The 242,309-nt window shown below is 38.5% G+C and overlaps 6 protein-coding genes across 14 annotated transcripts; 3 read left to right on the forward strand and 3 right to left on the reverse strand.

Moving 5' to 3' along the window:
- Positions 1–1,668: 1,668 nt before the first annotated feature.
- ASPG (asparaginase) lies at positions 1,669–46,319 on the reverse strand. The gene is made up of 16 exons (XM_053946122.1): positions 45,992–46,319; positions 41,078–41,207; positions 38,404–38,515; positions 35,569–35,694; positions 34,012–34,095; positions 32,832–32,958; positions 26,539–26,651; positions 24,852–25,037; positions 21,791–21,904; positions 18,656–18,775; positions 17,516–17,611; positions 16,487–16,650; positions 10,089–10,175; positions 4,048–4,147; positions 3,680–3,737; positions 1,669–2,090 (listed from the first exon to the last, which is right to left on the reverse strand). Exons 1-15 carry the CDS (start codon positions 46,155–46,157, stop codon positions 3,684–3,686), a joined length of 1,779 nt encoding a protein of 592 aa, XP_053802097.1. The 5' UTR covers positions 46,158–46,319; the 3' UTR covers positions 1,669–2,090; positions 3,680–3,683.
- Positions 46,320–58,923: 12,604 nt separating this feature from the next.
- On the reverse strand, positions 58,924–127,409 carry TDRD9 (tudor domain containing 9). 3 transcript variants are annotated; one of them, XM_053946785.1, is made up of 37 exons: positions 127,258–127,409; positions 110,098–110,204; positions 103,474–103,571; positions 102,825–103,046; positions 100,703–100,825; positions 98,282–98,362; positions 95,338–95,502; positions 90,973–91,076; positions 90,133–90,188; positions 87,144–87,195; positions 86,905–86,989; positions 86,125–86,182; positions 85,465–85,569; positions 83,675–83,772; positions 83,184–83,315; positions 82,407–82,569; positions 82,260–82,323; positions 81,729–81,792; positions 80,172–80,216; positions 78,640–78,693; positions 76,958–77,074; positions 76,036–76,143; positions 74,013–74,113; positions 73,232–73,405; positions 71,842–71,953; positions 70,285–70,497; positions 69,262–69,351; positions 67,777–68,037; positions 67,191–67,340; positions 66,094–66,164; positions 65,626–65,735; positions 65,365–65,458; positions 64,573–64,711; positions 63,327–63,436; positions 60,952–61,024; positions 59,584–59,708; positions 58,924–58,996 (listed from the first exon to the last, which is right to left on the reverse strand). In XM_053946785.1, exons 1-36 carry the CDS (start codon positions 127,407–127,409, stop codon positions 59,613–59,615), a joined length of 4,047 nt encoding a protein of 1,348 aa, XP_053802760.1. In that variant the 3' UTR covers positions 58,924–58,996; positions 59,584–59,612. The 3 variants fall into 3 exon arrangements, with proteins under 3 accessions (XP_053802760.1, XP_053802759.1, XP_053802761.1); XM_053946784.1 differs by lacking the exon at positions 58,924–58,996 and having other exon boundaries at positions 59,025–59,708; XM_053946786.1 differs by lacking the exons at positions 58,924–58,996; positions 127,258–127,409 and having other exon boundaries at positions 59,025–59,708; positions 82,521–82,569; positions 110,098–110,202.
- Positions 120,251–121,724, forward strand: RD3L (RD3 like). The gene is made up of 2 exons (XM_053946787.1): positions 120,251–120,549; positions 121,398–121,724. Exons 1-2 carry the CDS (start codon positions 120,251–120,253, stop codon positions 121,693–121,695), a joined length of 597 nt encoding a protein of 198 aa, XP_053802762.1. The 3' UTR covers positions 121,696–121,724.
- Positions 127,410–146,381: 18,972 nt separating the features above from the next.
- On the forward strand, positions 146,382–216,374 carry PPP1R13B (protein phosphatase 1 regulatory subunit 13B). Of its 3 annotated transcripts, XM_053944665.1 has the most exons (18): positions 146,554–146,913; positions 172,122–172,269; positions 178,928–179,047; positions 180,536–180,603; positions 197,944–198,045; positions 199,066–199,240; positions 199,608–199,804; positions 201,507–201,671; positions 202,474–202,654; positions 204,339–204,497; positions 207,228–207,397; positions 208,249–208,750; positions 209,281–210,047; positions 211,590–211,727; positions 211,805–211,938; positions 212,653–212,819; positions 213,787–213,986; positions 214,848–216,374. In XM_053944665.1, the coding sequence occupies exons 1-18, from the start codon at positions 146,905–146,907 to the stop codon at positions 214,887–214,889; spliced, it is 3,444 nt and encodes a 1,147-aa protein (XP_053800640.1). In that variant the 5' UTR covers positions 146,554–146,904; the 3' UTR covers positions 214,890–216,374. The 3 variants fall into 3 exon arrangements, with proteins under 3 accessions (XP_053800642.1, XP_053800640.1, XP_053800641.1); XM_053944667.1 differs by lacking the exon at positions 204,339–204,497 and having other exon boundaries at positions 146,382–146,913; positions 201,507–201,647; XM_053944666.1 differs by lacking the exon at positions 204,339–204,497.
- A 299-nt stretch (positions 216,375–216,673) lies between these two features.
- ZFYVE21 (zinc finger FYVE-type containing 21) lies at positions 216,674–230,302 on the reverse strand. Of its 4 annotated transcripts, none has more exons than XM_053944681.1 (8): positions 224,813–227,134; positions 224,487–224,537; positions 223,006–223,174; positions 221,251–221,326; positions 220,786–220,877; positions 219,925–219,978; positions 218,303–218,445; positions 216,674–217,430 (listed from the first exon to the last, which is right to left on the reverse strand). In XM_053944681.1, exons 1-8 carry the CDS (start codon positions 224,966–224,968, stop codon positions 217,395–217,397), a joined length of 777 nt encoding a protein of 258 aa, XP_053800656.1. In that variant the 5' UTR covers positions 224,969–227,134; the 3' UTR covers positions 216,674–217,394. The 4 variants fall into 4 exon arrangements, with proteins under 4 accessions (XP_053800656.1, XP_053800657.1, XP_053800658.1 ...); XM_053944682.1 differs by lacking the exon at positions 224,813–227,134 and adding an exon at positions 230,043–230,302 and having other exon boundaries at positions 216,675–217,430; XM_053944683.1 differs by lacking the exon at positions 219,925–219,978 and having other exon boundaries at positions 216,676–217,430.
- A 96-nt stretch (positions 230,303–230,398) lies between these two features.
- On the forward strand, positions 230,399–240,663 carry XRCC3 (X-ray repair cross complementing 3). Of its 2 annotated transcripts, XM_053944679.1 has the most exons (8): positions 230,399–231,097; positions 232,375–232,487; positions 232,818–232,955; positions 233,810–234,022; positions 236,550–236,704; positions 237,525–237,737; positions 238,790–238,836; positions 239,890–240,663. In XM_053944679.1, the coding sequence occupies exons 2-8, from the start codon at positions 232,433–232,435 to the stop codon at positions 240,110–240,112; spliced, it is 1,044 nt and encodes a 347-aa protein (XP_053800654.1). In that variant the 5' UTR covers positions 230,399–231,097; positions 232,375–232,432; the 3' UTR covers positions 240,113–240,663. The 2 variants fall into 2 exon arrangements, with proteins under 2 accessions (XP_053800654.1, XP_053800655.1); XM_053944680.1 differs by lacking the exons at positions 238,790–238,836; positions 239,890–240,663 and adding an exon at positions 238,077–238,771.
- Positions 240,664–242,309: the final 1,646 nt, after the last annotated feature.

Consider the following 242,309-nt stretch of genomic DNA (forward strand, 5'->3'; position numbering starts at 1 on the left):
CTATAAGGCAAATCACAAATTTTCTAGAAAGTTGCAGGAACACTCTTAGGTGAGATGATATATTAATAGGATATATATTTCTGGAAAGGTTTGTCAGAAAGTAGCTAATATTGCTTTATTCTTAATTTAAACATGACCCAAAACATTTCATTTTAGCTTTATGAGCGTCTAACTAAAAGTCTTCTTACTGGATCACATCTCAAAATGTTATACTTAGTGTCTTTACCTGGCTTATATGCAGGACAAAAATGGTTGGCTGTTTTCTTCCCTCTCCTTCAGTTTTACTGTTGAGACCTATTATTTCAGTAGTTCACACCAGAATACAATTTTTTGTTCAAAAGTATTTTTTGTACTATAGATGGATATTTTAGAAATATAAGACATTGTTTAGAAAGTTTTCTGTAGATCAGATGAGCCTTTATTGAAAGTATTAAGAAAATACTGATGCTTCTGTCTGTGCTGCAGTCAGTCATTTTGGTACAGAAACAAAGAATGGGTGCTGTTGTGAACAATTGATGGCATCTGAGAATAATTAAAACATAGAAAATATTCCAATGCCAAGGAAGTCACTTGTGGAGAAATTTATCAAGGGATTTCCTGGTTCAGTCCATTAACACTTAGACTATTGATGAGGCAAGATAATAGTTCTGAACACCCTAGGAAGAAGAGTCTGTGCATGATTTTACTCCTGATCATAAAAAATTTCACAAACAATACTTTGCTACATACATCATCAACTTTATGTATTTACAGATAAGACACCAAAAAATACTACAAATTTGATGCCTGATTTTTGTTGTTAGATCTCATTTAATTCTGTATTCATTTTATTCAATCTAAAGCATATTCATTGCTATGTAATATAAATTATTTAATAATGAGACAGCTTAGTTGTGATTTTTGTGACCATAGTGAAGATGTGCACTACTCTTCACATTAATCAAGTATTTTTATATACAGCATTTTCTCAGACTGCATGCACAGTTCCCTTGTTTTGGTGTGATCTGACATCCAGTATACCTTGGGAATCTTTTAATACTAGCACGCTCAGCAAGTAATTGTTTCTCCATGGTAAGAATAGCTGTGGGAAGGTTGAGCAGTATAAAAAGGAAAAAGAAAAAACTATCTGCACTTCAAAGATTCCCTTCAGATGCAGCAGATAGAAAATCCACGCAGATTACTGCAGAAGCTGTAGGTGAAATTAAAAGTTGCCATCTCCAATATATGCGTTTGCCTGAAGTATTCCCTACGTTTACATATTCTAGGGCAGACACAGCTGTAAACATACGTATCGCCTTCTTTATTTAGTCTGCAAGAGTTGGGACTTTAAACTTGGGGTCTGTTAATAGTGAGATCCCATTTACAGTCCAAAGAATTATGTGTCCAGCATGTAGCAATCTTGATTATATTCCGGTCAGGATGTGGGAAAGATGCTATTAGAAACAAAACAATCAATTCACTCAGGCAGTCCCACAAACATGCTTTATGGCATCTGCCTCCTACTCATTTCAAGTGAGGGTTTATAGTGACACATTGGTGAAGATTAGTACACAACTGCAGGCAGATGCCCATGACTGATTCAATTGTTTGCACTGACACTCACAATTGCTGTAATTGCAGCTGGAGTGATAAAAGTCATTGCAAAAAACAGACAAAGTGAAATCAACATTGTTCCTCAGAGATTTTATTAGCTGAAACCCAGAAATGCACAATCCACTGGTTTTCCTTGGTATGAATTCACCACAGCATTTCCATTTGCTATGCCTGCAATACTGTCCTCAGTGGTTTAACGTAAGAACATTCAAAAGGCCTCTTTAAAATCAGAACTTGTAACAGGAACAGCCATGCATTCCAGCCTCACTCACTTAAAATAATTTATTTCCAGAAAAGTGATTAAAAAATAAAGGCAGCAAACGATTTTTAGACAATCAGTGTGATCCTAAATAAAGAATCTTTCTAAGCTGTAGCTTTCCTGTGTGCCCCAAGCAGCACTACTATTGTTTCTTTCCTCTCTTTCTCCCATAATGGCTTAACACCATTAATGCTTCAAGCTGGTATTCCTGATGAGGAGTGACCATCTTCTACAGCCCCTGGAGAAAGAGAATGGATGTTTAGAACCAGGCAGTATCCAAAGCCTTCCTGAGAACAGATCACCCTGTAGGCCTGCCAGGCCAGTTCTCTTGCAGTGCTGAAGACTTCCTTCAGACCGCCTACGCTACTGGTGGCTGAGTCCAAAGGAATTATGAGGTGATCCTTGGAGGAGTTGAGGACTTAACACATTCACTCCCCACTTACAAAAGAAAAGTGATTTTTGCAGACCTATTTCAATGAAAATGGAAATCCCTTTGTAGCATAACTCATATTCTAAAGGTATTTTAGCATTGACATCCTGACTGCTGGAAAACTTCCATTTAAATGCTCAAGATTGTGATTGTATCTAATCCTTCTGAATCAGGTAAAAACAAAGAAAATCCCAAAACTTTAATGGAAAGCAATCTGCCTGTGTCCTTCATTAATTTAAACCAGTATAGAGAAAATAAAAAATTCCAGTTGCAGTCCCCACTAACATCTCTCAAATGGGACACACAAGTGGTCAGATAACCATTGACCTTTAACTACATTTTGTGCTAATTTAAAGAAATAAAGGAGATAATCTTCTCCCAATATTTAAATTTGGATTAGACTTGCCAGTATATTGGAGAAATCTAAATCAACAATGTATTGCATCAGAAAGGAGCTCTGAGAAATGAAAGGTGAGTGTTTTAAATGCTTCCAGTTACAGCACACCACTGGAGAAGGTCAAATGCCCCAACAAGTTCCCTGTAGAGGGACTTGCCAGATCTGATGCTCTGAACATGAGGCGCACACACACACACAGGGCCAGGGAAACACACTGTGGATGATGGCAGCACAGAAGGGATTCATGTCAGGCACAACCAGGCAGCTGCCTCTGCAGCCTGAGAAAGAGGGAGCCTGTGGCACTGCCCTGTGCTGTGCCCAGAGCAGGAGCAGCCCTGGTCACGGCTCTCTGTGACAGAACTTTCTGCAGTCCACATGCGGAGTACAGCTAACTCCACTCTGTGACAAATCTGGCACGCGTTTCCCATGTGGTTGACGATGTTACACCAGGAGATTGTCTGGTTTAGGGAGCTCCATTGAAAGCCAGAAGGAGAGGGCAGGTGGAGATGCTGCAGGTGGCACAGTGGCCCCTCCTGAATGGCCTCCTGTGGTGCCGTGCAGCTGTCCTGGGGAAGGGAACGCTCCTGTGCTGGGGCACGGCACCCTGAGAGCCAGGCCTGGCCAACGTGCCTGATAAAAGGCATTTCCTCTCCAAAGCAGACAAGACAGAGGAGCCTTTTATTGCAACAGGCTGATGAAACATCACACTGTTGCTTTCAGTGGTTTTATTTTAGTACCTTTTGCATTCCCAACCAAGTTCAGAACTACGCTGTGGAATGCACAAAAAAGCATTTCCAGGTTCAGGCAGAAAGAATAATAAACATTAGCCTCACTCTACAAAGAAGGATTTAAGTACTCAGAGTCAAATCAGGAACCAAGACAGGGACAGCAGATGAACCCAGATGTCCCAGGGTGTACTAGGGCTTAAATACCAGATCTCTCTTCATACTTGTGCTGATGATACATTTCAGTACTCCAGCACTTGAGAACAAAATCTTACCTTTCTATTGCTTTTGTTTAAGGAAGTCAAGAACTTCCTTCTGTCCTGTAGCCTCTGCCTGTAAGTAGAAATATGAATAAATCCTGTTATCCTGTGCACAAGGATATGCAAATACTCATTTGTGGGAATTAAGACTATGTTACCACAAAATCATTAAAATCCAATTTAAATTTTAATTCCTCCAACATAGATGAGAAAATTCTCGCTCCAACTATTTATTACTTCACAACAGCACCAGATTTGAGTTTGTAACAAATTCTAATCCAGTTTATTGTCCAACATATATTTTTCCCAAATAAATATTATCCAAGAGCACGTGTTATTACTCAGCTAGCACACCAAGGGAGCACAGCTGTATGGACACTTACTACTTGTAGGGGATTCCTGCCATCATAACCAGTCTGCTCCAGGTCTGCACCAGCCAGGTACCAGGCATACAGCCCATCCATATCACCTTTAGCTGTAAGGCTGGAAAAAAAAAAATTAATATTGGCTCTAAATCTTTCCGTTAATTTCAGTGAGCTCCTGGGTCCTGTCAATGAGCTCAGCAGGTGAAGGCTGAACCAGGCTCAACATGGTTGCCAGGGTAGAGAGGTAAGGAACACTATTACAACAGCTTTGAATAGCTGAGCAAGCAACACAGCTTGATGAATCAGTTCCTTAAATTAATAGGGCTGTGCTATAAGTACTTACAACAGGCTAGTTTCACATAGTGGGTGTGACTATGACCAAAGGGGAAAAAAAAGTCACGCAGTTTCATATTTCACAACACAATATTTATCTCATGAAATGAGCTGGGGAGAGGGCACTGGCTAAATCAAGATGCAGCTGAGTGAGAGCACAAGCAGATGTGCCAGCAATCCACAAGACTTATTTAAAACCCCTGAGAAACCCCCTTCACAAGTTTGCATAACTGTGCTTGCTATCAATAGTTATGACATTAAGTACATTTATGTGATATTATTTGGACAGTAATACAGCTATATTTGAGTTTCACAAAACAATTTGTAGGATTTAAATGGGCAGCAAACAGAAAAAAGTAAAAAGCTTTTCAAAGATGACCTCTATCTGCCACATATAACAAGCAATAGAAAGGATCAGAATGAATCCTATACAAATAAGTTAGTTAAAGTTTCAGAGATATGCACATCAGGTTATTTCTTTGCACATCTGCTGGTAGTTGCATCCACAATACTTAAAAGTTTATTTTTAACTCTCATTTTGGTAAAAGGGCTAAAAGCATATGCAAAATCATGCCAGTCTGTACCAAGCCTGAAGACAGGCTGAAATGATGGGAAGGTTGGGAGTATGGCCTTCAGTCTTTTCAGGATACCAGCATCTCTGAGGCTTAGACCTGAGCTTGCAGATTGTTTCAGCAGAACCCTGCTGATAATCATCAAGTGAGGTTGAATCTCATTAAGAGAGGGGAAACCTCCCCATCATTATTAAATTCAGAGTTTTCTGCCTTAACCAGAGCTTGCTGTGGGTGACAAGCACTGTGCTGGCAGCAGGGATGGAGATGGTGATGAACTCCTGGGTGTGATGGCCAAGCCAGGCAGACCTGGTAAAGAGTGGAGAAGGTTCAATATGCAAGGAGCAGTCATGGAAGAAACCATGAAAGCAGGGCTGCACCATTCACTACTCTGCTAGGTTGAAATCACTTCTGTTGTTGATAAAATCACTTAAGTACCTGAAAATATGTTTTCAGGGGAGCGGACGCCTCTTATTGCAGCAGTCCCAGAGGCTGGGCATGAAAAGGGAAAGCAAATGGTCTGTGTTCCTCCATGCACCCCTGGTGACCCACAGCTGAGGCCTTTGGGGGACAGGGAAGTGGTAGTGGGATACTAAGAGATTTAACAGTGCTTCAGTCTGGCATCATGAAGGAAGGGATCAATAAATCATTAATGAAAACTGCCATCACGAAAGGAAAGGCCCCTCAGAAGCAATAAGGAAACAGAGGAAAGCAAAGGAGATCCAACAGGAAGCTCAGTGGGAGGTTGGTAAGGAAACTGCAGGAAAGACGTGAGCATTAGTAAAGAAAAAGTGTAAGCATTAGTAAAGCAAAGAAATTATTTAGCAGCCACTTCTGGAACACATGAATTATCTTTATTTACAAAGACTAGTCTCTTGCTGTTAACACTGTAAGACCACAGGTTAAAGGAAGAAACAAAAAGCCTACCTAGAGAATTATGAGCATCACCAACACTGGACAGGAGAGCACATTGTATTTGCCAAACAGAATCACATCATTCAGCCATGTGTGAAGTAGAAACCACTTTGGTCAAAGACTTTCAGAAATATTACCAACCCACACACCCAGGGCACCTCAGCTACATCTCTGTAAGCAACAAACAAGGACAGCTGCACTTACTCGAAAATTAACTGCCTATTAACAGCACCGATTCAGAAAGAGCAATTTAACCCTCACTGCAGAGGGCAAAACTGTGGTCTCCTTTCATGACATTAGAGCAATCCAAATACACAGAAGTATCTTCAGTTTTGCAGCAGCCATTTACTGATCAAGTGAGAAATTTATTCTGTGGGGACTGAGAACAAAAGGTGATGTAGCTTGTGAGAAAATTTAGATACCAGTCTAAACAGAAGATACCTACTATTTACTAGATTGATTATCATCAGGAGCACCACAAAACACTTTCTCCAAATCCAAATTTCCATAGTCTAGCCATAGACATCTGGATTTCCTTTATACACAGTAAGTATACTTCACATACTAAAATATATACAGAGGACTTCTCAATTTACACTATAGGAACCCTGACTCTGTATTTGTCTCAAAGATATTTATGCCAGCAATTCCAACTACAAGTGCAACTTCCAAGCAGCAAGTCCATCACTGTTATATAATGCAATGGAACAAAGATATCTTCAATATATACTTACCATGATGTTTAAAACCTGTTTTGTTGATAAAGAACTATTTACCACAGTTTACTAAACTCTGATACCTTTGACAGCTGATAATCCTAGGCATCCTGCCTATCAGTACTCTTGCATTCAGAAAAATTATGTATCCAGTTCACAGTTTCAGCAGGGCTAATGTAGCCATGATGATGACAGAGCTAAGATACCAAGAATAGTGACAGTGCTGTCTGTGCCTACAATCACACCAACATCAAGCTGCAATTTAAGGGGTGCTCTGTTACTGCCAGGGGACCAGGAGCGAAGGGTTTTTAAGGACAAGGGCCAATGCATTTGTAGATTTGGGAAGTAAAAGGTACAGTGAAATGGGGTTCCTTCCTGCCTCTTCATGTACTAGGATTTCATCTTTCCCTGGGACACAAAGCTGTGCTTTATCAGCAATTCTCCTTTTTCTATGTCTATATAAAGTAATCAAGACAGACTTTCTTGTTTTTGGGTGTGTCATCACCCTGAAAGAAATTTTTTTCTTATTATTTTTTTTTAAGATGAAGAGTCAAAGGAAAAAAAAACTCCACCACAAGACATGGATTGCTCTGTCCTAAACACATTTGGGAGTACTGTTCTTAGCCTGTGTCTCCACATCTCTCTCAGCTCAGACAGACTTTGAAAGACAGCAAGCAGTAGAAGCTTGGTCCTTATTGCTGCAGAGGGATATTTACCCTTCCTTCCCCAGCCTTACCCCCTCTTTATGTTAAATTGAAGAGGCATCTTATTCTGAAAGGTGGTGATTTTGAAAGGCTACATCTTTATATATATCATAATATAACATATCATTTTATGAAATCTAAGAATATGAGAAAGCTGGTTTGGCTTTGTGCCCGTGTTTAATTTTGTGAAGTACAGACTTGAAGTACCTCAACTCTATACAAGCTTTTTTCCCCTTTAAAAAACAAACACACATCAACTGTTTACCAACTCCAGAAGTCTAGAAGCTTTCAGAATAAGACTGTTCCAATTTATCTCATCATGGTTTGGTTTTTCAGACAGATGACAATACTACTGCAATATGAGAAAATATTCTGACATTTTTAACAGATTACTAACACTGAGATCTCATTTCCAAACAAAGCCATGAACCAGATACCAAATATCAACAAAGTGATTCTAAAACCAGACTAACACCTCTCACTTTAAAAAAGACACCAGCGAACGAAACCATGAAAGATTTAATAACTATGTGCATCTCCACTTCCTACACAAGAGTTCCCACTGATACTGTCCAACCCTCAGCTCTGGCTGGTACTCCTTTCCCTCTCAAACATCACCAATGCCAAAGGAACACATTTATTTTTATTTTATCTCCATAATCTTTCAAGTTAGCTATTCTTTTATAAAATCATGAATCTAAACAGAAGGAGGCTGAGGAGACTATTCATGGTCTTTTATAACAGTCTGTTTGAGGATTGGTAGGTAGCAGAGGGAAAACATGCTTATAGTTTAATTCAGAGAGAACTGCACGGGGGAAAAAGTTAGCTAAGTACAGAAACACAGAGCTTATCAGAAAGCAAGCAGCTTTATCCTTCTAAACCCCAAGAACTTGACATATTGCCTTGGTGACAAATTCAGACTGGTAGAAATTGCAGCTTAAGGCACATTACAAAATAGAAGAAACATAGGAAAATAGTTCAAATTAGATAGAGGGGAGATGTTATAAACATCTGGTTCTATAAGCAGCTTGACCATGTGGCTGTGTTTAAGCTCTGCCATGAAGGTGCCAGTGCCTGCAAAGAGGGGGCTTAAAACAAGAGAGAGGACAGAGAAGTGAGCCAGAGCATGCTGGAAAATGAGTGTATCAGTAAGGTCATCTGAGGACAATGTAGAAATATCAGAGACAAACACCAGCACCTCAGATTTAGTAACTTATAGTTAGCTGAGTAATGCTCTGTGGAAGAAGTCCACTTTGGTAGAAATGAGTATGCCAGGCCCTCTAAAACAGTGGAGCAAATGAAGAGCTTCAGCTCTGCAGGAGCAGGGTATGAGCAGCCTCTTCAGCCCTGTCTTGAAGCCTGACAACTGCCTGGCTCTGCTCCTGGTACAGGCCATACAGCTCCAGGTGCACAATGATCCCTAAAAAGCTGTAACAAAATGCATGAGAACCCCATTTTGTTATTTTGTGTGAAGAAGCCTTTTCCTCTTCTTGGGTTTTTTTTTTGTTTGGTTTTTTTTGTTTTGTTTTGGTTTTTTTTGGGTTTTTTTTTTTTTTTTGTTTTGTTTTTGTTTTTTTTTGTGGTTTTTTGTTTTGTTTGTTTTTTGTTGTTTTTTTTTTTTTTTTTTTTTGTTTTTTTTTTTTTTTTTTTTGTTTTGGACATATTACTGCCAGGTCAGCTAGCCAAACTGGTTCTGCACATGCCACCAGCACTAAGCAAGAGGCCAGTTTATTTGCAGAGGAATGTCATTGCCTAAACCTTTTTTGGCAGAGGCAAACTGCAGAATCCAAGGGTTTAGTTCTGTCCTATCACTTGCAGTGCCCTGGGAAGTGCATATTTTGACTCCATGGTAAAAGTCTTATTACCCATTCTGCTCTGAGCATGTTATGACAATGGAAACACTCCAGACAGTGTTCTTTAATTCCAGAATTACTCAAAGGACAGAGTCCAGTCTCTACACAGAACACACATAAGCTTCACCTTGACCTTGTTTGGTAGACATTATACAGCACTGGCTGGTCCCTGCAAGTCTCATGATTTCCTGCCAAGTCCTGAGATAAAGGCCAGTGCTCAGGGGATTTTTGTTTGTTTTTCAAAAGAAGAGAGAAGAGGAACTGAAGTAAAAACTACAAGTACTTTTTGGAAATACATGGAACCTTCTCACAATTTTCAGAGTGATTTGAAATCAGGAACATTACTGGAAAAAATGAAATCTAACATCTATTTCTTTTTATAACACATATCTACATTTTTATACATTGAAAGTAACTGTATGGAAAGCCAGCTCTAAGAGAATTTTATCCTCTTAAAATTAACTACAGTGATGGTGAGCAGCAGTTCACAAGTTTTGGGGTTAAACCTATTTGTCTATTTACTTATTTTTAAGAACAATACTACATACTAGTTAGAATAGAAGCCATTCCAAAGTAAGTGAAAAGTGGACTTTAAGGCAAAAAAAAAGATGATTTGTGCAGCTTTATTTTTAAAGAGAGATGTTACAAAATTACACCTTGAACAGCTTCTTTTCACCATTCCTCAATAAGAGACTTTGGGGGAAAATGGGGTATTTATTTGCTTCTAGCTCACTTATCCCCACAATCCTTTGTCCTTTGGAACTCTCTTGATTTATTGGTGCTTTGAAACAGAGTTGATTCTTAATTTCATCACTTCACTTGTTGCCTTATTATTCCTCCATCACAGAAAGAACTCTCTCATGTGCCAGGGACGCAACTGTTTATTGGAAGTGATGAATTTTTGAGTCTCTTCTGAAAAACCTTCCCACTCCACATGCATTTTAGGGCCACTTCAAATACCACATTTACCTGCAGAGTATTGTCCCAACATCTTCCAAGTCATGGCTTGAAAGGTGTGCTCCTGTTTCTCGTAACAAGTTAATCACTGGTATGTGCCTTTATGAGAGGAATAGAAAAAAAATGAGAAAGTGACTTGACCTTGAAAATTACTTTTTCCCCCTGAATCCAGCATTGTCATATACACAAACAGTCAATCAATCTCTTTTCCACAATCACAGAACAAATCAATCTTTTCCAAGGTGACAGATGCAGTAAACAGAGCTCCCCTCCCTCTCAAAAACTCATTCACACCCTAAGTAAGTGTTACGTTCAGCTCTAAAAAGGAAAGGGATGCATACCCTTCTCTTCCAAGAATTCTTAGTGTCTTAACCTTAGTGCTAGTTGCATTTAACAGTAGAAATATTAGTAACTGAAATACATGCAAATAGGGAGAATATATATTACATAGCATCATTCCTGTATTTTAAAGAATACAATGCCCATACATATTAGTCTTAAATAAAACATTGTGTCTTGCAGATAAGCAATGAATCTTTATGTTAATGGTGAAGCTAATCAGATTTTTAGGGCTTCAAAATGATGGTAAGTATTCTTACGAACCTCTGTCAAAAGCACATTTTTTCCTAACTTCCTCTCTCAATACCTTTATTATTGATTTCTACCTGGAGACTTTAGGAGGTCTTCCTTGTCCTTTCCTTTGAGATAAAGGGACAAATAGCACTGCCAGGCAACACCTACACCTTAGTCAGATGCTTAAGAAACTCTGTGGAAAGGCTGCTCTCTAAAGGTACTGTTGTGAGTAGAAAATAACATGGCAAGTAGAAAATCTGCAAATACATTTTTCATAACTAACCTAGTGGAACGTTTAGAATTAGGTTTGAAAAGGAGATGACAGAATACTCCTGTGTTAAACAACTGATCTAGTTTACAAATCAAAACATGTTTTTTTTCCTCCAGAAAGAGCATGATGACCCAGTAGATCAGGAATAGTTTCATAGTTCCTATTTTAAGTAAGTTGCTATAATATAACACTTCAAAATAAAGAGACTTATCATTTAATAGGAAATACATGTGTTTTTCCAACCAATTACCTAAAAAATCATCTGTAGTAATTAAAAAAAAAAAAAAGAAAAGCTCACATACACTTTCTGCTTAATTACTTGGTGGTAGCCATGGGCCTTTCCATTTTTGAATTGGACTAAACTACTTATCTAATCCCTCTGCCTGTTTTTAGGAAACTACATCTTCAATCAGAAGTTACTTTACAGTTATCCATATAAAGCCTATGTAAGCTTATATGTTCCATATAAGAGCTTTAGTTTCTAAACTAACCGAAGAATTGTACATGTGCTATAGGAATCATCTTGTTTTTCCAAACACAGGTTATTGACCTTAGGAGACAGATTTTTTTTTTAATTGTACTTTGTTCCAGTTGACAGCGAAAAAAAAAAAAAATCTTCCTTTGCTTCATAGCAAAGCATTGCTGGGACAGTACATGCCTCAAGTTTGTTCAGTTATCTAAAATATTTTCTCAGGTGGGTCCCTTATGACATGGCTCGTCATGCACAAGCATCTCCTTGAGCCAGAAAATAATGGCATGGTCTCCTAGTTTTCAATCCGTGGTAAAACATGAATTCTACATGTATGAATTTTTTTAGTTTTTAGTCTTAATCCAAACAGTAATTAGCTGAAATGAAATTGGACCTGAAATAGATTAAAGTAGAACATGTCTGTTCACTCAGACTCTCATTGCGTACTGAACAGAACATGGGGAATGTCTGTTTACTCTCCAAGGACTGCCCTGGAGTATTCCTCATTTCCCACCTTATACAGGAAATCTCAGCATGAAATGAGCATTTTTTAAAACAAAAGCTTTGCTATGAGACAGCACTAAAAGGTAAAAGGCTGCAAAGCATGTAATGTGTGGTGCTGTCCCTCAATGTGCTCCACCTGAGGTCTGTATCTGTAGATGCCAGCAAAAAGACAGATTTTCTCTTCCTGTTATAACTATTTACTCCTTACTGGTAGGAAGAATCTCTCCAGAAAGCCCTTCACACCCCATTCACCCCACACAGCCATTACTGCTCTGAGTGGGACTCTGTAAATATCTGGTACAGACAGATTTGGGATCATTTACCCCACTCATTTAATACAGCAAATTTAAACAAGGAAAAAATAAAACTTGTTTGAAATAAATTAAGTTTGTAAGCATTATAACTGATAGTGTTTGCAATAAATGTTTACAATAAAGCATTTCTAAACAGAAATACAATGTCCTGATGAATCACTCGAAGTCACATTTCTTAGAAAAATGGGAAAAAGTGCTGTGCACTACTGCTCGTTAAAGACAGGGCAAGGGAGAAGAAGAGTAGGGACAAATAGTAATGCAAAGTTTAAAAGTGTCAGATTTAGTACTGTGGCTGTGAAGTGGAAGAAAGCAAACAGACCACCTCTGACATTCCCACCACTCAACATGAAAACTATGCAGGAGGCAAGGCGCACTGCAGCTTGTTCCTGCTTGCACCCAAACGCTATCGACATTCTGAACAAACTTCAGCCTCCCCAGAGCACCACTTCTGCTGTCTTGTACCTACCACTAGGGCATTTCTCATATCTCAAGAGGGTGGCTGTGAATTTTCTAATACTGTTATGTCTTAGGCACATGAGAGCTATTTGTCTTTAGAAATTGTTTCTTTAAGTGCTGCTCTCCTGTGGCTTTACAAAATCATCACAAGGGTCACAGTTGAGCTGATCTGAAGTTCAGGTGATGTCATGAGCCATGAACTTCTTGGGAATGGTTCAAATGCAATTCCTATTCTAAGGTGACAGCACAAAATCAAGAACAGAAGAACCGCTGGACAGTCAAAGCTGTCTTTGAGGGATGCAGAGGGATGGCAACCTTCCCAAGCCAGCCCTGGCTTGCACAGCTCCATGCTCATTTTAGCCCCACCTGATAATACTAAGCAAAAAACAAATGCTTAGCATTGTCACCTGTGAGCTGTTCCTGACCCTCCCTTTTCTTACTGTGTTCTATCACCAAACCACAGCTCTTGGTCAGACACAGGCTGTAGAAATGTTATTCTAGTATGTTACTTAAGATAGCTTTTTAGTAGTATCAGTTATTTGTCCCTCTCTGAAGGAAAAAACAAATAGGCAAAAGGTGCTTCTAGTGTCTCCTACCTGCTAGGTTCCACTGTTGATAACACTGGACATTAGAACTTGAGTGTCTACTAATATTTTTAATATATTTGTAGCAGAATACCTGATTTGGTGCAGTCTTCAACATTCAGCACTATGAGCAAAGTTTGAGTTCCAGGTAAAGATATCCACACTCTTACCAGTTCATGAGGGCTCTGGATTCACGGGAATCCAGGTTCTGTACAGTACCTGTCATCCCAGGCCCTCACCTGGCAGACACTTATTAAAAGTGAATTAACTTCAAAAGAGATGAATCATACATGTGAAATTAACACACATGTAAGAGTTTGCAGGATTTGGGCCTTAGGCTGCACACCTTCCACCAACTCTCGTCAAAGAAATGCAGGTGTAATGTATATCCAAACTTGACTGGCTTCATTCTTTTTCATGCTTGCTCCCCTAGCAGCCAGAATGGTTATGGCAGGATCAGCTTAGTTTCACTTATTTGGTTTTCTGCATGGTATCAGTGGGAATTTTGTGCTCAAACACTGTAAAGACAAGCTACAGTGTGCTTCTTGGAGTCAGTGGTAGGTAGATTCTCTCTCTGCCTTAGATTTCCTGAAGTAATGTAAATGTAACCTTTCAAAATATCAAGTATTTAAATTCATATTTACGTGGGAGGTAATTTTACTACCTCTAATCTGATGTTCTCACAGCACTGTATGAGCAATTCCCCATTTTCAACCTTTTACCACTGCTCTACAAGTAAATGGAAGCACTTTTACTACTTAAAATATACACAACTTTTATTCAAGACATTTTCCTGCTGAGAGAGTTTCTGTTATTAAAAAAATATTATTCTATTGTTTTGAAAATTAATTATCCCTTGAGGGTGCTGTAAGAAATTAAAGGAATGCTACTTATTTTGATATGTCAAGCAACTGGCCTAGATTAACAGTGGTCTGTTTAGCTTCATGCATAAAGTGAGTGAGACTACAGGCAAATTGCAGAGTTACAAATGAAAAAGCGGAAATGCAGTAGTTTATTTCTTATTTAGAAAGAAACAAAGCAAGAGTCACTTAAAGTCAAAAAATGTAAGAGACTGTCATTGGCATAAATCAAATCACTGGTCTATCTGACAGTGCTATGTTAAGAAGCTTTTAAGAACAGACATAACTCCTGGTCATCTTTACAATTAATAAATGGAAGAGAGAAATCAGTCATCATTATACAGGTTTGCATGCTGGTTAAAAGGCAAGCCACTGAGAAATGTTACATAAAAGACTGGAAGAAAGCTATTTTTAAGATGAGTGGATACTGTATTGCAGTTAAATGCCAATTAAACAAATATTAATTCTCAGAAAATGGGATTAAGCTGATGCAATGTTCAGTAAAATTGAGAAAGTTACAATATTTAACAGTTTAAAGCATTGACTACTCATTATCATCAGTTTTCCCCCCCACCCCTTCCCTCTCTGCTACTTTCTATCAGGATAATCTCTTTACTTTCAGCTTGCAAGTGTTTAATAAATAGAATTTAAATACTTCTGTAGCAGAAATCTTTTTAGTGGGTATCTAATTACACACATATACAGCTGTCTGCTCTTTAGCATTCTCCTTTATATGCTTACCAGTGTGAAATGCAGTGTGAGTACACAGCAGATCATAAATACACATTTATGAGATTAGTTCTAAGTCAACTCTTCCTCTCATTCCAACAGTGGAAACAAAAAGAGAAACTGAAAATGGTTATGGTGCAGCTTCCTTTTAGAATTCCCTGCATCAAAATGGGTGTGCAGTTTTAGAGCTTAAGAGTCATAGTAGGAGTCTAATATAGGAGTGGCAATTCTAAGGAATCCAAACAACAAGCTCATGTGAAATTCCTCAGGCGGTAGATGGGTGGGGTAAAAAAAGTAGGTGCCTGATTTGCAGGAACATCTAATAGTATCTAATGCTTTAGCATTTTCTCACATTGGACCAGAGCCACCTCTATTCAACTCCAAGGTTATTTGTTTGATTTGCTGTTGGGCTTGTTTTTGCTTTAAGACTGCAGAGCTTATATATTCATGAGGTAAAGCAGCAGCCACACAGCTGTTTGGGACCATGCAGGAGGAATGGCAATAGCACAGCGCGGTCACGCCGCACTCCAGCTCTCACAGTCAGAGAGCCTGATGAGTTTTCTACAGCTGGGCTTTGAAACAGAAGAAGCCTTCAAGTTATTCCTGCAGCCCATGGTAATCCAGGACTGTCAGACCTTCCAGGGAGCTAACTCCAGCTTGACAGACCAGGTGAACCTGTCAACCTTAGAAAGCTGTAGGAATATTTGGGGACATTCACCCGGAAAGACCATGAAAATTCAATCCATCTGAGCTCTTTTACAGAAAAAATGGCTTTTCTCCTGCCACGACACAGACTGAATATCAGATAAGGAGCTGAAAGTGGATCAAAGACAAGGAGAGATTATGGTGTGCAGCTTCTAACATGCTGGAAGACCAATGGCTCTATGAATCCCCAGGCTATACAAACTAAATTGTAGAAAATTAAATTCTGATTACTGGTAACTTTTATATTCTGTGATATGGCCATTCCTTAGCACTATACAACATGGAAGAGACCAGTAAAGTGCAAGTCCATGACTACCATTCAAGAACTGCTGACATTCATAACAGCAGGAAGAGGAAATCCACAAAGCAGGCAGAGCCATGCAACCATCCCATATAATTATGAGTGGGTGGAAGGAAAAAATCAAAAAAACAGTCATCCAGCAAGAGACTCAGGAAAGCACTGGTGGAAGGGGAAGATTAAAACATGTCAACCTACCGGTATATTTTGTGCCAACTGAAACAGTCTGGTCTTGATGAGAAAGGGAAGGGCAGAAAGAGAACAGACAGCCCATGGTCCTGCACTCTCACTTCTGACAATCAAAAGGAGTGATCAGTTTGGCTCTGTTTTATAAGGAAGCTTCAGAATAAAGAGTGGAGCCCTGAAATTACGGACAAAGTCTTGGCAGGAGGACAGCAATAATTACCTTACGCTAAAATTCTGCATGCATACCAAGTTGTTTGATTTCATTCCATGTTATTTTAAAAAATCATTTCATTTAGGCTAGTCACATCCTTTGAAATAAGCTGATATGTGTTATTTTAACTGCTGTCATTTACACGTGACTGCTGAGACCAGACAAGACCAGAACACAGGATGGATGGAGTTGAAATCCAAAATGACAGAAGGTTTATAAACCTTATATAGAGCAGTATATAAATTGTTACCTGAACTTGATGGCGTTCATCAGTGGGGTAGATCCATATCTGTCTCTGGCATAAATAGTCGCGCCAGACGTCAACAAATACTCAACTAAGGGCAGGTGCCCTTCAGAGGCTGCAATGTGGAGGGGAGTTCGGCCGTCGTAGTCTCCACAGCTCAGGTTTCCACCCTACAAAAGGACATACCCTTCACATGCCAAAAAGATAATGGCTGCACATCAAGCTGTGCCAAACGTCACACAGTAGGATGTATACATCACATTTTAATTCTGCCACCAAATTGTTAAGCCTGTCAAATATAAAGTTTATCTTGCACCATTGTTTTAGCACCAATACAGATATTTATTCCACCTCCTGCATGTTTCCCACTGAAATATATTCTTTATTACAGCACACCACATAGCACCACAATTAGCCCAGAGACTGCTAATTGTTCTTGTCTTAGTTAATTCCTACTTTCAGGATATATTTATTGTTTCTTGAGGCCCATTACCAAAATCTCAACAATAGGGTAAACCAAGGCAAAGAGGGGGGAAAAAAGAAAAGAGATGACAGGGAAGTGCCTGTTTCTTCTTTGGGTATAGCCCAAGTCAGAGCTCTGGGGAGAGACAGAAATCCTGAATTAGCACTGCACTGTGTTTTGCTTAAATATAATTTTCAAGTTCTTTTTTTTATTTCTGAAAGATTTACATCCAAAAGGTGGATACTATGAATATGCATAAAGAAAGTTAAGAGAAAAGAAAGCAGCACAAATCATTTTAAAATGTTCTAAAGTTAGCAGATAAGAACTTGCATTCTAATCTACCTTTATTTTCACAGATCAAAAGAAAATGTAAACAGCTGAAAACCAGAGATGGACAAGAACATACCAGTTCTGAAAGGCAAAGACCAAGAAGTCTAGAAACAATTTGTAACTGTCATAGCACCTTGACTCTAAAACTTAGGTTGTCACTTTCCATGAGTATGGCTTCCTATCATCAATTACAGTTCTATTTAAAAATTAATGTTTTGTACATACTGTTCATTCTACATTACCATTTCTGCTATGGCTCTTAGTGCATCTATGTCACCCAGTTTAGCTGCAGCACAAGCCAAAGGTGGAATTAATGCATCTCGTACGGCTTCTAACTCCTGAGAAACAAATAAAATTAAACATTTAATATCAGCCTCGCCTCTAATGCGATTGACACCCAAGTCGTAAAAACACTGCCCTTGCTTTCATGTAAAGTTTCCAAATTAGTAATTTGTGTATTTAGAACTGGTAGCATTTAGTTCTTGGAAGGAAAGAAGTCTTGTGTTTATTTTACATTTTGTCAGTCTCACATCCATAAGATTTATATTTCTCTCTGGCAACCCTACAAGTACCTGGTATCTTATAAACCTTTTAAGGTGCACACACTAACTGCCATCTCTGTACTGACATAGCTACACATCAGTACAATAGGAAAAACAGTGCTGGTGGGAGTTGGAAAAGACCATATCCTCAAGACTGGATCAATTTTATTAATGTTATTCCTCAGATATTTCTGCAACCTGTCCTTTCAAACCTACACTGACAAGCCTCCTAGGCCCCCTGAATATTCTCCCATTTCTCATGCTTACTAAAGAAGAACTAAAGAGTACATTCAGTATTCATTAGTTAATAAAAATCCCATCTTCCCTGAACCCAAGTCAAGAGAAAAGTGAGTATTTGTACAACCAGTACTATATTATCTAATTTATATTTATATTACATTTTCTAATTGGGAGGGACTAAACACCACAAATTACACTTGTGTAATGCTTCCTTAGTATCAGCCTTCTATCACGGCATGTACAATTTAGCTGTTTTACCCATTATTATTTGGATTGCTCCAAACTGTCAATACATTTGACAACAAAAATATAAAGCAATTCTTCGTATCATTGATACCCTGAATTAGAGCATCTGTCTGAGGCTTGTTATTGCAATCAGCCAGCCAAGAAAATAATCCCAAGATGGGGCTACAAAAGAGGGGGAAAAACATTAATATGTTTTTAATTAGAAACATTTTAGTTATAGAATTGTCATTGTGTCCTTTCTCCTAACTCCATATTCCAATTTGCTTTCAGCTTTGCTGTTCATCTTTAATCTAGGCTCATTTAACTCAGTTTACAGCTTTACATTATATTAATTTTAAATATTTAAGTATATACCTCTTTGCTGCTGATACTTAGAGATTTGGCAATCACTTGAATGAACTTGCTATCTCTCAAAGAGAACTTGGCTCCTGTGGGTACAACAGTCATTTCTCCTCTTAGATTCTCACTCAGCATCTGAAAAGCAAGCAATCAAACCCTTTGTTAGCAGAGGAAAAAAATGGTGGTAGTCTAATAAAAAAACCTTAGAATCAAGTTAGAAAATTGTTTGGAGGAATTAAGGAAACTAATTAAATGCAGACAAAAGATTAAAGAAATAGTTACTGTCCCATGCAGACTGCACGTTTAAAAAGACAAAGGAGGGAGAGAGACAAGCAAACAAAACTTTCTTCCAAAGCAAAAAAAAACCCAAAATAAGCACATAACAAAACACCCCAAATTTTAGAATATGCAGACAAAAGTTCCCTAGTGGGGTAAGCTGCAGCCTACTTAAACACACAGATAATGAGTAATGAGCAGAGTGAGGCTTAAGACCAGAATATTCTGAAATGCTGCTGCCTCTTGCCAGCATTCACAAACCTCAGGACTCCTACACAGACTGTGTACATAGACCTCAAAACAAAGCCCAGTGCTGCCTGTAGACAGACATGTATTTCCATGACTTTTCACACAGCTCCATTAGCCCAAATTTTTCAAAGATTTGGACATAGATCCAGCTTTGAATGCAGAAAATCTACAGTAGTAGCAGTCATTCAGTACCCAAACAGACATGTAACAGTTTGCAGGATGGGTGCCTCAAATATAACTGGGAAAAAAAAAACAAATCAAAATGTAAAAAGGTCAGCCAATTCATGTGTAGAAAGTACTTGAATAGGGCAATAAAGAAATGAAAATGCTCTAATGACAGACTCTGGGAAACTTGGAGAACACAGATAGAAGCCAGTCATCAAGAAAAAGCAACTAGTTTCCTCAATTCTGACAATTTTACACACTGGCACTCTTTCAGGAAAGGTTGCTGATGCAGCTATAAAGCACAGAGTTATTTCAATTAGAATTTTAAAAAGCAGGATTGTGAAAGTTTGCAAGAAACAGATGTGATGCTGGCAGGAGGAATGCCCCAGGTTTACTTATGTCTAGGCATGCCCTTTATTAAAAAAAAACCCTCCAAGAGCTGACAACACCATAGCTGTCTGCTGGAAGAGTCCCATATACATGTAACTCAGAGGATACCAACTCCTTTGGCACACTTTTAGAATTTGACAGGTTGAGATCATTGCTTTACACAGGTAACCTTAGCAATTGGCACCTGTGCTAAATGCACCCAGTGCAAAACCCTGTGTGCCTTATTCTGTCCTACCAGCTCTTCAGACATTTATATGTGTCTGGGGGCACATTCCTTGCTCTTCATGTTGAAAAAGAATCCCAAAATAATCACGCCAGCTTCAGGAGAGCTTCTGTCTCTTGGGAGACTATTGTTTGGTGATATGTTTAGCTGAAGATATTGCCACAGACAACATATTTCCAGGCTTTCTTCTTCTCCTGGTCTCTATAACTCATTCCTGCCCAGGCAATGCAGCATACTGTTCCCTTAGTTGTGCCAGCACAATTGTTTGTGGGTCTGTACAATGAGTCAAATAAGGAAACCAATCCTTCATAACTCAAAGAAATCGCAGAAGTTATTTTGTTTTTCATACCATATAAAGGAGGTACAGCATACCACCACACAAAAACTGTGTAGCACAGTCCAAAGGGCAGCACATGAAATGCAGAATTATCTTGTGACGTGGTACCTAAAACACCTTATCATCAAATCCTCACCTGAGTAAGTCAGCTATCTCACCTCAGCAAACTGGATCTCAAATAAAGTTTTAACTCACACACCCAGGCAAGACTGGGAAGGTTTCTCCTGTCCCAGTTCAAATTATCCACTGTGCAAGAAGATTAAAGTCTGCATCAAAAAAAAAAAAAAAAAAACAAAAAACAAGCTAGTGTGTGTATGTTCCAGGGTCACTGAGTATGCCAAAGGGGTATCAGTGAAGAGCTGGAGTTTCTGAATGCAAATGCACAAATGCATCCAATGCCCCTGCTCCTCACAGCACTGTGTCACCTGCCAGGCATGTCCTTGCACAGAGCATCCTCACCAAAGACACACACTGTTCCTCCTCCTCCCATTTCTCAGCTTTAGCAAACAACAACAAGCCAGAGGCTGAAACTGTGTCGAAGCACAGTAAGTGGTACTTTCAGACACTACACTTAGCATCACAGGTATCCAAATATGTTTGTCTCAAGAGCTGCTACTGCTTGGAAGATGTGGAGCATGAAATAATGATCAGGTTTGTTATGGTTTAATAAAAACAAAGCACCATCCTGAGATAGACATGTGCCTACAGTGTTAAGTCTGGAGAGTGACTCATTATGATGTCATCTCCCAAAGTGTCAGGATTAAGAGTTCACTACATACAAGCACAGAAATTCATGCATTCCTGCAGAATGCTGTTCCCTTATCTAATTCATAGCTATAGGCTCCTTGTATAAAAGGAACATGATGAACAGCTATGTAACCTGCAGGGGAAAAAAGCCTTAATTAAGCAACCAATGAACAGTAAGAACATTGTTAAAGGGACTCTGGTTTTAAAAAGAGTTACAACTGGTTCTAGAATAACCCTCTACTTTTTATGTATTATAAAGTGTATCTCCTCTTAGAGAAATAAAATCTAATACTGTTATGAGTAATGCTGTAAAGGAAGAGGCTGTAGGCAATATTTATTTTCAGAATAAGCTTTGTGTGAATGAGTCTGGGATGAAATCTTCACCACGCTAAGATCAGTGACAAGATCTTTGCTGACTTCAGTAGGGTTGGGATTCTGTCTCCCATAAGAATTTCCACATGGAGTTTTCAGTACAGAAGTGTCCAAGCTAGACTACTACCATTTAAAGATGGCATTTTTATGGCTCAATCATGGTCTTCACCTGACTTATGCAGAGAATTCTTTTCTCTCCCTATCTTCATACATTTGTTTGCTTAATAGTATTTTCCATAAGAAAAAACCCCAAAAACGCGGGCTGTTCACATTATGGTTCTGGAACCAACTGCTTTTAAATGCAAGAGAGAAGCTCAAGGCATGAAGCTAAGCAGAAGTTAGCATAGAAGATGTGAAACTTAGTCTTTCAAGGTCACACTGAAATATTTACCTGCCTCTTCTCCTCCCAGCTAAGGTTTCTCTTGCTGAGCGTGTATGACAGTTTAGTTAGGGCTGCCTCTGGTGTCATATCACCTCCAGGAATTACTCCAGCATCCGCGAGAGTCTGAATAAAAGGGAACAATGATTCTAATTAGCATAGCATTCAGAAATACCTGCACATACAGAAAAGGTGTTTGGAAGATTAGTAGCTACACAGAATGCAGTGTGCAGCCAAGCCTCCACTCTCTTGCTCCTCCTACTGCCACTGTAATTTTTGTACTTTTAGTTATCAAATACCAAGCAAATACTAGAGCACTCTGAATAAAGATGACTTTTACTTTAAATTCCTTTTCCTGCAGTAAACTGAAGAATTCCACCAAATGCTTGCCACAGTCGCTTACTATGCTAAAAGGGAAAGGTTACAGGTCCATATCAGCTATCTGCAGATTTGTCAGATTCCCTTTATTGAAAAGCTGCAGTTACTCTGTTTTAACCCAGTGGCATTTTGAACACTGCCAAGTAGGCTGTTCTCACACAGACATATTTACCATTCTTTTATGGGGCATTACTTTGGATGAATTCCAGCACTACAGCGTGCTCACAGCGGGAGTGCTTTCAGATTCTTGCAGGCTGCATTAGCAGTGTATGATTTAGAGGATACAACTAAAATATGTAATTTACACAGTTCTGACAAGAACAACTGAAAAAGATGACCTTTTTAACTTTCTGATAGTTAAAAAAATAAAATGTCTGAACAAAAACAAAAAGAAGAAGGATCTTTGCTATGATCAGCAAGCCTTGTAAGTGTACAAGACAGCAAAGACAAAAGAGATTTCAGATCTCTTGTCTTTAAACTGTATCTGGGCAAATCACAGACTGCCTTCTTTGCCATAATGTGATACCTCACAGCAAAGCATCTTGAACTAGGTTCTTTGCACTGCATTTTACTTTTAAATACCATGTATAAAAGCTTCAGCTTCAAAACTTGTTGTGGCTTAACTAATACTTTCAGCAAGATACAGAGCCTTGATTAGCTCATTAACCACGTCTGGGAGACCCAGAGTAACATTTTTTTTAAGTCCCATAGGAAACCATATACAGAGAAGGTGAGAAATACTTTCTGTACTGCAGAGCTAACCAAAGAACAGTTAGGGCTTTTTCAGTGGGTTTGTGAAAGAGGAGGAGGAAGGGATTTCCCAGCTTCCTTCCTATAACTGAAGTCCCCTCAGTTATAAGTTTCTACTGTGTAGATGGATCAGAGGCCATTCAGTTAATTATAACAAACAGTTCAAGGGAAGCCAGGGACACAGCTGATCTACCTGACTAGCTCAAATGAGTAAAAACTGGCCCAGCCATGTGCAAAGACCTTTGAAATATTTAATTTAAAGAAAAATCAAAGTAAAATTACTATTAGAGCAACATTACAGCATTCACTCATTATACTTCCTCCACTGAGCAGTTCCTCACGAAAAGGAGAAGGCAGTGAAAGAACAAGTGTGAAGTAACTTTGTAGGATTTGCCTTGCTCAGTGTTCTCCTCAAAAGATGCCAAGAAAACAGGGCAGCCTCCAACAACTGACGCTGAAGCAACACAATACAAATTCCATATTAAAAAATGGAAGCCAGAAGAGAACACATTTCTGCACAGGTTCAGTAAGACCTGAGCAGAATCTTTCAATTCAGCATATCCAGCGTCTGGATCAGTGTGCAAAAAGCCATTTTAGGTGTCTACTTGGAGAATCTTTTAACCAAAGCATAGGAAAGGGGTTTCCTTCTTCTTCCCATAGATTTTAGCAGTTCATTTCAAGCAGAAGATCGCATAAAACCTAGGGTTCATTTGTTCATATTGTTTTTCAAATATAAATTTGGCATCTTTTATTGACTTAACGGCTTTTTCCCTTCTGAGTGAGCTGTTCTATATAATCTGTATATTCCTAGAGTATTTGCTACAAAGCATGGGACATTTGCAGAAGTCACTAATTCTCAAAACATCTCCATAAAGTTATGCAAAAGTTTTACCAACATCCAAATAATTGCCCATATCAGAAAATACCAAGTTTGGATACTAAGGAACCATAAAGAAAATCTTACAATACCCATTTCTTTCTCTTCAAAACAGTCCTTGTGCAAATATTATCTAAAGCTGTGTCAAAACCAAAGCTAAAAGAGGTAGGTTTCAGCACCAGACCAGGGTATTTAGGTTTACCATGCAGTCAAAGGAGAGGCTGGCTCTGCCAGATGGGTGGTTGCTCCCAACAAAACCAGGTGTCCAAGGCAGAGGGATGAGTCACCCTCTGGTAGTGCTTCTTGGCTATTTAATATCTGGTCCTTTTTTAAAGGCCAGTTAAACCAGTTTCCCTCACACTAATACATGCAGCACATATTCTTATGCACCTTTGTACTCTTATTAGTCCCAGTCATGTCGTGTTTTGGTACACAACTTGTGGTAGAAACACACTACAAAATGCCCTGAATATTAACAGTATGTACACAAAACCTGCTTTAAGCCAACCCTCATGGGTTAAACTAAACTGATTTCCATTCTTCAATACAGACAATTCCTTAGATACTGTTCTCCAATCTCACCCTGAATTCAGTTGTACTTCCAGTCAAATAAAGAACTGGGATTTGGAATATTGCTTGCATCTACAGGCTTTCTTCATGTTCCTACATTGTAGCTAAGCAACTGTTATCCTATCAAATACTACTTTATTTGATCATCTGACCCTTAAGCTAGCTTTTAGCTCACTGGAATCCCTCTGAGAGAGATACTACAGATCTAATGCAAAGTATCCTGGAGTGCTGTACATGACAGGAGTGAGCAATCACTAATTTGGGATTTGAGCTGCCTGTTTTGACCATTCAGACCAGGAGTAACAGGATATTGTTTGCAGATATATGTTTAAATGCTTCCAGCTTAAGATTTTTCAGATGTAGTTATTTTATGAGCAACAACTTTGCAGTTAATAAACCTGGTTTTATATGCTGAGACTACTGGAAGTTTAAAGCAAGTATCAGTGAGATGTTTGTTTTACACAGCAGAGGGGAATGAAGTGGTTGCTCAGCCCTCACCTGCCCTGTTGCATAGACTGTTTTAACAGCCCCACGTAAGCACTGCGTGCAGTTCAGAATCACCACTTTGCGTTCAGTTGCTTTTCTCAGTTCTTCCAGCAAATCTTCTCTCTTGTCTGGGGCATTGCCACTTCCATAAGTTTCAAGTACTATGCCCTCAATTGGAGGCTGAAGGAATGCTTTTACCTGGTTAAAAACAAGACAGGGAACAGAGATAAAAGGTGTGTTAGGTCATCCTTAAAATTTTCACATATGGCACAGCATTTTTTAAAGTGGTCTATTCCTCCTATAGTCCTACAGGCTCTCATGCCTTACAGTCTTCTTACACCCTTCTGTGCTTCCCTTTTGCAATAACTGAGACTGTAGAATAAGCTTTTAAAAAATGAGACTTTTTCTCTCTGACTTCCTTTAAAATTTCTAGAGGGTTACATTTTAAAATAAACTGTTTTGTACAGTCATTAGCTGATGTGAAAAAGGATGCTATTGTTCAAGTGCCATTAACAGGCTGTGCTGTTGCACCACTGGTTGGTACAACAAAAAGGTACAGTTACACTCATGAAATAAATGTTGAATTAATAACTGAGATTAGAACTCCACTCTCCTGCCCAGTTTTTTTTTTTTTTTTTGCTTTAGAAAAGAGTTTAGTTAACCAATGTCTGCCTAAGAGACAGAGTGTTTCACCTTTCAGGAAAGAACATTCTAATGAAGCATGAAGTTTTTTAACCCCAAACTGAACTGATTTAACTCAGAGACACTTATATATTCTGGGCCAGTTGACACTGAAGTAGATATTGTGCCTCACTGCAAGAGAATGCTGTAAGGGAATGCCTAGCAAAGTTCTCTTCCTAGAAAGGTGTATTTTCAACAACCTAGACATTTCCTTGCTGATCACATAAGCTAAATGCAATATACTGTAAACCCCCATGAGGCTAACTATGCAGTTGGTGTTTTATTGCAAATATACCACCCCTCTGTCTTCCCATCTGTTCATATTCACCTAAAAAGAATAGTGATATAACTGGGGAATGCTGCTTAAACAACTGGATTCAATTTAAGCAGGCAAGAGCCACAAAAGACCTGTCAATTTAATGGAACTAATATTAGCCAAAACTTAAAGACTAATTTACCTAAAATCACAGTCTGCAAAATAATTTCTAAAGGCAAAAAATTTCACTTCTCATTTTCAGCAGCAAAATCCCACTTTTCATTTTCAGCTCTGTATGAATGCTGAGGGTCATGTGAACCATCAGTGTGAGACAAAATGAACCTTGGAAAAAAAAAAAAGACTTGTAGAAATAATCACACTCCACCCACCAGATTGTCTATTCTTTGACAAGATATCTATTAATAGGCCTCAATATGCACCAGGATAATATTTTCCTAGTCACTGTAGCTTGCATCTGTCTAGAAAACCACACTTGACCTATTTATGAGTCCTGATAAGAAATTATTTTTATGTTCCAGAGCCCAGGCAGTTTATACAAAAGATATTTGAAAAGCTTTTATCATTTATGGCATATTGAAATAGTCTTTGAATGCTCTGATATTTAAAAAAAAAAGCTTATCAGAAGAAGACAGATTCTTTCCCTTCCCTCCAAACCCCAACCACTACTCCAAACAATGCTGCTTTCCTACAAGTATTTGAGCATCACTTCACCCATTTCCAAAGTGAAGTGGGGACACTTACAGCAGCAGCAGTGATTCCTGGGAAGATCCGCAGAAGTCCAACATTCCTGTTCATATTGGTGTGAACTCGGAATTTCTTTTTGGTATTGGCTCTCCAAACCGTTTCCCAGTTTACTGTTAAGAAAAGTAGCCTTTTTTAATTTAATATTAAGACATGCTATTAAGTACACTTATAGTACTTGATTCTTAGAACTCTGTTTTTAAAATTGTCCTTAGGCAGGGAATTCATGAAAGACAATGCACTTTTTAAAGAAGAAATGAAGGCCCATTTAAGACAGAAGAATTAGCAGCTGGTCTGGCATAGGTGAGATATTTACTTGTCATACACTGACCTGAACTTCACTATTATGAAGTTGGCCTGATACAAGCGTGGATTCATGTTTGGAAAAGAGACCTTGATCTTCTCAGATGTAAGAGATGACAAATGCAGTTACTGTTGCTGCTAATCACCTCCAGAGTTTATTAGGTAGTTATTAATGATTAAATAAAATAGCAAGGATTCAATTAACTCTGATTATATATTTAGAACCAGAAGCCAGCTGTTTAACTAATAGTTTGTCTGTGTTGCATTATTAGAAGCCAAGTCATGCATTATTGATTTCAAAATTTTACTACTTCAGTGTAGGAGTGCAGCATTGGTAATGCTGATGGCTCCTACAAGGCAGTGGAAGAGGTTTAACAAAGAGCAGCCAACAGCTCAGAGCGTTGTGCCTCCATGAAGATAGATCATGCTGTAAAGCTGCCTGCTTTCCCTTCATGAGTTAAGCTTTTGAGATTTTGGAGAAACTCCCAAGCAGCAAGACAGATAAAAGATCTGCGTGCATAATACTGACTTGCTCTCAGCCATGCAGAGAGTTACTCACACCAATTACTGTTGCAATTTCTTGCAATCAGCAGACAGCCACTTGCAAAAAAAAAAAAATCAAGAATAAATTTAAAAGCCTCCATTGAAGCCTGCTCTATTGCCAACTACCAGAGACACTAAAAACTACACAATCTATTAAGTCAGGATAAAAAATAGCATTCTCCTATAAGACTCTATGAACTTTTCTTCCCTGTCAGCAGCTAGAGTCTCGTCTTTCTAAAAACGGCCGTGTGCCATTAACCAGGTCACAAGCAGCTGGACTGGCATTTTTGTATCCATCCAGTCACACTTCAGCACATGGATTCCTACTGCCCTAGGAGTGGGAGAATAGAAATATAGACCATTTCTGCAGCTTTCTGATAAGCTGTCCAGCATGATTCTGAAACCACCTGGCTGGACTTAGTAGTTATCTAAGTAGCTCTCAAAGGCCTCCACGAGCTTTCCAGAGCCATTTAGAGACCTGCAGGAGGAACCCAGGGAAGTGCAGAGCCTGTGCATTTGTTCTGCGTGAAGTTCATGGGCCTGGCTAACCACATTCAACATGAGCACTGTGCTTTAAGAAGCAGCACTGTTTAGCAATAAATCCATTCCTCTAAGCCTTCTAAAAATAGGTTAACTCTTTAAAAGCAGCCTCCTCTATAAGAAGGGATGGCAATAAAATTGTATCACAGCTTGCTTTTCTTTTATCCTCCATAAGGTAGGAGTCCCTGCCAAAACTTCACAAATGCATTCTACTACGTTTGGCAACTGTGAGCATCCCTGATGCCTGTAACCAACTTGAAGAATGAACTGAGAAAACCTGCCTTGGCATGGAGCTCTAACACACTGCCAAAAACAGAAGAGCAAGGAAAGAGATCAGAGGACAGGTTCAGAAGTCAGACCTACACCAGGCCTATACCTGTACTCTTGGAGTACACTCTACCAAATAACATCTCCAAGATAAATTTAATGCATGCAGACATAGTATATTGATGTAATTCCAAATTATATTAAAAAGAAGATAAAGATTGCCCTGCCCTTGAGTTAACATTCGTTTGGTCATGAACCTCGTCAGCCTACATAACGTGTTTGGTGCTGCAGACTCCACAGATGTCAGTTTTCCATTTGCCAAACAAGTCTAAAAGGCAGAACAAAAGGCAAATGTGATGAAAGAGCCAAAGACAAACAAACATACATAGAAGACCGACTTCATCTCAGATTTACCCAGAACTGCTGAAAGTGAGGCAGGACACCACACAGGGGAAAAAAGAAAATAGAATACACCCTTTGCATCCTCCATCTCAAAGTTTACATCCCCAAAAAGGGGATACTGTTCCAAAAAGGAACAGTATTTATGTCACATAGGTAAGTTCAAGCATCTTCATTGTACTGAATAAACCAGCTGTCTTGCTGTGTCATATCACACAGCAATCTTCTTTTTTCGTTAAGTCAAAGAGCCCAAGAACATAAGAATAACTAACAGTTCTTAAGTAAGAAATTCATATACAAGCAAGTGAAGTGCAAAAAGCTGCATCTCTTGGTGTTCACAACTCTTTTTTATCTTATGGGTAAGAGTGATTAATTAGGGATACTCAGTTTTGGCACAGCACAGAAAACAATAATCTGCTCTGACTTGGGTGGCCTGTGCTTGTGAAGAGTTTAACTGATACAGCACAATGCATCATGTAAATGTGGGTGCAAAAGTGAGGAGCAAACACAAGCTAGCTACTGGTGTGGCACAGCAGAAAGAACGTTTCTAAAGCAGTGTACATAAAGAAATGGCTATTCACATACTATACCCACAATAGCTTGGGACAGATTGCTCTATTCAGAGAGACAGCATTCAAGATATTAAGGCCTTCTGCTTACTCTTCCAAACCAAACCATCACATAAACAATAGTCTGATATTTCCAACCTCCCCTCCATACCAAACACTATAGCCTCTTATCCTGGGGTGACTTTATGATAGTTGTATCACAATGCCAAATCACTGCCAAAAATTTACATCCTTATCTTATGCAACTTTGTTCACACACATACACAATATATGGTGATTGGGTTAGTGCAAAAAAACCCCAGTCTGACTTAAAATAAAAGTAACTCTACACAGATGAGAAAGCAGAAAATCCCCCTGCTGTTAATACAGTGCAGGTTTCAACTTATAACAGGAGAGCAGTAACTCAGAGCGACACCTCCCTTAGGAGTGGTGACTGAATTCCAAGTTATGAAATCAAACAAGAAATACAGCTTTTCTTGATAGCAGAGCTGCAGACAAACACCAGTGCTCTCTTCTCATCTTTCTCTGCAGGGCTACAGGTGAGCCCTACCACTATATAAACTGCCCCAGAGTTCACTGTGATTCACAGCAGCAGCAGCTGAGGGGTGGGGAGCACAGGCCAACCTATGATTGCAAACTCCTGCAGGAGGCAGACGAGCACAGACCCCCTTTCTTGGCTGTTTGTTACAAAACAGACAACATACCTCTTTGGGAATTAACATTTAAACTGACTGGTGTCACTGCAGCAACCAAGATGCCTGCTTAGAAAGGAGCAGGGATGGGGGACCGAAAGCACGCCAGTGAAGAGAGCTGGTATATGCCTTCATACATAAAGGACCTGGGCTTTCTATATAAATAACTAACCAAGATGCACACTTGGCCAGTGACTAATAGCTTCTCTCTAATGAGATTTGTGGGTAGATGAGGCCAAAAGGGCCTTCTAACTGTCTGCTGCTATGCCACATCTGCTCACAGGCTCTGGCCCCTGCACAGGTTATCTCTCATTGTATGGTCCCATACATGTGCACCACTACAGAAGTTACATGCACGTGTGATGAAATAATTCCAGCCACAGTAACAATGCAAGTTTCACATGTCCTTCGTTAGAACAATCAATAATAAATATCAATTTTATAAATAATAAATAAAGCAATCAATTGCAAAATATATTGAGAATCTTTAAAGATCTCAAGAGAAATAGTCTTCCTTGTCTCTCCTGTTTTCAAAATATGGGAGAAATCAGGTAATGTATTTTATCTGATAAGATTTGAGATTTTAGAAATATTTCTTATTATTTCTATACTGTCCATTTCATACAGAGATTTCTGATTCTGCTGCAAAAGTATTTCCCATCAGCACTGGGAAATACTTACTCAGGAGTGGGCTAGAATTTTTCATTTCTTACAGGATTTTCTTGTGCTAAATTGAAAGGCCTAAGGAATTTGATACACTTGCTCATCTAGAACTGGGTAACACAACTCCTAGGCATTGCTAACACAGCTAAGGATCTGGCTGAGAACACAGTTATGGGATTAGAAATCCACTGGGAGCTTCATCTAAACAGGGAACAGGATAAAAAATGGATCTCATAAATGAAGCAGAGAACTGGAAGGGTAAGGGAGGGAAGAGGACTAAGCTTCTCCCTCTCCTCTCTAGCCCTGAAGTAGACTGCTGCCTTTATATGCTTTGCTGAGCCATGAACAGCATGTCTTATTCCTGTGCGCCAATCCATGATCCCACTATGCTCCCCACTTCCTCCATCCTGCTACCTCTCACCTTCTGCTTCCCTGGAATTTTCATTCCCAGCTTTGTTAGAACCAGGGAGCCTGAGGAAGAGTTTCTGCACATGGCCTACTCCTCCTGGCATCCTCAAGCTGCTCTCTATAATGCTGAATCAGCCAGAGTCAGCCCTGTCTACAGGAGGATTAAGACATATTATATAAACACATTTGAAAAAAAAAAAAAAGTTAAAAGATGGTAGATTTGTTTGGTTTGTTTTTAAAAGCCCAAGTGGCTCTTTGTCTCCATGAAAGCTTCATACAAGGACTGTACAAGCAAACTCAAGGGAGACAGAGATGTTTCAAACAATTACTTTGGACAAAATAAAGCAGCACCAGCAGATTGCCCTTACTATAAACTATGTTCTTTCAAAATGAAACAATCCTTCAATAGTGACACCGTCATCTTGGATAAATGATGCTACCCTAACTGGGTAATCAACTGAATCAAATAAAAATAGAGCCTATCACACCATCAGTTTTTAAATCAGAAATCCCCACTGATCCCAATGAGGCATTTACTGAAAAGATAATGGGTCCCAATATGGGCCAAGGGAAGTGCTTAATAACGTTCTCATTTTTCTACTCTAGACAAGGAATCACAAAACAATTCATTCAAATCTAAGAGAGGAATAGCATGCAATTTGCAGCTTGATTTCATTATTGATTGGTTGGTAAACGGAATTTATTCATACCCTGTTTGATGCAGTTCATAAAAACTCAAGAAAGAAGAGTCTCCCCAATTTACTGCAACAATCAACTGATAGCATTTCTGCCAATTTCAGAGACATTCTATTTGACATAGCACAACAGTGGCAGACTGTCTACCTGAGAGATGTCTTGCAGGCAACTACAGTATTTCACAGGCTTCCTCAGTTTGTATCTGGCTGCTACAAACTTTGATCCTGAAACTTTCTTAAGTGACTCCCAGTCATTAGGTGGAAGGGAGAAGTTTATTTTTCCAGATTGTAGAGTGCCTTTCTCTAGAAGTAGAATCCATTCAGAATGGCATGTTGCATGGCACAGGGCTAGGTCTCCTACTGCCACTAATGGCACTTGGCTGAAGAATTCAGGAACTGTTCCCATTTTTTTTCTAATAATGGAGACTGTCACTAAGTCTACTCCTTTTTAATACCTGTTCTATACAAAAGCATCTCTCATGTTTTTTAAAACTGTACTTCAGTATGTTTTCTGGCAGCTCCTCATTTGGCTAGATTCCAAACGCATCTGTCTTCTCCAAAGAAAGGGTACCATTTATCCAAGAACATATATCCAAGAACATTTAAAGACTTTGCAAATGGGTACTGAAACCTTCAGGTAGTTTTTTCCCTTCTTAAGAAACAGAAACATAAAAATTACAGGGAGTCTGAGTAAGTTTGAGGGAAAAAAACACTTTTTAGGTCTGCTGCTGTCAGTGTGTTTACAGTTCAGGCAGGTCCTAAATATCCAGTAAAACATCTTACACAATGACATGCAACAGATAATCTGTTGAAGCTGCAAGTACTCTGTAATAACTTTTCTCCCTGATTTCAGAGCCCAGCATGGTCATTAATGAGATGAAACTCTTTGTTCTTTCAGTCCAAACTCCCTCATTTTATCTTTGGAGCAAACTTTTTTCTGACACAGGGGCAACCTTCCCTCTGGTTAGTCTGGCTCTTTAGTCAAAGTCAGCCTAGTTCACATCTATATTCAACAGATAAATGCAGTTGAGTCACAAAGTCTCAGCCTTACTAATATTTAAACAGATTCAGAGCAGATGAAGTGAAGCTACAGGACTTTCAAAGATATTTGACTTTAAAAACGACATTTCAACTACATAAGCACAGGTTCTTTTCAGCTACAGTTCTGTTGCATGCGGCATAAATTACACGGCTTAAGAGATGATGTTGCTTACTTGTAATATCAACCTCAGCATTTGCAAGTGGAGGCAGGTTAGGTGAGGAAAAGGCATTGAAACTCCCAGCATCCACCTTAGTCACCCTATTTCCCCTGTACAGTTTATTATAAAAATATAGGCACACCTGCAAGACAAGTAAAGAAACAGGTCTATGAATAAGCCAGTAATTAAAAGATGCAGTAGATAAATACAGTAGTCCGTCCTTTATAAAGTGTTTTCTAAATCTTTAAAGCAACCCAGAGCCTAGTAGATGTTTACAAGTCTAACCCTTTCAAAAAGTGTTGGCACTTCTGTCACACATTGGTTTAAGAATTTAAGAACAAAACAAGTTAAAATCTAACTAGTTTCATAATCCTCTCATGAGGCTTACTCTAGGAGACAGCAAATTTGCCTGAGTCCACTTCAGAGACGGAGGAAAGAAACAGATGGAGGATATCAATTTTTTAATAAATTAATCAGTTATGTATAAATTCAGAGTCCAAAATATAACAAAAAGCCTGGTGAAAAATGAGGATAACTTCCAAGCGTTACAACACATAAATAATTATGCTCCTTCTCAAGTCTGTTAAAGTTTGTCAATTTGAAGGAAAAGAGATACCTCAAAGCTGTTATCAGTTATTAAGATCTTGGCCAGTCAGCTGTTGCTGTTGTGTTACAAGAACTGGCTTTGAGAACATGGCAGAAGTAAGATAAGGTGTAACCTGACCCATTTTCTCTCTGAGTTTTGAGCTGCACAGCACAAACAGCATGGTACTGAGACTATGGAGGCACCTCCACGTTCATTAGGCGTATCACCCTCAACACTCCAGTCTTCAGGAACAGAGCTAGAAGACACTCCTAACAGGTCTATGGAGAAGTTCAAGGTAACATTCAGTTAAAAAAGACTTACAAGTGTTTCAGATCCCACATATTTGCATGAGAACCTCTAGTTTCATGTCTGCTGCAGCATACGTTTCAGACTTGAGAGTCTTTCTAGATTGTCTATGGGCAAATGGAATATGACCAACGTGAGACCAGCACGTGCTTTGCCACGCAAGCACTGTTACCTCAGTTAGAATCCATTCATCTTCCTGATTAAGTGCAATTCCTTACTGCCTACCAGATATTTAGTGAGTATTTGTGTCCTGGCTAGAGGGAGAAATGCAGTTTCTTAGATGGTCTTCCCAGGCAAACAGACCTCAGGAATCACGAACTGCCCAGCCATCAGCAGTGCCCCCAGAAGGTTGTCTCGGCCGTCATTCTGCAGCTCATAAATGGGCACCTGAAGAGCAGAGACTGGAATTACATCCTGGCCCTTATGTAAAGCCTACACAGCAGAAAAAATGAGTCCAACTTATGCAATACAAATACATGAATAATTTATGTAACAATGATTTATGACCAAAAAAGTTTTCCTTCTTCACCCAAACTGTTTTAGACTGCAGCAGATGGCAAGACTTCTCTCTCTGCTTAACAGAATTTTGTAATTTAAGTGTTTAAAAACTAATACAGAGATTTTTCTAATGTGATTAAAAATATTAACACTGGTTCAAGAAAAATAGAAAAACTAGCTAGTAGGCATAGTTAAAAGTGACTGAGCATAGGAGAAGTGATGATAGAGAGAAAGAGCAACACCCCCAGAACATACAGAAATGTCACTACGGGCTTCACAACAGCTCTCTTGCACCATCTTTCCTCATAGTATAGTAGAACTGAGCCAGCAGGTTATTACTGACAGAAAAGAGCAAGATTAAAAACAGAAATTTAGTCTGCTGAGTGATGATTTCCATGCCTTTTCAGACTGCCTCTTTATTAAAAGAGAGTGCTTCTTTCAGCAATTATTAAAAAAGAAAATCACATGCCCCCTTGCTGGATCATATGTCAGATAGATCTCCAAGCAATAAAACCAAAAAGAAAGCAAAACCTTGACTGATGTATCATGACTAGGCTACTCCATGCCAAGACAGCAAGTGGGAGCCTACTCCTTCCTAGACTTTTGTATTTTGACTTCAAATAGACCACATGTGAAAGGGAAGTTATGAGATTGGCGAGAGGAATTTTACAATGTGATGTTTCATCTTTCCTTTGTGATTAGAGTAGTATTTTATACTCAAGCAAGCTATTCTAGTAAGACAACCCCTCCCCCTCAGACAATATGCAAAGGGCTGATCTCCAGCTAAGAGAATGAAAATTAATAAATGTAGTCTTTAGAGGGAAGGAAACAGACCATATTAGATGTTTTGTGGAACAAAAATGATCAAAAATGCATCTAATGATATATTTTTTTAAATTATAAAGAATGCAACAATGAGTAATGTAAGTTGAGATAACAACTGATGAAGTAAAAAAAACTAAGCTTCAGGGCTTTTAAAGAAAAAAAGACAGCTGACAACCAGTGGCCACCTGAGGCTGGAAAAATGCTTCTCATATAAACCGATTAATACACAAAGGCCAATGACAGGCTCTTATGTCTTTCTCTGAAGCATCTGGCCCCAGCTATAATGAACTCCTGGTCTGATTTGGTACAGAGTTGTGAAGTCATTAATGGTAAAATTATGGGGCAGATTCTCAGTTGGTGAGCCCATCATTTCTCACTCATTTCTGTCAGCACTGTGACCATTCACCCTGGCCAGGGGCCTAGCCTGCACTGCTAAACTGTACAGTGATAATCAGTGATAATCAGGATATAGCCAAGTTCTGCATATAAAAACCAAAAATGAGGATTCCTGCTTCAATTTCAAATTAATTCCATTACCTGAGATCCTGTCAGAACAACAGTTTTGCCCAGGTTCTCACACATGAAGGACAGGGCTGAAGCTGTGTACGCCATAGTATCAGTACCGTGCAGGATCACAAAACCATCGTACTTCTCGTAGTGCTTCTGGAGGTGGAGAGAAAACTTTAACAGCTTTCACACTGTTAAAGAAATGCCCTGGCACCAGCAGTTGAGGTACACAGGGCATTACTTTCATTGATGCAGGCAATAGCACAATGCCTTATAGGGTACTGCACACACAACTCCTCCTAAACTTACCCTGTTTCCAGCTTGAATACAATTAAGGGTTAATCGGACACGGAGCACTAGAGCCAGTAATTCTGATTATGGAACAGTCAAAAGAGATTGTTCTGTGTATACATATTAATGCAGCATTTTTAAACCAGAAGACTCCTAATTAAGAAAAGCTTAGCAATGGCTTTAAACAGGAATGTTAACATATGCAAATTAGTCGTATAGTGTGATGTCTTGTTGCCGCTTTTACTTTAGGGATTACACCATTTACAGGAACAGATTAGGCAAACCAGGGCTATCATAATATAGGGGAAAAAACAATCCGTTTAATCCATGGCAGACAGGCAAACTACCAGTGTCAGAGTGCCCTCTTCTGATGGAAAGGCATCCTTTCCATAGCAGAACCTGGGGGAGAGGCTTCTTGTTCATTAATGGACGCTCACCTGCTGGTTTTTGAGAAGGCCTTCACACTATCAGGCACATGCAGTATCAAAATGAATCTTATAAAATTTTTAATCTACATACAATTCCACTCAAGAGGTGTTTTTTTTTTTTTTTAATGCAAAGCCATGAATCACACTGCTCATCCTGTGAAAATAGTTGCTGGCTTTTGGAAGAAAAAGGAATTGGTTTAGCTACTTTAAGAATCATGGATATAGCAAACACTGCAGGGAGAGACACTGATGTCTCTGATGTAAGTTGGTAACATGGAAAGGATTACACAGAACTCTAAGCAGATATATGAAGTGCCAGCATGAGCAGGAAAAAAGATGTTTAAACAAGATTTCTTTTTAATTACACTCCTCATGTTATACTAGGCACACACACTTGGCACCTCCTGATAATAAGGTCATCTCCAAACTAATTTGTAGGTTCCTACTTGTCCTTTTGCTATTTCTTCACCGATACTTGTGTCTGTCTACCTGTTGCTCCCTACTGGAAGTTTCAGGGGGTTTCTGCTTATCTCTAACAACTGAACCAACACAACAACTGCCAATGTTGCAAGGTCTTTCTGCAGGCCAAACTACAATGGGATGCAAAAACCATGCTGCAGCCATTCACCAAGGCAGCAACAAGGTAAGGTTTCAAGAATGGCTAAGAAATAGCCACCTGTCCTCTCTAAATCAGTACACTCACAAGTACTTTCAGTCTTATGAACCTTATTAGATGCAAAAGAACACAGTTTGGTTTAAGGTTCATAAGGGAAAAGATCAGGTTGCCAATTAAGGAGATATCCCATAGAAATATCTTGGAATGTTTTAGTCTGGAAAATCATCATGTTAGAGCTGTGGCAGGCAAGCGTCCAAGATGAACACAAAGTGGCAGTGTCTGTACACAACTTGGAGAGTTGAAAAGGGTTCCTTTTTTTTTGCCTTCTCAGCAATCTTCATTTAGATTACACAAACCGGGCATACAGAGAACCTATGTACAAGAAAAAAAAAACTACTTTTATTTTGTAATAAAAACTAATATGCCAATAAGGGAAAAAAAGGTAAATTATCTCCTGTTCAGCATGGGACTGCTGCCTTCTCTTGGCTCTCTTGGGCTTTTCCCAGCTACACCCCTGCTGCACCCTAGAGACTTTTCATGTACACACCAACTCCATGTCTTCTTTGCCTGGGCAAGATGCATTTGATAGGACAAGCAACCTCCCAAGTTTGGTGGTTTCAGGATGCTGAACCTTCAGCATCATTCCCTGCATTATTGAACTGTTCACATGCATTGCTACAGCATGGTGGAAGAAGGGAATTCACACTATAAAGCTCACTATCACAGAGTGGAAGAGCAGTATCTTCCTAGCCCCACAGTTATTTATTTCTGTCAGCTATGTATGAATTCCTGGTATGAAGCATTTGAAGTGTTTTGCAGTTTTGCATTTTTTTAAAAGTACACAGCTAAGTTCAGACAAGGGACAGGCACACAGAAATGCTGATTTTTTTATTCTAGAGAAGGATGTAATGAGTTTATCTATATATGCAGAAATATCTAGGGCTTTAAACATTTTCCACTGTGGGAAACCTAACCATGGTAGCAATTTCTTCTACTGGTTGCAAAGCCAAAGCTAGTCCAGTCCACGTGTGACCAGAGTAAGAAATGCATAAAGACATTAAATTATTTTCTATGTCAATAGCCAACTATTAAGCTATTTGAACACTCAAATGATGCATAACTAAGCAACCTTCAGCTAAGTTACCCACACCTAAGGATTTTATTCAACATTTTTGGACAGTGAATTCAAATCAATGTTTTAGGACACATCAACCTACATATTACATACCTTATTCAATCACAGCTGCAATTTTTCTATTATTTTTATTGTATGGTGTTATGGCATGGCTCATACTTGGAAGAACGATGTAACTGGAAGTAGTTTACAACATTTCAAATGAAATAAAAATACTGCAAACTTTGCAAGCACAGTACTTCTTATTTTGTGAATCATTAATTAAGGTACTTTACATTTAAAAAAACAAATACATATGTATAGTGCTACTGAATTGTTTTATCTTCCTAAGTGTACTAGAGATACTGCTGGTTTTGTTTGAGTGAAAAATAAATTCTTATCCCACATCTCTGTACCTCAAGTTTCTTTGCAATTTTGGCCCAGTCATCTGGTGTCATGTTGGAAGAATCAAGCAGTGGCGAGAGCTCAACGATTGTGTAAAAAATTCTCTTGTTTTGCTTGGAGAGACTATGAAGAAAAAGAATTGGAAAAAAAAATCTTAGCATTAATATCAACTCATAACTTCTGATTTTTTCTTTAAATCAGTAGTTTTCACACTTTTCCTCCCCATTTCCCAAATCTAGGAGAAAAATGTCTTACATCTGGAAATTAAATTCCAAGTTTAGAAGTTCATGCCTTGATGTGGTTTAAAGCATAAATACCCAAATTTAATTTAATAATAAATACAATGTGAGAGGCAGATGTGGGTGGTTTCTGGGCTGTGAGTGCACATTGCTGGGTCATGTCCAGCCTCTCACCCACCAGCACCCCCAAGTCCTTCTGGGCAGGGCTACTTGCCATCTGTTCATCCCCAGCCTCGATGGATGCCACAGTTGCCCTGACCCAGGTGCAGCACCAGCACATGGTCTTGTTAAACCTCATGAGCTTCACATGGGCCCAGTTCTTGAGCTTGCCCAGGTTCCTCTGGATGGCATCCCACCCTTCAGGTGTGTCAACAGCACCTGTGTCATCCTGGTGTCATCTGCAAGTTTGCTGAGACTGCTCTCGATCCCTCCATCCATGTCATTAATGGAGATATTAAATAACACTGGTCCCAGTGTAGACCCCTGAGAAATACCACTTGTCACTGATGTCCATCATGACTCTGAGCCATTGACCACCACCTTCTGGCTGTAACCATCCCATCAATTCCTCATGCACTGAACGGTCCACCCATCAAATCCATCTCTCTCCAATTTAGAGAGAAGGATGTTGTAGGGGATCACATCAAAAGCTTCACAGAAGTCCCGGCAAAGATGTGCTAGCTGAAATCACCTTCCTGTCCTCCATGTGCCTTAGCAGAGCTTCTAGAAAGATCTGTTTCATGACTTTTCCAGGCACAGAGGGGAGGTTGACAGGTCAGTGGGTCCCATGATCTTCTTTTCTATCCTTTTTGAAGCTAGGTGCAGTATTTCCCTTTTTCGAGTCACCTGAGACTTCCAATAAAATCTGCAGACTCATTCCCCCTATGAAGCCTCAAAGACTGCTGCATACAGCAGAGAGAGCATTTAAACAATGTGTTTAAACTGACATCCTGTACCTAAGAAGTCAGACTTCACATGAAAAACTACCTTGCTGGATATCACATTTACACATGCTAAGAGTAACTTTGGAAGTCAGCTGAAAATCTGTGACAAGAAAGCTCTCCTGAGAATGTGCTGTTTAAATAAAACATGACATCCTGATACCAGAAACCAGCCCTGTCTTCAACTTCTGATGCCTCTCTCTAAAAAGAGATCATGTCATTCCTCTTATATTGACGTTACACACCAATATACAAAGTTCACAAAATTTTCTCCCCTCAGGAACTCACAATATTTCTCAACCACCTAGTTAAAATATCACTTGGCTAGCACAAAAGACAAGATGGCAAATTGCCACAACTAACCTCCAGAAACAGCACTCAGCAGTGCCAGAAAAACAAGACAAGATTAGTTTTTAAACCTCAGTTTTTTTGATGTGAATGGTTGTTTTAAGTTTTTCTGGTTTTCAGGGGTATTTAGGACTCATACGGGTGTATTAGTGTAGTTTTGTTATGTTTCTAATCCCTTAAGTATTTAAAAGTTATTCAAGCACTGTGTCATAATAGAGCACCATTTTTCTCAGTGTAAGCATCATATTTAACACAAACTGTATATTCATATAAATACTACTGCACCAGGTGTCCAGTAGTTTTTCCCTTTACTCTTTTTCCTGCTATCTGCCTTTTAAGTAGTTACTTTTAAAAGTTTTATAGAGACCTCAATACATAGTAGAAAAAAAATTCATAAACCTTTTACTTTCTTTGAATATCCTGGTTTTCTCCTTAAAGATTACTGAATATCAATTTGTAATCTTACAGAAAACCAGCTATGGTCCCATTTATTTTTGAACAACTGTGTAAAATCAGCCTTTGTGCAAAGTTAGCACATTTACAGGGGTACAGTCATTCATCACAGCTAGGGAATATTTCAAATTATTATACTGCCTTCTAAAAAAAACCCTATAAGCTTATTAATCATTGCCCAACAGTTAAGAAGCAATGCAGATTAATTATAAGCCCATTGCTTATTATCATAATGTTGCATAAATTTGGGAAAAACAATCAGCTTTTTGAGCTTTTAAAAACAGAAGGCCTGTAGAATTAAAGTATGAGGCCTATTCACAGATGCATTCATTATATGCTACTTTTTCAGGCATATGCTGAAGATAATTGACATGGAGCTGTATATGGTTTTTGTAGTTTATGTAGAATATTTGTATGTTTGCACAGCAGCAAATTAATATACAAAAAAAAAAAAAATCCAGGAATAGACTGCCCAGAATAGTTACTTGTTCCCTAATTTAAAAGTTATTTCTCAGGCAGTTCTAAGGAACTTCATTGCAAATATATCCAAACACATTATTTTCTATCACATCAAACGTGGACTTTTTTCTTTTAAACCAATATAAACATTTTTGCTAATCTCATTATAGATTCTTCATGTCAAATGTCTAGAGATGTAATTACCTGAAAAAGAACAAGATACCTCCTAACCCTTCTGTACTTACGGGAGCACCAGTGTGTTCTTTGGGAATTCATGGCAGTTGCTCACTTTTGTTTCCTGGGCATACGCCTCATCGTGCAGCATCGGCATAGTTTTCAAACTGTTTACTAATTTATTTGCCTCAGGAGCAAGCCCTTAAAAACAAAGAATAAAGGAAGTAAATAAAGGAGCAGGGATGGAGGGAAGCGAGTGGTATGGTAAGGAGGGAAGAAGACAAGCAGTTTGCCCATCCTTCCATATGAAACAGTCTATTGCCAGTTTAAAACCATGAAAAATGAACGTAACTAATAAATACTCATGCAGTTATTTTCTTGATTTGAAATCCTTTATTTAAGAGAAATAATGTTTCAAATCTTCTCCACATCAAACATTTGTGCTTCTACCTATTTTTCATTGTTGCTTTGTCTGCAGGTACTTATCAGAAGCAGGGACAGGAAGCCAATTTTTGCAACTGTAGCACAAAACTATCATTCTCTTTCACATTTGCTATAGCTATTACTACTATTGCTACTTATTAATAGGAGTAGAATAATTAAAAAGCACCCAGCATTGTTCTGTACTATCAAGTTGTGATATATACTTTCCACTAACAGGTTTAGGACTTAACATCTGAACAGACAAAAGGTAAAAAGGTGCCTAAACCTCTGAATAGAAAAAGTTGAAAGTATGGATGCATCTCAAACTCTGCTCTCCCTCTCCCTGCCCATGATGGGGTCTATCTGTGGCAGGGACCCTAAAACAGCTGCTCTCTAAACTAGCCTAAGAACACGTTTAGTGTTTGGTGGACCTGCCTTGCAGGTGTCCTGGTTGCAACCAGGTATTTCAAAGGGAATCTGCACGTTGTTCTCTGTTAGCCAGAAAGGCACCTAATGTGATGTTACAGTCCTCAGCATCATAGAACTGAGTTCACCTGTAAACCTAACCTGCAACTCATCTCCCAATACCCTGTTCCAGGAATGACAGCAACAGTCCTGGCATCCAGAATCAGAAGCCACCCTGACTTCTTGAGACAATTTTCTTACAAGGAACTTCCAACAGAGGTACTTCCTTCTCGACTTGAAGATTTTACTGTCAAGTTCAGTTTAATCTCAGTGTTTCATATCACCTGTTTACATGGTGAACAAACCATTAAGCCTCATTATTCTACTTCTGTTAGTTCTAGTTATTTCTCATCTGAGGCCAGGGAATTCTCTCTTATTTCCTAGTTCTGTTTATTTAAACACAATTCTCATCCAAGTTAGCACCTCCAATTATTTTTGCTTCACCTTCAAACAGCAAGGTTTATTTCAAATACTCAAAAACCAGAGAATATTTTCAATAGTATTTCTAGCTTTTTCCATTTACTTTCCAAGCTGATGGAAAAATCCTTAAGAACTCCCTCATCTCCCTCCTGGCTTGCTTTAAATTAAGAAGGAGGCCTCTTCATAGCCAACTTCCTCACAGGACAGCAACAGCATTTGAGTGGCTTTCTTTGGATTACTGCCAGAATACTTTGTTTTACAAAATATACTTAAAACACTTTCAAGCCTTGGATGTTTCATTCATTCAACTATAATCCCTGCTTTTCCTATTAAGGATGTTCCTAGTTTAGTCACAAATGGTCACTTCTGCTGTGCTCGGGCATTGAATCATTTTGGCTCGGAAATGCAGCCCAGTTTCAAGTGTTTCCTGGGTGTTCTCTGATTATTCTTCTGTTTGTACAGTGTTCATCTTGCTCTGAATATTGACAATGGATTAGACTGTTTATTTTTTGTCTTTGCCACAGGAACTGGAGAGCTGATGTACGTTAACGTTCTTTAATCCTTTCTCTACAAACAGCAGTACCTCATCTCTTAATCACAAATCTGTCAGGATTTTTCCATAATTGCTTGCACTGAATGTAAATTTTTTTTTAAGGCATTCTGCAGATGTATCCAAGATGACCCATTTACAATCTAGACAGCCCCACACATGCATCCACGTCTAGCAGTGATTTCTACTTTACAGATTCAAGAAGCAAACACGGGGGAACTCAAGTGCAATGGTTTTAAGAACATTTCTACTTTACTACACATGGAAAATAGCTTTTGTGAGCCAAGCTCATTGACAAAGTATTTGAAGCAACTTCACCCCTGCAGAGAAGAGGCAGGCTATGTGATTTGTCCAAATAGCTCTCATCAACTTCTGTCCTGTCCCTTGCCAGCTGGCCAGCCCTGACATAACAGAGCAAGTGGACAAAGGCAGAATGGCAAACAGGCACCTGTGGCCAAGGAGTACAATCATGGTTTTGTCTCACCTACAGTCCAGGACTCTGCTTTTCACTCTGGTGCTATAAGTAACACAGTTATAGCTACCTGCCAAACAAGAAATCCTACAACCTGTGCTGCTGCAGAGAACAGGGAGCAAAAATATTAATTGCAGCAGCTACGTTACTTGGAACTTTCAGAAGTGAGGTACACAGATTTCAAACAGAAAAAGGTTTGGAGTACAGTAGCCAGTCCTTTGGCAATCTAGTATGTCTAAAGAATACACTTAAATAACTAAGCTACCTAAGCAGACTATTCCAAGATAGGTAATTTTTCTAAGGGTATTTAGCTTAGTTCTACATGGATTTGTTGGGTTTTTTTCCTTATTACAGGTAAAAGTTAGGAAAGAGACCTAGCCCACACACCCAAGGAAAATATCTTCCTGAAGGCAGCAGCACAAACTTGATGGAAAGATCACTATCACAGTAACCTCACTCTGGAGTGCAGTAAGGTTCTCTTTCTGAAATGAGCTACTGATAAGCCAAAAGAAACTAATGTAGGAGGAAATAAGTAGGAGTAAGAAACTTTAAAAATGCACTGAAGTGGCTTGACAGCAAAGACATGAAAACTGAGAGAGTCTGCACCTGAGTCTGGTTGTCATCCAAGTCATATAAACTGAAGCAGACTGTTCATCCTCTGAAAATTACTCCTGCACAGGTAACGTAGGTGTGCAGAAATTTCAACAAGAATTTCCAAGACGTGCTGGAGTTGCCAGATGAGCTACTTCTCTTCATCATGCTTGAAGTAAAACACTTGTAGTTCTAGGAAGGGTTGTAAACAGGCACTTTCCATCCACTGATAAATAAAAGAAATGAGCATCTATTGTATCTTCCCTTGAAGCATGCTGCCTTTCCCATGCCCTTTCACTAGCTTCTGTCTGAACACTAAAGACTGCCAAATATTCTGAAAGAGGTACTCTGGCTGCTCTGCAGCTAGATGTGGGTATGAAAAGCAGGTCAAAACCCCCCCACAGGATGCAGCAAGTCAGCATCATTGGATCATAACTGTTAGATTGTTTGCACATGCTGTAATGATTGACACTTGTTAAGCAAAAGGAAGAAAAACATACAAGATGAGAAGAGGTTATAAAGAATGAGACACGTGATTATAATTTATTAGCTTAAAAGAGGCATTTAGAAAGCTGAGGCAACAAAAGTAGGAAATTGTTTTAGTATAAACAATGCAAACCAAGAAAGGCAAGTCAGCACATGGCTTTGAAATATGGACTTTTTTTTTACAACTTTGACAGATTAAAAACAGAGATGACAGGCATAAAAAACAAAGAATACCTTATAGCATCTTTACTACAATAATAAGGATTAGCCAATCACCATCTCCTGAGAAGAAAGGACATGTATTTGAAAAAAAATAAAGTCTAGGAATCTCCAAGGTGAAGCCCCAAGTGTTTTAATCCTACAATAAGAAGCTGAGACAGTATTTCAGGCAGAGGCACAAAACTCTGTAGTAGGGATCACAAGTACCTGTGCTTTTGAATTTAGACAGACACAAGCTGTGGAAGCCCTGGGATGTTCCACTGCCTTCCAAGTAAACGAGGCAAGAAACGAAACAGGCATTCACCAAAACTGGACTGTTTCCCTCTCACTCCCACTCCTTACATTATCTTGTTTCCCTTTAATCCAACGCTGGCAAGCACACAGCCCTACAGCAAGTCACACCTGTCTGAAATCCATTTTTTCCCCAGACACACTAATGGGTTGATGTTTCTAGTATCCCTTGGGATCTGTGCCTACTGAGTGATGATCAAGGGGTGCTTAGGTGCCACTCCAACCAGCTGCTGGACTGTGGAGGTGTCAGGTGAGTTTGGGCACCTATCTGCTGACATTTAGGGGCACCTAAAAACACACAGCATATACCTGTAGGTACCTAAGAAGCCTTCAGATAAAATTCAGGCATTACACTGAATGTCTCAGTGTTCAGTTTTGGATGTAAACATTTTCCAGAGAGAGTTTGGCATAAGTAGTTAGCATCTAGTTTGGCATATTTATCAAGTCCCCCCCTCTCTCGGTAAGGTAAGGCAAGGCAGAACTCATCAGTGATTTCATGAAAGAAGCCAAGAGCTGGTGGGAGAGCAGCAGAAACCTGTCCCAAGCCTGACACCGCATCCGATCTCGCTCAGCCGGACACCTGGCAGCTGCCTCACTTGCATCCGCTGCGCCTGCCAGGTCACCACTGGAAAATCCTTGTCACGGCCGCCAGCTCCAGCGGCCCACGCTCTTCCCAGCAGGAATGCCAGGCACACGCTCTCTGGGTGGCCGGTGACAGTGGCTCATTTAGGGCTAAAAACAGCCTGCATGACTAGTGCGATGAAGTCGGTTTCACTTTCAGTGCGTGAGGTAGGGCAGAAAGGACTCACGCTGCAGGAAACACGTTGTCCTCTGCCAAAAGCCGCTGCTGCTCGCAGTGACGCTCACAAGGATGCCCATCAGCTGAGCTACCGGGTGAACCAGCTGACGGGAGCCGGGGATTAGAGGGAGCCTCTCACAGCAGCGATGCCGCACCGCAAACCGCGCCGGGTCCCCGCGGTCGCGGCGCGCCGAGGCAGCCCCGGCCGCAGCCCCACGGCCAGCCCCGCTCCCCGCAGCCACCCCCGACACCCCCGCGCCGGCCCTCACCCTTGGAGTCCTGCACCATGCCGATAGTGCCGCCCGTGTTGATGACCAGCACCCGCGCCTCGGCCTTGGCGGAGGGAGCCGAGGGGCAGCCGGGACGCTGCTCCTGGGGCCGGGGCCCGGCCAGGGCTCTGAGCAGGGAGCGCGGCTGTCCCGCCGCTACCTCCATCCCGTGCCGCAGGATCCGCTACCTCCTGGCCGTCCGCACAACAGGGAGTTTTAAGGGGCGGGAGGGCGGCGGCGGGGCCGCCCCTTCCCGCTGCCCCGGGGGCGGGGAGAGCCGCCGTGCCTGCCCGCCCGAGCGCGGGGAGCGCCCGTGAGGGGCAGCGGCCGTGAGGGGCGGCGGGGCCGCGGCGGGGCAGCCCCGGCACCGCCCCCTGCACTTTGCGCTGCGGGCAGCGCCGGCCCGGGCGGACGTCAAAGCCCTTCATGCTTGAAGGAGAAGCCTAGAGCAGCGGCGCGTTCTGGGCCCGGGAAGGAGAGAGGGGACACAGGGCTCAGGGTCAGCCCGGCGAGAGCACCTGCCTCACCCCCCTTTTCCTTCATGGGGAAGAAGGTGGGAACTGCCCCTGCTTACCCGGCCTCAGAGGCGGCTCCTGCCTACCCAGCGTCTCCCAAAACAGGCAGCGTAGCACGGGCAGCCCCCCCGCCCCCTCCATTCCAGCGTTCTAATCTGCACCCTCAGCTTCCATCCAGATGGATTCTTTTGAGGATTGGGTAGGAGATCAGCTGTGAGGAGGCTGAAGTTGTTTTCAAGGAAATCTGATGAATCTTTGGGTCTATTGTCATAAGATTTGTTATTATTGGCTAAGTGTAAAGCAAAATCAGCAAAGCAACTGTTTAAAACCCAATGAGCCAGTTAGTGGGGACAGTAAGTGCTGAGAGGCATGAGCTGAGAAGTAGCTGCTGCACCAGTACCTTGAGGCTAAACATGTCACTGAAGTGCCTGAGTTACTCAGTACGTCAAAGGAAGAAGATACTTCCTGTAGCAACGTGGTAGAGTTGTTTTGGCTCCTGGTCACATGAACTCAATTTGTACCCTGCACTGCACCTTCTAAATGAAATGTAACTCACTTTCAAGGTAAGAATTGGGATTGTGGGATAGTCCAAGCAATGTCTTCTACTTCCAATTTCTGTGACTCCAACAGAAATAAATTTTATGTTCTCCCCCCAAATTGTCAATCTCTCTCTTAGTCTGAGTGGCCCAAAACGTGGCACAGAATTCCAGATGTGGTCCCACAAGTGCGGAGTAGAGGGCAGTAACCATTCCCCTGTTGTCTGCTGGCTGTAATTGTTCTGCTAGTGCAGCCCAGCCTCTGCTTTCATCACTGCAAGGACCCTTTGTTGCCTAATATATGACTTGTCCAGAAGACCCCCAAACCCCTTCTGCACAGCTGCTGCTGTGCATTTTTTAATCTATACTGTAGGCTATTGAACAAAACTCAGCAGTGTCTGAAGGCAGAAACAAACTGTGTAGTAACTCCGGCTGCTGGAGTACACTGTGTGTATTGACACACAATTTTCTAAGTAAACAAACAAATATTGTGGATCCGCTGCAGGGAAACACTTTTTTCAAAAGAATGAAAAAATTGCATCTAATTCCTGTTATGTATCAAAGAAACACATTCCACTTCCTTCATATATTTCTGGCACAAAACTCAAACCATCTTCTTCACTGTACTCTTTTCCCTGTGCTACACAGACTAAAAAAAGTAATCAAGATCACATGAAAAGAATGTGATGAAGAGTTTTAAACTCTACAGAAAGGTCATGCTAGGTTCTGAGGGACTCCTTCCAGAAAGAACAAAACTGAAGTTCCATTTGAGTAGGATTACTAGAGTTGGTCAGAAATTCAAGACCTTCTTTTGCAGAATAATCAGCTTTTGAAAATGTTTCTAGCAAAAAAAAAAATTTCCTTTTTTTTTAAACATTACACACTGTTGATTTATTTTTTGTTTTTTCAATAGAAAAAATAGTTTTCATTTTAAGAAGTCAAAACTGTATGCTATTAACTGCATACACCTGTTAATTACTTTGTGTGTTGGAATACAGAATTCTGAATGGCATCCTTGGATTAGAGAAGTAATCCCAAATAAATTACACAATGATGTTAAGAAATTACTCATTGCACAAACAGAAGGGTGAAGGACAAAAGACCAAGAGGTACCACTGCCAGAGAAACCAGTAACAGAATTCATAGGACTAACACCTGAATAAGAGATATTGACAATAGAAAAAGAAACACAATGGAAACACTCAGAGAGCTGCAACACATGCATTTCCCTGGAATGATGCAACAGGCAGCAGATTACCTGAGGGCAGAGAACTCAAGCTTAGAATTCAGGGAGGAACTGATTGCAGCATTTCTAATAGCTCAACAACAGACCCAGGCTGTGCATCTCAGAACATAAGCCTGGAAGCAACAAAAGTACTTCTGAAAATGTAACTGGCAAAGCTACATCCAAATAAGTGATTTCCTTGCAAGCATTCTTGGATTCCATCCAAGAATGATGGCCTTGGATGACTTAATGGACATGAGTTCTGGACTTGCTGCAATTTTAAAGCAGGGAGTTTTGGAACCAGAATAGCAAAGTGGCATTTAACAGAGGAAGGTGGTATTTAACATTCTGTACCTCACAGCATCCCATAGAGGAGAAGGAACATTGATGGCACTTGTTGGAAAGAGTTTCTGCCCTCACAGCCGGTTTGTTCAGGTCTCCAACAGCTGGATACCAGCCCTAGAGTCTGTCAGCATGACCTTTCTGATGTATTTAACTGATGTTCATGAAGGCAATGGGCTCTCCATATCTGCTGAATGAGCTCAGGCCTCCTTTAAAGAATTCAGTGACATTTTCTAGACTAGTGGAAACAGCAGCAAGAAAGGAAAGAAGCAAGCCAGAAGAAAACCTGTTCCCTCTTTTCCTCTGCCTGCTGCAGGTAGAATAATTCTGCTTTAAGCAAGATAAATCATGCACATACATCAGGATGGGAGGGACTATCATCTACCTGGAGGGGATTTGGGAGCTGGAATGGTTTTGGTTGTGGCATGAGTAGATGGTGGCAGAAGATAGTTTGAATACAGAGGAATGTTGAAGACAGGGAAAATTTTTAAAAACAAAGAAAGTATCACTTGGTTCCTGAGCTGGTGCTTTCAAGAGGTGAAGGGCAGAGGAAGGTCAGGATTGGGCAGAGATTGACCATCTAGCAAAGCTACAAGGCTCTGCTTAGGGCCTTCATCATTAAGGGCCATCCATAAAGCACTCTGGATGAGGCTGAAAGAGGAGCTGGGGAACAGAAATGAAACTGCTGAGAGTCTCAGGAGAGGGAGGCTATTCCAAGGCAGGTGGTGCGTGGAGTGCCCAGACTCCTCCCGAGCTTCAGCCTCTGTCTTCTTTTCAAAGTGCCAGTAACCTACACCCTGTGTCTGTGAAATGTACCAGCTGATACCCCCCAAAGAGCACAGAGGTTACCAAAAGATGAGGGGAATGTCACCCCTAGTTCCTCCACTGATTCTTGGTAGTGCTGCAGAGCACTTGCTCTGTTCTTCCAGGAGAATCACATCGTCAGGATGAGCAGCAGAAGGGAAAAGGATACAACACAATTGGGAATTTCACAATTCCTTCCCAAAAAAGTGTGTGTGTAAGGATTAGGATGCTTTGAATGAACCCAAGTGAGTCCTGCTGAGCCTGTGGCCACTTGCACTGTGGCAGCTGTGCTCTCTGCAGGGAGTGCAAGTGGGGAAGTCAAGGTGAGAGAGCATGTCAGTGTGAAGTGATGCATTTCCAGAGAAAACAGGAGTGTCCTTCTTTAGCTGGGTGGAATTTTCAGAGGTACAGGTGAGTGCATGTAGATCCTACTTTGACCTTTCCTAGCAGTGTTGTGTTGCTGTTGGCATCTATTCCAAAAGCTTGCCCGTAGATTTTACAAGAGCTTTTGTTTACAGTGCAAAGAGAGAACTGAATTGCCAGGAAAAGAAAGGCCCGAGATGGAATTTGAGTAATGAAGGGATGGTGATTTGATGGGCCACAGTGAGTGCAGTCCCAACAGGCTCTGCCGTGCTTAACCCATGGTCAGGTGTCCCAGGCTTATTTACAGGGACCACCTCCTGCTGCTGAACTCTAGACATGCCCAGAGTGAGAACTGGGTGACACAAAGGGCTGTTAAAGAGTCACACAGATGATGGCCTGAGTGAACAGAATTGTCTTGGAGAAACTACAGCAAAGCTGCGGCTTGCTAACCAGAGGTGAGACCCTCTTCCCTAAAACCAAGATTTGTGGAGTTTGTTTGATCTTGAGAAAGGAAAACACTGTTGTGTGTGACCAGTTGTGTGATCTCTCACAGCTAACTGCTGTCTCAAAATCAAGTCCAACACCTAGTCTTTCTGCAGGCATTCTGGAAGCTGTGATGAGCCTTTATTTATGTTGTTTCACAACAGCTGAGGTGACTGCCTAGCAAGATCATCCATCAAAAATAATGAAGCTCTTAAGAAACCTCCATATATTTTTGACCCGTTTTTGAGGATCACCTTCTTTGATCTCAAGAACTGTCCCTTCCAACAAGGAAGAGATCAAGCAGAGGTAGAAGCAGGCCTGCATGGATGAACAAGTAACTCCAGGTAAGAATTAAGCATAAAAAGTCTTCAAGAGGTGGAAGAAGGGACAGGTGCCCCAGAAGGAATTTAGAGATACTGTCAGAATATGCAGGTATGTTATTATGAAAGGCAAGGTCCACCTGAAATTGAATTTACAGAGGGATATGAAGGTTCAACAAGAAAGGTTTCTAAGGTAACTAAGCAGCCAAAGGGTGACTAGGGAAAAGGTGGGCCCAAGGCAGGACATTTGGTGACAAAGGACATGGGAAAGCTGACAATGCCACCTTTGTCTCAGACTTCACTGGTTGTATGTGCCTTTAGGAATCCCAGGCACTTGAGGCCATCATAAGATGCAGGGCAAGGAAGACTTCCTGTCACTGGAGAAGGATCAGGTTAGGGAATATTTAAATAAACCAGACCCTGACAAGTCCCTGGAACCTGATGGGTTGCACTCTCAAGAGCTGAGGGAACTGGTTGATGGAATTTCAGGACACTTGATAAGCTTTGAAAGGTCATGGCAATGAAGAGGAAGGCTCTTGAGGAGAGGAAGAAAGCAAATGTCACTTCTAACTTCAAGAATGGGAAGGAGATGGAAAACTAGAGGCTGGTCAGCCTTACCTCAGTCCCCGGAAGTGGTGGAGCAAATATATCTGGAAGCGATTTCTGAACATATGAAGGTCAAACAGGCAGTCAGGAGTAGTCACCACAGATTTGTCACACTTGATCAACCCGACAGCTTTCTCTGACTATGCAACTGGCTCAGTGGCAAAGAGAGAGCAGTGTTAATATCTAATCAAGATATTAGGTCTTTGAACTGGAAAAATACCCAAGCAACATTCTACTTGATATACTCAACTAAATGACTTAATTTGTAATTTTTTTTTTTGCAGTTACATATCAATTAATATACCTCAGAGGAAAGATTAATCTTTTTACTGAATTCAGTTATCTAGGAGACAGACATCTAGTTGAAAAAAAAAATTAGTTTAGTAATTAGTGGTTAATAATAATATAGTAACAATCAGAGTTTCCTGAGAGGCAAGGTGCACATCCAGCATTCACAATTGTTCACCATGAGCTAAAAAAGTACTTAGGTTTTTGTTTGATTTTAGGAGGTTTTTTAGTTATTCTGGTTTGATCTGCTGACAGGAGAATACTCAGGTCAGAGTTCATGCTGTGCTCTAAGTTCTCAGCCTGCAGCCCCATAAGTCATGGATTACAGTGACAAGGGACACAAAGATGGGAAGCAGATGCTGTTAAACTTTTACACTGGGCTGCACAAGTTTAACTCCTCTTTCTCTGAAGGCTGGATGAGACCAAAACTTTTCTGTCTGGCCAAGGGCCCACTGAGATGGCAATGGCATGGAGGTATTTCTGTGTTAAAAGGTGGTGAATCCACTGGAATTGCATTTCTGACATAGGTATCAAGTCTCATAGAAACACTCAGTTGCTGAAATACCAGTGCAAATGCTGAGACAAATCCTAACAGGACATTAAGTGGTAGCAGAATTAGGAGATGGACCACTTTGCAAGAGAGGCTGGCCACCCCTGATTTTCAGGCTTCAGATTGTTAATCCTTGCCATTTTTTAGTTCTGCCAGAAAACTGAGGGTTGAGCTCTGTGCAGCCCTGATGACCATTCTGGGAACAGGGAAATCTCAAAGCTGGCTGTGTTGGCTGGGGAGACACTGGGAAGGCCTTGTGACCATTTGACCAAAAAAAGATCCCATGTCAGCCTTGGAATCATAGCTCTAGAAAAACCACCCATGACACAAAACATGCCACTCCAGACCGGGCAAGCCAAGAGCAGCAGTGAAGTGACTCAGCAAGGAGAAATTTTCGCAGTTACCTCTCCTTCACCTCTGGGGTGTGAGCTGGCAACAGATCCTGATCCTGCATGGGAGCACAGTCTGGCATCAGGCTATAGGCACTGGCAAGGGCAGGCTGAGAATGGCCTTAGGCAAAGTACGAGAAGCGATCTGGCATCAAGAGGGAACCTACCACTGGAAGAAGGCAGCATACATGAGCACTGAAGTGCAGCATGAGCCTCAGGCAACACAGAGACTGCAGGCAAGATAAACTTGGAATGCTTTTTAAGGCTTTAGGAAATGAAACAAAACTTATAAAACCCATCCTGACATACAAGTAGGAAACGGCAACAAGTGCCAGGAGTTTGAGTTAATAAAGCATGTGCTGTGATCAGCCTCATGGAGGACACGAGATTGCTGTGACCCACACACCAGCTTATCAGCAGGAAGTGAGGGTGGAGGACAGAAACCTGCAGACTGATGAGGTCAAAACATTCCACCTGCAGTACTTCTGGCCCAAGAGGAAAGTCTGGATGTGTGAAACTTGTAATAGATATTGAACAGCAGGTCAGAAATATCTTTCTTAAGAGTTTTCCTAGCAGTCTGATAGCCAAGCTGCACTAGCAAACCTTCACTGAGGCAGTTTGGAGAAGACACTGCTCTCCACAGGAGTTTCCATCCACTGAGGTCTAAATCACTAGTCCAATTCTGCTGACCCCACCTGGATGATTTTTGGGATTGTCTGTTATTCAACACCACTCCTCCCAAAAAAAATAAGAATGCTGTAGCCTCTGGCCTGTTTCCTCGGTTCTGCAGCCTGCTTAGCTCATGCTTCACTCATCAACTCCAAAAACAGCCTGGCTGCTGTGCCCTTGGGCACAGTGATCTCACCTTGCTGATCTTCTTCCTCCCTGCTCTGGGGAAATCACACCCAAGGAACAGACTGGGAGGCAGTGTTCCTTTTCTTCTATTCATAGCTGTCTTAATCACACCTTTTATTTTTCCCTATGTGGTGTTCATTATGCTGGTTCATGAGTTTCTTATCTCATCAATTCTGAATTCTGTTCTAACTCAGTCAAAACACCAACCTAAACAGCTCAATGTACTGGCTGAGCTTAAGTTACAATAAGAATTATTAGAACAACATGACAGCCATCACACCAAGCTGCTGAGAACTGGGAGTAGGCAGGCAGCCAGAAAGTTGCTTTGCTGCTCTAAGATCATCTTGCCAGCTTAGCAAGTAATTTTTCAACAGTCTTGTATGTCAGAAAATCTCTGAAACAGAAGGGGTGCATTCTCAAATGTGGCTTCTTTGCTAGATCCAAAGGAATAAGAGCCTTTCTATGAAGTACAATAAAAGAATTGCTAATTTCAAGTCCTCTCCTACCTGGCATCAATTTTTCCTGACACTAAATGATAGAAAACCACATGGCAGCCACCTTTGTAGTGTATTCCTAGACAAATTTCCCTGAGCCTCTACCATTCTTTGAATATCTATGAGAAAACCAAACAAGTCAAAGGTCATTTTTCTGTAAATGCCAGCTAGCACCAAAAGCCTGTCCAGCCCAAACGTTCCTTTTTATTCCAATCCCATAAATCACTAAAAATAAAAATCACTAAAAAAAGCTAAAATATACAACGTATCTCCTTTTAATCTCCAGCACTAAATAAAAAAGAACAGAAGAACTAAAGACCATGTTCAATACCTCATATACTTGGCTATTCTGGCCAAGTCTTCTACTATCACATCTCATCACATGCATCAAACAGTAATGCATATGATGGGATTGCACAAGTAATCCTTCTTGTGTTTACAGAGACTGTAAAGAAAAATTTATATAATAAAAAGATTTTATTGTAAACTATGGACATTTAACTGCTTCGTGGAGTGGCCCTAAATCATTATCTCCCTATGTTTCCAAAAAATTTGTAGTACCTTTCTCATTTACTTCAGACAAAAACTAGTTCAGATTATATTAAAACTAGTTATTGAAATGATCCTGACCTGGAAAAGCTTTTATCAAAAAGGAGCCAAGTTTTCAAGTTGACTCTAGGTCAATACCTGCATGAGATAAATACAGGAGCTGAATGAAACTGCCCAAGAAGAGCTAAATTAAATGTAACTGGATTTATAGTTGTGAAACAATCACATGAGACTACATTGTTATAGCAGAGAAACAGAGGAAAAAATGAACTGTCTCAGTTCAAATAAATTGAAAAAGAGTAACTTGAAAACTGGCTGCAGTAAAATTAAGACAAAAATTTGCATTTTAATATGAAAATGAAGATAATAATATCACACATAAGCACAGAGAAAATATACAAGAAAGAAGTCCTCTTCTTGATGCTTTACAACACTGTTACCATACACCCATCTCTATCTAGATGCATTGTTCTGCTGTTTTTCCTGCCCTTCAGCTCAAAGCATCCATTTGAAATGTGAAATGTTCCTTCCAGAAGCACTCACATACCCTCTGGAAGCTCCCAAGATACCAGGGACTGTGCTTCCCTTCCTCATCCTGCAGCACTGACATCCTATGGAACATCACTACAAATATACTAGCTTCAGGAACTAGTCTCATTTTAGGAATTGTGATCAGCAGCAATCACTTTGTGTTTTTCCCAGTGTATTTTCTAACTCCTTCTCCTTTATTTATAAAATTCAAGCAGTATCTGTTCCTCAGAGAACATGTAAAATAATCAGATGTAAAGTGTCAGTTCTCATCTTACCTGGCAGCTGGGCAGGAGGAGGGTGTTTGCACAAGTGCTGTCGAGACCAAGTGAAAGTAGTTCAAGACAGAGCTACCATCTTCAACTAGAGAGGAACTCCCTGCAGGTAGGTTCTGTGATCTCTTGAAATATATGCTGTGGAAGATACTGTCTGTATCAAGAATTTTAGTAAAATCTTATCTACTTTCCTGTCTTTTAAATGTGGCTTTTCTGTCCTTATTAAAGACAGACAAAGAAAACCCCAGATCCTCTGTGCTGGTCCTGATTATGCACTCTAGATTTTTGCTATTAACAGACCAAAAAGAGAAGAGCGAGCTTTGTAAATGTTGAAATACTGCCAACAGCTGTACCTTTCCTACTCCAAGCACACAGAGAAAGGTACCCATGGGTGTTGTATGCTGTGTTTAGGAAGAAAACAAAATGAGAGAATTTAAATACTTAAAACTCCGTGGTTCTCCACATGGCATGAAGAACAAATACAGGAGGGGCAAAGAAAACCATCACACTGGTGTGTTTGTGGAGCACTGGGGGTTCCTCCCTCTGACTGGCACAGAGAGGAGACAAGTTTCAAAAGCATGACATGAAAATGTCATGAACTCATCTCACCATGAGTGAAGAAGTTTTGATTGCAGTTTCTCAGAGCAAAAAGCAGCCCCTGCACTTTTTGGAGCACAGAAGGAAATGAATGCCAGCATTTCAACCACATGCTTCACCTCCCTCCTTCCCCTGAGCCAAGTAGCAACCCCACTTCTCTCTTTCCCCAGGGTGCCTCCCTGTGAGGGAGGGAATTGCTGGGGTGAAGGAGTGAAGGCCATGACCCCTCAGGACAGCTCATGGTGTGTGCAGCTCACTGCTGGCCAGCTCACCTCAACCCACTGCCCTCTCACCAGTCTGATGGCAAAACCAGTAGTGAGCACCAGTACCCCTCACTGAGCACCCAAGCTCAGCCCTCAGGCCCCTTGCCCTGGAATTGAGAAACATCCACAAACTCATCCATGTGCCAAGAAACATCTGCCAGGATTTCCCCATCACTCACAGCCATGTTAAGGGGGTGACCTCTAGGAAGGTCCTGTCCTTGTCCTGCAGCTCTCTCAGAAGAGGGAACAGCCACCTCTGTTTCCCCAAGGCATTTAAGTCATAGATCTGGGAGATTAGACAAGACACTACTGGAGTTTGAGTGAAAGCTAAATATAGGAGCATCACACAGGGATGACAAATACATCTACCCATGTAGCTCAGTGACTAAGAAAAGAGCAATTTATCTTCCTAAAGATTCACCATGTCAGCTCAGAGCTTGCCTCTTCCCTCAACACTCTTTTGGAGGATTATATCTCAGACATACCATCTTTGCCTCAGGTTTCTTTAATTTATTTACCTCTTCAGAGTTTCACCTGCTTTTCTCAAGGTTCTTCTAAAGAAAGAAACTCCAAATCAAACCATACACTGATGGTGGGTTTTTATTTTTCTGTCCAGTTCTATCCCTTTCTATGAGGTAGACAAATCCTGCTCTGTGTTACTGTGGTCCTTGAAAAACATGCTAACAACTTGGCAAGGCCAGTGTAACTCCTGCACAGTCTATGTCAACACCTGTATCCTGGTTTAAAACATGACCCATAATTTATCCTAATTCATGCGGCTGTTTTTCTAACACTTCCATGTAGACTGGCATTGAATTTAACCTGTTGAGACTTCATTTATTGTGGTCTATCAAATCACCATCCCTTCATTACTCAAATTCCATCTCGGGCTTTCCTTTCCCTGGTAACTCAGTTTCCTCTTGGCACTGTAAAATCCACGGTGCAAGTTTTCAGAATAAGTAGTTCAACAGCAACACAACTCTGCTAGGAAAGGTCAAAGCAGGATCTACATGCACTCACCTGTACCTCTGAAAATTCCACCCAGCTAAAGAAGGACACTCCTGTTTTCTCTGGAAATGCATCACTTCACACTGACATGCGCTCTCACCTTGACTTCCCCACTTGCACTCCCTGCAGAGAGCACAGCTGCCACAGTGCAAGTGGCCACAGGCTCAGCAGGACTCACTTGGGTTCATTCAAAGCATCCTAATCCTTACACACACACTTTTGGGGAAGGAATTGTGAAATTCCCAATTGTGTTGTATCCTTTTCCCTTCTGCTGCTCATCCTGACGATGTGATTCTCCTGGAAGAACAGAGCAAGTGCTCTGCAGCACTACCAAGAATCAGTGGAGGAACTACAGGTGACTTCTCTGTAAAAGGATTCATTAACAATATTTTCCACCTATATACCTGTCATAAGGAAATACTTTGGCAAGGATAAAAATAGACATTCTTTCAATATATTTTCTGAGGTTCTGGAATTCAATAAGATAGGGAATTCAAGTTCCTCAATTTTAACACTTATTAAAGGATCTGCCTTCCCTGGAGTTCCAGTTTATTTTTCTATTTGTTTAAATATTTGATTTCCACCAGAGCCCACAGCAGTAAATTCCAAAATTAATTACATGGAATAGCAAAAAATCTCCTTTTGATTTAAAACTGCTATCAGGTATCATTGCAGCTGTGAGGGGAATTATGAATAATACTCAATGCACATTGTTTCAGATTTCAGAAGCACCTGTAAGTACAGTTTGTCACTTTATCATTACTATTGGAGGAATTTAAGAGCATTAATCTGATCGTTTATAGATTTAAGTATTTCCACCTTAAGCTCAATGAAGAAATACAGTAAATTATGGTAACTGAAGTCTCATTCTGCTCAATGTTGGTGAGCATCTGGAGATAAAGCAAATCCTGACAAGTAGTCATGGCCTTTTTTCTTATGGAAGTAGCCCCCAAAAGTCACAAAGCTGAGTGGGATCAGGTTCACAGCCACAAAAACCCTGCTACTTTACAATACTTCTTTCTCCAGTGTGACATACTATTACCCTTTGAGAGGAAATCCTGAAGCTACTTACCTTAAACTTGTTAAGTGACTTTGCAATGCTGCTGAAGCCTAAACCAAACAATAAAATACAACAGCTCCTTTTTAAATGTTAGTACTGTATATATCCATCTGCAAATAAACAACATCACCCAGCAAGGCTGAGTTGAAGGATGCTGAGTTTCCTTCAGGGCTGTTCTGTCCTTTATCACAGCAGCCCCCACCTGGTGGCAGCACAGTCACACACACAGACCCACACATGGGAGAAACAGAGTTTAAAAAAAAAAAAAAAAAAAATTGCCTGTTGCTTATGTGGAATGAATTCCTTTCTTTTTCTCATGCTTTTCTGTGTTGCCAAGTTTCCTTTTCCTACAGAAAATCCCACCGTTAATAGACAAAAGCAAGATTTGAAATCCTGCCTGATCCACTTGCCCCTGAAAGTGTTTAACAGGAACACTTAATTGGTGTACACCACTTGTCTGAGAAACACTCTTGTCTAAGCAACTTGAGATGCAATTTTTCTGTTAGATCTCTCTAACTATTCTAATTCCCAGGGATCACTAAAATGGGTCTAAGAAATTAATGCTCTAATAAACCACTGAAATTGCCTGTTAGACAGTCATCCCTCTATTTAAGTATAGCTTAAAGTAATTTCTTATTCTAAGCATCCCCTTATTTTCCAAAAATCTGCCACTTCTTCATGGTGAGCACTGATTCTCTGTCCTTCAGAGGATGACTGGATATTACATGACCTTGAAATCACAGACTGAACAGTGAAAATGAATACCCTTCCATATATTGTTTCTGTACTGATATTTTTCATGAATGCAATCACATACCTTTAATAACTAAATTAAGCTTTTATTAAGCATGACCGCACAAAGGAAGAGACAAAGACATTTTATTTAATTTCTGAATTTTATTCTGAAACCACTGACCTCATTTTTAGGGCTAAAGATGACCCAGGTAAAAGTAAGCTGAAAGGATGAAACAAAGTGCCATGAATTAGTAATTCAAAAGCATTCTTCTGCCATACAGGAAAATAAATCATGTTATGTTTTGCTGTACAAAGAAATTAACAAAAAAACTGTATCCAGTATATGAAGATACAGTTTGGATCAGATCATATTTTAGATCATCAGTTTCTTCTGACTTCTATTTCCTGGTTAAGGGAAACACCAATCCCCTTTGTTGCGTATTTTTTTAAAGAACTAATAAAAAGAAAATAGGAAAATGCAACTTGTAATTACAGACAAATAAAGTCACACCCTGTAATTTATGAGTTTTTAGACAGAAAATGAACAACTAAGCCTAGAGTTGCTTCATCTTTCATGTATCTTGTGATAAACCTGTTCACAAGTATTCTTAAAATGAAAATTGCATCCTGATTTACATCAGTTTCTTTTATGACTGAACTTGTCTGCTCTAGGCTAGCAAACCTCAGCTTTTTTTAGAAACACAGGAACATTTTCCAAACTGTATTTCAGTACACTTGTACTCATATTAAGGAAAAGTCTTGCAAAACATGCATACAAGACAGAACTAATTTTTAGACTATTAATACCTCATCCTTTGAAAGACTTCTAGAAATACTTAATCATTCAACAAAACAAGCTTGTGGAGCTGATAAACAAAATTTCCTCTTTCATGCTGCTTTTCAGGCTTGTCAATAATACACTGAGAATCCACCTAGCCAAAAGAAGTAAGATGAAAGTCAGAATGCATTCTTAATGTTTTCCTATATAACACAGCTAAGAAAAAGTCTTGAAGAGTTCTGAGTTTGAAATCATACAGGAATTTCAGTTTCATGCCACACACTGCAAGAAAAGAGCCAGGGCTGCAAAATGCTTTCTCTCATGGTCTGCCATGATTTTAGAATACTATTCCACAATGAATTCCAAAGCATTACAGGCAGTATTTGATGATCTAAGATGTCCTGGGATTCTTCAGATGCAGTGGAGAAAATCCTGATTCAAGGCCTACACATTAGCTTGTTACAAAAGATAAACACCAGCAGAAGTGAGTATATTATCCTCCTAAAACCAAGGATAACTGAATCTGAAACATGAAAACAGAAACCCTTTGGCCTAAGGCAGTATATCACAACACACTCTATAAAAATGCCTTTTAGAAATAAGTGCCCTTGGTGTTTGTTCTGTTGTCCCTCTTTTCAAGGGTGACCCAAACCCCTCCTTTATGGGCTGCAGGGTGGGAGAGGCACAGGGAGAGTGTGTGTAGCACTTTTACTCCTGCACTTTTATTCCTCGCCTCCTTTTTAATCAAGAAACTCCACTTGTTCTCCAGGAAATCCAGTGGCCTGCAGAGGCCCTTACAGAAAGAAAGGTAAGATGTCTAATAGAGTAGGAAGCTAGAAGAGTTTTCTCATTAAACCCTCCTGGGTCTTGGGAAAACTGCCCTTCTCTCTGACCTCACCACATTTGTTCCAATACAAGCCACATTTCTGTCTGCCTAGAATGGAAAAGCCACCTCAAACCACAGCAACCCAAAACAAAACTAAAATGCACTGCATTCAGGAAAATGTAGCTACAGCTGCTTAATAGAAAGAATAGAAAATTAACTTCCAACAAATGTGAAGTTACCTTTACAATCTCTCTCACCTTAAAACCATGGAGAGCTCTGTTTAAAAATACTAAATATTTATATACATAAAATTAAAAAAAAAAGTCACCCAACAACTGAACAGACTCTACAAAAACAGGGTATCAACAGCAGTAAATGCTTACATAAATAGAAGTTCTTATGCTTTACATTTAACCCTACAGTGCTTTTGGTATTTTCAAATTCAATAACTCTTTCAACACCCTTAACTCTACTGGAGTACTCAAACTCCTCAAAAAAACCAACCAACAAAAAAACACAAAACCAAACCAAAAGCAAAAAAAAAACAACCAACCAAAAAAAAAACCCTTACCTGATTCCATGCATATGGCTTCTCATACCAGGTAGGATCAATTACGTCTCGAGGCTTTGATTTGCAGATTAAACTGAAATTACATAAATACAGCCTTGAGAAATAAACTTGTGTTTGGTTCATTAGAAAGACAAAGGATTTTTTTGGATGAGATATAACCAGGTATTTAAAGATGTCTGTGTTAAAGGAAATCTTAAATTTCCCTCTTGATCTAGTCTGACTTTTTACTTCTCTGTACTTTGCCTATCCAGTGGAGTAAGTCAAAATAGAAATTTTCACAGGGACATATCATGCATCAGAATGTATCTTCTTCTAAAGAAATAATGAGATTCTTTTTTTACAAAGCACTAGAATTTGCAACTGTAATTTATTCCTTACATTTTATGTATGCTTACTCACTAGAATGTATAATACAGCTATTTTTAGGGTATTTTGTTTTGCATGACAACTCAATTACTATAGATTGTCTGTCTGCTCCAGTTATTTCCTCAAGCTGTGCAAAGTACAACAGTAGTAGACATTAATTAATTCTGTCTAGATGTGTTTTTCAAAATCTGATTTTAGTCTTAAGTAGTGGTGACATGTTGTAAATACAATTAGCTTTTGAAAAATGGAAAACAGTTATGAAAGATTGTTCAGGCTAAATTTTTACCTATGTAATTGAATTAATAAATGTTTTTTCCAAAACACAGAAAGTGCAAGTGGAAAAAAAAATTGAAAACCAAGAAAGATTTTACACAAGGGAAAAGAAGAAATCATTACAATAATCAGACCGTTTATTCCTTCAAATAAAAACGTTCAAAAATAATATAAAAATTTAAATAAAAATATCTGTAGGATGCTTGGAGGACAACCAATAAATGTACAAAAATTCCAGGAGAGAAGGCTACCACAGAAAGGTAGAAAATCCTGAAGACAAAAAGCCTGGGGCTGATGAGAGTGACTGAGTCAGGCCATCGGCACTGAGCTGGGAACACGTCGGACCTGTGCCAAGGTCTGACCCTTCCCCTCCCAGCTGGCTGGAGATGTCTGAACAATCAGCCCAAAATAGGTGCCCAAACTGTAGCAAGTATTCACATGTCTGAACAAATAGCAGTGACATTTTAGTGCCTTCAATTTAGCATGTAAGTGTTGATGTCCCAGCGTGAGCTGTTACTGTCACAGTCACCTCCAGACAGGGGTTTGTGGCTTTGATTCTTTCTGCCCAACCACATTCCATATCTCCATTGCTTGTGCTCTTTTAATTTCATTTCTAGTGCCTTTAAAGGTAAGGCTGACTTGTTAATTTACTATGGAATGCACCCAAATTTTATTTGGTGTTTTGGAAATAGGAAGTATGGGTGTTTGCTTTTAACTTAAGGCAATTTAATAGGTTTTTTTCCACAGATAAGAGAGCAGGTATTTTCGAAAACAAGGAGCACCTGAAAAATTAGCATGAACAGCTGCTCTGATACTCATTCTGATAACCCTGGGTAAGAGCAGGGTTCTGATCTTTATCAGCACCATGAACTGCCTAACTTTGACATCCTGCAGTTACTCCAGCAAAGCTCTATTGGAAAAAAAAGGTCCTATTTCTTAGAGATGAGGCTGGTAAAAGTTATGTTATGGCCTCTGGACAAGAGCTCTTTTTAAGACAGTTTAGTAGAGAGCCAGGTCAGGATGAGAAAATTCTGATGATACAGACAACACTAAAATTTATGCTGAGTGTACAAACAAGGGAAGATTTTTCACATTATGCTCAGCAGGGACAGACAGAAGGAGCTGTTCTGGGATAGTTCACTGCACTCCTTCTCCCAAACTACAAGCTGAAAAATTCTCCAGGCTGGCTGCACTGAATCACAATGGTCTTTTCAGAACTACTGCTTCACTTCCAAGAAGAAGGGAGGCTTGCAGGGAAAAAAAAGCAGGTGGCCTTACTTCAGTTCCTAAATTTGCCTGGGACTTCCAATTCACTTGGCCAGCACCTATTCTGCACAGGTCTGCTGAGGGAGGAAAGGCAGCACACATGATTCAAATTTAATGTAAAGGAAGAAAGAATTCTAAATTCTTCTGCACTGTTATGCCATAGGACTCCATTAGCTTTGTCCTGGGTGCAAAAAACAAGGACACATAAGGGCTGATATCCTGTAGAACAGGTTTTACAGTCTAGGTTTTATGACTCCTAAGTGATTTGGCTTCCCTGAAGAACCAGTGCTTCCACAAGAAGTCTAAGGTTGTTTAGTATAATGCTTTATAAATAAACAAAATTAATGAACTGCATCATCAAATGAGAGCATATATTATTTTCCAAAGCCTAACCTGAGCTATACTTCAAGCAATCACTCATTTTTGCTGAGACTGTGAAACAGAAGATCTTATTTCTACAAAATGATTACCATAGAAGCTTCTGACGAATATCCTCCTGCAGCTGTGCCACTTGCTCTTGTCCAGAATGCAATGCTTGCTCACAGAGCAGCTTATTCATAGCTGTCCTCAGACTGTTTATCTGTAAAACACACCAGTTACAGAACATAAAGCACTTTGAACCAGCACAAAGTCTGTACCATATTACACTGACATGAAGGTGGTTGTGGCATCCACATCACTGAACTTCAATTGTAATAGTATTTCCATAAGTAAAAACATCTAAAGTTTCAAAAATGCTTCTTCCTCAGGCTGCACCTCTGGTGGTCAGTGTTGTTAATATTTCAGCCACCTGGTATCACTATTTTTAAAGTTACTCAAATATGCCATAAAACATACAGGCTACCACTTGCCTGGACTTTTTCCAAAGCAGAATTCCTTCTGTGAAAGTTTTTTCTTTTTTTTTTTTCCTCTCTCTGTCCATAATTTTTCACATATACAGCACCTTGGTGTTACCATTCTGGCTAAGGCATCATGAATACAGCCAGCATACCCAAATCAGTGCTTTCAGAAAATAACAGCTCACAGACGTGTGCACCAGCACTGTCCACTGTGTCCTTGGACAACCTCCAGGAACACCCTAAGCACCTGCTTCACACACAGACCTAACCAGGGCACGTCCTTCACTGTCCCAGGCCCGTGTCAAACACAGCCACTGTCCTGCACTGCACAGGTTATGTACATGCTTCCCTCTGACAGAGCTCCTCTCTGAGCTGCAGAAGGCAGTAAGGAGGAATGCAGGGGCTCTATTGTTTGTTTGGCTGATTTGCTCCGAGATGCATCTCAATACAGATGACTTATCAGAGCTGTAAAATCAAACTGAAGCCTGCAAAGCAGCAGTGCTCTGCTTTTTAGTAAAAGCCATGACAATCCTAAGAACAAAACTAGTAAGCTAGTAACTTCCAGTTAGTGCAAAATTGATGATTATATTTTGAAAAGTGTGTAACATTCTATGCTGTGTTATTTGTTCAGAGTGTAGGGGTGGGCAACTGCTTCTCCTGATAAAAATCCAAGAGCATAAAAAGGGAGCACATTGAAAAACCTAAACAAACAAAACCAAAGAAAAACCCAACAAACAACCAAAACTACAAAAAGGAAAAAAAACACAAACCCCACAGTCTAAACAAGCTTTTCTATTAACACTAAGGGTTAACAAGCTCAGATGCACTGACTTCTACTGAATTCCTACTGCAGTGAACATTCTTATGCAAGTTTTACCTCTGTTATGTCTTCCAGTCCAAAATGCACATCAAATGTCACCTCCATATCATTTGCTGGAAACAGTGGAGCCCCAGATGTCTGACTCCAACCCAAACCACACAGAACACCAGTAAAGTACTTCCCACTTTTATCAACTCTACACAAAAAAGAAAGAAAACAGTTTCACCAAGAGATGAGGAAACGAACCTCTTATGAAGACAGACTTAAATGAATTTGTCTAAGCCATGCAAAACAAGACGTGTTTGAAAGAAGCTAAAACAATTGAGAGGCATTCACACTCAGTCATACTGGTTTTTAAAAGAAACAGCAATGATACAAAACTGAAGCTCTGGTTATAAAAACATACAAAACATACTAAAAAAAAAAAAATCACACGTAAGCAAAGTAAAGGAAAGCAAGCTTCACTATTTTGAAACTGAAGTCTGCAAATACCAGAATTTCAAGAAAACACAACAGTGACGCCACTGCCAGAGCTCAGCTTATACAAAAATTTACGCAAGTTCCTCTCCTCATGTAGATTTAACATTCCCAGTTTACCATTCCACGTTCCCAGGCTTCCAGCACAACTGTCAGGAGCTGTAATGCCTTATCATGAGAGGAGACTCTGCAGCACCAATTCGTAAGTACATGAACAAGTTGTTTTACCTACATACTACACTAAAACTCATAAAAAAATACCAGGTAGAGAATACATAAAATGCTAAAAGCAAATAAATAATATCTGTCAAAAATTTGTGAGGATCCTAAAGAAAATAATAGGAGACCCACCACTTTAAAATGCACAAATACCTGAGTTCTATTGCAGGAGCAAACAGCATACTGAGGAGTGCAAGCAGGCCATGAATAGGAGGCATCAAAGATGTTTCACCTAAAATCACAGACCCTTGCACCAAAAGAAAAAAAAATTAAGTAACTCTTAAGGAGCATTTAATGAAAATGACACCTCAAAAAGATGTAACACAGAACTACAGTGACATATTTACTCATAGAATTACTTATATAAAACCAGCAGTCTAGAGAAACAATCCAAACTTTTTTATTAGACATTACCAGCTGCAGTTACTGATACATCAGTGGCGACCAAGAGCTGCTGAAAGGGATCTTCTGCACCATCATGGACAACAATGGAGTTTATGCTGTCCTTATGTATGAAAACATTTCTGGGGAAGAAATATTTTCAACAATAAAAAACTCCAAAACTCATAAAAACATGTAAATAAAAAACCATTTTAAATTCACAACAAAAACTCAGAATAGCTGCTTACTGCTAGCAGATTTAAATGACAGTTAATAAATAATCTCCCCGTGAGACAATAATGCACCTTAAAACTACTCTAAGATTTTAAATAGCAATAGCATGTGTATTAATGCAATTCAAGCTTGACTCCTTCAGTGTTTTCAATGAATAAAAATGCTGGAAAAATCTGTAAGAGTAACTAGGTGGTTTCTGCCTAGTTTATTTATTGAAAATAACAGATAAGAACATGACTATACTTCCCAATAAAAGCCTTCTCATACCTGAATTGGGATATTTTGGTCAGACTGTAGCATTTCAACTGGTAAGGACTGAACGGACCAAAAACTGTTACCTTGAAAAAAAGGGAGAGAGAGACATTAGAGTTGGCCAGCACCTGTATCTCTTCAAATCTCAATGCTTTATAAATTAAAGCCAAACATTTCAGCATGTACTGAGCAACACTGAGCTGCTAAATTGATAATATGGCACTTCCATTTCACTCATCTAAAGCAAACTTTGCTTGTTGAGGCAATTCACTAAAATTATCTATTTTCACAGGTGCTGCAGATTCATGACTTTCCTCTTGCTTAAAAACATGAGTCCAGACTTCATAGATCACTAAAGAAAATCAGGTAATTTTATTTATGTGATGAGGTCTTTAATCTTGAAAATATCTCACTTTATGAAGTGGGCAGTTAAACAGGATTACTCCTGTGGATAAATGGAGCATGATTAGGTGTCTGAAAGCCTGACATTTTGTCATGGCTGAAATGTTTGACATGGAACAGGAAAAATAATCAGAATGTAGATGAGGCCCAACTTGTAATCACAATGCAGAACAGGACACACATCTTCCTGTTTTATATTCCAACTTGGAAGTGACTAGATAAACACATTTCTGAGTTTGGCACTGGCAGAGGAAAAGCATCATTACCATCAGTGATGCACCTATCCCAGCTGCTTATGTATCGCTAGCTGATGATACGCAAACACTGTACAGTAAAAACCATGTTTAGATTTTCTTAAAAACTGACAGGGTTGTAAGCTTACTCTTTTGTTATGGCTTATATAATGAAGACTACCATGTACAGAAACATTGCATTCAGCTGTTCAATTTTATCTCTGCTCTGCCTGAGTTCAAAGTGCAGCCTTATTATAAGAGCAGGATCACTTAGGCTGTACTTCAAAACTCTGTTCAAAGCTGCAGCAGACCAGTCTGAAACAGTCACACTATGGCTTTCTACCAACAGAAAGAAGAATGAATGAAATGCATCACATAGAGCTTATTTATTTCTGGTATTTTCAATCTTCATCTCCATTTTAACAATGTGAGAAGCAGGGTCATGTGGTGACAGGCCAAAACCACCACTCAAGTTACCTTATGGGTTGGTGCATCAGATTTCTTTTCAGAAAAGCAGTTCAACAATCTTTCAATAAGATGCTTTTCTTCCTGTCTTGCAGATAAAGGCATTTGCTCTTCTTTCTTTGCTTCATCCAAAAATAATTCCTTGAGCAAATCATGGCTTTGCTACAAAATAATGGAAGTGCTAAAAGCCTTGAACAATTATTTCTTAAAAAATTTTACAAAGAAGATCCTACACAAAGACATACTCGCATATAAAGACAAAAAACAATGTTCTGATGACCCTTCAGATTATATAAAACATCAAAATGGAAGAGAGTTAAAACTATGAAGAAGTTACAGTTTTTCAGAGTTTTAAGTACGACTGAAGCAGTTCAACTGAGGAAATCATTTCCCAAGAAACATCTCTTCAAGAAGGGGTCTCAAAGCAGCAATGCTTTTGGCCAAGAGCTCAGTATGCATTATGCACACATATAAAAATACACTGCCCTATTCAAGTATTAACCTTGCCACTAGTCAAGCTGCAGCTCAGCTGCTCAGGACAGCCAGAACTGAAATAAATCAGAGCAAGACAAGCAGCAGCAGCTCGGTCAGTACATACCTGTGAGTCGTGTGACTCCTCCGCCAGCTCAGCGTGACGCTCCTCGATGAGCACATCCCGAATGTTCACCAGGCCCCTGCGGCCCAAGTGCCGGAACACATCCACGTGCAGGACGCCGTGCACCAGCGAATAAACCTCCACGAGCAGGGTGCAGCCGCTGACCAGCGAGGCAAACCTCTGGCTGGCACTGCAGCTCCACGGCTCCCCGCACACCAGGGATCTGGCAGAGGGACACATCTTGCAGATCTTGAACTCTAAAGCCTAGAGCAGAAACATCGGAAACAGCGCTCGCCTGACTAGAGAGTCAGCAAGGACATATTTCACTCTCTCAACAAACTGTCTGAATTAATAACTATAAATTATTTCGTAATTACTGTGGTGGCTTTTGTTAACTCCTAGGGCTGCTGTAAAGCTACTGGCATTAATTCCTACTCCATCACTGCCAACACATGACAGCTCATATATCTTCAATATAGTACATAGCTGCTAAGGAGTCAGAGCAAACAGTGCATAAAGGACAATTTGATAGTAATTCACTATTCACAATGAAATCTTAGGAGCACAGAGATCTCTTCTCTGGAAAAAACTTTAGTCTACAACTGTTTTCAACTAAGGTAACAGAAAACTTGGTAAGACCACTACGGCTCTTCTGTCCCTGGCAGGCAAGAGTAATAAAGTTCCCATGTCCACAGTCACTATCTGTAATTTATGTCTTTGAATGAATTTACAGCAGAAACCCTGGGTTTTTTTCAGCTAGTCATTAAAACTGGTCATTGAAAGATCAGGCCTGAAGCAGAAATACATTTCCATTTTGTATGTGTGCAGAAAATACAAAAAAGGATGCTTCTGGCCAAAATTTTTTTTTTTACATCAATTTCTAAAGAAAACCAAACAAAATTAGCCCTGTCAAGATCAAATCTTATTTCTGCTGGTCCATTCCTAATTTTCATAATTAAATGCTTCTGAAAATACAGTTAGTATGACACAACTGTTTCTAGTAGCTTAAAAATATGTGAATGAGTACTGAAAAACTGAATTAAAGTATAGTTACTTTATTTGTAAACATAGCTCAAGAGAATTATTTCTCTGAAAAACCAGCTATAAAATCCCTCTAATTTGTGTCAAAAGATCACTAGATCTATAACACTCATATAACACTCATCAAGAAAATTCTGTCTGAAAAGATCCCAGGAAAGCCAGCAGTTCAGAGAATAGCAAAGCAGCATGAAAAAAAACCCCACAGATTTACAAAATTAGAATTTCTCTACAATTAAATACAACATAGCTCAATTACACACAAGAATTTCTCCTCTGTAAATACACCTCTGGAATGTTACTAGTGAAGGTGATTTGAAGGTACTTCCATCAGCAAAATATGTATTATTAAAGTATTATTCTGAAAAGCATCCTGACTTGAAGTTCACTCGTTTGCCAGGCCAGACACAAAAATATCCAGCAAGCCACAACCAACAGCGTCACCCTTACCTGGAAAGGAAGCCCTTGAAGACACTTTGGAATCTCTTTTAGTTTATTTAAAGGCACTTCTGATCTATTGCCATAATCCACAAAAAAAACCTGGAAAAAGAATCAAGAGTATCTGCAAAGATTCCACAACATTAAAAGTGCTACCTTTAGTGGCAAGAAAAGTCACTACATAAGTTTAAAAATTACAGTACAACACAAATCTTATCAAGTCACATGGAAGCAAATTCAAAGTCTAGAAAGCATGCAAATGAAGTCATGTCAAAAAGAATACATCATATTTTATCACATCTATTATTTGATCCCTTGGTGTTACTATCTGTTTGTAATGCAAATATTCCCCTAAATCTAGAAAAGGCAAGTTTCTCTGAAAGACTCTAAATTCTCTCCCCACATTAAGATTTGGATAACCTTACTTCTTCAGTGAGAGATACTACCAAAACTGCTTTTAGCTAAGCAAATGTGAACATGTACTCAGTGACTGTTTATAAATTCAAATGAGAAAGTGATGAGATTAGCACTACTATTCACTCATTTTTCATGACTTTAAACCATGACAATATTCAGTATTAACTCTACAGTGGTGACACCCAGACAGATTAAGAAATAAAAGGAATTCAAAGGCCAATCTTAAAAAAATTTAAAAATCTGTCTTAAAATTTCTGATCAATATTGAAAATCAATACCAATCTTGAACGTGGCACTAATTTCCATTACTCATATCAGCACAAAGAGTCAAAATACCCAGATGCATTTGTTGGTGATCTAGAACTCAGCAGCATAAACACCGTTCCAAAAAAAAGCCACGTTTTCAGATTCACTGGAGGTTTTAGTCTTTATTTTACTTCATTCTGCAAGAGCTTCTCAATTTAATACTAAAAATTCCCATGTTCTGTGAAAGAAACATATTCATCTATTCTGGCCAGAGTGATTTGTAGAAAAAAATAAATAAAAAAACAGGCAGCAAAGCTCCAAGATTGTTAACCCAATTACATGCTACCAATTCAATATGACACAGCACGTTACCTCAGCAAGATCCCCGTGAATATACAGGACATGAGCTCTGTAGTATCCTCTCTTTCCCAGATAAGTGAATGGTGCCAGACAAAGCACATCTACACATGGAGGCACTGCTAAATCCATCAGGTTCTGATAGTCAATTTCAGCACTTAGAGCCCGGAGTACAGCTGTGTTTTTTTCATCTGTCCTGTAACCCCAGAAGTGTCCAACTTCTACTACCTGCAAGTATAAAAGTTAGACAATAACATATTTCATATTATTCTTCCTCAAATACAAACCACATCTCAGCCAAATACATGAACACACTCCTACTCCTGACACAACAGTTCACACACTGCAACAGTGTAGTGAAGCATTTCTGACTCATAATTTGTTTTTTTTTGGAAAATGTTTATTTTCTGCACTATTGCAACACACTTTTAATCTAAAGAGATTCTGAGATAAGCATTACTAAAATACAGGCACTGGTTTCATTTTCCTAAACCAAGTTAACATACAGAAAATACAAGATAGACAGTTGACTAGAGAGGTGCACAGATTTGGTGCACCTTTTTTTATTAGTGACAGAATACCAATCAGCTACATGTGCCAGCACATCAGCAGTGTCACTGTTATGATGAGCCATACCTTAGGGAACTGGTGAGAACATACACCTATTTAAAGCAAATTAAATAAAGCAAGTCATCTTTTGAAATGCCTATTCAAACTTTATATTGAATGCTTGTGATAAAAAACAATTTACAATCATTAAAGCTCACATATTACAACAGAAGTAGCATAGACAGCCAAGTGACTGCAATGTATCTAATCAAATTCATTAACAATTTTTTATCCAAGAGATTTAGCTGACTGAAAGGAGGAAAAGACTCTTTTCTCCACTTGCAAAACTTGCCACTACTAACAAGAGCTGTTTTAATACTTTATCTTATCATTTCCCCTAGCTCAGTGGTTTGAATGTTTTTATTATTTCTATTTCAGCAGCATGTATACTGGTATTACTCTAGCAATGCCAATGAAGATGATTAGCAAAACGAATGAAGATGATAGCTAACATAAGATTTAAAAATCCCAGCTTCAGATTTCAGAAATATTTGTATATACATAGAATTTTCCCCTAATGCACTTCTATGCATGAAATGTTTTTTCTGAATGAGCATATACTACCATTAATTGATCTCATTTCTCATATGTACATTTTCTGAAGAAAACCAGCAGTTATCAACCAGGTAAATGGCCCAAATACCTTCTGATTTTCATTTTTATAGTTTACACAAGTATTTTACCTCTTCCATTAATCCTCTTTACATTTATGTCTACTTCCAGCTAACATTTACTGCCAGCAAACCCCACAAATTTTGTGAAGTGCAAACATGTGAGTACTGTTTAACAAAGAACTACTAAAAATAAGACTAAGAATATTCCCCACACTTCTTACAGATACCTCTGCACTAAAAACATTATCAGTACCCAATATTTTAACATAAGCTTGTCAGATATTAATCTCTGCTAAGCTATCTAGGTACTAATTATTAGATATGACCTACTTATATATAACATTCCTACCTCTGTTACCCTGATGGACAGAAAACGACTTGGGATCATCTTTGACATTTGTAAATCACCAAATAAGATTTTCACTGGCTCCACTGTCTGCTTCTGACAATCCACATTTACTCTAAAATGGAATGAAGATGCAAAATACTTCACTCACAAGAGAAAACTCAAGAGGATTAATTTTTTTGCTTTCATCTGCTTCCCAAGGTATCCCTAGGGCACATTTATGTACTTAATTATTTTTATTTAGAAATAAATAAATTCAATTAGAACACAAAATGACCACACAGAACCAAATTACTGCAGAGTAACTTTTTCAACTACAATATAACCAAACACAGAAAGAAACATATCAGGGCACAACTCTGCCATCACTTTATTAGAAATTGAAAAAAAATCAGGTTAAGTAGTGAGGCTTTTTGTGATAGCATTTTCTTCTAAGCTTATTTTTTAAAAACACAGTATACAAAAACACAAACATAAATTCAGCAAATTTTTATAGAAAAATATGTATATATAAATAAAAATAAAGTATTTCTTTTACTTGACAAAAGATAAGAATTTTAAGTCTTTCAGGCTAGGACACTTCACTTCCTCAAGAGCCAATTTTCACAAAGATTTTAAGTGCTGTTTTGGGCAAAGTGAAGGTGCTAAAATATTTTAATAAAAGCTAAGTACAATCAACTGGAAGTAAAATACTCACCTGTACTTTAACCTTCTCAGTTCATTCCTGCCCTCCTATTCTAGATTTCTGTTTTAAAAATACTGAAATGGCTGCAGACTAATCAGGAGCTAGGCAGAATGCCATTTTGTCAGGTTACTTGTATGACCTGAAGCTCAGAATCACAGCATACACTAACACTGGAACAAACGTGCCAGATTTTCCGAGCAAAAGCAGGTGTGGACCAAAGAGAATCAATATATTGCATTTCTCAGCATTATTTCCTATTATGTTGTTACACCTCATGTCCTTATGTTTCTTCACTGTTTCTTTTGTTAAACTCTGTCTCTCTCTCTCTTTCTCTTTTGTCCCCAAGTGCTACTCCTTATTCACTTTGGTTATCACAATCCCCACATTGTCTCTATCAGGAACAGAAATAACTGTGTACATCCACATTTTCATATGGCAAAGGAAAATGGAATAGAATATTGGGGGGTGGGAGGGAGATGACTGCACACTTGGAATTGTCATGAACAGCAAAATACCTTTAACTATAAAGAAATATTTAAAATAATCATCTTATTTCTAGCCCTGTGAAAACATTCTGCTTAGACAAAGTTTACATCTGTTTTTTGAAACTAATTTTTCCTTGGTGACACTTACAAGAAAATTCCCACCGAATCCAGCAAACCGCATTTTGCTGCAAAGAAACACATTTTACATATGCAATACAATTACCTTAAAAATTCTAAACCTGCAGCTGCTGCATCTTGCACTTGTCTTCTGATATCCTCTGGATGATGAACACACAGCTCAATAGGAATCTTCAGCTGTGACATCTTGACTGCCAGGTACACTTCAGGAAGAACCTTAAAAATCTCCTTCGGATTACGGGAGAACTCTACAAAAGCCCTGTTTACAAAAAAAAAAAAATTCTCCCCATCTTTATCTTAGCAGACAAGCACACAGTAAAAGGTAGCTTCCTCACAGGCTCTGCTTTAATGTACCTTAAAACTTTAATCATGATGGTGATAAGAAAACTTTCTAACATTATCACCAGCACATGCTAAATTTAATGCAAATAGAATGTGAAAATATATGTGAATAAGGGAGGCATTAAAGGCTGGAAAAGGAGTAAGAAGTGTTACACAAATTCAACTTTGGGCAGCTATAGGCTGAAATTAGTCAGATTATCAGCTCAAAAAAGCCATCAGACTGTACAAACGAGCTAAATTCAGCATAACAGACAGAAATAAATACAGACAGATAAGCTGCAATTAAGGCCCACTGTTAGAGAACAGAAGAGACAAACCAGAAGGCTCTACCTCAGCTAGCTTATCTAATGTTATTCCAACCAATGTACAACAGACTTCAAAACCACCTTTTTAACGCCAACCAACACATTAAAAGTAATTTACTGATTCCAAAGAGAGAATCTGTCAGTACATCACTGCAAAAGAAATTGTTTACTGGATTTGTAACTGAGAACAAAAGGCAGAATACTTTATTTTACACTCACCTTGTACCATTGTAGGAAATAGATTTTACTTGCCCACACTGTCTAAGCAGTGACTGCAACTGTTTATGGTATATATATCCATAGGGAGGAATGTTCTTCAGCTGTAAAGAAAAAGATGTTAAATTTGGATACATTCACTTGCTTTGATGCATTTTCAAGTCCACCTAAACAGTTAGCTTTCTCCTTCACTTGAGCTGCAATATTATGCACAATCTGAACTCCAACGAATTCCGTAAGTGCCAGATACTATAGTACATTCAAGAATCTCAAAAGACAATAAAAAGCACCATTTTGCTGCTAATAATGCCCTACTACTTCAAACCAGTAGACAAACTATAAATGGAGCAAATTAATTCGTAATTATATATATTAACTTGGTATTTGTTACAAAAAGCTGTCTAGTGTCTCTTGACTTTGCATGGAACAGAAAACACTGGAATGCTATGATTCTTTTTCCACAATGGGGAACTATATCCTGTACAGTATGCACAGCCTGGGAAGCTGAAGGACCTACAGCTCCTGCATATCCTGGCAGACCCATCACATACTGAATTACTGAGCTATGGTGGGACAGCTTGCACAACTGCAAAGCTCTCTCACATGGATATACACCTCTTAGGGATGACAAAGAGCAATCTCCTCTTCTTTCTTGTGCAGAGGTGTAATTTCAGTGTAAGCTTTCACAACTATTAACATGCAACTACAGTCACATGTCCATTTCACTAACTTTTTCTTAATAATACCTCATAGGAGATCTTGATTTAATACAGAATCATGAACTCCTAATTAGCAAATTCAGACTTTGAACTATTTTTCAGAGCCTATGCAACTGTCTGTTCTTTTCTTTGGCTCTTACAACTTTAGACAGGAAAAATCAGATTATTTTTTCATAATGTTCCTATACTTTGAAGCTACAGCACTAAGATCAGCTGCTGGTCAAAACCATGGTCTAGGTCAGACTGCAGAAATTGCCTCAAGGGAAGATAATTTAAAGAGATCAGAGAGTGGGAGGTTTAATTGTCTTTTATATCTTCAGCACACCATCAGGAGCAGTATATGGCTGTAAGAATCTCTCCAAGTGAGAGCTTGCAAGATGATCACTTACAATGCTGAAGACACAGCAGCTACTTCTTCCAAGGTAACAAGCAGCTAATATAAGAGCAGACCAAGAGTTAAATACATTAAAAGTAAGTAGCTCTTTAAATCTACCAATTCAATATTAATCAATGCTGCTGTGGCAAGACAAGTCTTTATTCCACAAGACTGAGTGTTGTATTTTGCTTCAATATCCTTAAATAGTATGGAGCACAAAAAAAACCCTTGTCAACAAGATTTTCTGACTCTCCCTCCTTTGTATCTATTGTCTCTTGTGACAGTGAAGTCTGTTCTTTGAGGCTCATTGGTAGATGTGATTTCTTTGAACACAGGTCATGGCTGTTTTACAGCGTTATACTTAGTTCAGATACACAAACATTTTCTTAGTTTAGACTGCACAATCTTTCAAAATCAACACAGCCATTTTAAACCTGCACATATGCAATCAGCTGAAAAGTAATTTAAAGATAAAAAGCAATTTACAAGATAAAAAAACCCCAGTGTAACACCTGAGTAACCTTAAAACAACAAACACGTATGCCATGCACTAACAAGGAGGCGATTACACAAAAAGTAACACTGAAGTTGCAACACTACATGAACTGAAGTCCCAGGAAAAAGTACCCTTGATAGCTCTGCTCTATTTTTCCAAGTTTTTTTTTAGTTTGATGAAAGTTGTTTGCCTGTACAAGACTAGCAATCAAATGTACAGAGGCAGTTCTCAGGAATTCTTTCAAAATTGCCCACCTACACAATGTTTATTGTATTGAAAGAAAGGAAGGTGGGACAGACTTCACCAAGCAAGGATCAGAGTAGGTAATTATTTCTCTCCTTGCCCAAGTCAGAACAGAACTTGAAAATAGCACCCAAACACTTCATATTTCTGTTACTTGATTCTTAATTAAAGTCATTCACCCTCTGAACATACCATTACAGTGGTTTTTGGATCCTTGCCAGCAAGGTCTTTCATGGCAATTTCTTCATTACATTTTCCAAAAGTACAGTAGTTTGGATAGAAAGCACCAGCTATTACCACCTGAAATCAAGAAAATATTTTGTGAAACACAGCAGATTTTATTCAGTTTCTTGAAATGAGATACACTGGTAACATATAGAGACACCAACAGATCTTCATATGAATATTTTTTCCTGTCTCTGTTCAGGAATTACTTGAACTGGAGACTAAACACAAATTCATACAAATTCTTAAAAATATTATTTTGTGAAAAGAGTTCAATTTCTGGAACAATTCTACAACATTAATGTTTTTCAATGCAGACTTGCTCTATTCTATTGGTTGAAAACTGTAATTGTTAGTTCTGGTTTCAAGAGCCTAAATTTAAACAAATTCACACAAAATAGCTACAGGTAAATTGTTCCGTTTTCAGGCTGTATCTTAAAATGTTCAACAATTCAGCTCCAAGAAGCTCACTGTTTACACAGTTAAAACAATTGCCACTGAAATGATAAATAGATCTGTGAAAATAAAAGCACTGCTAATGAGTCCAAATAAGACAAGTAATTTAACTGGAAATGAGACAAAATAGCTAAACATAAAATGCCCGGCACCCCCTCCCCACTAGCTAACCAAGCCAGTGTTCAAATAAAACACCTCAAGCAAGGGATAATATAATTTTCAATTAACTAACATTAGCTGTCCTTCTACATTGTCAATACACTGCCAAAAATTGTTGTTTTTTTAATCCAAAATTGCTACATCCACAGAGAATTCTGGAAAATAAGAGTAATACTAGTTCATTAATATTATGAATTGAAAATTATGAAAATTGATATGAAGATTCAACTGCAATTTTTGTAGACAGCAGATCTTTATGACAATAAAGCATTACCTGCAAGATGAAGCGTTGTTTGCACACATATTCCTGGTCCACAGCAGATGGCTGAGCTTTAACATGCATGTTTAATGCACTGACTCTCCTTTTCAAGTTGTGAAATAACTCCGCCACCTGAAATTTCATCTCTAAGTTACATTTTAAGTGGATCAAATCCAGCCACAAACTGAAATAAAATCTGTTACTTAAAGTCTGAAATGACTGGGTAAACTCCCCTTTTCAGGTGACTGGTAAGCATTTCACCAACATACTGCTCAGCACCTTTAAAGTTGGAAAATAATTCCAGTACTGTGACTCAAGCAGTTTTCCCAAAATCTCCTTATAAAGAACTACTCTGTAGTCACAAAGCGTATTATGCATATATGATACAGAACAAAATTAAGAAATTAATTAACCTTTTACAAGATTATATTCTCTATTTACATCATTTTAGGTTTGTATTTTAGGAGGAAAAATCTTGCTAATAACCTGGAATTCTGCACCCAACTGCAGCAGTGACCATGCTGCACCGTCAGTTTAGCAGACAACTCTGATTACTGTGAGAGAAATCAAACTTATGCCCTCTAGCTGAACACATTTCAGCCATCTTCAGCATTTCCAAGAAATTCCCACAAGCAACCACTGGTCCTCCAACTACATACAGTGAATGCCTTCCCTCTCCCAAATAGTTCTGGAGCAGATGTACAAAGCCCTGTCCACACAACTTTTTTGTAGCTGCATTTCCCTTTCCTTTCAGCTGCTGGCAGTTTTAGCACACTACCAGAACAACCATTGCCAGAAAGGACCCCCCACAACTGACTCAGTTCTGCAAACTCACTTCCACAGAAGGGATTATGAAATTAGGATCTTTAGGTGCAGCAAATAAAAGCCCCCAAATTTTACTAAGTGTTAAGTGAAGGTGACCATTCTAAACTCGCTATGTATTCTGTTGTTCACAACCTCTTCCAGCATTATCTGAAACTGAGAGGCTGCCTTGTGAGACTGACTATTCCATTGTCCAGTTTTACAAAATTTGCTTTTGTCTCTTTTTTCGTTGTTATCACATCTCCAAGTCATAAAACTATTGTCATTTCTTATCCAGATGGTTGCTCTCTATCAAATTCTATTTTTATTTCCTGTGCTTTCTGAGCACAGGCCCTGCACTGCTCATGCCAAAGATATCAAATGCTGAAATAATGACCAAGACCATTCTGCTGATCAATTACTCAACAATCCTACTTAATTTGATATATTGAGGGGAAAAATAAGCTTGAAGCCCATTGTGATGCTGAGTTTTCATTAATTGCTGCAGTAATGTTAGCAACAAGTCCCACAGATTCTCAAGTCCAGGCCTCAGTATGTAACTGTATTTGCTCAGAGTCTTCCCAGCCAGAAGAGAGAGGTTATTTAACAACAGACAGCAGTCACACCACAACCAGTGATCTGAGGAACCTACAAAATTAGCAAATAATACTGCAGGTTTCTTAAAAATATTTTTAATGTTAAGCAGTTAATAATTTAGCCACTCTGTTTATCCTAACAAAATTCCTTTCATCTAAATTCCTACTTTATTTTAAGAAAACAAACATCTATATATATTGATAAGATACATACACAGTTGGTTTACTCAAGATTTTAACATTTACAAAGAATGAGCAAAGTCTTTCTGCTCATAAAAACTACAACCTATTTAATCTTACCTCTTTGATCTTGTTTATATGAACACAATTAGATCGACCCCACTCAAGCTCTTCCTGTAAAACAAAGTTAAAACTTTTTTTCTTCTACTGCTAGTAAACTTTATCTCACATTCTTCTGCGTGGACACAAACAATAGTTACATACAGCAACAGAAGAATTTAATAATGTTTCACAGCTCTGCAATCACACTAAGCATGATGACATGTATGAAAATGTAAGACAGTTATGTATTTGACTACAACTATACTTTCGTTATCACCAATGCAGCTGTGGGTCACCTGACCTTTCCATGATCAACCCACAAGTCCAACTGCTCTGTGCTGCTACTAAAAAATCTACTTTAACGTTCACACCTAGAGAATAACAGGAATGCTATGGTTTGGAAAGACCTCCAAGATCCTCAAGTCCAACCACTGACCCAGCACTGCTGAGTCCAGAACAGAATCATGTCCCCAAGTGCCACACCCACATGCCATCTGAAGAAGTCCATGGACGGTGACTCTACCACTTCTCTGGGCAGTCTGCTGCAATGTTTTCAGTGAAAAAAATTTTCCTAATTCCAATCTAAACCTCTCCTGGTGCAACTTGAGTCCATTTTCTCTGCTTCTATCACTTGGGAGAAAGGCCAACCCCCAACTCAACCTCTTTTCAGGCAGCAACAAAGTCTCCCCTGAGCCCCCTTTTCTCCAGACTAAAACCTGCCAGCTCCCTCAACAGCTCCTCACCCTGGAGGTTTGTTCTCCAGACTCTTCACCAGCTCCACTGTCCTTCTCTGGACATGCTCCAGCACCTCAGTGTCCTCCGGTATTTTCTATACAGGATCCAAGGTGTGACCTCACCAGTATAGGGGGGGAAAAATCCTTGTCCTGGTCCTGCTGGCCACATTACTGCTGAGACAAGCCAGGATGCCACTGGACTTCTTGGTAATCTGGGAACACTTACAAAAAACTCAGGACTGCTTTCTCTATGTGCACAGCTTTGTCAGACACCCTGGCTACTTGTAACACAGTGTATGTTATGCATTGGCAATCACAAAAGATACTATACTCTGAAAGAACAGGGGAAATAAAAAAGGTTTTATCTCGTACACACAAAAGAAGGGCTGGAGGCAGTTACTGGGGGCATGCTACTTGTTTTTGTGACTGATGCACTTAAACATCTTCCATCTTTCAGGGTTTTCTGAGGGGGCAGAAATATGTGTATGTAAAAAAATATAGATACTTATGCACAATGAAAGTATTTCTTTCAACTACAGCTCAATTTCCCTTTTTAGGCTGGATTTCAAACCCTCTGGCCACTGTTGATTCATCTGGGGAAGGAGCTAACATAGGGGATTTTCTTCAAACAACTCTGTGCTGGATTCAAATGCTCATTTTCTCTCAAAGTCTAGCCTATTTATGTATGAAAATTCATAATTATTATAAATAAACATCGCTAACAAAAACTTCTTACTTTTCATATTTACTATGAAAAAAAATTCCAGCACTTAAGTCACCAACCTTGAATGAAGAGTAAGAAAAAGTTTAACTAACCTTGGCATTTCTCAGCTTCCCTTTTTCTTTGCAGGCCTGCCATGCCTAAGAAAAAAATGGTGTAGTATTCAGATACAAAATTTAATGCTTCAGTAATAACTATTACAAATATTAAGGTGACATTTAAAACTATACACTTTTTTTTTCACATCAGTACTGAAGGTAATTTTTTAACAACAGGCTGTCCACCTGGCTTTATGAGAGGAAATGGACGGAGAGTTAAAGCACATGCAAATATCCACAAATTATTAGAACAATTTGGATGCTTTAATTTGACACTGTAATAAAGCAGATTATTTTCAAAACCATTTTTTTTCTCCTTGCTTTGGGATAAAAGCAGTGAAATGACTGATTCAGGTAAGTTCTGATGCAAATGCCTCCCAGAAAACAGGGCTGAAAGAGAAATTAAAATACCCAGCATATTAATGAAAATTACTTCACTATTAGGCAGCTTATGACAGATGCCTGCAGAATCCATTTCTAGTTTGACAGCAAGCCACCTCATAATACAATAATCCAGCTTACTGGGGACACTGACTACATGCAAGGTTGAACAGCCAGACTGCACTTCGTTGTCTTGATAGAAAATAAGTAATCTAATCTGAACCAAGGAGTTTAGAAACAAACTTGCCTGAACCTACATGTTTTTTTCTGATACTCAGCTATTCAAAACAAAGCTTTCACACCACTCAGACACAGAGACACTTCACTGGAAGCTCTGTCTGAATGTTTGTGTTTATTCTCCAGGACAACATACTGTTTTATAGAAACAGCATCTTCAGATGAACAGGTGATAATTACCAGGTGACACAAGGGAAATATGTAACAGGATATAGGGAATTCACAAAACATTCTTTTTGAGCCTCAGGATTAGTGGATACATGTGCCATACATGCCCATGAGTGCTTCAAAATATTCTAACAGCAGAGTTGAAAAAAAAAAAAAGTCAGTTTTGACCAAAGGGTAACATGCTCAAAAAAAAAAAAAAAAAAAAAAAAAAAAAAAAAAAAGAATAAATTAAATCAGCAGCTGAAAATTTTGGACTCTCCAGAAGATTACAAAACACACCAGAGCATGCATTAAATAAAATGCTGGAATTTGAATAGCAAGTTCCTCTAGCAGAAGCCTTTGCTGTGCTGTACCAGCTCTGGCTCTACCTGGAGGAATTGACCCCTGTCCATGGTACTGAGCCACCAAACAGCCAGGAGCACCAAAAATGACATTTGCACAAAACCATCCCAAAGCCAAAGCTAAGAAGTTTGGAGAAAGGTCACCAAATTCATTCTGTACTAGAATTTAGCAGTCCAAACTGTCTTTGGTTAAAAACTATCTACAAACATCACCACATCCCTGGCATTTCATATTTGGCTATTAGAGACAATTGAAACTTTACACAGTTGGACAAAGAATGCAAAAAAACATTAATATGCAGCTATCAGTAATGTGAAGTTTTTAACAACGACTAAGTAAAAATGCTTCACTGATCCTACAAAAGTGAGATCCTTCATCCTGGTCTATCAGATTTCACTGAAACCTAAGCTGGAACAAAAGACTTACCCTAAATGCATTCAGAATTGCAATACAGTCACTCCTACTATTTCCAGCAAAAAACATTTTTTTCCTGTCAATAGGAACAAAAACTATTAGCAACAATATGCTTTTCAAATATTGCATGTATTACGCAGCTCAGCAATACCCTCCATGTCTTTAATAAACATGATCAATACACTTATTGTAATTACTTGTTGTTATTCACATCTGCTTGTTGAAGGAGATGCTCTGTATGAGCAGGATAATAATAACTAATTGTACTTGCTATTTAAAGAACCATTTTAATAGACATTGCCACATGGGAAAGGCAAAGCTGAAGAACCAAGCCTTGTGCTTAGGAGACAGTGAGTTAGCTCTGTGATTTACGTTCCCAAATAAATAGATTCCAGGGTCAGCTAACTGGAAAAGCTTCTTTTTGCACTGCTTGGCATTTTAACAGAAAATCAGACTCACGAAATGGAAAATTATATTGAGCGATCAACTCTGCCCTCTGCTCTCAAATGTAGTTAGGAAGTTATAAAACATCTGGGGCACTACCTGTATGCATCAACATGCTTTTTGAAAGGTACTGCAAAAAAATTCCGCGAAGACAGTGCTGCAGCTACAACAAAAACAAATCAAAATTAAAACCTGCAAATTGTTTGGTTCTAGAGAAGTGTTCTCACATGTTCTTCTTTCAGTTACCTATAATGAGGCATTCCTCTAAGCAACCAAAGACATGCCCAAGGACTATCAATTTTCCAAGATGCAGGTCCACTGGCAACTGTGTCAATACTGTTCCTAAGAAAGTCAGCTCACCATCATGCAGATTTTCTTCTGTTTGCACACAGGTTGTAAGTGCTCCAAGCTAGAGAAATTAAAATGTATTCACTTGTAAAAGCTGACTAAGTACACCTAAGACAATTTTTAAAGCCTGGCACTTTTGAAACCAAAGCCTGTAACATATCCTGGATATAAAAGCAAGCTACAAATGATGCAAATATTTACTTCTTATGCAGTTTGGAAAAAAGTTTAATGCAATGAAATGAAGATTCTCCCTTATCATCTTTATAACTGAAAATCAAAATCACCATCCTCATTGTACAGGTGAGAAGGGAATCTTCAGGCTGACTTCCATAAATCACACCTTGTAAGAGTCTGATTTATTACTTATTTATAAACAATGTCACTTACAGAGTTTATTTTTTGTCTATTTCTCTGTTCTTTCTCACCACAGATGCTAGTCCTCAAAGAGTATCCTTACTCTCTGATGAAATTACAATCGTGTTTTAAAGATGTAACTACAGAAATTATGCTCAAAAGGATGGTAACCCAACAACAGACCAAGGAGTGAAAGATTCTCTAGACACAGTTCATATCTGAGGTTCCAGTTAAGACTACTACTACCTTAAATACAAAGAAAACCACTTCTGCATTACATTCCTATTACCTTGATTTTAACAACATTAAAAGGAAGCCTACCTCTTTCAGCTGAACAATTGTGCGTTCAATGTCACCTGCACTGGGTGGAGAAAGAGCTGTTGCCAGCAAGGCTTTTGGTTCCCCCATATCAAGCTTCTTTAATTTTAAGACTGTAGCTCCTAATGGACAATGCTGAAGGGAGGACAAGATTATTGTTACTCTCCCCTCATGGGAAGTGTAACAAAGTGTTCTATATGAAAAGTAAGTTTACAATTTAGCAAAATCTGAAGTTAATTGTGTACAACAAGGGTTTGTTTTCTTTTGAGTAGATTGCTTATTTCTAATCTACATCAATGTTACTGCTATAATGTATCTCCTTCTATAAGGAAACTATGTGGAATGATCTTTGTCAAACAGTTATAAGTTTGAATTCTAATAATTGCTATTAGTTATTAGTAACTATTCCAATCATCTTCAGAAAGTAAAGCAAAGTTTCTCTGCTATGACTACGTGCATTAAAGAAAACCTAATCCTAAACCCAAAAGCCTTACCAGCATCTCAGGGTCTGATTTCTCTGGAATACAGTCTGCCCAGAAGTCCTTGCATATGAGCCTGTAACAACAGCCTTTGGAAACACGTCCAGCACGACCTTCACATAAAAGAACAAATCACCAATTTGTAAATTGCACAAGTTTTTTCCAAACCCATCCATCTACAAACCCTCTGGGCAGTTGAGCAGCACATGACAGCTGATGCTGCAGGCTGAGCAGTGTTCTGCTCTCATGCAGCAGACAGGCCCAGAGGACACAGAAGGGAAGGACAAAAAAATTTTGCTTTCATAGGAGCAGTAACTAACAAAAGAATTACATAACTATTTCACTCAAATACCTCTTTCACATAACTGTCCTCAAATCAACAGCCATTTTTCTCAGTTGAACAGGCATTTCCTATTTGACTCTACAGCTAGAAAACAATCTTCAATATAAACAACTTTTAAGCTACAATGATAAACAGTGAAACATCTTTATGATCCACTATTTACAGAAAACCCAATGATTCAGAAGTCTATCTTCACAAATCCAAACACCATTCACTTCAACCCACTAAAGGGTACTCCTCTCTGTGGGATATTCCACTAGAGAATCAGGCCACATTTTTAAGTCACATGCACAACAAGCCCAAGTCTTCTACACAAAATGCTACTTCTACTGGTTGTACATTGGCTGATTGTTGTGACCTCTAGTGACTTGGAACCAAATGGAAATAAATCTGTATACTGGGGTTCATGGGCTCACAGCAAGGTCTTGAAAGGGGGTGGCTATTGTGGTGGCTTCTGTAAGAAGCTGCTGGAAACTTCCCCCATATCTGACAGTGCAAGAGTGTGAGGAAGAAGCAGCAGCAGAGAGAATGCATGATGAACCCATCACAATCCCCAATTTCCATCCCTGTGTACAACTAGGGCCGAAAAGGTAGAGAAACTGGGAGTGAGTCCAAGCCTGAGAAGGAGAAGAGGGAAGCTGTTTAAGATTTGGCTTTATTTCTCATTACCCAAGACTGATTTGTTTGGTAATAAAATTAAACTAATTTCCCCAAGCTGAGTCTGTTTTGCCTGTGATAGTAACTGCTAAGTGATCTCCCTGTCTTCATCTCAAACCCTGAGCCTTCTGTCACCATTTTTCTTCCTGCCCAGTTGAGGCAAGTGGAGCGATAGAGCAGCTTGGGTGGGCACCTGGCACCCAGCTGTAATTGTAAAGATCTCATAATACTTAAGAATTACAGTATTTTTAGATCTGAAGATGTCACTGCTATTGATTTATTTAGTACTATTTTTGACTGAAACAAAAAGGATTTTAAGAGTACTGTCTTACTAGAAGAGTCAACAGGGAATCTTATTTATCCTTGTGCAATGAACACTGGTGTAAACTAGAAACACTGCTGTGGATATTTCAACTCATTAATAGTGACATATAGACATATATGAAAGTTTCTTTTACTGCTGCAGCTCACAAGCAGTTCATAAATACCTAGCAGTACCTATCCTCCCTTTTCAAAAATGGCCTGTGACAAAAAATTCCTATTAAGTAACAAAAAATCTGGTCTGTGAATTTTAATATTTTCAGTAGGATGCAGAACACCCCTCTGCAAATATACTTGAGCAAAAATAATCTTTCACGCAGAGCTGTTTAATCCCATTTTTATACCCTGACATGATAAAGACTTATCAAGTATTAACGGCCAAAATAATCTGTTCTTTTTACTATTAGTACAAGAAAAAGCAACAAAGAATGGCTCGTGAAGGTCAGCTTCTGAAATTCCTTTGCATTACCTACTGCCATCTTACCTTTTCTTTGATTACAGTTTGTCTTAGATGCCCAGCAAAGCCTCAAACTTTGGTAATTAGTTTCTTTATCGCAAAACAAAATTTTAGTTAAGCAGAAATCTATCACTGCAAGTAAGAAAAAAAAAATTCCTCATGGCAGTGGAAAGAAATACATCAGAATAATCTGTATTATCAGAAAAGTCTGAATAACCTGAATAGCAATAAAAAGAACATCAGATTTATAAACAACCACACCCAGGATATTCTGAATACTAATCAAATTGCTAACAGATCTTATTATAAAAATAATAAATCATTGTAGATGACAACCATTAAAAGGCACTCATTTCTGCATTTACAAAGTCTGTATGAAAATTTACTTAAACTGATGCAATTACTTCAAAACATAATCAGAATGTGATTAAAAATCTTAACTTGTGACATGAGGTCTGGCTCTGCTTGTTACTGCATTTAAAATTACCCCTTAGTGAATATTTAAACCAACCTCCCACTCAGTAGCTCTATTTGTTCATATATTGAGATTCCTCTGCTGTGAAAGAAAGAATTCAACACTCCAACAGCAGCACTTTGAACAGTGACATATCCTGGAGAGCAAACCTAGCACAAGTATGGAAAATATTACAAACAGTGTATACAGAATTACAAGATTTAGAAACTTACCATACTTAACATCAGGAACTGTCACAGAGCTCTCAGCTACATTGGTGGCTAGAATAACCTGAGTTTTGAAGCAAAAAATGAGCAGTGAATGCATAAACAAAATTTACTTGCATTAATGTTTCTACATGAAAAATTCAACTTGCTATGAAGAAATATAAATGTAATGGCAACACAGCATTTCTGCTCTGCATAGTAAAAAAAAAAAGCAATACCACACAAGGACAATATAAAACCCCTTGTATTTTCTTGTTCTGAGCTCAAAAAAGCATAATAAAGTAGTAAGGCAATAGAGGAAGAATGGAAATATTTCCTTGTGCCTTTGCCATAAGGAAACATCACACTATTGGCAGCAATAGTCTCTTAGTAATAGCAGATGAAGAAAACCAAGGCAGCAATTACAACGTGGGGCACAAAGTGGGTCAGTCTCCCATACTGGGGCACTACTTTGCTATTCAGTGCCACCAGCAGCACTCCCTGTCGAGCAGGTGCAAGAATCAACATGCACAAACCATTCTGATGGATAAAAACAGCAGCAGGCAATAGTTTAAGGGTAACTTCCTCAAGGCTAATGCACCTCTCTTGAGGTCTGCACGCAAGTTAAGTCAACAGCTTGGTAAGAAAGGCCATCAGTTTACACACTGAAAAACTAAAGTGCTTTGTCCTCTTAAGATGGTTTGAGTTAGAGCAGCTAATATTATTTAAATACATTATTATTTGCTATTACTACTCTAGCAAAAGGTTTCACATGCTTTAAAAAAGTAATGATTTAAAAATATTTACTTTTCTGTAGCCAGGAACTGTAGGTGAAAATACTTTACTTTGTTCCTCCAATGTTGCACATGCATGAAGTGGGTACACTTGCCACCTAAAGAAAATATATTCGTGAAATACTTAATGATGCCAGAACATTAATGCTGATTACACTTCTGTGCCAAACCCTATTATGCACTTAAAACTCATACAGCTGAAAGACTCATATTCAGGTTTAAATGAACTGAAACAAATGTGGTCTAACTTACCTTTGATATTTATCTGAGAGGCATGAGTGCATGTATCTTATTTCACCTAAACCTAGGGAAAAAGTAATCATGAGTTTATTTTTCATTTTAGCCATCATGAACAATTCAGAAACATCTATTTCAACTATTAACTGCCTGTCATTACTACCTCTTTTTCACCATATAATAAAATGGTAGAAGATTGAACAGCAAATGTAATAATAAGTGTCTAAAAACCAGTGAGTCAATTTTTGAAGAACCATTTGGCATTAATTTTACACTTAATAAAGACATAAAGGCCATTTGACAACATCCCATTATTAGCCCTTGTTTCAGAACTCACCACATGCTGAATCTCTGTCTGGTTTAGGCTAAAATTGGGTATTTCAGCCAAAACAAGTTCTTTCAGAGCAGGGCCAAGGGGGAAAAAAATAGCTATTTCTGTCTTAGCCATCTCACCTTTGGCCATTCCAGTGTCCATTTTCTGGGGGATGCATTTCACATCTGCCAGGGGAAATCTTATGACTAAGGGATTTTTTCTATCTTCCTGACTACCTCCACAGACAAACCCTTCTGAGAAGCTTAGTTTACTTCTTATTGAGACTTCAACTCCAGATGCCCCATTTTCAAAAACCTGCCCCACAATGGACTTACCTGAAAGTTGTTTTTTATGATTAAAAACAACTAAAAGAGGTTTGATTCATGTTTGGCAGAGCAGATTCTGCATCATCACTTTTAACAGTAATTATTAATCAGTCTAGTAATTACTGACTAGACACAGCAGGCAGTATCTGCTGACCAGTTTCAGAAGTGACAAGAGCTGACTGACCATGACACCTACAGAACACAAGGATCCCACCAGGAGACACAGGTCTCAGAATGAAATGGGAACTAGTAACACAAACCTCTTTGGCAAACATACAAGGACAGTAAGGAGAGTGGGGCATGGAGAAGTGCAGAAGAAAATATGAAACGGACAAAAAAATGAGATCAACATGAGTAGAAGAGATAAAATTAGATCATTTGGAATATATTCACCCATGTATGTTAAGAAAATTACTCTACAGTTTAACATGGCTCTTTGTATCACCTGTTATCTACAGAGGGACAAGTTCTGGAACCAAAGGAGATTTCAATACTGATGAATACTTATGTATAAAGAATCAGACTTGGTAGCATTACCAAAAAAAAAAAAAAAAAAAAAAAAAAAAAAAGCAGTGACCAAGACAGGCAATTACAAGGGAACACATGGCATCCTACTTGAGACAGCTGCAGCTCCTTTTGGAATCAGATTCTGCCCCATCACTTTATTCCACAAAGACAGTGGGCAAAAACCACTTAACAGCATCCTCAGCACAGCACTGCTCTTTCTGGCTGCTGCTGCACACTCAACTTGACAAGTCAGTGGGGGTGTTATTTTTAATGCTCAAAATGCTATGTAATTGTTAGCACTCAAAAGAAAGAAGCATCTCAACTCAACATCCTAAATGCGGATGTTAAACGTGTAAAAATAACCCAAAGCTCTGCCTCAGCTGCCGTGTTGTAAACTGAGGGCCCGCCTCCCCTTTTCTCCAGTTCTGTATAAAACATTTGTGAGGAAAATTTTCAAGGGCTGTTTGCTAATACTGTGCTCAGGGTAAGTCTTGAGTATCCTGTTTAAAACCAGACAAGGCCAAACACTGAACAAATAAAACACAAACCTGAGTGTATCAGCTTATTACCACAAGAGTTTCCACAAATTTATCAGATGTATTTAAACAAAAAAAAAAACCAGAACAAAATTTAAAAAAACCCCAAAACAAAACAAAAAACAACCAACCAAACAAAACCAACTCAAGGTGAAAGATAATGATTTAGGAATTGAAAATGCTAAGGAATAATTCCAGACTGAATTGAAGCCTCAGAGGGGCTGAGAAAGTCTGGAAACACACCAGACAAACACCATTATCAGAGGCCAGAGGCAACAGATATGGTCTCCCTACCTTATTAATCACAAACTGGAATGGGCATTACATTGACACAATGAAGTAATTCCTTCTACCCATTAATTTTATAGTGAAGGTAATTCCAAGAAAGGCAGCTCTAATTCCTTTTAGCTAGTGGAGAACACTCTCCAAGGAAAGCTGCTCTGCAAGTGCAGTGTATCTTTCAGCTGGTGTGCTGGGCTTCCAGCCCCAGCCCTGGCAAGCCTATTCCTGAGCTCAACATAGCAGGGAAATGACATTCATAAACATTTTACTGAGTTAGAAAGTCCTCATAGGGACAGACTTCACTGTGCCCAAGGGACAGCTGCCCTGGACTTCAAGGTGACTCTCCACTTGAACATAAATAAATCTTTTCCAAGTTCCCAACTAACAAATGTTCAGCTCATGAAGTACAACAATACTTGAAAACACCGGGTATGATGTTCAGGAAAACTACTCTGCAGTCTAGTTACCCTGCCTCTGAAATCCAGCTAGCCAGTTTAAATAAGAATGGCAGTCAAAACAAAAGCCTACAATAATTTCTGTGCAAGACAACTTGGGTTTTATTCTTTACAGAAGACTACATTGTATAGCCAGCTTTCTCATAAATAATCATTGTGTCATCATGTGTACTTTTGAGCATGTCAACTACACCAAGCAATGTACACAGAAAGAAAAATGTGAATTTGAGCTTTTTTAACGATTTAAATGAAGACCACACTACATGCAGATAAGAAAACATCTCTAAAAGAATCCTAGGAGCTTTATGCAATAATTAATAATTGCACAAAAAATTAGCAACTGCATTTCTGTAGATTAACTATGAAATTAGTTTTATTAATTTTAAAATATGTAACATCTTAATTTTTGACTCACAGCTTTTCCAATAACTGCCACAATTAAACAAGTTTGCAAGAAAAAAATGCCTGAAGAGACCAATGAATTTCACTTAAGTATGTGTTTAGTAAATCCCTGGAAGAAGTGCCAGAAGAAAGCTCATTAGATGACAAGTAACAAAAAAGAAAGTAATTAAGACATATACTCGCCTGGTAAAAACACGAGCACGCTGCCACGTTCCGATGTACCACTGAAGTTCTTCTCCCTAACAAGGAAACACAGCTTCATTAGTTTTACAGTCTCAGTCTACCTCATTACCCCAAGTTATTTTATTCTGGAAGAACAAGCAGAAGTGCACACTTTTTGTAGCATGCATTATTTAAACTTCCTGAAGAAACAAAATGTCAATCATTATTTTCAACTATGCTTTCTGAAAAATGCAAGATATGAACACTAGAACCACAGCAATAGGTTTAGTTTCTTTCTTCAAAACTATGACAAAACAGAAACATTTTCATTCTGCAATGAAAATAATCAGAATTAGGTTATTTAACACACACTCAGTGTTAGACAAAAGCTGTAGACTTAACTTTATTACATTTTTAGATACTAAACATCAATTTAAAAAACACAGAGCAGCAAAATCCATTATTTACTTATTTCACATGACATTAAGGCATTAAACAGCCAGTGAAAATTAATGCCTAGCTTTTATCCTTTTTTTCCCATGAAATAATATATGTTTTAGGCTACAATATAAAATAGTATCATTTATATTTATATAGTTCTTGATATAAATACTCCTCAGCTCTGTTCTACAGTAAAGAATATATTTTCCATAAGACATGGTGCCTTGAATAGTCACTCATGCTTCAGGGCATGAAGTGCACTTTAGGAACACTGGGTACAAATCAAACAAATATGTAAAATAAAGGCAGAGATGCAAGTAAAAATTAAGTTTCCACTAATAACTGTGGACTCTGCTGTTGCTTAATTAGCTTGTCATTTCCCCAAGAGACACTGATTCCAGATCTTGAACTGTATCTTACCTATTGCTCCTCTTTTCCAACTCATCAAATGATTGAATCAGAGACACTGCCATTTGATACATTTTCTGTTCTATCACTGGTTCCTCAAGGCTCTGACGATGAAACTGTTTGGAGAAGGTGGTAATGAGGTTAACACAGTATAACTGGCTTCAAGACTGTAGTTCACATAAGTATTTCAATTTTTCAAGTGCTTTCAATTCAAACTGATCCAGTACAGAAGTAACTTCATCTGATGCACTCATTGTCTTCTAAATAGACATTTTTCTTCAAGCCTCCTACAATTTTAATGCTGAAGAAATACTTCTGATACTTACCTACTTAAGCACCAGCCCGCCCTCCATTCATTTGCAGAACATGCTCCTTATCCTGAAGTGTCAAGCACATGGGAACTGAGCAGAACTCATGGGAACGGGAGAACAGGGAGGAATTTGTGTAGTGAAGGTAGAGTGCTTCTCACAGGTCTCCACACAGATCTCTCTACCTGCCTGTACATAAACCATGTACCTCTTTCTCCTTTAAATTGTTTTTGCATTTGATGTTTTTTTTGGTTTTGGTCACACCCTGTCACAGAACTACTGTTCTGTTGTACTCAACAGAACTATGGTGATTCTGTCCACACTGTTTTCCAGCATTCTGTACAAATTCAATGTTTTAGTATTTAAGAACACAAACCATCAAGTCTTCAGAGCAAAGACAGTAATTTAATTACTTTTCAGTTTTATGCTTAATGAACTAGACCTGCTTTGAAAAAGGTCTCTAATATCACACATTTTTCTCCTGTAGGGGAAATGGCTTTTGATCAATGAGTGAGGAGAAACTGAGAATGAAAACTCTTTACTGAACCAAGTGTTTCAAAGAGCTGCAATCACAGACCACCTAACTACTTTGACTATTAAAATTAAATTAGTAATTTTTCTACCAGTTTCCCATTGTAAAGGAGCTCATAACAATCACAAAAGCACAGGTCCTAGCACCAGTCAGGAAACACTGATTTAGAACAGCATTTGCTACTGCAACTTCAGTCCTCAGCTTGATCAACCCAGGAAAAACCTTAAAAATACTTGACTGTTTTCTTCAAAGTGATTTTTGCCCTAATATATGTGAAAAATCTAAGCAAGCTTTCTTCTGAGCTGCTCCAATGTAAGATTTTTTGGTTTATATTATCCCTGCTTAAATAACTGTCAAATTTGTCTTTTCAATTTTGCTACTGATTGTACCTTTAGTATTCTTTAACACGACAAGGCTTCCACATCACTCCTAATAAAAGGTAACAGTGTGACAAACAGCAAATCCAAATCCCAGTCAGAATTGACTGAAATAACACAATATAAATCAGAACAGCTTTTGACAGCAGCTCACTACCTTCCATCAGGACTCTGACTCTAGTTCTAGGGACATGGAGCTTTTACCTTTGCAAGCCAAAAATTGGTTGCACTTTGCTTCAATTCTTAAATTTGCATTTCATATCTCTAACACTATCCAGAACAAAAGGCAAATATTTACATAACTAGCTTTAAAATTGCCTATAGATAGAGCCTTCATGCATTTTTCATGAAACCTGTGTTTCAATGATTCCTTGGGGCTTAGAGGTTGCTAGTATGACAGAACCATGATTCTGTTAAACACCCAGAACAACGTGTTTACCAAGCCCATTATGCCAGAAGAAAAATAAACTACTGTTCTGTAAGCCTATGCTCACAAATTAAGCAGTACACCTATAAATGACCCAGTACCTGGGCAAGGATAAGCCAGTACTACACTGAAAAATGTTTCACCCTTATTTTTATTCTTTCCTACAAATGAAGTAATTCAAGTAGAAAGCTTTAGCTTTGATTCAGCTGGATGTCTGTCTAGCCACAGCAGAGGGTTTACTGCAAACATGCAAACGGAAGAAAAAATAATGACTGGCGTTTTTGTTCATCTTCCAAATCACAACAGGATCAATGAACTGACAAATTATTCAAGTCAAAACTACCCCTAAAAATTTTATTTTTAAGCATAGTTTTAAAACATTATCACATGCAGAAATGAGTGATGTATTAAAGCCAAGAGCTCTGCAGGATTAATGGAAGAATTCTACATCTCTACAGTAAAATCCAATTATTTTAAGGCTTTTTGAAAAGGGACGAAGATTCACATCTCACAGCCAAGAGACAATTATAAAGAATTAAACTGATTTTGACTGAGATGCTTTAAGAAATGATTGAAGATTTATGTAATTTTACAGTTATTACTTTTAAAATCAAAAGTAAACTTAGAAAAATTCTGTTTATCTAAAGAGCAATGACTGTGTTTACTTTTAACTTCTGTGCTCCTTTATGTAAATTTTACAGGCTTTTATAGGTGAAAATAAAACATCAAGAATTAAAGCCTGAAGCCTGTACCTCAGGCAGTTATCTGATTTAGATTTTAGCATGATGAAAGATGTGCCTCAGCCTCCATATGGCAGCATTAATTCATTAACTGTCTTAATACTCACATTCCACTTTCATTTTATTAAGATTTTACACAAACCATCTGAGACCTTCCACATTTTAATTTTTTAATTGTGACTAGTACTCAGAGAAAGTCTTCACACACAGCACCATAAGGAACAAGATCCAGCCTAAGAATCAGTGCTTTAGAATTCAATTTCATCATTTTTTAATATAGATATTAAAAAAAAAAAAAAAAGAAAATCAAGAGCACTTATGTGCTTGTATTGTTGCCTTAAGCACAAGAAACATCTTGGACAAACATACTCTCCTCATCTTGCTGAAAAACAGAATGGCTATAGATAGGACAACACAAGATAAAGAATCAGATGAAAACTTTAAATAAAAAACTCAGAGAAAATAAAGAAGTATAAAAAAGGCTAAGCACTGAAAGGAGTTCCTTTGTTTGTGAGTGAAAGGTGTGCAAGTTGACATTCAGCTCCAAGTGCAGCTATGACAAATCCAATTTGACTGAAGGAAACTTCTTACTCAATTTCCTGGTTATCTTTTTGTTGTGATCATCAAAAATCTTTTACAAAGCCCCGTGTATTACATAACCTCCTCCCTATTATCTGTCTGACTGCGATACTAATGTGTAAATGCTGATGGGCCAACTGCTGTAAGCAGTGAGTTTGTTTCTTTGTTTGAATTAGAACTTCAGTGGTTGACAGCCTTTTCTTTTACCTTGCCTGTGCTGAAGCATAACCAATGCCTGAGCTGTGCACAGCATAAGCAATTATTTTCTTCTGGGCTTCCTATTTTATTTCGCTGTTTTATTTTCTGCAGAACTGATGGATGAAACCTGAATAACAGTGTGTTCCCCCCACTGGTACTTTTTAAGTGCATACCCCATCCCCTTAATTGTAATAACATTCTAATAATGTTTTGCATTATCAAAACTGACCAATAATTACACCCACATCCCAGTTATTTTTAGACAGGGTATCATAATACAGGCCTGAGTGCATTTGTTGTACTCCACTTTAACAAGTTTATTTTGCCTTGAACCATAATACTGAAAGAGCTCACTCAAGTGAATTCCTACACAGCTGTTTTCCAAATGTAAAACAAACTCCTATTATAAAACCACAGGAAACAGATCACATATTTACACTCATTCCTTCATTATCAGATGTCTACAGAGATAATTGTTATAATGTCAGAAGCTCTAAAAACAAAATATACAAAATACATTCTTGTGCAGCTTATAATCTAGATTGATAAAGCAAACATATCTTCAGCCAGCACCTACTCTCCCCTTAGGCATCAGAGAAGCAATTCTCCAGCATAGCCCACCACAGATCTGAGAGGTAGCAGTTATTTTAACATGTTTTCATTACTCAAAATTACACATTTGCCATGGTGGCTTACATGGTTACAACAGAAATGGGTTAAAAATTACTGCATAACATCTGTGGCACTATTAAAAAAAGAGAAACAGGACTGAAAAATAGGAAAGCCTCAGCTGATAGAGAAGCCAACTTGATAACATCAAAGTTCTAATAAAAAATGATTATTTTCCCTTCATTTCATAGCACCTTCTGACTTTGATATAAAGCAACAACATGAACCAACCCAGGAAATATTCCCTGATTTTGTCAGCTATATTCAAAGAGATCTGTGAATCTATTTATGTTACTTTCTGCACACTGTTTTACACTGTTCATTTTGAATGCAACTATCAAACAAAATGTCTCATCCTATTGAAATGCTTTTGTTTAATGAAAGAAACTAGTCTGCTTGTAAGAAAATTCCTATTTTATCATCATCTATTAATTCTTACCTAGAACTGCAATATAAAAGTGGCTATATGTCATTTTATTACATAGTTTTCAACTGACTAGTTCAATTTCTTATTATGCTGAAAGAAATTAAATTGTATTTACAATACCTGGAAATCAAAAATGTCCTTCAAATCATCAAGATAATATTCTTCAACTGCAAAAGGTCTGCCTTCCACCTTAAATATGCAGACTGGATTCAAACCATTATGAACTGGAAGTGCAAAGTAATCAGCTAGTTCTTTAGAGTTGATGGAAGCAGACATCAATATTATCTGTTAAAAAAATGTACAGCAAATGTAAAGCATTAATTTTAACACAAATTGTCCTGTTAGATGGGACTCTCCATTTCCTCCTCATGTTAAATGATCTAATTCTCATTACTACAGGTATGTAACCTAAGTACTTTTAAGACAATCAAACTAAATGCTTAAGATACCCTAATCAGCATGTGGAGAGAGGCAAGCACCTGTAAGAGAACGGCTCAGGCTAGAATGCCTAGGGCAGACAACATGGTAAAAATTCAACCAAAAACATACAGTACTCTTGATAACGGTCTCACCACCACACAAACCAGAAACGTTGTAAAATACAAAAGCATCCCCCTTACAAAATGGCAGGAAGGCAAACTAATGAAGTGGGCATTGTATCACTGTGCTCAACTCCAAAGCACGTGTAAAGGCACAAGGAACACATGGAGAGGGCAGGCTAAACCATGAAGTTTTCCAACATGACCCTAAAAAAGAGAAATTTGAAAGGACATAATTCTGCAAATATATGAAATCTGTCCCATTACACCAGGGACTGCCTCATGGCTCTGAAGGCTATCAAAACAAAATCCAATCAACATCTGCAGTTACAGGCAAGGAATATTAAACTACCCCTTTTTCTAGATAATCTTTGTAATCTGGACTCTAATCTGTGTGAAATCCTTCCAAAGTGAAAAGAAATGACAGATTCTTAACAGAGTGCCTGAAAGGTTCACACAACTGAATCAAGTTTGATGTACTCCTAAAGGAAAAATTTAACAAGCACAAATCACCAACGTGGCAGATGAACACATCAGAACAGATGGTAATCAAAGAAGATAGTTCAAGATCAAGCAGTCCAAAACCACTTGTACAACACAGATATATCCAAAGACCCACTAGATGATACCAAGAACTGTTACTAATCACTATGAGACCTGCACTGTTTGGTTTGACCCAATAGAGCAACTCTCAATCTCAGGTTTTCTTTCAGCAACCCTATTCCAGCAAGATCAACCTCAGAACAATCCAGCTTCTGCTCTGTGATCTAAAAACAGTAATCTGCAGTAGCCATCTGCCAGAAAATCCAGCATAATTTAAATTGGTTAGTTCAGCAGGTAGATCAGTACATCAGAATCACTCAACTAACTCCTGTTAGTTGATGAAATATTGAATTATCTGCTTTTTCTGAGGTCTGAAACTTCCAAACTAGGAAACAAACAGCTCACATGCATTTCATACCACCCTGAGTTAAAAATGCTTCATTTCCTCTCTTAAACAGGGACCCTTGCACCCTTTTGTTTCATGAATCTAGGGAGGACTGGAGGAGAACCTTACATTTTCTAAATTAATTTGCCACATCAAAGCTCCCTTCCTTTACAGTTTTTCATAAGGGGCTGAAAAGGGATGAAGTAGGAGACACTGGGGTTAGTATATAAATCCAAACTGAATAGCCCATTCCACTCTGCTCAAGGCCAGCAAGTGAGATCAAGAGTTCCCCCTTCTTCAACATAAAAAAATACAAAGGGACAGCCCTCTGCTCTCTCAAATATAGGTCTCTCTCAGGTTTGTACAATATTAAAAAACTGTCATCTGCAGAAACTGCAGAGAATGATATGAAGGGGATAAAATTTTTCAGTGACCATTTCAAGAGACTGAAATGGAACTATACAGGAAAATGAGAAAATTGTCAGGAACCTCAAACAGAAAATGTTTTCTAACAGAAAAGATGACAGGGCCTGTAGGGATTCCTGCCATTGAAATCAACCCAATAACCAGAATAAAGGGCAAACTTCTCACAAACTCAGTTTGATCAAATTATTGCTCTTCTCAGTAGGCAGAGCCAAGTGCTAAAAAAAGGCTGAATAGTTTCACAAAACTGTCTCTAAATTTAAAGACAAGCATCTTCTCTAAAATCTAAATCAGCATGAAAAGGGATAATAAGTGAAAGATGTGAAGTGCACAGCCACGTCCTCTGCCAAATGAAAGGGCACTTTCTGTGACAGTGTGTTTGGAAGACCTAAAGACCAAGTCTGAATCAATGTGAGGGACTGCACATAAGAATACATATTTTCTTCCGATGGTAACAAAAACAGCCAACCTAGACTTTATTTTGAACAGGAAAAAAATCACATTAAACCATTACCTTGAAACATTTAAGGGACATGCAGTCTCACAAAGTATCTGCAGTCCCAAATAGCTGCACAGAAAGATACTGAGTTAGCTTAACTCCATCACTTGTATTTAATTTCTAACATTTCAAGAGTTCATTACTTTGAGACCCCAAAGACTTAACACGTCATGCTAAATGTCTGTGAATTCTGCTTTAGTACAAGGCAGAATTGAAAAACCTCAGCTGAATTTTACTACCAGCTCTGCCCAGAAATTACAGTACAGCATTTCTGGTCTTTTGCTATTTCTCCAAATATGCTATCCCACTTAAACAAAAAAGGCTCAGTATTTCCAGGAGTTAATGCTACCATTTTAACCAAGAATAAGCACTGCCCTCAATACCCAATACATAATTTAAGTCCATCGTGCATTTTTTAGCCTTAAGCAGGATTTAGAAACTAATGCATTTTAACATGAGGGGGGAAAAAAAAGAAGTCTCTCAGAACACATTACAGCAGCCAGGAAAAGAATGCCCCTTAGCTTTCTTATGAGGAGTGGCAAACTAAAAAATATTTTAATAAAACATAGTAACATAGTAATTTGTGGTAAATTCCTTAAAATAGGGCCTTCACAGATTAAAGACACGCAAAAATTTTCTTGCAAGAAAAAAAAACAAAATTCAGTTTGAACCCACCTTTACAGACTGTGAATTTGTACACAACAGTTTACGGGTCACCAAGAGCAAAAAGTCAATTTCTTCTGTACGCTCATGCACCTGGAAGACATTATCCACAATTTAATTTTCATTAATTCATCCTCTTCTTTTTGACAATCTCTTACTTTCCTACTCAATTTTATGCTTTATTTTGCAACTTGGAGTAACAGTACATTTTCATAGAAAAAAGCACACACCTTTTGAGCCTAGGCATGCTAAGAACACTTTAAAATCCCAACAAGAGTGTTCAGATGACTACAGAACCCTTTGTGAAAATCACGTCACTCTAAAGTTAAAAAAATCTAGAATAATGACTGGAAAATCAATCTTGAGCTCTAACCACTGGTTGTACTAGAGCTGACAGGAACAGATGAAGTCTATGATACTGATGCTGGGTAAATCAACTATACTGGTAGGATCCCAAATGATCCAGGGACTGCTTTGGTTTGTCTAAAAACTAAGCAAATCTAACAGATGTGCCTCATTCCCAATGGCTTCCAGCTATGATACCAATACACACCTGCTTTCTAAAACATTAATTTACACCCAATTCTTTATATATCCTAGCACCTGAGCCTTCTGCCTGCCCCTTTAAGTTCAGCAAATACTTCTCCCCAACATTATCCATGATGACCACATCCCTTTATTGAATTACAGTTTAAATATTTTAAGTGCAGCAGCTTTTGTGAAGTTTAGCCTTCACAAGTCAACATTCATGTCCTGGAAGCTAATTAGTATATTCCAATATACTGTAAACATAAGACTTATATTCAATGCTGTCACATTACAAAAACAAATTGAGCTAAGGTAGTTTTCAGGCTGACAGTAAGATCTTGCTGTGAGAAATCAAGATTTTGGGTGCTAGTTTGTTTAAGTGTGCTCCTAAATGTCTGCAGCACACTGAGAGGGGTAAGACCTGCAATTAAAAATATTGTGAAGAACGTTCAGTTGTTAAAAACAGTGACTGTGGACTCTAGATCACAATCTCTGTAGTAAATATGGGGGAAAATGTGAGGTATGGGCAACAGGAGGGACCAGGGCTGGGGAAGCAAAAAACACACATAGTCTTGACAGAGGGATGCTGCTGAAAGAAGTGGTAGAAGCCAATAACATCAGCTCAAATTACAGCACCCAAGAAAGCAAAGTTTGAAATACCTCTGTGTAAACCCATTCTCCTGTGTAAGGGATCAGAAAACTTTACTCATTCATTTTTATAGGCAATGAATACATCTTAAAACTAAAGGAATAATAACACTTCCTATGTATGCACCTTCTATAGTTCAGCTTTTGAATCTTCATTTAACCTGAATTTCCTTACTAAAGGAAATATTATGGTTTCCAACACTCTGCTAATACACTGGAGTGCTCAAATATTTTCCATGAAGGCCACTGATTCAATTCCTTAGGCTTTGGGGTTTTTTTTGTTCATTTTCTGTTGGAATTAAGTATTAAATTTTCCTTATACAAAAATGTAACTACTTGCTCAATATTTTCCAGGTTTCCAGTGTACCATCTCAAGTGCAGTCATGACAGCCTTGTTACTGTAATAGTCTAATGGTACACTAAGTACTGTCTCCCTGATCCTCAAATATCCAGGAATTAAAGTAGCTCTCAGCTACAATGCCAGTAACAGGATAAAAATTAAAAACAGCACTTATAAAAAATTCAAGCTAAAACAAAACACAAAAAAAACACCAACCCAAAAACCAACCAACACCCTCCAAAAAAAAAAAAAAAAACAAACAAACAACAAAAAAAAAAACACCCCAGACCCCAAGTCCTCTTCTGTATTGCTACATCCCAAAATGTTGTACAACCTACATGAGATTTACATTCATGATTTTTGACAGCACAATTTCATATCTGACTATGATTAAATGTCAAATATTGCTTTCCACATAAAAGAAGCACATACACATGTAAAAATATACAAATTACAAGTGTATTTTCTTTAGCTTCTTAGTGAAGTGACAGCAACAACAATGAATCCTCAGGAGTGAACTGCACCCACAGTCAGGAGACAGAACATTCACAGAAAGATTTTTCAGGACACCCCTGAAGAATAAAGACTTTTTAATATCCAAGTGAGTGAAAAGTAGCTGCCTCCTCCTGACAGGCCTAGCTGGACAGGTTCTTGAATTCCACAAGACAGATATCAAAAAACATTTCAAGGCACCTACATTAAAAATTAAGGACTCCCCAAAACCCTCCCCACACCCTCAATTCTAAACTTGTTGCTCAAAGGACCACTGACAAGCCTATTTTAGCAAGTGTTACCTTAGACAACTTATATAAAATATCTTTAAAAGTAGATGTCTGCATTTCTCTTTTCTTACGTGGTAAGAGACAAGAGAAGCTGTTTCATTAATATGAAAATTAAACTTACTTCCAGCAACTTACTTCATCAATAAAAATGTGAGTGAACTGAGTGAGGCTCTTGGCAGAAACTATTTTCTGAAGCAGAACTCCAGTTGTCATATACAGCAACCTCGTCTCCTTGGTCGAAACGTTCTCTAAACTTAACTAACAACAGTAAGAAAAATACATACTAGCTGGAATCATATTTATTATAGTTACAGAAGCATGCACATGAAAGAACTCCAAAAGCAAACACAGTGCAAAGCCATCAAAATTATTTACTCCAACTTGCTCAAGTCTCCATACACAAATGTTCTTACCAGAACCAATTAACTAGTTTTTCTTTGGGAGAAATTTTAAAAAAATTTAAAACTCTAAAGTAACAAAAAGTCCTTGCCAGGGACTTTAAACTGAGAATTCTTCAAAGACTTCTAAAGATATATACATACACCATCTTTTCCACTGATAAAAAGAGCAAGAAAAAGATTTTGCTAAAATATAGTTTGCTTACAGGACAGAAAAATGAAAGAGGTTGAAGTTATCACCAAGACCAGGCAACTTACTCCTGAGAAAAAGGTTCTACAAACCCAATTTGAAACAGATTTTTGATTTTAATGTACTTGTGTACCTTTAGCTATCTCAGGTGTAACCTACCCAGGCAGGCAGAGCTGTGACCATCTTTTTATGTGCAGCTTTACATCAGCCCAGAGCAGACACATGTGCACTCCACCATTTCCCTCCGTTTCTGCTCAGCTCACACAAGTGCTGGTGAGCCAAGCACAGCACATCCAAATACACTGTCCTGAAGACAGTCTGGAAGCACAGTACCATTTTAAGTCTTTGAGACTCACTAGCCTAATGAATCAGTTTAGCAATTTATGACTAATTAATTCAAGGTATGGAAAATCACAACGAAGGCTTTACAGATGAACTACTTTGAAACAAACAACATACGTAATTGTCTTGGTTTTGGCTGGGCTAGAGTTCATTTCTTCTTAGTAGCTGGTAGAGTGCTCTGTTTTCAGGATTTAGTATGAGAATAATGTTGATAACACTGTTGTTTTGGTTATTGCTGTCATGTTTATGATGTGGCACAGAAGAAAACAGATATGGGATAACAGATGAAGCAGAAGCCTGACATGTAAGAGTCCATGCTATGAACAGCTCTGTAACTCTCCATTAAAAATCAAATACCTCCAGACCTGAAAACTGTACAAAATTAGATTTAAGGGTAACAAAGAACACCTAGCACACATAAAAGGCACCACATGTAGCATATTAGGAAGTAACCGAAAGCTGCAGACCTATGAAGAATCAGAAACCTCTAAATGCATGCTAGCAAACATATTACCCTAAGTGGAAGAAAGAAAGGAATAAACAATAAGAAATAGAATGAAGCAGTGGGGAAGAAGAGCAGCAGCAAATGCTGCTCTGAGCAAAGGACTCCAGAAGCAGACAATTCTCCATGAACATCCCTCCCAGTGTCAACACCAGTGTGAACCCACTGGCCTGAGGAACCAGAGCAGCTCCTCCAGAGACAGCTCTGGCCTAACCAACAATGAAATCACCATCACAGCAGTTTAGTGTGGGTACGGACAAGGAGCTGATCACAGCACCAGGACCTGTGTCAAAAGAGGAATGTGACATCAAGTTTAAACAGAGGGACAGAACTGAGCTTGAAGCTGAGTTGAACAAAACAAAAAGGAAGAGAAAGATTTAAGAGGAAAAACTAGTTTGAGTTTATCACATGCTAAAAAAGAACAATAGATTGTTCACAAAAGAACCTGGTCATAAATGCATTAAAGTTCTGACAGAGCTGACAAGTAAATGTAGTAAAGTCAAACAGATAGTATATTACTTAAGGAGCTGAAAGGAAAAACCACAGAACATAGTTCTCCTGCAACAATTTCAGTGATTAATAATGTAGACGTGTCTTGATGCAAATATTTTCTATTGGCGTCCCACCAGGATTTACAGTTGTTCAAATTTACAAGTTGATTTAATTACAAACATTTAGCAGAAGACAGATAAAAAACAGTAATTCCACTTTAAAATCGGATTCTCTAACCTTTCTTCAGTATGCTGGAGATGCTTAAAAGTAATCAAGAACGAATATATAGTACATTTTAATGCATTTTTAAGAAAAATTTGGATTTCCTCATACCTGGTATCCTACTAATCCACCAAGTGTCCATGACCTCTCCTTGCTAATCCACCTGGCAAGACTGCTGGTACTGATTTTCCGAGGCTGGGTAACAGCAATGTTGCAGGGCATAGACCGGTTCATGCAATAATCCAAAATATACTGTGGAATCTGTGTGCTCTTTCCACTGCCAGTCGCTCCTTCTACAACCACAACTGAATTGTTTTGTATGAGAGACACTATCTGAAACAATTTTTCAAGAAAACTCGTAAGTACACAAAAGAACTCAGAATAGGTCTCAAACAGATTTGAAATAGCAACAGCTTCCAAGCCACACAGCAAGTTTCTTTAAAACACTCTGCCATCTTTTCTAGCACCTGGAGATAACTGGAATCCTAAAGCACATTAAAAGATCACAGAAAAGAGTATGGGCACACACCCATGTACATATATCATATGAATACCTGTAAAATGTAACAGCAACATTTCTTCCTCTAAGAAATTTTATGCAATGGTTTTGTAAAAAACACGGAAATTTTGTACAGTGTTTAGAACAGGAATGGAAATTACCTTTCGAAAAACAACAGAAACAAACAAAAAAACCACCCCAAAGCCACAAGAAAACTTTATTTTCAGCTTTATTCCATGAGAGAAAGTAAACTGCCATTACCTTTTCCCTGTGTTTGGCTGTAGGCATATCCAAATATTTACACTTACTTATTGGTACAGAAATTGAATCACTTGATTCACACTGAGACAATGAAGTACCTAGGCATGGAAATAAACGAGTAACATTTCAATAGAGAAAGGAAAAGACCAGCAGGAGATTATGACAGTATTTGGAAGTCTAACTTCTCTAAAATGTGAACCACATACTTTAAGTATTAATAGAATAAATATTTTTTTAGTATTAGTAGACTGAAGAGATTTTCTTCAGTATTTATGCAACTGCTGTTTTACTGGAAGCAGCTCTGAAAAATATGACTACTATGTTTAAACCATCATCAGTGGAAAGGATGTATACAACTCTATGTTTGTCTCTTAATTTAAAAAAATGGATTTTTGCAGTTAGCATTGCAAGTGCCAATTCTACCTGTATACCCAAGAATTTTTTACAATACTGAAAAAAAAATATGCCTTATTCATGTACCCATGTTGTTTTCCCTTGAAGTCTACTGGATTCACAGTACAAAATAACCTGTTGTTTGATATTAATACCATTATATTTCTACCACTTGGCCATTAAAATCTGCTAAGCACCATGATGACCTTTCAGTGTGATACTACACTCTGCAGTCTCTTGGCAGAAGTTAGTCCCCATTAGCACTGGGTAATACAGAACAAAAATCTTCCAGTGCCAGCCTAAGTTTCTGCTCAGAGGTCTGCAGTCAGTTTGACCATGCAAAACAAAGAACAGGTCTGGAGGTGCAGAAGGGGAAAACCTGGACAAGACTGTGGTAAACAACAATTTTACAAGTTACAATTAAACAAATAGCTAAAATACCCACAGCATAACAAAATCAAAAATGGAAATGCTTTCAATTTCAAATGGGTTTCACCAGGTATTACAGTGAAATGGATACTTACATACAGGTAATAAAACCCTATACTTCTTTTTATGTCATTTTTTTCTCTAAGAAATAGAGTAGTGAAGACAGAATTCTATTATTCTTTCTACAAAGGCAATAATTACTTTAAAATAAAGGCTACAGCCTCAATACTTGACTGCAGTTACAGCTCCCTTTCTTTGGAAAAGTTGTAACAATGTCACACAGCAGTGAAGCAGAGGCAGGCAGAACAGCATCTTAGCTCTGTGCCATACCTCAGTGTGTTCCCAAATTGTCTCAAAGTGTCAAGGAATACGAATTAAGTTATTCTAACACTAAAAAAGAAGCCCCAAAAGCTGGACAGCTCACTACAACAGCTTCATAAGGCATTAAAAAACAGTTCTCCTAAAGCCACATTCTGCAACAGGAAAAATTCTTTTACCTGGACTCTAAAACACAACAATGAAAGGTGATCACTGCACAAGAATCTACTTAGCACCACTTAACACAAACAAAACCAGAACTTGATAGCAGCACCCCTTTGAAATATTAACTGTCCTTTTTAAAATACTTTTGGTCAATGTTCTAAATATATTTCCCAGAAAAATGCACATATATATAGCATTCTGCCACAGCAGCTCTGCATGAAGGCTGCCTGGCTTCCCTCTGGCACAAACATGTCACAACTGAGACATCCATAGCTGTGTGTGATTTGACCAGTGCTGGAAGAAACCTCAAGCTGCTGATCCCAGTATCAGCAGATTCCTGTTAAAGCAACATAACCTTCCCACCTCTATCAGGTTTTCAAAGAAACAACTGCAATTTTGAAAAGTTAAAATATTAAAAGAAGAAAGCAATTTTTAATAATGCTTATGAATAAGGAGGGAGGCACAAACAATTCCAAAGGTAGGATTCATATAATAACCCCCTGTAATGCAGTACAAACCCGAATGTATTAGTAAGAAATCATTAACCTAAAATTCAACTGATAATTTTATTTTAAAAACACGAAGAAACAAACCAGAAGCAAAGACACAGCCACTAGTATTCACATACCTGCTGAAAAACAATTTAATTAATTTTGTATATATCATTTTTTTTCACTGATAAAATATAACTTTTTAAAATACTTCTTTTTACGTAACATTTCTAGGACAGCAACATCTTACTCTCTCCTAAGCACACCTATCTGGAAAAAAAAATATACCAGAAGTAAATGGTGATCCAGTGTTAGCTACAATCACCACATAGAAGTTAAGAACTGACAGCCACACAACCATTTAGCAGGTGCTGCAAGTACTGAATAATGTATGGTTTGGGTTTTTTCTCTTCAAGACATGCCTCGAAGAGAAACATTCATTTGCCTGGGGAACTAATACTACAACAGCTATGAGACTTCTGCCTGCAGAGACAGAACAATTTTGGGTCTCAGCAAACTGGCAACTTGAGATGAACACTGACATGACCCAAGCAGCAATGAAAATGTCCCACCCTAACAAACTAAGGATAAACTCCATCTGAAATCTATTATGATCCTTAGTAAAAAACAAAACAAAATGGAGATGGGGAACTTGAACAACCATCTTAAAAGACCTTAACAATTTTATCTTTATTTTTTAAACATGAAAGTTGTTCTGAACCATGAAGACCTGCTGCAGAAGATAACATTTCAATGTACACCCCGCTGAAAGGTTATTCTACTGATTTAAATAACCATTCAACTGGGGACTCTAGACCATACAATGTAATTACCTTTAAATGTTTGAGTTTGCTTTTCTTTTTTATTTTTCATATCTAATATGTAATAGATCCCTCAATGATAACTAGTCTTCAGAAAAGCTGGTCATTCCTGCCAATACAGATGCATCTAAAAATTCAGCTACAGGTCTACAGAATTATCAGCAATGGAGGCACAAACTTTTGCTTTTTCAATTGCTTACACTTTCTGAAAAACATTTTTAGGACCAGTGCACACCTGTGTCAGGCATTCTGCTCTAACCTGTACCTTGGATTCTGACATAGAATGCAGGATGCTTCCAACCTGAAAACAGTACATTGAGGAAGCAGGCAATTGCCCCCCATGCTGATTCAAGGACAAGCAATATATTTCAGTGCATAAGAGGCATTAATGCCAGTTCAGAATAAATAGTATTAATTTCTCCATTCAATGTCAGTGCAAAAAAGAAACAGAAAACTCGGTTACGGGAACGATGAATTTGCCTGCTCACTTTCCTTTCAATTATTATGACAATCCTGTAGAGATGACAGGGACTAGAACAGTCCTGTGCCTCTGAAAAGAGCAGGTTTTTTTCAGTATCTCAGTTATTACAGCACATACAGCAGATGTATTCCCTCTGGTACCTGTTTCCTGAATTGAATTTGAAGAGATCCTTTAACATAAGATTAGATTTTTATATTCACCAATTCTGGGAGAAGGGTTTGTACAGCTGTATTTTGCTATCTGCCACTAAGCAATTAAAATGAGATGCTCAAAACAAAATATACTTGAAAGTACTGGTTAAATGAATCAAATGAGATGCTTATTAAATCACTGATCATTCTTCTGCTGAGCTACAAATACACAAAGTGATTGTAGTTCGCAAGGAAGCTCACAGGAAAGGAAAGCCACAGGTAACAACTGGCTTCTACACTGAGCCAAAATGCAAGACTTCCCAGAACATGGTGCTACCTCAGTCAAACACCAAGTACACAAAGGTGCTGCTGACTGATCCTTGATAAGCTTAATTCAGAGAATTCCTAAGAAAATACATGTCTGGTGAGACTTCTTTACTGCAATCCTCTTCAATTTGCACGTATGGTATATACAAAGGTTTTGGGGTGAGGATCTGTGCTATGATTCATTTTCCTGGCATGCATCTGTTGTGAATTCACAATATATAAGGTACCTAAAATTCAGTTTCTTATATATCAGAAACAATGTTTAAATTTCTTCTTCTCTGAAAGAAATTACTTCAGGTGGGACCTGGAACACCTCCAGAAGATATCCATTTATAGGCATGAAAATCATGAAGACAGAAAACAAAACAAAAAAGCTGCCATTCACAAAGTTTAATGAAAGTAACTATTTTAGAAGTTTTCTGAAGTGCAAAGCTCTACTCTCTACAATTCAGAAGTCCGAAATTTGGAAAAAAAATTTCTACAAGGTGAGTAAAGTGGTAAATGTCCCATACACCCAGTTCAGAAGGTTTCCCTCTGCACAACACCCCATGATCTCACTGAATCAAAAGTGTGTGAAGCCTGGAAGAGCCAGTACCAAATGTGAAACAAGCCTGTTGGGAGAGGGAAGAACTGCTAATGCTCGACTCATTTTGGGTAACAGTTATGACAAATAATTTTCTTCTGCCTTTATTTAAACACTTCAACTTCCTTTGCACAGCAGTATAATTTCTACCATGCACTGCAGAAGTCAGAACTCTAAATGCAGTTCCCTGATGATCTGTTTCCCCAACACAGAAGCAGATCAGGCATTTCTGTTTGTCATCTCAGTATAAAAGCATATGTTCTTTCAAAGGAATTGGAAAGCACAAGATTTAAACTCAATAGAACTTCATCAATTAAGGCGCAAGCAGTACAAACACAAGCAGTTTCAGTAACTGCAAGATTTAAAACAGGCTATCAATTTGCACTAGAAACATTGCCTATAGTTAGAACAGCAACTCCAAGAAAGAAGCTACAGAAAGGGTGCAAATTCAGAACCTTTGGAAAAAATCAGTTTCTCATTTCCATGCTGTGAAGGTTATTTCTTGACTACATTTGTATTCAACATAGCTCAACTCATAGGCCCTGGTCTAGATAAATCCTTGATCAGTTATTACACTTCCCATGTTCTTGAGGAAAACATACACTTTCAGATCAAAATAGCTGATAGTTATAAATACAACTTGAAGCTCTTAAAATATCTGAATGATGAGCATACTACATTGAAGCAGTCTTAAATGTAGAACAACATACGCATTTATAAGCTATAAAATTAATAGTACAATTCTTATGCTCACTTACTGAGCTTTTTTATTCTACTATCCTAACACAATATTTCTGAGTCTGTCTGTAAGTCAAAGTTAAGAGCAGTCAGAAGCAGGATTTTCTGAAGCTTTTATGTTATTCTACATCTAGGTGGGATTTGGCAGCTCAGTCTCAGAATGCCGTAGGAATGTTCCAGTCCTGTCACTATCCAGTTTGCTTGGAGTCTGCCACAGGATCACACACTGCTGGCAGCAGAGCACTGATGAGAGCAGGCAGGCATCAACCCTGCACAGAACAGCTCCTGAAGCAACTGAGACTCCAGACAATGAGACAGACAAAGAACAGAACAGGGGGAAGGAAGGGGAGGCAAGAAACTGAGAAAGATATCTAATGGATCAATAATAAGATATTATGTAATATGTCAATACTATAGTCATGTTTTATGGTTGTTTGCTAACTAGATGCTGTTTCAGTAAGTTACAACTGGAAGGCAAGAGTAAATATTAGAAGGTAAAATTTCAAGGACAAATATTTTAGGGTAGACCAAGAGAAAATAAGTATTTATAAAATAAAGTACCAGGATGACTACACAGAAATATTTCCTAAAAAGCCTAAGTTATAATCCTGTTTCTTTTACAGAAAGAACACCTCTAGCATCAGTCCCATTCAAAGTCATGCAGGCCACTAGTGCTGCTAAAGCTGTTAGTTTATTTTATACAAGATCCTGATTTAGTAGGTAAACACTGAATGAGCTACAGTATTTCCTTGCATTAATCAATACCACTGTATTATTAAAGAAACATCTACAGAACTTTATCTTACTCAACTTGTTGCTGTCTCTCCTTTGCTAGTAAAGCACGCTAGGGAAATGTCATTCCTGAATAGCAAGACTGGAAGCTCCTTCCAGTCTCTTTATTCCTCCATTTCCACCTTTTAATACTTTCTTTGCCACAAACTCTACGTAACATCAAGGCAAGAAGAGACAGTATTTTGTGGTTAGGACAGAAGATAAGGTGCATGGCACATGTGAACTGTCCAAGTGTCCCTACTGCGTTTCAGCTGATGACAAATACCACATGTGGCTTCATCAGCCTGAGCTCCAGAGGCCAGAGAATTTGCAGATGCACTAAAAGACAGTAAATTCTAGAGAATTTTTCTATTTCTCATATTTTGGTATGCTAGCAAAGGTATACAGAAAGTATTAAGAGAATGATACACAGAACAGATAAATGTCCTTTTCTCAGGAAATCAGCTACATTAGCAAATCTGAGGCAAATTAAGAGGCACAGTAAGAGTTTGAAGCTGAGCTGCCCTGACAAGTGAGTCAGCCTCACAGTGCTTTTACCAGAGCTCCTACGAAAGAAGTGCGATCCAATTTCCCTCTAAAGGCAGCTCAAAGCAACAGTCAAGTACACAGAGAAATATGAATAGAAAATGGGGAAACAGAACAAAGGCATGAATTTAATGAGTGGTATCTTGTCCTTGTAGATTCATTTTAATCATATATCTACATTTATCAGTACAACAAGGCAGATGTATGAACATTTATCTAAGCAGAGCATTATACATCGTTGTTTCCAGAAAATAAGGAGTTGACTTTTTAATACCATGCTTTATATGCAACAAACTAATGCACATACATCAATAAACAAACAAGAATATTCCATTTAGAGAGGGAGATAACGTAAAGACAACAGGGAGAAAAAGAACATGTGTATCTGAGTTTGCAATAGGAACTAAATAATTTTATTTCTTTTTTTTACCTGGTTTATAGACAAGCTGATCATTTCCAGCTACATTCAGCTCTTGTTCCTCTGCTTGTCTGTATTTTTTAGCATATTCAGTTCCAATGTTCTCTGAGATAGGCAATCTGAAGAGGAAAGAAATGATAAATCAATAAATGCTTTCTAACACAAGTCTTTGGGATCTCTGGAAATAAAAGCATTATATAGAAGTTCTCCAAGTCGTGCAGGAACTACTTCAATGAACAAACTTCAGAAAAAAAATTAGTCTATGCATTTAGATATTAGCCTGAGGAAAATACAACATTGCATCTTTTTGTTTAGACCCAACAAGACTAACCTCCCAAAATATCATCCTTTAAGGTTTCAATACCTAGGAATTTCTCTTCTAATGAAAGACTACAATTTCTTCTGGATAAAGATTAAATAGCTCTGTTTCTTCAATTATTGGCACATACAATTAGGAAAATAAATGTAATTCTTGCATGATTCCCTGGAGACAGGAGAAGCAGATAGGAGGAAACACAAACATCTCACTGCTTTTAAGAAAAAAATGTGACTGTAAGCCAAGAAATGATGGTGGTCAGTGAAAAAAATTAACATTCATTGAATAATCACTGAATTTTATGGAAATCTGTTACACACAAGAAACGTTAATCATGATATAAATGTAATGAGATTTTCAGAAGTTTCTTCTATATAAACAGTGTGAAGAAATTCACATGAAATTCACTAGAGAATAAAGTAGCATGCAAACAATGATTGTATGGTTATTAAATCACAGGTGAACTTAAACATAGAAAAGTTATGAAAACATCAAAAGTGATTTTTTTAAAATCAAATACAAACTAGAGGTCAGAACTACAGTTTTGCACATTAACTTCAACTCTGGGCCCTGTGCAAGCCTTACTTATGCAACAGATCACTAAGGCCCAGCAAATCTGTTTCTAAGTTTTATGAAAGGATAGTGCTGTGGAAGTGTTTATTTCTTGGCCCAAAAAATAGACAACACTGACTCCCAGAAGCAGTGACACTGACAATGACATGAGATTTTTAACATGGCACTACATCACACAGCCCTCAACAGAGGGAAATTCCCAAGATTTTGATGCCACTGAGCACTCACCGTCTCTGCCAAGGCAAACTCTGTGCTAGCTTGGCTCTGTACAGACCGTTCACTCAGCCCAGTTCAGAACAGAACACCAAGTATTTATCACCTACTGCTGCCAACAAACTAGGAGATAGCTTCTGATTCAATTTTAACAAGATTTTAGGCATAGAGCTACAGCAATTTCCCCCAGACCTCAAGTATTTCTTAAAGCAAGTTTCAGCAGGACTGCACCCATCTGCAAAATGGCTACATGAGCAACAGCTGCCTGCATCTAATTTCCATCACTCAAACCCTTCTAAAGCACTCCTCAACAGGTCTGAATCTGAAAAAATATGTAGAAATATTCATACACTGGATGTTTGACTGCTTGCAATGTAGGTTATTCCACCGAGTGTGTATACTGAACACAAACAAAACCCAAAAATTCAATGATGGTAACAAAGTCAAGCATTCAGTAGCTGAAAATACCATAATGAAGCTTGGCTGCACGATCTCACATGGGCAGCATTGTATGCACATACTATACAGGTATTTACTGATATAACCAATTATTTTTTCACTTCCATAAACCTGCAGCCTCACTGAATACACTGGACACACATATTCTGAAAACAAAAGCTGGTTATGCAGAAAATGCAACTTGTCCTTAGGTTCCCCATGAGGAGAAAAGCCATGCAGGGCAAGTAGTCAGTGCTGCCACAGAGGAGCAGGTATTGCCTGACTGTCAGAGCCTGAAGCAGCAGCAAGCAAATCACCAACAGAAAACTCCCACTGAGGGGCTAAGCCTGGGAAAGGCAGTAGCTGAAATCAGTTAAGGAACAGATAAGGAACAGTAATAACTACATAAATAAACAAATAAACTTATTAATTATATCTCTTGAAATTTTAAGAATCTTAAGCATTTAAAAAACAGGCTCCCAGAAATGTTTATGTATATATATATATATATGTATGTGTGTGTGTGTGTGAGCTTTCAACCTTTGCATGTACAGCTTGAGGAAAATGAGGACAACATGACCTCAGTCATTTGTGAGAATAGGTTAAATTTTTTTCTGTTTGGACAGCTGAATATTTTATTTCAAGAATTAGGTTTTCTGTCTTCAGAAAACAGCACGCCGTGAATGAACCTCAGGCTACACAGTGAATAAACAAGATATTTAATAGCCCGTCATTAGGAATAAACATTGCGCACTTGACGTACCAAATCAGGCTCCAGTCTTGAGGAAAATCATATGCAACTGGAAAATTACATATGGGACTATGAAATGAACTAATAAGTTTTGCTATATCATTTATTATGTTTTAATGCTGTGCTTTTCTGCATTAATAAAATTAAAAGCTTACAGAATAATGGGGGGGGGGTTAAGCAAAATGGAAAAAAATTACTATAAAGCCCTTTGGAGCTCTCCTAAATCACCAGAATGATACAATTCTTCCAAGTAATCATTAGTACACCATCAGTGAGAGGTGTCATCCTATATACCTGGATAAACAGAAGGAAATTTCCCTTAGGTGGAAATCTAATGATTTTCAGCAAAATTTGCTGACAGCAGAAGAAGAAGATTCAGAAATTCAAATCCATTCCAGGCTAGAACACAGCAATGCAAATGAAAGGACTTTTCTGGATTCTACTTATGAATCACCTGTCTGTCCCCATTTCTATTTCTCCCGACCTTCAAAACTCACCTTCAGTACACCTGCCATGTTGTAATAATATTCCTCAGGATTTCCAGAGTCCAGCCTTTTCAACTGCACATCCAAAACAATCAAAATTCTACCAATTAAGAAACAATAAAAAGCATTTTTGTGACTAACACAACCACTGAAATTTGAAGTCACCAACTGAAGGAAATGTAGGAGATTTTAAATATTCTGGATTTTCTTCCTTGCCCCTCATTTTAAAAAGTAGGTGAACTTGATCTTATTGATATCAAGGCCACATTTCACCCTCTAAAGCAGCCAGATATCTGTGGCAGAGTCTGCAAATATGTGACATTCTGTCCACCCCGAGTGGAAAAAGGCAGACAAAATTATAAAGTACTGAGAACACAATCAATCACTGACTTCACTCAACAAGTAACTCTTGCTACATCCTCAGACCTACCTATGTAGGTGTGTACATTTCAAGACCTGTTTTCAGAAACACCCTCACAAGTAGCAGGCAGGACTTGGAGCCTGACAAGCAGTGGCCAGCAGGACCCCTTGCATCAAGACAAAGAGGTACATGCCTCTTCTCGGAAAAGAATTAACACTGCCTTATGAGGTAACAGGAGTCTTTCTTCATTCTGTATTATGTGGTTTAACTACTTCTACTATAACATTATTCTGAAATGTGAGTAGTCTTGGTACATATGCCCAGTCAAACTGATTTTGAGCAATTGATTGAAACAAGGTGTTTTTAAACATAAAATTAAATACAGCTGCCACTTCAGGGGAATTAATAGAAGGGAAACAATTGAACACCAAAAATTGTTGACACATTCAATTGTAAATACTTTCAAATACACTGAGGGTGCCTTTCTTTACAAAAACTGAGCTAGAGAAAGGTCTTTCTTCATGCTGTAGAATGACCTCTAATATGTCAACAAGGCATCATAACAGAGTATACTAAGTAAATATTTGTATTTGAGCACTTGAAATAATAACCAAAGCATTTTTGTATACACTTAACTACCAAAAATAGAATCAATTGCCCAATCTCAACATAACTATGACAGATAATTTGTTTGGCCCTTTCCAATGACATACACTAACTGTAATGCCAATGCCTACACTGAACATAGTTAACACTTCTAGAAGAAATGTTTTAAAAAAAGCTTTATTAAACTAACAGACACATGCAGTCTTATTCTCTGAAAAAAAATTTTCCAAACTGCTTATGCAGCATACCTGACTGTATAAAGCAAATATCCAAGCATGCAATGAAATTCCAAGGATTGAGATGCTTGCTTATCCAACATAAAAAAAAAAATATATTGATCACTTAATTTTGGGGTAGAAGCTTCTATTCAAGGCCATGTAACTTCTAGAACACATCCACGTTAGAAACAAAACTGAAACCTCAAATTCTCCTGGCATTGTGTTTTAAAAAAGTCTTATAGATGTATTTTCTGCTTCTTTATGTTGTGCCTCATTTAACACAAAAAATCCTGTGCACATGGGACTGGAAGTTGAACATAAAGCTAGTGTCACCCATTTCACAGATCACAAGAGAAGGACTGCCCCAAGTCATGACTTCTCTCACGCACACAAACTATTCACCTATTTACAGATCATTGGGGAGGGAGGAAATCACTTGAAAAAAACACTTAGCCTCAGCCTCATAACATACAGAGTAATATTTTGCTGTACAATTTTAGTAAGATATATACAGGAGACTTTTTCAAAGTCTCTTCTCTTCTGAAACTAAAGTAATATGACACTTTACATAACTGAACATTTTTGCCATGACAGTAAATAACCTTCGACTGGCTTTACTGAAGGACATACTAAAAATTACTTTCCTTTCAACTGGAAGCTGGCTTTCTATACAAAAGATTGGTTCTACCTGCAGAAATACACTAACTTCAATGAAATCATGTACTGTCATTCAAAAGCCACATTTCAGCTGCAAAAACGGACTATTAATAGAATTCAGAATAAATTGAACATATTTAAAATACAGATTTCACAGAGTCACTACATATTATTTCAAGAATCTAAGAATCAGTTAGGTGCATGCTTTTTTTCCAGTAAGAGAGTTGTTCTAAATGTAATTTGCTAGATTTAGTGATAAAGTCTTCATATTTAAGCATTTTAAAAGGCTTGCAGTGCTCTTCCTCAGGTGCAATTCAGATTGCCTGTTTTAAAACCTTAACTAGCTGGGGAGGGGGGAAAAGAGGGAGGGAGAGCACTAAAGCAACTTTGTAAAATCCTGAAAAACTCAAATGCTAATATTTGGATTTGAATAGACTATGGAAACTCAATAACTCAGAAATATTTCACATATGTCAAACCAATAGCCCTGCACCTTATCCACAGTTAAAATCCAAGAAACATAAAAAGCACAAATACCAGGATAAAACAGCCGAAATCCTCCAATTTACTGTCTTCTGCCCTGGGATTTTATGTCAGTGGGATGAACTGCTGGGCTTCAAAGAACTGGACTCTGCTAGGAGATGAGCTGCTGATGAGCTTCTCTTCCTGCATTTGGTTACCAACTTGGTAAAATCCAGATTAAACAAATCTCTGAGAAAAATAAAATGCAAGTAAGAGGCTCCTCTGAATTTAGAAGAATGCTCTTGAAGATTAGTATTAAAAACAGGATAGCCACAGCCAGAGTGAGTTGTTCTGTCAAATCAAAAGAAAAATACACTATGAAGTTGATTAAACCCATAGAGTGGCACTGCACTTATAAATGAAAGGAAACCATCCAGCCTGCTAGCTGTGGATAAATTATTTTATGAAATTTCTCTCTGCTCAGATGATGGGAGCATTGGCAACCTTTCTTTGTAACTGCTCTGGACCTGGCTGGGATAGGGTTATTTTTTTCATAGCAGCACTATGATGTTGTTTTAAAATTGTGACCAAATCAGTACTTCAGAAAATAAATGTTTTAGTTACTCCAGAATAGCATTTGCACAGCATCCAGGACCTTTCTGTTTCTCACACTACATCCTCCCCTCCTCCCCATAAATAGTCTGGTGGCTGCACAAGGGTTTGGGAGGGGGCATAACTGTCACCCTGTTCTTTTAAAAGTTTTCTATGCCTTCTGATGTTCACATATTTCTACTGGAGTTCTCACCCACTGTTCATGTAAATAATGATTGTTTTACATTCTTCTTTGTGGGAGGAGAGAATTGATGGACTGTTGGTTTGACCAGTGTGGTTGAAGAGGTAGCAATTTTATCCTCCAATCCACTGTCACTTTTGGAATTCTATATATTGCGAGGTCAGAAATAAAAGTTACTTCCTTTTACTCTATTAACCTTAGTGTGAGTGCGTGAATTATTTCGTGTCGTAGTGCGACACATAACCGGGAAGGCAACACAAACAGACCAGAGATGCCATTTAGCTCAGCATGCTCAGCAATGAAAAGGGAGAAGAGTGGGGTTTCAGTTCAGCTTGCCATCTGCTGTTCAGAACTTGGCTGGGCATTGGTCTGCCCATGAGACGTGATGTGGGGCTGCCTCTGCATCACTTTTTTTGTTTTCTTTCTCTCTTGTTCCACTTCTTAAAACAGCTTTTATTTTGAACCCGAGTTTTCTTTTCTTTTCTGTTCCACTCCTCATTCCCTATTCCACTGAGGGGGAACAGCAGGTAAGCAAGGGCCTGTGTGGTGCTTAGGTGTCTGCTGGGCTTAATCCCCAGCCCTCAACACAAAATCTATGGCAGCAAACCACAGCGTATGATTATTATCAACAGATACTGGAAAGAATTATGGAACATGCAACGCTACCCCAATGTGTTGAAATGTTAGCTAGGTAGCAATGCTCATGATTGCTATCAGCACTCTTAGTCAACTAAGAATTAGGGTAATAATTTCTCAATGTCACATCGAGTCCCATTCATAAAGAGAGCTATACTTCTTGCTCCTTTCAACTACAAGAGTCAACAGCATCTCACATGGTACAGATGCCACAAAATTTTCCAAAGAAAAGAGTAAGAAGCTTCTCCTCCAACCATTCTCACCATTTATCATGCCTGGATGCTCATGTCAGTGTAACATTTGGTTAAATTGAACAAACTGCTCTTCGGCACCAACTTCTACTCAAACTGGTTTTGTCAAAAAAAAAAAAAATTAAAAGCAATACGTCTAAGTTACATCTTAATTTTCAAGTTCTCCCTCACATTTGTGATGTCAAACAAGAGGAGACAAAGGAGGAATTCCCCAAACAGATGAGATTTAGAGTACCAGATATCTTCAGGTTAATAGCTAGAGCTATAAACCATACTACCACTCCTTCACACCAAGCCACCCACATGGCAGAACAAAACCACTGCAAAAATGAGGACTCTTCCAAGAATGCTGGGTTTGGTTGCAGCTCTTCAGTACAAACCATACCCAGAACACACCAATCACTGTGCATGCACTGTGCATCTTAGGAGGAATTCTTTTAACATGACAGGTACTAACCCCACACTGACAATCCTTTCACCTCAGACAAAGAAGAACAAATAACAGACTCCTTAAATACACCTCGGAAAATAAAGAAGTAAATGGAACTGTGTATAATTTATATTCAGAGTAAAAGAAAGTAACAGGAAAAAACCCAGCACATTAGTACAGGAGTTGTTCTGCCACACACAACAGAGAACACTCCTTGCTCTGACTGGGGATGCACAGAGTTGACCACTGAGACATAATTAAGTTACTAATGTAGACAAACTTCACAGTGCCTTCAGGGAACAGACTCACTATCAGCCAAAGTCAAGCCAAAATTTCCACCCTGACACAGCTCTTTACATCCAGGAATACATTTAGAGACAGCTGGGTAGAATTTTGACTCTTAACAAAGTTTCCAGGATTAACCATGGGCTAGAAACTGCATAAACTACTGCTCTACTTTTGAGGTCCACTTTCCAGTGCCAGCCCCAATGAGCAGTCTCCTCACACACCTAAAGTACATACAAAAGTAGAAGCAATACAAATTTTCAGCTTCAATGCTTTCCTACCAATGGAAAGATACACATGATCCTCAGGATCCTGCCTTGAATCTTCTATGATGCAACTGAAGATTAGGTTGAAAAATAAAAGTTGAAGGTTTCTCATTTAATTTCTTTGCACACTTTCCAGTTTGCATCTCTAATTTGCAAAGACATTGTAATGGTTTTACACTGTACAGCAGTTTACTTGCAGATTGATACAGTGGAAAAAAGTGGTGACATGTTAACTGTGCTGTAAAGGAGGTGGCAAGGAGCATTTTAATTTTATCTGAAAATCTGTCAGGACAGTTCTGTCCTCATAAACCTAGCTCCCTTCCTTTTTCATAGTACCACATTCAATGCAATGTGAAAACCTTCCAGCTGAAGTGGATTAATACTGACATTTGAATTTTTCCAATGTATAAGTGGTATCAGCTTTAATAACAGCCATACACGTCATCCTTTATGTTGTATGACATCTAGAACAAATTTAGAGAACCTTTGTTCTCCCAACTGTTCAACACACCAGTGGAGGGAGAAAAGTAGGAACGAAAAATACTTAAGAGGAGCAGAGACAGCCATTAGAACAAGGGCAAGAAGAAAGGCAGTGTTTCTTAAACCATGGCTACTGTTTAGATTAATAGAAAGAGACCGGATAACTGGAACGGAAAATGACTCCCTCAGCGACCTTTAGTGTGCACAGTGCCATCCCCGAGAATGAACCTTAAAAATGGATATGCTCAAAATATTCATCAAGGAAACAGGGAGCAGGCAGCTGACAGTCACTTGAGAGAGAAGCAATGTCTATGGTAAGACTTACAATTCTGGGCTTTTTAGATCAGTTTGACCTCAATTTGCATCTCCTTATCATTCTATTCCTTTAATTAGATTAAAATGTCTTTCATGGCATACTGTAGGTGTTACAGTCTGGCTTCTTTAAACACACTTGAAATGTTAATTAAAAATTCTAACAGCTATGCAGAGTAATGAAAATATATAGAACCATGAGATTCATGAAATTCATCTGAAAGAAACATTTAATGTAGTGACAAAATCCTGAGCAACTGTCAAATACCTCTTTTCTGTCAACACTCACTTAACAAAAGCTTTAGATGTTCTTTACTAGAGAAAAACTATTCTTAGCTGTTTAAAAATGACAGCAGAACAGCCTGATCCCCCTCTAATGGGAGATAAGTCTTCCAGCATCTCAATGGCCTGAAAGTTTAGTTTGATGATAAAAGCAACATAGCTATTTTTAGCACTCTACGGGCATAAAAATACAGCTCTAAACTGTGACCTACAGCTATGCACAGCCAAGCATCACATCATACGACAGCCTTAACTTTAGCTACAAGCACGTCTGTAGTTGCTTCAGACTATCATTATTCATCTCACTACCAACAATACATTTGGATGGATTTAGCAACAAGCATTTGAAATTGTTACCATCTTTTTTCAAATTGCTGCCATCGGCAGAACTCAATTCAAAGGTAGGAGATCTTAATGGACTTGGTAGAAAGTATTTGAGAGACCATGTTAGGTTAAATGGATTACTGCTTCTCTCCAGTACAGAGGATGAAAAAGAACCTTAAAAGCAGAAAAACTTAAACTGTCATATTCAGTACAGAAAGTCATTTTTTCTGGGCACAGTTTGAGTAAATGAAAAAAAAAAAAAAAAAAAAAAAAGGAAAAAGAGAAAAAAAACCCTTGTTTTCTTCCAGCAGTACTAACAACCTGCAAACGGGATATGCTAGAATAAGACACCTTCAAGCAAACTCACCTGAAACAACACTGTTCACAGAAAACTGCAAAGGTAATTTATGTTATTTTATTCCAACTTGCATGCTTGTGTGTGCATGATTTGTTAAAGTGCAAATCAGAAGTCTATTCTACCAGATTTCTGTTTCCAGATAATGTGAAAATAATTTTTAAAATAAAAATCGATACATAAGTTGTAAAACCAAATCAAGCAGAGTTCTAGCACTTAACTACTAATTATTTAATTTCAATTTTAAATATATGTGCAAGTCCAAATTTTTGAGGTTTGGGGGTTTGTGTTTTGTTGGGAGGGAGTGTTCTTATTTACCTGGGTTTTTTGTGGGGTTTGAGGGGTTTTTTTTGTTAGCTTGCGTGAAAGGGTTTAGGGGTATCCTCCCTGTTTGTTTTTTAAATCATGTATACTATGGATAAAATATTAATTAATTCCAAGGTGATGGATATGTAGCTCCAAATGCTGTAAATTTCAGGAAATATTGTAAGGTGCAAGAACTTGTCATATTTCATTATGGCCTGGTGTTTTTGTATAGCAAACTATTCTAAAATCATTAATAAAGTTTCATTCAAACATTCAGTTCCTAAGAAAGAAGTCTACACGTAAAAAGAATTAACCAGTTAGACAGACAAGCAAAATTAATTATTTTTCCTCTCCCCAGCTTAAAAATGCCACTTTTTGGCTGGATGAAATGGTCAAAAACTGATTCCTACAAATCCACAAGATGTCCTGGATCAGAAGTAATTACAAAAACTCTGCTGAGGGAGTTGAAATGGCACCTGAAAGAGCGTGAAAGATTAGTGCAAGAGATTGAAAATGAACAAAAAGTCCAGAAAACTGGCATGGATTACAACTGGCTCAAGAACTACCAAAATCCTCAAGCAACAATTCCAGCTACTGAGCAACGGCAGCTTGAAGTTCTGTGCTCTCAAATCCAGCCTTGCCAAACAGGAACTGTTCTCAGCAGGTAATTGTTTCGTATTTCCCTGACTCCGAGTTCTCTGTCACAAGTAAGATGTTTCTCTACCTAATCAAAGTTTGTATTTGGCTCTGCTCTTCCAAAGTAGCAATGACCAGCAACTGGAGAGCATTTTTACAGTTGTTTTAGAAATTACATCTTCACTTTAATATGTTGCACCTGAAGGAAGTTTTAAATCAGGATTTTCCTGGTCTAATCCAAACAAAGGAAATCTTGTATGACCTTTTGATACTTACCATTTTTCCTGTTACTTATCCCTACTATTCATTAAATAGCAACTCAGTAACTAAAAATCAATTAAAAGGACTAATGCAATGCACTATTATGCGGAAATCCAGCCTTACTGTTCACAATACCAGAAAGCTCCTAAAAACTTAAAAATCAGTGTAAATTAAAAATAATTTAAAAAAAACCACTCCACACATTTTATGAAGAAAAATTCTCCTATGCCTGCATTTTAAGTACATTTTCTAAGGACTCAGAAAGGACAGAACAAGTCCATTTGCCTTTTAAAGCCCAGAATACACCTAAGGGCAAAGTCAGTTTAAATCAAGTTACCCAGATGGGCCAAAGAAAAAAAAAGAAAGCAAAAAAAAAAGCCTACCCAATTACAACTGCTTTCAATCCACAATAGCTGGAGCATATCCAGTGCATTGTTACAGCTCTTTTCCTCTTACAGTCTTCTGGGGGAGGTGAGTGGGAAAATGTGGCAGCAAGGAAAAAATGACACTAGAACTCAAGTAATTTCCTCCTCCCCCACCCCCAAGTGACAAGAGAGGAAAGAGAAAAGTTTTCAGTGCTGATGATTAGATTTCAATTTTTGGTTTTTTTTCTAGATTTCGGGAAGTTTTGGCAGAAAATGATGTTTTACCGTGGGAAATAGTCTACATATTCAAGCAAGTTTTAAAAGATTTTCTTACCACCATTGAGAGAGAAAACCAAGCAGAGCAGCTGGTAGATGCATGGAATACAAATTGCCCTGAACATTTTAGTCCTTGTGGTGACAGCTCCAACAAGTCGGACAAAGATGAAATCCCCACGGTTTCAAGTTATGTCGACAAAAACACACAAAGCATGTTTCCCACCTTCTCTCACAGAATCTGGAATCTACCCTATTACTACCCATCAAGTTAAGTTGGTTTGTGTTGCTTTCAAAAAGTTATGTAGCCATCCACATTCCTTTCTTGTAACTGCTGTCCAGATATGCAGGACTAAATGTGATATGCTCCCCTTTTTATTCCAACTTTAGAAATTAAAATCCTTTGTAATAGCTAGTATGCAGTAACTTAGGTATCAACTCACCTTTTATCTTTAAAGCTTCTTAGAGCTGTTGTGTTTGAAGCCACCTTTTAATCAAAAATGTAGATGTTTCTGACAAAAACTCTGAGGCAGTTTAATTTTCTGCCATATAGAGCTAGAAGTATTTGAACAACAACGAAAAAAGGCTGCTTTGCATATTTTGAAACAGCATCAATCCACAGAGTGTTAGACAAAAACTTCTGTATTTGTCACATAGCTTTTAGGCTCTAAGGGAACTTTATACTGTGTAAAAGAAATGGTTTAATATAACATCAGTTAAATAAACTAGTAAATACTTTTTGGAGCTGAATAATTATTTCTTCAAGAATAATTGCATGAAAATACTGACAGGATTTAGCTGCATGTATTATTTCTATGTTTTTTTCTAAACTATACTCTGCACATGCTGAAGTATGTGAAGGTGGACAGCTATACAAAACCACTAGATACTTAACAGCATTTAACAACTAGTTCTCTATTCTTTAAAAAAATTAATGAATTATTTAATTGTAAATAGCTGTTTTTCATTTGACTTACTTGTTCTGAAACCCAAATTCTGCATAAACCTTTAACATTTTGATGAAATCAGTTGGTACTTCTCTAAAATAGCCAAGGAGTCAACAAATCACTTCCAACACACAAGGTGCTCATTCTAAATTTGTACATAACAAGATCTAATGTTTCTCAGCCACCATGATCTATCACTGTGGGTTCACTAAGTTTTACAAGATTATTCACATACATAGCAGTCATGACCACAGCAGGCAATTAGAGCAGAAAATCAATGAAAACATATGCCAGAACTCAGCTGGCTACATTTCCAATTGTGCTCCCATCACTGTAACAAGTTTTCACATGTTTCATGTAACGTCGTCTTCTCTGTATTTGCTTTCGATTTGTCTGTTGGATCAGAAAAAATGGGTAAGACTCATATGGCCCAATTCACAGAATACACTATTCCATAAACAAAACTGCTTCCTCTGGTATTTTCTTCAAACATACTGAAGAAGCCGATCAGATTTCATCAAGTTGGTAACACAACTTTAAAGCATCTTATGCTCCACAGCTGTATCCCCTATTCCAGAAAAAATTTACTAATAATACAACATAAATTGGATGAACAAATGGCACATTCATTTACTAAACACTTTTAAATTTTTTTAATAATGGATTAAAAAAGTATTTCAAAAGCTTATGATATAGAAAACATTTCATGTAGAAAAATAAAACATAACATTCACAGAAGATAAAACAATGAGAACTCCCACATCCATGTAAAGGACAAAGCACTGGAGGACTAGAGTAAAAAAAAATTCCAACAGACTTAAAATAATAAAAGCTGCAGCTCAATACCAAAAGTAACTAGCCCCTCCCATAAACTAAATACACAAAGCTTCACAAGGACATGCAAACTTCCTCTATCTGCACTCAGAGCTGCTATAAACTTTGTCCTCTTCTTGTCAGTTTGTGGATTAATAACAAAAACACCGTTCTAAACTTACTCTGCCCTACTGATGCAGCACAAGGAGATTCTTCTCCTGGAGCTCTAATCTAATCCCTGTATGAGGGCAGCAAGAGATTCAAAGAAAGATTTTTCCACAGTGATAAAAATTCTCACAAGTATTAAATGTCAAGTACCTTTCCTACAGGAAGGAGAGTAACAGGTACTGAGCATTTAAAAGGCATTGGCAGGATTAATATTACTCTGAGAATTAACATCCATAATGCTGGTTTCAGATAGCTTTGAAGTGGTCAAATGTGCAAGATTCCTGCAACGGTAATTCATGTAAGTTTATTTCTTAAAATGGTATCCTCACAGCTGTCTATCTGAAAAATTGGTAAAAAAACCTCTAAAATGCAGCTTCCTAATTTTCACTAACAGAAAATGGAAGGCCAGTGGAAGATCCACTTACTTTAACAATCACCAAAAAAAAAAAAAAAAACCAAGAAAAACAACAAGATAACCCCAGATACAACTTGCCCATGCTTTGCAAACTTCACTTCAATTTCATTTTAACATAAGCAAATGCATTTTTCCAAGTTCAGAAAGAGGGACTATCAACTATGCCATATTCTAAAAGGCAGTTGCTGCACAGTAGTTTAAAAATATAGGTAGGCATCATGGCCAATTCAGTGTTAAATCCCTATACAGTGCCAGGCAAATGCACAGAAAGGCTCACCTACTTTTATATACATGTTTTAATCAGATTACTGCATCCACTTCTAGTGTCTGCATTTGGGGGAAAGGAGAAGGAGAAAGCAAAAGAGAACCGCAGAAAGTGCAGGAAAAAATATTCAAAGGCTGAGAAAATGCCATCCTCTAAGGCCATTTTTTCAAGTACTGAAATGTGGGTTAACTTTGTGGAGTACAAGCACTTCCTCCTGACCAAATAGTTATATACCCTCTCTAGTTAAAAAGCAGAGAAAAGCAAAGAAAAAGCAACGGGGTAAGGGAGAGAAGCCCAACTAAAAACGTTGAAAATATTTTAAAGGAATTTGTTAGGTTTACTGCAACATGCTGCCAAGAAAATCTGCTCTTCAGCTCACCAGCTGACACAAGCCATTTGCTAAAATTATGCATACCCTTAAAATTCAGCTACCTCAGACAGGAGCAAGATTGCTGGAAGGCCAGTCACCACTACCCTGTGGGAGATCACTGTCCAAGAACTCTGCAACTGCTTCTTTAAGTATTTTTTATTTATGCCCTACACAATTTATGAGGTGTTCTAAAACTGCATGAGGTGTTCTAAAACCACATTGTCCCTTACACTGAGCCAGCAGGTATTTCTGCAATAGGCAGGCAACACAAACCACTCTGGTGACAGAAAGGTGAGTGGCAGTAATTGCAAAGGACAGCAGTGTCTCCCACCTGCACAAGCGTCAAGCAAAGCAAACAGCATGCAATGTTTCCAGCCAGTAAGTCAGCTTCAAAAAGGTGCTAACTTGGTGAAAGGTACACCTATGAAACACTGAAAATACACACTTAAGCCTTTAACTGTCTTAATGTGAACACAATTGTGTTGATACCAAGGAAGGATTTAAGGGTCTAAATTTCTTTTCTTTCAGTTAAACCTAATAAAAGGAGTTAAAAAGTTAATCAATGAGCTGTTTAAGGACAGAAATTCTAGTCAGATTTTATGCAGTTTCTATTTCTACTACCTTTCCCCAACCAGCTCAATTACTAATACTGCCATTCTAGAGGTAGTTCTGGAAGCAAAAGAATCTTAAAACCTTGGAAAATGAAGCATCATCAGTAAAGGAAGCAAACACATTCCACATCTCATTTTAAGGGAGACACGAGGCTTTTAGATCCCATTAAACAATCTCAGTAATGTTTCCGTAAAGTATTATTACACACACTCGTGTGCAATAACACACCTGTTACTACCAATTTGGTATTAAACCCACACATTCTTACGTATAAATTCAGACAAAACTGGTAGGCAGACAAGTGTCCATCAGTAATTGTATATCCAGCTTCAACTAAACATAAATAAGCATTTAAAAAATCTGAGTAACTTTAGTTTTGACTTTCCCAAGAAACAAAAAAATAATTTTGAAGGAAATAGACAATTATGCTACAAGCAGCCTCAACAAATGAGGAGAAATTCTTTTGTTTTCAGCTCCTCAAACGCTTTCTTAAGAAGTCAGTGAATAAAATACAAGCATTTCCTTTGAAATGCTTGAGTCTAAACTTCCTATAGAGACTTCAAGTTTTGCAAAAACACTCGAAATGTAAGCACATTCCCAGAGCTGTGAAACAGAAGTATGCATGGAAACAAAACACACCTAAGCAAACACAGCTTCTCATACAGATTCCTTCCATTTCGTGGCAGGACAGATATGCACTTGTCATCTATGCTCAAAAGTTTTATAGCTATTTTTAAGAAATTCTGTCCACACTTACATAAATGGTCATTTAAGATGCTTCTGTCCCACTCAGACATGGAGAAAAAAAAATTATAAAACCAAACCTGTAAAAATATTTTTTCCCTACTAACACAGCTGTCAAATTCACAATCAGGTCATCTGCTAGGACTTATGAATAGAAAGAGCTTTCTGGTCAACCAAAAATGAAGATGTGCCTCTGCCTAGTCACACAAGGCTTGATCAATCTTATTTCTCCTGTGTACAGGAAATACACAAAATAGATCTTGTGGCTTAGTACTCAGTTGGGTTAAAGAGTCAAACAATAAATACTACAGAAATGTTACTATCACCTAAATAACGACCAAAAAGTTACAAACATTTGTTTGTACTGGCTTGAGGCATCATATTCACAGAAATAACTTAAAAGAACTGCAAAATTTTGTCTGGTCACTTCTGGAAAATTTTAACTACTTGCACAAAGCCCAGTAGCTCTTGGTCAGTGATTCAGAGCTTGGTAATGGCATCTTTACACTGAAAGATAAAAAGGAATAGGTATTTTGAGGTGCCAGTTTTGTCCTTCACTTGAAGCAAAGACAGAAACACTGATAGCCTGAACAGTCTCTGCTGAAATATCAGACTACCTGATAGCAAGATGTTACACGAAAAGATCATTCTTTCTCAGATGCCAATGTACACCTTTTAAGATAAACACACCTCTACTGCAGTGCACCACACAGGGAAAAATAAAACCCGAAACACACAGGAGTGTATGCCCAGCTCATCTCGAAAAATACTCTATGGAAGTGCATACAGAACAGTTTTCTATAGGAACCACAGATACACTACCACACCTGGTCTAAACACCAAGATTACTATGCACTGCCACACTCCAGGCAGCATCCAGGAGAAGTAGTTTTTGGATTTCAACATCCAGACTCCACTGAAAAGCAAATGTACCTGGCTGCTATGCAAACACACATACACTTCTTGTTGCCTGTAAACTCTGCCATCTGAGAAAAACAAATAAGGAACAATAAGTCAATATACCTCTGACTTGCTATACTCTGGTAACTTAAATGCTTCCTTAGGTCACGACAGCAATGAACTTGTGAACCTCGTTTGTCACTTACCACTGAAAAAATTTTAAGTTAATGCACCTGAATCAGAATAAACTGAGCAGTTTTTAGTACAGTTCTACAGTTTTTCAACCGGACTAGGTACAGCTGCACACCAGCACTAATGCACTTCAGAGAAAGCAAACCCTACACGCAACATATCTAGTGATGACGGAGACAATAGACCTAAGCAGCAAATCAGAAAACAACATCAAATATTAAACGCATAGAAACGCATCAGCCACAAACGCTACCGGGGGTGTTAGGCTGGCATCCAGCAACTACACAGCCTGGGCCCACCAGAGCAGAGGAGCCAGAGGAGGCTGCCCTGGCTCTGGGGAATGCCCAGGGCACACAGCAGAGAGGAGAGAGGGAGGCCATCAAGAGCAGCGGCCCAGCGGCCCGCACTCACCCCGCAGCCCTCAATGGTTCCTGTGCGGGGTAGCGGGGAGAAGCGCCAGGGAGGCCGACCCGCTCCTCCTCGCCCAGGAGCTCGGCAGCGGTGACGACCCCGCCGACGGTGAACCAGTCCCGGCGCTGGCCCTCGGGCAGCCTCCGCAGCATGGCGGGGATGGCGGCCCCGGCACGCGGTCCCGCGCCGCCCTGCCCTGCCCGGGCACACCCTCCCGCCCCGCCCCGCCCCGCCCCGCCCCGGCGGGAGCGCTCCCGGCGGCGGCCTGCCTGCCCTTCGCGCCCCCGTCACGGGGAGCTGCGCGCCCAATGCCTCTAAACCCGCCCCCGGCACGTATTAAAGCCTTCCTTAGAAAGGCACGACCTACAGACGCAGATCAGAAGTGTCCGGCAGGGTCGAACACTAAGGTCTGTCATCCCTACTGGATAAATTTCAAAAGAAGAATAGGAATTAAGATAAACGTGACTGTTGAACTTCCCCTTAATCCTGCCGTCCTCTCTTCTGAAATAACTGAAAACATCTAGGTGCAATTTGTTAAATCAGATAAATAATGAAAACCAATATGAACACAGGGTAGACCTTTGCTTTCTCTAACAGGATTTATCATCTCCACACTGAGTACCTGATCCAATGCTGGCATTTGGCTGCTTAAGAACTGTTACTCTCAGATAGGTAGATACAAATCTGGGGCATATGTAGAGATGTATGGATACCACAGCCTCCGGTTGCTTAATGTACAAGCCTCAAAATCCTAAATTAAAGAAAGAAGGGGATTTTCCTCACTAAAATTTCATGTTTTAAATGAAAGAGGTGACATACATGCAGTATTTTGACATAAGTTATGGTTCTATATTAAATGCAAAAAAAAAGCCCATGAAAGATTGAAGAAGTCTTGCCCTCTATGACAAAGCTCATGTAGCAAATCTCTACACCTGCAGATTATGTAAATCACTCACTGGGAAAGTAAATGCTGTCTGTGATCCCACTACAGCATTTCAACACACACAAGCTCTGCTTTCCTTTCACAGCCTCGGGAGGCCTGGGTGGTCATTCCCCCCCTCACACCACTGAACAATGCCTGAGCACAGCTCTGGAATTCCAGTCACCCTGTCCTTCCTGCACCTGGAGGAAACGGCCTGCAAAGCACGTAGGTGCTTCAGACTACATAAATATGGCCCAGCGGGTGCCTCCCACTCCTCCAGGACAAGCTGTTCCCTAAGGGACACGCTGCATAGACTGTGACAGGCCCTTCCCGGCATTGTCCTGGCATGGGACCTGCTGCGCTTGTTCTTGGGAAGCAGGACTGAGGTGAAGACCTACACTGGAAGAGCATTGCCAGCCGATCGAGGGAGGTGATCCTGCCCCTCTGCTCAGCCTAGGGGAGGTGAATGCAGAGTTTTGTGTCCAGTTCTGTGCTCCTCAGTACGAGAGGGATGTGGAGCTCCTGGAGCAGGTCCAGTGGAGGACAACAGATAATGACTGGGAGCCTGGAGCATCTAATGAGAAAAGGCTGAAAGAACTGGGCCTGTCCAGCCTCAAGAAGAAACATCTGAGAGGAGACCTCATCAGTGTGTATAAATATCTAAAGAGAAGGTGGCAAGAGAAGGGAGCCAGGCTCTTCTCAGTGGTGCTGAGTGATGGAACAAGAGGCAATGGGCAGAAACTGATGCAGAGGAAGTTCCACCTGAACATGAGGAAGAACTTCACTGTGCAGTGACCGTGCACTGGAACAGGTTGCCCAGAAAAGGTGTGGAGTCTCCCTCACTGGAGATATTAAAGAACGATCTGGATGCAATCCTGTGCCACGAGCTCTGGGATGACCCTGCTTGAGCGGGGAGGTTGTTCCAGGTGCGTCACTGCGGTCCCTTCCCGCCTGACCGATTCCGTGATTCCCAGGGAAGCGGGGCTGGCACCGCCGCGGTGCGACGGCGCTCTGGTCCTCCGCGGCCCTAGGGGGCGCTGCTGTCCCCGCCCGCCGCGCGTCCCTTCCCGGCGCACCCCGCGGCGGCAGCGGACCCGTCCCCGTTCCCGAGTGTGACCTTCGCCGCTCCCCTGGCACGGTGGGTCTGGGCCCGGCGAGCCCCGCCTGGGTCCTGGCGGGCACCGCTCGGGGGTGTCTCCGGTGGGGGCAGTGCTGGTTCAGCCTGGGAAGGGAAGAAGGGAGGAAGGGAACGCGGCCCGCGGCGCTGGAACTTCGCCGTTACCCTCCCGCCCCCGTGCAGCGGGTCGGGGCTCGGGCAGGTGCCCCGAGCTGCGGCGGGTTGTGGCGGGGAGGTCAAGGAGACAGCAAATACAGAGTTGTTCCGGGTAGATATCAGAAAAAATACTCAAAACGGCGTCGCGCCCGCGCAGGCCCTGGGGAAAGGTCTCTGCCGGGCTTTGGCACGGGGTTAAGTGGAAACAGCACTGCTTATTCCCTGTGTCCTGTAGCGGTGGGGAAATCTTTCCTTCCTGTTCTCTTCAGTCTCCTTGTTTGTTAGTATGTCTTGATATTCTGCTATAGCAGAGTAACTGTTTGTATTCCACTGTTCATCTGAAACTACAAACGCTGGAAATTTAGGTGGGCAGTGTCCTTAATGCAGTGTCGTTAATAGTGTCGGTGAAAGAACAAAGGTGTTTCAGGAACTTCTGCCACAATAATAAATTATTGAAATGACTGTCCATTAACAAATGTAATGTGAGTTTGTCTGTAATTATATACGAAGCGCCTCAAAGTTGCTTTCATTCTTTAAGAAACACCTAGATTTTTCCAATTGTTTTGACAATGGCTGCTCTTGCACCCTCTCCTCTTAGAGAGGAGATGCGTTACCAAACGATGCTTTACATTTAGTTACGGCAGATTACCTCAGAGAAGCTTAACTCAACTTTTTTTCCTGGGTCTGACTTTTTATTGGGTTGTAATAAGTGTGAATAGTGACTGTTGAGTGTGCATAAGACACGGGGTTTCTCAGTGCAGTGTGGTGCAAATGTGCACTAACATTTATGGGAGTTGGGACAAGCTTTATTGTAAAACCTCTTACAGTTTTCTCTTTGTCTTACAAAGCTGCATGGAAGGGAAAAAACTGCCAACACTGACAGGCTTCTTGCTCTTGGGGCATATTTTAAAAGTCAAATAGTTATGATAAAGCATGAATTCATTAGCTTAACATCATTTATGTTGCTATTTTGAGTAGAAATTACCATGCTGGAAGAGACAGCTGCGAGGGAGGGAAGCTAATTTGGTAGTGCAAGGAAGGAGCCTCGCTGGCTTGTCTGGAATGAGACTTCTTCCTAAGGGAATCGGGAAACTTTAGGAAAAAGCTGTTACTGATAGGCAGAGAGAAATCTGTTTCTGCTCTGTAAATGTTCTGTTGACTCATCTTTAAACCCTTTCATCAACTGTAATTTTAATTTTTTTTTTTTTGTGTTAGCCCATAAATTGTAACTTTAACTCTGAATTTTCATTTCTTTGCTTGGAATTCTGCATGCTTGGGGATTTTTTAAACTTGTAAACTGCTGCTGATACGCATCAGGAGTGTGTGTGTATACATAAAGATAGATGAATATATGTATGTATGTCTGTATGTATGTTAAAAATCCAGCAGGTAAGAGTACAGCTGCAAAAGTTAAAATGACAACACTTTTTATAAATTTCAGATGGTGCAGACCATGATTCCAAAGGCATTGAGACCCATGTCATTCTACTTCTCTACTGTGTATCAAGAAATATGGGTTGGTGTAGCATTAACAACTTATGCCTACTACAAGATTTCTTATGGGGGTAAGTCACACATTATAGTCTTTTTTTATAGAAGAGAATACCCAAACAGGAATCAGTCATTGAAGATAGCCAGCAAATAAGAAATTAACATTCTTCCTTAGGGCAGGTCTTTGCTATAAAAATTTAGGTGTTTTAAATGCTGATTGTAAATGGTTCTACTAACAAAAATACTCAGATGGCAGTGTAACTGTGCTTACATTATGAAGATTAGGTAATGTAGGTATTGGTTTTTAAAATGCAGATCTAACTCACTTGAGATTTTGAAAAAAAAATAGTTTTATAAAGGTTTTCTCACGTGAACATGTGAGAGCGTATTTTGGGGTGATGGCATCTCAAAATGAGAGCTACATCATTGAACATGAGCATGTGTGTTACTTGGTGACACTGGATGACTTTCTCAGAGAAAGAAACAGAATAGCTAATGTAAAAATAATAAATTTGAGTGGGCCAGGTCCCTTAAAGCAGAAGGGTACAAGAGATCATAGTGTTTTAAAGGTCCTGTTTGTCAATTTAGGCTGTGCTCAATAAATCCCAAGTCAAACCCTTTACTGGGTGTTGTGAGCAATGAAGTGTTGTAAGTTAGATAAAGGAATCCCTTGCTGTGGGAACAGCTGAGAGATATTACATCAGTATTTCTCTAGCTTTGTCCAAATAATGTGTAGCATTCCAAAACTGATACACTGCACTTAAAAGTTTAAATAAATATAAGTAGCTGATCTTAATGGGTACTTAATGACTATTAAGTAAATATGAGTAGTTGAGGTAGACAAGAAGAAAAAAAAAGTTTTACCTTTTGATTTAACCTTTTATTTCAAGGAGAGTTCAAAATGGAGAGACTGTTTGAAACTTGTCTTCATGTCATGCTATGTTAATTCGTGACCTGGTGTAGACTTTTGAGGGCCAAAAAACCTGGATAAATGGCAACTGTATGCTAAGCTTTATTTGAAAGGGAAAATAGTTTTTAATAGCTGTAAGCCATTCTGCACTTTGAGGGATAATTTTGCAAATAATTATGGAATTACAGAAGAGTATGTTCTAGGATAAATCAGATAGGAAGGGACCTCTTGAGCTTACCTGGTCCTAACCAGTGCTTGAAGCAGTTAGATCCCAGTTAGATCAGGTTGTTTATTACCTTATTCATAATTTAAGTGAGTATTTCCAAGGATGGATATTGTACAATCTTTTATAACAGTCTGCCTTATGAAGAATTTTTTTTTTCATCACTGTGACCCAGTGTTTTAGGAGAACAATTACAATGGGAATGCAAAATACAAAGGAAAAATTTAAAGCAAATGCTTAACTTCAGTTTACATACATATCTTGTGTGTGTATATATCCGTATATTATGTGAAATAGTAACATTCCATAAAAGTTTCTTTTGATGTAGAATTCTTGTTGACTATAATTTTTAAATGCATGGAGTCTTGGTTAATTAAAAACAAACAACTTCTAAAAAGTAATATAAAGTTTACAGAAATGTACCATGGAAAGTACATGTTGTACACTTTCAATTCTTGTTTAAGCTAATCATAAGCTAATTAAAATTTATCTGTAAGAGGTAAATAGGAAATATATTTTTAACTGTCATTGTTCAGCTTATTTTTTTTCCTTTTTTTTTTTCCCCAGGCAAAAAATCATCAGGAAGTAGTAAGTATTGGATATCTAATACCTTGGTGTAATTTTTAAATAAATGCAGTAAAAATTAGTTCAGAATATTTTACATTAGATAAATTTGGGGCTTAAGTTACAGATTTAGCAAATATTTAAAGACTACTTCAAAATAAGTAATTTTGGTTGTATTGATAATTTTATAACCTAGAAACAGCTGTGGATCTGCACATAAATAATCTTTTGTGTAGGTTTTAGGAGTAAAATGGAAATTCTATACCTTGACTGTGTGGGCGAGGATTTTTTTTCAAATAATAGTAACAACCATTTAATGTAATTACTGAAATCAGCATGATTTCAAGAGTACCTGCTATTTTAGCTATCAAGAAACTAAAAAGTATAAACTTGTGTTTTGAATTCATATTTTTATAATGTAATGTTTAGATATTTAGGGACAGTTTGTTCTGAATTCACACTGGAATTTATTTTTTCATGACCTGCTGCATCTTAGTTCACTTGCTGCAGCATGAGAGAGAACCCATTTGCTCACAGTTGAATTTGTACTTGCAAACATAATTTACTTTTTGAAATGTGCAATTAGAGAAAATACTGCCTAGTAGACTTGGAATAACAGTGTAAATAAAGTCCAGTTCTGGAAGAACCATAACAAAACCAAGGAAGAATGGATGTTTGACTGTAATAGGGCTTTAAAACTTGCAAAAGAGAAATTTTAATAATTGCTAAATTTACCTATGTACATATTCTGAGGGTATTATTTCATTTGAATAGCCAATCTTTGTGCTCAGATGTAAGTACAGTTGTCAGTTCTAGGACCTGCACTACATTCCTGAATTGATTTGCTTTACTGTTTGAACAGCCTAAATTGTGTCTTTGTTTCAGAGTCCTCTGGTTCTGGCCATCATTAAAGATCTCTTCTCTTCTTGGAATATGAATTTGGTGGTTCATCATTTCTGCTGCAAATGAAGGGAGTTACAACCATAGGGAAATAAATACTAGAACTGTACCTGATCCATCTGCTGTAATTGGAAAAAGAATAAATCCATTGAGCAACAAGTAATTAAAGATGTTGGACAATATGTGCTGGAGTGCAGTGCTAACCTAATTTTTAGAATAAGCTTCTACAGTTCTAAGTACTATGTTAAACTTTTTCAACAGTACTTTAAAAGGGACCAGATCTTTATAACTAAACTTCATAATGGGATTCCATTCCTCCCCGCCCCCCCCTTCCCGCATAATAGCTTTTTTGGCTATTAACTTTAAAAATGTCATTTAATAGGATGCCAAGTATGAGGACTTAATCCCCAGCTTTTTGTCAACTTGTTCAGTAATCAAGGGTACCAAAATTAATTTTTAAATCTTACATTTTTAAAGAGTTAATAGTTCTGCAGGGTTTAAAAGCAAAAGTTACATTGTTATGAAAACACAATGCAAAATGTTTACAAATAAACATTTAAAAGGGCATGATTGACAACTATATTTTTTTGTTCTTTCATATTCAGTAGAGCTAAGGAATTATTCTGAAAGGCTTTTCCTTTAGTCACAAGTTTTGTAAAGGAATAAGTGATAACATGCCCATATTGTATAAGAAAATTGATATTACATGGACTTCCATTTGCCATTGGAGCTTACCTCAGAAAACCTCAGAATTTAAAGGGAATAATGAAATCACACACTGGCAGCAGTTGGTATGAGCACAAACATTTAACTGGCTTCAAAGAGTTTTCCCTTTTCCTGGAAGTGTAGAAGTAATACTTGTGTTATTAGGATGGGTATGAGTGTTTTTTTCAGATAGCTGTTAGAACTCCATAGCAAGTGTATTTTGGAGACTGAAGGAACATAGGCTATCTTATGAAAATCAGTGTTCAGAACTGTGCATACTGAATTCTGTACCAAGGATACATAGTGTGTAAAACCAAAACTGGACTTCATGTCATGTTTTATTTAAATTTAGCCTAATCTGCCTTTGAGAAGATTAAGAGGCTTAAGTAATTTTAATGACTTAATGCTTACGTACATATTTTTAACTACTTCACTGAAACATCTTAAATCTTTCAGCTTGATTAAAGTTTTGCTTTTCAATGTCCTGACTGCAGTATCTGGCCATAGCTTAAATGTTTAGTATTTGAACACTCAGGAACTTGATAACCTTACCTGCTGATGGTAAACATTCCAAACACTGTTGCCTTTAATTTCTTCAAAATTTATACTTATGCTTAATAGCTGTACCTACTGAGTAGAGTAAAATCTACAGTCTTACTTCTCTGAGAGCTTTTTTTTAAAGAAGGCAAGTTTAGCATCACTGGTTTGAAAAGATGACATCTGTCCCTCATGTATTTTTGATATTTATTCCACCTTCCACAGTTTTCTTTGTTACACCTTTCCTTGATCTGTTTTAGCTGATTTCTTTAATCATTTTTATATGGGTTTTTCTGTTTCCTCACCACAGAAAAATGAATGAGAAATCGAAAGAACTCCTAGATTTTTTTACATAAAATCAAAAGCATCCAAGAGAAGGGAATAGAGAATAAAAACTAGAAGAAAATGGAACTTAAATGAACAGATATTAAGCCAGTGGTAATTACAGGGTGGGTGAGTTGTGGTATACTTAATAAGCAGTTCAGATTGAAAATTTATGCCAAGTAAGGAGCTATAAGAGCATTTGTAATGCAAATTTATGATCACTAAGTTATAGTTCCTAAGATACCACACATACTTCAAATGACCTGCTTTAGGAATTTTCAATTACATAGCTCAGGCAGACATATCAGTAAAAAAATATTAATTGCTGCAGGATTTGCTTCACCTTAGCCAGACCATTGTCACTGAGGTACATCAACATGCTCTTCTGATCTCCTGGGTTGGAAGGCAAGAAGAGCTGCTGCTGACCTGCCCTTGGAGCGCACTTCACTGCACTTCTAGGTAAACTTCACCTGCTTCAAGTCTTAACACTTCTTTCTATCTGACTTGCTTTATTTTCTAGTAGGGAAGGAAAGAACATATGGGCAGCAGTGTCTGCATTATAAAAATGATAATTTCTACTGAAACAATGCCATATGCAACTGGTTCTTCCATTGTTGCTTCTCTGTCAGGAATTTCTATTAAGGCTACAGAATATTCCCTGCTTTGTGATACTTAATACCTGCAAAAGATAGAGGAAGTAAGACTGGTGTTAATGTTTAAATAGATGTTTTGTTTTGTTTTTTTTTACTTGAGTAGCATATAGAAAGAGGAAATTCAGTCAGTGGCTTGACTCGAAAGCAGAAATCAACACACCCATAACATGTAACACCTGTAGTACTCTCTCCATACTTCCTGCTTCTCTATGCTGAAGTAATGTAAAACACAAGAGAGGAAAGCAAACTAAGGCATTGTAAGAGCCATTTCATATCTACAGAGAGGTGTGGAAAGAGTAATCAATTTTCATTGCAGCACTAGCACCTGGAGCATAGCCCTAGGTAGACAAACATTTCAAGGAGTACCCACCCTTGAAGTGAATACTCTTTAGAATATGTGCCTTTCTTCCTTTTTAGTAATTTAGCTAAGGTGATTTCTAAAGCTAACTTAAAAATATTTTCTTGTTCCAGGTAAGTGTCTAAACAGACAATACTCAGCTCCTGAACAAACCCATTTGCTATGCAAATGACTATGTAAGATCAGGACATTAATCCATGGATGTAATATTCATCATGATTCACAACTAAACACTGGTGAGGGATATGCTTACTGCACATTGATGGATCATGTTGCTTTCCTTTAGCTGCTGCCTCTTTATATTGCTGACATTTCTAAAAGAGGATTACATTTAAACTTTATGTAGTAAAATAGTTAAGTAACTGCATTCTTAATTTGTTGCCTGCGATGAGGCATCAGCAGTGACAAAACCTGTTCACTACCTTTACCATGTTAGTGGAACAACAACATCTTTAGGTGTTGAAGAACCTCATCCAATTACAGCAGCATCCTTTTGACTAAGTTTTGTTGTGGCACTGGTAACTTTTTTTTATAATCAATACAGAACATGAAAGCTCAGCAGTAGGAAACTGTATTAATGATGACAATGTTAATGCAAGATGTCTTCTTACAGTACAAGTACTTCTGTATTTGCCCCTCCATGCTGGGTCTTACAACTGGGATTACATTTTGGAGCTTGGAAATTCTTAGAACATTTCAAGTTCTGTCCTACAACTGGGAATCTCACAGTTTCTCCTGCATGCTAATAAAGTATGATAGAATACTCTAGGGGAGCAGCAAAATAAGAGTCAGAGCCAAGGAAACATTAGTCACAAGGCCCAACCTACTTAACCTCCTTAATGGCTAACTTGGGAACAACCCAAATGTGTATTCATGTTAATTTAGAGGATGAGTAAAGCTGCAGGAAATGATCCAAAGTAACTAAAACAGCTGAACAGGTCTCCTGTTTATCTGAATCATGATAGCAATTCAGTGTTTGTAGTCCAAACACCGATACAGAGCTGGTATGTACATGTGTCTTGTACTTTGAGTCCTTAAGGAAGGAACAGTATCAGGTGCTTGTCAGACACAGGTGGTTGTGTGTGACATCACCACCAGCTGGCTGAACTGCAACAGAGGAAATCAATGTGTGAAACCTCCATTGTTTCATTCAAAGAAATCTGTGGAATTACTGGGAAGGAAAGAATAGTGAGATGGAGAGTCCCTGAGGCATTAAATACATTAGTTAACAATTTGTTAAATGGAGGAACAAGAAGTGACACGATAGCGCTTTAACAGCAAACTCTTCAAACTATAATTCCATGACCTTTAGCAACTAACATTTAGCAGCTAATATTTTTAAGAACATAAAGCTACATGGCTGATTTGGTAATTTATTAAAATCTTGTAAATAAGACAGTCTTATGTAGTCTACTTCACTGCTGCAGGCAAAGGTACTTGGAAACAATTATTCTGTCCTAACCCAAAACGAACTGACTACCACAAGAATGGATGATTTAGAGGTTTTAATTAAATTCTGTCTTTGGTTGTGGTTTAACAGTATGAGTACTCTTCGCAGCTACACCAGCTTCTGGAGTTTGCACTCTTACACTGCAGTGCCTCGCTCCTCATAGTTGTGTTGTTACAGTTATTTGTGAATCAGATCAGGTGATTTTTTCATAATTTTATGGGGTTTTCCCCCTCTAACACAACAAGCTCATTTTAATTTGGACCCATCTGATTCCATTTACAGCAAAGCTGCTTTATAACTAGGTGATAGCACAGCAGTTGGGGGAGGGGAAGGGAGGTTGCAGAAAAAGGGCAGAAGAATCAGAATTTCTATCCTGCCATTTACTCAGCCAAGTTCCCTAAGTCGTCATGTCCCTCATAACAAGGCAATGCAAGTTTCCTCCTTGTCTGCAACTCCGCACATGATCAAAGCACTGTCTCTCCTGGAAGAACTGTCATCAGTGTCAACAGTTGGAGCAACAAAAAGAAAGCACAACTCCACCCTAAATAGAAATCAGGAATGACAGCTTGTGCTCCAGCAAAGGCAGAGCCTTGCTTCCTTCCTCTGGGACAGCGCATTGCTTTCTCGAGTTTATACTATCACTTAATTAATTGGGACAAATGGACAAACAGATAGGGAACAGGGAGAACCACTGGATGATGACATCCTAATGCTCAGTACTAGCAGGAAGAATACTTATAAATTATAAAATTGGTAGTGGTTCATCAGATTATGTTATTGGTTGTCATCAAATGAAAATATGCTTAATTATTATGACTTTCTTAAAGGATTGTAAGGGAATGGTTTTTAATTGATGTGACCTTTAACTTTTATATCCATATCATGACAGTACCTTCAGTGATCTGCTGGGAGAAACAATAGAGATTTCTTCAGAGCTAATGAAGTGTATTTGGTAGGAAATGATAATGGGGATTATGTGGGTGGTAGAACTAAGAGCTGTATACTGAATGAATCCCATCTGTGGTGACTGCTGCCTACGCAGATTTTCTTCTGCAGTATTAGTTGTAGTCTTCATTTCTTGTTTTAACCTGTTGTGTTTAGCATGCTTTTGATAATATTAAGAATTGTTGCAATTAAGGGGGAATTCTTTAGGTATGAAGTAGAAACTGTTGTGAGGTATTTCATATGGAATGCTATGTAAACAAGCAAACTGGCAACAACTAAACTGAAAAGAAGCAGAGTATTATGGGAGGAAAAAGGAGGGATTAATAAAGTGGACTAGAATGTGAACAGGCATTTGAGAGACGACCAAGAATACAGGGACCTACCTCCCTTTTGGGAGCATTCACTTTTATAATTAACTCTATTGTTTATTTTGTATATATATATGTGTCTCAAGCTATCCTTTTTTCAGCACTCCATTATTGACTCCATACTCATGATGCTTCAGGTATACCTTTTAATTTAGTGCAGTTGTACAGAGAAATAGTCTTGCCTAAATTCTCTTAAACCTGACATTACAATTCTCTCCTTATACCCCTGATGTTGTATTCCACATATCACATACGGCTTGAAAAGAAAATTCTTCTGGTCTCAGTTAGGATCTCTAGACACTTCTTTAAAATAATTAGCTAAAATTTAAATTCTGCATTTCTTTCAGTAAGCTAAGAATTTGAGTCATACCAGTTTTAACAAAGGACCTGACTCTTGGTTTAAGTAAACACCAAGACATAATACTGTTCGGCATACTTTGATTTAAGTAATTCTTTTGGAGTAATGCAACTAGAAAAGGAATCTTGCAAAAAATATTTTTACTTTACTTTCAAATTATGTATTCTTATTAATGCTAACTATCACACCTCTTTTTAAATTAAGGCTAGTACATTAAATATATACTCACACCTTTCTAGAAGGAAGAAAAGCAGAAGGCAAGAAAAAAATGTTTCCCATAGGAAAATGGAATAAATAGAAAAAAGATTACAGTACCTTGTACCTTTCGACAGAATAGAAATACTGGTTTTGAATTTGAGACATAAACAGTAGACAAACTTTAAAGTAGTATCTAATCATCCCCCAGCAAGTAGGTTATAATTGGGTGTACTCCTCCGTGATGAACACACTCCTTTCCAGCCTTCTAAATATTCTCAGGTTCAACTGCATATAATGGTATCTTCTTTGAATAAGTCAACCTAATATAGATTCTAAACACATACCAGTGATACATTTTCTTCTGTCACTATTTCAGGAGCTTTTCACTGAATATTTTCAATAAGTTTCCATCAATGCCCTACACAATTCATCTGCTTCTACTATTGACATTCTTATGTTTATGCAGCTAAGGACTGTAGTAAACCTTGTTGTAGCATCACAGTAGTTAAACAGAAAAAATTATTCAGAAATTTATTTCTGGTAGATTACAAAACAGGGCACTTGGAAACAGAATCAACTTGTCTCATTAATATTCTCTGGACTAGAATATTGTTGCTTTAAGTAGAAAAAGAATATTTACAGAAACAGAAGGGATGAACTTTAAGCATCAATAAGGCACAAACCCATTATTTTCATAGCATACAAAAATCATAATTGCAAATGTTAGATTACATCTGCTGGTCAGATTACCTGAGTGCAGATGTTCTTCTAAAATGCACTACTAAAATAGTGTTTGTGACTGAAAAACTCAGATTCACAATAAATTGTATATACCTGTATAGAAGACAGCCATGCTCTGACAATTTTTGGTAATCAAAAGCTCAAAAAGTGGTAATTTAAGGTGGTGTTTATATATATATACACATATCTATATGCATATCTCTATCTATATAGATACATATGTGAGAGAGAGAGAGTGCAGAATTGTTTTCCACAGAGATGCATGTTAAATCAGAACCTCTTGCACATCTGCAATGGTGTTTTATTTAACAGATTTAATACTCAGTCTCTTGAGAGGAGTTACCTTGTGTATTCTAATCTGTAAAATTTATCATAAGTACATACACAAAAAAAGGTAAAGAATGTTATTTCCAGTAGTGTGGTCTTAATAATGTAGTTGTTTGAATACTAAGTAGAAACAGATAAGGGTTTATTTTAAATGAACATTTCATTGGGTTTATAATTTTTTCCCCTACTCCACATGAGCATTCTTCTGCTCAGAGGCATGTTTTCCTCTCTAAGCCTCCTTTGCACATCACTTTGTCAGTAATTACTAGAAAATACCTTTCAGTACATCCCAGACTTCAGAACTGAGCAGAGGATTTTGCCAATCTGCCCTTCCAAGCTGCAGCCCTTCAAATTCACACATGACCAGGTTCAACAGCTGGAAGCAGGAGCTTCATTACATGATACACCCTTCATGTTAGTTCTTTCTAGATTTATTTACCTCAAGAAAGGTAACTAAGAAAAGGACAAATTCTAGTAGGAGATGCACATTTCAAATTAGGAATTACTGGATTTGAATATTGCAGTAATACAAATATAATATGAAGACAAACCTGCATCTGCTACAGCAGTAAACAAAAGAAAGGAGGTTGGTTTCAATTATATTAAATAAGTAGTTGGCCATCTAAAACAAAGGAATGATGCGGTTAATAGAAAAGTTGAAGACTAAAAACCCAAAATTTTTGCAGCATGAGGGAAAAACTGATCATGTATCACAGAATTCTGCATTAGACTTTTAGCTGAAAGAGAAAGTATTTGAAATCTCTTCACACAGAAAGTGCAAAAAACACTTAAGAGTTTAAGTGTAAAAAACACTTAAGTGGTTTTTTTTTAAGTGTAAAAAACACTTAACTAAGTAATGGAAGAGATACGTAAGAACAATTTTAGTCTTACAGTAACAAATTAAAAAGCTGGGCTCAACCTTAAAACATGGCCCATCATTTTCCCCTCACATTAACCAAGTGGTACACCCAAAACACAGTAGCACATAAATAAAGGAGGAGTAAAGAGTGAAGGATTTACTGTCCCTAATTAATGTTTCAACTAATGACCTATCATCTGGCTCATCTCAGATACTTGCACTCATCATGGGCATCTTGAAAATGTCAAGAGAAAGGATTTTTATAAAGAAACATCCTGAGAGCTCAAATGGCTATAAAGCCTAAAAGTACAAGCAGAGAGAAATCTGCTAGGACATTGAAGTTTTTGTTTTCTCTACCTCTTAGCATATGGTTAATGACTTCCTTATTATAAATTACAGAGGAGCAGAACAAGATTTTCCATCTATAAAGATGGTGGCATGTCATCTTACAGGACTGTGTCTTCTGCAGCTACAATATAAACCAATACCTTTTAGTGCAGTAATTTTATGAGAGTGGACAGCAACACAGTCCCAATGAGACCACAGCATTTTCAACTAAGTACGTGCTTTTGCATCATGTGTATTGGATTAAGTACACAATTTCTGTTATTGTTTAAAGAAATTATCTCTAATCCACCAAATGCAGGGCTGGAACACATGACATGCCAGACACCCAAATCCCAGGAAGTGCACACAGCTATGCTACACACACATACAATGCTTCACTCCTGCTTTAATTGTTACACTTCTCAGAATGATGCACCAAGTGCTGGGCTAGGGAAACTTCAGATCATGAATCACCTAGTCCAGCATACATTACTTTAGAATATTACAAGGCAGTGATGAAAAAGTATCTTTCTCCTGTTCACGTGTCTTAAATACTGTATACCAAACAGACATCAAAGTGTTTCCTTTAGGTTATTATTTGTAGTTTATTTATCTCTGAACAGGTTTGGTGGGGTTTGAAATGCCTTGGCTGTATGTGAATTCAAGCATGGCAGCATATGACTATTGTTCAGTAGGAACACTTTATTGCTGCAGCCTTAGGAAGTCAGCATGATTCTGGAATGAAAGGCTACTTAAGGCCACAGTAACAAATTAATATATCTTTACATACACACTCTTACTTTACATCGTATTTCAGTAAAGATTTTAGGCTCCTGCTGTGAAACTCCCCATAAAACATTCAGTCTTTTTGTTTGTATCATCTGTTACACAGTACTGCACTGTAGCCACCCCATGAACTGCCTGGCAAGTTAGCAGTACTTCTGTCATTCAGCTTCTTAAATTGCCTACCTACTCAGAGTGAGTTCCTCCTGCATTATAGCAAATGTAAAATAAAATTTTTGAAAGGAGAGTTGTATTCTGTAATAAAGTAATCCACTTACTCATTTAGCAAAGAGACATAATTTTCTTTAAATACATGAAAAAACCCCAGTGCTCCTACCCATACTCACTTTCAGAGATTTTATTCTGCCAGTTATGAGGGAAGCCATCTGAACTGTAGCCATCCAAAAGTCTCCCCAATCAGAGCTAGTCATCCAGGCTCCATCCTAAATCAATACAGAGATAGGCACCTTCAAAGACCAAGAGATTTAGATAGTGGGATGAGTATCTCGACGTGAATGAATTACCTGCAGAACTGCCTCTCTCCCCTCCCTGTCCCGATTTATCTGTAGGAGCAGCCTCAATGAGTGATTGAAATGACACACCTAACTCCTACCTTAGTAAAGTTGGATCAGATGGATCCCACCCTAAATGTTTGACCTCTGACACTGTTGCTGGCTATAAATAGCAGTATCTGTTATTTAAAATAATACCACATGCAAAGAAAAAAGTGTTACATTAATTCAAAATTACTTTCCTGTGACACCTCCAAAGCATGAAAACATTTTCCTATGCTCTGGAAAAGCATCTTAATAAATGAATGCAAAACTGGAGAACACTTGGATCTCAAAAGGTAGTAAAGCTCATTTTCCTCCTTTTGTCTATGCAGAGAAAAGAAGTAGGAGAGATTCAGACATATTAGTTTTTAAAATTTCAACAACATCAAATTTGAAAATCCTGCTACAAGATACTTAGAAAACACAAGTAGCATTCAGAATTTCTGCAGGTGTGCTCCTGAAAATTTTATTAGTCTGCCACCTTTATCTTTGGGAATCTCTGCTTAGCCTAAGAAAAATAACGATCAAATAAGAGGCCTGGCAATTTATTAACAGAAGTTAATAAATTGGTTTATTTTTCCAATAAACCTAGGTTAAATACACACCATGTTTTGGTCATTTTTTTCTATGTACCCATGAATGCCAAATATTTTAGCAAAACACTGAATGACAGTTTATGTATTTCAATCAAATTTCTAGGTAAATACGACTTCTGCACATCTCAAAAACTCACCATACCATAACCAATAAGCAGTAATTCTTCATTTTTTAATGTATTATGAGTTCAAAAATATGTGTTAAGCTACAGTGGTTTCAATTTGTAAAGTTAAATAGAATTGCTGAGTTTTTTTAAGAACCAAGAGGAGAATAAAAGATACTTGTATAACATGTTTTAATATTTACACCAACAAATAAGCACAAACCCTTTCCTTTAGAAAGAGGTCGACAAAATTAGAACATCTTTAACAAAGGAAGCGGATTTGGAAGCAAATAATTTGGGTTTAGTACCCCTGGCTTTATCTGCTTCCATAACCAAATACTCTTCCCTTATCTTCTTAGGCATTCTCCAAATCCTGACTGCTTTCATGCAACCTCAGTTATCCAAGAAAGGCAACTGAGTTGTAGATATCACTGGCCCCTTGGGCCAAGCACCATAATTTCTACAAAACTGGACCAGTCATTTGGTATGGAAATGCATGGACAATGGGGGAAAAAATTATATAAGTGACCATTTTTCTGCTCACAGTAAACAGATTTCTGGTTATAAGTTGGAATCAGAAAATTTTCTAAAGGCTGCTTTGTCTCTTGACTGCTAAGAGAGTGGTTCCCAAAAAGATTTTTCTGTGGGAGAAGTGTTAAATAACATCCCATGCTGCAGGTAGAATTTTAAGTATTATACTTGGTAAATATTGGTCAATACTGTTTTTTTCTGCCCGCATTTCTATAGAAAAATTAAGATGGAAAGAATTGAGACAAGTGATGTTTTCAGGGGAAGCAGAAACGGGAATAGGAGCAGACTTGCATATAAAGTACTTACTCTACCTTGTGAAGACATTTCCTCCTAGCCTTCAGTATCCAGTCTGTCTGGTTGCTGCACTGGCTGAACCTTCATCTGCCAAAAGCAACACAATGACAAACTTTTATACTACAGGCCATTATTCCAACAGAGGAGTTGCGTGGAGGAGTGTCTGCATCCCCAGCAATTGTCTATATCATATTCTCCCACTTTTCATTTTGTAGGTATTCCTGCTGTTGCAATGGAAAAGTAACAGTGGGATAATATTGACAGTATTTTATTATTATTATTATTCATTGAATGCAGGGAAATGTCAGCTATCAAGTATACCTGGACAAAAATTATATACCATTGTTTAAGAATTGCTGGCAATGAAAATTAACCTAGTCAATGAGAAAGACTAATTTTTATAGAACAAATGTGACAAAAGGTGCACAAATTTTGGTGTTAGAATTTCTGATTTTAAAATTAGAATTACTCTAAGTAGTGAGAAGACAAGTAAATTTCTATTCACTCCTATTATTTTGTTGATTAAAATTTAATGTATTTGATGAAGATAAATCACTCCCCCCTTTTTTTAAGATAGGTCACTATGAGCATTTTAGAGCCTGTTTTATTCAAGCCAGCCTAGTTGCAGGGTTAATACTCTTCTGAGTAGATCTTGGAGTTCTCTATGGGGTTTGAGTAACCTATTTCCAAAGCTCCGTGTGTGTGGTGGAATCACAGTCTACAAGAACCTGAGGATGATATTAGTGTGATTGCCAGCAAGTAGCACTCCCACTGGTACTTGCAAAATAACGTTAAACTGGCAAAGTACTATCTTGTGATGCTAATAGATTTTCCTTTTAGGACTATTTTAGTAAAAGAGGCAGAGGCTTTGACCTGTCAAAAAGCTGACACCAGAGCCTGCAAATGCACTGAGAAGGATACACAGTGAAATCTTAAGCATGTATATATAAAGATAATTGACACAATTATCTGTTACAGATTCTTACATGAATAGGTTATGATTACCATACAGGCTCATACATTGAGATTATTATGCTATTACCACTTACCTCAAAGATTTACACAAACGTTATCTAAGCTCCTCAAAAACTTGCCAAGTTAACTTTTTTTTTACTTTCCTAGCTGAGATCTGTCACGGTGTTCTGCAAATAAAGTAACAAAGACTGGAAACCAGCCATTTTTCAGAAACAGTTGAAGCACTGGGTAGGTCCGTGTATACTGTAGATTAGAATTTAAGACTCACAGCAATATGAAATTTGTCTACATCGCATGTGGTGCAGTACTAACATATGGTGATGTTTTGACTTCTAGATGAGCTTGGCTTCTTCCAAGCTGTTAAGTTTCATTTTGCTGTTGTAACTCTACAGAATGAGAGACTAGAAAATGAAGGAAACTGAACCTTACTTTCAAACACGAGACCAGATCTCATGAGTCTGACATCAGGACAATACCTTCCCTCCTGCAGCTAAGCAGAGTTTTGTACATCAGACAGATTTCATAAGGAAGGGACGGTGGAAGGAAGGTGACGCTAGGCATGACGCTATCCAAGGTGTGTTTCCGACCAGGACAAGTTGTCAGGAAGCGACCTCAACTCAGAGGCACGGGAGACCACCGACCCCCGTGTTACCGCCCAGCTCCCCCCGCACGCCCAGCGGGCCGCGGGCAGCCACAGCGGTGGGGCCGGGACGAGCGGAGCCGTCCCGCATTCCCCGCATTCCGGGGGGAGAGAGCGCCCGGGGCCGCTGCCCCTTCCTCCACCGCCCGGGCCCGGGAGCGATGGGCCGCGGGCAGCCCGCCCAGAGGAGGCGGCGCCCGCCGGGGCCCTGCCCGAGGGCAGGGCAGCAGAGCGCCGGGAGGAGGAGGCCGGGTGGGGGAGAACCGGCGTGGCAAACCTCACGCTCGGCACGGCGCCACGGGAGCGAGAGGGTCCCGGCGGGGACGGGAGGCGGGCGCGGGTGCCGGTCCCGCATTCCCGGCCCGGCCCCGCCGTCACGTGCGGGCCCGCAGCGCCTCCCCGCGCGGCCCCGCCCCGGCAAGGAGGCGGTGGCGGGGGTTAACCCGTGGCGGGGCGGCGCGGGCGGAGCAGAGCGGAGCAGAGCGGAGCAGAGCAGGAAGCGCCCGGGGAAGGAGGCGGGAGAGGCGGCCGCGCTCCGGAGGAGGAGGAAGGGGGTTGGGAGCCCGGCCGCCGTCGCCGCCTTCGCCTCTTCCTTCCGCCCGCTGCGCGGAGCGAGGCGCGCGGGAGGCACCTGTCACAGCCGTCAGGGCGAGCGCGGCGTCCTCCGCGGTGAGAGGCGGCGGCGGCAGGAGAGGCCCGGCACAGCTCAGCGGCCCGGCGCGGAGAAGGCTGCGGAGATGATGCCGGTGAGTGAGAACGAGGAGAGTTCGCGTCGTCGCTCCCCGGCCTGGCGCCGCGCTGCCGGGCGCTGGGACGCCTCGCCGTTTCCTGCGGGGCTGCCGGCGGCGAATGGAGTGCGCGGCGCCGCCGTCATCCCCGGGCCAGCCGGGACACAGGGCTGCGGGGCTGCGGAGACATCGGCGGGCTCCGCGCCGGGGGTGGGGCCGCGGGTCATCGCCGTCCCCGGCTGTGGGGGGCGGGGGGCACGACCTGCCCCCGCCCCTCCACCCGCGGGGGCTGCACCGGCCGTGACAGTTCGGGGGCCGCGTCCCCCCGGGCTGTGGCGGAGCGGCGCCTCACGCACCCCGGCGGGGAGCGCGGGGGTCGCCTTCGGGTCGCTGCCGGCCGCCGAGGCCCGCCGTGAGGCGTGGGGGGTGCGTTGTGTTTGGGTGAGTGGGTGTGCGGGCGGTGTGTCTGTTTGTTCCGGGGTTTTCCACCCAAATCCCGATCCCTCGCCGTCCGGGTGTGGGGCAGGGCTGAACCGTCCCGGGGCAGGCGGCTCCGGCCCTCCTGCCGGGGTCAAGCGAGCGCAGGCTGCAGCACCGTGTCAGCCTGGCTCCCTCCTCGGTTCCTGTCACCGCTTTTGTGAAGCCGTCGCTTATTTATCGAAGACAAACCCTTTCATTTTCCTGCAAACAACCTTGATTGTCTTCTGTGACAGAATCCCTGTCCGTTTCCTGTCCCTCGCTTCCCTCCCTTGTCGCTGTGGGGTGATGCAGTGGTCAGAAGAGAGTTGTTCCTGATGACTGTTCGTTTTATGACAAGATCCTCTGGGACGGAGTAATAAACAATCGCATTCCTTTTGTTGATTTCTTTCAAACTCTATTTGATCTCAAATGTGGCTTTATGAGATACTCCAGTATAAGGGACTGTCTCCGATGGTTTTTCTAATTCTAGTAGAAATTAGCTTTTTATTTACAGTTCCTCTGCAGTGTTTGCAGCCGAAGCACTGCAGCAGAATGTTTCTCTGTCAGAACATTGGAGACATCTTTTACAAGATTTTATTGCTCTAAATTTGTTTCGTGACTGAGAGGAGAAAATAAATAGCTCAAACTGGGTGTAAAATTTCAGATTGAAGAGGGCAGGTAGTGTTTAAAAGCCTTTTTAACATCATGTGCACTTTAACTTCCAGCTGCTGGGTGCCAAAATACTCTATTGATACGGATGAGAATGGCAGTGCACTGGGCGTGTTAGAAACCAACAACAAAGTTCGTGGAGCTAGGCTTGTGCCATGAACTTCTGAATGTTAGCATGTAGAAACAAAAACAAGGTGACAGCTTCATCTTCCATCTCAGCATGGGTTTTGCTTTACATTCATGAAATTCCTATTGAAAACCCAGCATGCCAATGACATGCTAAGTCAGAACAAATGTATTTGCTCCCCATTACTAACCCATGTGTGGGTTTCAGGTTAACGTCATAACTTGGGTAGTACAAGGATTGACTTCTTCGAAAGTTTCTTTTTACCTATTTGAGTGTTTCTGCCAGTGTCTTGTGTTGCCTTCTTGCTTGTTCAGATGTGGTGGTTGTTTATATTTATTGGAAGGTGGTTGAAGATTCAGACTTTTTACTATGTTTTTGAAACACACTTCAAAGCATTTTTAACTGACGGATGAATTTTAATAAAAACAAATTACCTTGCTACAGGGGTAGTAGTGTTACAGATTAGAGCTTACTGAGTCCAAGTCCTAAAATAATAAATATTGCATTTTTCTAAAGCCATTTTAGATGCTGTTATGGACAGTCTATTAGTCAGGAATATGTATATTTAAATAAATATGTATATTTAAATGGACTTGTGACAGTACCTTCAGTCTTCCAGTTTTTCATCCCAGCTAGACTACAAGGGTGAAAAAACCCAACTCCATTTACTGGACTCATCAATATATAATATCCAAATAATGTGAACATAATGGCTGTAGAACAGGATCAAGTGTTTTAGGTTTTTACTCTTCTTTTTGTATTCTGAGAATGGAAAAGTTAGTGATCTAACTTTTTGCCTTAGAGAATTCCTTGACTTCATATTCATGGAAGCTTCTTTTTTTCCCCTAACCTGTTGGAATTTTGTTTGTGGGTATTTTGGGCTTTAAGTTTTTTTATATAATTAGCAAAAGCCATAAACTAGCAAGAGGAGAGATTTTAATAACTGCTAGACTTACCTACTTTTTCCAACAGTTCATCACTATAGTTTTGCGTCGACAAATTAAAACAAAATGTTAAACTTTTGTAGTTTCTTAAGATTCACATTTATTAGACTTGCAGTAATTGATTTGGGCCACTTTTGTATTGGTAATTTTTTTGGCATTTGTACAACTATTTTTAAGAGTGAAGTAGTGTCTGAAGTCCCTGTTTTTCTCCTTTAGTGTCTGTTGTGATTTTTTTTTTCTCCCCTCACATGGGGAACAGTGTTACTTCTCAGAGGTTTTTATCAATTACAGTTCCTTTTGTGAGTGGGATACTTCCCACTCTGTTCTTCACCATCCTTTTCTTAGAAGGATTTTATTCATTATCTTTTTTCATATTGCTTATTCTGGTTCTGAAAAAATACAGAATAACTGTTCTTGGTCCTGAACACAGTTGGGCTTGAAGAAGATTTAATGATTTAGACTACAGTTTTGTCACCTGGGTTTTTTTTCCCTTTGCTTTGCTGACAAGATATATCAATCATAAAGCCTTTCATTGCCTTCAGGAGATAAGGGCTATGTGTATGATGAGCTTATGATGCTACACCGAATATCACCTCTGCTAAGTATTCCTATAAGTATGCCTTGATTAGATATTTTTTCACTGAAAAGTAAAGGTTAGTATTTCTTGCATTCTTTCAATAAAGTGTGCAAACATAGAACTATGTGTATCCCTTCAAAGAGGAAATCTTTCGGGTTAAAACAACCACAGTTATATTTATTTGCAAAATTATTGTGGATAAAGCTCCTTTTTCAGCCATAAAATCTATAACCTGGAGGAACCTAGTTATGTATATTTTTGTCTATTTGCCCCAATAGAGAGACTTTTTTTGTGGTACTGTAGAGTTTGTGTTTGAAAGTGTGTTGGAAACTTTTCCTTAAATAATGCAATTAATGCTTTTTTTTTCTTGCATGATAGTTCCAGAATTACCTCTTTTGTCAAGTATTAGGGTGTGCACAAGAAAAAAGTCACTTACGAGGAGCTCGGTTTTCCCACTTATAAAGAAATACAGTGCAATAAGAAACTGACAGGTTGGAGAAGCGTGTAACACTTTCCTTTTTTTTGGCCTTAATTTTGGGTATAATTCTTTCCTAGCATGTGAGGTAACACCACACTAAAGAACTGTGTAGAGTTCGTATACCGTCAGTAACATGAGAAGACAGGTGATGGTGGGTGCTGTGTGAGAAATTGTGATGGGTTGAATCTTTCAGGAGGAAGAGTTGGTATTGCATGTTCACCTAGCAGAGCTTTTCTGGTTTTGCCTTTAACGCATGAATATCAGTGAGGCTGCAGCTGTCATTGACATTTTTGAAAGTGTCTGGGAGGAACCTTATGGGACTGTGTGTGAGGCTTAGAGTTGCTGGACACGTCTGTGTGTAGGATCAGGTAGTAGTGATGGTTGTTTTCACAGAAGGGAGAGTGAAAAGTTTGGAGTGCTTAGTGGGTTTATTTTTTTTTTCTAGTTAATTCTGTGGGACACTGCAAGTCTTCTCTGAAGATGCCCATAACTAATGCATACTTTATGTTAGACTAGAGAATTTATATGGAAATTCCTGACCTATGAAGATGAATACTATGACTGATAAAATACAAAGCAAAGATTGATATCTGCAGGAGTTATTTTTCAATTAAGCTGGTAAATTAAGAAAAAGTGGGGGGTTTGGTGGACTTCTTGTTGTTTGGTTGGGTGATTGGATTTTTTTTCATTTGTTTTAAAATGAGTAGGCACTTGCCCTGTGTTTGGTCTGAAACACTTCCCAAAAAGTCCAAAGTGGGCATTATTTATTGTATTGCTTATAATTTAAAACCAAAATATTCTTAAATCAGTGTCCCCTTTTCTCTTTCCATAGGAAGGTTGCTACTGATATAATTAAATATTGTAGATGAAGATGTGTCACTTTAATACACTTAAATCAATATTATGAATTTTCATTATATTAATATGAGCAATTTTCGGTGATGAGATAAAACATATTGTGATTAATTCAGAACTGTATAGTTCTCAGCAATACTGATATCCTTGTTTGCTGAATAAATCTGAACTGACTGTAGAGAATAATTTGCATGTTTATCAGCCATTATTAATGGAGTTATTTATTGCAACAAAGCTTAAAGGCCATTTCATGTTTTTTTGGATCACGTCACTATTTTTTTAGGTTGACAGAATATGGCCTGTTCTGTGGTAAAAATAAGTTCATCAGCTTCACCATGTCAACAAATGTACTATACACATGCTAGTCTGATAATAGAATATTTAAATATATTTATTAGATATGTCTATTGAAATGTATGAGAATTTTGAGGGAAAGGATGCTCTCTCATATGTTAACATAGAAGAGTTTTGTCCATTGCAGATTTCAAAGAAAATAACTATTTGTTTGACAACAAAATTCCATTCCACCAGACTGATTTTTCTAACAAAGCCAAATTTCATATGAAATACATTATTTAAAAAAACCTTGCTTATTCACATATTTATATTTAGATGCATACAGCTGTGGAGCAACCCCCATTTTGCCAAGAGTTGTCCACAGACAGAAAAAAGCAGTGTTTTTTTGTAAAGAATTTGAAGTCTAAAGCTTGGTATTAAAATCAGTGCTTATGTTTATTATCTTCTTAAATTTCTGGGGGAGGGGGTATGATAATTTTTTTTTTGTATTTGTAAACTATAAGCATCTTTAAAAATAAAAAAATCTTTGCTGAGAACAGAAATTTGAAGAAGGAAACAAATTATTGCCTGATTCGGGGGATGGGGGGGAAGGCGTCTTGCTCCCTTTGCCTCATGACTCACTGTTGGAATTTACAAGTCTTATGTGTTTGTCTAAATTAAAAGCTTAGTATTACCATACATTAATTAGTTGTACAAGATAGCTCAAAATACTTAACCTCTTAAATCAGTGTGCTAGACTGGGATATAGGAAGTTCATTCCTGGGTTTGTATCAGACCCCACAGAAGGAGATTTTATAATTTTCTCCTTAAATTGAAAAATTGTATTATTAGGTGATCCAAAATATCTTTGAAATCTTTCTGCATGTATGAACTGTTTTTCTTTCAGCCTTGAATTTGGTGTCTCATTTGTTCTTAAATTGTGGTAAGATTTTTAAATAAACAAATATTCTAAGATACTAATTTTAACACTTCAGGCTGGTACATTTTTCTGAGAGTTTGGAAATCTGCCATTATCATCTATTAAACTTGAAAGCATGTAATAATCTTGAATGTGTTGGGCAATTTATCAGTGGAGTGTGCTCAATGTTTTGAGGTTCTGGAAGCAATTTTTTTATGACAGACAATAATAGATTATATTGTGCAATAATAGACACCATCTTTCAGAAGCAGATTTGTGTGTCAAAGGCAACAATGGTACCTGGAGGACAAAGCATAAATTCTGCAATAATTCAAAAGACCAGCAGGAATATGAGCTGCTTAGAGGAGGAACAAAAAATGTTTTGAACTTCAAATTTCAGTCACTTTACCTGGGTTTCAGGTCGCCCTGTTATTTTTCTTAGATCGTGCTTGGAAGCAAGTACATGTGCTGTACTGGAGAGCAGGTTTATCACTGTGGTGCAGTAGGATGTCGGAGCAGCTGAATTCCTTTCTCGGCTGAGGTTTCACAATAGGGATGAGCTGGGTTAACCATTTCCTGCAGCTCTGGAAGAGGCTGCTTCCTCTTCCTTGCTGCCCATTCCCATCATTGGCTGTGAACGGACTGCACTGCTTGTCTCAGTAAATCCAGCTCACTAAAAATGTAACAACAGCTGTATCCAAAGAACATTGAAGAGATTGATGTACACGTGTGTGTCTTCCTAAGTGTGTACTTGCAACGTGTGTGTGTGTATTGCATTGACTGTTGTCTTGTCCAGGTTGGTACAGGAGGGAGCAGACTGCTTGGTTAAGATTGATAACAGAGAAGGGGATGGGCAGGTGGAATCTCTCTCTTCAAGTATTTTTGTTTATTCAGTTTAGTTTATTGTGGAGCTCTACCCCAGGCAATGTATTTTGAACAGGTGAGTAGAGCAGTGAGGTGAAACTAAAGTCTCTGCAGTGCAGTAATGTTGTTACTTCAGAGATAAGTTATGGTTTCACCAGTTTCCACATCTTTATTGCATACCCAGTAACACTTTACATTTTCTCTGAAATGGGAAAAAGTAAGGGATATTGGTTTTTTGGTAAAATATGTGGTCTTTGAGGAAATCTTGAGAAACAAATATAAAGTTGGGACACAAAAAAAAGGAAAACCGATAAAACTTAACTGGCAGTTGCTAGTCTATCATCATTTCCCACCCCTCACATTGCAGTAGTGCATTCCTTCTGATTTCTGCCCATTATTTCCTTATTCTCTAGATTCATAGTGTATTCTAGTCTAGTTCTTTGCTAGTAGAAGTACAATTAAGATTTTTTAGTTTCCAGTTCACTGCTTTGCTTAGCAGCAGAATTCTATTTATGTGTGAAGAGTGTAGCTATAAAATACTTTATTTAAGGAATTCCAACTGCAGCAGGAAGCAACCTCATCTAAACTTGCATATGTTGCAGACACTGTATTTAACCCATGTATCCTTATGTTTGACAAAAGGATTTCAGTGTTCGCATGATTAAACTTTTGTTTATAAATTGGGAATGGGGGAAGAAACTGAGGCTTCAGTTTTGTGTAGGTGAAATGGATGTAACTGCAGGGGTTGCTGAAGTCCTGCATCCCTGCTGCCCCCTCCCTTGTATTGGCTCTCTCTGGTATTTATCTGTTTCTGTACTGAGCTGTTTGCAAACTCAGCAGGAAGTTGTTTGCCTTTACTTTTTTTTTTTTATTATTATTCCTTTGGGGTTTTTTTTAAGTTTTTTTGGGTTTTTTTTATTCCTTTGTTTCTCTTTTTTTTTTCCCCTGCCAGGATACTTCTCTGCCATCTGAGCACACTGAAACTGACTCAGTGCAGGGTCAGATAAGCACTGGAAGCAGCCCAAGAAAGGGCAGAAGTGTGTAGATTGCAGGAAGGATGTTATCAGTTTTATCAGTTTAGGTTTGGATCTTGTAGCCTGAAATGACTTCATGGTGGTCAATGAATATGGATGGGGAGATGGATTCATACCAAAAGCATCTAGATCTACGTCCAAGAATGGCAAAGAACATAACTTCCCTGCTCTCTGAAGTCAGAACAAGTAAACAGTGAGTTTCTAAGGTCTCTGCCAGGCTAATCTAGGAGAGTCTCTCCAGTCCCAAATCCCACGCTCAGAAACACAATGCATTGACTACCATTTGAATTAATTCTGTGTTCTAATCTCTTGGGAGCCAGTTGGACACTGGGAGACCAGTAAGCCTTGTTCTTCTTGAGTCCAGAATGTGTCTGTGCAGACCTGCTAAGGTGAATAGCTGAGAATTGTTGAGAGTTTCTGTATTAGATGAAAAAAGTAGACAGAGCTGCATTAACATGTGGAGAAAAATCTTGCCTGCATTGCTCTCTGGTGTTTAAAGGGAAAGAAACAGAGTGCTTTGAGACTGGCAAGGTTACCACAGCTATTAAGTACAGGCTTACCTGCATAATTTTTTTTTTGTTTGTTTCTCTAAGAAGCTAGGTAAAGTCTTATTTTATAGTAACAGGTACAGTTTTAGTTGAGAAGACATACTTTGAATGCATTTTTGCATGAGAAAATCCTTTTCTAATCCTGTTTTCTAATGCAATTTGTCTAATTTATGTTTCAAGACAGTGCTGCAACTGTTGGTATTCTTACTGCTGCTCTGCAGATGATACTTTCAACATACTAATGGTACCTTCAACATAATTCAACTTTTTTTTTTCTTACCACCTCCTCCTCCTCCTCCCCCCATGCTTACTACTTTATAAACAAACACACTTCAGAAAGTGTATCTGAGTATTTTCTGAAATCTTAACCAGGGTTAAGTCAAATCTTAACCAGGGTGGTGGTCAAAATCTGTGCTGAATTAATTCTACCTAGGCAGAAGGGTTTTCAAATTACTTAAATCCCAAACATTGTCATAATATGTCTTTGATAAGTGTTACTAATATCTCAGCCACTTCCTTTGAAAGATAAAATGTAAGGAGAATATTTTCATATTGTTATGGTATAATTGTTGTCTGTAAAATGGTTGGCAGGCTGTTAGTGTTTTACAGAGAGAATAATGTGATAGCCAGAGCATAAACCATGTGATGGTATGGACAGCATAGGAAACTAGTATCCCTAACAAGTTTAAACAGTTCAACCAGTGGTTATTTGACTGAAGCTGACAGTTTAACTAACTTGTTTGGGCATCTGAGAAAGCATCTGTGAAGCCTTTGCTTACAAATCCTACAAGATCATTTTTATACTACATGGGTATGTTAGATACGTAACTTACTCAAATATATATGTCAAAGTAGTCAAACCTAGTTCTTAGTGTTAAAGTTGCTATTCAGATCTATCCACAGAGAAGTGGTTAGATTCTACTGCTGTGTATTTAAAATTCAAGTTCTTGGAATTGAAATTTTGAATGATTTTTCTGGCTAGTGAACAGGTTAATTACTATTCAGGCACCAAACAGTTGGACTGTAGGTATGTTTTGGGAGATGACTGAGTTCTTGAAACAGTGTCTTGTAAAAATAAACTATGAAACTCTTCCCTGTGTGCAGCTTCATCTCTGTATGCAGCTCTGACTGTCTCAGCATGCCTGATGCTTAATTTCCTAATGTACTGTTTTATTGTCCCAAGTCATCTAAGTTGCAGTCAATTTTGGCTGCAAGTCTGAATCACATACTTCTGATTGCGGAAAAAAAGATCTGTAATGGTTGACCTCCTTTACACTTCCAAATCCTGTCAGGATCAATGCAATTATTTAAAAACCAGATCACATGGATTTGAGTCTATTTTAGCCCATGCCACTTGGAAATCTTTTCAGTCCTTCTGAACAGTATTTTTGGTCTACCAATAGTACAGTGTAGCTGTCATTTTATTGTTACTTATTAACACTTCAGCAAGGGTGTGTTGGATATGGGAAGGTGCTATACATATCCAAGCTTTACACTCAAACAAATAAATTTCAAGTCTTGTTTGCAGTGCTCTCTTCCTGCCAAATTCCTGACTGCAGTACTTTATGTTTACCTTTTTCCCCCAGCCGCAGATGGTGGAGAGCAATAGTATTTGTTTTTGTCAAAGTGATAGGAGGTAAAGTTGTGAAGGAGGTTAAATCAGTTTAAATTCTGAATTAGAAACTGTTCTGCTTACCCCAGTGTGATTTTTAAATCCAATTCAATACTTACATTGGAATAATTTTAATTTATATATCAAGTATTTTAGTTCTGCTCATTTTTAGCTAAACATAAAGTACTTTTTAATTGGATCCACTTTCATGTGTACTAACCTGTAGAATATTTTGACAGAGGAAATCTTATGTTTATGGTTCAAAATTATAACCTGAAAAAGCACTTTAAGGGACATAGAAGACACACTAAATCAGAGGATTTACTGTACAATGTTTCTAATATGGTATTTTTGTGTTTCTGGGTATTTTATAACATTCAACCTGACAAATCTGTGATTTGAGTCTTCAAGGCATTACTGGATTACCCCCATTTGCTGCTGCTCCCTTCCCCCAGCCATCTGAAACTACCAAATACTGCTCGGTTCTCTCTCTCAGTTCTGAAGAACTGAGAAGCTTTGACACAAAATTACAAGGAAGCTTGATCTGGAGTGTGCATGTAGTTGCCCTTATCTTTTCCGAGCAGGAAAAAGCTTTTGGTCAGCTTTCCCTTATTATCTCTCCAATGATTTAGAAATCTTTCAAGCACTTTTGTTTGTTTCAACAGCCTCTCTTCTTCCAGTGCCCAGGGATGAGTGTTCTGATGTATCTGAATTTGTCTTCCTCCCCCCGCCCACACCTGAAATGGGGACCAAAGTCTGTCAGTGATTCTTCTTGTTAAGTAGTGCAGTTTTCCTGTGAGACAAGATGTGTTCAAATCATGTAGATCTGTATGTTTTTTATACATCAGTATCTGTAGTCATACTGGAATAAGCAGTCCGATTGCCTGTGGGCTTACGGGTGCCACCATGTTTCTAACATCTTTTGAAGAGCAGATTGTAAAATCCCTTCCATTCATTCCAGCCTCATATGGGAAAAAGGAAAAACCCCAAAGCTCATTCTCTGTGTAGGTTATTGAGTGTACAGTTGTTAGTGTAATCATCATGTTTTTACCTCGTGCAATAGGCTTAAGAAATGCATAAACTTGGTTGTCAGTTTACTGAAGTGGAAGTGATATGTAAACCTAGGTACCTGTCTCATTAAGTGTTACTAATTTATAATCTGTGAAAATACTAATTTTGTTGTTATTGTTTATGGGTTTTGTTTTTATGATTGTTTGTTTGTTTTACTTTTCACAGTATGATCTATGGATTTTTGATTGATCCTACTATAGAAACAGAAAGAATACATAGAAAAAACCTCAAGATGTTTGGATTTTTAAAGTCTTGGATGGAAATTATAAGAAGTTAATTTTCATCTGGATATAATATAAAGGTGTCTGTTTAGATTAATTTTCCACAAATGTGGAAAAGCGTAGCTTAGAGAGCCTCTGTGCAATCATGCCTATTTGTAGTTAAGCATGTTTAAATAAATTGTACATTTGCACATTTGGCATTTACAGCATGGCTTATATAGACAGAGGAGAGAAGTGACAATAGTGAAAGAGTAAAATAGGCTGGCAAAATGACAGAAAAGTTATTAAAACAAATAAGCCTTAATTTAAAGTTATTGCTACCCTGCATACAGTATGGTGTTATATTCCTTCTGAACTCTTGCTTTTCTTCTTACTTGTTCATTACTTCACTAAGTGTTCTTAGCTGATCACACCTATCAGTTTTCATGTATAGCTTTATATTCAGTAGTTTTCCATTTTGTGTAGGCGTTTGATGCAAAGTTGTATACATTTTAGAGAATTAGACTTTTGAATTTTCTTTATATCCTTTTTTCCTGTGTCATTCCATGTAGTTTTCAGAGATCATGAGTGTGTTAATATTGAAGTGCTTTAGTGGGATCACAGGCTGCAATTACTTTTCTGCTGAGTGATTTACATAGACTGCAGGTGTAGAGATTTGCTACATATGAGCTTTGTCATACAGGGCAAGACTTCTTGGATCTTACATGGAATTTTTTGCATTTAATGTAGGAAAACAGCTTAAGACAGTGAAATAGTGCATGTATCTTACTTCCTTCATTTAGAACATTCAAAACTTCTTGACATTTTAGTAAGGAAGATCCCCTTCTTTCTTTAATTTAGGATTTTGAGGCTGATACATTAAGCAACCAGAGACTAGTATTCTTATCTCTCTACATATACCCTAGATTTGTATTTACCTGTCTGACAGTAACAGTTCTAAAGCAGCCAAATGCCTGCACTGGATCAGGTACTCGGTGTGGAGATGATACTTTCATAGAACATAAGGGGCTACCCTGTGTTTGTGTTGGTTTTATTTTTTACCTGATTTAACAAATTAGATGTTTTCAGTTATTTCAGAAAGGAACTACAGGATGAAAAGGAAATCCAGTGACACATGTTTATTTTAGTTCCTATTCTTCTTTTGAAAGAACCCAGTTATCCAATAGATACAGCAGGCTTTAGTGTTTCCCTCCCATATACTGCTGGTCTGTATGTCCTGTATGTCTGTCTTGCCTTCCTAAGTAAGGCTTTTATAAGTTTGGGGGTCAGTTTAGAAGAATTCAGACCATAGCCATGGTTGAAAGAGTGGCACAGTATGTGTTAAAACAGGCCCAGCTTTTCCTCTCAAATATTTATTCATGTGATAGTTTGTTTTTCTGGCAGATCAAGACACAATCTGGTTTGGAGAACAACCAGATTAGATTTTTTCCATCCTTCCTAAAGCAAAACAACCTTTCCCTTTTAAGAAATAACCTTGAGTTTCTCATTTATTTAAAATGTTCTTAGTTGTTAACAGGTTAATATTTTTTAAAGTTGCAGCCTTTTAAACATCTGACACTATTCTACCAATTATATTCTCAGTAAATCTCTCAACGTGGTACATGTTTGTTGAGCAGGAAGGAAGAATACTGCATGGGATCAGAATGTTTTTGTTAGTGACAAAATGCGTTATGGGAGGACAGTCCTGATTCTGAATGTCAAAGCACATCAAATAAAGTACCTCATTAGCTTTGCCTGCTCTGCTGCTGTGGGTAGGGAAGGGTGAAGAAAAAATGGTGTGGCTTACAAGCAAAGTTGAGAGCTCCATACTTTTCTGTTCTTGCACTTAATGTGCAATGTGCTACACAAAATGTGGCTTGTAGCTCTGAGAGAGATGGGCTGTCTGGTTCTGCTGGTATTTCATAGTGTGGGTCAGTTTGTTTGCATTAGTTTTGTTTTGTTTTTACCCTTGTGTCCCTCCTCTCTCCATTTGCTCTAGGAAGGGAGTGGATCAGGCTGCAGAATTATGCTTTGCTCCTGCAGTTGTGGAGTAAGGGCTGAATGCTCTGTTGGTGCTGTGGCACTGCCTGTTCCCCACGTCCGATCCTGTACAGTGCTGACAGGAAGATGATAAACATTTGCTGTCCCTTGACATGAGGAGACAGTCAGAAACATAGTTTACAGTTTATAGTCTCTGCTGCTTGAATTATGTCCAGCAAGAAGACAGACTTTGCCAAGAATGGAGTAGTGCCTGAACTAAAGTATTTTTAGGCATAAATATATGGTGGTGTTGTTTTTAAGCTGGTTGTTCCATTTAAAAATTCTTTTGATTTAAGAAAACATGTAATGGAAATGTGTTTTGACAATTGTTAGGATCATTGATCATTTGTTCTTAGGACTTCTGCTCCTATCATTGCCCCTTCAACAGGAAAATCACTTCTGTGTCTTTCGAGACAGTCTTATATATAAATTTATTTAAGAGAAATACTTACTGTTTGTCACTATTATAATAGCAACAAAGACTACTATTGCACAGTGAGAGGATAGCAGAACTCCCGCACTGCAACCTTGCCTAATTAGGTGAAACTTGATCTAGCCTATCTTGTTCCTGTCACAACTGTGGCCTGTCTTGTTTCTTTAGAACATCTTATCACTGCTCGTCATTACTGCCTGAATTCATGTGCCAATAGACCAAAAATACTCCATTTAAGTAGTTTTTCACTGTAGTTGTTGCACAGAAACTGTTATTAGGTTTTAGCTTTACATAACGTTTTTATATTCACTGCAATTTACAACTGTCCACATGAAGAATATTTTAAGGATGGTTCTTCAGAATATTGTAAAAGCATCAAAAGGGAAATCTTGGCTACTGAAAAAGACTGGACTTAAATCTAAACAGTGGACCAAGGACAGAATTATAAAAAAGAAGGTGGGACAACATTGTTTTTTTGTTTATTTGCTGTAATCTTAAGCAGTTTTGGATTTCTTTTTGTAAAACCAAACAGTGACTATTTATAATGGATTAGAGTGTGTGTATGTGTGTGATTTTTTTTACTCAAACATCAGGAATTTCTGCCTTATTTGAGTTTCTTCTGTGTATAAAATGCCTGAAAGTTTTAGTTTTACCTTGCATAGCTTGATTTATTATTATTAGTTTTTGATTCAGCCAAAGTGGACTTCCAAGTATAAAACAATAGCTTTAATTTTTAAATCTGCCACCTTAAAACTAAAGAAATGTTTTGGAAAGAGTTATTCCACTCTGATGGAGGGAAAATTCTGCTGGCTTGCCTGTTGAATCCCCAAGGATGTATTCACTTTTCATTTACTATTTTTTTACTAAGTCAGATAACATCTTTACATCTAAGATTGAATGGCTGGTATTCCCTGAAAGCAATGTACTAAACAATCAGTATTTTGTTAATACTTCCTGCTTAGTGGAAGAAAGCTATGGTAGTACTTTCTGCATTCATACTACTGAAAATAAAGGAGAGAGAATAGTGCTGGTTCCATTTACAACACTACATATGGTTGTGTGTCTATAGATTTTGTAGAAATTGTTTCTTGTTTGTAAAATGATTAAATTTTCATCAGTGCTGCAAATCACCTTTATTATTTGACAAAAAGCATGATCTTTAGTAAAAATACCATATTGATTGGTTTTGGTTTGGTTTGTGGTTTAGATTTTTTTTGTTTGATGGGGTGTCTTTTTCATATTTTGTTGAACTGTTTGTAAAAGAAAAGATACAAATGCCTGTCTTTGTATTGTATGCTTTTTCAATGGGATGATTTTTCAATGCAGTAGGTAGGTCAGGCTTTTCTGGAATTCAGTGGATTTTGGATGACTTTGCTGTAGCTGTTGTGACAAGGTCGAACACAAGACCATAGAAACATCAGCACCTCCCTGTCCTTAACCTTGGCCAAAGTATTTTTTTATAATTTGAGAACATTTGGTTCTATGGTACAAATTCAATGGGACACTTCTGATTTTGAAAATTGTTTTCTTTCAGGAAAATTGACTGAAACCTTCACACTGAGCTCTGCTCTTCACCTTTGCCTGGTGTTGTCAGACTGAGCTTTCTTTCCAAGTAAATTGCAGTGTTGCCAATTCCAATATGCAAAAAAGCTTGAATAGGACTTTCCTCCATATCCCCACCTAGTAAAAGTAAAATACTACATTTTTTGTCTTTCTTGTCTATCCTCTGCTTCTCAAGTCTTGGTGGAGGGTGTCCTTTTGTGTGGAGTTTGGGGTTCAGGGGGTTTTATGTGTGTGTGGTTTTTTTCTGGTTTGGGTTTGCAAGTGGGGTTTTTTTGTGTTTGCGTTTGTGTGTGGTTCTTTGGTTTGGGTAGGGGTGGTTTTTTTTAAACCTTTCATTTTAGTGAACAAAACTTTTTTTTTCCCCTGACTTTCCAGCTGAGATTATTATGTAATAAAAGGATCTCTGAAGCTGAGTCATCTTGAATTCATTTAGTTTTGGTTTTAATTTATTGCCTGTGTGTACTGCAAATTTTACAGCACTGCAGTTATGTTGTTCTTCAGGCACATCTTCCATTAATGATTTGGAGAATAAAATATTTAAGAGTATTTTTAACATGTTATTCATATCTCATCAGTTGATGAAATGGAATGGGCAGCTTATACTTTAGGACTGTTTTAGCTTGTGATGCATTTGAGGTGTGGCATACTGGTTGCCATGTCAGATATGAAAGATTTAGATCTCTGAATATTAGAACTAAGTGATATATGGGATGTTGTACAATGAGATGCAGTTGTAGTGCCACAGTGATTCCTCCATCCTTTTCCTGAGGTGCTATGAGGCCACACCTGACCTTGTACTGGGGGTCCCCACATAAAACTGAACCGTTTGGTTTGGAGGACCCTGACCTGAAGACGTGAAGAATAGTGAACTATGAGCGTCATGTTCATGTTTTATTAAATAGAGCTGGTGGGGTTTATGGACAATTGGAAAGATCACTGCACCAGTGCAGCCTTGTTTTGATCTGGAGTCTTGCTGTCCTCCAACCTTTTGACCTTTCCTTTGTATTAGTAATATTTTGTGTATTTGCAAATGCAGCAACTGCTGCAGTTTTCTGAGAGTGTAGTAGGAATCCATTGTTCAAGAAATTCTCATATTTATAGGCCTTATCAACTTCCAAAATCCTTTGTTATATGTGGGCTATTTGCTAGTTTCTTAAATAGATTAATTTTTTTTTTACTTTTTAATTAATCAGCATAAAATTTTGATAGCTGATTTTATTGGTTTGTTTCAAGGTGCTTTAGATAAATCTCATTGAAATTAGGCAGGTAATACTAGATGAGGTTTGTCATTCGAAGATTCACAGAAAAAAAACCATTCCAGAATATAAGAAAGGGTAGCTTTTCTTATGAATGAAGACAGCAAGTATAAAAAAACCTCTGGAACTTCTTCAGAGCTGCTTGATTTGAAGATCAGTCTTCTGCTCTTGGTTGATAAGACTCATTTGCAATAATCCCATAAGAAATCATATAATGTGAATTTTCAAGGTGAGAACTTAAGTATTGAATCGTCATGAACATTGTAAGCATCAACTGATCAGAGCAGAAAATCTTTCAAGACAAGTCTCCAGCTTCCACCTTTTAATAATAATTGTGTATATCCTGAAAAGATAGCATAGAGCCCACTGTCTTCTAAACAATGAAAGAAAGCAAAATTTCAGAGCCTTGTTTTGGGGATAATAAAAGTCCATTTTTAATCTATGTTGCCTGATGGAGAAATGTTATCAGCCAGAACTTGTTAGCGTACCTAGAATTATCCCTGTGTTCAAAAGTCTCTTACGTGGTAACCGGTGTCTTGACAGTCCTTTGGTAGAATTATTTGCGTCAGGGAGCAGCAACAAGATCTCTTGCTGTTCCTCCAGATGTAGCAATTTAGGAATCAAGCCAAAAGATAATATGATGCAGGGATGTTGAACTCATTCTGTAGCAAGTGCCAAATTATATTTTCCACTAGAAAACATCACAAGAGGCATGTTTTATAGATTTCTTTAACTTCAGGCTGTGTTGCTTTAGCTGATGATGATAAATATTGCACTTGGACAGATATTCTTCTAAAATAGCAGTTTTATATGTAATGCAATCTCTTTGTTTTTTTCTGTTGTCCCGTTTAAGCTATACTCACTTTCCCCTGCTGTAGTCACACGTTTACTGCCCACCTTTTAAATTTTATGTAAACCTCTGCTCCTGCTTGATTTTAGCAGAACTGTCTGAATCTAAAACAAGGCATTTCAATGTTTTAACAAATAACAAACAGCTTCCCTAAAGATAGTGTTTGGAGATCTGGCAGTGGTTCACTCCCATGGATTGACTCTGACTTCTTATATAGCAAAAATGTAGCCTAAAATCTGATGCAGGATTATAATGCCTAAATGATGTCACTCTTCTGTCCTAGGCAGATACTAGAAACATAACATTTGTTAGGTCAGTTGTTTTTTTAGCCCTGTTGATATCTTGCTTCTCACAGCCTGTAGTCTGTGGGTTGTTTTTGTTGTTTACACAAGTGAACTCTTAGTTGCTATTGTTTTCAGTAGGTATTGTTTTCCTAGAGCTCTGAAAGTCTTTCAGTTAACTGCTGTGTACCTTCCATTTAACAGTTTGTGGATCTGGCTTGCTGATGATAGTTGCTGTCTCCTTCCTTTAACAAAAATGCTGACTTATTTCCCTGCCACTGCAGGAGTAAGGGGCTTCAGATTCCAGACCTACAATGATGCTGTAGCTCTTTTTCTGTCAAAGAAAAGAAAGTGTCCTAAGTATCCCCTCAGCAAATAACTACCAGACAGGTGAAGGTTTTGGACACCTACTGTTGCATACGACAGCTCGTGAAGGGGGCAAAGGCAAAATCCTGGAAGTCCTGAGAGGAAATCTCTGTGGTTCTGTCAGTTCTTTAAGCCTTCACAACATGTAGGCCCTAAACAAGATTTCCCTACATTTTTATAAGATTTTTCTTTTAAATCTTTACTTCTACGTTTTTAAAAGAGGAGTTAAACTCCTCTATAAGAGGAGTTAAATACTTAATTAAAATTACTCCTGTGCTTCAGCAAAAGAAGTAATTTTATGCACAACTATTGTCTGACAAGTTCCTGGCTGTGATTTCTGTGGGCAGGTTGTCTAGTGCAGAGCATGGTGAAGGTGGATCTCAACATGGATCCATTTTTTTTCTCAGTGATTGCAAAATAGCAGGTTAATGTAAATAGCGTATGAGCTGATGCAAAAAAAAAAAAGCTTTTGTGAGATAAGTATACTGAAGTACATTTAGGCAACATGGACTTTTCAGATTTGATCAAAATCAAAAATATTGACCATAAATAATATGACCTTGTTCATATTTTTGAGTAACCTCATGAATGCTTGAATTTACCAGTAGTAAAATTTAAGGTTTTAATGTTTATTAGTAACCCGTAACTGAATTACATTTTTTGTGTCTGAGATTCACTCCCAGTCTTGTGGATTCTTTTGCAGGCCATATGGAGGCAGTTGGCTTCAAATTTCAAAGTATAGTAAGAAACGATTGGTTTCACAAGTCCACATTTTGGCAGAAAATTTTGCTCATTTTTTTATTCTGTGCAAGCTGAAGTCTGTTGGTTGCACTGCCTTTGTGAATTTTAGTAATACAGTCAAAAGCATCACTGGGCTTTAAATTTTGTCCTGAACTCTAAGTTTACACAGTGTGATGTGAGTAGGATGTGAGGAAAGCTGTTTAGAAATATGGAAATTGATTGCAGTAATTTCTCACCCCAAATATGGGGAATGGATACAAGAAGATTTTAGAGGAAAGAAATCCTCTAGTGAAAACCACAGTAATTGATAGTAAATTTGCTGTATGTCCTGATGTGTTAATTTGAATTAAGGCTCATAAGCATGCTGCAAGAAATTCTTCAACATATTTATTTTTAAAAATAACAGCTTCATTCTGAAGATAAATAATTATTGGAAAAGCATGCTGGTGAATAACTTGTTGATTAGATGGATTTGAAATGTTTCTTATTAATATAGAGAAGTTAAATTGTTTGATCTTACTACTATTTTTCTGGGGTTTCCACATAATAACATCAGAGATTTATTTGGGATTTGTTTCTTCTGAAATCCCAGTAGTATAAAGAAATACTCATAACTTGAGTCAAGAAAGGATCCTTAGGTGGCTTTAATTCAAACAGCTCTGTGGTTATAATTTCATAGTCTGTGGTTTTTTTAAAATGTAATTGCTTAAAGTTTTACCTAATTAAGTCTGTAATTATAAAAAGGGCTGTGTTCCTACTGCAACAAAAATTAAAACTCCACTTTAATGCTTGAAATGTACAACTACAATTTCTACAAGTGTAGCTGATGGAAATTTTATATAATAGCATGAATCCCAGGCAAGCAAACTTGCATGAGATATTTGATAACTTGTAACTTTTTTCCTGACCATTCTACATGCAAAGTTGTGCATATTAATAGATCTCATCACCAAAGGGATGATTTTTGTAAGTATTCACACTTTGCCTCTTATTCTGTAATTTTTCTAGTAGCTGAAATCCTAGTCTTACTCAAAGTTCTTATTTGATTGATGGGATGATGACATTTCAGTAAGATATGGATTTGGAATTTCCACTCAAAACTCTATTGTAGCAGCAAACTCCTGGGACTCCTGAGTTAGCAAAATGAAGGACAAAAGTTGTTAAAATTCTTGGGACATGCTGAGGTCTCTACTATTCTAGAGAGATTCACTTTGAACAAGTCTTGTCTTCACTGATTGTTCTGATCTTGCAGTTGTAGGCACTGCTAAAAGCTCTGAAATGGCAAAGCACTGCTAGGTCATGAATGAATGTTTAGGAACTCTTTGTTAGGGGAAAATGCATGGTGAGAAGATAATGCCTTCCAGTTCCTGTGAAACAGAAGGATTAAAGTTGACATTTCTATCAAAAATTGTTTTGTACTTTAACTTCATTGTGTGTCAGCCTTGTATTTGAAATGTCTGTTCAGTGATCTGCTAGAAGAGAAGAGAAGGGTTTTTTGTTTGGTTTTTTTTCTTGTTCATTTGCACAGTGAAGTTCTAGGCTGGTTTAAAGATGGAAAAAAAAAGGCAAAGGGAGAGTCTAATATGACTAAACAGTAGTATGTGACTATAGCCATATTAAATATCTGGTGTTTTTTTAAATTGCAGTCATATGTTTGATAATTCTTAAATTGACAAAAGTTTTAAAAAAAAATTATCTATTATCTGCTCTATCTTTAATATCATGTAGACTTTCTAAATTTGAGTCGTAAGAGTAATAGCACAAAGAGAAAAATTAATGGTTTTCATTTTCTTGGGATGTAGGGGTGTTTTTCCTTAACCTTTGGTTTTTGCTGGAGTGATCTTGCTTCTAAACTTTCCTATAGGTGTCTTTCTTTTTTAAATTTTGGACATAAAATTGCATGCAGGAAAAGTAATGATCCTCAGATCAGTTTTTGCCAGGAACTCCGGTTTTGTTCGGAAACATGGGTTTAAAGTTAAAAAATGGTTATACAGAAAATAAAAGGCCAACTGAATAGTTCGCCATTTTCAGCCACAGGACTCACTTCCTTTTTTTGTAGTAGAATATGCCAATATTGCTGTAAGAAAATAATCTTAAACTTGTTTTCAGTTCTAATGTTTCAGCATGTCCTGAAATAGTATTGTCTGATTCCTTTCTGATAGCTTAAATACCTCAATTTGGTGTGAGTAGGACATCAGGAAGTGCCTACTTATATGGACTTATATGGACAGCTGCCTGACATAGTAAATTAGCTTGGGCATCAGGCGATGGAGGTATGGGTGTACAGTTTATTTCTTCTCAATCTGCAGTGTTTTGGGTCTTGGTAGCATGAGGTAATAGTTGAGAGACAGGTAGTTCTTATCTCCACAAAATTGTTAAAGAGGATTTACTTAACTGTATGCTTTTTTTATTCACTGGCTGAAGATGAACAAGAGGTTGGGTTTTTTTCAGTAAGATTGTAGAAAAATGGTGAGGCAATGACTTTGTTCAGCAGTTAGAATTTTCTAGACCACACCTTAACTAAGAAGCAACATGCTACACATCAGCTGCTTTTGGGGTGGCAATCTAGTTTTATTCCAGTCATAAGTAATTGCACACTGTACTAGGGGAGTGTTACTTAAATAGCAAAACACAAGTAGTGAGGTCAAGGTGCATTCTAGGACAGCCAGACCAAGCTCATTTAGAAGAAAGGCCATCAGACCCATTTGAAAGATGATTTGTTTTGGTATAGTTGTGTGTAAGGCATTTAATTGTGACTAGTGAGATGTCTGCTGTGGTAGACAAGTTGAATGTATCTCTGGCACAGCTCTTGGAATCTTGGTTAGGGATAAGAAAGGGATGAACTGGATGGTTACAGAAGTCTAAGGAGACAAAACAATATTTATCACCTCACTGGCAGCACTGTTCAGCATATTAATGACTTAGACTTGTGTCTGATGTTTCTAGCCAGAACAGCAAAGGAGGATTTCCAAGGAAAATAATGAGGTTGCTTTGCAGATACATGTAAGGCATGGGGGACAGCACTGAAGAAACCATAAACCCACCTGTTTATGTTAAACACATGGAGAGTAGAAACAGGTGTAAAGGGCCAATTTGACATAAATGTCTTGATAGAGAGTGAAAAGTGATAAGAAAGAAGATTGAAAGTGAAAACAAATAAATTGTGCTTATCAGGACTGATACAGAAAGGCAGCTGGGTAAAGGCTATAGGCATGAAGGGTGATTTTTGTTGTGTTAGATGCCATGAGTGAGAAAGGCACAGCAGCAAAAAGCTGGAAAACGTTTTTTGCAAGTTTGTAAACTGACAGCATTAGCTGGACCACTTTATGGAAAAAAAACACCTTTCTCTGTTCTACATATGGTACAGGAAAAGTAGAGATCTAAGACTGAGGAAATGGTTTCTGTCAATGTCTATACTGCAGCTCAGGGTGATTAGGTACCTGTGTGTTATGATGAATGAAATCTAGGGAATCACTGGAGAAACATGGCTAAGGACAGTGTTACAGTCTTGCAGAACTTGAATTGACAGCTAGGCATTCATAAGAGCCAATTGAAGCTTGCCAATATTTCAGTTTCCTTAGCAGGAGATCAGGTCTACATAGATAAAACTATCATCTGTGTGAGTGATGCCTATTGAAATTTTTGTAGGTAACATTATTCAACTGTAGAAAGAAGTGAGATAATAAGCATGGAAAATGTTCTTGTAGGTTTATCCCTGTTTCTGTCTCCTTGAGAAACTGCAGGGATGATGAAAAGTGTCTTTTAAATAATAGATAAAGTATGGTTTGAAGAGGAAATGGATGAAGGAGAGAGACCATACTAAGAGGAATGTGTGCAAGTGTTAGACAGGGATCTGTTGGACAGAGAAGATTCGGGTAGAATACCGATTCCAAGTCCTAGGAGGAGGTCATCTATCAGCTGGGAAGTGAGATGACAGTAGTTTGGAAGCCAGCTTGGGAGGTTTGCTGTAGCTTATTTGGTGTGAAAAACACCTGAAGTGTAATGGGATACACTTGAGTTTGCATGAAGGTTAAAAAACAATAATAAACCAGAGTGAAAAGAAATGAGAATTTGTGAAAATTGGAATCAAACCATTGGTTTGGTAGCAGGAGCCATAGAGGGGAGTAATAGGTAATACCCATGTGTGTGCTGAGAAGGAAGAAGTGTAAGGTTTGGAGCTTGATGTTCACTGTGGAAAAAAGACATGATTTAGAATCCCTGAGGTGATTTGCTCATGAGTGTTAGGTTGATCCTGTTGTGTGACATTGTGTTCACATATTAAAAACTGTGAATTGGGAGATGATCAAAGAAATGCTACAATGGTTATGGTCACAATTTTACAAGATGGGTTTTGTTCAGTTGCTCGTATTTAGAAATAATTTAAAATGAGAAATAAAACTTTATCTGTTCTTTCATGTCCTAATCTTTGGTGAAGAATGTTTTTTTCATGTAACTGGTTTACTTCAGTGTGTATGCTTGGGCATACACACAGGAACTTTTGTTCCTCAGCAGCAAATTTCCAGTCTCCATCAATGCTTATTTGTATTTTATCATCATGTAGTACCTCTGATTCTTACCCATTCCCACCACAAACAGGGACAGGTATGACAATGACTTGAAATTGTAACTAATATTTCCATATATAGATATAATTAACATTGTAATAATGTTCAATATTCTGAGTCTTGCTGTGTATGTTTGAGGATATTTGTTTTGCAGCACAGTGTTTCAGTTCCTTTAGTATTACTCAACCTGTTACAAACAAATCCTTACTTAATCAAGTTTCCTTGAAGAGTGTTATGCCAATTGTTGGCTGCAGCACCTTGCTTCCTCATTAGTGAGATACCTTTCCCTGGGCTGAAACTGTGCCACCCAGCTTTGCAGAGGACAATACTGCTGCCCTCTGAGCTGAGGCAGTCAAGTGATGTGATTGAGGTACAGCAAACTTTGTCCTGGTATTGCCACAGGGACAGTGAGTTCGTGTAGTGCTTGAGATTGGAATTTATGGAGAAGTGACTGAGATAAATAGGATAACTCACATCTACAAGGCTTTCTTTCTCTTTCAGTTTGTCTGCAGAAGCAGATATATAATCTTGAAGACATAAAGCAAGTTTTCTGGGCTAGTGTTACTTTTACAGCAATAAGGAAATCAAAACCTGGAAACCATGTAAAGTCATATGATGTTAAGACATTCTGTATATCCTTTCATACCAAGAAAACAGGTCTTCCACACATATAAGGCAGTAAAGCAAGGGTCTCTTGGTATTCTCAAAAAGTTTCAAAAGTTGGGGTGTTGTTCTGAAACTGCTATTGAGTGCTATGGGGGAACTGTTTGGAATACTGGCACTAACAGCTTTGTTAACCTGGTGTTGTTTAATTTAAGTTACTTAATTTACTTACATATTGCACGTTCTTTAAATTTAACTGTGGAGGGAAAAAGAGGAAAAAAAGTGTTTTCTCTTTCCCCTGTGGCTAGAAGAACTAGGGGGTTTAAATGGTGGTAAGGAAAACTTTAACTAGACTTTAAGAAACTTCCTCTTGCAACAGGAATCCCTGGATTTCTGGGGTGGATGGCTTAGGGAAGTGGTGGAATTTCCATTATGAAAGGCTTTTCAAAACAGGTTAGACAAGCATCTCTGCAGAATAATGCAAGTGTAGTTTATCCTGCCTGAGGCCAAGAGACTGCATTAGATGACCTCTTAAGGTTTCTTCTAAGCCTGTTGGTTTATGTTCATATATGTGACTCTTTCTTCTTAAATACGAGGTCAAATTCCACTAGTAGATTCAACATCAGTCACTTGTTATATAGCCATAGTCACTGAATATTGATACTGTCTGAATCTTCTGTTGGAGGAACAATAATGTTTTGAGCTGTTTACAGTGGGTGGTTACAGGCACTTTCATTATTATCTGTTGGCTGCATCCTGTAGCTTCTTCTAGCTTGTATTATAGCTTTTACCATGGCTTCCTTTATGCTGCTGTTGGAAAAGCTCAGGGGTGAGTTCTGGTATATTTTCAGTTCTGGTTGACTGCTTCTTGTGTTGAAGTGTAGGTACTTGAAAACTTCAGGACACAGCATGCAAACTTGGCAGGCTGAGGGAAAGTAGAAACCTGGACTGAAATAGCCTGGAGGACTGACGAGACTGAGAGCTTGTAGCCTGGGCTTTCTTGGAATTTGTCCTGTGTCTATTTCTAAAGTAGACAGACTGCTCTTACTCAGTATCTAGTGTTACTAATGTCAGTCTCCAGTCTGGCTGATGAATGTGTCCCACAGATAAAAGTATTATGAATGTTTTTAGGAGTTGCCTATGGAAATTGGAGCACAAGTTTTATTTACCTGGAGAGTGCTTATTTAATGAAGAGCTGTTATTAGGCTCAATATGTGACGCCACATTTTATTTATGGGAAAGATCTAGCAGAACTTTCATTGCAGGTAAAGTTACTAACTTGATAATAAAGACACTTTATAAGTGTCTTTAGGGACACTTAATGTTATGGTATTTTTTGCCTTCTAAAACATGATGTTCTTCTCTCTTTTCCATCCACTGTTTACAGAACAGTGTTGTCAGTACAGATGGGAGTTAAGGTACAGAGAGAATGTATATAAAATTATTCATTTAATTTTAAGCAGTAGCTTAGGGTAAGGTGTCTTTCAGAGTATTTAGTGCATTTTAGGGATACTTGTCTTTTGAGTACATCCTGAAGCTTCTGGTTACTTTGCCAAAGTGTGAATTTATTTTCAACATTTAAATGCTATGATTTCAAGCATCTAACACAGCTGAAACTTGTTCCTTCCTTCCCAACCTTATTTTCAGACAGAACTAAAGCATTTCAACTCAAGCTTTTGTTAAAAAAAAATGTCAATTCAATGTACTGTCAAAAAAAAAGAACACAAAGGACTAAATCTTTGTCAAAGTTACAGGAAACTGAAAACAACTTTGGAATGTGGTAACCAATCCTAGGCATACATTTCCATTACAAAGGGGAAAAAAATTTACCCATAATCTTATTTTTGTCTCTCTTTTTTCTAATATTCTGCTACTTTTCTTCTTATGTCTTTCAGATGATATTAACTGTGTTTCTGAGCAACAATGAACAGATTCTGACAGAAGTTCCAATTACACCAGAAACAACTTGTCGCGATGTAGTGGAGTTCTGCAAAGAGCCTGGAGAAGGAAGCTGCCATCTGGCTGAAGTATGGCGTGGAAATGGTAAGTAAAATGTTCACTGGAAATGGATTTTAATATGTGCACCAATTATAAAAAAAGAGTGACTTCTCAATACTAATTATTTCAATTACATATTGTACTTTTTTTTTTTCTTCTAGTCTAGTAGACTTTGACACAAAGGATGGTAATTCAAATAACTGTAGAGATTAATGTAATTCTTGACTCTTTTCTGTTTTCTTCCTCAGCATGAAGCATCTGATAAAATGCATGTGTAAGGCCTGTTAGTGCTCTGTATTTGTTTTTCTAATAGGATGGAGGGTGTTTAAATGACAGCAGGGAATCTCGTGATGAAGTTTTTGCAGTCAGTGGGTGCAGATCACCACCTGCATTCTTTCCAGTCCTATTTCCTCACTGCTAGCATGTGAACACTAGCTGAAATTTAAGAAAGGGTATAGATTTTTTTTTTCCTTCTGTATCATGAATAGCAGATGCTCTGCAGACAGTGTTATGGCAGAATGGGACATATTTAGTATCTCTCATCTATTAGTAAACATTTCTTCTCAAAGATTTGCCAGCCTCTCTTGGAGCAGGTAGTAGTGTCCATATCCTATTTGTGTTGCAATCATTATTTCACAGAATCATGAGGCAGACAGTTGTTTTCAGGAATGTGTCAAAAGCCATGCATGGTAGATTGCGTTTTTAAATGGATTCTTGTAGTTGCATGTAGTACAAACCTCCAGGTTATTGTTTATCAATGAATGGATGGAAGTACAGTTGGTGGATGGGATAACAGACATGTTCATAGAATCATGGAATAGGACCATGGAAGGGTTGGGATTGGGAGGGACCTTACAGATCATCTAGTTCCAATCCCCCATTCTTATCTCTTAGTTAATTAAGTGACCCCTATTTAATGTAATTTGTTCTGTATAAAGGCTGATGAGGTCATAACTTGATACTGAATTCCTAAATTTTGTATAGAGGTGTTTTATTTTGATTGGGGCCTGTTTTGCCAGACAAACACAACAGGCATTACTCAGATTCCTTTGGAAGTTTTACATAGTGGCAGTCCAGAATATTTTTTTCGTACAAAAACTATGCTTCTTCTTTTTCTAAACTGTTCTAAGACTTTGTAAAAGGAAAAGGTACCTGAAGAAGTAATTTCCTACCTGAGTGGAAACTCAGAGTTTAGGCAAGAGTGAACTGGGGAAAGGTTAAGAATTGTATGCCTGCAATTCTAGGAAGACTAATTCAGTACACAGTTAGCAAACTTGTCTTTAAGGATAGAACTTGGAGAATGGTTCAAACATCTTCAAATTGGAAATTTAGGTTATGGAGTCTATGATGCCAAGTGCATCACAGATTTCTAAAATGGATCTGCAGATTTCAACTACACTCAGATATTCCTAATATTTTCCAATCCCTTGTCAGTGAAAGTGTCATATGTGATATTATTTATTCTTTTGCTTTCACAATACTTTGAAGGTGTACTTCTTAAAAACTGTAGGAAAGAATGTTGTCAGCTAGCTTTAAAAGGTGACTGGAAACTGGAAAAGTGATCTACAGCATCTTCCTGGAACGCTTAAACCTTGCAAACCTTGGACCTTAGAAGCACAAGTTTTCTATGATAACTTTTAAGATTGAGAAAATATTTTATCTGTGGGTGTAATACTTTATTTCTCAAAGTGTAAGATATTGAAAGCTACAAGCTTCTATAAAGTGGGAAATAGAGTTTATCCATCAAGTTGCAATGGTGAGACAAAGACTCTGAGACTAAATTTTGTGTATCTGCCCTGAGAATTATCTTTCTTTGATCCCCTTAAAGTCAGTGGAGATCTGGATATTACTGTAAATAGAATGAGGAGATGTCTGCTTTTAGTTGGTTGTTTTCTGTTAATTCTGTTAAATTTCTGTTAATCTCACTCAGTTTTCTGAAGTGGAGATCTACGTACAGACACTTAGGTGAAGGAGCAGAGACCTGTGCAGAGCTTCTACCTGTTGTTAGCTCTGAGCTTCTGGTAAAACTCACATGAAGGTGCTTTCACAAAGGTAGCTTTACTTGCTAAATTCCAAGGTGATAACTGTACAGATCTATTCTACTGAAGGTGTAGCATGGAAAATACTGAAGAGAATCAAAGAAGAAATAAAACACTGGCTTATGTTTCTGGGTCTTTGACCTGTAGTGTCAGCAAAAATGATATCCTGCACATTGGTTTTAAGGCTCTCTGATGGGACTTTCAGCACAAATGTTCATTTTATTGTTCTTAAATATAGGATGGTGTTAGAAAATCTGTGACCTCAGCTTCTTGACCCAAAGTCTAGGGCACATAGATTTCTCAGTGGAACGACCTGGGCATATATATGATAATTTTTTCTTCTGCTTCTTCTGAGAGCTAAATTGAACTTTTTCCACTGAGATTTTTAAAAATAATTTTGCCTGGAGTGGAGATACGATGTAGAAAACAAGAGTCTGAACAGTTACATGTGACAGTTACAACAACAAACTTTAAACTATGGTTCTGAGTGGGAAGTGTGAGGCAATTTGCAGTAAAACTGCTGCATGTTGTGCTAGATATTTTATCTCTTTTATTACACTGTCTCTGATCCCTCACCCTTATCCTCAAGAGATCTGCAAGTGTTCTTTCAGAGGACATTTTGGAAAGTAAAATTCAAAACAAAAGTTAATACAGCAAATCATGGGCTGAAAATATACATTAGATTTAGTCACACAGTGTGAGTGGTCTGTTTTCCTGGCAGTCTCTCCCTGTGGCACAAATGACAAATTACACCTTCCTCCATAAGAGAGAGTCTGCCTGGCCTCTTGTGAATGTGCTGAACTCCTCTGCTCTACAGGTAGCCACAGCTTCTTTTAGGTTGCCCAGCTGAATAATGCATGTCTATTCGAATTCAAAGCACTGGGGCTTGTGGACTGTAATCTTATCATCAGGTACAAATAACAGTTTGCATGCCCAAAAGCCTTTCTAAACTGTATTGCTCTAACAAAATGCTGTCTCTTTTAATAGTCTTCCTGTTTTGAATGTGTATGTACAAGTAGATGACAAATACTTGATTTTATTTTTAGAGGATAAGAGACCAATTTTCTTCCAGAAAAATCCAAAAATTAATAAATCAAAAAATTATGTAAGATTTCTACAGTGCAGAGGACAATTACAATAGCTTAGCTGTTGGAAAACATACTGGTTTATTTATTATTGCAGCTTTCATTTCTTTGCTTTTGTGTGACAGAGAAATGGCTGAGGGCTTCACAAGAGTTGCAAAATAGTTTAGATGTTGATTGCATTGGAGTCAAGAAACTGATTCTTCTCAGAGCTGCATGGCCTAAGCATTTAATTTATTCACATTTGATTTTGGTATTTCATTCTCTGTTCCCTCTCCTTTCCAGTTTCTTGAGATGGAAAAGTAGATGAAAAATCCAATTTGTGCCTGATATATCCTGATATATCCTAATCCTTTGTCAGTTTGAAGCTTACTCTTTTGGCAAGGATTTCTCATTCCATAATAGGAGACAAAACCAGAACGTTCTTCCTCATTCCCCTGTTATTGCAAATAGCAGTCAGTAAGGAGTGTCAAAGACAGGTGTGATGCCAGGAACTTGTAGTATGTTTCAAGAGAATTGATTACAACCTTTAAATCCACCCAGTACTGAATTTTTCAGTTCATTTACACCTGGAATGCCCTTCAGCAAATGGTCATAATAGGTATTCCTCAGTGTGGTGGTAACATAGGAGGCAAGAGAGTGTAAAAGAAATAGTCTCTTACTCTGAGTGTAAGCAAAGCTGAACAGGGAAAAACTCATTCCAGATATCACAGCAACCCCCCCTATGGAGAAAATCCATTTTATTTTATTCTGGTTTCATGTAGAGGAGGCATAAATGTGTTTATTTCACATAGCAGGATCCTTGAAATCAGGATAAAAACAGATTTTGAAGACTGAAACTTACTTTTAAGTAGTGTAACTCCAGCAGAAGAATTTTGCAACTCTTTTCTGAAACATTGGTGCAGTATCTATGTTTCAGATTTACGGAGTGTTTTGTTTTGGAATACTTAAAACTAGCCTATCCTCTAAACTTTTACTTGAAAGGAGTATAGCTCATTTCTCAAAAACATTTTAGAATCTTGATCCAACTTAAAATCTAAGGCAGCTTTTTCAGTTAATATTTATGTATGCATTTATCATACTGCTTTGTTATTCATGAAAACAAATGTTCTCTAGATAATTTTTGATGTGCTGCTAAAGTATAGGAATCCAGCCTTTTTATTATTGCTCTACATCCATTTTCCTATTTAACTTTTTCTTCATATTCTCAGAATGCTCTCTTCTATTTAAATTTTTTTTTAATTAAAATTAAAGTTTGAAATAGTTTAGAGAAACTGGATACTGACAAATATTTCTGAAGCTATAGCAACCAGGAAAGATTTAACTGTAGTGTTTCTCTTTGTTTTGATTTGATTTGGTTTTGGTTCTTAACGAACAGGGATTTTCAGAAAATACCTCTTGTACTATTATACTACAAATATAAAATAATGCTTTCTTATAGCACTTCTTATGAATTTAAGGGATTTAAACTGTAGGAAGGAATGGCGATTTCAGTTCTAACCATGTCTTATGTTAAGTGTTAATGTTCCTCTTTGTTTCCTGAATTTGTTTCATGTAGCCAGGTTGTACAGAATGGTTTGTGCTGCTCCACCTTTCTTTTCATTGTTTCAGTGATGTTGGTGATGCTGTTACTACTTTAATCTGTTTTCTGTCTACTTCAGGATAACATCCCAAACTGGTTTTGTGAAAGAACTGCTAAACCAGTAGAAAATGTCTTTGCCATTTCTTTCCATTGTCATTGTCTGAAAAATATTAGTCTTAATTATTGAAGGTGCATTATGTAAATGACACCTCTTACTTTGACTAGCTCCTGGGATCAGGCCTTACTTTTACTGGGAGACCAGCTCAACCAGGAGTGAAGCTGCAGCTACTCCTCACCATTCCATAATTAGTTCATACCTGTTACAGCTGGGTTTGCCTAGCAATTTTTCTGTTTGGGAGAAATTCCTAAAGATTCATATCTTGTGTTCTAAAGTCTCTGAACTAAACCACTTAAATATTTTTACGTTCAGTGATCTTTAGAAGACTCATGCTGCAATTTTAGTGGATATGCTTCAAAGCACTTGAAACCTTACTTTACTTTAGGAGTTGAAAAACCTGAAAATCATGCTTTTAAAATTCTTTTTCAAGAACTAAGTAGTAATAAGCTACTGACCTTATTCTTGCGTGCTTAAACGTTATTGACAATGTTTCTGTGTTACCACTTGAGTGAGGGACAGGAAGAAGTGAAGCAAATAATCTATATTTAAATGTAGTTGTTGGTTTGGTTTAGGGGAGTTGGGTTTTTTGGGGCAGGGTTTTTTTTAAGAAAGATAAGTAACCAGTCACCTGATGAATATGATTAGCTTGTGGTTTGAATGACTCTTCCCACTGAAAGCAGCTAGATCTAGCTGTAGCTAATCACATACCTACTTGACATGACATATTTTGACAAAAGTTTGTTGTATTAAATTCATTGTAAAATAATTGATTAAAATGTATTGGTTTTTAACAATTAAGTATCCTAAGAGCATCAAGACGTGTACATCTATGTAGTTCATAATGTATATAAATTTAGGTAAATTTCATTACATAAAGGTATATTTGTGAATTGGTTTGCCCAAGCCTTCCCAAGATTTCTCTTACATCTTTGAATCATTTTGTCCTCTCATGTCAAGTGAGTGAAGTATGAAATGGATAACAAACTTAGTGGTACTTTTCCCGGTAGGAGATAGTGTGGTTTGGGTTTTGGAGGCCGAAAGTATTTTGCTTTTGCCAACAAAGTACAGTATATAATATAATCAAATTTTATTCTGGTTAGGAGATTTATTTTGGTACCTTAGCTAGTCTAGTATTAGATTCTAATATAGGGATTTTATTATCTTAATAAAAACACCTGGTAAAAAATGCAAATGTAATTATGGAAGCAGTGAAAAACTTGTCTTCTTAAACATATTTTCATTTTGAAACACTAAATATATCTTGTGCAATCTCTTACTAACAATATATATGATCAGTTTAGAAGAAATAATTACTGTATGCAAATGTTTTCGTGGGGGAAAGAGAAGAGACTTACTGTTGCATAGAACTTAGTCTTTATTTGTTCAAAGAGTTGCTAGTAATTCCACATATACTGGAAATTAGTGTCTGGCAAAGTGTATTAGAGTGGGTGTACCTGCTCAAGTTCTTAGGAGATGAAATGTCAATATAATGTTAAGGCTTTTTGTCTGTGTGGAAACAGAGAGGTTCAATTTGAATGAATCATTTTAATAAGAGAACAAATTGCCCATTTGGTGGTGATGGGGAGCAAAGTTGCTATTTCCTAAATTAGGGTTCCTAAACACTGGTAAGGATTTGCAAGCTGGTTCTGTAGTCCACTGGTTCTGCTCACTGTGGAGCAGTGATCTGTGTTACACTAACAGGCCAGCTTTTGATACCATACATCCAGTTGGTGCCTGTTTCTTGGACTTTGTGTAAGACAAAACAGATCACATAGATTGAATTGTTACCAAAAAGGACATTCTGACTATTAATAAGAGTTCTGTATAGCCCTGCTTGATTTTAAGGAGTTGTGATGAGGTTTTTTTGGTCTTGTACTTCTAGAGCGCCCCATTCCCTTTGATCACATGATGTATGACCACCTACAGAAGTGGGGGCCCCGCAGGGAAGAGGTGAAATTTTTTCTTCGTCATGAAGAGTCACCAGCTGAAAGCAATGAACAGAGTAAGTACATTTATCCTGTAGTGTTGTGATTGAAACAAGTTTTAAAATATTTCTGAAGTCAGTTTGGTTTTCAGTTCATTCAGTGAACCTCTGTGGTCATATGTAAGACAACTTCCTTGTACCAAAGACATTTTGAACCTTGCTCAGGGGCCCCTTTATTCTTGTTCTTGTGCACCAATTCTCTTCTTTAGAATAATTTTTACCAGTCTGTTGAGTAATAGCAAGATCTGTTTGTGTTCTGCTTAATTTGGATCCAAAAAAGTTGGTGGATATTAGAGACTTGATGTAATTTTTTCTTATTGAGAGAAAGTCCCTACATTTTGACAGGGTAGAATGGTTCTTTTTTCTTCTTTCAGTTTCACAGAGAAAGACTTGGTAAACTCCTTTGCCTCCTTTAAAAACTCAGATCTATTTTAGAGACATCAATGGCAGAGGTTTCAGTGCCTTTGCTTTCTCAGTACTTCATGTAGGTATATTTAATAGTTGTGAAAATTTGCATCTTAAAAAATCGCTAGTCTGCGTGGTTCTATAGGAGAAGTGTTTATATGAAACAGTGCCCTGTGAAGTGGAGTTTCTTAAAAGACTGGAATAAAAAAATAGAAGTGTTTTAGCTAACTTACTGGTGTAGACTGTGCTTAATCTATGACAAGAGTTTTGAGGCTGTGAATTGTAGACTTAATGTCTGTCAGACTGTCTGAAGGACAGGAAAGGTGTCTCAGTGAGGTGTGTTTGCATGCCCAGATTATCCTGACTCATTCAACTAATCTGACTACTTTTAACAACAGGATTTCAAGTCTTTGCTGAGTCCTTACTGCTTTCAGCTGAGACTTCTCTTATTTTAAATGGTTCCTGTTTGTTTTGAATGCAGAAATAGCAGACCCAAAAATGTGTGAGGGAATTTTGTATTAATTAGGTACTTTGTAAAATAGTCTGTTATCCTTTGGGCAATACAAATATAAAGTATGTTAAGAAATTGAAGATACACCTAAAGCCAAAGAATTTCAATGTACAAGGAGCACATTGCTCCTGAACCATGCTTGCAAGGCTTTTGAATTCATCATTGAGCTATGGATAGATTTCTAGATTAAAGTTGTTTATAAGTTAGACATTAGAAAAGCTTCCTCTACTATATTAATTTATAATGTATTCAGTTGAAGCTACTGCTTCTTATGGACACAAAATATAAAACTTGAGTATATTGCCCTTCCTGACATTCTGCCTAAAGAGAAGTCAGGAAAATGGAGCTGCATGTCTGTACTTTTAACTGAGGAATTCTGTGAAGTAAAGGCTTTATTTCTGCTGATTCACTGCTTACAAAAAGTAACTTTACTAAGAAAAAGTTGGAACTAGCCAAATAAAAATTCACAGGTAAAAATTTGATACAAATTCATGAACAGAATTCTCATAACATATGACAACAGACTCAAGAGTAAAATGCATTTGTGTTGAAAACTGAACTTTGAGCTAAGAATGATGCTTTACTTTTAGGTGGACGTCAAGCCCAAAATCAAAGAAATGGTATAAATATACCTGTGGAGAAACGAACAGAGAATGGGGTAAGTAATAAATCTTAAAGGTTTGGATCAACACCACTCAATTATTTTGTGTTTTAAAAATTATTACTTTTCAAGGTGTGTTATGATGGAAACTGGGAAAAAATACATTAATCTTGGTTTTGTTTTGATTTTGTTAGAAAGTGAATGGGACAATGTGTCTTTTTCATAAATTACTCTGAATTTTCTGTCTAGGAGGAAATTATGTGATGTGAGAAGCCCCAGAGTCTTATTAATTCATGTTTTAATCTGTTGTATTCAATCTGTGTGAAGTAAAAACAAGCTACATTATTCTTTCACACTTAGATTGCCTGTCCATATATCTTTTCATTGATTTATCTTACTGATTCCGATTCATGACATACTGTTATATGTTGAAATATGAGCATGTATCTATGAGTTGGGATTTTTCAGATGCTGGTAGAAGAGCTTGCATACCCCTCAGAGCCATCACTTGATACTGTTTTTATGCACTTGATTAATTTCTACACATAGAGGTTTTTCAACTAATATATTACTAGGTTTCTAATTTAAAATGCAAATTACATACCATAGGCAACCTGTGATTCCTGGCTTGAACATTTTCTTTTATACATAAACCATAGTATATCTCTTTCGAAATTAACATGGCATAAAAGCCTTCTACTCCTGAGCTGAAACTCTCCTTACTTTCTTCTCTCTTGTCTCATCTTCAATACTAATGAAGATTCTGCAAAGCATAGTCTGTTCTTGTTTGTTCAGGACCATTCTGCTGCCTTTACTAAGACACTCCTGCTATAGTTAGCTATGTTTAAACATTTTAAAATTTCTGTAAACACATTTGAACTCACCAGTTCATAGTTATATTGTCTCAATAAAGCACTGTCACTTTACAAATGTGCATATTGTTCTTTCTCAGAGTAAAATAATACTTAAAGTTTAAAAGTAAACAAATCAGTTTTTTCAATCTGAGAATCTTAAAAACAATTGCGCAGATTCAACAGTTCTGTGCTTGTATATTGCCTGATAATTAACATTTAAAATTCACACGCTCTCCCATGTAGCAACAGAGTTGTTCAGTCAGTTTGCAGCTCTTTGCAGCTTGTTTTGTGTATGGCATGTGGACCTAGGGCAAGGAATTTTTTTCCCTATTCAAAACAGTTAATCATGTATTGCTTTCTGCGTTCCTTTTCTGTAAAGAACACTGGCTGATACCCTCTGCTGCATGGATCCGTTTATCCTGCTGCCATTGTCATATTGACAATGTAGTGAGATCATGGTGCTGTAAAGTGCTGGGGGAACATAACTCTTTCGTGACCTCCCCTGATCCACTCTTCCATGTGGGTTGTAGCTCAGATACTACATTTGAGATATAATATATTTGGAAATGAGGACTGGCATGTACAGACTGCCTTACAGTCTCACTTCTTGGCATGGCCAAGCTTTATGATAGCATGGCTCTGTATTGAATTGAATTTGCTGGGAGTTTTATGGGTAAAGCTCAGACTTGATAACTTGAATAACACTTCTATCTTCATTCCATTCAGGACACTTATTTTTCTTTTTTTTTTTTTTAATCCCAAAAGTTGGCCACAACATCAAAATTTATTGGGGAACTGATCACTTTAAAAAAGGACTTTTACCAGATTTAGGAAATAAAGTGTATTAAATACCAGGTTTATGAAAGTAGAAGAAAGACTAAAACCTGAGGGAGTTATAGTAATGTAAAACTGTAGTGGGTTTTATGGTAAAAATGGTACACATTAGGTTTTGGAAGTGTTTAAAACTAAGATTTTAAATTGTGCTAAGTTTTAAATCAGAGGGGGAGGGGGAAAAAGAGGTGGCTTCAGGATCAAGGATTTAATCAGCTTACACTTACATAATGCATTAGGCTTATTCATTGTTGCTGGCATGCTGAATGTTAGACTGGCCCTAAAATCAACACAAACCAATGGAACATTGAAGACAGCTCAGATTTTACCAAATACTCTGCATTCAGGTATATTTTTATTATGTGTACCTGTTTAAGGATGAAATAGTTGATTTTTTTACTTAATATTGGGTAGAGCTGCAAGTGTGATATGCATAGAAAACTTTAAGATGAATGTTAATTTTATTGATTGAACCGATAGTCTTGGAAAAAATTATGGGCAATCTATCCAGTTAAATTTAGGTGATTCTATTAATTGGCATTTTGTCATATGCAGTAAGTTTTTTTTGTTGTTGTTCTTTGAAATTATATGTGCTTGATCAGCAATTACCTAAAATAATGGTTAGCTTAAAATCACATTATGTAAATGCTTAAATTTCATTAGATTATTTTTCAAGTTAAAAATTGAATAGGCTAAGTCTCTTTCAGCAGTGAAACATTTGTTGTAAAAGGAATAGTTACCTGTAAGTATTCATCTGGGAACTTTGCATTCTGCATAACAAAGTCTAAAGGAAAAACTCAATGAGGTTTTGTGGACTGACAAGTGCTCTTATTCCAGAGGTAACCTTTGGGGGTTTGCTTTTTGTTTACAACTTTCTTTCTTAAAGTGGAATTATGCTGTAGTCAGGACCTTATTTCGTTCTGCCAGTACACAAAGGTGCAGATGAGTGAAGATCAGACTTACATAACTAAACATTTCCTTTTGCCAGGGAGATTGGACAGTGTCTCAGGAGGGATTCTCTTCTCTGAGAACAGCTGCCTCTTCCTCTGCTTCCTTTCTTTAGCTTGTGTAACTGAGCCAATTGGATCTCAACGCAAGTTGTAACAAGGGGAATTCTAAATAAACAAGGGGAAAATGTTTTATCATTGAGAGTAACAGACATTGGAACAGACTGTTCAGCATCTCTGGAATTTTGATCTAGCTGAAGTAAAGTCCTGAGCAGTCTGAATTGCTCCAATCAGAGCTTATTGAGCCAGATGACTTCCAGAGGATCCTTTCTACCTAAATCATTCTTTGATTCTCTGATTGGTGGCCGTGAAACAGTGGTCATCCAAATGCTGGGTCTTGTTTGCTTTCAGATATCCTAGCATGATCCAAGCATCATTCCATAGCAGCAGCAGCGGTCTGTGAACAGTGAGGCAGAGCAAATATAGGTGAAACCACTGGGGGTCAGTGGCAGACAGGAGAGGGACTGGGGAGCCCCATCCCGGTTGAGCTGCCAGCTCTCAGTTGGAGATGTGGATCAGATGCTGCTCTTCCAGAAAGAGCACGGACTGGATGATGACAGTTGTCCAGATGAAAAGGTAATCAGATAACCCAGAAATTTCTTGGACATGAGAAAACAGGAAAACAGATGTAGTTCAGAGTGGGAAAAAAAGGATGTGGTACAGGAACATGACAGAAGTCAAATGTATTGGACTGAATAAAAGTAGATTAGTATAATGAAAACAGTCTGTATATGAAGAAATACTCATTTGCTGTATTCACTTATAGATAAATAACAATATATTTTAAATATAAACTATTTTATATGTAATAATTTACTTGGGGAGAATAAAATCTCAGTTTGTGGTCTCTGGTGCCAATTTTTTAAACTTATTTTTGCTGTTTCTAAAATTGCTCCCCTAATTTAGAGAGAATGATATAAATAAGCCTTTTCCTTAATGGATGTAGACTGAAGCCTTTGCCAAGAAATATAAAGTGGAACATCATTTTATCTCACTACAGAATTTGTGTTAACATTAGAATAAAGGAAATTTGTGTGGAGGAAGAAAACTTGACCATCACCCCAAACCAGAGAAACACTCCTGCAAATTTTCTTAGTTTTGAAGCTGTTACCAGTAGATGAAGTTGAGTGTTAAAAGTTTTGTGCTGATTAGATAACAGAACTCATGCCCACTATTTCTGTTAAAGTGTCTCAAATCAGGCTTTTAGCAAAAATTACAGCAGGTAGTCCAGCTGTTTTAGTACCAGGAGACTCTTACACTGAGAGAATTCTTAGGGAAATTCCATTAACAGATGAGTTAAAACTTCTACATACATGTATACACAAGGCAGTTTTTTGTAGCACTGATTTAATTTCAGAGAGCGTATGGTTGCTGATAGAGCATGGATACCCTCTGAGCAGTCTGTATTCCACTCCATCATGACAGCAGGAAAGCTACACTACTTTTGAGTGCCTGTGGTGTGACTTGTCCCATTCTATGCTTAGAGATTAGATAGATTTACAAATGGGACCAAAATCCCTGAATAGAATTATATATTGTTCATTAGTTTTAACCATTTCATCCATATGAGTGTGACCAGATAAAAAGGCATTGAACATCTAATGTACATTTTGTTGTAGGGGGGCATTTACAAGTATTCTTGCACATACAAAATAATAAAAGTTCCTTAACCTGTCAGGTGAAGACATAACAAATCTAATTGTGAGGAAAAAGGCAAACAAGCCACATTTTTAACAGAAGTAATAAACTCAGATGAGAAATACATTATATGTACTTGCTTGAAGTTTCTCATTTGAATTATTGAAGGATAAAGAGCTTAGTCTGGATAGAAGTTGTTCTTCAAAGTTGAGCTGCAAATTCAATTTAATATAAGCTTGTAAGTATTAAGCACTCTGTTTATAACATTTAACAGTGTGCTTGGAAGGGGCTGCCATTCACATAAGACAGGTTATAATCAAATTTGTTTAAAATGAACAGAAAACGATGTCATTCTTTAAATTTAGATTCAGGAGTCTCATAGCAAAGTCAAAGCAAATAATTCCATTAAAAGATGATTTTAAACAATTTAGGCACAAACAATTCTAACAGTTTGCAGAAAAGTATTTTTTTCTGAAGAAATATTCATGTAAGCTTCCTGGAACCTTTTGACCTTCTAATAAAAGGGTAGTTAAATCAGATTCAAGTTTTCCCAGTTTTCTGTTGCAAATTTCTCTGTTGCTTTTGTTAAAGAGACAAAACTTTGTCTGCTTCTCCTACTGTCAGAGATGTTCCCTTTTATAAGGTATAGATTCTGAAAATTGTTTATCTGTTAGAGAGGGAAGCCTTGCTGCCCCTACAGCAACCTTTTGCACCATCAAATTCCTAATTCAGTTCCTAGGTCAGAGTTAATAGAGTTTGGATTCTCCACAGACTAATAGAGTTCTTTAAGTCTGTCTGAAGCATTTTCCAGACAGCTGGCAGTATGTTGCTCTTCAAAAAAAAAAAAAAAAAAAAAAAAAAAAAAAAACCAACCAAAAAAAAAAAAAAACAACAAAACAAAAATAACAAAACAAAACAAAAAAACTAATCCAACTAAAGGATTTAAGGGAAAAAAATTAAATTAGGAAGCAGGAAAAAAAATTAAAGTCTAAAGCATACAAATAGCTTTTGAATTCTTGCCAGACTAGAAATCCGAGTCTTTTCACACCTCAGTAAAGGATAGTTATATAGGGGAGCATCTCTAGAAGATTAATAATTGTGTGATCCCACAGAAAGAATTTGTGTGAAGCTGTAGGGAATTCAAATGCTATTGACTTCATACCTCCCTCTGAGGCCTTTTTAAAACATTTTAGGCAGAATTACATCTTTCTTGGATTTGGAATGTCATAAAAACAGTGTTTTGACTTTTCCTGTGCAATCTCAAATATATTGCAGTCCATAATGGACAAAGTTACTATGTGTTTAGATTTTATGAGAATAATTTGATAAGTTTCATTGCATTTACTCTGTGATTATTTTCCTGTTACAATTTTAATTATGTTAGGATTAGTTTATGACTAATACTCACTTCTAACATCTGACTTAGTTTGGTTTGAGGAGTCTAAGGATTATTTGACTAGTTGGGACCAGGGAGCGTTCAGGGAACCCACTTGGAACCTTGTGAAAGGACTGTTTTCCTCCATGTCTTCTCCATGTAGTTAGGTAATTTTTAATCTCTGTCGCTCTAGATACCAGATACCTGTCTTGATGGCTGTGGATATGGGAGACACAGTATACAGACTTGTATCATGCAGACATTTACACACACTTATTTGCAGCGTACAGATTTGTAGTTCTGCTGCTCCTCTGGGCATCAAAGAGAGTTCTGTTCAACAAATTACGGGAACTGAGTATGTGATTTTCTAGTTCAGAACAACCAACAGATGTGTTCCCATTTTGCAGAGGAGAAAATACCTAAACTGCACCACTTACTGAATCTTTACCTCTAGTTCCTGTTTTTACAGGTCTAGCTTTGCTTTTCCTCACTCATGGCTTTGCAGTTTTATAGCAATACTTGGCTGCAGATATCCATGGGAGGGGGAGGAGGAGAAGTCTGCATGTTCGTTTAATCTCTATTTATTTTTCTATCTTTTTGTTGTGGACATGGAACAATACAATTCACTCTTTTCCCTGGATTTCTAAATAAATGAAACATGTGAAGAATTGCTTCCAGTTGTCACTGCACATACAGATCCTGAGCTGCTTGTCTCTTATATAAAGTTAAAACAATTTAGAATGAGTGTTTCAGCTGATGTATAACATTACACACGTAAAGTCAAAGTAAATGTTACTTAAAGACTGGCTAATTTTCTGAAGTGTTGCTGTGCAGCCCTTACACCTGCACTGTACACTTAAATGCCCTTTGTCACAGCTGCATCCTTTTGCAGTCACATTAATATAATTTTTAGTTAAACCAAATATTTTAGTATCAAGTTATTTTAAGGAATGTGGGACTTGTCCTTTCCTTTATTTCTGTAGATCTTTATAGGAGATTGGTTATGAAATTAACTGCATGGCTCTGAGAGCTTAAATGTGAAAGTTTGAGAGTTTGGGCTGTTGCTCTGCTTCTGAACAGCTTTCAGTTCAGAGCAGGAGACTCTACTGGTCCATGCAAGGCCAGCTGTACATTTTCAGTCCACAGTTAGAGTTCTGTCTTTTATGTAGCTGTGTCATTTGCAGATCAGTGTTTTCTCTCATCTCTTCCATGGTCTCTGTGGTGTTTCTCATGCAGTGCTGCTGTGGCCTCCTTTCTCTGACACACCTTTCCATGTTTACTGACTTGCTCATTTAGTTTCCTGTCCATCTTGCCTCTGGACACCAGGCATACCTATTTCCCACCTGCATGTTTTTCCCAGGCGAGTGCACCTTTCTCTGTTGTTTCTGCAGCTGCTTCCAGATCTAATGGTTGCTAAGTTTGTTCCCCCTGCAGTCTTCCTCGGATCAAAGCCGAGAAAAATGAAAGTCCCTCTGGCTAATTTAGGAGCAAGGGAGTTAAACTTGTTCTTCTTCTCCTATTCCTAGTGGATGATCATAGTCTCCTGCTCATACCTTTACTTGCTTGCTAAAAATAACCCTGTTCTTTATTCAGCTGGAATAGTCACTGTATTGTGCTTGAACATACAGTTCTTCGGTGTTCTTATGGAGACCCATTTGACTGGATCTCTTGTATAAGTGCAGTGAATTATGCTTGAATTACTTTCTTGAAAGAAGGAAGAGAGGGTGAACTTGTATTCCTGAGTTTGACAAGGTAAATTACAGCTTTTAATATTTTGGGGTTTTATCTTCTACAGTATCCTGATTTGTAGATACATAAGAAATTGTTAATGGGGTTTAGTATTTTCTGTAATTTTTAATATTTAAAAATCCTTAGGTTTAGGTTTTGGCTTGTTCCAGTCTTCTCTGGCTTGCAGATTCTTGATTTATGCTATTGCACACATGCTTTAGCTTTATTGCTGGCTCATATATTCATCTTATTGCATGGAAGATGTAAGAAGAAGCTGAATTATGTAGGGAAAAGCAAATAGCAAACACTGGAAAGGTTATTTGCATAAGATTATGGTATCTATTCTGACTCTGCTGTTTGCCTTTTATCTTAGGCAGCCTCTGTTAATAAAGAAACTCTTTGTTAAGTTTCAGGTGGTATGGTTTGCTGTCACTTCAAACAATAAAATTGCATACAAAAATCAATGATTTTTGTGATTTCTTTGGTATTCAGTTTTGGCCCAGCATTGGTAATACTACAAAAATACAAAGGAACAAATAATCCATGTGTTTTTAAAGCTAAATTGTCTATAGTCTTACACTTTCAGTTTAACTTGATAACTGTGAAAGAACTGTATATTGCTCAACATTTTCCATTGAATATGAAAAGTGCAATGAATCAAGCTGATTATAGTTGACAGCTGGCTTGATCTTGCCGTGATTAGGTCTTTTACTGCTGGCAAAATCCACTAGCCTTTTCCGTTAGCTGATTGCTGATGAATGTAGAGACACAGCTTTTCATATCGATAAAGAGTTTGGGGAAACCTGCATCCCATATGGAATAAGATTAAAAGGCATCCTACCTACTATTGATTGCACTGAGCCAAACAGCCATGCAGGAACTCATTAGATGTGCAGGGTTGTTGTTTTGGCTTGCTCACAACAAACTGTTAAACCAGTAGTGTAGACAGAACATAGCAGAAAGATGGAGCTGAAGCATGTTGAAGCATCGGAAATGTTTACAGCTGACGGGCAGTGCTGCGAAATAAAGATGTGCTCTCTTGCAATTAGATGGGAAAATAGTGAACAGGTAATGGATTACTTTTCGAAATTTGTTTTGCACTTTGGGCATGTTATTTAAGTGCTGTGTAGCTTTTGCACTTCAATGTAAATGATTGTGGGTTTAGTTGTCACATGACCAGAATGCAGCCCAGCTCGGGTTTTGAAACACTTCATCTCCGAATTGAAATTTATCAGATTTTCTTACATGCATTTGCTATCTTTCCTATGTTTTAAGACTTTATGAAAAGCTCATTACTTCAAAATGTCATGGTCAACTTTTGCTTTTGACAGTTTGGTTTTATGGGAAGTACAAGTTGTACACTAAGGTCACAACACATCTCGCAGTTACAGGATACTTATTTTCAGTGCTTTTGTGTTTTAGAAATGTTTCATTATACTGTTCTCATATGAGCAGTATTACATCACAGAAAAACTTTGTATTGAAACAATTAAGGGCAGAATAAACACAGAATTGGTGCTAAACATATTATTCAGACTAACAATAACTGCATCTTAAGCATCCTTAGCAATCCTATCAGAATAAGCTGTTGCTTTTAGAAAAGACCCAGAAAAATACAGTTCTAAGACCATTTCTAAAGGATCTAGACAGCGTATTTTCAATGTGTACTGTAACTTGTCTATGACTCAAATCACTGTGAGTAAAAGGATTGGTGCTGTAAAAAGGTCTGAGATTTTGTGCACAACTGATATTTCAACAAGAATGCAGAATCTCTTTTAAGATTTTTTTTTTTAAGAGTATGAGGTTGATGCTTAATTAAAAATCAGCTACTGGGTATTTTAGCCAAGACTAAAATTAATATATACATGCTTAAGATTTCTGTGGCTGTTTAAAAGTGGCTGCAAGGACAAGGAAGAAGGTAATGCTTTAAATAAACAAGTTTCAGATGCTACTTTCCTAGAAGTAATTTATAAGCAGACTATTTCAGATGTAGCAGATGTTCAATATATGCTTAAATCCATTTCTAATTTTGAAAATCTATTCTAACATTGTTTTCATTTTTGTTAAGTTCTGTCTTTTCATAGCTGTTCTGCTTAAAATAGCAGCTTCACTAAGAAAGTAATATGGGAAAACAGGAAATCTGGAGTCTGTAGCTTGTACTGAGTAGATTTTAAACATTTTATCATGGAGTGACTCACAAGCATCAGCAAATTGGAGGAATTACTAACAAGACTGTAGATTGAGAGAGGTTAAGATTTTTATCAACTATAGATAATGTGACATTTTTCAGCAAACTGATGCAGTTGAAGCAACTTTATTGTAATAAACTCTTAGTGTATTTATTTGCATGATGAAATAATATTTTATAATAGGATTTTGGGGTAAAATTACCCAATTCTGTTTGTGATGTTAATTGCAGGGTTATTTTATTATCATGAGATAGTACACACTAGGTAGATTTTCTTTAATTCCCAATATTCTGGGTATCTTTTCTAGGTTTAATTAGCTTGTTCATTTCCATTAAGCTAAAAAAAGGCACGTGCTATTGTCATTGGATTCTTTAAAATGGATTTCTGCTATCGGCATGTTTCTGACCCAATTAAAAAAAAATGCAAGGCTGAGCTGTAGATAAAGCCACTAAACTGGAAATAATATCATCCATGTCGAGATCAGCAAAAACTCTATTTTAGTTTAAATAAAAACAGATACTTTCTTTTGTCTTTTTATAGCATTACACATAAGTTTAGACAAAGGATTTTCAAGTTGTTTGTTGTGTGTGTCAGTAAGATCAGGTTTTATGGAAAATGTGGTCAAAAATCTGTTAAAAAACCTTGAATTTGATTATATATAGGGTCAATATATTTCAGAAATTTACAGAGGTCTGAATCACTAATCTTCAGCAGATGCTCCATCTCCTCCTATAGACCTCATAGAGCAAAAGGAGGCCACATACTTTTCATATAAGACCTATCTGATGCAGGAGTGACTTAATAAACTCAGATATGTTCCCTTTCCCTCGTCACTACTGTTGTGCCAAGGACAGGGTACCCAAGGTGTGTGTTGGATATTCTCACCAGCAAACCATAAAGCTTTGTTGCCAAGTGGGCTTTTTAGAGCATCCCCCAAACTTTGTTATTTTGAATGCAGTTCAAGGCAAAGATGGAACTTGTCTGGGCTTCTGCTGCTCATGGCCAAGTTAGCATTGGAGAATTAGGAAGTCTTTTGGTAGATTCAGAAGGCAAAGCAAGCTGTTCCTTTCTTTCCTGTTCTGGCAGTTTGGAGTTCTTCAGACAGAGTTGTTACTCCTTTGCTGTAAATGCCACACAGGGGAGGAAATGGGGGGATGGCCCACAGGGGTGACAGCTCCCTGGTATGGAGAGGCTGGGAACTGTCAGAGCACTGATCCCTGTCTGGAATTCAGTGGCTGGAGAGCACTCCAACCTACCCCTTTTCATTTAATAGTTGTCATTCTGCTTCGTGCTGGGAAAATGCTCATTTATATAATGCACTTCACTCCCTTTTTGCCCACATGCTCGTATACCTAGTTCCAGATCTGCCAGTTCTGTTTGTCATGTAGCTCTGTAGATTTCTGTGATTTGACAGCTCTGCAAAGGTAAATCCCTCGTCTGGAGATAAGTTTTGTATTCGCTCCTGTGCCCTAGGAAGTAAGAGCAACTTAAAACTGCTGTGGATTATGGAAAGCTGTCTCTTTCACTATGTGCAGTAAAACCTAAGTGTTTACTGTGCATTTCCATGTAGCCATTTTAAGCCTCTCAGGAGTAGCTTGCAGCATCTTTCTCAGCTCTGCTGTGCTCTCCTATTAGGGTGGTGAAGACGTTTTATTTTTGCCATGGCAAAATTGCCATGGAAATTCTCCTCAATGAAGCCCACATGGGGGACGAAAATTCTTTCATGAGCTCAAAGTTGTTGCTTCTTGGAATTTTTCTCTCTTGCAGTTTCTGCCTCTAATAGTACTGTGGTTTTGGTTTGGTGATGGGTGTGTGTCCCCACCCCCTCAGTCTTTGATATGCTAGTGTTGTCCCCATTTGGATAAAGAGTGTTTCTTTCACATTTTTTCTCCTTGAGGATATGGTTACTTTTACTATCACAAGAAGAAAGGTACAGATGACTTCAGAGAAGGATTTCTCTTTTGGTTTGGTTTTGTTGGGGTTTTTTTGGTTTTTTTTTTTTTTTTTTTTTTTTTTTGGGGGGGGGGGTTTGTTTTGTTCTTGGGTTTTTTGTTTGTTTGTTTTTTTGATTTTGCTATAAAGGTCATTTCACCAAAATCTTCCTTATTTGTACAACAGTTTTAGACTGGCAGTCTATGTGAAGAGTAAACAGTGGAGCTGGGCTGCAGATGGGGTATCTGCTGCTTTATCTTCAGTGGCTGCTCTGTATTGACTTTTTAATAAAAGGGTTGAATATTGACAGAATGACAATATTGGTTTAATAAAGGTGGTTAAAAGTAGTGCAATACAAGCAAAAACTTTCTGGGTCGCCATTTTGATGGCCAAAGCCAGAACCAGCTCTTTTGGGCTCCACAGTAGAAGCTAAGGCACAGACTTTTAAGCCTGTGTGCTGGTTGTTCACGTTTTAAGTGACATTGACCTTGGCAATTGGTGGTTTAACCTCAGATTAATTTCTGACTGTGACAAGAGAGGAACAGAGTGGTGGAACAAAGTACAAGAAGAGAAGTACTAAATGAGGGAGAAAGGATGAAGGTGATGGGGGTGAATGATAGGAAGAAGACTAGAAAACATGTGAGAGTTCATAGGACATGATTGAGTGTGCAAGAATATGCACAGGAGAAGGTGGAGCTTGGCCAGTTTCAGGAAGTTTGGTTACTTGAACCTGTGGTTCCTCATGCAGGGTTTTGCGAAGGGAACTTCAGAAGATTTGTGTGGGAGATGGGTGTGAACTAAAAAGAAGGAAGAAATAGATAAGGGATGTTAATGACATGGTGGTTCTTGCAAACTAGAAAAAGATCCGAAGAGATAGTATGCAGGAAATGATTAGTAAGTTCTTGTATTACTCTGCTTTTCTTTTTCAATTAGTTGGTTACATTATGCTTTACTGGCTGTTTGAGTGGCTGGGTGTTGCTGAACAAAGCATGAGACCACTAGTCCTTATGGTGATCTGTAAAGCTTTTGAATATTTGGTTTTCCCTTTAAAGCTCTTTTGAAATCATAACAGTGTGGATTTCAGTGTATGTTTGACAGTGTATGTTTCATTATTATTTTCAAAGTTCTTACTAGTGCAAGTTTAGAAAATTATCAGAAATAAGTATCTTCATGGGTTAAGCATGGAGGCAAAAAAAAGGGCATAAAATCAGACCACATCCCAATTATCATATTTTAAAAAATAATCTATTCAAAAGGTTGGTCTCATGGGGTTTTTATTTTAATATTGACATAATTAGATTCCTCTTAAAAGAGAGTTTTCTGTTGGGAGTAAAGGCAAAAAAACACTGGAATCTGCCCTTATTGCTTCCATCCCTTGACTATAATACATCCTGCTTGTCAAAGAAATATTTTAAGTTCAGGTGCAATTTTTCATTTACCACTGTGAGTTGCCAAAGAGTAAGCAATTCATAATAGCCCAGAAGTATGTAGACTGAGGAGTCTGTGATATTAAACAGCATAGAAAGGAAGGAGAAATAAGAAAATAAATTTTTGGAGTGACAAGACTAATATGTAGAAATAAATATTAAAGGAGGTTTGTTTCCTTAATTAAATGCCTAAGGTATGATTTGTTTTGAGGCTGCTTGTAAACTGGTTCCCAAACTGTTTAATTACTATTGTACTATTCATCTCACCTGTCTCAAAAATATTAATCATCAAATGGTAAAATATTAGCTTATAGTAGGAGGGTGATGTCAGAAGCTGAAACTCGAGTTCATTACAAATTCTATCTTTCATCATGCCCTTTTAAAGTCCATGTTAAATAACATAAGTATAATTTTTTTAAGATCCCTGTCAATATTAAGAAATTGGTGAATATAGGTGTAAATTATTCTTGCCTATGTGAGACATACACGATACTTCCTCAGTGCCTAATAATGCAGTGTTTGCTCTATGGCATTTCATTTAGGAGTTCATCCCTGTGTAAATGCTGCTGTGAATCAATGAAAAGAAATTTACAATTCAGCAAAACTGTCTGCTTTGATGTATCACCGTGTAGCAAATGAATCTGTGGAATCTGGAGGAGTAGGTATTTGTAGTGGCTTTTTAGTACCTCCTTCTGAATTCGGTTCTGTAGGAGGTCTGGTTCCCTTGCTGCAGGAGAAAGGAGGAGGTCTGCACCTTAAATGTGATAGGCTCGTGTTTGTTATGAGAGGTGAGTGTCTTGACTTCGTGGATGGAATTGTTAATAACTACTAGGAACAGCACAAACGTAAGAATCTGAGAAACCAGCAACCTCATTAAAGAACTGAAACCGCAGCGCTGTCTTTGCCTGGCGTGGCCTGAGGTTCTGGAGAAGGACTGAGAGGCTTTTTTTCTGTGGTGGTGTTTGCATACAGATTATTACAAGCAGACTCAACTAATATGAAGTACTCTGAAGTAATCAAACAAGAAGGATTCAGTGTTTTTCATGCTGCTTCAAAAATGAAGCTGTGCTGATTTGGAGACCTGAAACCAGCAGCAGTCTATCTGAAAAGAATTGATTTGCTGTATGAAGAGGACTTCTGCTTGCTCTGTTTGCTGCTTTTTGCCATGTGGATGAAAAGGAGAAAACTGCAAGTGAAGTTACAGGTTCAAGGCTGTGTTTCCTCAGCTGTCTATTTTCCGTTTTCCTAAGTACAGTGTAGCTCTTGAAGTGAAAGGGATACATACTGGTATTCAGTGAGGTGAACATTAAAAGATTTCTCATAGAGTGTTTATATTTAAATGGTTAATTATCACTGTTTCCCATGTTCTTGTGCTTTGCCATTTATGAAAGGCTTTTAGACATTAGACTTTATAAATGGAACATTTTACAGTAGTTAATAGCTTTTTTAAGGAAACGCTAATATCTGCATTAATCTTGTAATTATTCTTCTATATTTTACATGATACAAAATAATACAGTACCAGGCATTATGAGAGAGACTTCCAAATATGCCTGTTTAGAGCAGTAAAAATTCTGAGCTCTTGGATTAAACTGGGTTGGTTTTTTTGTTTTGTTGTGTTTTTTGGTTTGTTTTTTTTTTTAGTTTCTGGTGCTTTTACAAAGCAGTTTCTTACTGTCATTGTGCTTTCCAGGCTACATTATCCATTTATAAAATACTTCATTTTCATGTGATGAAATGCCTTTTTTACTTTGAAATGCTTACAATCCCTATACAGATAGCACTTTTTGAGTCTGGATATATTTTTAACAAGATTACTTAGTGGAATAAAACATCTCTGTGTTTCTTGGACAGTGTTATACTCAAAATTTCTACTGGAAATACAATAGGCTATCAGTGTTTTTAACTTCAACTGGTAATGAAAGCAGAAAGAAAGGAAGCATTGGGAAAACTATGCATAGTCTGATGCACATTGCATATTTCTGAAAAAGCACATATGTGTATTGAGAAAACACTATTAATTCACACACACTCCTCTTTTAACTTTGAAAATCAGAGATCCAGAGGGAAGCCATCATGCCATTCTGAGCCCCTTTTAAGAATTGCCTACAGAGCCCAGCAGAAGCAGATGTAGAAGTTTATGTTTTTCTGGCAGTTTTTCATGCCAGCTGAAGTCAGCAGAGCCTGAATGTGTTTTGGGAGCAGCATCTGGTTTTCTGTTTTGTTTTCTTGTCTCAAGTAAGCACATTTTGGTTTGTGAATGGCACTTGTAGAAGCTTCCTTACTTTCTTAGTCAATTAGTGCCTTTTAGTCAGTAATTAATAATAAAATGTCTCTCGGTGGCCACAAGTACGTACAAGTTACTCGCCCTGAAAGAATATTGGGAAGGACTCTTTCTCTGCATAAGTCATGCTAATAAAAAAAAGTACACACTAGTAAGTTCTAATTTTTCCTTGTGTTGAAATATAAAATTATTATCTTGAGTGGACTTCACCTCTCTTAATTACTGCTCTACTCTAAAAAATTTTCATTAATGTTGACTAGTAAGAGGAATTTCAGTTTTCATTTCCAGTAAGCATTATAATTTCACTTCATAACTCACTCAGTGGGAAATGTTCAAACAGGGACAATAACTTTATCTAAACATTTTAGCTGACATGTCTATATCATGTGTCCAAGATGGAGCAGTTTTAAAAGTTAGTGAACCAAATCTGGCTCATTTTAATGATTGGTGTTTGTCTTATTTGAAGAATTATATGCAGCAATATGAAATATTAATTCAGGTAGAAAAAAAATAATTCAGTTACTTTAAAACAAATAGTATTTTAATTCCCTAAATGAAGCTTAAAGAAACAGTTCTGCATTGTGCATTGGTTGGAGAATTGATACTTAAGTAGGAGTTTGATGTGGAAATAAGTAAAAAGCCATTCAAAGTGCCTGAGATAATGTGGTGTCAAAAATAAGTTTCTGAGAGTGAAGTACAAATACTGCCAGCTATACATGCTGGGTATCAGTAGGGTGGGCCCAGAAAAGCAGAGCAGCTAAATCAGTTTTCCTATGGGGTCAGGTGTGAGCAGATCCATAATCTGATGTGTGATCTCTTTTGGGCACTGGGAGGTTGTTTTGGTTTGGGTTTTTTGTGGCAAACCTCATTCCATTTTATAAGCATTTGAAGCAATATTATTTAGCAATATATCCAAAATATTTAATTATCTTTTCTTTTTCAGCAGTATTGACTGTTTTGTGGGTAGCAAGTGATGTAGTTTTTGTTTGGTTGACTAATAGTATAGTCATGTAATTTCGTGAAAAAATTGTTTACTGAATTATTAGTACAGCTTTTACATTGGTCCAATAAATTAACTCAATTACATGTAAACACTTTGAAACAGATGTTGGGCCGTTCTGAACTTTGCAGCATAATTTTTTAAAGACTGGTATTTTCTTCCTGTGGAAATTCTGAAGTTGTGGTTAAACCCTGCAATTCTAAGGTTACGAGTTTTGGTTTTCTGAATAGAAAATGTCAGCTTCTGAAATTTTTCTTGATACATTGCACTCTCTTGAGATTGCATAAAAAAGTGTGGTTGAAGTAATTTGGTGTAAAAATGTAAATAATTGTTGATAGAATTATGGATATATTGAAACAATATGTTCATGTTTTAAAACATACTAAATTTGGTCACACACATGGTATGAATTTTAAAGAATTTTCATCATTTGTGTCTCTATCCTAATTTTGTAGGTTCTGTTAGTTTTGAAATGCAAAAGGAGTGAGCCTTGCTAATACTTTGCATTTCATTCAAAGTAATAGTCACTTACTTATCTGTACTTTTCTTCACTTGTACAGACTGTTTTTCACAGATCCTTACTCTGAATGAGCCCAATATATCAGAATTTTCACCATCTCTGAATGTTATCTTAGTGACCCTTTATCTAAGGGTTCTCATATGGTCTTGTCTTGTGCTAGGTCAATAATGTGATCCAGCAGTTTAAGCTGCCAAGGCAGTTATGCTGAAAATATTAGGAAAGGAAAGCAGCTTCAGATTCTCCTACTGCCTAAATTCCTGCTTGCACACGTGTTACCGTGTGCCTTACCGGGACTGTGTGCCAGTGCTACCAAACATCTGAACAGAGAGGAGTTAAATGTAGGATAAGGGCTCTTATTTTCTCTTGTTTGTTTTGTCTTTTAGTGTTCTCATTTCCATCCACTTTTCCACTTTTTACTTTTTCTGCCCCTCTGCATGGTCTGTGTCTCTCCTTTCTGCTCTGATGTTCCTCACTCTTTCACAGGTGCCCATCATTCTTCCTCTGAGGACTTGGGAGGAGCCTTTAACCTTCCTCTGATAAGTGGGGGTTTAGGTTGTCTGGTCAGAATGCCCTGATACGCAACACATTCATGGAACATTTTCTGTTCTGCAGGTTGGGAATCCACGTGTTGAGCTCACTCTTTCTGAACTGCAAGATATGGCTGCCCGACAACAGCAACAGATTGAAAATCAACAGCAAATGTTGGTTGCTAAGGTAATAATTATATACAGACCCATTTTTTTCAATATTGCAAGCATTAGTTTCGTGGATAGAGAAAAACACACTTAGTCATTTCAGTTGAGCTCAAGAAATAGCTTGAGAAATCCATCATTTTACCAGAATAATCTTAGCCTAGGCAGTGCACAGTCTTCTGGCATAAATACTGCTAGAACTGCCTATGTAATGTGTCATTATAAAAATATTGCTAGGGTTTGTTTATCTCTCTTGTGTGGCCCCCTTCATGATCTGTAGCAGAACAGGCTTGACTCTGTGCTCATCTTTAGTGGCTCATTCAGTAGACTAATAGTGGGGTGAGGTAAGAATATGCCAAATTCATAAAAATTTATGTATTGCATTTCCCAGTCTCAGAGACAGAAGAATCTAAGTCTGCAAGAGTGGGGAGGGGGTTTAATGGTTTTGACATTTTTGTTGATGTTGTTTGAAGTATTACGCAGCATGCCTTTGATGCTTGGAGTACCTAAGAGTCAACCTACTGATTCTTTTGTTCTTTCTTGATGGAAATAATACTAAAAAATATATTTTTCCTTGTGTGGCCAGCAGAAGAACTATTATTTAGAAATTGAACATTTTCTTACAGCAGGTCATCTTGCTTAAAATGGTCTGTTGGACATACTTTGTCATCTTTAGGAAGCTGGGTAACAGATCTGGAAATTTATTTTGCCAACAGCAAGAAAACTGTTAATAGTGCCAGAGGAAGTGTCACAGATGTATTTGAATGAGTGTTCAGACTAGAGCTGTATTTGCATATATATGTAAATATGTTATTTTTTTGTCTAAAAAAACCCTTGAATCTCTGCTCTAAAACAGATTTGTTAATTGATGTTAATGACTTTTTTCTAGGGCTGGTACATATTTCAATGAACTACAACATTTTCTGATTTGTGGAAGTAGAAAACCTGATCAAAATGATAGGGTTTTCTAAGTTAATGTGTTTGGGTTTTTTTTAAATAAATGAGAAACAGATTTGTCTTGTTTAAAACCTTCTTTTGTCAGGAACAACGTTTGCGTTATCTGAAGCAGCAAGAACGTCGCCAGCAGCAGTCTGTTTCTGAGAGTGAAAAGCTCCAAAAACTTAAAGAACGTGTTGAAACCCAAGAGACAAAGCTGAAAAAAATCCGTGCCATGAGAGGACAAGTGGACTACAGCAAGATGATGAATGGCAATTTGTGTATGTGGAATTCTTAATTTATTTACTGTTCACTGCATGACTAACAAATAATATATTTTAAGTCACTGTAGCATTGAAGCAGGTTTTCAGGTACAACATTTTTTGTTTTATGGAGGTTCTGTGTTTCCGTGGCATTTGTATGCAACAGAACTTCTGGTTAGTTTTATGTAGTCAAACACAGTCAGAATAAATCTATTCTCCAACCATTAGGAAATCTTATTATTATTAGCAAATTTGCAGTACAAATATTTTATATGTATTTTAGATGTAAAGCTAGCGTGGTGTGTTTATTAGTACTTGTAGAATTAAAAAATTAACTTCTGCTTTATTTAATTGGTTTTTGTTATTTTTGTCTTGTTAATTTTAGCAACTGAAATTGAGCATATAAGTGCCATGTTCCAGGAAAAGCAGCAGGAACTGCAGGCTGCAGTGTTAAAAGTGGATCAACTCACTCAGCAACTGGAGGATTTAAGGAAAGGGAAACTGAATGGATTTCAGTCTTACAATGGACAAATGACAGGGCCTGCAGCAGTAGAATTAAAAAAGTTGTATCAAGAGCTACAGGTAAGTAACAAAAACATTCTATTTGAATTACAACTGTAGATTTTAAAAGTTTTATTACTGCTCTTATGAGTGGCAATTTGTTTCTGTTACACCTTATGAAAGCAATATGTTGGAATGCTGTTAATGTGTGAGGTTGTAGTTGGCATACAGCCTTTTTTCAGAAAGAACTTCATTAGCTTTAAAAACTATTTTGTTTCTTATACACATAATGATGCAACGTGTGCAAGTGTTTTGAAGGGAGTTTCTCAGGCTCTAATACTGAAATACTGCAAGTCCACGTAATTTATTATTTGTTTTAATCTCTCTCAAAAAATTTTTGAGAAACTAATTTTGGTACTTTGCTATTTTGCACTGATCTGGGTATAGCAAGCTCACTTACATGTCATCTTAATTTGGAGACATGACTGTAATTTTAAAAGCATATTATAAAAATATAGCTAAAATGTCTGATATGAATAAACAAAATATACAGGAATTAAATAATACATTTTAATAGAGTACTTAAAAATGCAAGCTGCACTATATTCCCTGCACTAGATAGTGCAACATAATTGTGGTATATTCACACAGTATTCCCTGCATCAATATTGTATATCTCCTGCAAGAAGATTATTACATCTGTAGTGAAGTATCCAGTTTACATTGAAATTTTGTCAAATTGTGTGCTAATGTATCAGGACTTCGAAGGCTTTTTTTATTTACTCTTGTGCTTTATTGTAATCAAAGTAACAGCTCTAATATATTTAATATTTTAAAATTAATTTAAATTTCAAAATTAGTCTCATTTATTTAGATTAGCAAATACAGCATAGAAATTAATCAATCCTGTTTTCATGCATTAGGAGTAAGTGTTCTTTTTTTTCTTCTTTTTACCCCTTCTGCATTTATATCTGCCTTTTGAGTCTTTTCTAAGTGCAGTGATGCTCAATAGATGAAGATTTCTCTCTTGTGCTTTGCAATGATCCCATATGTGTTTATCAAGACTTAAATTTGCCTCAGGTGTTTTTTGCTTGTAACATTACCATGAAAATTGGAACAGTGAGACAATGTCTGAGTTATTGAAGGTGTGAAAAAATGCCAACAGCAAAGTAAGAGAAATAATTATAAAGAGTGTCATGGTTGATTTAAACCATAAAAGTAATCCACCTCATAACGTACTGGAAAACTGCTGTGAAGGTTTCAGTTTAATCCCCATGCAGAGAGGAAAATCTGTGCAGAGCCCCTGCACTAGCAGTTCAGTTAACACCCCTTCCAGACATCACAAAGTCTCATGTGGAACTGGAAACAGAATCAATAGCATAATTTCTGTTACAAGTTTTGTATCACTTAGTTTTCATGATAGACAAATTGTCTCGGGTAAGCATAACTTCAAACAACCATTTTCTTTGATTTAGTTCTTCACAGTACAGTTTTCTGAGATGTCTTTCTGACTTGTTCCTCAATCCATTTTCAGTAAATGGGATGCAGTCTGTATGTATTTAATAGGCATCCACTAGTTTTTTTTAGGATATTTTTTCACTAAGAATTGTTTATGATTGCAAATGCTAACTTGACAGGATGTGTGGAAGCATAGAGACACCAGAACAAGTTGTTGATCCAAATTCCTTTGGGTTTTTTAACACTGCATTAAAAACCAACTTGCCAAAAACAAGAACTGTCCTAACAAGTGGGGTTTTATCTGTTTTTTTGTTTGTTTTTGAAGATCCGTAACAGGCTTAACCAGGAGCAGAACTCCAAGCTCCAGCAGCAGAAAGAACTCCTGAACAAACGCAATATGGAGGTGGCCATGATGGACAAGAGAATCAACGAACTGCGCGAACGACTGTACAAGAAAAAAGTTGAGGCACGTCAAAAAGAAAACATTCCTGTAAGATAAACTGTTAAAAGGGCCACACTTCAGTTTATCAAGGGCCTATAAAAACTAAGTAGAATCTCCCTTTTTCTCACTCAAGTAATACAGTTACCTGTGATAAAAGTAGCAGGTCTCTTAAAACTATTTTAATGTTTCACATAGATATCCAAAAACTGTAAGACAGAATATGTTTCCTTTTATTTTTCTTTATGGCACAGACAATACTATATTAAAAATCAGAGAAGTTTATATTTCTAGGAAGGAAAGTATGACTATGCTAAGTGTTTAAAAGTATGAATGCATTAAAAAACTGGGTTTTATAAAATACTTACCTTCCAGTATGAAAAATGGATAAAAATATAAACAGTTTGATAAAGTTAAGCTTAATAGTTTCCTGGAGCTTCAAAAAGATTTTAAGAGATGAATTCTGGATTTCCATATGTATTACTACCTGGAGGTACTGTTCTAAAAAAACCCAACACATACATATTTGATCATTTAAGAAGTCATTTTAGAACCATTTTCTTGAGAAAGGCACAGTGAAAGAGACCTTACAGAGATACAGGTATCTACAAGAGATATATGTGCTGTGACTAAAAAATTTAATTTTTGAGGTATTGATTTTAAGGAACAAAATTTGTGCTTTCTACCACGTTTTTTCCTCTTTTTGTAGAAGTGTAGAGTATGGTAACTTAATTATTGAGGTGTCCTAGCTACAGTGCATGATTCTAGATAATTAAGTTTAGACGTCCCTGTTCATGCAGGAAGGTCTGGATTAAATGGGCATTCACGTTTCAATTTGTCTGATCGTTTTCAGTTGAATCGTATTAATGGAACTTCATCACCCCAGTCATCCCTGAGTGCTTCAGGAAGGGTGGCAGCAGTAGGACCTTACATCCAAGTTCCAAGTGCTGGCACTTACGCTGTACCAGTAGATCCAGTTAAGCCACAGTCTCTCACCATTGCTCCCAACTCAACACATGGAAGATCAAAATCTGGTAAGTACTTGTATGATGTTTATCAATGCATATGGTTTGAAAAGGGGCCATAAAGGAAAGGAGTAATCTTAAGAGACCCAGTGTTGGCATAATTGGTGTAGGGGAGGAGGCAAGTTTCAGATGTGTTAATACTGTTCTGTGAATTGGACATCAGTAATTCGATCTGTCGCATTTTTGCTTCTTTCCATGAATTTTTCTTAGGAAATTCAATGTTTTCTTTGAAATTTTATTGGCTGGTACATCTTCAGAAGGAGCACGTTTTCTTCACAGATTCTATCTTGTGTCTTTAATAACTTTTTCAATTAGTTTGCGTGTTTGAATATAATAATGAAATCAACTTTGTGGAAAACTGTATTATAAATAACTATTTACAGTATGTTGCTTTTTGTCAAGTAAAACAAAACTAATGAGTAAATAATAAGAATAATACTTCTCAGAAGAAGACTAAATAGGAAAATAGAATAAAACTATGAGAGGTTCTTGCTCCATCGGGGATGTGGGAATTTTTAGTCTTTGAAGCATTTCTGAAATGGAATAACCATAACATTGATGTTATTTACTTGTTTCTGCCCTATTTAGTGAAGAAGCTGCCCCTCCAGAACTCCCCACAACTTTGTGTCTAAATTGGCTCCCATGTCTCCCACCATTAATAATTCCATCTAAAATTTTCAAATAGAATTATTATTTAATTTGTGCTGGAGGGTGAAGGAAGCAGGTCATAGTTGTGCCTTAACTTCTCAGTTCCAGCAAATCTCACCTGTATGTTCATACCATAGAAAAATCTGAATTCTTAAGAAATTATAAGCTAGGAAAATATACATAATACAAATAAAAATGCACGATCCCATTGGTCTCCTAGGAGAGATCGAAAAGGGGATAAGGAATGACTAGGAGACAAAAGCTGTTGCAATATTCACATACATTCAAGTACTTAAAACTGAATATTCCAGCAAAATTTGCATCATGATTTCCAGATGGAGAGGAAGAGATGGGAGAAGACAAATCTGAACCTCTCTGTAGGGAAGAATGTCACAAATGCCCTCCCCCCACCCCCCCAAAAAAGCCCCAAGGTCAGAAATTAAACTGGCCAAACAGAACTTAAAAATAAGACTCCAGTATTTCCCATTGATATTAGTGATTTAGCAATACCTTTATCAGCTAAAAGTATTCAAGATCTGTACAAACCCTATCCCTGTGGTTTTATGGAAAAGTCTCAAGAAGATGGAATGACTTAATTGTGGGGTTGAAGGTACAGATTTGCAACAGTTTTGTTTTCAGATTCATAGATCCTTCTTCCACATAGGGAAAAGGAAAGTTCCTAACTTTTAAGTTTACCAACTAAAAACCACGATTTTGTAATATCAACCTCCCAAAATAAATGCACCCACTTCTAGACCTACCTCAAGACTTCTAATATTATAAAAGCAATTATTCTGCCTTAGGACTGACTTTGTATTTATTATTTTGAAGATACTTGAATGAAGTTCTGTAAAATAGATTCATGTTAGAAGCATATATGCTGCCAGGAAGAAAAGAAATTGAGAATTTATTTCAACTGTCATGCTTTTATTTCTCATTATCTGAGTGTTCCTGTTCTAATGTTCTCCATTGTCATTGTTATAATTTTTCCACCACTTTTTTTCTTTCTTTTTCTGTGTAACTGGATCTGCCTTGGTGTGTCCAGTAGAGACAGACTGTGGGTGTGTGAAAAAATCTCCAGACACCTGGAAGGTTTCTGATTTAGACATAATAGTGGATCCTATTCTGTCACCTCCCACTTCTCTTCAGTCTGCTGTTCACAATGTCATCCGCCTGGCACCTACTCTGTTTGACACCCAGCACTGTGAGTCTGTAGAAGATCTCTGGCTAGCTAAGAACTCAGTTTTTAATATGGTCATCTGAGCTCTTTCACACAGATGCATATTAAACAGCATCTTTAGAACTTGTGTTGTGGTCTGGCATGTAGATGATGCTGTTGAAATGTAAATTGATTAAGAAGTTGCTTTTCATCTTTGAAGGAAACAGATTTGCAGCAAATTCATCCCAGGAGTACTGAAGTAGTGTACTAGGGATGAGTTTTCTTCCCTAAAAAAACCTCAAAATTTTCTCAATGTTAGAAATTTCTGGCAATCACTAAAGTGTTTTAATATATTTTGGATTGGATAGATGTATAAAATACAGGCTTAGTTTGAGTTATTTTGTGGGAAACCTCAAGTTTCTGTTTTGCACTGACCCCAGAGTTGGGATAAAAGCTCACTTTGCCCAAGTCAATACCCAGAGTCTTGCTGCCTTCCATTGGACTTGGAGCATGCTTCAGTTGTTGTAGTAAGTAACCTGGATCCAGACCTACAAAAATTTTAGGGAAAGTCAGAGAAAATGCACAAAACCTTTTGTGTCTGTGTGTCACTGTCTTATTTATGTAAATGCACTATGGCCTGGTGAGAGCTGAAATACACTGGGAGTTACATTTACAGGCACAGGCAAGAGGGTGCATTTGGAGGGGTAGATGGAGCCAGTTGGCTGTGGGGTGGCTGAGAGCAGCAGCTGGGGTGGCCTTGCCAGGAGGGTGTTGGCAACAGATCCCCCTAGACCAGGTTGCTCAAAGCCTCATCCAGCCTGGCCTTGGACACCACCTCCAGGGATGGGACATCCACAGCTTCTTTGGACAACTTCTCTGGACAATTCACAGCAACTCTGGCCACTGACTCCCCACCCTCACAGTGTAGGTCAGAGAGAGGAGAGAGAGTCTGAATTTACTTCCAGTCTGTTACCTCAGAATCTGAGGATAAACATGCTGCTTACTATAAGTTTTTGTGTATCTGTCTTTCTAATAGAAGAGTGTTGAATTTGCAGATAAGATGTTTAACTGTGTCATATGTGTTGTTTCTGTAAGTGCTTTCCTCATAACTAAACTTACAGATCCAGATGCTTTCATGTTTAGCATGAATCAATTATAACACCTTTCACTGATCTTCAAAACAAAGGTTTCACTGAACTGTAACCTTACTGGAGGTATAGAATGTCTTGTGTATTTTGTACAGTAAGCATTAATTCAGTGCATAGTTGGAAAATTTGCCATTATTTAGGGCCTAACTGTTTAGACACCTTTTTGGACTCGCTCTTGATAACCAGATGATTAGAAAGAATAACAAACAAAACCCACAACATTTTCAGTTCTTGTATAATGCCAATATTAAAACTGGGCCTCATTACTTTACTTGCTGGCAGTTTGCAAGTGTGAAAAGTGATTTCTAGAATGTATACTGTATTCTCAGTGTAAAAATAAACAAGTGTTAATCCTGTTTTAGAGATACTCAACAAAGAGGGTAAGGCTCGTGGATAGAAAGTAGAGTGGTGATGGAAAATTCACTCATGAGAATGTTCCTATGCAGCTTATTTTGACACTATCTACTACACTAGACAGAGAATTCTAGAAATAGTCCTGCTGATTCTGTTTTCTAGAGGCTTAGAACTGAAATAGGAAACTTGGCCTATAAATATCTGATTTTCATTTGATACTGTATTACTTTGGGGTCCAGAAATCTCACTGAATCTCCACAAATGCACAATCCCCCTCCATTTTAGTTCCTATCCTGTAGTAAAGTCAATTACATGTTACACATCACCTTTACGCATCTAAGGGATGGAGGAATGATCTCCTGTCTCCTTAGAGGAAGAGAGGCCTGAAGTTTAATCATTTAAAGGCAAATCAAATCCTTAGGATCTAACATAGGATTTATTCAGTTACTATGGACCATGTCTAATTATTGGCTACTTAAACTCTTTCGCTTACTTAGAGAACTGAAACTAAATAGTCTCACACAGTTAATAAAGTAACATCAATGCATCTAGGACTTCATTAAGGATTTGTTGCTTCAGTTTATGTGCAGCTATGCATGATTTTTTGCATATGATAAAGATAAAAGCCCATGACGTGTCTTGACACTGTGAGTTAAAGTTGTCAGCTGACTTTATAAATTTATTTAATATTAAGTCTCTGGGGCAATTCTAATCGGGTGAGTATGTTGAGGAAAAACAAAAGGTGTGTTAACCACCTCTTCCAGCAAAGGAATGTGTGCTTTTGTTCCACCCTGCTGTTGAAGGGAGTTTTTACATCCTGTTATGGGTGAATGAATCTGGTAACCATAGTTTAAATTTGGAGTAAGTCCACTCAGGGCTTACATAGACTTAATATTTACTGTAGTTTGACTTTGTCTCTGGATAGTACCCAAAGAATTGTGTTGATGAAGTGTTTCTGTACGGATTGTTACTCTGAATTTGTTAGCCTTTTAATAGCAGAATATGCAACACTCAAGCCAAAATTTTAATCACATTTTTTTCTGTAGAAGTTTTCAGGGTAATTTGAATGTTAAAGGGTCGTGAACAGCACATTCTATGCAGTGATTTGGCTTTCAGTATTGATTTCTGAATCAAATATTATAATGATTTCTCTGACTTCTAGAATAAAACTAATCCCACTATAATCTAAGCTATTTTATTTCACATGTTATTTTGCTTGTTTGCAATGATAGTATGGATTATCTTAAATCTAGTATTTTTGTCTGTTTTCAAGCTAATGATGGAAATTGGCCGATACTTAAACAGAGCTCAGCCCCTGTGGTAAAACCCCCTCAGATCTCCAACACAGACTGGAAAGAATCAAGCATGGATACTGCTTTAAAACAAGGAACTATATCCAGCCAGCCTTTGCCAACTTCAGTATTAGGAAGTACTGATAAGCTGGTGGGTTTCATCTGTGATATGTTTATAGATCTGCTTTGCTGAAATTATGAACCTTTGGCTTTCATAGCTGAACTCACTTCAGTTAGATACACATTCCATTTCCCTGCTACTGTTTATTTAAAAAGTCATAAAGAAAATTATCTTTGTATTTCTTCTGTTCCTTTCTATTCTTATCACATTAAAATGTGTGGGTTTGTTTCAACTTCAGTACTTTGTATTCCTTCCTGTTTTTTACATATCTAGTCTCCCCTTTTCCCTCTTTGCTTCTCATAATCCTCTCCCCCTCCTTCATATTTTTCCAATTCATATCTTTGTTAGTCTTTTTATTTTGTATAGATTATTACTTTGTCAGCATACTTTTTTTCTCACAAAAATCTCATAAAAGTCATTAAATCCATCCTTAAGTGAGACTACTAGTGGTATCTGTCTTCACTGTTGTGCTAGTACTTTATGAATTCTTTAGGACTACAATCTTTAAAGAATAAGGACTTGGTCTTTAAGTTGTTTTGGTAACCTCTGACAGTATGTGTTGTCAGGATCAGCTAGACACTGAGATCTGGAACCTAGAACAAGTTAATCAGGCTTTGCATGTATGTAAATAGTTTTTAATTGGTAGGAATGTGTTACAGCTGAAAGTACCTTTCAACAGTGGCCTTTGTCTGAGTTATGATGACATCCTCAGATAAACTTGAGGTAGAATGATATCTAGTGATAAAGGAACATAAATTGTTTATGTTGACTCCTTTTCCGTCCCACAAGATTGCTACTATGGTATGTTGAAAAAGGAATGTTCTTGCTCAGATGTACTTTATTTAATTAAATGATATATATTATTTATTGTTCTTACACAGGGTCTTGACCTGGGGAAGGTGCCACCAACAGTTCCTGGTGTAAGCAAGCAGTTGCCTCAGAACTATGGGACCTATCCAAGCCCAGTTCCCTTAGGAACAGGTTCTACAAACTCTCTAGAAAGAAGGAAGGATGGCAGCCTGCCCAGACCTGGCACCAGTATAGCAAATCGGCAGAGACCGGTTCCGCTCCCGCCACCCAGCAACGTGCACCAGCCCAGCTCTTCTCAGCAGATCCAGCAGAGAATTTCTGTCCCTCCCAGCCCCACGTATCAACCCTCTGGTCCCCCCTTGTTCCCAGGAGGAGAGGGCAGGCCAGAACTGCCTTTGACTGTGGCAATCAGACCTTTTCTCGCTGATAAAGGATCCAGACCTCAGTCTCCCAGAAAAGGGCCACAGACAGTGAACTCCAGTTCCATCTACTCAGTGTATCTTCAGCAAGCAACACCACCAAAGAATTACCAACAAGCTGTGTACAATACTTTAAATAAGTCGGTAAAAGCAGGTAGAATATATTTTGCTTTTTTTTTTTAATTTGAAATACATTAAGATCTACTTGTTTGGCTTAGTTGACTTCCCATATCAGTTTGGAAAACTTGTCTAAATCTGTGAGGAAAGTAATTTTTGTGTATGCAGCATAGCAGAAAAATAATTCAATATATTTTTTTAGATTATCAATAATTGATTTACCTTTTATTTTAAAACAATATGCAATTGGAACAATAAATATAGCCTGGATACTTTATCAATACTTTGATAAATAAGTTGGAAAAACAATGTCTAAATAAGAGAGTTTTGCTCCTCTTACTGTTTCCTCATGAGAGAGGAAAAATATTCCAGATGCTACTTGTAGCTTATAATTGTAAGCATCAGCATCACCAACAGGTAAGTATTTATTTCTGTTTTGACAGCCCACAGAACAATATTTCTTTTTCTTTCTCTATTAGTATCAAAGTAGCAATTGTTTATTTATGAATATTTTATTATGTAATTTAAGAACAGCTCTTCACTGTTTTCCATCTTTCTTTTCTTCAGTTTATGGAAAGCCTGTATTACAGTCTGGTTCAACCTCTCCCTCACCCTTGCCATTCCTTCATGGCTCTTTGCCTGCCCAGTCTCCCTCACAGCCACAATCTCAGCCTCAGACTGAGGTCACTGAAAAAGATCAAGAGCTGGAAAATGCTCCACCACCCAGTGAAAACAGCAATGTGGAAAACATTCCCCGTCCTCTCAGTCCTACTAAGCTCACCCCTATTGTGCACTCACCCCTACGGTATCAGAGTGATGCTGACCTCGAGGCTCTGAGGAGAAAATTGGCCAATGCTCCGAGGCCGTTAAAGAAACGCAGCTCCATCACCGAGCCAGAGGGCCCGAGTGGACCAAATATACAAAAATTATTGTACCAGCGCTTTAATACACTGGCTGGAGGGATAGAAAGTGCTCCATTTTATCAGCCAAGCAATCCACAGGACTTCATAGGCAACTTAGCTGACGTTGATAATGGGAACGCCAGCACCAATGGCAATATTGAAGAGCCAATCCCCGTGCAACCTACAGTTCCTGTCCCTGATGAACCACCCCCTTCGTCAGATGCCAATGACAATGAGTTACCTTCTCCTGCTACCGAGGAGTTGATAAGCACTGAAACCACAAATCAAACACCTGAGACAACTGAAGACAACAACAACAACCTTTCTATAGTTCCTTCTACTGAGCAGTCACCCAGTCCCACACCAGAGGTCAGTTCTCCAGTAGAAGATGAAGCTCCTTTGCCACCTGCTCTTCCTCCTCCACTTCCTCCAGTAAGTAACAAAGCAAAAGAACAATTTTGTGAACTACAGAATTAGCTTTGTGCTTAAGCATAACTGGAACATGGTAAGCTTGTACTCAGTGGTATCTTTGCACTTGAAGTCTTATGATATTAAAAGGAAAGAAAACCAGGGGAGTTCCAGGGAGAATTCTAATGGATTAGTTTCTTTATAACTCTAGCTGCTTAATAAGAAATACACAAATACGTACTGGTTGTGTATGTATTTTTCAACTTTTTGGAGATTCTTGCTGTAGAACTAATTTTGGAATTGGAGATTTCCATTATTTTAGTGTTTTTTTTTTTTTTTTAATTTGTTCAGGCCTTCAAAGATAGCTTACCCTTACTTTCATACAAATAGTTATGTCAGTGGGAAGCTTTTTAATTTGCAGGCAAGCTGAAATGGCTGTTCTGGGGAAACTGCTCTCCTTGTACCCTCTCAGAGTAGATGGACCGGGGTTAACTCCAGCAGCAGCACAGCTGGCTTGTGATAGCAGAAATGTTGTTCTAATGGGCTTGTCACATACTTTGAATTGTTTTCAAAGTCCATCCTCCAGCTGCACTAAAATCTTCTAAATACTTGTCATTACCAAAATCTACCACATTTGGAGGGAAAAATTGATTTTATTCTTTTTTGTTGTGATATTACTCACTCTTTGAAAGCAAGGATCATCCTCACTTTTAGATTTAGGTAGGAACCGTGCATTCTTCTGAGAATTTGACTGCAGTGTGCAGAAGGCTTTGTATGGTTTTCCATGAGCATAAGGGCCAGGAGACTTCTGGGAGAATGGGATATGCTAACTGATATTATTCATAATCTAAAGGGTTTATTTTCCAAACTGAAATAGCCATCCTATATAGGACCATAAGTGAAAACAGATCCTACAGAGCTAGAGACTAAAAGCATTCTATAAAAGCTGTAGTTAATAATAGATTATTTTTTCCACAGCAAGTGACAAGGACACGTGTAAGGGATTCAGAATATTCTCAAAACACATTGAAATGTGCTTCAGATCTTGAAAATACTGCTTCTGATTACACCTGCTAAAATGTCACATAAAATAGCTTCATGTTGTGTACTTTTCGTTCCTACAACAGAACTCCCAACTTGCCAGGTCTGACCTGCAACAGAGACTCCTGCTAATTCAAGGCATTGATTCCTCTAAGTACAGACTCTGGCTTAATTGTGTGGTGCTTTCCAGGCTAAGCAAAACTTTTCAGTGTGTTAGATAATTCACCAGTAATATGCACAGCTTATATTAGATACAATTAAGATGATGATGTTTAAAACACTGACTTAAGTACTTCATGCCTTGTACTCAATATCTTTAATTAGAAGCTTTGAAACTATATTGGCTTGCTTTTTCATTTTTTAACTGCATAAAATGTAGTTATTTATCAAGCCTTTTATTTAGAGACTTAAATAGAAATGATTTCATAGCTCTAAATATCATTTAGGAAGATGAGATTCATAAATGAATCATATTTTCCACTTGTACAACCTGAAATGATCCCTCCAACCTTCATCTTTACTCAGACAAAACGTACCAACTTGAAGAAACCCAACTCAGAAAGAACAGGCCATGGTTTGAGAGTGAAGTTCAATCCCTTGGCTCTCCTCCTAGATGCTTCTTTGGAGGGTGAATTTGATCTGGTACAACGAATCATATATGAGGTAAGCTTTTAAACAATGGCAACCCCATGCAGTATTCAGGAAAAAGAAAGTGCTAAACTATTTTATGTTTTCAACAGGTTGATGATCCCAGTAAACCAAATGATGAAGGCATTACACCTTTGCATAATGCAGTGTGTGCTGGTCATCACCACATTGTGAAGTTCCTTCTTGATTTTGGTGTAAATGTAAATGCAGCAGATAGTGATGGGTGGTAAGTGTCAAGATTTTTAACCTAGTAACTGGGAGAAGCACCATTTAGATGCACATTCAAAATTTAATTGAAACCTTCAATTGTTCTGGGAACAATTTCCTTCCTCTTTATCCCCATCAAATGAGTACTCTCTAAGCTGTAGATGAACTCAAATGCAAGGTTACAGCATGTTCAGCTCCCAAGCAAGCACACTTAAACCATAAATTAGATTACGGTTGCTGGTAATTAGTGGTAGAGTTGAATTTCTTGTTGAGATGATGAAAGAATTAAACTATAAATAACAAATGACAGAAGTTACTTTGCTTAAGTTTCTTCATCATAGATACCACTACAGATGTTGGTGTTCTTGAAGAATCTCACCTTACAAGTAGCTTTAGCATTCCTGAAGTCTTTTTGGGGGGGGGAATGTGAATCCTCAACTTTGTTTTACTTTTCAGGCTTGCTTGTATTGGTAAATACTCTTTCACACCCAACAGCTTTGTAAGCTGTGAAAATTATTAGTTTTGCTATCATCTGTTTCATAATGCTTGGCTTTACTGGAGTCAGGTAAATCCTGAAATCCACCCTAGCTGCTTGACGAGTTTTAGACAATGCATACGCATACTATAAAGAAAATTTTCCTTTTAAAATAGACAGGCTGTAAATGGCAAGATGAAAGTTAGGATTCATGGAAGCTTCTTTTTTCACATGTACATTTTTTTTGCTTTATTTCAGGACACCTTTGCATTGTGCAGCTTCTTGCAATAGTGTTCATCTCTGTAAACTACTGGTTGAATCTGGGGCAGCTATTTTTGCTTCAACTATAAGTGATATAGAAACTGCTGCAGACAAGTGTGAGGAGATGGAAGAAGGTTATATTCAGTGTTCCCAGTTTTTGTATGGTAAGCTGTAACACCAGCTCTTTCCTAAGATTTATCCTGATTTGTCCCTCTGATCTGTGTGAAACATCTGCTTAGGTCCCGGACTGGATCATATGGCCCATCACGTCCCTGTGCTTTCAAAGTGCTAAAACCAGCATCACCTTTTCACTGTGATGTTGGTCTTAGTCCTTCTGGGTTTTGAATTACTTCACAGGCTCCTTCAAATGTTAAGATTTTAGAAGTTTTAATTTGGCTTCATTTCAAGGAAGTGCTTCTACAGGGAGGTTTTGACTGTAACAGTGAGTTGTCAAGTATTTTGACAGAGAGACTCCTAACTTCCAGATGCACAGGCTGTTGACTGAATTCTAATAGCAGGAACAGCCTTTTGTTTCCCATAAAATGCTGTTAAGAGTTGGTGTTTCCAAGGCATTTTGACAAGGCAGCATGTTTCTGTGTCGTGGTGCTGTGCTCTGATTTTCATCCCTATGCTGAAATTCAGAGCTGTTCTATTATCTGGGTACCTGAGATCTATACCCAAATTTCTAGCAGATCGCACAAAGAAAGAAATACACTTTATGAATAATTAATTTACAGAAGATGCTTACTTACTAAAACATGTTTTTCAAGAAAAGCACTTCAACAGAGCAGAAAAATTTTTAATTTCCATCAGAGGATTTAAGCTTCATTAAGGCTCTGTCAGATCTGACATTGTGTGAGTTCCAAAAGCCTTAAGTGTCCCTGTAGAAAGCCTGCTGTAGAAAGCAGTTTCCACTGCATGTATAATAAAAAAGAAAAACCTCATTCTCTAAACTATTCTGTAAGATTGTTTTATCATGCAGTTAAATTTCTGACAGCATTTCATCATGGAAGTGCTGAAAACTGTTCATGAAATGTTATTAACAGGAAACTAATACTGGGGCCTCGGTGTCAATAGTAAAAATCTCAGAGGGGAAAAAGAGGCTATTTTACCATCTGGTGTTGTTAACAGGAGTGCAGGAGAAGCTGGGAGTGATGAATAAAGGGGTGGTGTATGCTCTGTGGGATTATGAAGCCCAGAACAATGATGAGCTGTCATTCCACGAGGGCGATGCCATCACTATCCTGAGGCGCAAGGATGACAATGAAACGGAGTGGTGGTGGGCCCGCCTCAATGACAAGGAAGGCTATGTGCCTAAAAACCTCCTCGGGGTAAGTTCTTTCACCCTCTCCCTTCTATTTTTCACATGCACCTGAAGTAGGAACAGAAGGTGGATCTTTAGTCAGAATTCCTCTGTGCCCCATCCACAGCACTGTGAAGTAGTGTAAAGCACGTTATTCTCTCTGGCCTTTGTGCCATTATAAACAAACAGGAGAGGCTACTGTTAGGAGATTGGTGCTGGTTGTCATTAAGCAAGTTAGTATATTTAATAGAGTTTATGCTTTAATGAGACTTTTTTTCTCCTCCTTGGCTAAAATATAGAGCGCTTATGGAAAATGTGGTGGCTCTATTAGGCAGCTTGAAGCCTTGGTTCAGAAAGTTCTTTGGGAAGGTTTTTAATACCTGGCACAAGATAAAAACATAGGTGTGTGTGTGACTTTAAAACAGGAAAGGGCCTTGAAGATGACAACGGTGGGCACATTGTTTATGCTGCTCAGACAGATGGAACACTGTCAAGAGAGGCCAGGAATGTAAGGTGACTAAGTAGAGAGCTACTGAGGACAAAATGCATAAGAGAACCTTGCAGAGCAGGAAATAAGCTCTCTGGAGTGCTCAACAGGGAATTTTTGTACTTATGTAAAAGCATCCATTGTCTGTTCTGGATCTTGAGCTAAATGCACCATGTCATTTTCAGAGCAGCCATGTTGCTGCCATTGGCAGGAGTAAATCAGCCCTTTTCCTCCTGCTTGTTCTTTTTCAGGAGTGGCCTAAGAACACCCTCAAGCTTACAAAAACCCCACCCCCCCAAACACTTCATCACCGAGTTCTGCCTAATAAGTACCCCTTAGTTATAAATTATTTAAGTTGTCATTAACCTTGCAAAGCCTAATACTGTTATTCTGTTTTTTTAGTTATATCCACGAATAAAACCTCGACAGCGAACCCTTGCTTGAACTCAGTTGTACAACAGTGCAGTACCATACTGGTAACTGGAAACCTAGAACATACACTGGAGCCATCATTTTTGGTCATTTCACACAGAGAAATAAAACTATGATATTTAGTTTTAATGGTGCTTTCTCTTGTTAAATGGACAGCATCCACGATTTCCAAGATCTGCGGTTTGTAAATGAGGATTGTTTGTGTGACCCAGCACTGACGAGGAGAGCGACACCTCCGCTACCGCCAGTGTTGCGCCAGCTCTCATCTAACGCAGTGTTTTGAGTCAGAGTTCCGTGGTAGGAGCTTTCTTGTGTTCCGTGTTCAGAGGTGTCATTTGCGGAGTGCAGATGCACTGTCCAGTTTGCTCCAACCCCCCACAGCAACTGTCCCATGTCGGGATTTTGGGTATTTCTGTTCCATACCAGTGAATGTTGAGTTCTCATTACCCATCAACTCTTTGGGTTCTAGGACACAAGATCTTCACCTATTACATGCATAATTAAGTAGTAACCAAAGCTCGGTGAGGGCTAGGATTTTAGGTGGCAACACGGTAAACACTTAAATCCTAGTCTGGACAACCCCAATGAAAGCTTTACCTAGTCTTAGCATCTTGCAGTATTTGCATTTAGAATCAAGCCAGAGAACTAACAAAAACCAACAGTATTCGTACACTTCTCAAAGTCCCTACACAATATTTCACTTGGTGTTTTATTTTCTTATTATTCAGCCTACATCACCGGTGTTACCTCTACGAATGTAAAGGTTCCCCTACTAACCCCCCAAGCTCATCCAGCCTGGACACAACAGTTAGTACTGAAGTTGCAGCAGCTTAAGGGATTTGTATGTCTGCAGGGATGAAAGTGCAATAGTTGAAAAGGGTAAGAGTCTGGTAAGGGTTATACTGTGTCACCTGAAGTCTGCCTGAGTCAGTCTAGAAGAAAATATGAAGGACTGGATAGAAGTAGAGAGAGTCATGTAGATGCCAAGTCAAGGAGAAGAAAGAAACAAGGTTTAGAGAAGGATTGAAGAAAGGCAATAGCTTATTTGAGGACAGTTTCTGTGGTTCTTGGCAGCCTTCAACTGCTGCCAAGGCAAGTTATGCAATAACCTGTTCCACTACATTGTAGTTTCAAGCAAAAAAGAAAAACCCCAAAACAGGCACTTCACTGGAATTGTACATGATTTTATATACCGAAAGTATATTTTGAATTTCCCATTATAAGTTCTAGCCATATTTCTTGTAATTTTCTCCCATTTAACAGTATGCAATTTGATTAACTCTTCATGTACAAGTTCTGTGTATAATTTATATATCCATTTCTGCAGTGCTGTAACTTGCTTTTACCACAGGTCAGCATTAACTGTATATATTGTGGTGAAAAGTGAAAGGGTATTATTGTTGAAGAATTTGCTACATGAATGTGATGATTTCAAGAGCCTATGATACACTAATTCAGAGAACATGTAAATGTGCACAATAAAGTACTGCTAAGGCATGGCTGCATTCTCTACTCTCTTTATAGAGGTCTCGACAGCAGATGTGGCTTTGGTCAGAGTCTGCATGGAAACACCAATTGTAGCTTGCCAAGGTCACAGCTGTCAAGCCATCTTTCCTCTTTGTTTTATGAGCTTCACTGAAGATGTGCTTACACCCTAGTATCCCAGTATTCCAATTGGGACGAATCAACTTAGAACTAAAATTAGTGTTTACTTTAGGAAAAGTGAAAATTTTCAGAGTTCAGGGACCATGGTGGCCATTACTATAGAAGTTGTATATTACAAAATTAAATAGCACCTCTTTTTTTAAATAAGTGAATTAATTTATTCATATTTGTACATTAAATTGTATACAATTTCAGGTAGCATAACAGATTAACAAAAGCTAGTTACCAAAAAAGAAAATACAAAACTAAAAATTATTCTGGAAGCTTATTACAGAAGTGAAGTTTCAAGGTCAAGTTCATGTAAGTCAATTCGGTGGTATTTGGTGAAATATTTAGATGTTTAAAATTAAATGTTTAAAAAAACTCATGTGATTTCTATAAAATCATATCTAAGGCAGATTTTTTTGTACATTGATTTTAAACATTTGGATAGAGGGAAAAACCTGAGATCTATACCCAAAAGCTATTCTCTGCAGAAGAGATATACACATTTGTTTGCTTCCTGTAGCAAACAGTATATATAATGGTTACTAAAAAAGTTGTGCTGTACATTAGCTGTAGTGCAGGTCACTTTCATATTAAGTGCCAGTAAAGGCTTAACAAAATATACAAAGTCTTAAAAGGTGAGGCTGTTTAAAGCATTAACTGTATACATATTGCACACTACCGTGAATACTCATGGTTCAAAAAAATACTCACATTGCATTTGCCAGTTCTTACATGATGAACCACACTGGAATGAGAGAGTCAAGAACAGCAAATATTTCCAGCTATCAAATCAGCACAAAGTGAGAGGCAGGTCTGTGGAGGCTGGTGTCTGTGTGTGCCCTCAGGAGGCCACATCTGCAGTTCTCACTGGTCCCGAGACTCGTAGAGAAGTTTTGTTGCCTAACAGAAAGGGAAAATGTCAGTTTAAACTGAAGTTTCACTTGCAGCCACTTTATCTGCTTCCTACGCCTCCAAAAACCTCCTTTAAATCCAGGGCTTTAAATTCTTCTTATTTTTCTAATTTCCTAATTCTTCTCTATTTGTCTCCATCTGAGGCATGTACTAGCATCCAGGAAGTGCTGAATGCACTTGCATGGTGATAGGAAGTTTGAGCACACTGTGCTGAGTTGAGTAAAAGCTGGGGTAGGGGGACCTGGGGAGTTCTAAAATGGCAATAAAGCAGCAAAGAGCCACAAACCTGCCCATACACACTATAAATTACAGCAATCACCTGATCAGCAATCGATCAGGTGACTGATTTGAATGTAGCTTTAGTTTGTTTCCCACCATAACTCTGATTTAGGAAATATGAACCCTCAGTTTCATTACCCATGCAGGGCCTAGCACCAAAAAATTAAAGTCTTCCATTTCCAAAAATAAACAACTTCTTTTAACCTTCATGAAGTAGTAAAAACAATTAGCTGAACTTAGGGTCAAATGAGTATTTCATAGTGCTCATTCTTCAGCCAGTAACAAAGTCCAAGTAAGTTTAAAGCCACATTCTTGGCTTAGTTCTTTTCATCTAATAACATACATAAGATCTTGGGAAACCCTTCAGAGTGCATAAATTCTTCAGGTCTCTGAGCAGGAAGTTAAAGTCATGTTCATTACACCCAGCCATAGCTTCTGTTTTCTAAGCAACAAGGCCCTGAAGTCCTTGATAAAAAAAATAACAGAAGTACTCCTAAGGCTGAACGCTCTCTCTGGTGCTGCTAAACACCCTATATAAAGATTTTCTTCATCCTTGTCTAAGTTTTGGCTACTTTGCCTACCTTATGCATAGCTGCAAGCCAGGCTGCTGACAGCTTCTTGTTACAGCTGAAGTCTTCACCAGCAGTAAACTTCATCTGTGTCACCTCCTCCGACCCTGGTACCTTGTACTGCAGGATCATTCCTATGGCACGAGTGTTGCCTCCTGAAAAGAGAAATAACATCTGGAACAGCAGCAGGTTTTACCAACTAAGTAACACAACATTTTCCAGCTCATGAGTATGTTTGGAGAAATGTGCTCATTGCTCAGTTCAGAGCACAAGCAGCTGCTGGATCTGAGGAGCTCATGACCATGGCTCATAGTGCCAGGCAGTAGAACCTGCAGCCTCATATTGTTTCATTTTCTCTGCCAAGCACCAAGGCAGAACTTGAATCAGCCTTCAGGTAAAGCCACACACCTGGAACAGCCTCGTTATTTATTATCACCATGGTAAGACATTGATACCACAGTTTCCTATGGTAGCCTGCAATCTGTAGGCTTAGGGTCCAACCAAGCTGATGGCAAAGCAGGGTCCTGCTGGATACAGCCTGGCGCAGCAGGCAGCAGTCCCTCCACACCTGGCAAAGTTTGGGAATGATGCTTACATAAGGCTAGAGAACAGCTGGCAATATCATTTACTTCCTGAAGGAAATTGCTGCCAAAGACTCTGCTCTGCCAAGAGCTCAATAAGCAAGGTGTTAGTATCTCTCTTGCTGAGGCTGCAGAGATGAAGATAAACCAAAGCAAAAATACAGACATTTAACCAGAACTTTTAGAATGACACATTACTGTCATTACTTCCTGCAGCAGTGGAGCATAAACTAAGCCCTAGGAACAGCACTAGCATACACAGGACACTTCTTATACAGCTCTTTTTAGAAGTGTCTGCCTGAGAGGGCTCCTGGAGGCTGTTACTGCATTATCTGGGGAGCCAAAACAAATCACAATCTAAGCCAAACTCAATCTAGTTAGTGCTGTTAGTACACCTAACCCAATCAGAAGCCCACAGCAGGGTTTATAAAAGAGCTGTTTTCTACTCTCCTAGGATAAATGGAAATTCAACTTCATCAATTGCTTCTCTGCACCTACTGATCAGAATAATGGATTAAGGCTCTACTGAAGGATAAACCAGTGGAAATCACACACCTACAACCTTGATCAGTTTGCCCATGTCTGGCATTACTAAGACAGAATACACCTTGCATAACAAAGAGGCTTTTCTTTTCAAGTTGTGTAAAAGCAAGCCATTAACAGTTTCAGTGCAAAGCCTTTCCAGACAGCACACAGGGAATATATTCATTTCTAGTATGCCAAATTCAGCAACTTGCTGAAGCAGGTGATCTGTAACATTGTGTACTACTGCAGATACCATTTCTCATCTTTCCTTCTCCCAGCATGGACAACAACACCTTGGTCTAAAGAAGGCTTTGAGTACCTTAGTTCTCCTCCAGAGTGTTACAAAACATTCACTCTTGGTTTATTAAACAGACATATGGGAAGGAACAGATACATGTCAGACTTATGAACATAACTCAAGTTGAACAGCAATTATGGATCAAGCAAATAATCAGCACTGCAGAGAAGAAAGAGGTGAGGGGGTCATGACATGCTTGGGTGAGTCATGCTGAAAGGCACTGCAGATACCTTCAGTAACAGGCTGGCTCTCCAGAAGGCTGGTGTAAGTGTGAGTATCTTTTTCTACCATCAAGAAGGAAGGCAGGCAGAAGAGAGATAAAGCAGTCAGAAGAGTAGTGAACAAGGAATTACAGGAGCATTAAGTGACTCAGCAATATACCTGGTTGATTTAAATACCAAGGTAAGTTTATTCAAGTTAACATGCTGTACTGACTGAATAATGCACAGATGGGCTGTGCAATTAGAAAAACCCAGCAGTGACAGAAGTGCTGATAAAGAACAATTATTGAAATTCCTGACCTTGTTTGTTCTCATTTCAGTCAATTCATATTCAGGTTCATCCTGAAATACTCTAAAATCTGGTAAGAGATGGGGCAGTAAGTTGCTGCACTCCAGTTTAGATGTTACCAGTTTCATTTGGCCACCCCTTCGTCTTGAATGAAATTAAGAAAGGATAGTTCAACTGTTTGCTCCTCCTCCCCCATTTCATTCTGTTAACAATGTTTGTACCAGTCAAGGCAAAATCCCAGCTGGATTCTGAAATGGAAGCTACCAAAGACTAACGGTTCCCTCCTGTGAGCTCTTAAATCAGTAAATATTTGTACATACCCAAGGGAACAGGTACAACCACCCTTACTCAGGTTTATCAAGAGGCTCTTCCAGTTTAAGGCTGTAGGGGAACTTCTCAATCTTTAGGTGTTCCCCCAAATCCCAGCAGCCACCTGGGACAGGGTCTCACAAACTCTGCTCTATTCTGACAGCAGTTGTAACCAACACAGTTACACACTGAATGCACTGTCTAGCTCAATAACTGCAGCTTCATTTCTTTTTTTTTTCTTAGTAGTTCATTTATATTAAAAGAAAATTTACCTCCAGGAGTAAATCCCTCTGTAAGTATCTGAACAGTTGAAATCTGTATAATTTCAATTTCATAATGGCTGTCTCCATCCAAAATCAGGTATCTACATAATAGAAGAAAAAGGGTTTTTTCACTTTTTTTCCCCTACAATATCAATTCCAAATCAAAGGAAAAAAATAAAACAATCTCTCTGTGACACTGTTTTTGTGTTCTTTGGGGTGAGGAGGGATAGAAATCAAGCAGAAAATATTACTTTTAATTGAAATGTCACCCTTCCAAGACATTCTGATCCACACTGTTAGTAAATTCAAACAAACATTCCACTATTGTTGGATCTACCCTTTCAGACTGATTACTCTGTCCAACATCCTCAGGGCATGTTACTCTCCTATTTTTTTAGGCTATTATGTAAGAATAGAGCTGTAAGTACAACAATGCTATAGTTTACAAGTGCAGTTTCTATAAATCTTTCTCACCTCTGGTTGTTGGAAAGTCGACAAACCATGAGCTCAGATTTATCAGATGCTCCCAGAGTTACAAAGAATGTAGCACCTGGAAAGAAATGTTTTAGTATTCTAATACAGAATTCAAGAAGCAACATTCAAGTATCAGAAAGAACAGCTAACTTTTACTTACTAATACACTGAATTGAGTGAAATAAGAATAACTGAAATATTAAACTGTTTAACATCAGCAAAACACTCAAGTATAAAAAGCTGATCTTTAATTATCTGGACTTACAGGACCTTTTATGCTATGCAATTTCTCCTATGTGAGAAATTTCTCCCATATGCAGAAATGCAGATGACATCCAAGAGGAATCTTTTAAAAGTGAGAAGAGATTTGGAGGTGGCAAAGACAGGCAATTAAAGACCCTCTGTGATCACTGTAACACAAATTATTGTTTCTGTATTAAAAAAAACCCAATTTAATAGCAGGATGTGACCTTCAGTTCTATGCTTAAAAAACTGTAAAGACATCTTTTTTTCATTACTGAAGGCTGGCTCAGTCTTATTGTGAGGTCAATGAACTTCAGCCTTCATGTTGATTCTTCCCCTTCAAAACTGCTTTGGCAAGGGGAAAGTCACTGTTGCTACACTAGAGAAGTGACTCAGAACTCCAAGCAGCCCTACACGCCCGACCCCTTTGCTTCCTCCATGCCTCATGCTCCCTGTATTACCTAATCCCAACACTGCTGGCCTGGGAAATGAAGAAAGTAACATCCAGTTCTGCCAAATGGTCTGCAGTCCATCTCCATAACATGAACCATGCAGCCTTGGTGTTTCACCTTGTTACTTCCCAGTTCACCCAGGCTCACAGACCCTGTGCTGCTGAAGTGAGACAGAGATTGCAGCACCAAGGCTGGAGAAGGACAGTACAGCCACCATCACCACCTCTCTGACCACGATCTGTGGCTCTACAGCAAGTCAGAACAACTTCAGAACATGAAAGCAAACAGGACAAGCTTTAAAAAAAAAGGCTTCAGTTTTAAAGACATGATTTAAAAACTCATCTACACCTTCATGGCAAAGCAGAGTGAAGAATGATTTATGTGCTCCAAGATGAACACACTCCCTTCTGAACCCAGGATCTCCCCAGGAACATCCATGGCCATCACATGTGGGGCTTAACTTACCCATTATGCACATTGGCATCATGCTGAGAGATCATCAAAAAGGCACTGAAGGATCACAGACTTTTAAAAACTGAAGTTTCAACTTTCTTAATATAACTGGAACATGAATTACTGTATTGCATGAAGGTTTAAACCTATGGAAAGTTGAGTACTCTGCCATCAACCACAGCTGTAGGCCATGGACAAGATCAAAGCTCTCACATGAAGCTTGAAACAAGCACTATATCTTGTCTGAAAAGATTAAAGTATTCTCTAAAGTATTTTTCATCCTTGTTTAATGTAACAGGAATATGGCTAAAAGATGCATTATTTCAAGGAAAATGCCAACTGCACACTCATCTGTTCTCACAGGTATGAAATATTTGTCATTAATTCAATCACTCTTCCTAAAGACCAAGAAGTACAAACTGAGGTGCAAACATTGCCTACAAAGTGTGAACCTCTCTCTAAATAAACCAGCAACACAAAATCATTAACTAAAAAACAAGAGGCGTGACAAAGAGGAGACAAAACAACAGCTTGGCTGGAGAAGAAGCACTGCTCTTGCTGCTCACTGCAATTTGAATAAATGCAAAGAGGAGCACTGGGTGCTTACCATTCATGAGCACTTTGAGCTGTTTGTCGTAGAACTCCGTCTCCTTCTGCGAGACCAGGGCGCACTCCGCACACTGGCGCACGGGGTCCACGAAGCACATGCGAGGCAGAGGCACTTTTTTACTGCAGCACTTGTCACAGAAACACTTCCCACACCTTCGGCAGTGATGCTAAGCACGAGAGAACACTGCCTTTACTTATTTACAAAGCAAATGGATAGGTTACTACAAGTTTCTCAGGTGTGAAATGTGCATGTTGAGGGACAGGTAGAAGAAATTAACTGCTACAGTGGCAGACAGGAATCTCTCAAGGTTGAACACAAAATACTGAGTATAATATGAACAGCAGTACTCTAAGCCTTTGCTGGCACTCTGTAAAGATGCTTCTGGAGCAGAAAAGACAGGAAAGGGCTTCTCTGGTGTCCAGTAAATACTTCACCTCCCTGTCAATAAAAACCCATGAGAAGAGTGGTTTCCAGGTCCTTTCCCACTTCTGACAAAAGATCTTGGAGAACTTCAACTGAAGTTTCTGTTCTTCTTCAACTGAAAATATTATTCTTCTCTTTTTAAAACTTATTCTCAAGTTTCTCCCAAAGGAAAAGTGTAAGAATCTTCACACTTAGAACCTAAAGCTTCTCCTTTTATCAGAAGTATCAGGCAGCACAGCACGAATCCAGTGAAGTTGTGAAACCAGAACGAGTAGTGCAGTTTCACAGCCCCTAAATCTGCAACCAGTGGCCTGTGCTCCAGATCACTGCTGGGGTGTGACAGTGCCAGTAGATCTTCCTGATGCAAGCTCTCATGACAGAACAAGTACTCCCAGGCAAGCAGGAACTCATCTGTGGCTCAAAGCAAGCCTGAAAGTTTGATACAAGGAACGGATAACACTGCACTTTTGGTCAGTGTTAGGCTTTCCTTCCTAATGTTCTGCAAAACTCTCTGGAGTACCTATTTCCCAAGGCTACCTCCAATTGCTTCCAACAGCTAACACAAGGGAAACCCAGCAGCTTGTCATCTGGTATAATATGAGTGTGTCTGGTTTAAAATTTCTCCTTCCCTCTCCCTCCAAACAATTAAATTAAAAAACATGAACTATGTCACTGCGCTACAAGTCACACTTTCACATTTTTCTTCGCTTTTGTAAGCCTGTGTTAACAAAGTGTCAATGTAATTATACAAAGGAATTATGTTCCCTCCTAAAAATCACTGCTGGCCTTCCTTGGGAGGGTACTTTGCAGAATTCTGCATGTCATATTCTGCACACCAGTCTGCATTCCACAGTGACCTCTTACCATTAATAAACAGAATTTAATGTTAGTGTTTTCTCTTCATCCAGTGAGTCTAATTATGTAGTTTACACTTTCTACTTTAATTGGAATTTCTCTCTTCCAAACTAAAGGCAAATCCTGGTTTACTTTTCAAAATATGTCAATTTTAGTATTTTGCAACATTTACGGCTTCATATTTAATTAATTTATCTTACCTTTCTAGTTATGAAGTCAAATTTTGTATCACACTGCATACATCTTGGGCACTGGAAAACAGTACAAACTAAGATTAGTCTACAATTTTTTAAACCTTTAATACTACCACCATATACAAAGAATGAGCTTTATATTATGCCCCATAAAGAAACACCTCCAACAAATTTCCATCCCTTATCTTTTCACTATGGATGGCTTTCATTTAATATTGATGTAGCAAAATAATGTCATCTCCATTTGCAAGGCAAAAAAAAAGCTGCCAAACTTCCCCCTAATGAGTAGTGCATCCTGCCAGCAGGCAAAACTACATCTCAGAACTACTTACCATTCTTGATAACGTTTGGCTATCCAGACAGTCCCATATTCCAGAGTCAACTGGTTTTCTGTAAGTTGTCCTCACTTGAATACGATGCTCTGCTGACTCGCCAAAACGTTGTTTACACAATTTAATGCACTCAAGACTCACACATTTTCGAAACATGCTAAGAGATATTTGGTTTTCTTCCAAGCCACCAAGACCTAATGCTTATTCCAGCTACAAAAAGTCACTTCCTGAAATATCTCTTCCTAAAACAAACTTACACCCACACTCCTTTCAAAAAAGTGACAGAAAAAAATTGAAGGAGTTTCTCCCTTCCAACTAAGTAGAGTTTAAGGGGTGACAGTTTTGACTGTGTTAATGACCAGAAGTGATCAGTGACTGTTGAACAATCAAAATTTTCTGTACAGAAATTCACCTACCACAGGGTTGTTACCCAACCCTTAGATCAGCAGATTTTCAACAAAACTTTACATATTTTTATCTACCATATCAAACCCCAGTGTCTGAGGCCTATAATACAATTCTTGCTAATATTTGCTTTAATATTGGTTTACTTGCAAATATTAATGCAAAATTATGCCTGACATCTTACTCAGGAGAACATGGTTAGATCCTGTACTAGGTTTTATAACTCTATAAACCCAAACTCCTCAAGCCAGACTATCTCAGACTACAGCAGAATGTCCTCTTAACCACATGCCCTAAGCTGAGCAGGTGCTATTTGCTAAGCACACAGTAATCATCACCCTTTGCCTTTAATTAACATATTTCAATAATTAACCCTTTTTCTTCTATAAATCCCCTCAGGCTACAACAGCTTCTATTCAGGGACTTTTACTCCAGCAGATGCTCAATCGCTGTCACAAGTTCAACAACTGCAGCCAAGAAAATATTAGAGCAGCTAAATTAAAAATTCTCCAGAAATTTTTCATGTCCTTTTGAAGTGTAATTGGCAATAGTTTATATGAAAGGCTCTGCTGTCTAAACAGACGTTTAACACATTAGACAGCAATGGCAGTCACTGCCGTGGAACGTAAACACCTACTTGCAGAATTTGTTACAACAAGCTGTTTCTAAATCCCACACAGAAGAGCACCACAAGTGTTCCTGAAATGTTTTAACTAACACTGAACTGAGGCATCCAAACATCTTTTCACAATGGCTGCAGAAAAGGTTAATTCAACACTCACTGATAAGTAAGGTCTGCGTGAAGCAATTCCAGCCTACACCAGGTTTCACCTCTGTAACAAGTAGAACTCTACAGCTAATATCATGTTCTGTTCTACCTTGTTTTAATTTTTGACATGTAGTTTAATAGCCTGCCTGGGAACTGGACCTGGCAATAATTTTGGTATGCCTTGAACTTACCCGAGATGTAATTAATTTTCTTAATGAAAATATTTGGGAGTTTTTGGTTGGGTTTTGGTGGTGGTGATGATTTTTTAGTTCGCCTGGACTGGATTTTTTTGGGGGGGTTTATTTGGTTTTTGTCAAAATGCAGAAAGCACAAGTCACAAGCTAGAGGTGAAAAAAAAATCAAACCCAAACTCCTCTACATAGATTTCATACAGAATGCTATGCTAAACATAAAAGTAGTTTTTAGGAAGGAACAAAATTATCCATCCTCGTATTTAACACAAACTACAGAAAAATATTTCTGAATTCCAGACCCATGATGATAGCCCTGCCTGATACAAATAGCAATCCTAAATAAATCACAAGTCAAGTAGCACACGGTAGCTGGCATTGCAAAATGGGATTTTCCTAGGAAAATGTTCTGACACAAGCAAGCTCAAGATACTGTTCCTTTGAGGTATTTCTGCTTTAAGTAACCAGAACAGAGTGAACCATTTGCATAATGTCAACTTCTGCTTTGGCTGGGACAAGATATTTATTGAGAACATGTTGAAAGATGAATCCTTCCTATTCATCCATACACTGACATAATTAGAGAGCAACTTGCATTGAATTAAGTTTTATTGCTTGGAGGGGTTTTATCACATTAAAAAAGAAGGAAACACACTGTCCAAGTTACTTCTCATGTGTTCAAACAAAAAGACGTGAAGCAAGAAATTAAATAAGAATTCATATCAGAAGTAAATTCATTTCACGTGCACTCAACCACCAATATCAATATCAAATTACTTCATCTAGAAAGAGGAAAATAGAAGAATATCCAACAGCTGTTGGATCTTGGCATTAATTTAAAAATACCAAGAGCTGGTTCACTGCAAACTTGTCGTGGGTTTGCTCAAGTGTGATAACTTATTTCCATAATCCCACAGATCCAGCCAGAGGTGAGAATCCCATCGATGGACAGGAATCTATAGTTACATAGATTTATGTCACATGCTTTATTTGCATAAATAGTAACAGAGTGATTCTAGAAGTGATGCATGGGAACACCTGGCTGAGCTCCTTAACACAGTGAACCTGTGCAATCAAGGAAGTTCAGGAAATCCCACCTGAACACACCTGGCCAAAGCAGCTGAGAACAGAGGGGGAAAGGGCAGGATGCAAACACAGGGCAGACAGAGCTCAGGTGCTCTCTGACACTGCCTGAGCCTGGATTTTGCCAGGAGTCCAAGGGCAGCTCTGCCACACAACCAGTGCCCCTCCCAGAGCCTGAACCAGGAGAGGAGCCAGGAGAGCTCAGTTCCCTCCTGCAGCCACCGAGGAGCCCAGGGAACCCTTCCACCACATCTGTCAGCTCCTCTGCAGCACACAATGTTCCTCAGCCACAGAAACATCTGGTACACAGCTGGATTTCACAAGGTTTGGCCACCTCTGCAGGCAAACTGACACATTTTGCTTAATTTCCTTAAGAGAAATATCATCAATTAAGCTCTGCTGGTGATTAACAAAGAAATTCTGAGTCAGACAAGGCACATGCAGAGACCAACATTTTAAGCTCTGTCCTGATGCTCAGCACCGAATTTCATAAATCCCCCTCAACTCATTACCTGTATTACAAATAAGATTACTTTAAAAAGTAAAGTTTTTAGTAGTCCTGCTTCAGCCTTGCATTTCAAATTCCTCATAGTTACTGATATTTTAAGACTGCATAAACTTGTGATTAAAAAAATTTAAAACTTTTTGAAATTATATTTCAGTGCTGTATAAGCTGCACAAAACTACCAAATGCCATAATTCTTAGGTGGCCTTAATTTAAAAAAATAAGCCAATTGACTCTTCTTGCATAAGAAAAATAAAGCTACTGGATTTTGTGAGTGTTACTGGCTGCACAGCAAAAGCCAATGGATTTGAAAAGCCAGATCAGAATTTGCTAATACCACTCAAGGTCTTGTCTTGGACATAGACACTTCATTTTTAATTATGTCTGACATGGTAACAAGAGCAAGCATCCTCAACTAATCCACTGCTTAAGTAACTCTGTCTCTTTAAATTTAATTGTTCTTAACAAAAACATGGAATTTATAAGGTATATTTATATAAATATAGGAGGTATCACATACCTCCTATATTTAAGGGAAAAGCTTGTAACATGTTTGGCAGTTGTTAACCAAAGGGATGTCAGAACTCTATTATACTTCCAGAAACTTAGCAAAATAACTAACCACAAAATAACAATTCATAATCTTAACCTTGCATTAACAAATGCATTTAAAATATTTACCTCTATCACACTTCCTCTCAACAGCAAATATCACAGAGCACATTCAGTCACAATCCAACACCCTCAGCCTATAGATCAGCAGACTACAGGGGAAAAGTTGAATTTTAAGGAGAATGAATACCTACAATAGAACTGTAATATAAAATTCAAACTAACAACACACAACTGATGTATATAAAATATACAGACTTAATTCTCTCTATATATCTAACTAGTTTAAACAGATTCTACCACAATCCCCAAACAATCTTTAGCTGAATTAAGATGGTTGTGCATATTAAAAGTGCGTTACAGGTACTTTGTTTTCCTTAATGAAACTGGTCTGCTATAATCACGGACTACCGAGAGGCTGAACTGCACTCCGAAGGTCAGGGACAAAAGCAGTTTCAATTGTTACACGAACGAGATTCCCTGATGAGGACGGTGTCAGCAATCGGGTTTCCAGGCGAGTGCACGGGATGCAGCACACGGGAGGCAGCACGAAGGGAAAACCTTTGCACAAGAAGTGCTCGGACCAGCACACACCCAGACCCCAGAGCACACTGGGCCTTCGCAGCCCGGCCCCGCAAAGGACACTCCACTGAAGATTTATTTACCCTAGCCACGCTTCCCTAAGGCAGCAAAAGCTGCTGCTGATGGCCCGGAGGTTTTAATATGCATGGAAGAGACCAACTTGAGAAAATTCCCAGAAGATCCTGCAGCAGATCGCTTGTTCAGAATGAGCTGAATACTCACTCGCCAAAAAGGGCTGCTCTGGGCAAACCATCAAGCGACTTACGGCTCCCACCCTTTATAGCAGCAGAGACTGGCCTGAGCTGCACAAACTGTGCTGGCAGACCGAGCCTCCAGAATCATTATTATTATTATTATTTTACACAGAACTTTCTGCCTTCAAGAGATACCAGGTAGAGGAAAAGGTTTTCTTCTTCATTCCTAACCAAAGGAGGACTCCGTGTTCCCGTACAGAACAGACCAAACACGTCCGTATCTGCTCTGTTGGATGAGTCCCCGCTTAAATTCACACTGGCTCATCTAAAATAAATCTTCATTCCGGTCACATTTAAATGCACTGGCGTGTGTCCACACCACAAAACGTTGGCAATAAATAAATAAACAATGGATTCTACGTTGTATGTGCATCTGGATGCAGCGACTGGCAACGATTAACTCTCATTACGTGAAATTAAAAATATCACCATCACATTGTTTGCTTAGTAAGTATTTAAAAGCAAAGTTGACTAAAACAGACTGAGTTGTTCAACAACTGCTTAACACTACGAACACTCACACCAGGAGCCAGAAGGGCTGTTCTAACTCAGCCTTATCGCTTCAATAATTTATGCAGTTAGTTTTAAACGTACACGGCCTCCAGAACCACCTTTATAAGCATTTAAAGTAATACTGCACAGTTCGCTACACTTCTAATCACCAATCGCTGGCGAATTTTCGCGACGGGGCCGTACACCCCTGAAGAACGAGTGACAGCCCTATCCTTGCGTCCTTTAACCCATTAATCTAAGGGAAATAAAAAAGCGAAGGGAAAGGGGAACGGGAAGGAGGGAAAGGGAAGCGCGGCGCCCCTGCCCCCGGCGGTACCTCCTTGTCGGGCACCCAGGGCGGCTCGTCGAGGCCGAAGGGGCTGCGGGCGGCGCGGTGCTCGGGCACCATGCGCAGCCCGCTCGGGGAGCGCACCAGCTTCTTCGCGTCGCCGCCCGACATCTTCCCCCGCGCGCCGCCGCCGCGGGACGGCCGCCGCCCCGCCCAATGGCTGCGCGGCGCTGCGCGACGGGCACGGCAGCCAACCAATGGGAAGCACGGCGCTCAGGCCCCGCCCACACGCCCCGGGCTTGCCAGCCAGTCCCGTGTCCCTTGGCGTGCTAGTCCCGCCTCCTTCGCGCCCGGCAACCCGGAAGCGAAGGGCGCGGGCGCCACAGCCGCGTCCCCGTGTTCCAGGAAGCGGCACACCGAGCCGCGGGCCCTCGCGGCCACGAGGGGCGGCTCCGCTGAGAGCCCGCGGCCGCTGCCGCAGCGCCCGCCCGAGGCTCTGACCCCGCCCGGCCGCGCCGCTCCCGGCGGGGAGCGGGAGGGGAACGAGCGGCGCCCTGCCATTGGCTGTCCCGCCGGGGCAGTCACTGAAGGGAGCTTTGATTGGCCTGCGGCGGGGAAGCTGCTCGCTGATTGGCTGCGCAAGCGGCGGGGGATTCGTGCGGCGTGAGGGCCCTGTGGCGGCGCCGCGCTCCCTCCGTCCGGCTGTCCGCCCGTGTGTCCGGCTGTCCGCCCGCGTGTCCGGCTGTCCGCCCGCGTGTCCGACTGTCCGCCCGTGTGTCCGGCTGTCCGCCCGCGTGTCCGGCTGTCCGCCCGCGTGTCCGGCTGTCCGCCCGCGTGTCCGGCTGTCCGTCCGTGTGTCCGGCTGTCCGCCCGCGTGTCCGGCTGTCCGCCCGTGTGTCCGGCTGTCCGCCCGTCCGGCTGTCCGCCCCTCGCTCCCTCCGGCCGTTGCCGGGTCCGTAGGACACCCCTGGCTGCACCGTGACCCGCTCCCGGTGTTTCGCTCTCTCCTGGGCCTCATCCGTGGAGCGGCTTCCTGTGAGCGGAGAGTGCGCAATGGTTTGGAGCCCTTCAGTCACGGGTCGTCGTAATCATGATTGATTTCAGTAAGTTTCGGCTTCTAAACCTTCTCAGAATGTTGTTTCAAATGGGTGTTACTTAAAAGTAACTTGCCTCTCTTAGATTTACTCTGTTATTAGCACCCATCACAACCTCTCCCCCCCATGCTGAAAAAGGGATTGTTCGTAAAGTCATGTATTCTCATATAACTCCTGGGTGTCTGCTGCAATCCTTCCTAAAGTTTGTCAGAATAATGCTAAGAACCTCTTCTAGGCAGCCATGGGGCTAAACTGTTGTGTTTCGGACCAAAGTATTAAAAGAGCTGTTTAATGTCCTTACAAGAAACAAACAGATTTTACCGATTTCATATTAAATTTACTTTTAGCTAATAAATGTATATTTGAATGTCCAATGCATGAATAATCCTGGGTCATCCTAAATTGCTCGTGTGTGTGAGGTTTTTTTCTATTTGAAAATGAAAGCCTCGTGTGAAGACTGACAGGGTAGGAATAAATGACTGTCCAGCTGCCTTGTGAGCTGCAGACCAGAGCCAAAGCACTATGCCGAATTACAGGCAATTAAAATTCCCAGTAGCTCTGAACTGCAGGATTATTGGTTGAATTCTTTAATAGGATAAATGTAAACAGCCATCAGAGAAAACTTCTGCCAAAGGGCTGGGTTAGAGAATAGCCAGGGTTGGAAGGGAGCTCTGGAGATCATCCAGCCCAATCCCCCTGCCAAGGCAGGCTCACCCAAAGCAGTGACACGGGAATGAGTCCAGGTAGGTTTGGAATGTCTGTTCCAGTGCTCTGCCAGCCTCCGTGTAAGAGTTCTTCATCTTGAGGTGAAGCTGAAGGGAGTTTGACACCATCCTCTTGGCACCCAGCTTTGGGATTGTGATGTGCATTGGTGAGATCCCCCCTCTGTCTTCTCTTCTCCAGACTCTCCTCATCAGAGAGATGCTCCAGACCCCTCAGCACCTTTGTGGCCTCTGCTGGGCCCTGTCCAGTAGCTCCTTGTCTTTCTTGTGCTGGGGAGCCCAGAACTGAACACAGCACTCCAGATGTGGCCTCACTTGGGGCTGAGTAGAGGGGGAGGATCACCTCCCTCAGCCTGCTGGCCACATTCTTCTCATAGTAAAATAATATCAATATATAAAATAATAATAATAGCAATAATTCTCATAATAGCATAATAACCACAGAATAATTGATACTTCTCTAAGATAGCTGATAAATATATTGTTAAAAATAGGGAAAAAAGTTCTGGAAACTTTTGACACTGATTTATTCCTATTTTTTCTTGCCTGTGTCTATGATAAAAGCCACTTTAATCACAGATAATTATGGGATGTGCTGCTCACTGCTGTGCTGTGTCAGGAGATGGACTGGGACCAGTTTGACTTGAACCCTAAAACAATTGCTGCCCTGAAAAAAGGTAATTTAATTTGCCACTGTGTCACCACAGTGACATCCTTGACATAATTGTGTGTTTGTGGGTATAAGCAGACAGATGGACACTAACATTTTCGAACTGTAATTAAGTGTTTCATGAAGAAGTTTTTTGAGTAATTAAAAGTGTTGGGTTTTGCCCAATAAATTTTCAAACATATTTACGGCTTGTGTTGGTACATTCCACGTGAGTGTTGCCTGCCCACTATACAAGAATGCAGCACAGATAAACCTCAAGTAAATGAGAATTACAAATTGGGAAAACTTTGCTGTGTAAGACAGCCAAAAGTATTTATAAAAATTCCTCTTGTTTCAGCTGACATAAAATCAGTAAAAGAGATTTTAAACTTGTCTGGAGCAGACTTGCAGAGATTGATGAAGCTCTCCAGTGCAGACATCCAGTGCCTGCTGAAAACAGTCTCTCACACACTGAGGAGGAACAGCATGCTCACAGGTAATGCAGTCAGGGCATAAAAAGTCTTCTGTCTAAAGCTCAAAACAATTGTCACTGGGAGAAAATAGGGTTCTGGCCCCTTCATGACACAGAAATGTGGGTTTAAAATGAGACTGGAAAATGGGGTAAATGGAAGTGAATGGGTGTAATTGTTCAGGATCGAGCCTGCTTGAAAAAGGACAAATGTTTCTCCAGTCTGAAACACTTAAATACAGGAACAAAATATTTCCTTTTTCTTTCACACTCTCTTCCCCTCTCTCACTACTCTCCTTTTGTACTAAGATTAGTTGAAAAATTTATATCATATATTAAAAGCATCATAAACTGATTTTTCATAAACACCTCATTCTGAAACAAGCAGGACCTAATAGCTCCTTCTGTACAAATTCTTAATGACAACCCTGTATTTAAAATCTATTTTCTTGTGATTGTGTGTGTCTTCAGGCTTTGACCAGATGCCTGCTGTGCTGTTTTATACTCTGCTGTAGCTTTCTATTTCCATAATGGCTGTGCTTGAACTTTGCTGTTAAAATTCTCCCTGAGTGTAACTTTCCTCAGGGACACCTTAGAGGCAGAGAAAGGAAAAAAAGAGTTTGAGAGGAGGAAATAACTCGGTGTAAATTATCAGTCTTTGTAGAGATATTCAGCAGAGGTCTGATGGGGAGAGAGATGTGGGGAAGACCAGGCTGAATTAGGGAAATTCTCCATCAACAAAGAAAGCATCCCTTGTAGGGATAAATCATGTATACAGCATCTATTTGTATCATTGTGTGTTGGAAGAATAATAACTACCTTTTCCTTTTTTTTTTTTTTTTTTTAATCTTTAATAATTAAAAAACTCCCAAACCCTGCAGCACTTCAGCTCTACCAAGATAAAGATCATTTCACCTCCCAGCACCAGAAGCTGAGCCTGGGATGTTCAGTGCTAGACAACTTGTTAAAAGGTGGCATTCCTTTAGTGGGAATCACGGAGCTTGCTGGGGAGAGTTCTGCTGGGAAGACTCAGATTGGTTTACAGCTGTGCCTGTGTGTGCAGTATCCTTACAAGTATGGTGGATTAGAGTCTGGTAAGTGCTGAACTGTAAACTTGGATTCCTTTCCCATTTGAGGGAATGTACTGTCTCTGTCTTTAGGAATCTCATTAAAGCAGGTGCACATGTTCAGTGCAGGTGTAACTTCAGTAGGAAGCCAGTTAGGGAGTGAGGTGTCTTTACAGAGAGAAAAGCTTGCTGTGCACGTCCTGCAGCACAGCATAACTTAATTCAAAATTACTGTTGGCTGTTGTTTGCCTGCCTGCCACTCTGGGTTAAACTAAAAACACTCTCAAACAATGTAAGAAGAGTGTTGCTGTCATGAGAGCTCATTGACTCCTCAGTTAACCACCTCAGCAGAACAGCTCAGCAGATAACTTTCTACAAACATCTTGGGTACATGGTATATATTCCCTAGCTGAGGATTTCAAATTTCAAAGATTATTTGTTTTGATAACAATAATTGTACTGATTTACAGAGTAAAATTGATAGAAATGTAATTGAAGAAAAGTAATATTGTTCTGTACCTGTGGTTTTCCTGGGTTTACCAAAGTATACAGGTTTATTCTTTGATTTGAGTATGTTTTTTTACCCTTCTGTCATATTAATCTAGCTCTTTTTTTTTTTTTTTTTTTTTTTTTTTTTTTTTTTTTTTATTATTATTGCTGCCGTAGAAAGGGAGGAAACCTGTGTCACTTCTGAGAATTCTGGTAGACTGCCTTAGGTGTGTTTTGCCTGTGACCTTCCTGCTCTTTCCACACAGCACTGGCTTTATCTGGCAGCTCAGTGGCTCCTTCTGGGGAAACTTAATAATTTCTTGAACTATATCCACCCATGTGGAAAAATCATGGACTGTACAAATTAAGATCTTGCTTAAAGGGCTGTGAGTAGCCCATGGCTTACATTATATGATGCCATTAATCAGAGCAGAAGCAATTATATTTTGTTCTGTTCTGTTGTGTGCTGCTGCTAACTGCTGCACATACTTTGAATACAAACACATTTTTATCCATGCTCCAGCACTTCTTCCTGTTTGTGTTGAAATCAAAGAATAGAGGTACAGAGGAAGGTGCCCAACACCCTATTGGCACTCTTGTGTTGAGCCTCCCATGAGAAATACAGCAATTAAAGCTTAGGTTAAATGTGAGGAGTTTTAGCCTTTAGGAAACTTGAGGAGAACAGCAATGCTTAGAAACTCTCACAGAACTCTCTGCACTACCAGTGGAAGATTTTGCTACTGATTTAAAATTCTGGTGCATTGTATTTTTCTACTGATTAGAAACTTCCCTTCTCATAAGTGGTGATGTTGAAATGCATTTCTTTAAAGTTACTTCATTAAATTTAGTGCTAGTCTTGTTTGTAATTCTCAGTGCAAGGAGGTTGGCAGCAAAGAAATCCTGAAAGTAAACAAAGGCCTCCTTTGCCTCCAGGATATCTTTCTGCTGTTCTAGGAATGTCAGTTGTGTTTGGTTGTGTTGGCTGAATTTATTTTATATGCCCATATTCATAAGTAATATGTTAATATAATGGGACAAATTAATATCCATATTGGAATTTGGAATTAGAAAATAATGTTTGCTACTGATTCCTGGTAACAACCTGGGTTTTTTTTGATGACAGATTATAATAATAGGAATCAAAACTTGTTATTTTTGAGGTTGAGGGGTTTTAGTGGGTTTTATTCCTGTTTGGTTGATTTTTGGTGGTATTTTTTTGTCAGCAACTAGCATAACACATTTATTGGCCTGAATAACAGATTTGATGAAATTGTTGATTTCTGTATGTGTGTTGTTGGACCTGTGACTGTGTCTTCAGTGTCCTGAATGTTGCAGTAACTCTGGATCAAAATACAGTTATTTAATCAATGGAGCATCAATCTATGTAGAAATGCAAATCTGCATCTGGAAGAACCCCAGTGACTATGAAATGTGAAGAAATGGACATTCCACACTTCTTAAGTAAACCAAGGAGAGGACAAGTGACATCCTGCTTAAGGGAGGTCTGGTTTTCAGAAAGCAGACCTGTGAGCCCAGAATTCATGGTAGAGAAATCCCTGTCTTTCAGCATTAAAGCAACACTGTGCAAAAGGCAGTGAGCTTAAGTAAGCATGGTAAGCATGGCTGGAATGTTTTACTTAGGAGCTGTTGTCTCAACACAAGTTAGCACAGGTTTTTTAGCATGAAATTCACAGTGCTGTGTTTTGGATTTCTGACCGAAGCAGGCAGACTGTGCAGTGTCACTCTGTGGGTTGGATAAATGGTGATACTCCTGATCCCCAAGGGCAGGTGATCAGGTGCTGCACAGCTGTGCACACAGAGTGTCACCCAGTGGACAGTACAAAATCCAGGTGTCCCAGCTGGTGCTGAAGAAAGGACCAGGCAACTGCAGGAGAGTCACAGAAGTGGGGTTTTTGTTCATCACTGATTCAATGTGGTTGCAAAATAACCAAACATGAATTTCCAGATCTGTATGTGTAGCTTTTAAATGCAGAATGTGTGGTATAATTTGTGTGCTGTTAAGAAAACTGCGTGTGTAAGAGCCCTGTGGTTTCCTTGGCTACAGGAGCTGTCTACATTTGTACAGAAGATGTGTTCCCAAGCAAACGTTTGCAGCAGCTCATAGATCAACAGCATAAGCTGCGTGCAGATGTTCCAGCTGAAATCATACAGAAGATCAGATTTGGAAACAGTATTTTTGTTGAGCAGGCAGCAGACCTGGTAAGTAGTAGCACAAAGAATGTTTCTAAGACTCTTGATCCATATGGATTTGAGGCAGTATTTTACTGTTAAGGGGTCATTAGTGGAAGAGCAGCACAGTTTGTAACTGGTTTGGAACAATTAATGATAGTCTCATGTCCTGAGTGTTTCAGTGAGAACCACTCCTTTACCAGGCAGGCTGAGAAAGTTGGGGCTGTTCAGCCTGGAGAAGAAAAGGATGTGTGGGGACCTCATAGGAGCCTTCCAGTGTCTGAAGGGGCTGCAGGGAAGCTGGAGAAGGACTCTGTCAGGACAGGGTACAAATTGAAAGAGGGAAATTTAGATATTAGGAAGAAATTCTTTACTGTGAGGGTGCTGAGATACTGGAAGAGGTTGCTCAGAGGAACTGTGGATGCCCCATCCCTGACAGTGTTTAAGGCCAGGCTGGATATGGCTCTGAGCAACCTGGTGTGGTGGGAGGTGTCCCTGCCCATGGCAGGGGGTTGGGAGTGGATGATTTTGAAGGTCCATTCCAACCCCTTAACATTATATTACTCTATAAAAACAGAACAGTTTAGGAGAGTAGTACTACACCCTTGAAATTTAAAAGTATCAGTGAAGTCAGAGCTGCAGATAAATGCAGGTTGCAGTTTTGTCTCTTCCATCCTCTCCTCAGTAAAACCACCAGATATGGTTACTGGTGAGACTTAGAGATCCACCAGCTGCCTTCATGATTCAGAACTCCCTGAGCTCGTGCTGCAGTGGTGATTGCTGTAGTTCAGTCTCTTGATGTCCCAGCAGGGTTCTTCGCCCTTTGTCACTGTCCCTGTGTGTGTGGCAGGACACGTTCCAGCAGTGCATCACGAGGAGGCTGTCCCTGCTGCTGGCTCGGGGCATGGTGCGCCTCGTGGTCATCGACTCCATGGCCGCCCTGTTCCGCGGCGACTTCGGCCCTGCCGAGTCTGCTCTCAAGGCTCGCTACCTGCAGACCTTTGGGGCACAGCTTCACAGCTTGAGCACGAGGTTCAGGACTCCCATCGTGTGCATTAACCAGGTATGATATCAAATTGCTTCTTATTCTGTAGGGACTGTTTCATAAATGGCTGGAGGGTGATGGAACAGTCTGTGTAAATACAGATTTCATGGTTGTGTGTGTATTTACCACCGTCAGCTGACTATTAATGACTGATGGAAACTGAAGCTTCCTTAAACTGATGTACTTTAATAAATGTTAACTACTCAAAGTTTATTATTTAAGCTTTTATAGGCTGTTAATGTTCTCAAAAGTTGTCCACTAAAGCTAACAAAAATAGGTATGTATAGCAACTGCACAGAGCATCAAAGCAAAATAACAGAGTTCTTTCTTATCACTGGCTTCAAATGCCATTGTCAGGAGGATTGCTCTGGGAGCTCTGCAGGCAGTTATATTCCAGGAGACAGTGAAGCACCAGGGACTTTGCTGCATTTCTGTGGAACTCAGCACTTCTGTGTAACTGCTGAGATTACTGAAGCACTAAAGTGCATGCACTGACTTGAGCTGGACCAAAACAAGCCCACAATGATATCGGTCACAAAGAGTATTTTTTTGAGAAAACAAGGCAAGACACTGCTCTTAGTCCACTCACAAATTGAAGGAGGATCAGAATGCCAGAGGTGAAGCATTCCAATGTCGCTTTGGAAAGGGGTAAGTCAATGTGCAGGCAGGCCACTGAGAAACTTCAAAGGTAGTGAAATCATTGAGAACAGGGCACTTTTGGGAGATCTGGGCTTTTGTACTTTTTATCTCCAGCTACAGCACTGGAACAGTTTTGTGAATGTGGGGGGGTTTGTTTATGGTTTGGGTTTATTTTTTAACAAATAAGGCATCTAGTAGTAGTTTAATTAATGTAAGCTGTAGCTTGCTAAGTAGTTCTAACACTGTAAACTCAGCTTGTGATTCCCAAATCCATTTTAGTTTGCCTTGAAAGGATAAGTGTTTTCTAACTTGGCTTAATATATGCTCTGATAACTTGGATTTTCTTGCCTTGGTTCCCTTCCCTGCACTCCTGCTTGCTGAATACAAACCCAGAACCCCAGGTCAGCTGCAAACCTGTTTTTGTGCTTCAGGTGACGGATGCAGTGAGTGAGTCGGAAGCTGCTCAGTGCAGTTGTAGGTGAGTCACCCACACAGAGTGACAATGTCAAACACAGCAGCTCTGAACCACTCTGATCTTTGTCACTCCAGGGTAAGCTACAAGATCATGTGAGGAGCACTGGGGCATTTACCCAGCAATGCTGGATTTGCTGGAGATCAGCACTAGCTCGTGCTCTGAAGGGGAAGAAACTGTCCTATACATTTACATCGCAATCCCTAATCACAAATTAGCAGGAAAAATTCCCTGGGGTTAATGGCTTGGGTATCTCCTGACACGAAGAGTATTTTTGCATCTTGTCTTGTCTTTGATGTAACTGCATGACCTTCTGTCTGCTTAAAAAATACAGCAACCAAACCCTAGCAGCTGGCTTTGTTAGTGAGCTAAGAAAAAACCCAAAATAGTATCTTCTGACACCAAGATATTAACAGGATTCAAATATATGTATTTGTTGTTTGAATCCTAACTATAACCTTGATGTACTGCGTAAGTTGGGTGCTACATAAATGGGTGTCTGTGAGAAGTTCACTGTGTCCTTCAGATTCTGGAACTGACACAGAGAAAGGATAAGGTTCAATTATTATTTTTGCCTGGTTATCTTGTATTTCTTTTACTGGAGAAATTGCACTTTTTCCAGGAAAAAAAATTGTTTTAAACCTTAAGTTGAAAGTCACATATATGCAGTGTTCTGTTTACTCAACATTTCTAAATAGACTTGCAAATGGAATCCAAGGCCAACAGTTACACACTTCAAATATTAAAAGTTCAGCTATTTTCTCTTGTGGTTTTCCTGTTGCAAGAGAGGCCTGTCCAGATGGAGGTAGGTATTCCCCCTAGCTGTAGTTGAAAGAATGACAGCTGTTCTGTACAGAAGCACTTCTCCAGCTTTTTCCTTGCCGCAGGGAGAACCTAAGTTTTGTGAGTAACCCCTGTCACCTCTGTCTTCAAAGACCCATAGTTTTCAATATATGTTAGAGAAACAATAAATGATGCCTTGTAGTGCAGTTTTGCTACAACAGAAGGTATTTCATATGAAATCCATGCATGCAGAAATGTGTCACACTTCCCTTACAGGGTAGTGGGTAGCAGAGTCACTCCAGCACTTGGAATAACCTGGTCCAATCAGCTGCTGATGAGACTGATGGTCAGGCGGGTCTCACTGCCCGGACGCTCCCCTGCAGCGGCGTCGCACTGCGCTGGAAGCACGAGGACTTTAAGTGTTGTTTTTGCTCCTCATCTCCCTCCATCCTTTTGCTACTATACAGTACAGCTGGAAGGGGTAAAAGGAATAAAGTAACACTTTTGCACAGTAAAGTGTCCTGCTCCAAAAATGTACCAGGACTCTGCTTCAGGAAGAATTACTGGTGAAATGCAATTCTTCCTAGATGAGAGAAATTGATGGTGAAGTATATGAACAATAGTATGGCTACATTTAGCCTTGTCTGCATTGTGAAAGATGATATTTTTACACTTGGATATTCAGCTTTTCCTTGTCAGATGAGTGTCCTGAAGGTTCTGAAGGAAAGGGAAGCTGTGGGCAGGGGGAGGTTGCACAGTAGAGTGGGATGTAGTAATCCCCGTGGTGGGGGAGACCTGATGTCTAATTTTCTTTTAACAGCATGCTCATCTAGAAATGGCATTTACTGTAGTTTTGTACCCTCTCTGTTTCCAGACCCAACAATACTTGAAATTCAGGCAGTTTATGTTGCCTGCTGGTGGTTCTGGGTCTCATGCTGCCAATGAAGGATAGCCATTCCTTGTCACAAAGCAGCTATCCTATTTTAAAACCATTTCTATTAAGATTTTAAAGAAAACAATCCAATAAAGGTACTTTATTTTACCATCTTACTGTACGAATTAAAATTGCACTGCCTTTGTACTAGATGAGTGTATCTAGCTTCACAGCACTCTTAAAAATTTTTAATGGTTCATTTCCACTCTTTTGCTGCTTTCTTGTCCCTTCCCTTGATAGCAAAAGCCTCTTTAGTCTCTTTTATTTGAAGGACAGCAAACTACATCCCCCATCCCCTTGTTCTCTCTGCCCATTGCTGAAGCTGTGTAGCCTCAGGGCAAGGTCTTTGTGTTCTTCCTGATGCTCTGCCCTGCTCGGTGTTTTGCTGGATCAGCATTCTTCATGGGCTTCTGGATTGCTGCCTCTCATGTCCTGTGTCCCTGCTGCTGGGCTCTCAGCTCAGCTATGATCCTGAAGGGTACCTTCAGCTCTTTTCAGATGCTATTGCTCTTCTGAGGTAATTTTTGTTGTTCAGTTATAGCTTCATATGAGTTTTCTTCCCATCTTTTTGCTATTTGTCACATTTTTCTGCTGTCCTCAGACCACTGCCATGACATCCTCTCTTCCTATGGCTGAATTTTTCCATTGCTCTGTTCCGTGTGACAGCAAGCCAGGTGAAGCCAGAGGCCTCTGTTCTGTGGGTGCCTGCTCTCCTCAGTGAGTGATGCTCACTTGTATCACACACTCATCAAGCTCTCCTGTTTCCCCTCCTCCTGCTGCTGGCCCAGACAAGAATTCCATGTGTTTCTGTGGAGTGACACTGCTCAGGTCTCTTTTGGCCAGGAACCCTATGTTTGTGAAACAGCTGCCTCCTCTGCCTTTCCCCAGACACACTCCTTCAGGACATTCATCCATTTTTCCATGTGGAAGCATGCAGCTGGGTAGCTGAAAGGGAAAGTTTTGTCTGGCTGTAAACTGCCTCAGCTGGAACTATGGCAGAAGATTTCTCAAGGGACAACTGAGTATGACTTAAGGAAAAGAGACCCTGTGTGACTGCCTGGGGAAGATCCAGAGTAGAACAGGCACAGCTTGAAGCTGAAGGAAGGAGACCATAAGCAAGCAGAAAGGATGAGTTGCTTTCAGTGCCTCCTGCAACCCCTTCAGATGTCTCAGGGGCCCTTGTGCAAATAGCCCAAGTTGTGTCTAAATCATCTTCCTAAAATGTCTTAATTCTCTGTATATGGAAATGACCTCACAGCTTCTTTTAATAAAATCCAGCCATGAAGCTTAGAAGCCTTTGTGTACTCAAAGGAAAAAGAGAGAATGCCACAGCTCAGAGGCAAGGCCACCTCCTCCTTCAAACCCTTACCTTCCTTGCCACCTCCCTAACAACTTCAATAAAGATCAACTAGTACAGCACAGGTAACACTCCAGTTCTCTTCTGTTCCTGCCCTGTGTATCTGGGCTGGAACTGCAGCCAAGGTAATGTTCATCCTCTTGTGCTGACTGGGAAAAGCAGCCACAGAGATGTAGCTGATTAATGGGAGTCATCAAACCCTACCTGGATACTCATTTACAGAAGAGCCTCATCAAATGCTGGGCTCCAATCCCAGGAGTATGCCTCACTTTGAGCCGTGTCCAGAACAGTGTGAAATCTCCAAAGGCTCAGTCTGTAGTATTTTGATCACTCTTTTTTGCAACTTGCAACTGCTTGCTGAAATGGCCCCGAAGTGTTAAAAATCACAGATGGGTCTGCAATCAA

This window comes from Vidua chalybeata, chromosome 6, assembly GCF_026979565.1.
Source record: "Vidua chalybeata isolate OUT-0048 chromosome 6, bVidCha1 merged haplotype, whole genome shotgun sequence".
NCBI lineage: Eukaryota > Metazoa > Chordata > Aves > Passeriformes > Viduidae > Vidua > Vidua chalybeata.

Excerpts from the sequence above, each read along its gene's own strand:
- RD3L (XM_053946787.1), top strand. The coding sequence starts at position 120,251 with ATGCCACTTTTTGGCTGGATGAAATGGTCAAAAACTGATTCCTACAAA. Across the intron at positions 120,550-121,397 it reads ACAGGAACTGTTCTCAGCAG|ATTTCGGGAAGTTTTGGCAG; the intron begins GTAATTGTTTCG and ends TTTTTTTTCTAG.
- PPP1R13B (XM_053944665.1), top strand. Across the intron at positions 210,048-211,589 it reads TTCCTCCTCCACTTCCTCCA|ACAAAACGTACCAACTTGAA; the intron begins GTAAGTAACAAA and ends ATCTTTACTCAG. Across the intron at positions 212,820-213,786 it reads GTGTTCCCAGTTTTTGTATG|GAGTGCAGGAGAAGCTGGGA; the intron begins GTAAGCTGTAAC and ends TGTTGTTAACAG.
- ZFYVE21 (XM_053944681.1), bottom strand. The coding sequence starts at position 224,968 with ATGTTTCGAAAATGTGTGAGTCTTGAGTGCATTAAATTGTGTAAACAA. Across the intron at positions 224,538-224,812 it reads GCCAAACGTTATCAAGAATG|TGCCCAAGATGTATGCAGTG; the intron begins GTAAGTAGTTCT and ends ACTGTTTTCCAG. Across the intron at positions 219,979-220,785 it reads AGAGGGATTTACTCCTGGAG|AAAAAGATACTCACACTTAC; the intron begins GTAAATTTTCTT and ends TCTTGATGGTAG.
- TDRD9 (XM_053946785.1), bottom strand. The coding sequence starts at position 127,409 with ATGCTGCGGAGGCTGCCCGAGGGCCAGCGCCGGGACTGGTTCACCGTC. Across the intron at positions 74,114-76,035 it reads ATCCAAAAACCACTGTAATG|CTGAAGAACATTCCTCCCTA; the intron begins GTATGTTCAGAG and ends TTTTCTTTACAG. Across the intron at positions 65,736-66,093 it reads ACCAAAATATCCCAATTCAG|AAATGTTTTCATACATAAGG; the intron begins GTATGAGAAGGC and ends TTTCTTCCCCAG.
- ASPG (XM_053946122.1), bottom strand. The coding sequence starts at position 46,157 with ATGGAGGTAGCGGCGGGACAGCCGCGCTCCCTGCTCAGAGCCCTGGCC. Across the intron at positions 38,516-41,077 it reads AAGAACACACTGGTGCTCCC|TCTCTCCAAGCAAAACAAGA; the intron begins GTAAGTACAGAA and ends TTTTCTTCATAG. Across the intron at positions 4,148-10,088 it reads GTTGGGACAATACTCTGCAG|CCTTACAGCTAAAGGTGATA; the intron begins GTAAATGTGGTA and ends TTTTTTTTCCAG.
- XRCC3 (XM_053944679.1), top strand. The coding sequence starts at position 232,433 with ATGGACTGGGACCAGTTTGACTTGAACCCTAAAACAATTGCTGCCCTG. Across the intron at positions 232,956-233,809 it reads GAGGAACAGCATGCTCACAG|CACTTCAGCTCTACCAAGAT; the intron begins GTAATGCAGTCA and ends CAAACCCTGCAG. Across the intron at positions 238,837-239,889 it reads GCTGCTCAGTGCAGTTGTAG|GGTAGTGGGTAGCAGAGTCA; the intron begins GTGAGTCACCCA and ends CTTCCCTTACAG.